We start from the raw sequence: 280,848 nt of genomic DNA, 5'->3' as shown, positions 1-280,848 counted from the left end.
TCTTAATGTCCCTGGCCAGATTTAGCTCTATCTGGGCTTTAGCTTGTCTAACCCCATCCCTGGTTGCTCAAACGATTCCTCTGTATTCCTCCCAGGCTACCCGCCCCTGTTTCCACTCCCTATAGGCCTCCTTTTTCCTTTTGGTCATGTCCAGGAGCTCCTTGTTCAGCCATGCAGTCCTCCTGGCTTTTCTGCCTGCCTTCCTCTTCGTAGAGATGCATTGTTCCTGAGCTTGGAGGAGGTGGTCCTTGAATATTAACCAATTTTCTTGAACCCCTCTTCCCTCCAGTGCTTCATCCCATGGCACCACAACAAGCAGGTTCTTCAAGAGGCTAAAGTCAGCACTCCCAAAGTCAAGGGTGGTCAGCCTGCCACGCACCTTCCTCACTGCCTTGAGGATCTCAAGCTCAACCATTTCATGGTCACTACAGCCCAGGCTACCCTTGAGTTGGACACTGTCTACAAGCCCCTCCTTGTTGGTAAGAACAAGATCGAGCATAGCTCCTCTCCTCGTTGGCTCCTCAACCACTTGGAGAAGGAATTTGTCCCCAATGCAATCCAAGAACCTCCTGGATTGCCTATGCCTGGCTGTGTTACCCTTCCAACAGATGTCGGGGTGGTTGAAGTCCCCCATGAGAACCAGGGTCTGTGAACGTGATGCTGCCCCTATCTGTCTACAGAGGGCTTCATCCACTCGGTCTTCTTGGTCAGGTGGCCTGTAGCAGGCTCCCACTGTAATGTCCCCTGCTCCCGATTTCCCTTTAATCCTGACCCATAGGCTCTCAGTTGGCTCTTTATCCATCCCTAGGCTAAACTCCATGCATTCCAGCTGCTAATTAACACATAAGACAACACCACCTCCTTGTTTCCCCTGCCTGTCTCTCCTGAAGAGCCTGTAGCCTTCCATGCCAACACTCCAGGCGTAGGAGTCATCCCACCAAGTTTCTACAATGCCAGTGAGATCATAGCCTTGGAGGCGTGCACACGTGTCTGGCTCCTCCTGTTTGTTCCCCATGCTACATGCATGTTAGATATTAGAAAAATCTTTTTGCACTATAATGGTGGTCAAACATTGGAATAGACTTGCAGACAGTCAAAATTCAAGCAACAAGGTCATAAGCAACCTGATCTAAGTTGGCCCTACTTTGGGGTTGGGGTGGGATGAGTGGGCTGTGTTGGATCAGATCACCCCCAGACCTCCAGCCTACATAATTCTGTGATCCAGTGATTGAATCAATTATTGCAAAATGCCTGCAGATGAGTAAATAAGCCAGAGAAATGCCCTGGCCATTCAGCTGCTCTGACCAGGCATGGAATTAGGCCTGTACAAAATATGGATACCCTAATACAGTTTGCTCTCTGCTATGATTAAGTTATGGCTTTCTCTGTCTTACTGGCTTCCAAGCATGTCCTTCACAATCAAAATACGCTTCCTCATATGGATTTTTTTGTAATGGCTTGTTATCTGCCACCTACATTTTTCACTTCTGTGATCTCTCTCACTTTTTGTGGCCTTTATACTGTCAACAAGAGTAACTCATTCTTCACTCCACATCACTATTTAATATTTTAAATGAAACATAGACAGTTGCATATCTATTTATATTAGATTTGACATCTTTACTCAGTCCTACTCCATCATTACAGTCCTCAGACCAGTTTGCTGACTGCTTGGACCATGTTTATCATCTCCAAGTTGAGTATATCCCGGGGCTGGTGGGTACAAAAAGGTAGCCGGGTAGGGGCTGTTCCTGTAAGCCTTCAATGACAGCTTGAAGGCAGCAACACTACAGATGCGCTGTTTCCAGAGGATATGCCCTGGTGAACAGCAGGAGCAGGAAGTAGACAACCTGAAAGGTTATCAAACAAAAAGGGGAATCATACAGATTATGATTCAATAAGAAATTAAAGGTTAAAAAGCTGGGGTGCTGCACTAACACTTGACATATGGTGTTACTTCTTGCCTTCTTACATTTTGTTTTCCCATGCCACCAATTCTGCATTGCTGAGATCCTCTTCTGCCAATAAAACTCTTTCCTGATATATTCAGACACCGATTCTCTATAAATCTTGGAATTTATTTGATTAAATACTCCAAGAAGAGCTATATGCTTTGCCTCAATACTTCTATAATCTTCTTGACGAACACATCAGTGACTAGGGATCAGCAGAAGTAAACTCTCTGGTCATGCTCCATCAAAGCCCACCAGTGGTCCATCTGGCAGTTCATGCAGGGTGAGAACTGGAGTAGAATTTGCCCCTAGAGGACAAGGGAACAGTGGGCACTGTACTCTCAGCTCTACCAGGAAATGGACGATGACTTTGCAAGAGGTGCCTCTGTACAACAGCGAACACATTCTTCTGTGTTGAAACTGCCATACAAATATTGGTCGAAAAATAAATACCTTGCCTAAACGGCTGGGGTGATGGCAATAAACTGTGTTGATTTGCATTTGTATCATAAGGGTAACAAAGGCCCTCAGAAAACTACAGATCCTTTGACCTGTGCACTACCAAAATGTTAGCTTTAATGACTGACCTTCTTCAAGGCATGTACAGGGTAAAGGAAGAGTAAAAACAGTGGAAGAGATGAACACAGGCTGAAAGCACAGAAGAAGAGAAGAGCCAAGAAAAACAGAAGCTAGGTAATTCTCAGTCAGGAGGATAATTACATATATTGGGAGATTCAAGCATGGACAGGCAAGCCAAATTATTTGTGCCAAGCCTGAACTTGGTTTGGAGCTCTGTTGAAGTTAACGCACACAAGCGACTGATCCTGAGAAACGCCAGCTCTTGCAACAAGCCCATGGCCTGGCTAAGAAGCATTGTCAGTAAACTGGAAAGTCAAGGGGTGGCTCAGCCATAAAAGTGAATCCAGGAGCAGGGTCGGAGGCTGGGCGCAGGTGAGGGAGGCCGGAAACCTCAACCCAGGGCATGGAGTAGCACATATGGGGCTGCCCTGGGAGGAGGCAAGGGATGCTTCAGGACAGTGGTTCCAAAGAAAGAGAAACACACACATATACCTTCACAAAGAGGGCTGAAACTTTCTTGTACTTCATAACTGGGCATATGCAAAAGACAAATTTCCACATAGTAGCAGGCAGGTCCCATGTGACTCAGTAAGCCATTGAACAAACATGTACTGCCCGGAGCTCTGCAGTATTCTGCTAAGTTGTAATGTCTATCCATCACCAGAGGGCTGAATATGAGCTGTTAGTACAGAAAAACAGCAAGACAGTGGAGGATTTACTGTAACATTTTCTTCCCAAGAAATACAACACAACATGAGCTATAGCAGCATCAGAGCGGTTGAAGACTGACCTACTGCAGTATCTTTGAATTTTGGCTTTATTCCATGCACTGGTGTGCCCGTGGCTCATGGAAGGAGCAAACAAAACTCATGCCTGTAGGCATGTTCCCTGTAATGAAGACTTCAGTAGGAGGGACTACACGTACTGAACTGATTTATTTTCTGAAGCCTGATTTAAAAGCTTAAGACCCAAGCCTGTAGCTCTGACAGTTGTAACTGATTTCACTCATGACACCTTACACCTAAAATAATTCTCTGTCCTAACAAAACCTGACTAGACAGACTTTGAAGGTTCATGAAACTGTCACTCATACAAGACTAATGCACACCTAAACACACCTGATGTAATTTTTCACTGGAAATAAAAAAGGCAGCAGATAACACAGGGATGGAGTTACAGCTAATATTTTTATGCAGAATTACTTTACTAATAAGATTTGTCAGAATGTAATTTAAGACCTGTCGAAATAATTAATGTTCATCTTTCTACTGTGATGCCTTTTACAGTTTACTTTCAGCTTAAGACTTAATTAAAAGATTAAAGACTTTAAACAGCCATTCTTTTGCCTGCAAAGAAGCCTGAAGATATGGCTACACAGAAGTGCACTACGTATAGTACAGAAGTCCTACGAAGTCAAGTCATCCAAGAGGGCACAAACATACAGTCATCAACTGCACAGAATGTTCTTGCTGATTGACACCACATTTTTAATTCACTCAGTATAAATTATTATAGAAGAAGACTGGGCTCATAATGAGAAAATACCAGCTATATTACAATATTAAGTTCACCAGTAAAGAATAGTAATATTTTGTTCATCTGCCTATTTTTCTGGGAACTCAGACAACACCAAGTGTTTCCTAAACAAAGAGGAAAAAAAACTTGATTACTGATGTCAGTTAATATTAGCTTAGTTTGTGCATGTGTATTCTTGTTTGAAATGAAAATATTTTCCATAATTTTTCTGTCTATGCCTTTATCAAACTACCTGTCTTGCCTTTGTTCCAGTTTTGTAGCTCTACTTTCTGAAGCACCTCTCGGTTATATTGACAGTCATTTGGCAACAGGGGCATGTGCAGAATTACCAGGAAAACATATGCACGTACAATGACAACCACATTAAAAATAATTAATATCTGTATTTTTAAAGTCCAAAAAGGCCATACACTGATGAGACTACCTAGGTAGCTAAATGTGTATCAGCAAATGTGGAGATAAATATATATATATGTCACCACATACACATGTTTGGAGGTCGACTTCCCTCCTCCAAGCCAGAACACCTTCTCAAACACAAACCATTCATGAAACCAAAGATAAATTACTATACCAAAAGTTAGTGGCAAATCTTGAAAACGTGTCTAGGTGCCTAGCTCCAACAGAAGTTAAACTAGAGCTAGTTATCCAAATGCCTTTGGGCTTAAAACCTATTGATCATCTGGCTGGCACTTGGCAAATAACTGTGGAGACTACTGGCAGTTGGACTTGTTTTCTGCAGAAATGCAAGATTTATATTTTTCTTGATGAAATATGAGAAATGAGTAAGACTTAAAAGATTAGAAGAAGCATGAAACACACTCCCTTGCTGCTTAGCATGCCTAAGGAATTTGTATCTCTGTGTTGGCTTCTGCTTGCAGTTTTAGACTGTTTTTCATTTATTCTGTGAAACACAGCAATTTTATTCAAAATAAAGACAATAGCGTAGAGGGAAGGGCCACTGCATCCAAATGTATGCCAGTGAATTGCAGAGGATAATCTATTCTTCATTTCTTCATTCTTTTACATCTTTGCTCCTAGAAATTAAAACATACTGTGATATTCAGGTACTAGCTAAAGTGTAGTGCTGTGCAATTTATGCTTAAAGTCAAATAGCTCCTCCCTGTGTGTTCCCAAAAAGCAAAAATTGTGTTCTCCTATGAGAAAATAATGTTTCCTTAACAGGCAGCCGTCAAAACTAACAACAGGGAAAATTCTTGTGCTATCATGACAGTGTGTGTCTAATAATCCTACTTCACTTGAGTCCTGCTGTCCAGATTTTCTTTTTGATATAGAAAAAATAAAAAGTAATGTTTCTTTGCAGTGTAAAGCAATTAAATAAAATAGCTGACCACAGGCTAACCTTTAAAGGTTTCAGTTCATCCAGGTAGTTATGCATTTGCCCAAATATAAACCTTTAAATATGCGAGTTGATCCAGCAACATATGTGAGTTGATTGAGCAACATATTTAAGCAGTTATTAAATACCCTGAAAGAATCAGAGCCACACGCAACATAGCCTGATGGAAATAATATAGCGCAACGGTCAGCTAAGCAGGCTTACTGAAGGTGATGCAGCCTTGGTTGTAGCAATTAAAAACCTTACATATTTAAGATTAAATACAGTATTTGTAATCATTTAACACAGACAAGAAAGGACAAAAAAAAAGGATTTGTAGTCCGGTCAGTGAATAAACCAACGTAAACCCCTCTAGAGGAGCTCTCAGAACACTTCAGATATAAAATAATATAAGCAGAAAGAGGCCTTACTTTTACCTTTCTCTCCCCAGCCTCCTTAAATCAAAATTATAACGACAGGAAAATGTCACCATGACACTCTGGCAAGTAGTATTAACTATCCAAAGAACAGAAGCAAAAAAGATACCAGCAGTCATTCGTACGTACAACTAAAGTTTCTGGCACGTCTTCAGCAGACAAAACTTCCCTTTTTAGGGGTTTGAAGCTTATGAATGTTATCAGCCAGGACAAAACCAAAGTCACCTACCAAGCTTTGTAAAGAACTTGATGCAATGACACATTCAGCATCACGGTTGTGCTTGTATCAAACACCAAACTAGAGGGGACGGCTTTATACTCCTTTTCCAATTAAACAGTCTTTCTTTGGGCCCCAAAAATGCACCTGCATCATCTCAGTTTTGTAAACAAGCTGCAGCACAGCTATGAATCCTGGGGTTTGCAGACAGACTTTTTTCCCTTGGTTTTCCTTCATGATCTCTTACTACTGTGTCCTTCTTGCTCCTTTGCTTTTTCCCCTCCCCTGAACCTACATCACAGGCCCTGCCTGGCATTTAACCACTCTCATTTGTTTTTAAGTTGGCCCTCGCAGACTGCCATCTTCCCAAGATGTGCTTCTTTCACATGTACTGTCAGGATCTAAGAGGACATTTCCTACAGACAAGAACTGAAGAATGCCGAGTCAGGCCTTGAATTATGCTATTTGATAAAATAATGAGTGAGAAAAAAAAAAAAAGAATCTTTGATGTAGAGAAAAGGATTTGCACGTGCTTCTCTTTCTCTGGTTACTAACATTAAATGATTCAAATCACAATATTCCATGAGATTTCATCCCCAGTTACCAAAGATGCTACTGATCCACCAGTCCAGATTTTCAATTCTGTTCTCTCAAATCTCCAAAGCATTTTATGTTTCTGACAGAGCTATGAGAAAGTTTCCTAAGACAGGCATTAGACTGTGCTGCTGGACAGGCAATTTGGTGTCTCTTAGTAAAATATGAAAAAAAGGCAACACAATTTTACAATGATTTGCATGACTGCTGTTTTGCTCCTTTTTCACCTGTTGCCAGTGCACAGCAGAGCTCACAGCCAACTAATGCCAAATTGGAACAAACTTACAGCACTGCAAATTTAAACAGGTGTGGTCACTATCAAGGAAGTGATATTTGTGAAGGAAATACTGTCTTATTGATTTAGCAGAAACATATTAAACAGCCTTTTCCACTGCCTGCACACCTTGTCAGGAATCCTAAGGGCCACCCATCCTGCCTAGAAGCAGACACACATAGAATTTCGGACTGTGGAAAAGAAAGACAAGACATTTAAGACTTTAGCAGATCAGAGCAAAGCAAGTCCCTTCTCATTGGTCTTACTTATGCTGGTCTTCAGCTCTTCTCTACACCCATTTCTGTGTTCAGTACGGCGACCGACGACCTGTCTGTTGTGAGCTCAGTGAGGAGGAAAGATGAAGCTGCAGCCAAACAAAAACCTGTGCTGAAGCAAACCAGCGAGCAGCCTGTATGCACCAGGAGGCATGACGCTGTCTCCACTCAGGGAAAATAAGCAGATAGGCAGATGGACACATATAGACGGATGTAACTAAATTTATGTGTGCGTGTATTTGCTTTTCATTTGACAAGTAAATCAATCTTCACCCACTGTAATATCTAAAATTAATCTGGCCACATACACTACATACAGGTTAGCTGGCACTTCACCCCAGCTCTTTTAAAAAAAGCCCTAACAACCATTTAAGAACTTTCTAACACATCAATACACAGCTATTCATAAAATACACACTAATAAAAACACAGCATATGGCATATGTATGACTGAAATTTGTGTGACGTGTGATGCCCATGAGATCCTTGATTGCCTTTATCTTCCCTACCTTTGGGCCAGTGTCACCTGTTTCTAGTGGCCCTTTCAAGCTACCAGCTTTGGCCATGGTTTCTCATCTACAGGCTCGCTGGCAGCATGTGGCAGGAACAACTAGGACCTCATGCTGCGGTTGAGCTGTAACTACATCGGCAAATTTGTTATTTTTAAAATTAAATCCCGATTTTTTCCATTTCCTAGTTTATTAACAGTGGCTCTTAAATGGTGATCATGAATTATTTTTACCTGCAGTAAATACTGTAATTATTCTTAAATCTGTGCTTGTTCTTACTGGCAGTGATGCAGTTTAACAGCAAGATGAACGCACGCTTTGGGCACACCTCCCTCTAGCGGACGCAAAGCCCCGGAAAATCGGCAAGATGCAGCAAGGCAATTTCTCTGGAGAGGCACTAATATTAAGGATAACTAATAAAGAAGGAATGGTGCCCAGCTGTCCTTATAAAACCAGCTCAAGACTACCAGGAAAGGTAATGGATATCTAGTGAAATGCTAAAAATACAAGAAACAGAAGACTGACTTGAGAAAAAAATCTTACTGGATGTATAAACATTTATTTCATTGCTAAGCAGAGACCTCTAACAATATAGTCCTGGAGATTTACTTTGTGAACCTGCAGGGAGTGTTTTGGAGAGACTGAAATGTGTCATAAATCATGTTTCCAAAAGCTATCCTTCTTGAGAATGCCCGCTGCAGATTTTTCAGCTGAAGATTTGAATCAGCTTAACTGATTCTGCATGATGAAGGTAGACACCACTGCGGTGCCCAAGCATTGCTCTCGGTGAAAGATAAACCCCATCTAAACATGACCAACTTTACTGAACAATATGAGCATTTAACCTGGAGTACCTGCACCAGCACGGCTCCCCGTCCCCAATGAGTCTAGCATGAAACCATGGGGTATGCCCGTGTCAAAACTCCATGACTGCGGCTGCATCCAGGGAGGGGTCGGCACAAGCCATGGCCCCCAGACAAGGACTCGGCAAGCAGCCAAGCAGCCCCACCAGTGGCAGTGCCCCAGTCTCGGCAGTGTCGCCTCTCTTGGTGGCTCTGTGGCACTTTGGCAACGTCACCCTGTGCTGCGACTGGGTCACGGCACGGCGCTTCCCTGCACAGCGTGACACATGAATGTGGTGGGCACTAGCTGCGGTGCCCCTTCACCCACTCCACTCCGAGCAGCAGACGGACTGTAGGCAGCAGGGCTGAGCAAGTAGAGAGGTATTTGTGTTACCATAAATCAGCAGAAACAAAACTTTCTAAGCCTTAATTTGAGTTTAGAAAGCAGGCACTTCTTTATTACAGCACTGGACACACAGGGGATCACTCCACCTAGTGTGCGTGTCGAGTTGCTCCGCTACAAAATTATACACATTCAAAACATACATATTCATCATATTTCTGAGAAACAATCAACATATTTATACAATTTCTGAGAACTCATTAATATATGTAAATGTCTGTGACACATGCACTTTCAGGTACACTGGTGGTCGTCCAGGGTCCTCTGGTGGTCATCCATAGTCTTCCTCATTGTGCCTGCTCGTGAACCTGATCTTTGCGCATGCTCAGCTTGATTGCAAAATTCCATTCCCCCTTTAATCTTGGAACCTCCAGAAGATTTTCTCGGTTTACTAACCAGGCCTACAACTTATCACTTTCTTGACAGGTATATCACAGCTACATTGTTCAATGGTTAGTTTAGATCATACCTAGTTACCATTACACAAATTATTTATCACAAAATCCATATCATGGTTTTAATTTTCATTGATTGGTCTCTTGATTACTCATTACTATCAATATCCATATACAAATAATCAATGGTTATTTCTATTAATATCTATTAATTGGTTCTTGATATTTAAATTGAGATGGGAAGGGTAAGGGGGTTTCCAAGCAACATCTTTGGTGCATAACAAGTTTCTATAGTTACAGGACTCAAACAAAACTTCTCTATTCAATTTTTCATTGTTTTGTCCCAATCCAGTTAGTTTCTTAATACACAACAGTAACTACCCGGCAAAGGTCCTATGGTTACAAGTTCCAAAACACTCAACATTTTAACATTCTATTTCTACTATAATCAAATTTGATTTTACAACATTTACACACAGTTTACACACAGACAGCTGTTCCTGCTACTCCTCATGGTCCTCCCTGCTCCACAGGTGCCTGCAAAGGGCTACATCCCACAATGCTTTTATGCCTGCAATGAAGAAGTTAAACTTCTCTGGAAGGGGGTTAACCTTTTCAAGTGCCTTCACAAACCGTAGATGCCTGCTCACTCTCAGGGCACATCAACGAGACCATACAGAAAACAATCGTACACACAGTACTCTGCTAACTAGCAGGTGAGAGCACCAGGGAAACACCGCATTTCCCTGATATCAATACAGCCTGGGAGATGACAGGATGGAGAGCAGCCCTGTGGAGAAGGACTTAGGGGTACCGGTGCATGAAAAACTGGACACAAGCCCACAACATGTGCTCACAGCCCAGAAAGTCAACTGTACTCTGGGCTGCATCACAAGAAGGGTGGCTAGCAGGTCGAGGGAGGTGACTCTGCCACTCTACTCTGCTCTGGTGAGACCCCACCTGGAGTACTGCCTCCAGCTCTGGAGTCCTCAGCACAAGACAGACAGGGACCTGTTGGAGCAGGTCCAGAGGAGGTCCACAAAAATGATCAGAGGGCTGGAGCACCTCTCCTGAGAAAGACATGCTGAGAGACCTGAGGTTGATCAGTCTGGAGAAGGCTCTGGCGAGACCTTACAGCCCCTTCCAGTACTTAAAGGGGGCCTACAGGAAAGATGGGGAGGGACTCTATCAGGGAGTGTACTGATAGGATGAGGGGGTAATGGTTTTAAACTGAAAGTGGGAAGATTTCAATTAGAAGAAATTCTTTACTGTGAGAGTGGTGAGACACTGGAACAGGTTTCCCAGAGAACCTATGGGTGCCCCATCCCTGGAAGTGTCCAAGGCCAGGTAGGATGGGGCTTTCAGTAACCTGATGATACCATAAAACTCCGTCAAAGAAAACCCTCTAAGACTTGTTTGAAAGTTTTAGAATGCAGGCATTCTTTATTGCAGCGCTGGATGACCAGGGGATTGTTCCTCCTACCGTGCATAGCATGTTGCTCCAAACACAGCTTATATCATTCTGTTACATACATATGTATTATGTTTCCCAGAATCATCATACATATTCATTCCGTTTCCTGGAATGAATTATAGTATTTGCATGAATGATAGTGAATAATAGTATAGCGATTGTGCATGCACCGAAAGACCTGAGGGTCTTCTGTGGGGCTCTTTGGTGGTCTTCAGGGGCCTCTAGTGGTCTTCTTTTGGTGTCCTTTAGTTGAACTCTCCTTTTGGGGCATGCATAGTTTTGATTGATCCAGGTGGCTTATGTAATTTGTCAACTACTGTCACACTTGGTACTAAAGCCCCTAGAGTGCATGCTCCTTTCCATCCTGCCTGTAATACTTTTCATGTGTGTTTCTCTCCATGCAACCAATACCAGCCTGTCCCTGTTGGAACAGTGAGTCCTGTAAAATCTGAAACCTGGTCAGTTATGGTAATGAAAACCAGAAAGGGTATTGTCACATCCATCGTCCCCAGATCTTGGGCTGGAATTTTTTCTGCCTCCTCCATAGAAACATGTTGTAGAGTTGGGACCCTCACTTATGATAGTAACTTCTAAAGAGTCATTTTCATCCTTCCATCTCCCACTAAGATGGGGAGAATTGCCAGGGTTGATCCAGGAAACGCCTTGGGGAATTGGGACTCCAATAAGAGGATATGCTTGAGAGAAAATGTTTTGGTAACAGAGTAGACCCAACAATAATTTTTATGTAGTAGCTGGGTAGTATTTTGTGTTAGCACTAGATGCAAATTTTGATCCCACTGTACAGCCTGCCAAACTTTACTCATGGCTACCATTGTTAGCATAAACAAACCACAGAAGCTAATCATAATTATTTTTTATCTCGAATTTAAAGGGTGATTGCTGCTCTATTGTCCGTAGGGCTGAAACCTTCTTGATTCTGGAATAATGGATCCACAGTCCTTTGCCCCAAACCTTAATAGCTATATAGGTGGTTAAGAGAACCTGAAATGGTCGTTTCCATTTTTCAGTCAGAGGTTCTGAATCCCAGGACTCAATGTAGACCCAGTCTCCAGGCTGGAACAGGTGTGCAGGGGTATTGAGCTCCAAGGGTCTGTCTACTGCCATGTATTTTTGAAGTTCCTGTAAAGTCTTTCCTAAAGACATCAGATAGTTATTTACATCTATTCTTCCCCTGATATGAGTGGTGCCTGGTATATGCAGGGCCTGGTAAGGCCTCCATACATTAACTCATAAGGACTCATATTGTTCTTCCTTCGAGGTTGTTTCTGATTCTTAGTAATGCTAAGGGCACAGCCTGTACCCAAGTCATCGAGGTTTCCTGATGTATTTTCTCAAGTTGTAGTTCAAGTGTGTAATTCATTCGTTCTCTTTTCCTGCTTGATAGGGGTTTTAAGGGGTATGGAGGTCCCACGTCAGAGCTAGGACTTTGCTCGCTTGTTTTACAATATCCGCAATAAAACGGTACCCCCTATCTGATGACATTCCTAAGGAACACCAAATCTTGGAATAATTTCTTTTAGCAATACTTTAACTACTTTCCTCGCTATATCAGTGCGACAGGGAAATGCTTCAGGCCATCCAGTAAAATTATCAACTAAAACCAGAATACGCTTGTACCCTTCTTTTCTGGGTAATTCAGTAAAGTCTATTTGCCAATAGTATCCTGGGGAATTTCCCCCTTCAGTTGCTCCAAAAATCAGTTTATTGTTAGTATTCGGGTTAGTTTTGTGACAAGTTTCACATTTCTCAGTAATAGATCAAATTATTTCTGGCATTGCCCTACTTTTAACTATTTTCTTAAGATGTTTTAACAGGTTCTCTGTTCCCCAATGTACTTTGTCATGTTCTTTTCTATTTCCCTCATCAGTGTGGGTGAAATGACTACCGGTCCCATAGATGTAACAGCCCACCCACTCACTTGTTCTTTGGCTTGTAGGGCCTCTATTAATTTAACATCTTTGCTATCCCATTTTGGTGGTATATCTGGCAGGGTTACCTCTTTTTCAGGTACCAACACCAGGACACCTGTTTCTGCAGCCTCTTTTGCAGCTTTGTCTGCCAATTGGTTACCTATCTCTGAAGCAGTTCTTCCAACCTGATGCGCTTTATGGCGACTGCTGCTTGTTTCTGAACGCTTTCTAACAATTCTTGGATTTTAGTGGCATGCTTGATTTCAGTCCCTTGAGCCAATAACAAACCTCTTTCTTTCCAAATAGCTCCACGTGCATGTATGACTCCGAAGGCATACTTAGAATCTGTCCATATATTGACCCTTTTGCCCTTGCTCAAGTCCAGTGCTCTTGTAAGGGCTATCAATTCAGCTTTTTGGGGCTGAATCCTTCAAAGAGACTGCTCATGATTCCACCACTTCATCGACAGTAGTTACAGCATACCCAGACATCCTCTTTCTGTCTCGGACAAAACTGCTGCTGTCCGTATATAACTCCAAATCTGGGTCCTCTAAGAAATCCGTCCTTGAGATCTGGACAGCTAGAGTAGATTTCTTCAACCATCTGTAGACAATCATGCTCAGGGGTGCTCTCCACATTGTCAGTCAACAGGAAAACAGCAGGGTTAATGACCTGTCGTGGTTTAGGCCAAATTGGTTACTGGGGACCTGGGGGACCCCAGATGGGACCGACAGATGCTCCCCTCTACCCCTCTTCAAAGAGAGAGGCAGAGGAGGAAAAAGAGACTTATGAGTTTAGAAGGAACTAAACTACTTTAATGAAATATTAATAATAAAATAATAAAAATAAATAATGAAATATATACAAAACCGTATCAAGCTCCCAAGATGACAGTCACAACACCAGCTGGCACTGGGGCAGTCCGCAGGCTGGACTCAGTGACGGATGGGAACTGGATTCCGGATCTGGATTCAGGATTGGGATCACAGGCAGTTGAACAGAGTCCTCCTCAGATGTCAGCCATTGAAGGAAGAGAGAGCACTGACCCTTTGATCCCTCAGCTTTTCTACTGAGCATGAGGCAGATGGGATGGAATACCCTTTTGGTCAGGTTTGGGTCACCTGTCCTGTCCGCTCCTCCCTGCAGGTGGGACCCCACTATGCTTTTCAGCTTCCGACCCTCCAACGGGGCAAATAACAAAGTTGGTTGGCCCTGGGGGTTATAGCAATGAGTATAAGCAGAGCCTCTCTGCATCCCATGCCTGGGCATCAGCTATAAACATTGGTCTTATCACTCTGAGAGAGTGAACACTGTCTGCACAATATGCAGTTAGTAGTTAGAAGAGGCCCAGCTAAGAAGCGAAGTTACTGAACAAAATTGGTTCTGTTTTACCTCAAACCAGGACACAACCAAAGTCGTTTTCAGGCAAATGCCGTCCTGTTCTAGCAGCACCACCTGATATTTTAACATACGACTAGGGGACAGCTAATGCCCCCACTTCTGTTCTAATACTGTTACCACCATGTGAGGCACATATACAGTGAGTTTCTGTCCTAGGGTGAGTTTTTGGTTTTCCTGAAATCAGGAACACTGTTACCGCCACGGCTTTAAGACAACTGGGCCACCCTTGGGTCACATTGTCCCATTGTTTAGAAAAACACGCAACCGCTCGTCATCACTGTCCAAGAAACTGTGCCAACACACCTAATGCCACACCTTTCCTTTCATAAGTGAAAAGTTCAAATGGCTTTGTGAGATCTGGTAATCTGAGGGCTAGTGCCTTCATCAAGGCTTGCTTTAATTTTTTGAAAGCAGCTCTACTCTCATTAGTCCGATCAAGATGTCCTTTCTGAGAGGCTTTCAATAATTCATGTAAAGTCTTTACCAATAATCCATAATTAGCAATCCACAAACGGTACCACCTTACCATGCCCAGGAATGCCCTCAGCTCCCTCGCTGATTGTGGCTCAAGAAGACAACAGTTTCTTTCCGCTCAGTCCCTAATTGCCTCTGCCCTTTTAGGATCTCAAACCCCAAGTATGTAACTGCTTCTTGGGCGATTTGCGCTTTTGCTTTTGATACTCGATATCCACTGATTCCCCAAAAGTTCAAGAGGCTTATAGTCACAGAGAGACATTGTTTATTAGTCTCAGCTGCGATTAGGATGTTATCGACATACTGTAGCATGACTCTTTGCCCGTTGCCTTTTCTCCAAATCTCTAGCTCCCTCGCTAGCTGATTCCCAAAAATCGTTGGACTGTTCTTGAAGCCTTGTGGTAGGACTGTCGAAGTGTTTTCCTTCCTGTTTCTGGATTTTCCCATTCAAAAGTAAAAAGCTCTTGGCTCCTAGCATCAAGAGGAATGCAGAAAGAGGCATCTTTTAAATCTAAGACTGCAAACCAGCCTTGCTCCTCAGTGATGGCTGTCAACAATGTGTGTGGATTCGCTACTACAGGGTGAACATCCTGTACTATGTGATATATTGCTCTAAGGTCCTGAACTAAACAATCATCTTTAGCATTAGCCTTTTAACTGGTGAAATAGGTGTACTGTATTTTCATTCACATTCTATCAATAGTTTATACTTTAGAAATTTTTGAATTATTGGCAACAATCCAACCCTTGCTTCTAACTTTAAAGGATATTGTTCAACTCTTACAGGTAATGATCCTGGTTTAAGATCAACTCTTACTGATTCTGCCCTTTTGGACCTTCCTGGCACTTCTTCAGCCCACAAAACAGGAATTACTGCCTCCTCCACTCCTTGGGGTATTGTTCTTCCCTTGGGATCTGTATCCTGTAACACCGAAGCTGCTGCTTCAACATATTTAGATCCTGGAATTAACATTTCATATCTCCTTCTCTGAATTTAATTCCTGCCTCTAGCTTCTTGAGCAAGTCCCTTCCCAAAAGAAGCTTTGGAGAATTTGGCAAATATAAAAACTGAATCTCATCAGTTAGGAAAACCCATTGTTTTCATAACCTCAATTTCAGAGGTTTGAAAAACGGCCAAGTCTCATGAGTCCCTGTAGCACCAAAGACACATTCTTATTGCTCAATTCCCCCTCTAAAGCACTCAAAACAGAGTAAGTAGCTCCCATATAAACCAAAAATTCAACTTCCTTGCCTCCCAGCTTTGCTTTAACCAGAGGTTCCACTGGGAGAGACTCCTCCAGTCCCCTTCAGTCCTCTGCAATTGAGAACAACAGATTCAGAGGGGTGCCTCACTTCTGGAGGGGGCAATCATGTTTCCAATGCCCCTCCTTCTTACAGTAAGCACATTCATTTTGCTGATTGACGAGAAGCTCAACATGAACTGGCAATGCGGGATCACAGCCCAGGCAGCCAACTGTATCCTGGGCTGCATAAGAAGGAGCGTGGCCAGCAGGTCAAGGGAGGTGATTCTGCCTCTCTACTCTGTGAGACCCCACCTGGAGTACTGTGTCCAGCTCTGGAACCCACAACATAGGAACGACATGGACCTGTGGTAGTGGGTCCAGAGGAGGGCCATGAAGATGATCCAAGGGCTGGACCACCTCTCCTATGAGGACAGGCTGAGAGTTGAGGTTGTTCAGCCTGGAGAAGAGGAGGCTCCGGGGGGACCTTACAGCTCCTTCTACTACCTAAAGGGGCCTACAGGAGAGCTGGGGAAGGACTTTTTACAAGGGCATGTAGTGATAGGATGAGGAGGAATGGCTTTAAACTGGAAGAGGGCAGGTTTAGATTAGATATTAGGAAATTTTTCACTTTGAGGGCAGTAAGGCACTGGAACAGGTTGCCCAGAGAAGTTGTGGAAGCTCCATCCCTGGAAGTGTTCAAGGCCGGGCTGGATGGGGCTTTGAGCAACCTGGTCTAGTGGGAGGTGTCTCTGCCCGTGACAGGGGGATTGGAACTTGATGATCTTTAAGGTCCCTTCCAACCTAAACCATTCTATGATTCTATGATCTTCCTCCAAGCAAGGTCTGGGATTCCACAATGGGGGAAAGTCTCCTCTTCCCTGACCTCTTCCTGGGTATAATCCCCTTCTTTGACCATCCTTAACCTGAGTACTTTAACACCACTATCAACCTCCTGCTTGCGGTTTCTTTTTGCTTTTCTCTGTTTCTGTAGGTGGCCCAGGCCACATCCAGCAATTTACCCAGATCCTGAGTGTTGTTTCCCTGCACCTTCTGTAACTTTCTTCTTATCATCTGAGGATTGCCCTATAAACAAGGTGGCCAACTGATTCCTACCTTCTTCCGAATCAGGATCGATAGTCATATATTTATGAGCAGCCTCTTTCAATTTATTCATAAACTTGGTAGGGGACTCTTTTTGATCCTATTTGATCTCATACTGTTGTCCCAAATTTGTGTTCTTTACCTGGTGTGCAAGCCAGTAACACACAGAGCAGAGGTATTTCCAAGTTTACTCCGTTCCATTAATGTGCAGAAATGGGGTGCTCGTCCCAAAACAGGAGCACACCTTAGTTCCAAAAATATCCACTTTTATACATTGTTTATCACATATTCAAACAATTAATACATATTCACTGTTATTCTCTTTAATGATTGGTCATGATTTCTTTCCTTCCCATGTAAATTAGCACACAGACTCTGTCTTCTTCCATTGTTCTCTTTTGAGTAGGTGGTCTCATTTGGGTAGGTGGTCAATGAGTCAGTGGTCATGATGTTCCCCTCCCGGAATTACCTTTTACCTGCTTCTCTTCTGATCTTGGCAGCTCCAAGTGGTTTTCTCAGTTTGCTGACCAGGTCTACAGTTCATCACTCTCTTGACAGGAATACCCTGCTTATCAACAATGGTACATTGTCTGGTGGTTAGTTCCTTAATTGAATCGTAGGTAAATCATGTCTGGTTACTATTTCTCTATTCTAATATTAGATAAATCATTAAATAGGGTTGGGGCTGTACAGAGGACTTGAGCAGCAGGAGGTTTCCTTGATTGCTTCAATTACATTTTACATTTCATTTTCCTAGTTTATGTCAATTTTACTACAACAATACAATTTAGACCAATTGATTGCTTTAGGTATTGCATTTCAAATTCCAAATAAAATCCATTTTTGATACTGGGTCAGAAGTTGTATTGCTCTATTCATATTTGGATCCCAGTTTGTGTCCACAGAAGGAAGGTGAGGTTCCACTGTTCCTGACAGAGCCCCCAAAGCAATTTGTGCTTCCACCCGTGTCCCAGCTGCCTTGCGCATAATTTCTTTTTCAGTACTATCAAATACTACTTGCATGATTACTGCAATATCTTTCCAATTGGGATCTTGAGCTCTAATCATCATTTCAAAAGTGCTGGCCACCTTATCTGGGTAATTTCTATAATTCCCAGCTGCCAATTTCCAATTGTTAAGACCCCTAATTGAGAACTGGACTTTTATAGTCACCGGTCCCCCGTTTCCCACTGCCTGTCATATGGGAGCCTGTAAAATGTCTCCTTGCTTGCCTCTCGTTCGTCCTGCTAGCCGCCTAAAACCTTCTGCTCCTAATACTGATTCTAATACCGACCCATTTCCGTGCTGACTATGCCCTCTACTGCCTGTTCCTAGTATGTCATATTAATTGCTTCGGGGTCCCAAGTGCTGTTCAGGGCTACCAGTAATTCAATGTCATCCTCTCCTTACTCACAAACCTTTAGACACCTTTCTCCTATACTGCAAGCGGAACAGCATCTTTTCAAAGTCTTACCTTCCTCTTTTTCCAAAGTCAAAATAAAAGGGTCACTAGGTGCCAAGTTTATACCACATTTTCTCTGCCATTCTGGGTGATTCCTTAACGTAAAGAACATATCTGCATATAACACTTTATCCCACTTCTCCTCCCTTCTCAGAAATAAGAACAATTGTAACATAATATTGTAATTTAAAGTGCCATTCACAGGCCATTCTTCCCCTTCCTCCAATTTATACAACGGCCACCACTGACTGCAATATTTAATCAGATTTTCTCTTGTTGCACCCCATCCGGGTGGGGTGCTTCCAATGCCTCAAGATACACCCCAAAGGTGATTTCCTTAGAATACCACCCTTAGATGGTCCTGCACCCATCTTAATTCCAATAGACAGACCAAAACACAGACAAGATAAAAATAATACAAACTCAAATTTTCAACTAAATCGGGGACCCAAACCCCTTACCAAAACCCAGGCGTTCCTCAAGACTTTTGTCCTGTGGAACTTAACAAGCGGGGACTCAAAACCCTTATGTACCTTATAGCCTAACCCTGTGAGGCTTTTGCTGCATCTTATGGGCAGGCGACCAAATTCCAAAAAAAAAAAAAAGAATGCCTTTAACTTAGCTTTCCCAGGAGCCTTTCTTTGAGCTCTCCGGTACGGGGATCAGAGGTTCTCCCCGAGAATCCCTCGGTACCAGCTAGAGGTCCTGCGATCCCACAGATCCGTCGAGATTCAGAAGCAATGTCCTATCTGGATCGCCAAACTGACACCAAGTTTTATGGTACCACTGGCCTAGTGGGAGCTGTCTTTGCTCAAGGCAGAGGCTGGGAACTAGAGGATCCTTAAGGCGCCCTCCAACCCAAACCATTCTATGATTCTACAACATGTTTTGCTCTGTTCTCATCACGAATCCATTCTATGATTCTGTGACTTCGGCGGCGCAGTTAAGGAGGGGAGCACCGGGACCCCACAGCCAGAGCTGCAAGGAGGAAGTGACGTCACGCAGCTCCTCGGCGTCTCGGCTCTACTTCCGGTTTCCCGGCGCGGTAGGCCGTTCTGTGACACAGCCTCCGCTGACGCCGCGGGCTCGGGTGAGCGGCGTCTCCGCGGCCGCTCCAGAGCGGGCCCCTCCGCCGCTAGTCGCTGGGGGTCCCTCTCGGGATACGCCGCGGGGTCCCGGCGATCCGCCTCGGCGGCACTGCCGCCCTGCGAGGCGGGCGAGAGGCCGGGCGGGGGTGAGGGAGCACGAGCTGCCGGGGAGAGGGAGAGGGAGAGAAAGGGGAAGGGGAAGGGGAAGGGGAAGGGGAAGGGAAAGGGGGTGGTGTTGTGGTTGCGCCTCATGAGTGGAAAAGGTGTCAGGGTCGGTCGTGCCCGGTGGAAAGTCGCCTCGCTGAGGGGACGGGGGCTGTGGGGTGCTCCCCGGGGGGTGGCGGGGTGTGCGGGCCCCCGCCTTCACTGCCGTGCCTCTGTGCAGGAACTGCCCGGGCCGCCGCCGGCCCCGCCATGACCCGGTGGGCTCGGCGGAACGGCCCTCCCGGCGAGAAGGCGCTGGAGGCTACCCCCTGGGAGGAGATGGCGAACGGCCCCGAGGGGCGGGAAGGTCGGGCGGGCCCGCTCTCCCTGAAAAAGGAGCAAGAGAAGAGGAAGAAGAAGAACAAGAAGAAGAAGGACTACCTGAATGAAGACGTTAACGGGTTTGCGGCGTACCTGAAGCAGAGTTCGCAGGACGGAGAGGTGGCTGAAGCAGAGAGTGCTGGGTTGGAGAAGGAGGTGGCGATGGCCTTGAAGAGGGACAAGCGGCGGGAGGATAGGAGGCTGAAGAGGCAAGAAAAGAAGAAAAATGCTATGGTGAGTTTTGCCTTGAGTCGTGGGTGTTTGCCTGTCCGTGGCAGCTTGTTAAAAACTTAGGAAAGGTTCTGTGTGGAAAACGCAGATGCCTTATTCTCTGCTGAACCTGCCGGGAGGCAGAGAGCCTTGCCTGCTGGGCGCATAGCATGTGCTAAGTGACATTTCAAGTTAATAAAGTGAAATTAAGTATTTCAATTTTAGAACAAACCGTGAGTTTCAGCTTAAGTTTTAGCCTTTAGTGCAGCTTTTCTGAACACTGTTCTTGCTACCCTTTGATGAACTCCCTGCCCTTCTTGTCTCCTGGGTGAAAATAATTCAGTGCATCTCTTTATGTAATTCATCAGTACAATATTCCTACTGTTTTGGAGCCTCTTTCTGCAGTATTTTCTGCTTGACAATTGGAGTGAGATCTCCAGCAGACTGTAATGAGACTGTCCAAAAGCAGTTATCTCAGCACAAATTTATGCATTCAGTATGAATTTATGCTGAATGTAATCTAGGACTACAGTAAGTAGAGTCTATATCTAATTTGAGATATCCGAGTTCTTCATGAGTAAATTGTTGGACCGGTGCAATGTTGCTTATATTTGCTTCAGCACTTACTGCAATAGTACTTAAAGAGCTTGGGGAACTGTGCTGTAGTCAAAATCGCATACCGTCATTCATCCAGGGCACTCAGTTGCCAATGAGTGAATACCCTGTACAGCGTGCTGTTGGTGAAAGGAGAAAAATACCCGTAATAATACAGTTTAATGGCATAGACCACTGACAATTATTTTGTGACAGGGTGCAATGTCTCTTCTGTCTAGCTGTTTTTCCCTGAGGAGAAAATCACTGGATATGTTTGCCTTCTGAAAACCCAGAAGGCCTTATTAGGCTGGGATTTTCATGTCTGTTGAGTGCCATTCACCGAATCTTGTCTTTTTATGTTAGACTAACCTCAAATCTCAACACTAGAGATAGCACCCTCAAGGTTTCAGCCAAGAGAAGTAGTGGTCTAGTAAAAGTCCACTGGCTGTAGGGGATAATCAGATAATAGGAGTAAGTGAATTCTTCAGTAATGCCACCTGTAAGTGCTGTTTTTTGCTATGTGAACTGTCTATGAAAGTGCATACAATTTAATTTTCATTTTCAAAGGTATGTTTCCACTGTAGAGAGCCTGGCCATGGTGTTGCTGATTGTCCTGCAGTACTTGAAAGTCAAGATATGGGTACAGGAATCTGTTACCGGTGCGGATCCACAGAACATGATATCAGCAAATGCAGAGCAAAAGTAGATCCAGCTGTTGGTATGTCTCAGAAATTTGTATTTTTTTGGAGTGCTTTGGTCTGAGTTTTCTGACTGTTGAAATACAAGCTTTGTGTTTTAGTAATTTTAATGTTTTGAGGAGATAGGTTAATATATTTAAAGGAATACAATGTTGTAACAATGAACCTAATAGTGTAAGAAACAGTATAGTGCTTATAGTAAAATAGTATAGTATAATATTGTAACGATAGTGTATTCACAGTTGTCTGTGACTTTGTAAAAGTTTTTTAGTGTGGATGATAACCTGTATGGGATTTTGCAGGGGCATTTCCATATGCAAAATGTTTCATCTGTGGTGAGATGGGGCATCTGTCAAGGTCATGTCCAGATAATCCTAAAGGATTGTATGCCGAAGGTGAGTGTGCTAATTTACTAAAACCGAAACACATTTTTTATATTTGCCTGTTGCAGAACAAAGTAATATTGTAAGTGAATGAAGATCCAACTAAAAAAAATTTCTCGGTATCTTTTACTCTTGGTAAAAGCAGATAAATTCTGGGAATTCAGTGTTAATATTGATTACCTAGGGATTTCTGTTTTAATTGTAATCTTGGTGATAAATAATGAGATGAGATGCAACATGAGAACTTGCTTGTGCTTGCAATTTCAAGAGGCACACAAAGAAACAATCATAAAAGGCTGTATGTATGCAGGCAGTGTGTATTTCAGCATCTGTATACCAAAGTAGGTGGTAAAAACATACTCTCATACTATAGCTTAAGACTTTGGGAGGTGTTCACGCAAAACAAGGACTGTCACTAGAAAGGGGACATCTTCAGTTTAAGTGACTTTAATGAGAAACGTGATCTAAAGTTTGAAGATTTCACTCAGATTCTTTTCTGCCTGTTTTGGCGCTTGCAAATAACGGTCTGTCTCCCAATAGAAACTTGAGGTCTGGCAAAGTCAAAAGGGGGATCTTAACAGCACAGTTAAATCAGAAGAAAAATAACTTCTACTTTCAATGTTTGGATTATGAGTAGAATTTATATTTTGTATCTCGGTACCTTCAGTTAGATTACCTGTCTCAGGAGTTCCTATTAATTTCAAAAGTTCCTTTGAATATGAATTTCAGCAGAATTCAGCTTGTTTCTCAAAAAGGGAGCTCCCAACAAATCAGAAATATTCAGTGTGTGGTGACTGGAATTTGTAGTAGGTGATGATTTCAGAGCAATGTGATTACAAACAGCTCTGTTTGTCTGTTGGAGACAGAGAGACAGAGGACACTGTGTTTGCAGGCTTCCAAAGCTGGCTGCGTATCTGCTCCATGATGTTATCTTATTGTGCCTAGGAGTGCAGACTTCTCCCCAGGGACATTTCTTTATCTTTTTTACAGATTACCACTACAGAAAAGTAGAACAAGATTTGCCAATATAGATAAAGAGCAAAACAGCTTTAGGGGGGTTGTTTTGTGCTTGGGCTTTTGGTTTATTTTTTCCCAGATGAGTGACAACTTTCTCTCTTAACAGGTGGCTGCTGCAAACTTTGTGGTTCTGTGGAGCACTTCAGAAAAGACTGTCCAGAAAAACAGAATGCAGGTGAGATGCAGGGGAGCATACGCTGTTACCATACTTTGTTTGGGAATGAGTGTTTTTATGTGGAGGGAGCATTAAGGAGCAAAGCAAAACTTGAATTTTCAGTTAAAAAAAAATAATTAGCTTGTGGGTTTCTGAAGATGATATGAGCTAATGTGTATTTGCTAGCCAGTATTCTTGCTGCTGTTCACAACTTTAGCAGCTGTATAACAGGACTGGTTTCTTCTGATGATGATTTCTGTGTGAAGTGGTGGAACTGAATATAATGTCAGTTGCAGGGTGGTAGTACTGGCAGCTTGTAAAACCTGCGTGTGCAGGCAAGTGTTTGGGTCATTCAAGACAGGAGAGAAAGAGGAGGGAGATCTGTCCAGCTAGATTTACCAGCTAATAGGCTGCTTGCTTATATGTTCTTCAGTTATCTGCGTGGGTGGAAAAATTACATTTTGTACAAAAAAAACTGTTCTAAGGAAAGCAAAAGCGCCGAACAAGAGTATGAAGAATGATTCTGTTACTGAAGTTATGACACACTTGAGCATTTTTTTACTTCATTTGTATGGCTTGTAGAAAATTTTTGGTTTAATGATGTGCCATAAACTTTTGTGGAATTTATGTAAGAAATATTTATGGAGGCAATAGAGGCCTATGTTTAGCGGTTTTCTGTATCTGATCCTATATATATGATATAAGATGATTTTGGAAAAGGTGATTTAGGACAAGAGGAAGCGCCCTCAAGTTACACCAGGGGAGGTTTAGATTGGATATTAGGAAAAAGTTCTTCACAGAAGGGGTTGTTAAGCATTGGAACGGGCTGCCCAGGGACGTGGTGGAGTCACCATCCCTGGAGGTACTTAACAGATGGGCAGACGTGGTGCTGAGGGACATGGTTTAGTGGTGGTTTTGGCAGTGTTAGGTTTACAGTTGTACTCAATGATCTTAAAGGTCCCTTCCAACCTAGGCAGTTCTATGATTCTATGAAAAGACTTCTTAAAATTTCCCCAGACTTGTCAGCCATAGCAGATTGTTGGGCAGTGCCCACCACTCAGATGGCTGCTGAGTTGAAAGCCCATAACATAGCTCTTGTTGGATTTCTGCACGCCACATTTATGGCATTTACCACAAATGGCCTTTGTGTAGTTAGCAGTTTCTGTAAGTCAAAAACCTGTGCAGATGCAGTAGGAGAAAAGAAACGTTTGTGGGGAACAGCACTGCTCCAAGCTGGGCCAGCTGTTAGCAGGCAATGGCAGTCTTCAGTTAATGCTGTCCAGTGCAAGCCTTTCTGCTCTCTGGCAGTAGGGCTCTAAATTACATGTGAAGAGGAACTGGTGTTTTTTCCTCCCTTTTTTTGAGAAGTTTTGTGTCCATAATGAAGACTGACAGCGTTGTTTAATTTCCCAAGGGACGTCTTAGTCTGTACGCTGATGTTTCAAAACTAGTATTGCTGGTTAAAAATAGTTGAATGAATTGGAACGGTGAAAGCATTCGTAAGAATTTTTATGTTCTTTGAAATCAGTTTGCATCATGCAAAGTCCATGTAGATTGACTACAGGAAGATAGCTGGTAGCTGGCAAGGAAATTTAGGCACTACAGCTTATCGTTTCTTCAGGTTGAGTCATTTGGCCTGCTTTACGGAAGGTAATCCAAGTAAACATTGATTTATCCATGGAATATTCTTGGTATAATTTGATTTGCTCTCAAAATTAGGTTGTATTTTGGAAAAGAAATAGAGGTTGGCTAGCAGTGTTTTCTATAGCAAAGGGTCGTTAATTGGTCTAAATAGCATTTAAACATCAAAAAGATGGCATTGACTATATGCAGGGATGCAAACTGAGAAATGTAAGTTTTGCTGTATTCTGCGTCCTCAAGTTTAGTTTTTGCTTGATGTACTCAAAAAGCTTCATCCTAAGAGTTACTAGAACTTATGAGACAATTGTTAATGTATGATTTGCATACTCTGAGTGTTTCTTTGGTCAGTCAAACAGGAAAAAACAGTAATGATTTCTGAACCTTATCAATCTGTGTACGCGAAGAAAGAGAGTTTACAAACCACAAAAAAACCACCCAAACAACATTGTGTAAAGAGAGTTGGCTTCAGAGCTAGAGCTAAATTCATAGATCTTTGGTGAACCAACAGCAGGCCCTTGTGGCCCAAATCTTCCTCAAATGTGGATGTTTGGTATGAAGGTAATGCTTAGCCTTTCCGTGATCTCTTGTTTCTTACTCTACAGATCAGGTTACAGTTGGGCGATGGGCCATTGGAATGAGCGCAGATTATGAAGAAATTACAGAAGCACCAAAGCTGCAGAAACCAAAAGTAAAAGTACCCAAAGTTGTTACTTTTTGAAGGCCTCTTGGCTCTAAATCACAGTTATCCTGCACTGCTTCACTCCAGAGTGGTGACTGCACAGCATGGATTGCTGGTTCCAGAAAATCAAGCAGACTGCTGCAGCTAAATTATTTTTTTTTGTCCCCCCCCATTTTTCCAGTTTGCCTCCCAGGCTAACCTAGCTTACTGAAAAGCTATGAACAACGGAAATGCAGCAAGTGGGTATTTTATTTTTATATATCTTTGCTGTAATACTGCCTTCCCTCTGAGTCACATTCCCTCTCACTGCCAGTTCTCTGAAGAGGGAAATTGGCTTCTTCTCCTAACAGGGACCTGGTTGCAGTAACCAAACAGGGTATGTGCATTTTATCACGGGCACCTGTGACTGCTGGGTTTTGGTGGTCAGTACTGTTACCTGAGTGCTGCTGCTTTTACCTATTGGAGATGAACACAATCATGCTGGTCTTATTAAGAGTATTTCTCTGAAAGACATTGTGGGTATTTTCTAAAGACTCTTGTGGGGTTCTGCTTTGGTTTTGCCTTCTCCTTTTAGAATGAATGATTTCTTGTTCTGTGTGTACCAGCTTGAGCTGTCTTGTAGTGAAATTATCGGGTAAACCCTACAGCAACCCCAGGGTTGCAATTACCACTACTTAGCTAAATATACCCGTGCATTGTTGATGCATGTTGGATTGTTTGAGTATTTGTTCACTAATAGAAACAGAATTGTGCCCTTCCTCTGATATCTGTGGTGAAAAACACCTGAAAAGAGTTGGAGAGCAAGTGAGCAGCTTGCTTAGTTTCCTTAATTTTTCAAGGAATGTGCTCAAAAATCTTCAGTGTTTCTGTCACTTGGTGGATTTGGGAGTAAACTTTGCTTTGTATTACACGTGCCTGCTTAATGGCAGATTTATTTATTTTTAAATGGAAGCTGCAGCCTGAAAAACTTCAGCCTTAGAAAAACCGGCACATATTAAAAATAAGTTATGAAGCCAACTCAAAACAGAGTTTCTGCAGTATCTCTCCTGGTACTGTAGTAATTCAGCCTACGCTGGCAGTGGTGGTAGGCTTTCACTTGTGTCTGATCATCTGACCCAAGATGCATGAGGAAGCACCATGTTTCTGGAGATGTGCACCTCGAGCTCATTTCACATGGGGCGCTTCACTCTGAACTGGCGTCCTGGCGCAGTTGTGGGCAGCACAGGCAGGTGCTGTGCGGGATCTCTGCACCACTCTCCACTGTGCGGGGTAGGCAGGCACCCATGACATCAGGCTTCTTGGTCTCTATGGCAGCTCTGGTGGCCATTGGACAAATGTGGTACTTCCCTGTCCCTAAAATCTTAAATGTGCCTTCTAAAAGCTTCAGCTGGCATTATACAGTAATAAGAAACAGTCCTTGGGGAAAGCTACACAGCGGTAAAGCTATTGCTTCTGAAGAATTAATTTACCCTTTCAGTTGGTGCCCTAATGGTGCATACACCACCTTGGTGAGAATGCAGAAGGAACACCAGAGAGCAAACTTGGGCTCAGGGCTGGGTTCTGAGGTTCTCAGGACCAGCCACTGAAACCACGGGTTTGGAACATACTTTTCTTACAGCAAAAAACAAATACAGGGATTTAATGGTGTGCATATATTTTATATTTGTACCTGTCAATTATTTTTAATAAAACACTGCTAAAGAATACAGTAGTTAGAGCTCTTATTTTAGGTTTCCTGGTTCTGCTCTGGATAGAAAGACAGATTGGGTTGACAAAGGGTATGTATGTTGAGTTTATAATAATCAGAGCACACATTTAAATGGAGGATTGAATGTGGATGAAATCAAGGGTTAATTACAGAGTTTTCATTAACTCTTGGGTTAAAGCGCAAAGCATCATCACTTTAAGGTGGACGTTTTGCAAAGGCGAGGACTGGGAAAAGGAAGAACCGCCCACTGTAGGTGAAGATCAAGTTCGAGAATACCTCGGCTGGGATGCATGGAGCTTAGCCTAGGGATGGATAAAGAGCCAGCTGAGAGCCTATGGGTCAGGATTAAAGGGAAATCGGGAGCAGGGGACATTACAGTGGGAGCCTGCTACAGGCCACCTGACCAAGAAGACCGAGTGGATGAAGCCCTCTATAGACAGATAGGGGCGGCATCGCGTTCACAGACCCTGGTTCTCATGGGGGACTTCAACCACCCTGACAACAGTTGGAAGGGTAACACAGCCAGGCATAGGCAATCCAGGAGGTTCTTGGATTGCATTGAGGACAACTTCCTTCTCCAAGTGGTTGAGGAGCCAACGAGGAGAGGAGCTATGCTGGATCTTGTTCTTACCAACAAGGAGGGGCTGGTAGTGTCCAACTCAAGGGTAGCCTGGGCTGTAGTGACCGTGAAATGGTCGAGTTTGAGATCCTCGAGGCAGTGAGGAAGGTGCGTGGCAGGCTTACCACCCTTGACTTTGGGAGTGCTGACAAGAACCTGCTTGTTGTGGTGCCATGGGATGAAGCACTGGAGGGAAGAGGGGTTCAAGAAAGTTGGTTAATATTCAAGGACCACCTCCTCCAAGCTCAGGAACAATGCATCTCTATGAAGAGGAAGGCAGGCAGAAAAGCCAGGAGGACTGCATGGCTGAACAAGGAGCTCCTGGACATGACCAAAAGGAAAAAGGAGGCCTATAGGGAGTGGAAACAGGGGCGGGTAGCCTGGGAGGAATACAGAGGAATCGTTTGAGCAACCAGGGATGGGGTTAGACAAGCTAAAGCCCAGATAGAGCTAAATCTGGCCAGGGACATCAAGACAAACAAAAAATCCTTCTTTAAGTATGTCAGCGAGAAAAGAAAGACTAGAGAAAATGTGGGCACTCTCCGGAAGGAAACACAAGAACTGGTTACCCGGGACAGAGACAGAGCTGAGGTACTCAATGACTTCTTTGCCTCAGTCTTCACTGGCAAGGACTGCAGCTGCACTGCCCATGACGCAGAATGCAAAGGCGAGGATTGGGAAAATGGAGAACTGCCCACTGTAGGTGAAGATCAAGTATGAGAATACCTGAGCAACCTGAAGGTGCACAAGTCCATGGGACCTGATGAGATACATCTGCAGGTCCTGAGGGAAGTGGCAGATCAAGTCGCTAAGCCACTAGCCATCATATTTGAGAAGTAGTGGCAGTCTGGCGAGGTTCCTGCCGACTGGAAAAGGGGAAACATAACCCCTATTTTCAAAAAGGGAAACAAGGAAGACCCAGGGAACTACAGGCCAGTCAGTCTCACCTCTGTGCCTGGCAAGATCATGGAGCAGATCCTCCTGGAAACTCTGCTGAGGCACATAGAAAACAAGGTGGTGATTGGTGACAGCGACCATGGCTTCACCAAGGGCAAGTCATGCTGGACAAATTTGGTGGCCTTCTACAAAGGGGTTACAGTGGCAGTGGATAAGGGAAGATCAACTGATGTCATCTACATGGACTTGTGGAAAGCGTTTGACACCGTCCCACATGATATCCTAGTGTCTAAATTGAAGAGACGTGGATTCGACAAATGGACCAGTCGGAGGACGCAGAACTGGCTGGACGGTCACACTCAAAGAGTCGAGGTCAACAGCTCAATGTTCAAGTGGAGAGAGCAGTGACGAGTGGCGTTCCTCAGGGGTCGGTACTGGGACCTGCACTGTTCAACATCTTTGTCGGCGACATGGACAGTGGGGTCGAGTGCACCCTCAGCAGGTTTGCCGATGACACCAAGCTGTTTGGCGAGGTAGACATGCTGGAGGGGAGGGATGCCATCCAGAGGGACCTGGACAGGCTGGAGAGGTGGGCCCAAGCCAACCTCATGCAGTTCAACAAGGCCAAGTGCAAGGTCCTGCATCTGGGTCGGGGCAATCTCAAGCACAAATACAGGTTCGGCAGGGAATGGCTGGAGAGCAGCCCTGAGGAGAAGGACCTGGGGGTGCTGATTGACGAGAAGCTCAACATGAGCCAGCAGTGTGCAACTGCAGCCCAGAAGGCCAACTGTATCCTGGGCTGCATCAAAAGAAGTGTGGCCAGCAGGTCAAAGGAGGTGATTCTGCCCCTCTACTCCACTCTCGTGAGACCCCACCTGGAGTACTGCATCCAGCTCTGGAGTCCCCAACATAAGAAGGACATGGACCTGCTGGAGCGTGTCCAGAGGAGAGCCATGAGGATGATCCGAGGGCTGGAGCACCTCTCCTATGAGGAGAGGCTGAAAGAGTTGGGGCTTTTCAGCCTGGAGCAGAGAAGGCTCCAGGGAGATCTTATCGCTGCCTTCCAGTCCCTAAAGGGGACCTACAGGAGAGCTGGGGATGGACTAGGGCGTGTAGCGATAGGACGAGGGGGAATGGCTTTAAACTGGAAGAGGGCAGGTTCAGATTAAACATTAGGAAGAAGTTTTTCGCTTTGAGGGTGGTAAGGCACTGGCACAGGTTGCCCAGAGAGGCTGTTGAGGCCCCATCCCTGGAGGTGTTCAAGGCCAGGCTGGATGTGGCCTTGGGCAACCTGGTCTAGTGGGAGGTGTCCCTGCCCATGGCAGGGGGTTGGAACTCGATGATCTTCAAGGTCCTTTCCAACCTAGACCATTCTTTGATTCTGCAGCAGACATTTATCCCAGCTCAAAAAGCGTTTGCCTTTCTATGAGTAAGTATATAGTTTAAAAAGCATCTTTTTAGATAATTTCCTGTCTTTAAAAACTTCATGATATTGTAACGTGATTTTTTACCCATAGGAACTCGAAGCTGTGCCCCTTGACTTTCTTAGTGGTGCCAATACTTGCCAGATAAGGGGTTGGTGTGTGGGTTGTGGTTTCAACCCGCAGCCTCTCTTCCCGAAGAGATGGCTGCCGCAGCTTGCAGTAAGACGTGGACGCCCAGCTGCGCTACTGCAAGGTGAGGCAGAAGCATCCCTTTAGCAGACTGCTAAGTTACATGGGGTATGACATATATCTTGGAGGAAAAGAAAATTCTCTGTTCCCTTCTCACAGCTGACACTGACACTTCTGCTTGGCAAAAGCGACTGCTAAAAACAGGATGACTGAGAGGGCAGTTGTGGCAAAAGAAATCCTGCAAGAAGTGGTGGATTAACCTTTCTTCTGGAAATAGTGGAGCACAAGCACGGCATGCTGGTATCCAGCTTGCCCACCTTCTGAGCTCAGCCTTCTCTTTAGCGCAGTTGATGCAGTCAGCCCTCCTTGTAGTGCTTCTCTGGAGGTCAGTGAGCCTAACAACCATCACTGGGTAAGACAACCTTGAGTTTCGTATCTGTTGCTTTGATCCATCTTGTACTATAAAACCGCTTGTCTACACCTGCCTAGTGGTCTGTTGTTGTCCCCCGAGAAGAAATAATGGACTTGTTCAGACTTAGAAAATCACAGGGTACTGTCTCTGAGAGAGTTTCAGTATAAAGGCAGCAGCTGTTCCCAGGTAATGACACACGCGCCTGCTTGCCTGGGGCTGGGAGCGTGTACTCTTGTCCCCAGCCTCAGTGCCTGCTGAGGAAGATGAGATACTGCACTCTAAAACAGCTGCACACGTTAGCGATCATCAGGAACTGCTGGACAAAACTACTTGTTAAATGCACCTTCTGATCTCTTTAGGTGATTTCACAAAGGCATGTGTAGTTAAAGAAAGCTGTTTGAAAAGCAACCGTTAAGTGCTACATGTAAAGATGCATCATACCTACAAATTTAAAAGTTAGGCAAATAATTAAGAATTTAAGCCAAGTTTGTGCTGCCTGAAACCTGAATCTCTTTGTCTTGGCAGCTGCACAGAAGTTGATAAAATACAATCCATGGTCTATGTCAAAATGACACTTCCCCCCCTTACGCCTCCAGAGATGTGTGGCTGCATCTGGAATGTGTGGCACTACAGTGGGCAAGGTCTCGGTGTTGTGTTGGGGGCAGAGGCCAGAGCCTCTCGTGTAGGCCTGAGCTCAGCACAACGCTAACATTTCAAAACCACCAGTGTTCTCCAGCTAGCCCCTTGTGGTAGCCCCACAGATGAGTTCAGTGTCTCTAAAGGCAAGTTATAAACTGAGCTGCATAAGAAGCTACTCGAGCAGCTGATAAATGCTTGGTGCAGGCCCAGTTAGATGGGTCCTGCGTGCATTCAGAGCTGAACATTAGGTGTCTCTGTTCACTAAAAATTGGGACCGTGGAGACTTAATGCCCACTCAAGAGCTTGTCTGCCATCATCTGCGTACACAGCAAGTGTGGGCAGGAAGCTGAGAGCTGAGCTCCTGGTCCACCGTGGGGGCCTGGACGCTTTCAGGACCAGCCAGACCAGGAGGAGGCAAGCGAGCCCACCATGGAGGGGGCTGCCCTGAGGCTGCCGTCCTCACTCCCTAGACTGAGGTATTGCTTCTTAACCACGTGATAAAAACGATCATCTGAAAATCAGGACCTGAATTTACAGTCTCCTCTGGAGCCAAAGACCAGGACCTGCTTTACTTTTTGTATTACTAGTGCAAAGGTGTCGGCCAGCCCTCGCTGGGCACAGAAGGCAGCGGCTGACTTCACTAACGCTTTGGTTCGCTGCACGGCTGTACCCAAGCTAAACCAGTCTTGCTGAGTGGCCAGGTGACTCACCACGCCAGTGTGCCCAGAGGGCTTCCAGGACTGCATTTGGTGTCTCTCCTGCTGCACTTGGTAGACACGCCATACGCAAAATGTGCAGACATGCTGTAACCTATAAATCACTGATCAAAGCTTTATTTTTTTTTTTAATTGAAGAGGTATTTACTTAAGTGTGAACTGGACCAGACCCTTAGAGCTGTTGCTCTACCAATTATGAGACTACAGTAAGATAAAAGGGCACTGCTACAGTTCACATGCTTTGACTCTCTTAACACTCCTGCATTCACATTACGATCTAACTGATGATCATACCCGTTTTTTTGAATAAGGCTTTTTTTGAGCAAAACTAAGGGCAGAAAACAAAGTAGATAGATACACCACAATAAAACCCCTGAAAGAAACCATTCTCCCTTTTCATCGGTGAGGGAATGTGTCCAAGAGTTTTGCTGTTCTGCATTTATTCAACTCTAGCAGAACAGTCTTGAATAGAACTTGCCAGCTGGAGGTCACGGCACTTCTGTAAGAGGCCGACAGCCCCCATCGTCACTACAAAGCAGTCTTTCTGGAACAATGTCCGAAGCCATTTGTAACCTTAGAAACAATAATTTATTGGAAGTCACAGATAAACTACAAGTATTAACAGATAAAGTACAAATATTAGCAAATGCTAAATTACGTAGGGTGTAATCTATATATAACAGGTGTGCAAGAACCTGGACAACCAGGTCGGAGCATTGGACGAGCTATTTAGTAGCACCACGTCTCTGCAAATTAGACAGGTTGGTATTTACTGATTTAAAACTGGCTGGATGCCATCATGTTCAATGTAACATTAAAATAATGAAATACTCTCATGAGCTACAGTTCTACTGGGCCAAGTTCTGCCTCCACTTATATAAAATTTATTATTGCAATCAAGAGTGGAATCTGTCCCTTAATCTTTTTAAAATTACAAATTCAATTTAGAGCCTCAGGCCTAATCTTAATTTGATAGAAGATGCTTGTAGCAGATGTTCTCAGGCTCAAACCCAATATTTGCTACATGATCCCAAGTATCTAACCTGTAGAAAAATGATCAACACACATGCAGGAATTTAAACCAGTACTGCTCTCTTCAGAAATCCATTTTTAAATCCAGTTCTTCCTGCCTTTCATCTCCAAGAACTTTATACATTCCAAAGCAGTGTATTCAATGGATTTTGATGAGCCAGTAAGATTTGCAGCTAAGTAAGGCATAACACCTGATGTCACTTGATTGAAGTAACACACCTGTTTAAACACAAATAAATTAAACAGAAAAAGCCTATGGATTGCAACAGTTAGCCATTTTTTGCAGAGCCTAAATGAGTATCAAAGTTTTTATAGATGCGAATAGAAACACATAGTGCTTGTGAAACTGAAGGCAGTAATTGCAAAAAGGGCACGCATTTACAGTACTTTAATAATGATCTCTGTGTCCTCTCCACTGCCAGGTCCTCAAGCATCTGTAAATGTACACAGCAGTGCAGCAAGAAACATTATGTGTAACCCGTTAAACATATGTGCTGTATGAACGTATGAAAAAAGAATCCCAGCTACTGAGAGCTGCTGCGTGTTTTCAGAAATGTCTGTTCTTAAATGAAAAAGTTATAGCCTTCCTGTGGAAAAGAACAAAAGAGGAACATTGTCATTGGTCCAGAGATGGGATTCAGATTGCATAATTTCTGACGTACGAAAGTTAAAGTTAGGTGTTAATCTGATGTCATTCCTTGGACTTTCTCTGTATTCAGTGAAGAGATAAGCACACCTTCAATCCTAAAATGCACTTCTAGAATGAATGACTCTCTTGAGGTGCCTGGCCATCTCTGGTGCTTAGTTCAGATTTCATTCCTAACATTCAGATTGGCCAAAATTGGGCAAAACAGATTCAACTTTGTGGAATAAAGAATGCCTTAATAACCACATTGAACTCTGGGGAAACTGACTCATTGTTTTGTTGTATTGCTGTTACTGTTACAGGCTGTCAGCTCAAATAAGATTATGGAGCTGTGTCTCCAGGAAAGGAGACACAGCTGAGGTCTGCAAAGCTACTGACCTTACAGAAGCTGTTGTCATTGTAGATCTGGAATCCAGCACAAAGGACTTCACTTCTGCAGTATTCTGGAGAAGGTGGCATAGACGTGAGGGTAACTGACTTTACAGCTACTATGTAGGGTTCACTGCATGGCAAGGGAAAGAATCAAACACTTCTTCAACAAGATGTTAAAAAAGATACACATAAATGACTACAGCTATACCAAGGATGTCATTTTCATATGAAGGCAAACAAGCTCCTGTATGTTTAAAGATATATGTTAAAGGATTCAGCTCTCTTGAGTCTCATTAAGTCTTTGCCACAGACTCCAATCAAGACAATTTTTGTGGAAAGCCACAGAACAATCACCCACATACAACACCCCCTTTATTTATCCTGCTCTCCAGGTCCCATATTTACAGAATCAGGGCCTAGGAGCAACCCTTACTGAGGAGACTTATATTCGAGTGTGGCCTCAGCAAATATACACATGCTTCAGTTCCGAGACGGAGGCGGGAAAAAGCAAGCCCAGGACAGAATACTGCCTTTTAGAAGTAATGTTCTGTTAACGTGAAGAATTACTGAATATAAGAAAATAAATCGAGACTAAAGAATAAGATACACCAAATAGTCCCATTCATCCATGTTTCATTATGCAAGAACAAAAGGAAAGCTAATGAAAAAAAAAACAAATGTATGTTAAACTGATGAAGGGACTTTTAAAACCAAATTCAACAACAAAATTTACAGATACAATAAATGTGTTACACAGGTTTCAAGAAAGGTGAACCACTTCCTTGAATAAGAAAATCTCCAGATTTACATTAAATGGGATTACAAAGTCACTTCAAACAAACAAACAAACAGACAGACAAACAAACAAAAAACCCTCCTAGTTATGTGCTTCATCACATTGACAAGCCCTCTGGGACATGCTTTTTCCAAACTGCCTGTTTGGAATTCTGGCCTATTTTCCCTCACCATGGACCACTCCTGAAGAGTCACTATCAAAGAAGCAATACTGGACTACATCACAAATCTGCTATGCTCTGAATTTACTTCATTGCACCTTCATGTTGCAAAACAAATCAGGTTGTGCAAACTAAGGCATCAGCACACTGTATTTTAAATAAGGTACTAATCTAATTTCTTTAAAAATAAAACATCATCTTTGTCACCCAACGACAGGTCCAGATAAAGGTCAGCAGTAATCAAAACTGTGCCTCCAAAGTGCTCACAGTTAAACTTGAAATTGCATGCTCACCTTGGCTTACAGGGTTGCCTTTGGGACACAAGAATCACAAAGTCTCTGGGTTTATGGCCAGTCATGGGTGGAGACGTAACATAATATATTTTCTCATCTTCATTCACAGCCTGGAGGACCTTACAAGTTCTGCAAATACATTTAATACACACATGCAGACCCTGATGTATGCAATAGCATCTCTTACGAAAAACACAGTACAAACATATATTCCATCCTAACATTAAGTCTATGGTTTTCATGTTCAGGCAGCAAGGAATCCAGAGGAACACAGAGGGAAAATTGAGGTTTTCTGCAACACCTCATCTGACACCACCTCTCTGTTCCACAAAATTGTTAAAAAGTGCTGCAAGGTGCTGGAGTAATGTCTTAAAAGCATATCTTCTGTATACTGTTGATTCCTGTTTGGAATGACATTAGCTTGCATGCCGTATTACTTGCTGAATGACCAGTGTCCATCTGACACACCATAAGAAAGACAGTCAGGAAACATCTGTAAAATTTTATTCAAAGTTGTGTACTACTCTGCTCAGACAGGGCCACCTGGGTAGGACACACTCATTCACTGTCTTGGAAATACTGATCCACTGTCTCTGACTACAAAAAAAAAAAATCAGCGTTTTCCTTTACACTGGCAGGAATTAATTGATGTAATTTCAGCTTCTACTGCCTCAGCAATAAGCACTGCTAAGCTGGTATTCCATTTTGACCAGTCAATCAGGCTTCATGGTAGTCATAATAAACCTGAGATTTTCGCTGTAGATATGGAAAATCAACATAATACTTCTTCAGATTTCATTTGTTACAAGCCATAAATTCAGCAGAGATTGTAAATTTTCAACTATCCCTAAGCTTCCACTTTCACCCTCTGATAAAAATCTTTTAGGATAAAATGCTACCTGAAAAAGCTTCTCCTTTAAGAGAATATTCACCAAATCAAATTAGTATCATATCAACTAAATTGTCTCTAGCCACTATTCTACACCATATAAGGCAAATTAAAAAAAAACAACTTTTTACCGCAATTCTGAAACCAACTCCAATCAGATACCCTTTATGTTATTTTTCTTAAAATGTGCATTTTGAAGATCCCCATTTCTCGATTTCTCACTTTGCATGATGAAGCTGAGCATCAGTGTCCCAAACAACACAAACATGGAGTCCACATCTTTGCATCACTTCTTACAGAGAGCATGCACAATATATCGACCTCAAGTTATATGCAACCTACTCAAACTAACCCTTTCAGCCTACATTTGTCTAGGCATGAAATTTTGTTCATTTTAGAAACGGGTAACCTCTGTCCCAGCTCTCTCTTTTGACAGTTTGGGGCAACCGTATTTATAAATCAGATTTAGGAGAAATTACATTTTATTTTTAAGATAAAAAACCCCAATCCATACTTTGACTAATGAATCTTTAAAGTCAACTTTTTAATCACAATTTCTTCTTAATTAGGTAGAAAAGTGTCAACATCTCAAAAAATATTTGTATCATAAAAGGTTAGTTGTCAGCAGATTCAACAGTCTTAAAGAAAATGTAAGTTCTTACAAGAAATGTTTGTCCCATTGCTGGCGGAATGTGAAGTCAGACAAAAGGGAGAAAGCTAGGTGTGATTGTATCTTCACTTGCATTTCTACTTTGAATGACAACACATCACCCTCCTCATGAGTCCATATTTTTACCTGAAAAAATTGAGTAACATATTAAACCAAAAAATGACTACTATAAATATTTTAAGACTTATAAATGTGTAACATTTAGGTCTTAGGCACATTTTCTCAGGAGTACATATGAAACTATATCTGACAGATGAAAGGCAGGTGAGTATTCAAGATTAGTTTTACATTAAAATACAGCACAATGTAAAATCAAATACATTGATACCATAGTGGCATTACACAGTTTTAATTACATCTGGTTAGGGATAGCTTTATTAGCTTGCAAGTGGAGATGAATGAGCCGAAGGCCAGTATGACCTCTTTCTCACACTATATATGTATTGTGTCTAAATACCTTTCACACTGCACATGCCTTGGAAAAATCTGAGTATTTTTCTTCTGTCAGGACCAGGTAGATGTCATCACATCATAAACAAGAGCAGATAAACTTAGGAATGAAGGTAAACGCGTCTTCTCAACCTTGCTACAGAAAGTCTCCTCATAGAGACCTCACTTCACTGACTCCAAAAGCTAACAGGGCAACCTGAGGACCTCATGCAATTATTTTGTGAATTTGGCATCAATCATCAGTTACAGGAGACTGGACTTTTTAAACCTGGACAGGTTAGTACCAGTCCAGAATTCTACCACTTTTTTAACCTGGGCCTTGAGCCAGGTCAAGTTACAGAAGTATGGCATAAATATGGAAGAGCAAGAACAGGTAACATACAATTTATTAGGAAGGAATGGCAGAAACTTTATTAAGGTAGAATTATATAAAGTGTCTAAAGGTGATGGTTACTTACAGCTTTCCAGAAATTTGAAACTACAGAGCAGAATCCATTGGATGTGGCACTGGTGAGCAGGAGCAAGCTGGAGTGAGGCCACACTAGATGGTATGAGCACCCCCACAGTAAATCTGAGACTTTATCAAAATAAGACAAACCAAGCTACTGCCCTCTCTGCCACTAGGATTTTGGAACATATCAAGCAATCCTGCACATTGCAGCTTTGGGGAGCTTATCTAGAGACAGCCACAGGGGACCATATTTTTGAAAAAGCACTTTCCAAGCTTTAAGAGGGATGACTTTGGATGATACATAGATTACCTGCTTGATCCAGTTCTCCAACCTATGCAGTCCAGTGGCTTCTCTTTAAGTAGTAGTGGTCAACCACTTCAGGTCCCTTTGTCCATGCAAATCAATCACACACTGGCCTATGCTCCCTTCCACTAAAATGACTCAATATTTCTCATTCTAAAGTATCTTTTATTTTCCTCCCCTATTCTTCACTGTGAAGCAGGACACCTGGAGTTAACAACATACTGAAAAATTACTTCAAAACATAGTTTTTGCCACTCTTGTCCCACACTTGCAGTACCTTGTCTTGATTATTTTGGGTCTTTATCTAGTTGTAGGCCCAAGCCCTAACACAGAGAATTCAAAAGGAATAACCTGCACGTAACAATGTAACACAATCCTTGCAAAAGAAGGAGTATCTTCCATAAACCCTGTATAACGGAAGAAGATGAGTAGAAGAGACTGCTTAGAATTAGTGGACTTTATTGCCAAATTTTAATATGACAATGCTAATTTGCTTCTCAAATCCTAGAAAGTTTTAACAGATTTTCATTTCCAAGTGATAAAAAATTCATGAGCTTCATGATCTCTGTTGCTCTTTTTTGCTGTATCAAAAATTAACAATTTTTGGCTACAGAGCATTTGTGCAACAACACAGATTTTGTATGTTTTCATATTTTCATGTTTTGGAATAGGAAAAAATAACCAAACACATAAACCAGCAAGCATCTTGCTGAAGTAAAGTTTGGGGTAAAAAAAAAAGGCCTAAGAGCATCAGAAACCAGCTACAGGATGCATGGATTCCTCTAAGGCATGGAACAGAAATCACGTTGTCTTAGGAGTCTTCTAGACTTGAAAATGACAAAGTCAAGTAGAAGGTGTAGCTGTTAAAAGACCTCTCTGCAAAGTGAACACTGGCAAGGCTAGATTATTACGATAGGTCTACAAGTTTCATGGCTCTACATCAAAGAGCTCACGGTGCCACTTTTCTACCTGCCAAAACCATCAATCAACTTGGGGTCATTCTAATTCCAGGCAAAAGGGAACAAATCCTCTGCATGCAGAAAAGCACATGCTGCTTTGCAACACCTACCTACTAGAATATTTCAAGCCAAAATACAGTTCAGTCTAATGTCTTTGACAGTTTCCTTTCCCAGAGTATGACTGCCTTTAGGCAGAGCACTGCTCCTACTACCTGATTCCTACTATTTGTTTGTCTAGCTTCTCCCTAAGAAACCATTTCATGGACACTGAATAGATCTGTTTGAGTGAAGATGCTGCTATGTGTTTCCATCAGAGAAGGCTAAATAGTTGTTCTGTGCCTACACTGCTGTATGCCCTAAATACAGGGATCAAGACCTCTGGTACATGCAGAGAACAGAAGACTGGTATGATGTGTATTTGGTGGCCTGCAGTGCGTAAGGAAAGATGATGTAATGATCTGAGCTAGATACAGTTTCCTAAGGGATACCCCCTTGTGCTCATGTTTGCAAAAGTGACAAAAGTAAGCACGAAGCAGTGACAAATGAACCAAACTAACATTTGCCAAGATGTTAAGTTTCATTAACTGGAGCTGGCACAAAGCCCTCCTTGGAGCTCTGTCTATACCAGCATTTAGGGACTTGAGCACACATCTGAATTTGACTGGAGGAGTGGTATAGGTAAAGTCCAAGATAGGTTTCACTCTCATTTCCTTTGCCAAAGAGCAAATCTAATCCACCTAGTGGGTTAATTTAGAGGTAAGCATACAGCCACATATGGGAACAAGTGCACTCTCTGCCTACTGCTGACATCCACACTTTGTCAGCAGTCTGTCTTGTGCCTGCAAGTAGATGCTAAATAAGAAAGAAGACTTACTTATGGAATAAATGGTATACAACAATCAAAGCAGCCTACAATCGTAAGTATGATTTGCTATCACTGTTCATTGCATATATCCTTCCAGAAAAAAAAAGGTAGTGTGCTACCCTGGACCCCTGCCATGTCTTTAAGGAATATCTAATGATTGACAATGGCAGATTATGCAGAAATGTCAAGAACAATGGGAATGGATGGCTACTCTTTATCCATTCACTGCATCAGTGCGATCTGCATCCTACATCCTGCCTGAGATTTTGCTGGATTTAAGATAGCTGCTTCAATTGGATGAAAGAGCAGCTAGAAAAAACTACTCGAGATTTTCCACCAGATAAGGCAGATCTTACTATCAACACTATTTTCTGATATCCAAACATGGGAGAAAGTTCCAGACTCCAGTAATGCTGGAAGGTACCTGGTGGCTTGTTGAGACCCAAAAGTAACATCACGCTGTTTAAAATGTCATCCAGAATGTGCATGGGTTTGGGGTTTTTGTATGAAGTAATTTCTTCACAAGATTTGTTGCTGGTTCTATTACAGGTTACAAGCATTCAGGGTTAAGAAAGAAACTGAGATTGTGGCAGTCTCAGTGGATGCAGAATGGAAGTTTCACATGGATAATAATACAGTCTTAGCAGAGGCTTGAAAACAATGCCTAATGTTTCAGTCTGATTGTTCAAGCTTGCTTTTTCCAGCATGAGTGCTGTCATTTAATTAGCACAACAGTGTTTACTGAAAGTTATTAACCGCTGGAACAACATACACACAGAACCGGCAGATTTGCTGTCACTGGAATTCCTTATGATTTATATATGCTCTTACTCAAGTAGCTTATTGACTAGATGCAAGAATCAGTAAGCGAAGGTTCACAGCCTGTGACACGCAGGAGGTCAGACTAAAAGATTCTATCAGCCTTTTCTTGTTCCAAAACACCTCTGAATCAACATGATCTTAAAATAATCACTAACCGTATTTCAGAAACCAAACCTTAACAAACATCTCTCGATAGTCTGGAAGACATGCACTGACTAGATTAAAACTGAATTTTCCCAGCTAAATTATCTTGCTACTGGTTTTCTTAGCAGCATCTTCCCATCTTTAAACTGGCTTCCAGGAGATTCCTTACTGATTTTGAGCTTATAACACCGATCGATGAACAGAGAGGTGCTTTGCTTTCAAGTTTTTGTAATTTTTTAATAGAAAAAGGACAGAAAGATATCCAAAAGGAAAAACGTGCATAGAAAAAGAGTCAAGTGGTCTTATGAGAAGACAAGATACTGAAAAATATGGTATATAAATTGCTGCCACCTGCCGACTAGCAGTGTTCACTTGGAACTATCACAAGATAATGCCTGCTACTTAGAAACATCTCCCATGCTGCAAAGCTAGTAAAGCCAGTACATTACAGACTGCTGCGCACATTTTGCTTATCACAGTGACATGAGAAGCCCTACAGATCACCAACAGCACTGCCTAAACAAAGACGTACAAGTTTGGTGTTTTGCTGGAATCAAGTGATTTGGCAAAACCACAGAAGCACATCAGCTGTGGCAAAGAAAACATCTCACAGAAATGAAATATGGATTTATTTATGTTTTTACACTCTCCCATGTATTGCTCAAGAAGCTCAGTTGCTGGCAAGCCTGCCCTTCTGGGATCCCAAGTGCTATGTGCACTAGTCATGCAGAACATCCTAGAACTCCTCCATGGCACTTCCACAGCACTCTGGACAATCAGAGGTTGCTTTCCAACATTTCAGGGAAACTCTGGGAGTTTTGGTTTTCAGTCCCAGCCACAGTAAAAACAAACACTGCCAAGCCAGTGTATTTATTTACAAATGTAAAATATTGCTTTTCTCCACCCACCTGTTAAGGTGAAACATAGCTAAAGTGGCTATGTAGCTATTCCACAATTACGCACTTACATCATCCAGCGTACTGGTTATTTCCCATCCTGGTTTTGCTGCTAGGTGTGTCAGTGCAGCTATATTGCTGTAACTCACATATGCCTGAAAACGTAAGATACATTTCTGAAAATGAAGGGGTAAAGGTACATTGCACTAAACATTGCAGAAATGAGATGCTCTTTTTCTATCATTACCCCTCAATCGTAAACAAACGTGTATTTTCCCATAAGTGTTTTCCTTCCAGAAAACACAGCCCAGCAATTTCTGAATTAAATACTTCCAATAGCTAGATTATGTGCTCACATGGCTGTTGGCAAAACAACCCTAATTAAACAACAACAAAATACTACTTTGGGCTTCTCCAATTATAAAGCAGTGCAGAAAAACTGTGACCACCAGAGAGGTAATACAGGTAACCTCCCAGATCACTAAATTAATTATTTTGTCCATCTTCCTCCTAAGTATCTAAAATCTACTAGAAAATTAACCTCTTCATTACTATCAAGCTGTGGTCTATCTTGGCAATTGCTTTAAACAGCAGGCTCAGAGCAGAGAAAATGTAAATACATCCATTATTTATGCTTGACTACAGTGGATGGAATTCTCATTTAACCACTGTATAAAGAGAATACAGCCTTAGAGTCTTTAATGATAGGTTTTAATTTAATATTAAATAAATCTTAAGTAAGCCATTTTTATCATTGTGTGCATATTTATATTTATTGTTCTAAAGAAAAGAAGTGCTGCTTCAAATAGTGGAGATGCCACTGTTAACAGCAAATCACTTCCTGCATTACAATTCTCAATTATTACTTTTTCATGTAATGGAAAAAGACGCGGTAAAATTTCTGGGAGCCACTGAGATCTTAAATGCAATGAAAATTTAACCACAAAATTTTGACACCAAAACAACATTTAGGGTGTTTATAAATCCAGCTAAATGCAGGTTCATCACTATTCATTTCATGACAACGGCACATTCTACGGCCTAGCAAGTTCAAGCCAGAAACATATACCACTTGTTGCAGAGTATCTACAAATGAACATAAGTTTTCACATCTCTTTCCCACAGAAACAAAGTTTATGGTATTTCACTGTTCATCTGTCTGTTGGTATTGCCATGTCTCTCCCCCGCTTTTAGCATTTACTAAATGGTCTCCTCACAGCAATTTTTGAGACAGTGAGTGGCTGGATAAAGGAAAAAATACCCAAACTAATTCCCCTGCAGGAGATTTCAGCTCTTTAAAAGCTGGGGACGCTGGGATGTAAATCTACAGGAGACCCTACAGCTTGGCTGCTTAAGGGGCCACTTGTTAAAACTATCTTAAAGACATTTTTTATGTTTTGTATGAAACTTATGCTTAAGTCAATCATCTACTCTCTTTTTTCAGAAGAAAAAAAAGTTCATCTTATTACACATTTATCCATTCTTCCATGACTATCATAATGCTTAAGTACAGAAGGTCCCCTTTGGAAACTGATACGACCTGTACAACTGTTTTACACACTCAAAAAGCATACAAATACACCATTTTATCCAAGTAGACAACAGGACACAATCTATAGATTACCTGGTTGCTTGTCTCCCAGGAATCAGAAGGTTTGTCTTCCTTAGCAGACAGCATGCATTTTCTGAAACAAAGTTCAAAAGAAAAATGGCATTAATTGCTTCTTTACACTTTCTTCTATATATGCTGAAACAATCAATTCTGTAGGCTTAAGTGTCTTCTAAATACTTTACAGGTATTTTATAAATTTTGGGTTGTAAGACAAGTTTGCAATAACTCCTTTCTCTTCCCAAGAAACACAGGGAAACAAAATAACCTATAGAGCAAAGAATTTTTGAGACAAGTAGCCTCTAATAATTTCAATGCAACTCAGGCAAAATTATTTAGAAAGTTAAGTAACATAACAGTTATGTCTGAGGAGATTTCAACCACTTAACAAATGATCACTTTTTAAGAGGATACATTAAAAAATTAAGTTTTCAAAGTTAAGTTCTCATTGTAACCTAACTATACCTGGCCAGTCGAATTCTCCTTCGGGCAACAGCTCCATGGTATCGCCTCATACCATCCTTTATAAAAAGTAAACCAGACAGTAACACATCTGATTATTTTAAGACATCCTCTAAAAAAAGACAACTAAAACCTACTTCTTACAGATGGGCAAACACCAGGGATGTATTACAAATAAAGAACTGCAGTCTGTACATTGGATTTTCCCCAGATTAACCTGAGTCAGTAATTCACTTTTCATTTAACAATATTCCCTTAACTTTGCAAAAATAATCCAATAAAACATCCCTGGCCTGTTTTGTGGAGTACTGCCATACCAGCTGTCACTTTCAGTCAAATGACCACTGAAAGTTTAAACTACCTTGAGCGCATACTCATTTTCCCAGATTTGATCGCTTGTCCTGAAGGAATGGGTGTACACGTTCCTATCTTGATGCTTAGCTTGTGCATGCCCCTCTAGGCAGGTTTTTAAGGAAAGCACTGTTTTTCTGACAGAAGGTAAGCTGCTATGGTTTTTTTGCTTGTTTGTTTGTTTTTAAGAGGAAGGGTTGGTTTTTCCTCTTGGAACAGTCTGTAATGGGCAGTAGGGAACCTTACTGCCTCACCTAGTACATAGGACACCTTGATTTATTCTTCCAGTTGCCATCCTATAAAATTTAAGTTCATTGATGTTAAATGATTATTTAATGTCTATCTGTGCTGGCTCTGTAAAAATCTCTAATTGGAGCAGTAAAGTTAATGACAGGTGATATCATAGTAAATAATTCAACAATAGTATTCAAACTGCTCTGAATGCTTCATGCACCACTTTCAGCAAAACATATGCCGAGATCTCCATGTCAAAGGAACCAGAAAGCCCATCCATGTCATGGGATTTGATTCCTACACACCTTATTAACTCCATTTCTCATCTTCATTAAGGGTTTAGAAAAAATAACTTTATTCACTAAACAATTAAGAGTTTTAGTTAGGTTTTTGCTGTCTGGGCAGCTTCTACAGTCAGTGGAGATTGCACAAGACAGATACAGACAGGCGCCAAAAATGTGCATAAAGCACATTCTTCTTCCCCGTCCATCAACTAACTACATAATTTGTAATGATGACTACCCCCCACTACACCTCTCAGTTTTGGATGACTGAAGTTAACAACGACAAATGTCTTACTCAAAAGCAAACATTTCATGTAGAGGTTTTCTCTTCTGCACAGCCCTGTTTAGTCCTTGCTTTCCCAGCAAGGTTATAGGGCTGTGTGACATGCATTGTGCCGGGCTGGACCACATAATCTCATGTATGCATTCATCCTACTCCTGAGGATGAGAGCTGACCTTTGTAGTAGGTTTGATTCTGGGGAAGGTGAGCAGCTCTCCTTTGTCATTTACAGTGTTAAAAATGAGAAACGCGCTGTTAATATGCCGTGCTTGGTTCTTGATCCATTCTTCACAGTTATAAGCCTCAACACGAACACCAACCTCCACACTGAAATAAAAGTTAAAATTAATTACTGAACTACCACAAGTGATGCAGGGGCAGCCCTGAGACATACTAAAAAGGGCTGCTGTACACTCTTCTGTGTGCAGGAAGCCTGATCCAAATACTTTCTGTAGCACACAAAATAAATTACTCAGCCTGGACAGACATGTTTCAGAAATAAAATAAAAGGTGGCACTAGATAAATAGCATTAATAAGAGGAGCAAAAATTGAGCTAAGCAGCAATACATGAACTCCAGTAAGCATACTATGAGAAAAGACAGCAAAAGTGAACAGGATGATATCGATTTGACATTCAGCAGAAGCATAGCATGAAGGTAATTCATGCCCTGCTAGCATTCTGCAGGGACTGAATACACAAACAAAGAAAACAGCCACAGAACAGCACTGCCAGGATAACATTTGTCTTGTGTACAGAATTTGGAGGAGGAATTAGTTTAGCTTCTGCCTTCTTGTGGCTTGTCTTGCTACACCTCTTGCAACTTCTGAACACATCCTCTTGCTCTAGGTAGGGGCCACACTGATGTAATGGGGCTCCACATAAGTTGTGTCACACCCCTGGCATAGCCAGAGCATCTGTTGGCCCAAAGCGCCATTCCTGTAGATAGAGAAACAGCCTAGCAGAGAGGTGCTATCCCTTTGCAAAAGGTCAGGAGAGTCAATTCTCTGGAGGCAGACACAACAGTAGCACTAAAAATGTAGAGGAAATAGTGCACGCATAGGAAAGAGAAAGAGAGTAACCATTAGCAGGCAGGATCTGTGCAAGATTGGTCAACAGCCACACTGCTGAGTTCCAGGACCAGGTGTTCAGTGTGCCAAAATCTGTGTTTCATGCATACAGTGACTATATACTCAACTAAAGAGAAAATTTCAGCATGGGCTGTAGCCATTTACTCCAAACTGCAACTAGCAAAGCCTCACCCCTGTGTACACCCAAACGAACACTGGGAAGAAATAAACAAAACAAAGCATCAATTTTTCCAGTAACCAGCAATAAACAGAACCCAGATCTGTCAAGAGATGCCAAGACAGGAAGAATACAGCAGCAAGCTGAAACCTTCTGGAGAATCAAAGCTGTGGGACCAAACCATCCTTGAAAATCCCTGAATTTCAGAGGGATATTTATGTTCTGAGTTTGCAGGATTGGGATTTGGTTGGGATTTGGTTACAAATGATCTTTAAACTGAGAGTGAAAGTCAGAGAATAAGTTTAAAACTTTCACTGAGAAAAGTTAAAAGCAGCACATATAGACAGATAGATATATCCCTCAAAGCTCCAGCTGAAAAATAATTCATTCGATAACACAAATCCTACTGATAGCTGAAACCTGAAACACTCAGACTGGTGTTGGAGAAGTCAAGGAAGACAAGCAGATAAGGAGCTTTACCTGTTCTGAAATGTATTGTTCACGATTGCATTGAAGACAAGGCGGTCACCCACCACAGATGGTCCCCAGAATTGAAACATATTAACGGATTTCAAGATGGGATATGAATGACAAAGGCGACTGAAAAAGAAAGCAAGAGCGATAGAGAGCAAACCATACAGTCATGTTAAAGAACCTCCTTTGTTAGGTTTGAAGTGAGTAGTAATTAGAGCAACAAGGTTTGCACAACCTAGAAGATCACTATATTACACTAATTTATTCCATAACTCACTGAAATACAGTTAACATGTTCAGCTCCAAGAGCATGTAATTCAAGCTTCAAACCTAATACCACTTACGTCATGCTGTTTCGTTTTTAGCACACTTTACAAACACCAACTAATTAATTCTCACGGCTTGATATTACTTCTTTTGGAGCCAGACCATGAATCCCTTACCTACAGAGTAACCACTTACTTCACAGAATAATTTCTATATGACTGCATAAGGAGTAGGATAGTGTTCAGTATGTAAAAATGGCAGATCATAAAGCCTTTAAACAAAAGAAACCTGAGCAGAAAGACTGAGCACCAGAAACAGCGTTCAAACAAAGCAATGTCAATCTATCTGTTCTTTTTAATATTGATACTTTTTTGCTTGTTTGTCAGATGTTTTATGCTAGTGTTATATGAAATAAGAACCAAAACCTACTCATATAACTGACAAATGTATAGCTGTTGGGGTTTTTTTGGGGGTGTGTGTTTTTTTAATTTGGTCTGGTTTACTAAATTATGTGTAGTTTGCTACTGGTGCTGAGCTGGGAAACTCATCTTTGCACACACAAAGGGATAGAAAGATGTTGAACTGATCAATTACCAATTCAGAAACACAGAACGTTTGGCTAAATTTCAAAAGCTGAGGGCACAGTAGTGTATTACAAACACATAAGTCTTAGTAATTCAGTTCCTTTTGCCCTTCCAATTGCATAGTGCATCCACTCACTTGTCTTTTCTTATTTCAGACCTGATCCTGTACTGTGTTCAATTGCATGTAGTCAGGTTCAGCTGGATTGTCCTACTGGATCTCTTTGAACTGCTTGAGCAATAGGCTGTAGCCACTCTAGTAAAACTTAGCTGGTCTAGTACAAAAGATTGTCTTTGCCAGGTGAGTACCCTTTCCGTGAGTGTACTAGCAAAGGTGCTCTTTGGACAAGTACAGTGGACAAACAGATACACACTTGATCAAACCCAGCTACACTGCTACAGGAAAAGTTTTGCAATACTGTGTCATCTACAATAGGGAATTCCAACAACCCACCACTTTTCTGACCTTCACAGACATTCCAGAAAAAAATGTGCAGTACAGATACAGCTTAAGGTTTTGTGGTGTTGAGGTCTAGTTTGCAAGCTCTCTGGAGTGAGCAAAAATTAGGTTTCTTCAGCAGTTCTAAATGTAGTCAAAGCCTCACTCTTGTCTGGGACTTCTGTGCATCACATGAATACGGAACAATACACAATAATGACATTTATTTTTAGATTTTGAAAAAACATGCTCTATCCTCATGCATGTGTGCAAAACTCAATAAGAATCCCATATGCACATCTGAGAATAGATGTTTTATTGTGCAGTTTTTAAATTTGAAAATACAACTTTGTAGTGTTCCTAGCTTTAACCCAACTGCGCTCTGCAAACTAATGTACCAGTATTGTTAAATGCACACAATTATCTGTAGCTAATTAATTGACTGGTACATCTTTTTAATAGACTAATACAGTCAAACAACCTTGTAATTTCATTAAGAATAATTTGCTCTTCTAATTTAAAATGCTAAAAGGTGATCTTGTTTCCAATATTTACTGTAAAGATGCAAACATAGTGTTACTGAAAGTAAGAGAGGGACGAACCAGAAATTTGGCCTAAATATTCCATATTACCTGGAAAACTATACCCTGAATGCTTTTCCTGCAAGTGTAAGAAATAAGAAAGTACTGATCTGGTTCAAACTAATGTTACTAATATACAAATGGCTTTATTGCTATTTGCAATATTTCCATTTACTGTCCAGCCAAAAATGTGGAGGGGGAAGGGGAGAAGGAGGTTGAGTAACCTTTAGAATGCCCTTAGAAATTTATTTTTGTCATGGTTTAGGCCAAATCCACTACTGGGGACCTGAGGGACCCTAGATGGGACCAACAGATGCTCCCTTCTACCCCTCTTCAAAGAGAGAGGCAGAGGAGGAAAAAGAGACATATGAGTTTAGAAGGAACTAAACTACTTTAATGAAATATTAATAATAAAATAAAAAGAAATAATGAAATATATACAAAACCGTATCAAGCTCCCGAGATGACAATCATGTCACCGGCTGGCACTGGGGCAGTCCCAGGCTGGACTCAGTGACGGACGGGAACTGGATTCCGGATCTGGATCACAGGCAGACGAAGAGTCCTCCTCAGACATCAGCCATTAAAGGAAGAGCCCGTGACCCTTTGATCCCGTGACCCTTTGATCCCTCAGCTTTTCTACTGAGCATGAGGCAGATGGGATGGAATACCCTGTTGGTCAGGTTTGGGTCACCTGTCCTGTCCGCTCCTCCCTGCAGGTGGGACTCCACTATGCTTTTCCTCTTCCGACCCTCCAACGGGGCAAATAACAAAGTTGGTTGGCCCTGGGGGTTATAGCAATGAGTATAAGCAGAGCCTCTCTGCATACCGTGCCTGGGCATCAGCTATAGACAATTGGTCTTACCACTCTGAGAGAGTGAACACTGTCTGCACAATATGCAGTTAATTTCAGTAGTTAGAAGAGGCCCAGCTAAGAAGCGAAGTTACTGAACAAAATTGGTTCTGTTTTACCTCAAACCAGGACAATTTTTCATGGGTTAGCCCTCCTCTTCCATTCCTCCATCAGAGTTTGTGGGCATAGCAACTCTTAGCTGGCACCTTCAAAGGCCAGGCCTAATTGTGAGTGGCCTTACAAAAGGTCTGTAGTGATACTAGATATTTCTCAAGCATAAACTACAAAATCTCTGTCTTCAACAAGCCTCTGTCACCAGCTATTATTCCTGAAATTTTCAACATGACAAATCATGTCTGACATTCATTATTTCAAAGAAAATCTTTTCACCATTTGGTTTCTTGATTTTTTGCTTCTCTTCTTAAACCTAAATGTGACACTCACTAGGTAAAATTTATCAAATGAAAACAGGTAAATATTTTGCATCATATTATGGCAAAAAATCTGAAACAGTTCCTTTGAAGCCAATGAAATTACACACTGGGGTAAGGTCAGTGCATTCTAAGTTACTAAAGCAAGTTGTTTACCCAACCACTACAGAAAATCTGTTGTTATCAGTCCAACTACTGGCTACAAATCAAAACTATATGAATAATAAATGGGGAAGTCATTTAATTATTAAAGTTAAAAAGCAAAAACATATCTAACATCCCTGCAGTGAATTAGGTCACTTGGTATGCAAGGAGAATTCAAACTGAAACTCAAGTGTTGCTTACAAAAGAAGCTTTGTATAGAGTCCAAGAACAAGGAGGGAGAAAAACAATGGTTTGATTTCAGGGGAAGAGAAATTAAATTATTTTATGTCTAGGCCATACTGACAAGCAACACTAGGCAGTGACACAAAAATACCTCACGTGTTACCTGAAGATGTCAGAGCCCTTTAAACTGCTAAAAATATTATAACCCATAGGATATGGGACTCAGAGAGACTGAAAGGTTAAGTGACTTTCTGAAGGTTATGCATCCATTCTGTGCGTGCACCAGCAAAACAGAACCTGTTTCTTTTGATTCTTCCTCTCTGACTTATTCTTTCTTCTGGCATAACAATCTGCAGACTAACATTTAGAAGGCTGTTCATTTTTGGGTATCATTTGACACAGGGTCAGTATCAGTTTTATCCTGACTTAACAACTAACTCTGCTTTTAAAACACTGTACCAACCACATGGAGGCCAAGCTTCTATTCCTATTTCCAATGCTGACTTTCTGCAGAGATTCTCAGGAGGATAACATAGCCTCTTTTGCCTTAGGGTCTCTATGCGTAACAAAAGAAGAATAATATTTGACTCCCACAGTGGTGTGGCATGCTGTGGGAACTATACCACATAAATAGTTCAAAGGCCTCCTGCAATCTGAGGAGGAAGAAAAGTCACTAAGATTTGGGTCTGTATTTTTCATAAAAATAAATCCCTGTGAAACCTTAACACTAAAATCACATCCATTTAGAACCATATGCTAAGACCATATGTAGAAGAGTACCTTGCTGAAATACTTGCCACTGTCTCCATCCAAGCCATGATCTGGCCACCAAAAGTGTTTCCATGATGGTTTGCATGAGGAGGCTGGACAAGCTCAATACTCTGTACATGTGTAAGGTCAGTTGAAACTGCATCTTCCTCTTCTAATGAGTCTGAAATACAGCAGCAATGTATTGATTAAGTATTTCAGCTAGTAACTCTGATAGCCAAGAAGAAAATACCACCAGTTACTGAAATGTGCAACTTCCTTCAGACACAATGGAAAGAAGAAAAAAAGCAAGACACAGAAGACCTCTGTTCTTTGCAAAGGAAGGAAGAAGCTGAATACTTGCTCTGTTCTTCCAAGAGATGTAAGAGGTGAGGGATGGGGCACCCTGCAGTCTATCAGAGCACAGTGATCTTTCCCAGCCCTCACTATATCCTTCAAAGAAGCTGTGTCAGAAGCAGTTACTGTGAAAGCTGCCTAGCTGTGAATGCAGGCAGCCAACTGCCTCAGCATGTGCTTGTTATTATTCATGGTTGCTATGCATCATCTCTAACAGATGTTGTCAGAGCAGTTTATCACTTACTCCAATGCTGTTCATAGACTTTGACCATGTATGATGACACGTGTGCAAGTGTGTCTAATTAAGGTAACAATACAACATGACTATTTCATAACCTGTTACAAATCTTGGGATTACCAGAGACAATATACAACACACGAAAGAGAGAAATATGGATTTGAAGCAGTAACTACCTTCCATCATCTGAGCATTTCCAATTCCACTCCCAAATCTTTAGCCATTCACCCTCACTCTAAGCTTTGTTTTTTCACTGGTATTTTGCAAGAACAGATTTAGGCATGAGATGATATAAGTAATTTTAAAAGTGCATATCTGTGCTAGATGCTACTTAACCCAAATTGTACTTTTGACTATTGCCATAATTAAGTAGCTTTATGATTATATAAATGTCCGGACACATTTGACTAACTTGCACTTTGGACCTACTTAAGCTGTTGCATAAGACACAGTCAGAAAACAAACTTCACTTTCTGAATATGATTTATACCTATTTTGCTACCTGGCAGCCTTTACACACAATACTTTCTTCTCCCTTTCCCCTACTTTGCTTGTTCTGCCTCCTTAAGGAGGTGAATTAGCGCTAACAATGATAAGATCCTTCAAGGAAGTTATCAGGTAAGGCAGTGAAAACCGAAATAATCAACCTCTGATTTGTCTTTCATGGTATTAAGCTGTCTCCTATGAGACAGTTACCATGAAGACAAATAACTTGTTTGCTTGTAGCAAACAAGTCTCTTCAGTTCTACACAGTCCTATTAAATTGTTAAGACCAGAATTTATTTTTACAACAGGTTTAATCTTTCCTCAGTAAAACCACATCATGTCTGTTGTTTATAGACAGAATTATCACTCCAATTTTCCAAGTAACAGCTTATTTCTTAACTGTTGTGAATAATTTCTTTTGCAGGGGAACACAGCAAATTTTGAGCACAATTGTCTTTAAGAATAGAGGTTACTATGAGAAATAAAGACAAAGCTGTTTCTTGGCTCAATTTTTCTAATTTGGTCATGAGGAGTTAAAAGTTTTGGTTTTTTTTAACTTGTTTTGACCTCCACGTAATGAATTTTCTCCTGCTTTTTGGGGATGATCTCACAGCATAAACATAGTTCTTAGTGCTTTCTTGCAAAGACACGGACATAAGCCTGAGTGAATGTTATCCTTCTGTCTACATTACAACTAGTGTCATAGGATTTTATTATCATATTGCAAAGTTCTTTGTGAACTGTTAAACCTTACACATATAACCTACATGAAGATCTGCATGTCACATCTATTTAATGCATACTTGGCCTTCAATCCTGCATTTTTAAATCTGGAATTTCTGACAAAGAAATGACCAAAAAAATTGACCCTGCTCTGGCAGGGGGTTTGAACTAGATGATCTTCAGAGATCCCTTCCAACCCTGACCATTCTGTGATTCTGTGAAATACCACTCTATTAGAATAACTGTCTTACAAACCCTCACCCTGGCACACGCTTTTCTACGTGATACCACAACCTCGAGGAGCTCTACTCAGATATTCTGTCTGCTTTTTTCCGCCCTTCCAGCTGCCCGTAAGTCATTTTTTCCATCTTTTATGCTGACGACAGTATTCACCTTCCTTATTACTCTCCTGCATTAGGTTCTGAAAGACCTGTTCATAGCCCAGTCGGATCCTTCTTCTCTCAATAGCCAGGGTGTGCTCCAGGTGGTCTTCTGAAGACAGAAGTTTTACAGGTTCCAATTCAATCTATGCAAATGAAAAAAAAAATCATAACAAAGTGCACTTTCAACTTGAAATGGCATCAGCATTTTCTACAACCTTTTGCTATCAACTGCCCAAGATGGGACAAGGAGGGGGAGGAAGCAAGGGGCAGGAAGCAAGGAAAAAAAGATCTTAATATGAAGGTTTGAGTATTGAATTTTTTTTATCGGAAGAATAATCCAGTCACACTGATCAGTGGTGCAGTCTATGGGAAAGTGTACCCCAGCGCCCACTTCCACTCACTACATAAATAGACTGCTCCCTCTTTCACAATTCACTCCATACTCACGTAGTCTGTTCCACCTATCTGAGGACCTATTTTCAAAGAAGCACTGGTTTTCTGAGGTGGAGGAGAAACAGATGAACATGCAGCACTTGGTGTAGCTTCAGACTCTACACATTCATGCCCAAAATGCTACCTGCGTCCAGACACACACCCTTCTCTTACCAAGATCAGACTGTCTTCTCCCTTAAGTGCAAATTCCCATGTATGTCAGTTCAAAGACAAACTGAATCCAATCCTCTACTGGCTTAAGAAAATTATTACATTTAGATGAATACTCCAGACGTGCCACTGAACAGTCATTTGTGTGATTTGTCTACAAGGTCTAGACTCAGAAACATTAAAATAATGCACAAGCACTGCAACACAGACAAATTCAACATTTTGTGCCCTGTGGTGGTGCTGCTAATGTTTCTCAGTATTTGAGTCTTCACTCAAACCCTCTTGCAGTTTCCTTGCCTCCTTTCTGGCCCCTCTCAAGAGCTTCTTGGCTTTTTCCAGATGCCCAGTTAAAAGATTAACATGATGAGTGCATACTGTTGCTCTCTGCACAACTTTAGCAACAGTTGTTCGGAAAAGTGGATTTGAAAAAAATGTTCTTTAATTTCTCCAAGACTTTAATTTGTAATGGAATTTGAACTGCAGTCTCAAACTCCCTCTGGGTCATTCCTGTCTTAAGACTCATCTTAGTTAATCATCACCCAATTTAATCCTGAATTAACCTCCCTGGAAATTTGGGCAAAAGGTAAATGGGTTGATGCCAACCCAAAAAGTCTGTATAAATGTATCACCAATAATAAACAATCCTTACTTTAAACTATTTTAGTGCTTTCAGGTTAACCGATTCAGTCATTAACCTTTCAGACACAAACTGGGTTTTAGCTTTGGTAAAACTGTTCCAATCTGTTTCTTCTGCTAATTGTAATATATGATTGCAGAAGAGAAAGTATAAATGATTGGATATATTAACTGCTCATGGGATCATTGCTCTCTGTCAATCTACAGTGTATGTTAAAAAGGCAGATGCACTGTCATAACATATTCAACGAGACAGTAAAGTCAGATACATGACTCTAGGCACTCACGTTCAAGAAAGTAGAATAGTACGTACAAAGGGAGTTTATTAAGAGGATCTGAGGAATATTTGGGCTTTCTCACATGAAAACTTTAAAAGCACTGTGCCTGTTTGGCACAGCAATGTGAAGACCAAATAGTACCGTGGGTGATTTCTAAATACTTCCAGGGAGCCAAACACTGGGGAGAAGAAACAACATTGGCATGAAAACTAATTAACATAAATGGCAAAGAATGAATTCAGATTGGAAGCTAGCTTAGATATAATGTCTTCTATCTGAATAGAGATGTCTGAACAACCGCCTCAAAAGACGGAGTGAAGGATAAAGAAACCCTGCCCCCAACAGCCTTGCAGGTTGCAAGATGCATGTAGATCAGTTTCTGAAAAGGAGAAAAACTGCAGAGTCACAGGGATCTGTCTTCCAGTGCTTGCCTCTGTCAATATTGCAGCCCTTACAAAGACACCAGTTCTATTACGAGCAAATGCGCAAGAGAAAGTGGAAACAATAAAAAAAGCCTAACAGCTTCAGAGCAGAGATGTGGAAAAATCTCCATATAGTCTGGACTTCATGATGTTTTTCTATTACTGATTAGAATAAACAAGTACGAACATTTTCATGTGTTCACAACCACAAAAGTTGGGTTATTTCACAGAAGCTCAGTCCCAGTAACTTCAAACACAGAAGAAAACAGAAATACTACCTTTCCAGCACCAACTGGTTTGGCTACATATGTCGCATATGCCACACTCACAATTTTTTCAACATTAGTCAAAACATCCTGTACTGTAACCTTAATGCCAACCTACAAGGAAGGAGATAAAAAAGGTTTTTACATCATCATCAGTTGAGTTGACACAAAATTAATCACGTTCAGTCTCTTAAACCTAGGAGAAAAAAGTTAAAAAATCTGCTCTGCTATCACTGATCATCTCTGAACACGTAAGAACATCATAATATTCTCTGAGCTCTGAAAAGCTCTTAAGTACAACTGTGTATGTATGTTTAGCATTACTTGTAGGGTAAAATAAAAAATAGTAAAGACACTTAGATTTAGTTTTATGGATATCTCTTTCCATTTACTTGTGTGCTATTTGGAGTTCCCATCTGAATCTTTCTAAGATCTGTATGAGCGAAAAAGTCTGTATAAATGTATAAAACACAATGAAACACTTGAAGGTGAAACACTTTATTTGATCCTGTGAGACAGGCCTGACATGTATCAAAGCTTCTAATTTTTTCCTAATTTTTAGAACCTTTTGGAATACATTCGCTGCGAGATACATCCCTCCCATTAAGATTAACGAAAACTGGACTTGGGCACAATGCAGAGAAAAGTACCCTTAAGGTTCAATTCTGATTTCAAGCAAGTGATTGGGCAACGCACTGCATACTTGTTATACCACGAAGAGTAAGAATGCCTGAGATAAATATTTTTGTATCAGAAGCTTCAAAAATATTTAGAACTCCACCTATTCAGTTGATCTTAGCTCTGATCCAAAGACTCCTCAGAGGTCAAATAGCTTTGGACTGGACCAGCACCCCCATCCCATTCTGTCCATTACACCTGCCAAAGACTTTAAGTCCATTTTTACAGGAAACATGCAATTGCAAAAGTCATTATGAAACCACAGTTTCATTAGGCGGTGTTATGGTTTACGTATCTGCACAGAGTTCCTTCTGAAACAAACAGACCCATGATGCATTCCTCTACTCCTCCCACCTCTCTTCTCTGTTCTTCAAACATCTCTAGAAATACGAGTGATGACGTCTTACCTCCATGCTGGTTTTGAATGCTCTGTTCACCTTTGCTTTGATGGTAATAATTTGTCCAACCCTGTTAGGAAGAATAAGACCTTACAGTATATAGTCATGCAGCTTAATAAGGGTGTGAACCTGCCTCTCTAGGTATTGCTAATAGTAGTGAAGAAAATCTCATTAATCAGTCTGTGTCTTCCATATGTACTGAAAATGCACTGAAACAGGTTTAGCACCGTTACTCATCAGACAAACTTCATTCATGCTCAATAATGATTTTAGTTGCTCAGAAAACTGCATAAGCTTAGTACTAGCATTCCTTCTCATTGCTAATGTCTGTATAACATCAGGTGTGCTCCAGGCCCCAGGTCCCTCAAGAAATTTTGGCCCATATTCTGCTTTTGTTCAAGGCACATCTTGCTGTGAGTTACACTAAATCACTGGGTATATCTAGCTGCAAAACCACACAAGATATACTCCATGTGCACTCTCTAGCATGCGCATGAGGAAATAATCCCAGGACAAAACGTGCTCTTTGACATCTTTGAAGGATGAGGAAAGAGTTCGCTTTCTAAGTTTTGGGAAGAACACAGCTACAGTACGTCCCTTCTGTTCTAGCAGCATACCTCTGACCAACTACTCTTTCCCATTTACCTACACAGAATACCTAAACAGAATTATATCTTCATAGAATCAAATTTAAATGAGAAAGTAATTTCTTTCCTTCTGGAATTTCTAAAGTACCTATTACATGTCGATAACAAGAGTAACCCTTGTTTTCAAACCCCTAATATCCTAACTCAAGACAATGCTGAAAGGGTGGACAGAAGGGAGCTTCCCCTAAAGTTCTCTTATTGAGCAGAGCAGTAAGAGGACATGATGTGCATGGTAAGCCAGAGTCACAGCCAAAATAACGGCATCAGGCCACTGCCTTCAGGGAATTTAGACTGACTTAAAACTGCTAAAGATCAGTCCCAGAGTAAGCAAAGTGTTGCTAGCTACATTCAGGACTGCAAAATGTAACTCAGACCACTTCAGTATCTATGAAACAGGCATTTACAGCTAAGGAGCTATGACCTCAGTTTATGAAAAAAAAAATCTTTATAATTTCTTCCTAATTTAATTAATAGGGTTTTGACATTTAAAGGTAAGGCTCTTCTTAATTTGCTTTTCTCAATGCCAGAACTTCAAAAGAATTGTTACTAAACACTACAATGGGGAGCAGGAAACCTTCGCCTTTACAGCACCAGACAGGAACAACTAACTGCACAGAAAGTTTCTCTTCCTTTCTCACATTCAAGAACACAAGTGGTAGCCTTTGCATAGGCAAGGAGGAGAAAGGAAAAATGGCTAAAGGAAAGAATTAAGACCATCTGCAGTTATGCAGCCCTCATTACCTTTCGAAGAACACATTCAGGAAGAGTTTTTCCCACCATTCATTGCAAAGAAAAAGCACGATCACTAACATAATAGTTCTAAACTGCACAGCTCATTTACAAAAAGGAGAGTGCATTCAGAACAACATCATTTATGTTCAAGCTTGAAAAAGAAGTTAACGTTACAGTCTTGTAAAAAGGCTTTAGAAAGCTCATAGACAGAACTCATTCAAGTACCCTGAAACACCTCTGAAGACTCTGTATCTGTCACAAAACTCCCAAGATTATTACAGTAACACAACAGTGAAGGTAGTGACAAGGTGAAAAAAGACAGGATATATTCATTAGGTATGTTCAATCAGAGTTTGACACATACTGAGAGTGAGTATGAGGCTTTCTTTAAAAGATGCAGAGTTCCGAGTCTCTGCACATGCTTGCAGAGGGTGTCCTGGTCCCTGTTGAGAACATCATGATGCCAGATTGTCCATGAGGTCCCAGCGGGGACTGCAGAGGTCTTTACCTCAGGCTTACTGGCAGGGCACTGTTCCTCTGTACAAAGATTGTTTATTTCACCTTTGTCAGTGACACCTCCCTGGTGACCTCTCTTACTCTGTGCAAGAACATTGCGTAAGAGAGGCTGAGAAGTAAGTCTGAGTCTGTCCGCCTTTGAGGAAACTGCAGGATGGGAACAACAGAACAAAGCTGGACATGATCTCACTCAGCCTGAGGCAGCAGTCCCGCAATAAGGCGGGTTTGGACTTCACAGACATTAGATTGCCTGTCTGACTGACATCTCCCCTGGTGCTCCAAGCAGTCCATGCAGCTGGACTCACATTTCATTGCAGAAAAGCGTAGTCCTCTAGGGTCCACGATCATACCAGAAAACAAAGATGTCAGAACTGAGATGGCCAGACAGTGTGATACAGAAATGCCTTTTCATATACTTTCAGGAGCTATTTCAAAATGAAATGTTTTCCACTGTATCATGTAATCTGGCTTTGGACAAACTGATTTATTTAAGCCAAAAGAGCTGATCAGCTTGAGCATTTAAATAGATACGTAAGGGCAGAAGTCACAGAACACCACACTTTCACTTGTAGCTGGTAGAAAGCTTTTGAAATACATCAGAATGAACTGAGTATGATTCACATATGGAACCCTAACAAAATTTAAATAAATGTAATTTAAAACCAGATGTTCTTACTACCACTGAACTGCTGTATATTAAAAGACAAGGAAGAGGGATTTATGTGGTATCACGGCACAAAACTGAGTTTTGCAATATACAGATTTCTAGAAATCTCTGTTTCAGTATCAGCTGAAAAGAAATATGTACAGAAGATTTAATCCTTACAGAACATTTAGCAACCTGAGTTAGGCTAATGAAACCTTACAGCAGGTAAATTACAAAACATTTTTTTAATTTACTAGAGTGAGATATAAGAGCACTTTTATTTATGCAAGATGTTTGTATAATCAACCAGATCTGGCAAAATTTAGGAAATTACACGGTAAGATACAAACAGGATGTTAGGGATGACCTGAGGCTGAAAAATAATTACTGAAACCACTTCACAGTTGCTATGCTTGTATGCTAAATTCCTGTTAAAAATGAAATATTGGCATCACAAGTGGAAGGACAACTAGAGACACAAACAAATTTGGAAGGAAAAGTATTTTCAGTATATTTTAGAAGCTCTGTTCTGCTCTCAGAAACAAGAGAGAAAATTCCTCTGAATCTACTGAAGTCTGAAATATTATGCCTGAAAGAAAAACGTTACCCTGACTTTACTTGTAGGACTCTGATTAGTTTTCACAGACAGGACTTTTTCCTAAGGACAAAATTAAAAACACAGAACAATTACAGGAAGGACAAACACTTTAGAACTAATTTTGTAAAACAGATCAAGAAATTCTCTTGAGTTCTAGATCCGGTATGACCATGTTCACTTTTTTGTTACTGGTTCTAGTTCTCATCCTCATGGCTGCTACTCTAAAAATCTGCTGTTCAGAAGTGTGAGTAGATGCCTATTTTACACTTGTGTAATGCAAACAATTTTAAATTGACATCAGCTTTACATCTGACAGACAATGTTGCTTGGTTCACAGTCAGGACAAATGCATGTGCATTGGTCTATGTAACCAGGTCCATCTCATCGAAGCACTCATTAATTTCCAGACTGCAAGGTGTAAAAACACACAAAAACAAAGTAATGGCTTTAAGTTTCTGTGAAGATACGGTTTAGTAATAAATGTGCCATTTTCTCTTACAGTCTGTTTTATCCCTTGGAAAATTATGAAAAACAATTAAAACAAAAATTAAGTCCTGTATTATCTTGTAGACTCACTCAATAGTCTGTGATCTCAAATGCAAGACATCTCTGTTTTGTTAGACTAACGCATTTTTTTAAAAAGAGCTGAAAGAAATAGATGGTAAGAAATAAACCAAAAGAGCACTTGCAACAACAAAAAAAAATCATACAGTAAGTGTTATAGGTATGTATTCCTTATTTAACAGAGATAAGTAATGGCCTGCAGCATTCACTTAAACTAGAGCCAAAGATCACTGGGCCATCAGTTTCTCACCTGGCATCTAGGTTGCCAAGCCAGAGTAACTAAGGTTTATTTTTGACCTGTGATATTGATCTGTTTTCTAGGTGGGTCAGGCTATTCCAGATAGAAAAGAGCAATTTTGAGACTTAACCCTCTGACTCTGGGGAGTTCATTGGCCTGCTATCTCAGATTTTATAATGCCACAGTTTATCTCTGCCAAATAAGAATCTCTAGAGTGAAAACATTTGACTGTTGGTTTTGTACCTGGCAGCCTCTTCAAACTGTATGTCATCCATAGACGCTGTCACACAAGACACACCAGCATGTTTCTCAGCTTCAGAAGAGACACATGGACACACAGTTACCTTATTGCATTTGCAGCAAGCTATTCACCTACATACTTGTGCATGAGAGACAGAGATGAAACACAGCAGATCCCAGTTCCTTTGATGACCCTAACGCAAGTCTGCAGTGGATCCCTTAGAAAAAAAGAAGCCCAATAAGATTAAAGTTAATATGTACCATGAATGATGATGACAATTATCCTACTTAGTTTGAAAAGCTCTTTTTAAGGTCTTTCTTTAAAAATGAGCATTCTGGTAAAAGAGCGCTAATAAGCATGTTGCAGGACAAAAAAAAAGTCACAAAGCATTAACACTCCTACAGAAATCTCAGCAATCTCCTTCAAAACAGGATGTTGTGAATATCAGTGTGGAAGTTTTATGTCAGTTGAGGATTCTCAGACATGGGAGAAAGACCTACTGGCTTATTAGTGTGGTCACAGCAGTTGAAAGCAGGTAAGTACATGTCCTCAGTGCTGTATTAAAACTGCAGGATTTAAATGAAAGCAAATGCAAACAAGATTTAAAAAAAATCAAACCCAAGTATTTACTTATTGTAAAATATTTTTACCAAAATTTGAACTGCATTCTTCATCTCTCTAGGAAGCATTTGGTTATGAAAAATAATGCATCCTATTTGTATTAATTATGAAAGTTAATCTGGAAAAGGTAAACATCTTCTTTACTGTTAATATTTAATAGCTCAATAGTTATCTTTTTACAGCATGTTATTGTGATTTATTACTTATTTGACCATAGCACCTAGAGTTTTAAGTCAGAAGCTACATCTCCAGCACAGTAGGAGTTGTATAAACACAGGAAACCCCTGCTCCAAAAAGCTTCCCGAGAGAGACAGAGGCAAAAAGAGAGGATGAGCAGGAAACCCAGAAAACAGGTTTGCCCAACAGGCAAGAGTTCTCACTTCCAAGTAACCCAATATTTTTAGTGAGCAGCGCAAGAAAAAGCTTGAAGGAATTAGAGGGAGGATGGTGCACAAGTTGTACCAGTGAGGAGTTCCCTTTTTGAAAATATGAGGGTAAAACTCATGAAGGCATTCACCAGAAAGACAGCAAATTGTGATGAAAGACGTCACTAATGATTAAGAGGCTGGAGTTGCCACTGTGACAGGTAATACAGGATGGTGATAGTCATAAATAGCCTCAAAAGTGAGGAAGCAGCCAGCCAGGTGGACCACACTGAAAGCAGCAGGATACGAAATGAGGAAGGTGTAAAGCCCAGCACTTGCAACTGCACCAGCTGACACTAATGCAGGTGAAAGACAGTAAAGCCAGTCAAACCCCTGACTGGCATCTTGAGTTTGCTGTGAGAAAAAAAACGCAAAGCAAGGAAAAGGTGTTAAAAACCCTTTGTGTGCAACTGGATTAGCCCTGTGGGGTGAATGACTGCTGCTGCCCTAAAGCTAACCAAGTAAAAGCAATTATGAAAGCGAGCTGTGGCGGCAGATTTGCAGCTGATGAAGATCATCACAGCTTAACCCAAGTCCAGGGGAGCAAGGACCAACCATTGTAGCAGCAGGGGCTCTGCCACTGAGATCAGTTCAGAGTCCCTCCACAAAGAGCACTGTTAAGGAGTAAATCACCGAAGGGCTGAAATCAAATTACTTCTTCGGGCTAGAATAAATCTCAAAAAAAACCCCCCGTGTGACTGTATTGGGAAGTTGCTACATTCTAGGTAGTTTCTGGGTTACTGTGTGGGACAAGTTCTCCAGGATCCCAACTCGACATAGGAAGAGTGGCTTACGTAAAGCTGCACACACCTACGCAGCGAGTGCACCACGGTCACCACGTTGCGCGGAGACGCCATCCAGACATGAGTTCCCCAAATATACCCGCTATTCTCCGCAAGGCTCATTATGGACTGCTAATGTATGCAGCCGTACTTGGAAACGGAGTTCACTGACAGCAGAGGTGGCAGAGCCTTGGGTTTTCTTACTGCTTTAGAGGCGGCTTGCGCTTCCAGAAGTTAGCTGAGGAGATTTTAAAAGTTTTCGAAGCTGAGTTACACCACAGACAGAGTGCTCTGCACTCTGGTTGGATTTGTGGTTGGTTTTTTTTTTTTCCAACCATGTGCCAATATTCTTAAATTAGTACTTTTCTTTCTGCAAGTATTTATTTTTTTCCCATCCCTTCTTTCCCCCCCTCTGCTGCTCTCTTTTTTAATTCTCCTCATGCCAACCGCCCCCGTCACCCCTTTCCTCCCTGTCCCCTGAGACGTGACACTCCTCTCCAGCCCTGCAAGCTTTCTCGCTCCCTTGACGCCTGTTCCTAATACGAACCCCCAAATCTCACACACTCCCCCCCGGCTGAAACCTTCCCTCAAGCCCCCCTCCACCTCCACAGGGGCGAAATTTCCCCTTCTCTTCGCCTGCCACAGGCAAACACCGGGACGGGGCCACCGGTTTTCAGCAAAGGAGAGGCTGTCCCCGCACAGCCGACGAATTTAAGGTGCATTTCTGAGGGGAAAGACGGCGGGGGCGCCTCTCCCCGCCGCCCTGAGGCGACGCTCCCCTGCCCGCCGTCACCCCCCGACCCCAGGGCCGCTGCCGCCCCTCTACCTGCGAGGCAGGCGGTGGCGTCCATCCACTTGAGGAGCTGCCCGGCGCTCAGCTCCCCGCGGTGGTTGGCGTGGGCCGGGAAGACGGTCTGGCACATGCAGACATCGCCGCCCGCCGCCGCCCCGCGCCGCTCCATGGCGCCGGGAGTGAGAGGAGCGGCGGCGGCCGAGGCTCCCCCGGGCACGGAGAGGCAGCGCTGGCCTGGCCCGACCTCTCCGCTGCCTACCGGGCTGGGGCGGGCCGGTCCCGCCCCAACGCCCGGGGCTGAGGTGGAATCGCCTCCACGGGCGGGGGCCGCGCCGGGCCGTGCCGCACGGTGGCGGGGAGGCGGGAAGGAGCCGCCGGGCTGAGGGGAAGGGGGTGCCGAGGCGCGTACAGGGGCACCGGAGAGCCAGCGCGGTCCCCACAGGGGAGAGAGGGGAGGGCAGCTGTGGAGCCGTGGCTCGTTTCCATCCCCCGCGGGTCCCGTCCTGCTCCGCCACCCCTGAGGCCGCCTCATGGGCAGGCATCAGCCGCCGTCGTGGCGTGGCCACTGAGAGCCTCTGCTGGTGCCTCTGGCAGGTCTTGGCGTGCCTATGGCCACTGAAATATTTATAATCCGGCTCATTTTTTTTTTTCCTTTTTTTTTAAATATTTTTTGAAGTCTTACTCACGGGTGTTGTCCCCACCTTGACAGCCAGGCAGATGGGCTGCCATCTCCAGACGCTGGTAAGCCCCGTAGAAAGGTGCCAGGGCCTGGTGAACTGCTGCCGGCACAGACATTTTGATACCTACCTTGGTGGCCGCGGCCCCGTCACGTATTCACACAGGAATGGAGACCTCATGGAGGGCTTCTCCTCTTACCTCCTCCTCCTGCCATAGCTGGTACAGTACGGGGGGATATTGCTGCTCTTGCAAACCATGAAAACATAAGCACTGCTGAGGAAGAGTACAGCAACCACTTTCGAATCGGTCAGGAAGGTCAAGGTTTTGACTATTGCCATGGAAGTGGCGTTATTACTATGGAAGGCCCATCCAGGTGGAGAGAGCCATCAGGAAATGCTGACTTGGGCTTGCCAGCTGGCGAGGCAGGGCTGGTCGTGGAGCAGGCGTGGGGCTTCAGGTAGCAGGGTGTGTAACCTGCAAATGCTCTTAAAGGAAAGGCTACAAAGCTTGTATTTGTGCTGTTTTCCACCCCCCTGGGTATTGTAAATAGCATGGTTTTCAATAGAGCAGCATGGCTGTTTGTTTTCTGTAGCCTTTCCTTACAGCCTTTCCTCTTTATCATCTGGCTACAACTTGTTGCCCGCTACTCCAACGACAGCCTTCCCATCTTTATTAAAAACATACAGAAGTGAATTTATACCAGGAATGCTTGTTCATTTAAACACTGTTAAAGATCCAGCTTTAACCTGTAACAGCAGGGGAAATTTGCATTTTAACCAACCTGCCTCACCAAAAAAATAGAGTTGCTCAGCGCAATGGGGATTTTCTTCCCACATCGTCTGTTACTATCATTGCACTATAGCAAGATCTCTATTTCTTTGTCACATACTCTTTTAGCAAGCAACAGGATGGCTGTGCCATCGCACTAGTTACATTCCAGAGGATACTGGCTCTGAAAATCAGCATGCTGTGCTATTCCCTATATTTATTTCTATTCGGTTGTTTCAGAAAAAAAATTTGTACTGATTTCTCTCTCCTTATTTGATTGGCTTCTGGGAAGGAAAGAAACAGACTGTCTTGGAAGTGGCAGTGACGTAGCTCACTCTTGCCACCTGAACAGGGTTTGTAAGTAGTATGCAGCTGGTATTTTCTCCTTCCTCGTCTGCTCAATCCAGATGACAAAAACTCAAATATCAACTTGTCACACCATGGATCCTGGATCTCAGAAGGAAGAGTTTTTAAACAGAACAAAACATTTTCCTGATTTCTAAGGGAAGGATGTAATTCAAAATATGCCCGTTGGAAGTAGGAGCTGCCCTTCCAGAACAGGAATGGCCTGTGCCCGTGGCTTCCATGGCTGTGAAGACTTGGCAGACACACCTGGACAGTGAGGTGAGGGAACTCACACTCTAAAATGCCCTTTTCCCAAAATAGCCTCTGCTTTCATAAGCTGCATTTCTCCTGCCCTCCAGCTCCTTTTCTTGGACCCTGCCTGCTGAGGTAACAGGCTCTAATGCCTGTCTTCTAGCTGGCTTCAGCGACTCCCTTCTCTGCAGTCCCTTATACTCCTTTAGCTTCTTACACAGTCTCTATTGGAGTAACTGAACGTGTAACAGCCTTCATTGTATTTTTTCCTCAGAAAATACCTACCTACAGTATTACTCTCCTTTCACAGCTGAAAAATTATAGAAATTAAGTTACTGGCACAAGTTCACAGATGAGATTTATGCTTTTCAATGGCTTCCTAGTTGAAAAGTACTTTTCGTGGCACAGTAGCCTATACCAGCACCTCTGGCATCACCACCAGATGAAGGTAGCTGGACCAACACTGGGTGGCTACGGCAGTGTCTGGGAAACATCTCTGTGTACCATCCAATTTCTCTGCATTGATGCCCACCGTCGCAAGAGGAACAAATGGTCAAAGGCAGATGGAGGATGCCTTACATGCAAACACATACATCGCTCAGTCACCATCTTTGGTGAAATTGTTCTTTTGAAATGAGAACTGGTTGTGAATTACAGTGAGCTCAACTTTAAAAGCTTGGTTAACTGACTCAGAAATTTATTTCCCTTCAGAATTGTTGCTTGCTAATGCAGTTTTAAAAATTCTTGTTAATAAATGATTCGCACTTAATGGCGTGAGGCTTCTCCTGTTGAACTGAAATAGTAAAAACAATAAAAAACAACAACAGGTGCAGTATGGTTTTAAATAAGTTTAAAAAGAAGAAACAGAATGGATGTTAGGTTATCATCTCCTAATAACATGCACTTATAATTGAAGCAACGTAACTTAAAAAGCTTTATGCAGCACAATACCGTACCTCATGAGTGCTGTGCCGTGCCTGTAGAGGAATTGTGCCAGAAGAGGTAAGGCATTTTATTAATAAAAGATGAGCTCAGTATTAGATGTGAATAAATCTTCTGTAAAGTAAAGCTATTAGAGCGAGCAAGAAGTACTATTCAATCATTCAGCACATAGACAGCTAGCTGCCCGCTCAACTAATGTAGCTGCTCCAGACCTGCATTTCATCCAAGTTAGAATTAACTATGAGAAACGGTATAGAACAAGGGGGGTAGCAAGAGAAGTCTCATTAAGAACCAAAATTCCACAGAAGCCTGTAATTGGTTCTTGGGTTCCTACCAAAATTCCTTCTATATTTAAACAGATGTATGCACGACTGGAGAGCTTTAGGGTTCCTTGGAAAATAAAAGACAACGTGATAATCGTGACATTGTTAACACCATCACAAATCTTTTCTTACCAAGAGTCAGCAGCTGTAGGACACACCTCCAAAATGGATCTTTTTGGTAATGTTTTAAATACAGATGCCAGTTACTGCAATAAATTAACTACAATATATAGCTGTGCATTGTTGTAGACTGTATACTTCTGTATTCTTGAAACAAATGTGTTACTGCCTGAAGTTATAAATGCTTTAGAGATTTGTGTTTCTTTCATAACCCTAGCTATTAATGGAAAAAAGGTGGGTTTTTTGACACAGCTTTTGAAAATACAATTACTTCTTGTAAAATGAAACTTTATTCTAAAATGTATCCAAAATTGCAAGACACAAGCACCATTAAACAGATAAATAGACATATATTTATGTACAGAGAGCATCAAAACACAAAACAGTTGTTAATATAATTCTTATACCATTTTAATGAGTATCCATCAATAAAACTTTACAATTTAAAGAAGACTTTTCAGTTGCAAAACAGTTGTAAAATCATATGTATAAATTATGTTTACTACAATTCCAATAACAGAGGCAAAGTAAAATACAAAAATAATAATCAATACTGCAAATTCAAATACAAAACCCAAAGTAATGCTGCACAGGTACATATGTACACTGGATGAATTCATGCAGCTAGGCAGTGCAACAAATTAACTGCTGAGTTTAACTTATCACAAAATGGAGCAACCACGTCAGCAAACAGAAGAAAATATATTTTTGTAATAAATCATAGTGCATTTTGAAGTTAGACTTTATAAAATGATTGTTAAGTGATATACTTCTAAAATTCCCCATGTGATCTGAGATCCCCCAACTCCTTTGCTGCAAAATAAAACACAAATGACAAAAGCTAAAAAAACCCACTGTAGTACAGAGTCTGATGTACTGGTACCATCTTGATTTTTTTTATTCTTGGTATCAGACTTGTTTGCAAGTGCCCACATCCACAGGGACATGCATTTCTCCATGCTACCAAAAGTAAATCTTTCACGCTCCAATGCTATCTCCATAAACTGAATCTCACGTGATGCTTAGACTGCACTGGTTTAAGGAGACACAGCTGAGCCTTGAAAAAAGAACTCTTAAATCCCTATGAAGTACAGACAGTAAAACAGAGGATAGAGAGACCTCGTTATTCCTGAAGCTCCTATCCCTAATTGCTTTAATTACATAAACACAGAATAACATAAGAGGCTTTTATGGCTTGGATGAAATTTCTGCTAATTTGCTGGGCAAGCACAAAGCCCGTGTTTCTCCACAGGGCTTGCCTTTCACAGTGCAGAAGGCTACAGACTGTTTTAGTTGGTGAAAAGAAGCCTCAGTTACTATATAGAAAAATATTTCAGCGGTGAAAATGTATTAGAGATAAAGAAAATCAAAACTCTTGAAAACTGTGATTTCTTGTGTAGCTGCGATACTAAAACATGGCTGTTCACCTTTCAGTTCTGCGTTGGTTGGTGTATCATGAACATGTAGATAAAACTGAGGTTCATACCTCACTGAATATTACTGGTTAAGTGTCAAAATTAGATGAGATACAATTACACGGTCTGACACTTTTTCTCTTAAAATCTTAAGTGATAAGCACGCTCAGTGTTTTCACTAGGAAGTTACTGCTAAAATGCTACATTTCTTTGCTGAGAAGACATTATTTCGCAGCAGCCTGTAAGCTACTGAAGAGTTGCTGCCTGCATCCTTTGTGCTTCCAAAACCCCCTTTCAAGCCATCACTAACTTTCAAGTTAATGGAAGTTTGAAGCAAAAAAGGGATGCAGAAAAACACCTGTATTGGGTAAACAATGTAGCAATTTATACAGCAGCATTTCTAAATTTCCAACATGCAAGCACGTGTAGAGAGAAGCTAAGAGACAGCATGCACTGCAGTGATATGTCATTGTGCTTACGTCTGATGAGAATACTATGGCATTTTCACCCGGGAAAACATAAACGTTAGCCCCAGAAGATTCAGATCGCCAGTACTAATGAAGCTATCAGCTACTATGCAGTAAAGAACACCTCAAAAGAGGGAAGAAGTTTGCTCGTAGCTTATAGATACTGAAGCTGAAGAGAGTTACAAAGGCACGATACAAGCCTATATGTCTTGTAAATTATATCTATTCATATATTTTTGCTCAAACCACCTCAAGATACTGAATGGTAAAATAATAACTGAAGATACAAATGCTAATTGAAAGTTAAGCACTAACAATAAATGATTGCTGGAGAAGATAGCTCATTACTTGCTACATTTCTACCCTTCCTGGGTGGTGAGATTGTCCACCTTTCCTCCATTGGCTTACAATACCCATCAAGATAGTCAACAACATAGTGATCCACCAAGAACATCAGACAACAGACAGAATGGCTTTATGCATCTGAAAAGTTGTCAGTAAGTGGCCGCCACAGCAATCTTTCCCACTGCAACTGTTTTCCCTTTGGCCCAGAATTCACTGAGAACCCAGAAACAGTAACTGGAAATTCACACCCATTTTCATGCAGACATGAGGCTAAGATAATTCATGAAGATAACATTTTGGTTAAGTTTAGCACTCAAAATATTGAACAGCAGAGCAGGGATTGTACTAGCGTATCATAAAAAACAATTCAAAATTCTTCTATTCATAGCTACACAAGATGCATATCATTTCCAACACTGAATGACTCACAACTCGAAAAAGAAAGCAAATGTATCAATACTGCTCCTGTTGAACTCACAAAAAAATTACACCCACTTTTGTGTGATGAAGTTATATGGCAAGTTTGGAGGCAGCTGCGGTCTCAGTCCCAGCTGCGAGAATGTGGACACTTCATGAAGGTGACAAGGTGCGAGTTACGACATTCGCATTTTTGAACTTCAGCTGTTCCTCAGCTCACAACAAGAATTGGTACAACTGGTGTTATGATTTCGTACCGGCCATTAATGAAGCAAGATACCAAGTTGAACTAGAGTAAGGTAGCTGTATGGTGCAAGCCTGAGGTGGAACCTGCTATAAATGGGCTTTGCTAAGCCACTGTAACGCTGTCTGCAAAGATCTGGTCCATCTGAAACTGGACACTTTCCTCATCTCTGAACTAGCATGTGAAAACATAGACATTTACCAAAAGTTTACAAAAAAAACCTATCCCATTACTACCTATATTCTCACAATCCTAAATTAGGAGCTCCTAGATTTATTCTTTAAAGCTCTCAGGAAAGGAATCTTTATATATCCCCAGAAAGTATGAACATTAATATCTTATTTACAACCTCACAGCTGATATTAAAAGCAGCATATGCTATTGCTGGTGTCGATTCATCTACGCAATGGTTTCTTCATGTGTTGCTTTCAATGAATGAACCAGTGCAGGCAAAGAGTGAGAGAGCCCACTTAACAAATAAAGGTGAGGATTTCTAGGCAGGTCTAAACCTTCCAAAATTGTTCAAACAAGTTAATTCAAGTTAGACCTGCTTATGAAAGAGGAATTAAAGATGTAGAAAATAGCAAACTGGAGCAGAAATCTCATCTTTGAGATTGAAGGATTCAGAAACTCATGTGGAAGCAACACAGATGCAGCTTCTTAGGAACTGCATTATTCTTGCCCATACCAGGCTCAAATAAATACACCTTTGTGTACAGGGATGTGAAACTAAATATGAACCTAATTGTAGACCCTTAAAGGCATGCAGGATTTGTCAGTAGAGAGGGAAATGGATGCCACAATACAATCTTCCAGAGGCACCTCCTCTTCTGTCCCTCCTCTGACTTACAGAAGAGACCTAGGCTGGTATTTTTAGGCAGCTAAAATTAGAGTAGGATGAATCAGGCCACAGTGTGGAGCAGAAACAAGTCTGATGTGGTGATACAGTATTACCATGACAAAAAGAAGTCTGTAATAGCCTTGTCTGAGGCTCCAACCCAGATCCGCTTTGTGGTTCATGAGCCACACAATCCATGTCTTTGCAGCTCCCCAGTCTTGCAAGGAACTTTTTAAAGATAAAACAGTGAAATTTGCTTTTATAACCTTGTTTCCCTTGTTTGGTCCTTAGACAATGTGGCTTCTCCGAACACCAGATTCCCGGAGCTGTGCTACGCTGGCTGTCAGAGGCACTCTCCGAGGGGAGGCACTCTCAATGTACAAATGCACACAGGATTGTATTTTGGTACAACAGAGCTAGTACCACCGAACCTCTCAGTGCTTCGACAGCTGTGGAAAACAGCTGTGTATTTCAAAAAGGATTTTGAAAGAAGGGAAGCCTTCAGGGACAGGTCTGTTTTCTGACACAGTCGAAGGGCTTCAAAAAAAGATGTATCTGTGGTACAGCTCCTCCCACGGGATGCAGCTGGGATAGTTACGATCCCCCAAAGCAAGACCCTAAACCATTTGGAAAGGGCTCGCTGTCAGGCAGCGTGTTGGACCTCTCATCCACACAGACAACTGCCCTTCTGAAACCATCCCAGAGGCTGCTTTTGAAAGTTACACGTAAGGTCTGGGGAAGTTTGCAGTGGGGTGATTACTCATCCTAACACAACACGCACATAATTCCATGTATTTATGATGCTGTGGGAAATTTTTATCGCCATACTTTCAAACTCTGTCAGTATGGTGTGGATTGGCTCTTTGCGGTAGCTGTTGATAATGAAGATGAAGCACATGCTGAGGAGAAATACAGCTGTTCTGAAATATGTGAAATTTGTAAGACCCCCCCCGAATATTATCAATATTAATGCTTAAGGTCAGAAACAATATCAAGTTTTGCATGTATTTTCTAAATTAATATTTATATCAACAAATTTTATTTCTTGCTGGTTTGGAGAATTACTGAGGTTTTATTTACTTTCAGAGACTGGAGTTTGAATATTAGGTTCATTTATGATGTTGAAAGTAATTATTTGTCTAAATACAGCTGCCTAATTGTGGCCTACTTGGGGTTATGGGATTGGGATTGCTCTGTTTTCCTCTGTGAAGGGCTATAGAAATATTTTTTGACCTTAGGAATGAATATAGTGAATTTATCTACAGATTGGCTTGGAAGTGTGAGGAACATTTATTGCAAGTACTCAAAGTCTTACATGAAAGGGTGAAGGTGCAAAGTCATTAAGAAAGACTGCCTTTATTCAAAAGGTTAACCTAGTCATTTGAACTAGCAATAAAAACAAACAAAACACAGAACTTCAAATAATCCAAGTAATAATCCCCTTCAACTTTAGCAGCTTTTTCACTTTTCCCATCATTGTCTTTCAGTCTAGACAGGATTTGAATTTCTGATGTCAGAAACCAGCAAAGAATACATATACATTTTCAGGTCTTTGTTTTGTATCATAAAATAATAATAAAGAAGAATCCAGAGTTCAAGAATTCAGATTATTTTTCTATCTTGGTAACAGACAAATCATTAAATTCTCCTCAAGAGCACTGCCCGACATAAAGCCTGTGGTAGCTGGGGATGAGGACACAATATGGAGGCAGTGCTTCCTTATCCCCTGTGTACCCTTAGAGATGGGTTTCTGTCCTGGCACCAATGCAGAAGTTTTTGGGAAAAAAAAAAAAAAAAAAAAAGAGACACCAGAGCAGAAGCTAGTATGTCTTTGCTCACTTAGAGCAAGGAAGCCTGTAGGCTGGCAGGTCTCGATGCAACAGTCTGCTGAGGTCCCTTAGGTGCCTTGGCTGGAGGACACGGGAAGAGAGACCTTCCCTCCTGTTCCCTGCACAGGGTCTGATTTCTCAGGCTTGCAGGTGCCTGCGGTCAGACAGCATACACTGCATAACCGGGCACCGAGGCACAAAATGTGCTAACCTGCAGCTGCCTGTTGTCTGCTAAAATCCAACCCCAAGCTCTCAAAAACAGTACAAACTAGGTTGAATTATCTTACGTTACATTTGATTTAATATTCCTGTAAATGGCTTATATATCTGCTGTTTGAAATAAATTCTGAAACCACTAAGCGTGCTTAACAAAGCTTTAACTATATGTGAACAGCAAGTTTTGATGACAGAACAAGTACTGTTGTAGTATATAATACAAATGGCTGTACAATCAAAAGCCACCTCTTGCTTCAAAACAAGAATTTACAGTAGTAAGCAATGGTGACAAGGTTTCTTGTCACAAAACCTACAGGAATTTACAGAATATGCATGGATCACTGAGGTTATAATGCCAGCAGTAGACTACACAGAGTAACTTGTGCAATGTGAACAAAGTTGACAACAGTTTACCAATGCTTTAAGTAATTCACATAAATATACTAACCCACCAGCTATCAAATCTTCCTCCTCTCCCCACCAGAAACAAGTGTTTGCCAAATGCATGTACAGCAATCCATAAAACAATTGATTTGTTTTTGTAGTTTTAGGCAAACATGCACAAAATAGATGCACCGCAACATTTTTGCAAGGGGATACTTGCCACAAAAAAAAGCCCTCAAAAATGGTCTCCGAGCATTTTGATTCACACTTCTCAAATAGCCACTACAAGGCTAAAAAAGTTTATCATATGGATGTTTTTGTTCTGAAAAACTAAAAAATTAAAAAAAATATATATATACTTGATTTTCATCTAACAGAACGCTCCAGCTTCCACTTTACTCATGCCACTCTTCCATGTCTGTATGTCAGCCCTAGTTTAGGAACTTGTACTCTCTTCCTTAACCATTAATGTAAACGTAAAGCAAATCAAAACTAGGAGTTAATCATAAAAATGAAAATAGACTGGGGGACAGCTTATACCTGCTTTTGAACGTCACGTTTATAGGCGACAATTTAGCAAACACTGCTTTTCTTTTCCGCTAACCTGCTAGACCTGCTCTGTGCTCCCACTGGAGATGGACTTTGACATCTGCTGGAAGGGCACCTGCACTTTGCTCACCGGTAACAAAAGGTGTGGCCCGTGGATATCCCAGCCCCTGGTCCACGACCTGCCGAGATCAAGAAACCCAACCTCTCTGCTGGGGATTCAACTCTGCAGGATGCACATCTGCATTAAAAAGGAGAGCAGCTACTGGATCCTAGCTACCAGTTTTGCTGGTAAGAAGCTTGTTATCGGTAACACACTTTTCAAACTCTCCTAGTAAATTATAGCTTTCATAAATTTCTACTTCAATTAAATATGCTCCATTTGGATTTTATTTTCCTCCAATCTGCATGGCAAGTATCAGCTTTTGTTTCAAGCCGTTTCATGTCATTGTTAGAAATAATTTTGTCTAATGTGTGAGCCTGTGAGATGCTAACTTTCCTCATCTTGAACACTAAGAGCTCTCAGGATATTGCACTGCCACTCCTTATTTGTTGTTACAATCAATGTCTCTGATGAAATAAACTCTCTATAGTAGGGCTGTAGTTACAGATGTGAACAACTTTCTGTATGTTTATTGGGCAAATTGTTCTTATTTTTGTGCAAAGATCTGGCATGGTACATTTAATTGGAAAAGCCAAATGAGAGAGAAGAAAACATGAAGATTAAACCACAGAAATAAAGACTACAAATATCCAGTTCATCCAGTTGATAATTTGGCTCCGCAAGGATCGGAGCAGTTGTTCCATGGCAATAAATCTTCATATCAAAAGCAATTACTGATGATATCACTCTATAGGAACAAACATAGGTTTGGTCATGGTTATTGTTATAATTCCCTCCTAATCTGAGGAACTGTATATATCTCTGTAACAGACCAAACTTCTAAATTGTATGGTCTATTTCCTAGTACACCCAGGGTATAGAGAAAATGCATCACCTTTCAAAATCCCCATGTTTTGTGCTGATTCCCTATGAAAACTGGTGCTAGACTGCCAGAATTTTCTCTTAGTAAAATTAAGCTTCTTGTCTCGGCATGGTAAAATCTTAAGGGAGCCCGAGACCTAACTGCATGAAGAATAGTACAAGTTTTCAAGAGAACAGCGAGGTAGCGTACGAATACCTTGTTTCTGAGTGCACAGCTGCGCACACCTGGTGGATAATTATCCAGTCCTTAATTACCAGACACTATGAACAAGCCTGCTTGACCACTTGGTTACTCTTCTGAGAGCTACAACCACAGAACCCTACACAGCTAAGGGGCACCCTGAATCACCCATGAGATACAGTGAAAACATGGAATAGACAAATGAAATTACTATTTGTGAATTAGGGTCTTACAAAGTCATACATATCAGATGTTAGGCAATACACTTTTGGGGATGTGGAAGGAGCTTTAAACATAAAGTCCAGCTGTATTATTCAGAGTAAATCTCATTTTTTGATGTGATTTCCCCAAAACCATGTCTTTCAGCAAATATTTATAATGCTGAATTCAAATAAATTTTAAAAAAATGTATTGTTTTCTCAATTTCTTTTGCACATTGAGATTAAATAGTGGCTAGAAAGTGACCATTTCAAATTATAATTGAAAACTGCATTTTTATTAAATATGAAAACAGGTACCCAAAAAAATCCTTATACATTTTTATGGCAAGTTTTCCCATTACATGAGAGGCTTTCTTACACATTTTAAGTTTAAATGAAGAATAGTGACCAAACAGAAGTTTGGACTAAAATTGCAAAGCTGACAGTTAGCTATGTTGAGGAAAACTACGGCTGCGCAAATGAAAACAAGATGGAAGGACAAGTTCACAAAAAGAGCTCAGGTAGTACTGAACAATCCTCTAATAAGGTAAGAAACAGAAGAAAGCCAAATCTGTTAATCATATCAGTATTATCGATACATAAATATGCTCCTGCATCGGTAAAATCTTTAAAATAATGTCTGCTTTGGGAAGACTAAATTTGAGCTTCTAGACTGTCCACGCTCAAGCACAGCTTTAGCATATTAGCAGTCCCACTTTCCTAGAAGGATACTACTTCTAGTCTTAAATATGTTAAAAATTAACTATGTGCAGGCTTTATTTCAAACAAATCTGAATGTGTTTGCAGGATGAGTTTTAATGTGCTGAGTAGATGATCCATTTATTTTTTCTCTAAATTTGTTCCCGTAATTTGATTCCAACATAACGGCACTGGTAGCCAATTTGCATGCATGCACTTAAAGCAGTACTTTATGGAAGGACTTTTTTCTTGTTTTTCAGGTTGAATCATCATTTTGGTAATTTCAAGAGAGCCTCTGTATTTTGCTGTATTTACTCAGTTTATACAACTGCCAAATAATGTCACATCTCAAACAGATTATATATTTCACCCAGATCAGGGTGAAATCCTACCAAAAAAAATGACCTTATATGAGTGGTTTCATCAGAGTTTAAGCTGGACAACTGGCATGAGCAGTGGCTTACAGGACCGAGCCAATAACATGTGGAAAGAGAAGGAAGCTGCACACACTAAAATTTAAATCTAACAACTCATTTATCCTGAATTTTTATAGTTGTTTTGTATCATTAAATTTTGAATTAGATCCTTAGTGTGATCGGTTTGAAGAGAAATGAGCTGTCACTGTTGAAAGAGTTTTTTTGGTTTTATTTGAAAGATGAGCTTTGTCAGGATTCCCACCCTTAGGCCCCAACCAAACCCATGTGTGTTTGGGGCAGGAGCCATGGTTATATCATCACTTACAGTGAATTAAAAAAAAAAAAAAATTTACCTGTACTAATCTTTTTTTGACATCATTAAGCTATATTTTACATTCTCCAAATGCAAAGGTGTAGGGCCAAATCTTGAAGAATCCAGTCCATATTTAGCAACCACAACAACAAAGATTTAGAGCTGACTAGGAACTGGAGATAACACCTAAAAATAATTAAATTATCTGAGAAATAGAAATTGGTGCAACATGTATTAGCTGAAAATCCATTTGAACTGGTAAAGGGAAAAAAAAACGAGTAAAATATTTAACACTGAATATTGTAACAGCTGGTCCCTCATTAAATTACTCATCTAATTCCAAATCATCTTTACATGCAGTATTTCATTTGCTAGCCACAGAACAAGGGAAAATTCAAACGAATTTTAGCCAGTTCAAGAAGCTGTCCTTCTGATGCATGAATTGCTATCCATAAAGAAGCAAAATTCTATTCACTTCTTCCTAATTTGAATTATTTAAAATAAATAATTAGCTTACATATTTCTCGCTGTGTCTTCCCAGCAAGGGAAAGCAACAGCTGGATGTCTTGGGACATAGGGACTTTTAATATTATATTTTGTGAATTCAAAAGGGGAGCAGGCTGGTAAGTCTGAAAGTTGTTACCATCTCTGAGTGCATGACCCGTTGGTGGTCTGGTCTTTCCAACGAGAAAGCTTCCAAATAAAAAATGGCAAATGTGGCCCCAGCCACAGGATGATGGATGACTCTCTGATCTGGGGACTGTCACTCTGAGATGCCTCTGAGTCGACTTGAGGCACGTTTATTCCACCGAGCAGTGTACAGTGTGTCAGAGACTTGACTCAAGGCTATTGCCATATTTTTTATATACACCAAACTCACTCAACAGTGGAGGTGGGGAACATGGAGTGCAACTGCAGTTCTTCCTCATGCTCAGGCAATTAATAAACTAATGCAACCCATACATGCAAATATCCAGGTATTTTTTTTTTAATGCACACGTCAGGCCACATGCTTTACTTGTGATTCATACAGCTTATTCCTTGCCCTAAACTCTGTTCTTGCCTATACAAGACTTAGACATGGAGAAAAAAAATCTGGGTGACATGAAGATAAAATCTGGATATGAATACTCCTCTTCATGGGTTTATGCAGCGGTTAAAATACTGGTTTCACTGTGAAATTCACAAGTGAATCCCAATTTCAGCTGATTTCTACAAGGTCAGAATATTTGCCAGAGTTCTCACATTATGGGAGATCCATTACTCCCATATCCATTACTACTCTTAAGATTTCATCACTTCTGTTTTTAAAAAGCCTTACTTTAACCTTGCCTGAAAGACCTTTCTACAGAATCATGACCTATTAATTTTTATATTAAAGAGAGAAATCTATCTAAAAACCCAGTGTGGAAAAACGATCCTGCACCACTTAAAATAAAATTCCTCCCAGAGCCGGACAGGTTCTGACATTATCAATAATGCTGTTACATAAGGACAGTTATATCCAGCAGTTACATTACACATTGACACTAGTGTGTTAGAAACACAAGCGGGAGTAAAAAGTCAGTGCTTGGAAATAGTCCTTCTTTCCACATTAATACTTAAGATATGATGTAAATCCTACAGAAAGCAATGATTAGGCTTCTTTGTATCTGATTAAAATTCTACCCATAAGATATGCACTAACTATTCGTGTAGATCTTCCAAATCTAAAATTTTGCAAGCTTGCACGTCTTTTACCCCACCAGCCTGTGGGGCTACGTGGGTATGGGAAGTGCTGGACATACACAGTAGCTTGCAATGTCAGGGCACAGAATGGCAGGCTACGAGAAACAGGCCCTGATCCTGTTCCCTTTCAAGCCAGGAATGTGTTTACTGAGATTAATGCTGTAGGATCAATGCAAGCATGTTTAATTTGATATAAACGTTTGGGAAAAGAAATGGGAAGGGGAAACAAAGGTATGCTGGCAGTAAGAAAAACTGTGTAGAAGGGAGTTTGAAAGAACTACAGAAGAAAAATTATGTGCCTGAAAGGATGTTATGCTCTTGTATATAAGTTCAGATAACCTATTTTGACAATGATATTCAATATGTGTTGGCAGTTCTATTTAAGGGGTTTCTATGTACAGTTTTAATTTAATGGTCAAGACTTTCATCCTTAACAGGTGCCTATAAGCTAAAATATTGCAGATAATGCCAAATTCAGCAAGGAAAAAACCAAAATCAAGTCTCTGATTAATACTAAGCTCTGATTCCGCTTAATTTTGCCACAGTATGAAGCTCCAGTGGTGGCACGTACTCTGTCTGTAAGAGAGCCCTCAGTGATGCCACCATGGCAAGCTGTTGCGTGCTCAGTGGACACACCGCTTGCCTGCAGGAGCCCCGGCATGGCATAGGGACAGTATGGGGGTTCCCCTGGAGCCACACAACAGACCCCCAGATGCGCTCAGTCATCGAAGAGCTCACTGGAGGGCACAGGTACCTGGTGCGTGAATGGTCTGAGGCACTTGAAGCATAGTCCAGACATATCCATCTACCTCAGTCATGTGACATACCTGACTGAAACTGGGCAGAAAGAGAGTCCTAAAGTCCTTAGAAGGGTACCAAGGACAATACAGATGTCAAATGCAGCTGCAAGGACGCCTGGACTCTGCAGTGCTTACGGCAGAAGCTGGGATGCACTGGGGACGTAGCCACTACAAACAGTGGCATTAGTGACAACAGTGAAGGGTCTTAAGAAATTAGATCTGATGTTGTGTTTTCATAACTCAAATCAGTAGTAGGGGCTTCTATCGTCTTTTGAGATTGCAACAAAGTGTTTTCTAAAGATGAGCAAATGAATTTAACTTTCATCGTCACTGGGAATAAAAGACTATCTGGTTTATGTTTATAACTAATCAAAGTAGTTATTACTACTAAAAAGTGATGCTACCAAAATCTTTGATATTTTAACATAATTTTAAGCCTCCATGAGTTTTATCTTTGAATAGCCCTAACAAAAGAGCAAAAACTTAGATGTTTTTATTTTCATATATTATATATATGCTATATATATAATATATGCAAATAACAATGAGTTAAGAGATTGTAGTATTCCTTACACACCCCGTTATGTGCAGCTACCATCACAAAGAGCCCATTACATACACTTCTTTAGCACAAGTTCGTGAAAAAAATCTCCTTGCAAGACTTCATGGACATACCCCATCTCAGAACTGCTGCTCCAATGTAAGTGGCTCTTCCATATGCAAAGTCCAAGGAGTGGACTTTTGTCTGTGGCATGAATTTTTGTTTGATGATGAGCCCTCATTGCTGATCGCCAACCTTTTGATCACTACACAACTGAAATCTTTTGTTTTCTTGGGGGAGCTGGAAGTCATTAGGAACTAAATGTACAATAATCTTGGTTTTAGAGCTTTGCCTGAAGCGACATGGGACTGCTTCCAGAAGCATTTCTTTTAAGACCTTATGCCTTTTCTCCATTCTGTCCCCAGCTTTCATGTCTAATAGGCTGACCTCCTTATAAAATGGCCCAGACTTCTGTTCCTCTTCTGTTCATGGCAAAAGGTAAGCACCCTCACAAGGCTAGTAGTCATAAAAAGTTTACTCCATCATTTTGGCTCCGAAAAAGAGAGACTGTTTACTGGAAAGTTTTGGGGAAATTCATTCTCGTAGAGGTGGTGAAAAATACGCACCCAAGTAGCAGGGTGACCTGATTTTCTGAATGGGTTTGAGAAATACTGTTTATAATTAGGATCATGGATTGTTACAATTTGGCTGAGAATCACGGAAAATGGGAAATATAATAGTAAATTGTTAGAAAAGGTTTTGGTGATAAGGACTCTACTGTATTTCCACTAACTACCTCCCCTACAGAAGATCGTGCTAAATAGAAAACTCATTTCCAAGGGCAGAAGAAGCCTGACACTTTATTGCTAGATTCTATAGCAACTGGAGCTCACTTACAGTAACCTTATAGTACTCTATATGAACTGAGAAGCTTGTATCAAATTCAGGCTTCCGTTTAAAATACATATTGCAGATATTAGGCTTCAATTAAAGAAGAAAAATAACCTTCAGTGCTTCTTTTTTTAAAGGCAAAGTATAAAAAAAAATCACCAAACTAGGTGAAAATTATTAAATTTCTCAAAAAAATTAAGATGAGCTTTCTTCTATTTCTTGAGACAGTACAGTTTGTGATTCACAGGGTAACTGGTATCAAACACAAATTTATGAAAGCTCTTATAAGCAATTTTATTCCTAACCATAATGGCAGACATTTACAAAATCAGAAGAATTTATCATTTGAGTTCACCTTAAAAAATAACTTATAAAGCAGTGATATATGCAACATAAAACAGTTCAGGAGGGGAGAGGGAAAGTAAATTTTAATAATTAAAATGTAAACGTGGAAAAAAAAAGATGGAATAAAAGTCCCTACTTCTCATTTCTACTTAAGATGTCATGTGATAATATTTTACAACGTCCTGTGGGTCTATATATGTATGTGTGTATTTCTATATCACACACACATATATATACGTTAACCCACACATGTACATACACAGATAATTGTTTGCAGTTCCATCTTGGGCAGTTCTGTTACGCCACTCTTTATAGTTGCCTCAATCATGTTTGGGACCCACTGTCTTGACAAAACGGGGGAGATGGCAGAAAATAAAAAGGTGGGTCTGATTGTGTCTGAGATCCTTTAGTTAGACTGTACACTGGGATGAATAATTTTCTTCTGCAGTAGCTCTCTGAAGAGGGCCAACTCACTGTGGTCTTCATGGCGAGACTTGTTAACGGATCACACACTCATTGTCATGCTAGGGGAGTACTGAAAAAAGAGGAATCCACATTTTAACAACCATATTCCCCCCCCCAGGTAATCCAGGTAAAACCACTTCTGGACCACAACAATGAATTCAAATGTCAAAACACTCTCCTCCTAAATTTGTACTGTAGCCTGTGCTAAGGCTGTAGTTCAATTTGTAGTATCATAACTTCTGTTATGCTTCTCTCATTATCTGAAAATACAGCTAGTGCTGATAAAGCCAACTCCCTTGAAGATTGTTTTGGTGTGACCTGGGTGGTGTGATGAACCGATACTTCACTGATGCTTTCCACACTACTTCCTGGTCAATGTTGGCTGTTGGGGGTATTTAGCTAGGCAGATGGTGAGTCTCAAGTGGACCACCTGCATTCATGGTTAGCTGAACCACATAAATGGTTTTGAGATCCTTTTATTACTTTATGGGAAGAAACGAGTAAAGATACATCTGACTGGAATTCAACTAGGCTTTTGGTGTCAATTATTCTGTATTATTGATTTTAGGAGGCAAGCTGAATCAAGGATCAGTGGTCATTCTCCTTTATGTGAACCAAAAATTCAACCACCACATTACATTATTATTGTAACACAAATTGAACTGCATCCGTTATACAAGCTACAGTTGCCCTCAAGTTGGCAGTTCTTCATCATGATAATCAATGGGACACCACAATGCCCAAAAGAAGTGCACAACTATATGCCTAATTTGTTTTCAAATTGAAAATTGTGGACTGCAGAAACACTTACTTTGGCCTAAAATCTTCTAAGTAGAGGAAGATGTTCAAATGCTAGAAATAATAGCATTATGAAAACCGATACAAGAAACAGAAAGATAAATTTGCCTCTGCAAAAACAGATATGCAATAAAAATCCTGCCAAAGCTAGAGTTTCAAGCTGTCCATTTCCAACTGTCCAAACATATGAGAAAAGGTATTTTGGATGGGTCTTCTCTGTCATGTAAACTGCACAGAATGGACTACTTGGATAAAGTCTGTTTTGTCCCAGGTCTCTGGTGGTTTGCCTGTCCCATCACACGCTAAGTGCTCCCACGGCGGGCCAGCAGAGCTAGTAAGAACACACTTATCTTTAGCCAATGTCAGAGACCAGCTCAAATGCTTAAAGCAAAGCATCTGTTCAAGCGATCTCCTGCATCTGGGCCAAAGTACCTGGCTAATCACTTTGGACAAGGAATCTAAAGGTGACCTAAAGGTGTTTGTGATTTTTAACTTATTATTAGCCAAGCAACGTTCCCTATGCCCAACCGAAACTCCTGGTGAATGGAACAGAAAATCTGCCTGAGAAAGGGCTTCTTAGTAAGGCCTACCCTAGCCAAATAACGAAATATTAATCAGAAAGCAAGACAGTTCCCAAAGACTACAATATGACTTGTGGCAGGTATCACGCATGCCTTGTAGGCATACATCTCCTGTAAAACCTTGAGGAAACTGGGTCCCAGGTTCTGCAAGGTAGGAAAACATCATCTAGGAGCACCTAGAATCTAGTAAATGTCAGAGAAAACTGATTTTCTTTTGAGTACAGCTGATGTCCTTCGTTTCATTACTTTAGTTTGGTGAACTGGCCCACCTACTGATCCGACCCCCTGCCCTCAGCACAAACAACAGGTACCAAATGGAGAGTCGGGGATTACTGTGACCAAAGATCACATCTCATGCAGGTTCTGTGATTATTGTTTTTTTGGCAGATATTGAAACATCAGCCTTTTTGGGTTGTACAAACCAATTTTCTCCAATAGTCCACACAATCTGAACGTGTGCCCTCTTTATGAATAGACACCAACAGCTAACGTGCAGAAACTCTTCCGTCTCACTAGTTAAAGAAGCAAACTCCAAAACCCCCAAAATCTGTCTCCCATGAAATTTGCCACGCAATTCGACTGTTTTGTGATCTAACAGAAACTGTTTACTCATCATAATTTCTGAGCTGAAATTCACCACTGGCATAGTTAATGAAGTTGCACTCACTTCTGGCAGCAGTGATTTCCAATAAGAACAGAAGTGTTGAAGTCACTCAGCACTTCTGAAAAATCAGGCCACTCCTATTTAGGAACCTAAACGTGGATTTAGAAACCCAGCTTCAGGCACATGAGTATGAAAATACTGTAGTCTTGCTTTGTAATGTGTTTTACACCATGTTTTGCTGCCTCAAGCATTCTCCATTTTTAAAAAGCATCATTTGTCCCAGAACGAACACTAGAGGGAACCTTTGCTTTTTCTGGCTCTAAGAGCACACTGCATCTTTCCAATGCGAGATCTACTGGTTCTCTAATTACACACTCCAGTGTGAATCTGCTTCTAAAAGACATTCCCTGCAAGACACATTGTTTAGGAGTCAAAGGTTGGGCAACCACACATTGAAAACACTCAAATGGAAGGATCTGTCAACTATGCGTATTTCGGCTGCTGGGATACTGCCTGACAAATGCCTGTTGTGCATTACTGAATACGTGCGGCATAATTATTACTGCATGACAGATCTAACTTTCATTGACAACTGACCTCTTAATCAAGAAAAAGTTTCTGCAGTAAATCTACACCTCCCACATCTTCCAGTTTCAACTCAACTTCTAGCCATATTTTGCACAATTTTTTGTCAAATCAATACTATCATTTTAGAAGCTAGTAAAAAACATGCAAGGCACAGTACTGCATTACAAGTACACTGCAAAACTGTTTGTTCTTGCTGTTATTTTTTTTTCAAGAAAATGCCAGAGATGAAGGTTCATGAAGTAAAAAAAGAAAACCAAACAACCAGGTAAAAAAATACTTACGCTCTCACTCTGAAAAGGGTTTAGGAAGTTTCCACCCATCTCACCGTCATCCCTGGGAGTGCCAGGCTGATTACTCATGCTCATATTACTGGGAGAGTTCTGTTAAATAAGATTTTAAAATACAGATTAAGCGTGGAAGATTTCAGTCCATTTCCCAGCTTCACCGAGTGTGCTAACAGCACGCTTGACACTACACTGTAGTACACAAAGATGCACCGTGCGACGCACTGGGATTTTCAAAGACAGAAAACAAGCCTCTGCAGGGTTCTGCATGATTCAGTCACTAATTTTAGCTTGTAAAGTAATGTTTTCTTCCCCGAAGCAAGAATTATTTATCTGTAAAGTCCTTGTTTTCAGGTTATAGCCAGCATCTTCTGCTGAAGTCAGGAAAAGCTATAAATGGCTGCGGCAGGTATGAGAGGAAGTTCTGTCACCACGTTAAATCGTGTGGTCAAATTCAGTGAAGTCTATGAGTGTGTGCCTTGACGTATGTGGCTTATGAATATGTACTTGAAGGTAGACATATGGATGGATATGGTCTACACAGACCTTCACAAAGGCCTGTGCCTGGGGTCTTTGTTCATGGTGTTCACGGTTTACTGAAATACAGTTTCACACGTAGTTCACAAGTGTGGTTCAAGTGCTAAACCACTTTCACTGAGCACAGCCAATACACAGTGTTTACAGGTAAAACAGTTAATGAGTTTTGGATGAAAGACTCCCGAGTAACAGCTGGCCACTGGACGGGGCTCGCGAACACTTTCAGGAGCTATGCTTTTGCTATTTGCTTGCCCAAAGCACAAAGCAACAGCGTTTTAATCTACCTTTTCAGTGTCATGGTGTAACTGAAATGCTAATAAACAGTAACAGTACAAAGGCTTCTGAAGATAAATTCCTTTTTTTTACAGAAGTGCACAACCACCTCTGCAATATTCAGAAAATGCTTTCAACATTCAGTTACCTAAAGAAACGGTGAAACAAGGAATAGTCACAGAAATTATTCTAAGTCAATAGCTAATATGTGATTATTGTAGACACTGCAATTAGCTGGGTGTTTTTACAAAGTTGATTTCTGGTACCCCACCACGCCTGGAGCATGGGCAACTCTCTTTCTGTCACTGTTAAGTTTCCTGCCTACAGAGGATTTCTTATGGAAAAGGAGCAATCAGGGAAAGGAGGAAGTGAAGTCATTAACTTTTTTATGACATTTTTACATCTATCACAGTTCTTTCTTTGATTTTTTTTTTAATCCAGAAAAATTGAATGCAGTATTGCTGTTGAGATTTTACTTACACAAATGCAAATCTGGTGTCACAATAAATTTAACACAAACCTAGTGCAGCCAATGGGCAAGCCAACTCCAAGAAGTGGCTCTTGATCAAAGTAACCAAATCGTACCAGCTATAAGTGAATTTGTTCTGTTTTTCTTATGTTATTCTCAGTTGCAATCCTGACACTGCAATTGCTACAGTATGTCTGTCAGCATAGATATTTTTTTCTTAAAAAACCCAAGGTATTTAGCACTTTGATAATACCTGCATGCAGTCTTCATTCACTGTAACTAAATCTGCAGGAAGTCAAACTTTGAATGAAAAATAGTAAACAGTAAAAAAAGAAAAAGCCCCCTTAATTTCTTGGCACTTTCCTCACAACTACAAAGGGTGTCTATCCTACCCTGGCGCTTTATCGATGTGTAGCGGAGTAGTCACTGAACAGAAAATGAGACAGGAAAGCTATGAATTCTACTTCCCCTTCACGCCATATTTCCACATGCTCCCCTTCGTAATCATGAAGTCCCATGTTGACCACTGTCCCTAATTTAAATATTCCAACATATTCCACTGTTCCACACAATTTATTTCACCTCCAAAGAGAAGAAAAAGTGTTGTTCCCCGCTTCATCAAATACCAAAATGCAAAACAGTTACTTTTTGCTACTACATTAGCAGAATGGTACACCTGATGGCTGTGTATCCCGTCCGCTTTGCAATGTATTTTGTTTGGTTAATGAAAGGCTGCTGTGACGTTTTCACCATATTCCCATGAGGGGAGATCTGAATGGCCAGGTATGGTTATGGGTTCAGCTCAGTGTATTTATTTTCAGTTATAGATTAAATATAAAATCATGTAAGTGAAGTGCAGGCATACCTGTTTTTTATTAGCACCTGGAACGCAACTTACAGAGTTGGGTCAAGACCCCTGCCTTTGCCCTTCAGCGTTCTTCAGCCTAGTTCGCTGCTTCTGAAACTGTGATCCCCAGATCTCCAGGAATCACTGGACAACCTGTCCATCAGCTAACTAGTTAATTAACACCTGACAGTTAAGTTTGCTATTCAGTGAAGTTAGTATAGCAAACATTTAGGGATCCACAGCTTGAAAAAAGGTTGAAAACTATTGCTTCAGTTCAACAGCAGCTGTTGTACCTTAAGCAGGAATTAATTCAGGGAACTCCTGTTGCCTGTGTTATGCAGGAGGTCACACTAGACAATCCTATCAGTCCCTTCTGGCCTTAAAATCTATGAATATAAAGTTTAAAATCCACTAAGGCCTTGTCACATTTATTTTATACGATGCTCTCGCACTTGTGGTCTTTCCTGGGGGATTTAACCCTATTTTATCTTGCCCTGTTAGTGCAAAGCTTTGAAATTCTGCAATTGCTACAGTATGTCAGCCCCAAGGGTTCAAATTCCTGACATAAATGCTTTTATAGCAACTCCCCTGGGCTGCTCTTATGGCCAGTATGGGGTCTGGCATCGTAGCACTAGCTGAGGTTTTCCAAACCAAGTACGTCTTTGATGACTGCACAAATTCCACGGGCACTGCAAGAAACACTGGGTATTAATGTTTATTTAATATGCGTAATTTCAGTTCATTTACTTCCCTCCTCTCAATCTACTTCATAAAAACTTCACGTTTTGCCATTCAGCCAAACATATTAAAATCTTCTCTAGAAAAATGCAGCTCTGAATTCTGTGAGCTGTACTGATTCTACCAAGACCGGGTTAGTTTTCTACTTCTCCCGGGAACTAATAATCAGCTTGAAGTCCCATGCCAGGACTCGAGCACCACACCCCCCACACTGTGTTAACTTCAGTGAGCAATTTCTGCCCGGTGATGTACACAGGGAGACCGTCGCCTCAGCAAGAACAATCCTGGTTAACTGTGTACAAAATTGGAAGGCAGCCATGTAATAATTTTGCATGCATCAACCCCAGAAATCTACTAGTCCTTGCAAGCAGATGTACTACTACCTACCCAAAATTACCAATGCTACCCACACATTTTTACTACTGTCAACGAAGGCTGCGCATTGGGCAGTGCTGCTCAGAAAAACATTACAATGCTGTAACAGGACTACTCTGTTACTTCCCAAGTGAGTAGCATTTTTCTTATAGTTATTTGAAAGAGACATACATCAAGTGTGATTTCCATGAGTTACTTATTAAAGTTAACAAGACTTCCAGGTAAATTTTTTGATCCAAGTTTTCAGAGCTCCTGATACTTGCATTAGCACATATACTGATACTTAATACCAGTGAGCTGAATACAGGCTTTTAAAAATAATCCTATGGCAAGCTAATGGAAACATTTTGTGTTTTTTGTTTTTCCTTAAAAAATGCTGCAGTTTGCAATAAAAATATTGAATAAAAAATATGGACAGCATTGATTTAAAAGTGCTGTAGTCTTATTATCTCATTGGAGGCTTTTTTTGAATCCACCACTGCACATCTAAGCACAGCACAACTAAGGCAAGGTGGTCATTTCAATCCATCATTTTACTCTTTGCAGAGCCTGAAAATGTTATAGATCTTGAAAATGTACATAAATATAGGATTGCTATAGATGCTGCTCCATCAGAAGAGCAGCAATGGCCTCGGACACATTGCTGAGGTCCTTCTCTCCAGAAAGATATATGCTAAGCACACTTCACAGGGTACCTCTTTCCCATACCACACCAGCAGAAGACCACAAACCGGGGAACCGTACAGGGTCCTCCGCCTCCTCTTTGGATTTACAAATACGTATCACTAACCGATGAACAATTCCCGTCTTTTGAACACCTGGAAGCATATTTTCAACAAACTCGCAACTACAAACTTCTATGCTAACCCACGGGAACTTAGGTGAGCATTTTGCGCCCTGTTGGGCTGTGTGTTGGCATCTCGCCATAGCTCCCGAGCGTGCACCTACAGCAAGGTCCCAGTGTGACCAGAGCACATGCAGACCGGCCTTAGAAGGACCTGAAGTGGCAAAGTCAGCCCTGGGACAGATCTAGTGACAGCACCGCGGTACTCAGTCCTGGGGCAGACAAAGTGCACCGGCAGCTGATACGCTCAAAACAAACTCACGCTCCTCTCTTAAGATTGTGAAGAATTTTGCTACAAACGAATGAGTTATAAAATTTTAACAGAAACAATCTCTTCATCAATTTCGGTATTTATAGATCAAAAGCAAGAAAAGTGCAGGGAGATTGTTATAGTGATATATTTATTAGTTTCAGTCAGTTACATCTGAAGATGCTGAGTACAAAACATAGTGTTTTGCAGGGGAGAGATTCATGCCGCTTTATCAATACTAAATAAGCTCATTAATTCCTAAATTAATGATGATCACATATGTAGTAGCGTTATTTTTATGGAAGAAATGACACATTCAAGCACAATATTATTTTCATAGATGTAAAACCCTGGATTGCAGGTTAAACTCACATTCATTTCCAACTCTTCAATGGTTGTGATATCAAAATAGTGCTTCTTCTAGAACTACTTCTTAATCTAGCTCTTAGGAACTTATACTAATGATCAAGATATTAACATTGCCTTACAGAGGTGACAAAAGCAATCGTGCAGTGCATAAAAGTAGCATCCTAATGAGACTTCCCCAAATTTACATTTAACTAGAATCGATTATTAGAACTATATTCATTTGTCTTAACAGTATGGAAGATTATAACATCATCAATCAGATTATGAGCTGGATATAATTCATCACAGTCATTAATATACATTATTATGCAGTAGGGAATAGGTCTACTTATACTCCCTATTGATTATATTGTTTAAAATTTTCAATTAATACCAATTCTGTCTGCATAGCCTCCAAAGAGTTGGCAAGCAGAAAATGTAGATGCATAATAAAAAGCTTCATAACAGAGACAAAGAAAGTACGTTTAGAGTGAAACATTCTATAAATTCCAAATATTTGATTAGATACTCACTTTGGAAATACTGTCCATGTCTCCTGAGCCTTAAATTAAAATAGAAAATCATTCAGTTAGTTTTCAGCTGAAGTTAATCTATGAATTTTTTTCATAGTAAATATATACTGTAACAGCAATATTTTAAAACATAACCAACCATGCTTCATGTCACTTCCTTCCCAATGTCTCTCTCAGTAAAAGTTTACAGTCAGTATTGAGTAATGTTAGTCCTTTGACTGTGTACACACCCGGTGCAGAAACTGAGAAAAGAAGGAAGGACACACTTCCCATCTGTATCAGTTATTTGGATGGCATCCTTTCAGGATGAGACAGCCCAGCACAACTCAAGAAACCATATGTCCGACCTCCCTGTCCCATTGACAACGGCAGGGTACAGGGAAGGCAATTGATTTGGGGTATATCCACCTGTGGGAAATGTTGCTTCAGCTTGAGAAATGAAAAAGCAATATCATGGCTAACTAGTAAAAGCTGATATTCCTGGGGGGGGGGGCGGGGGTGAGGGTGGGTGAAGGATCAGTGTTATCACTCAGGTCAGCTGGGAGGGTTTCACCAATATCCTTGCTCCCAGAAACAGAAGCCTACTACCGAAATAGGCTGAATTGACATCAACATTGATGCACTACAAACACTGATGATGACAGTATCTTTCAGAAGAAAGCAGATGATCCTGAGGACCAGAGTAACAGAAAGCAAATAAAATTAAACATAATGAATGCAAGACTATTGAAAATAATTTTCTCGCATGCTGTAGCTCTCACTCAGGTAAAGCCAAGAATAAAGAAATTCAACTTTAGGATAGATTTATCAAGAAAAGCATTTTTAGCAGCAACAGACAGTAAACAATTCTGGTGACCTATTTTCAGGAAAGACAAATTCTAGAAGAGTACTGAACACAAAACTGGAAGAGTATCAGAGAAAAACAATCAAGAAAATGGAGTTGTGGGAGGACAGTGAAATAGCTTACTATACTTAGCCAGGCAAATTAAGGCTGAAATTTCTCTCTCTAAATACATCAGATATACATAAATATTATGAAGAGTCATTCTGTCATGGCCCATAGGATAAATTCTGGTGGAAATCAGGAAAATATTTATTTCTAACCATCAGAGTTATGAACAGATATCCAATAGAAGGGTTGTGGTCAAAGACGTTGGAGAAGTTCAAGATGGCCTTTGACCAATTTATCCACCTGACTATGAGACACAGCTGCCTACTGCAGCATGGAAATGAACGCAGCAGATCTCTCCCAGCCCTCCTTTCCTAAAAGAACTCGGGTTCCAGTTTAGATACAAAGTCACCCTTAGAAGGCAGTCATCATTAATTTGACTAAACACGTCACCATTTTCACTAGAGAAAATAACTAACCAAATGCTAGGTACATGTAAAATGCTTCCATACCTGTTTCAATTGATTTTTTCTTTTAGCTAATTCTCAGGTTATAGAAAGTGACAGAAAAAGATGTGATTACCTTTTACACAGTTTTTCATTTATTTGAATGCTATCTGTATCATTATTATTAAAGCAACAATCCATTTTAGGACTGTAAATATGTAAAGAAAGGCTGTAAAATCACAAGGTGTCCTTATGCAAAGTAATCTAGGAATCAGGAATGCTTTCCTAGAAAAAGAGATAATTCTATTAGGAGATAGATAGCTGCCTACTGCTGAATTATAATCATTCAGAACATATCTGCTAAATGAGGTTTGATGGCTTATTTTTCTTCCTCTTCTTGTCATAGCCTCTTCGAATTTCTCCCTTCTTCTTTATACTTCCTGCCTCACAACCTCCAACTCTTTGGGCTACAAGTGGCAGAGCTCCACCCACCAGGGCAGTATGGACTTAAACAGTATGGAGTTGAGGCTGGTCCATGCCTGTGCTGGGACGGCGATAGAGCTTTTCCTTGGGGACAGCAGCAAGGGGAACGCTGCCAGCTTGGCTTCTGCCTGCCCGACCTCTATCCAGCTCGCTTGGGTTCCTCCGGGTACAGGAAAACGGCTGCTCAGCAGGGTGCTGCTGGTGCCCCTTGTGGGCGCCCGGCCAGCTCCCAGAGGTAAAAGAGAACCTTGCTGGTGGACAGGGGCGATAGAGGAAGAAAGAGATCTGAAGTCTTCGCTGCCCCAGGTTCCCCCCTGCTGTTGCCCGCATGACCCACACCCCTCGGTGCAGGCAGAAGTGAAGAGTACAACACAAGACCCGTATTCGGAGCTACTGGCCTGGTGTTAGGGTATGAGCAGAAATAAAACCAAGGTACTTGTGGGTATGGAAAAGGAAGGCATAAATGCAATGTATTTAGCTGTGGCAATGTTTCTTAAACTCCTTCCAAGTGTCAATCCCGCTTCCAGCAAAGACTAAGAGCAGAGTTTGCTAGGACAGTCAGGAGATAACACGGAGTTGTGCAAGGCTTCTCCCCTAGATACAAGTCCTTCAAAAACCATAGTGTCAAAAGTCAGTCAGCACACTGTTCCTCCTGCCTCTGCGTGCCCTGACAAGAATTTATGTTCTTTTGGGTGCATTAAAATTGGCACTTGTCTGAAGCTGTTAATGGGGATGGGGTAATAAACTTACACTTTACAGACATATGGCTCAGTATAGAACAAATGAGGATATAAAAATGTTGGGATAAAACCAGCTTAACACATACATCAATATATGTAATAACTTACTTCCAGGTAATTGATAAGAACGTGCACCAGCATGTCACAATGACACCTTCCCAAGATTTTCAAAGAGGAATAGAAGTAAATAAAAATCATTCTTAAGCCTTCACCTCTACATTGCTGTAGACTGGCTTTCATCAACTCGATTAAAACTACACTCACTTACATCAATAAAGTAACAGTAATTTTCTTTCAGAAGTGCATGATGTATGCCAACTCATGCTTAAAAAGTATCTTAATACTTCTTATTGATGTATATATAGCTTTTTCAGTTTTTAAAAGATTTTTATATACAGCCTTCTGCATAACTCAGAGACTCGGAGAACTAGTCATAGCAAATGGCATTAGTCATTGAAAATTGACAATGTTCATTATATTTACTATCATTACCTAATGATCCATTCATATGATGTGAATCCATTCCACCCAGTCCACTCATAGGTCCATCTGACCCTGGCCCCATTGGAAACTACAAAAGGATCAGACATTAAAAACTGGTATTACTGTACAGTTTTTTGTAGATAATTAATAAAAATAAATATTCCTCAGGAAAAAAAAAAAAAAAAAGGAAAAATGCACAGTCCCAGCTATGAATGCACAAGTCAAGTGAAAGTCTTTCATGTGAAGACTGCAAAAACATCATTGCTTTTGTTCACTTTTTCCAATGCTACCTTTATGATTTTGGAAACTCTCACTTCTGTAGGCTGGAATATAGCTCAGGAATAATTTATGTATTTCAACACTTTGTGTATGACTTTCAAACCTGCTAGTGCTGACTTAGCTCAACTCCCATTGAAGTTACAGGGAACTTTAGAATTCTCTTCAATAAGTGATTAGTTAACAGCTTTCAAACCCAACCCCATCCATACTGACATGTGGACTACTCCACGTTACCTTTGCAGCATGAGCAGTTTCTGTCCAATTTCAGATATTAACCTTAAGTTCTTAAAAAGCTTAAAGACATTAACACTGTAGAAAAATTTCTAAAATTCACTGCACAATGATTTAGAAATATCTAAATATCTATATTTTTAAGTTCTACTGGCCTTTTTTTTTTTTTCCAAAAGGCCCATGATTAAATGAAATATGGTTGTAATCAGAGGAATAAAATAAAACTGAAGGCATACAGAAGGATGAGGGAAGAAACAAGTTCTACCAGAGAAGAAACAAGTTCTACCGAAGAATCCAGATTCCTGTCAGCTCTAAAACTGCTGAAATTTTGGCTAAAATAGTCACAAGTTAACTACTTCATCAGGCAAATACTTAAATACTATCAATAAGTTTCATTCTTAACATCCCATTCAGATAAACAGGGAAGTTTGTTTCTTCTCAGAGGCATTAATGTTATTCTTTTTTACAGAATGGCAGGGCAACATAATATTGGGTCAGTTTAAACAATTTTCTCCTCCCTTTTCCAAGGTAGATACTTTTTTATAACAGAAGTTTGAATCCTGCAGAACCTCATGCTTAGTGGCAGCTCCTAGGATGGCGTCCTATCACACAGAAGTCTATTGCACTGCAGTGTGACAACCTAAGTCATCCCCAAGATCCACATGCAGACACTTCTAAGGTCTTTTCCATGTAGAAGAATATGCCCCACTCATAATTTTGCATATATTGGTATGATTGATTTGGGAAACATTAAAAAACGTACATGGCGGGGGAGAACCAGCTGAAGCTTCTCCAGTAAGAATGGAAAAGTTAGCATTAATGATATGTGATGGAAGTGTAGTGCTTGGACAGGAAAACGCTGTATAATTCAAAGAAGTATATAACTAGATTCATATTTACATTAGGTCTGTTGGGTCCAGGTGGTACTGCATTCATTAAAGTGTACATGTTGTCTCCAGAGTTGGTTGAATCTGTAATAAGAGATTATTTTAAGTGCTAATATATAACTTTCAATAAAGCTACTCACCTAATATATTTCCTGTCATTTTGTTCATATTATTTCTGTGCCTGAATCACTGATACACAGTGGCAATATAATGGAAGATTTCATTCCCTTTCTATCTATTGCTACCACACAACAGAGCTACGAAAAGAAATAATTGCAATGGTCCCTAAGTGACTACTTCTAGATTCTAGTTTTATGCATGACTGTTAAAAGGTTTATAAATCACCAACTATCTGTAACTATTTAATTCCATAAACCTTTTTCCTGGAGTTCCAAATTACTTCACTCATCTTCAATATTCTCTATAAAACAGGAGTTTCTTTCTTATCAATACTTCCTGTAATTTGTTTTCCATCTGTAACAAATGATAAATAGCTTCTCATTATAGACACTGCAAGTTAGTATAGTGAATGAAAATTTTTTATTCCCATGCATGCCAGTCTGATTTTGGATATATCTAACTATTCAGCAGAACATTGTGCAAAGATCCTTGCTCTAAGGACAGCTTTAACTGATGTATCTTCATGGAACAGTGTGGTTCAATGCTTCAAAAAAGCCCTGTGTCCAAAACCTACAAAGCCATCCAGGCACAGCGTGGTGCTTAAGCTAATAAGTTCCGCCAAGAGTTTCACTCGGCCCTGCCAGACGTTGACACAGCTGTGTCGCGTCTCAGTCCTTTTCCTCCAATCATTGCGCATGAACTTTCAGAGGGAGCAGCTCCAGAGTTGAAATGTAAGCTTTAATTAACAAGACACACAGAAGACAACCCGCATAACTCTTCTGGTTGAACTTAAGAAACCAACGCCCAAGAACCATTAGTAGATACAAATTATTCATTCTGATCTCAAATTTATCCCCATTGCTAACACAAGCAAAGTCTTAAGACCCTTCATCAATATTTGTAAGAAAGAGAAGGCAAAAAATGCGGCAGATCGTAGACAAATTAGATGAAAACCTTTCCCAAGGGAACTGTACAAGACATAGGCCATGTAATGAAAACATTTACTGAGAGGAGAATGACCTAAGGAAAGTCTAAATACATCCCTAAGGGGACAGCACGGTTTAAAAAAACATTGTAAACTCTGGAAAATCAGTACCTCTGTAGTACCTACAAAAAGAACAAAGAATAGCTTAGTACTCTGTACCTAGCTCCTCCAAAAGACCATTCCACCTCTTTGAATAAGAGTTTTGAGATTAACAACAGACCCAAAAACCATTGCTGAGCTCTAATTGCTTTTCCAAGACAAGGTGATGGGGGACTTTTGAGCCAGAAGTAGTGAAAGTGAGAAAGCTGAGATTAGACTGATGTGTTGGAACTAGGAATGTGGCCTGAGCTTCCGCAAGAATGTATTTGTACATACTCTGGGCAGTTAAAAGCAAAGTTTTGTCTATTCCTTAGTCTTTCTGAGACAATTTTCTAAGTATTAATTAACCTTTGTGAGTAAATAACTCCATTATATGCAGAGCACTAAGTACCATTACAACATTCAAATATACTGTTTGAAGAGGAGGGGGAACAAAAAGCTTTTAGCCTAAAGTTATCCAAGTAGAATTAGCACGTAAGTTATTTTTAACATTCAATGAGGTAGGCAACAAGTTCTTCAACCACTAGATCCTGCTGCAACACATTTTCTCTGGTTCTCCGCACGTTCTGCTGCCTCGTGTAAAAATACCTATGGACTAGTTGGGCCATGGGAACCCTCTGAGCTGGTTTGTCTCAGAGGCAAGTAAATACCTTTGCAAAACGCTCAGGTGGTGAATTTCTAAGTGTTTTCATGCTTTGGAAAATGGAGTCTCAAAACATCTTTGAGTCTCTAACTGAAAACAGGAACAACTGTCAGCAGAAGCTTTATTTAAGCTGCACACAGACAGCCTAACGTGTACTGTAACTGCAGTGCTGACTATTATTAAAAGTGCAGGCTGTCCATAAGTTTGTTTTATGTTAAGAGACTCTTAACTTCTAAACACCAGCTTGCACTAATTATCTTTTCCATTAATGATATGAACAAGGAAGCCTTACTCTTTATCTCAGATTGCATTTTTTAAAGCCCTGGAATTGTATTCAATGAAGATACTATATTGGTGCAAGAAGTTCTCAGCTGAAAGTGAGTTAAAAAGACCGATGTTGGACAAAAGGACTCGCCATTGAATACTGGGTTATAATACTGGCTTAGTTTCATTTTAGCAGATTTCTCATGAGGTCCATTGGAGAGGACAGCCTCCTCCACATCTTGCAGTTCCACCTTCATATCAGAATCTTTGCAGAACATCGATGGAGGAAAATGCTTCCATCTAGTTGACTGTCTTTAAGCCTTGAGAAGCTAGCTAGCCATCCTGAATCCTCTCATCCTCCTCCTGGGTTCCTCAAACCTCAATAAGAATGTGGCCGGTCTTCTGTATGGCCAAACTCTCCATGTGGTCAGAGTTGCAAGACAGGACCATGTTACTTGGGGAAACAACGGGGCAGCTGAAGTTCTGGGAACAGATCAGTGGTAGGACACAACCATGGCTCCTCTGGGGCCTTACTCCTCTACTGCAAGACAGAGGAGAGCAAGCTGTCCAGCATAACCCTGCTGTCGGTCAGATGACATAGGTGTGGGAAGCAGCACCATCACTCAAGAGCCACATGTTGGTCAGGTCTATCCCATAGGATACTAGAGGAAAAGTTTCACCAGATTCAGAAATCTCCCGATTTCCACACTGGTGGAATTGTCCCAAAGAAAATTAGCAAAAGCAAATAGAGACTGTGACTTATTTAATTTTTAACTTGCTATTGCTGAAATTGTGCAAGAAAAAATGGGCTCAAAAGCCAGATAAATTAATTGCTCTGAACCGCAGAGATACCAAACTTTGTATGTCTGCAACGTAGCAGGGAGAGAAAGAGAGTGAAAGTGCAGGAAAGAACCTGATACAGAAAGTACAAATATAATAATTTCTCATTAGCAGATTCTTCATGAAAATCTAAGTCTGAAAAATAATTTTTTTACTTCCTAAAATCCCTTATAATTATCTTTTGTTATTTCCAAGTATATTTCAATACCTGCAGGACTAGGCATGATAGGTGTTCCTGGTGGCCCTCCACCTCCCGGAGGACCCTAGAGAGGGCAGAAAATGTTGGTTAGCATGAAAGGAAAAAAATACCACAGTAAAAAATGAACACAGTACAAGCAAAAAAAAAAAAAAAAAGTATTGTGAATGTCATGAGTTACTCTGGTGAAAACATGCACATTTTCTGATAAGATGGCAAAACAGCTCATCACAGATTAAGACAAGGAAATTGGTCAGCAAGCTCTGGCACAGGTTTCCGATGTACGTAGGTATACAGACCCAAGAATATCCATTAGTCAATAACTCTGTGTCATGCTGTGAGTCAGACAAGAGAAATACTTGGAACAGGGCCTAAGACAATTATATTTAATTCCCTCAACCTACTTTTATTACCACTGGTTTTCCAGCTGGCACTTCTGTTTTGTTGTACTCCGTACACAGTCAATGGTGGAGTAACCGATGTTTGCTAAGCACAAAACAAGGGGTGTCCTATGGGGACACAAGAGCCTCATCACCTTAAGAAAGCTTTCTTCTTTAGGCAGACTTGGTTATCTCGATGCCATAGGTTTCTTAATTCTGATTGTATAATATCCTACAGTTTTTTAAAGTAACATCTGTATATAATTTATTCTCAAATTAATGACAAATGGATTTAAAATGTCAGGATAATTCTGGGTACAGTCATATCACTTGCCTAGACTGCTAATACAAAGATTGAAAAATCCAAAACCCCCCCCACCAAGGAGCATCTATTTACTTCGCGTTTTACTTCTGTGTTACAAATGTGTTTATGACTAAGAACTGTACACAAGCTGCTCTAGTTGCTAAACTAGCTTTTTAAGGTTCTTTAAGAATTTCACCAAGAATTTTATTCTAAACATCCTAATTGTTTAGTAAGAATAGATCTGTAACTTCTTGCTCCCTGTGTGCGGAGATCCACTAGTGTTTTTAAGTAACACGAAAAATGACCAACTTCCAGTTTGATAAAAATGTCCATGTCAATAAAAGTCAATAAATATTGACTCTCCGTAATAAAAAATACAGATTGCTAGCAACAAATGATTATTTTCATTGCCATATGACTTCTTATATTTTTAGCTCTTTTGTATATTTTGAAATAGCAGATACATTGTTCCAGACAAGAACATTGTTTCAATAGCACTGAATATAGAGGTTTGGTTGTTTCTGTCTGCTTACAAGGACATTGCTGAGATTTTCTCTAATTCACTAAGATATTTTGGAAGGAGGCAGAGAAGTCTTGGATTTAAAATAAGAGACACTGTTCCTTAATGGCCTATTTAAAGTAACATTTCTTACAAAACATTTAGCAATAATAGTAAAACTAGTAAACACTACTTTCAGACAATCAAACTCAGTAAGGTGTGAGCTTTCTGGTCGATACTGCTCCTTCCCAGGTTTGTAAAAGTAAAATACTTGCAGGGGAAGCATCTCTGTCTGCCAGCCAGTGATCAACTCACTGTAGCTGAAACAGAAGTATTTTACCCCAAAGCAGCAGCACACTGCTGCAGCCAACCAACATATACATACCTCTATACTCTTTTATTGTGACCCCACCTAACAGTTCTTTATCTTGTGCTTCCCCTTCCTCGTGAAGTAATCAAGGTCACCCACTATCTTTTATAAAGTGCAACAGAACAAAGGCTTGCTCCACCACGAAACCCACAGATCAGCTTATAAAAATCAAGGCATAATCACAACTTCATTTCTACTTGCTGACTACTCTCAGCACCAGACAAGACATGCACTGCACAAGCATTTATGCTGGCAGAAGATTTCAACCCTTGGCCACCTCAGCTGCTCCACCACTGTCCTCTGCTAGCTCCAAGCTCTGCTTGGAGCTCCCTTTGGGAGTGTCCCTCCACCTATTTTGGGTGAAGTACTTCAGCAAGGACCTGGTTCTTTAAATGCTTCAATCAGCTTCAGTTGTTGTGGACAAAGAGGGTCACTGATCCACCAAACTCCAGTGACAGACCTGAAGGAGTTGGTAACCTTCAGCAGAAGAGTGGGGACAAGCAATCCAAGCAGCAACCTCTCCCACTGGCACAGCTGGAGTTCACGGAGCACATCTGACCAGAGGCTCAGGCATTTTCTCCAGTACTTAAATTTTTTGTGTGTCTCATTCTTGTATCTTTGCCTATCTTTTGATTTCCCTCCAATGTTGCCAATTAGATGCAACATTCCAGCATCAGTCTCATCACTGTCAATGAAACTCTTACTCCTCTATCTATGCACTGGAATACGGTGATGCCCTCTTTTGTCCATGTCATTTACCCCGGCTGACCTTCAGCTTGATGCAAATACATCAACAGAGTCCTCTACTACAACTTCCATTTTAATTAGGTTTGCTTCTTTAAAATCATTTTCTATGGTATCTTCTTCTCTAGTTTCTCAGGACTTCATACTTTTAAAAAACAAGAATATGAAGCCAAATACTAAAAAAAAAAAAATCTTCAAAATCCACGACAATAACTCATCACTAATGTCCAGGGCAAACCCAACAAAACCTCTTCCCAATAGAAGTTTTTTGAAGTTCTTCATAAAAAAAATGGCTCGGAGATAAGCAGATTTAGAAGATTTCCACTTAACATATGGCAAAATGAGTACTACAGTTATGGACACTTATAAGAATCATAACCTTTTTCACAGCTAATTGTCTAAATAAAGGACAAAATAAATTGTTTTTATCTAAACAAAACACACTCATCCTGGAATTCATCCTTTAACTTTAGCTCTGCAGGACCATCTCTCTTACGAAGACTGAAAGTAAGAGAAACCTATAAGCAGCACAAACAGATGAAAAAAAAATGGTATATAGTCCTAATGGTGAAGGATCTTCTATTTCCACATTCTGAAAGTTTCAGATTTTATGTTGGTTTAAGCCAATGCCCTGCAGTTATCCCATACTCGGCTGACAAAACATGACAGATTAAAAGAGAAGTTTACTGAAACCTGACCAACCAACAGAAATTTGGGATCCAATATACATATATATGTAAAATTCTCCCTCGTTACCCTGTGACACCAGTAGCAAGCTTGTGATAAAAACAGATGAAACGATATGCCTTAGAAGAGTACATCAGAAGTACAAATAATCCAAGTACAACAATAACAACAACAATAAAGAGCCTAAAAGGATAAACAAAGTTAATCTCTCGGGGTAGAGACAAAAACCCAGCAGTGTATTCTCCAAGAAAAAACATTTTGTTGATAGGTAAAGTGTATTTGTTAAATTCCAGAGAGAGGGTTAGCATTTCCTGTTCTTCTGAATGACAGCTCAGTGCTGGGCCTATTAGAAAGTTTTAACTATTTCATTCTAAAGTAGACTAACAAAAAACACTGATACCAACTAATCCATAATAAATTAAGACAATGTCTGTGAAATTAAGACACAACAAACCAAGTCTCCAGAAGGTAATTATAAGAATAAATTTTTCCCTTAAAGTGTTAGCTATAAGGACCCATTTATATATGTTTGGGGAGATAAAAGCTTGTTCTAATTCTTCAAATATTTCTTTTTTTATGAAGAAGTTCAGAAATTCACACACAAAATTGAGTTACCAAGATGTGGGGTTTTGCCCTTTATTGCTGAAGACAATATATTGTTTGGGTTATATAAACGTTTGCTGAAATAAAACAGCACTCGGGGCAATTTTCACCAGACTGATAGTGATTCTAGTAATGAACATCAACATATGCACCATAAATGGCAGAAAACCCCCTAAGTGCAGATCAGATGTTCTGTTCTCAACCAATACACACGGGTTCTTCTTAACATCTGGACAGCTATTCCTTTGCCTACGTAAAACGTAACATCCACTCTAATAAGGAAACACACACAAGTGTACTTACTACGTAGTTCCCAGGAGATGCTGAAGAATAAGGTATCTGTAATATCAACAAAAAAAAACACAGTAATTTCTTCTGCAGTGAAACGGAGTCTATATCTACATTTATGCACGCTTACAGATTAACTCATGTTTGTTTTATTTATTTCAAAGACACAGTTAAGGATTATGGAAAAATCCTTGTTCCTTGTCAAAAACAAACAGCGCTTCTTTTCAACAACTTGTCGTTGTAAGTATGTTCAAGTCCAAAACTAGCAATATAGGCACAACCCAAATTTAATACCCAATATTTCAAATAAGAGTATTTCCATTTAAGATTACTGCGCCCTGGTAGCCGCTCTAAATGAAATCAACACAAATAACATAATTCACACAATTAAATGTCTGTAGGCTGAGGTCTAATATCTGCACTCTTTTGTCAAAAGCGAGGCATGCATTTTTAACCGCCACTTTTTTAAGATACCGAATTCAAGCACTAGTACCAATCCAGTTCTTGCATCTACTGCTGTAGTCTTATTATTCTTATTGCAGGAGACACAATAAGCTCTGTAAAGATCTGCAGTCTATAGTAAAAGGTTAAGCTGTAAGATTATTAAGGTAATATACTTTATTAGACTTATAAACTTACACAGCACATATTTGCATTTAAGTCAACAGGACTTCAGAGTTGTCCCAAGCATGGACTGAATACTTATGTTCTTATATATACTTAATCTTGATTAAAATCTTGACCATAAAAGGAAAAACAACTCTCATATGTTTCACCCTAGAAGATACTAATTTTATTTCTTTGCATTATACTTTTTTTTTAAAAGCACAGTGTTCTATTTTCATTTCAAATTCAATTGTGGTATTTGTTACAGAGGGTATCTGGGGAAAGCCTGTGAATAATCTGGTTTTCTTCTTTATGATAGTCTTTGCAATTATTCTCTTTAAAGGAGCATGGACCGGTGCTATTATAGGAGGACGGGGTAAGAAGTAAGCAACTGTATGGACAAAATTCAAAACTGTTTTGGAGCATAAACATCTTACATGACTGTAGACAACTTGTAAGCCAACTCATTTTTACAAATACATCTATTACTGCGCTCTCAATTAATTTCATAGAATGAAAACATTTCAACTTTCAGTTGAAAAATATCCTAACACCCGCTTTAGTTGAGTACACGCATAAGAAAACCGAGGAAGAGTTTCAGCTCTTTTTTTCTCCAGTTGTCATTAGTAGAATTAAAAAATCAGAACTGGGAACAACAGAAAGAACCAGGCTAGTTTGTTAAGCCAGATTGATTTTACCCAACGGCAAGTGCTAAAAAGGGACAGATTTTTATACTAATGATGTATGACCACTGAATGAAAATGAAAACTTATACCTTTGTGTTTTCTGAAGAAATACCAGACATGTTGTTCATGTGGGATGCCTCACTGACCTCCTCTTCCTTCAAGCTGCTATTAGACTACCTCATTTTGTAGTTGTTGCAACGAAATTCAATAGAGTGCGCTGCTTTTTACAAAACAGATAGGAAATCGTGGATGTCTTGCAAGCAATTGCTCTATGATTCCATATTCCCTAGTTAAGAGCAGCAAATGTGCTTTTCTTACGTATGTATCTTAACAAGCTGTGATTTCTGTACAGCTTGCTGGCCAGATAGTGTTGACCTAACTCATCGTACTTGCACGAAAGGAAGCTAAAATGTATTTTAAATATACCCCAGGATAACTTTTCTGTTAAGGAAGTGCTGTAACTGATGTAAGGATGCAGAGCTGAGTGATTATGAAGAGAGCTGGATATTTGCAGGACAACGAGCTCTCTGTTCAGATGTGCTCCTCATTGTACCCGCTCTGCATTAGGCTTATGGAGAAAAATATAAAGCATGCGGTATTCTATTTCTTGAACAAAGTGCAATTTTTTTCCTGCTGTATTGATGAGAAATACTTTCCTAAATGTAAGATAATGTCTAATGTATTTTAAATATTTACTCACAGAATTGGCATTGGTTGGGTTTGGCCAAGGTCTACCACCCCCAGGACCCCTGCAACAGAAGATGAAAGATGAGACACAGAACAATCCTCATCTTCCGAGCAGCTCTGAGGAAGCAAATCAAAACAATCTGGTTCCAGAGTAAGGAAGAAGACAGCCTTTTTCAAATTAAAGTGCGATTATAAACCACAACTACACCAAGTTATAAAGCTATAGCAAAATTCTCATCATTGCTCTACCATCATTATTTAATCAGTTTATGCGTTGATTGCAGTTAATTTATGTATCATTACAACCCAGCCACTCACAGTTAAGACACTTCAGTTCCTGACTCACTCTGGTAGTTCTGCGCTCTTCAGGGCAGGACCTGCCAGAATGGCACCACAAGCAGTCCTCCCCCAGCAGCCACACTGACAGAGGCGACAGTGGAGACGTCGCAGTTTGGCATCGGTCCTCACCACTTGCAAGTTTCGGAAGTGCCACACATTCCCCTTTCGTATTCCAAATGGAACAATTTGAAAGTTTGGAGTCTCCTTCCCTGGAGATGTTCAAGCCCCGCCTGGATGCAGTCCTGAGTGATGTGCTCTGGGCACTCCTGCTTTGGCAGGGGAGTTGGACTAGATGATCTCTAGAGGTCCCTTCCAACTCTGAAAATTCTGTGATTCTGTGAAAGACGTCGCAAATTTGCGTCCCTTGGAGTGCCTTCCTCCCGTTCAGGAAGGCTTTAACTCTATGCTACAGAGATGCAACATTTTAATATGGCATGGAAGTTTTGCAAAAAGTAAAAAACAAGTTCCCAAGTTCTTTTAAGTTCTCACGAGGACTGTTTTTCCTTGTACTCTGTTAACCATTTTTAAAACATTTGGAGAAAGTATCACACATTCCACGGAAGTCTACTTACAGTACAGAGAAAGGTACAAAGGTACTAAAATGTAAGTGTAATTTCAGCCACAGAAACAGTACTCTCGCTTACATAATAAAGTCCCTTCCTGAGGAATGGAGGACGCATGCATTTATTGAGCATGGATCGCAAATACTGCACGTTTAGTAAGGTTTCATTAGTGAAAGTGACGCTAGTACCTTATAAATGTTTTGGGAAAACCTATTTTTTAGAAGAACAAGCCATAGAAAATAGGTCACTACAACCTGCATCTGATAGTAACAATAACAAATCTCATGCATTAAAAGTTGAAAACATGCCATTTTCTGCATAAACTTTAAATGTATGTTTAGGTATGTATCTAAAGCCAGTTTGCTATTTGACTAGGGCTACATTATCTCCACAGAAGTCACAGAAACATGAGATTTATCATACAGCAGGCAAAAATGGAAACCTCAAACTTTTCAGACATCCTGGTTACACTTGGCCCAAATGGTGTACGCATGATTAAGTGGCAGCGCCCCGGCAGGGGGGACAGGACTGTTTCACAGCCAGAAAACCTGTTTGATAAAGCCAACTCGAGCAGACATCAGAGGGCTGCTAAAGCCAGGGAAAGGAAAAAAGATCCAGATAGAGCACGTTTTTCTCACAACTCTTGCTGTTATTTTAAGTTTCTCACTCCTAGCTGAGCTCGGAAAAATAGTTTGGTGGTTAGGCTTCAGCTTTTAACAGTCCTGAGGGAACTAAGCCATATGGGAGGTAAAAATCTCCATGTTTGCAGTCATAACATCTCAATAACCATAATTATTCCTGGGAGCATTAAGAACTCCTAGTTATTTATAAATAAGACAAAATCACTTTTTGAAGGCCCTGACAACTGAGAGGCAGAGCAGATGACAAAATTTTCACATTTAAAATGGCATTTTGGCCTCATTAGCTTTAGAAAAGCAACATTAGCCACCACAGCTTACCAGACATGGGAGAGTGATTTAAATATAGGGAAGAAAGCGGGCTTTATTAATGAGTTCAGGAAGTTTTCTATCTATTTTTAAGTCCTGCAAAACTAAAAACTATTAAGTAGACACGTTGCCCGAGGGATTTAATATTGAATCTTATTTTTTTTACTACGTTGTTGATGAAACTGTAAAGAAATTAGCTCAATCAATCAACTGAAATAAATCAAGGGAAAATTGATTTATTTCCACTGACATTATTTCTGGAAGGCTGGAAATCAGGAATGTATGTGAGAGTCTTTTCTGCCTTATTCACTACGAATAAGCAAGGAAAGGGACTGACAGTATTCATGCTCCTCAGGTCAAATATTCAGCAATTTCTCCTCTGCTAATGATTACAAAGTGAAATATTAGGTGTTCTTTTTTCTATGTAACATATTCGGTTTACTGGATCCTCTTTTCCAGAGAAATCAGGAACATTTGTAACAACACTGGAAGTCAGTTTTCACGTCCCTGCACTTGTTCGTGTGACATTAAGTAACACAAACATACCTAATGAAAGGCAGTAAATGGAAAATAGCTGTGACGACACTGCAGATTACTCTGAGCTACGGAGATATTAAAAAGCCGACTCAGATGCGCGATTGGGTTAAGCCACAGCAACATGGAAATTCAGACAGGCCTTCCGAGGAGACTGGGAAACTCACCTTTCATCTAAAAAGCTGTCGGAATTTGCAAGTTTACTGGAAGCCATGGACAGCTCTAAGTATAGACTTAGAAAACACTGTAGCAGATTCTGCTGGAAACCCATATGGTTTTTGTGGAGCCAAATGTTGTTAAGCTTATAAAACACATATTAACAAACAGCTACCTGCAATTTTTTTCAATGCAACGCAAGTAGGTTTTGGGCCCCTTATTAAATGTTTATTTTGGAAGCATCAACAGAGTCATAAAACATTATTATGAATGTACCAATTCCAAAATAAAGTTATGAAGTATCTATCGCTATGACTAATTACAGCTGCATTTTGTCCTTAAAGTTAGTCCTGTAGCATTGATCCTAGTACTTGGAAAAATAAAGTCTAAAATTTCAGTTTCCCAAGGGGCAAATATCTTCAATGAGGAAATTAAACATCTAGACACAAGTTTGTGAATTGAGGTTAAAAACCAAAATCACTTTGTTTTTTTTTTCTTTTCAGGCATGACTGAGGTATTCTTGGAACTTGAGACAGCACTTCAGGTCACATGGGCCATTAAAAAGTGCCAGGGAAATATAACACTGCTCCCTGAAATATACCATTTTGCTACAAAAAGGGCATCTTTCCACAAAGAAATAAAATCTTGCTAAAAATGGCTACACCAAGTTTCAACTTAAAACCTTATAGCTAAAATAAAGTTATTTTGTAGAAAAACACAGGATATGTATCAGCTGTTTCAAACAGTAATCTGATGGGCAGTAGAAATGGAGATGGAGAAAGCAATAGCAGGAGATGGAAAAAGCAATTATTTAGCAGTACTACATATGTGGAGTATATGCTCCCGGACAGGAATACTGTCTATGAGATCTCAAACTGGTTGCTGCCATTTTTGACAATAAAGAACACTTTTTTTATCCAAAAAAAATGTAAAATTACATTTGGCTGATATTCTGCTCTTAACCAAAACAGCTTCCTTTCACGCTTTCTGAGGAGAAAATGCTGGATTTAAAATGACAACCGTTTTTGAAGAGTATACATTTTAGTATTTTAACATTGCCAAAAGTCCAAAAACATTGAATAGAACACTGAAAAATATTCATGTAAGAAAAAGATATGGCTATGTAAAGACAAACGTACATTACTATAAGGCAATAGCCTTATGTGTAGTTATCCTGTTTCCTAGAAATATAAGTACACTAAATGATTTACACTGCGCATTAGATATATTGCAAGGGATAATACAAAGAACGCATTTAACACAGTTGGGTCTGTCTATTGCCATTGCCCGCGGGTTATCCTTGGACGCACTCTGACTGATCCTGAATGCTGGAACTGACCATACAACGAGTCTTCACTTTCACTAAGGTTTCAGTGTGAGGACAACTTTGACAGCAGTAACTTTGCAGGAAGAAAAAACCCTGATGTCCTGGAAGTACAATTAAAAGAAACTCAAGACCATAGTAACTCCTTTGTTTTCCTTTTTACCAGTATATGTCACCCCATTTGAGAGAGGAAAAAATATTCACTTTGACGGTAAAAAAATTAATTCATGTTGTAAGGCGTGCAATAATGGAGCTCCTTACCACGGTCTGTGATTCAGCATGTAACACAGGTCAGGATATGCTACGGCATAATATTCCAGTACCAGCACTTTGGACTCTCTTATGCCTTTAAAGTGAATTATAATAAGCAAAGGGACAGCATGAAGTCTTGTCCAAAACCAATAGAGTATTCTGTTCCCACTTTCAGCTGAGCTGGAGTAAAGATGAGTTTGTAAGAAACGTAAAGGAGTGCCATATATGCGTGGTAAGGCACGGAGACAGAGGCGGCTACCTACTTCATAATTATTGCTTTACATCTTGTTCTTCTCAGCAGATCATATACTGTATCAAAGTTCATGAATATCCCAAGTAAAGGACTCCAATTCACGGTGTTCCCTTCAAGAGGACATGCAAGTCCAAAGGAAAATGTACTTCCCACATCACTGAATTAAAAGAACATCATCTATGTACGTCTATTGGCCCAACTTAAGACAAAATATTCTTATTAAATGCTGCAATATGGAAATGATAGCCATAACCATCTTCTCTCTTTCTGGCAGACCAGGAATTCTTTTTGTCATCCAGGAATGTGTTTTCTTATTTTCCCTGCGCAAACTCTCATTTATGTGGACAACTAGCCTCAAAATATCTTACCTATCCTGAATTTTAGTTCTAGAACATTTTATTTTAGAAACTTAATTTTCTTTTCTTATAATTAAATCTCCTCCTGAGGACAACTTATGTGGTGCTTATATTATACTCACACTGAATTTTCAATATCTAAATATTTTTTCCACATCAATTCTATTTGAAAGAAATGCCTACCCCTGGGAAGGTTCCTAGAATTGTCGAGTCCAATATATGACGCCTATGATAGAGTAACACCCAACATTAGATTTTATTTTATTTGCTTCAAGTATTCAAAGTATGTCTGGAAATTAGAAGAAATTAAGGATATGGTGGATTAGACATTTTTAAACGGTATTATCTATCTCAATACCTCTTTTAATTTTTCAGGTTGGTAACTCTTTACTTGAAATTAAAATTATCATCTCTAGCTTATGTTTCCTATAAAAATAAGAGTAAAAATGGATATCTACGATGTAATGATAACAAGTGTATAATCTTGACTGTTTTGTGCCTGTATCTGCTGAAAACCCATTCTTGAAAGGCAAGGGTGTAAAAGGAGTAAGAAAAGAAGACGTTCTCTGCTTTCAGTTGTAAAATCATTCTAGTGTCTTGATAGCTGGACCACTGCATTGCCTTCTCTGAACACTCAGGGACTGAAAAACGCTGGTTATGAAAAAATGTACTAACTTCAGCACAGGTAGTGCCAAGATACAAGCGTAACTTGATGACCTCTGGTCTGTTGTTACACTATCGGTAACTACAGCAGCCCCCTTAAAATTTGTGAATCTCTTAAAAGAGAAATCTAAATAATACAAGGAGCACCTCACTTTCTTCCAGGCTTGCTAATCATATAAAGAACTCCAAGCAAGCAAAAGATTTATCTAAAGTGCAGAAGATTCCTCATGTTGGGCCACTTGCTATGCTAAAATCCTAAACTTAAACCTAGTCTACTCTAGATACAGTAATTTTACCTCTGAAATTTATCTACACAGGTATAAAAGGCAGAATACAATTCCATGACTAAATCCATGACTGAAATAAATTGACATAGCTTCACTGAACTCAGTCAGTATCAACTTTTACTGAATGAAGATCCAGCCCCAGAAAACCTTACACTCATATCTGTAATACTTTTCTATCTGTTTAGAGTGGAATTAAATGTAGTTATGGAAATAAAAACAGCAACAGAGAGAATCATCCACACTTCTTCTTTCAAATATGTCTTTTTTTTATAAATAGTTCTAGACAATGGTTTAATTTTGCTAAAATCAAGTACTTTTTTATTCTGCAGAATAGAACCATACCTGTACCATTCTTAACAACATATTTAATCAGTAGTGTAAAAACATAAATGTGAATAATGTAATTTAAAAAAAAAAAATGCATACAAGGATATATCAGTGACTCTACTGACAAATTACTCCCAATATCTGAACTTTGACCTGTGAAAGAAACTGAGTATTTTTACAGACTTGTAAGGACAGCAAAGGCGCCTATAAGAGATGCATGCAGAAGGAGGAAACTGCCGTGGGTTCACTTCTTAAAATTGCAGTTATTAGTCATCAAAGCATGTTACTTATCAAAGCATGTTCTCCCTTGTCTTATGTATCCCAAATGTTACTTCTACAATGAAATAATGATTTTTCTAAATATTATAAGATTTTATTGTTATGCTTACATGTTCATTCCAGGCATCCCCGGGCCACCTAAAGCATTCAGTGGGGGTCTCATTGCACCTCCATAGTTCTGCAATGATAACCAAGGGTCAGACTACCACAAAACAAAAAAACAAAACCAAAGAGGAGGGGGAAAGAAAGGACAGCAGGTTAATGATATCCCTACATAACTGCTGACTGGATAGGCCAATGCAATTAATTCTTTCAGGAGTTTCCATTGTTGACTTAAAAAAATAATATTGTTAACCCCAAGGAGAAAGAATTACAAACAATAGAAATAGATTAAGAATACTTAAAATGTCATTTTTTTTCAGGAGGAATCATTTACACACACAGAGGTCACATCAACGGCCAGCAAGGGGCAGGTTTTATCATGTATTCAACTTACGTATCAAGGGAGCTCATTCAAAATCAGAAACCTGGACTTAGATTCTAAGATTTCTACATCATGGAATTTAAATAGAATTATTTTTAAGTAGATTTTGTTAGGATATTAATAAATACTTGTATAAAACTACACCATATTATATCACTTTTAAAACACACAACATAACCATTACATTTCTAATCAGTCAATTGTAGTAAGTCTATGGTAACTAGTATGAAAATTATTTAATAAGACAAAGCATGTCATAGTGACGCCAACAAATGAATTGCTCAATGCCTATAAAATCTGAGTTTCAGCTGTGATATTACAACAGAAGTTTAACTCTACTATTTGCATGAAAAACTAAATTATACCTATTTTTATTCAGAGGAATACAAGTAGAACAGTCTGTCTCAACTTTCAGTCATAATGCACTCCCTGATCTGTGTTAATCCTGCTACTTTTTTCTGATATTTCAAAAGAATGGATAATAGTAAATTCTCTAAAATGAACAGCTGTACATTTTGGAAGGAGGGAGGGACAAAGAACCAATTTACTTAAAAAAAAGTTTAGGTCACTGTTACCGTCTGTTTTCCAATAATAAAACTAATGAACTCAATTTTATGGATAGTATACTACAAATTACATAAACTGTATGACTCAGGCTTATGGGTGTTCTCTACATTGGTCTGATTCACAAAACCATGTAAACATGAGGTCATGAACTCATGGGAGAAATCCAACAGTGACACTCAAAGGGTGGGTCCGGTGCCGTTTATACCTTGAGTGGTATGACGTATCAGCTACCTAGAACTGATCCGTAACTCAGAGAGGAGGTTCTGTTGCTGCTGGCAAATACCCCAAACCTAAAACTTTTGTCATTGTTAACACTCCTGGAAGTGTCCCGTAGATAGCGGGTTTGCAAGAATATATCCAGAGGCTGCAAACAGATGTCCCCTTCCAGACCCAACAGTGCCATCTGAAGACAGTATTAGCCCCAGCTGCTGGTCATTCATCAGTATTCATTCCTGCCTTCTTGTGTGCAGCCAGCAGACTGACTGGTGTGCGTGCTCAGGCAAAAGTCAGCCAGATTAACTCAAACCCCCTGTTTGATCGAAGTTATTCCCGATGATTTTGCGTGAGGAACTCCTCTGTCAGAACTGCTGGGCACTAAGTGGTGGGCAGTCACAGCAGTGGGCACAGTAACATCTCCCGCTGGCACTACTGGATCTGGCAGAGAGCACAGTCTGACTGGAAAAAAACGGCAGTTCTGTACCTGTTCTATTTCACTTTTCCATCTTGATGTGGAGGGCTGAGCCATTCTCCCTATTTGGTCTGTGTGGTAATCCCCCTCTTTATTTTAATTCAGGAATCATTTGTGCGGACAGGGGTTAAAGATCTCTGTGGAATCCTGCAGGACTGGAATCTTCCTAATCAAATGTACTTCTAACTCTAATTACTGCTAATTCTAATCAAATGTACTCCTTTGTCCTAAAATAAGAGCGCTATCATTAAGGCTGCCAACATACACGTTCCTTCAGCTGCAGCTACGCTGTCTGCAGAAGTTAACGCCCCAGTTCGTTGCTTACAGCTGTCTACTCAAAGCCACCACCACCACCACCGTTTATCGGGTGGTTGAGCTGTTCGTAGAAGCACTCCCTAACGTCAGGTAGCCAAAATGACCCAGGTTAACCAAGACTTATTTCTTAAATATTTAAGAGGACCCAATTCCTTTTGACTAGAGAGCACCAGGGAGCACGCTGGAGGCCGTGATGGACTGGGAGAAGTAGCCACTCACAGACTGGAGGCAGTACCCTGTTCAGCTGGCACAACTGGCTTGAAAAAGCCCAAACCTCATTCTTTGGAGCTTTTCACAGATTCAAGCATTTACAACTACACTTTTTGCTTCACGTCACTTAGTCAGAAACAGTCTAGAATCACAAAATACAAAACTGAGGTAAATTTTCTGCAAGTTTTCAAGCATATGCATGCTGTACTTGCTATACGGGACATAAGCATTTCTATACCGGCACATGAGGTGTTTTGCAAGTTGACTGCCTGTGCAGCAGGATCGCGGGCCCCCTGCTACAGGCACAGCGCTGCGGCAAGAGGACCTTAAAAGTAGGTGTGAAAGATTCATCAAATTTGGCTTTAGAACTGCATTCTGAAAAGATCCTAAATGCCAGATACGGAGACAGATGATGATCCACTTATAGAAAAGATCTATTTGTGAAATTAAATTTTGTGTAGATTAGCTACATTGCTCCCCATTTTAAGAGGATGTTCAGTACAAGAACAACCTTACAAAAACACTGGATTTTAAGAGACAGCAGAAATGGGAAAATTATCCTTGTAAAAACTGGCATGAGATTTGCCTGCTGTGTGACTAATGGTGCTGCATAAAGCGTCAGCTCAATCTCACATGGCAGCATTGCAAAGCTTCTCTTTCTACCTCCAAAAGGCAAGTGGTAAATATACTTCAACGCTACAAAAAAATAACAAATTAATTTTAATAATGGTTTGTTGGTCACACAGCAGATGTAGTGTAGAACCGCACAACTGGTTTCTACCAAGAAGATCCAAAATTTTAAAGACAGCTATGAACAGATTTGAAAGGCAGAGATATTTAATCATTTCGAATTCAGTTGCTATTCCAAGGAACAAAGAAGTCACCAGAGATTATCTAAAATGGGGAAGTAAAAATGCAAAGTGTGGGCACAACAAGCACACTGTAAAACAAAATACTGGCATCACTGGTATGAAACGCCACCACCTAAATTTTCTCTCACTGAGAGCGCTGACAAAATACAGAATCATCTTTTGGATTCCTATTTCAGGTATACATCAGAATTAATTTCTTTTCTACCTTAGTTTACTGTTGAAATGTAACACTGACAAATATCCACTCGTATTTTCACACTTTTGAAGGAAGAGCCTATGAACAATTGTGACCAGGTCAGCACCATGCAGAAGGCTCATTCTTGCAATCCAAGGTTGCTCCGTGCCTTGGAGAAAGCTACAGGTGTTTATGATTGACAAGGGGGAGAAACGGCAGCATCAGCTTCTCATTTTACATTACAATCTCTCTACCACTCACTAAAAATCTAGATCAATAGTGGATGAAAGAAAAACTTTAAAGAATATGGGGGGTGGAGTGGGGTGTGTATTTTTCATACGAGTTTGCCTAAGTTACAAGTATTCCTTTCCTCCTAAACAGCATAATCAATTAGGTTGGGAGGATGAGGAAACACCTACTTGATCCTTGGTTTCCTAAAGGATCTCCTGGGATCTTTAGGAGATCCTTGGTTTTCCTAAAGGGTCCCAAACGTTAGCCTCTGACTGCAACATACACTGGCTGGTTGGACTAGATGATCTCCACAGGCCCCTTCCAACCCTGACCATTCTGTGATTCTGTGATTCTGTGAAGGACTAATAACTCTTCTGAAATAAGCAAGTTAAGGGACTCCTCTTTTGATTTCAACTCTTAATGAAAATGACTGACATTTTAATTCTAGACTTTGTACAGCTGCAACTCAGAATTAATTTTTGTAAAATATAAAGTTTATTTTAAAATGGGATTAGAAGAACAAGTCCTGGCCATCTTCAAGCTATAGAAAGCCAGAGTAATATAGTGTACATATAGGCCTATCAATAAAAATGGGTGTCTATCTGTGGAAGGTACCTGTGGTCCTAACGGAACCATTCCTCTTGGAGGAGTCATTCTCTGCATTGGCCCACCCATGTTTGGATGCCCTGCAAATAAAATTATGTAACTTAAAAAAAATATGCAACACACAAGCACCTTCTAAAACAACTTTAACACATCATCACTTCTTAATTAACAAAAATCTTAAAAAGCTGCAGTAAGCTTTGAAACACAGAACAAAAGACACAAGTCTGAGAAGACAGTACTTTTGAATGATCCAAATAATGATTTCATTCACCTTGCTGCCGTGTTGGGTCCATCCCGCTAGGCAATAATGGCTGACTTCCTGGGACACCTCCGAGTGCCTGCAGGCATAAAAACCGTATGTTAAAAGCATATAACACTTCAAAATTTATGTTCATAATGGAGATATTTTGCTTTTAAGTCCTGGATGTTTCTTCTGAGTCAAGAGTAATGTGAAAGAGTTAACTTTCCTAAATGCCCTAACTAAATGTCCTAAGTGCCGAAGTAAACCAAAAGTCCCAGATGTCCTATGACTTTGACTATGGATTTGCATGGAGAAACTCTTGGACTTCTGTGGAGTTATGTGTAAATAATCTCCAAAATATAATTGCCTACTTTGCTTTTTCCTCCCCAATACCTGCTTCATTTAACTTACCTTCTATTATACCTCCAGTTGTTGCCTTTTTCTTGGGTACGTGGCAATCTATCCAAAGTTTATATTGCTAAAGTTTTCTCCTTTAACCATTATTTTAACATTTCCTTTCAGAAGTCAGGATGCTGACACTGGTATTCTCTGAGAGTGAGCCGTAACTGAGCCAACCACACAGCATTCACAGGGTACGGTTAATTAGGGCTGTGATGTGGGGGACATTTTATCTTCCACTCTTCCTTACCCTTGAAGGGCATCAATGTCAAGATAAGCTTATTATTCATCTGTGGGAGATAACAACAGCCACAGAACTTGCTCCTAAATCAGGGAGGTACATTGTGTTGTTACTTCACCTTTGGTTCAAATCAAACTCATTGCTTTTATCTTCCCACATTTTAATCTGTCCTGTAACTGAATTAAGTTTAAGGCTAATTTCTACAGTCTCTTTACCTGTAGTTTAGCCAACTATAAAAAAGTTTTTATGAATGGATCTTTGTAGCTGATCCACCAGGTGCATTTCAAAACACCACCACATTTTCAGTAAAAACGTATCCAGAATGAGTAAATCTGTTATGAAAGTAATCTTCTCAGGCAATAGAGGTATTGCTTACTGAGGGAATGGATAAGTTACTCTTGACCTGGAAATACTGTAGTAGTCTTGGATCCATACAGAGTGGCACCTATATGCAAATACTACGCAGTTTGTTTCCACATGTGGTAGGAAATTCAAAATTAAGATGCACATTATTACCTCAAAGGTAATACAGTCAAAAGGATGCAAGATTAATGGAACAAACAAATAATCTGAGAAGACACCATTTAAATCAGAGTTTTACAGGTACTTCAGTGGCTTGAAGCCTGGACAATACATAAGAACAATACATGAAGTGCACAGAGAAGTGTCACAGACTGGCAAAGCGGGAACTGGTCACTTCTGCCAGAGATGGCAGGTGACACGCAAGGACATAGAGACATTTGCTGCTGTGAGCAAACGTGACCGAAGACTCGACTCAGGGAGTCATTCCACTGCGGATCATTACGTGAGGGACTGCGGTTCCTTTCCAACATGTCACCCCACTCTTCGCGAAAAATGAGTGTACCCGCACAGCATAACGCATTGCCAACAGCAAATACCCTTGTAGGGCTTGATCTCATAGGACGTGATCGAGGACTGGAGGCAACCTAGGGGCACTCCTGTGGCATGTGGTCGATACTAACTTTCCTTGCCACAAAGCCCAGATCTAGCTCAGATATCCCCTACACAGCAACGAACCGCGCTGATAGAGTTATAGTTATGGTGGGCATTTTAACTCTGGTTTTTACTGACTTCCATCTTACCAAATTTTCAGCCTTAGAGCTGAGCCACAATAGTTTATTACTTTCACACACTGCCCATCTGTACTTTAACTAACATAATGGCAGCATTGTTAAAAGCAGTAATTCATAAATGCAGCATAAAGTAAATGAATTGCAAAAGCTGTAATTCACTAAGATTATGTGATTATGCTACAGTTTGGAAGTGAAAATATCTCAATATGCAGACAAAAAAGCTTCCGAAACTAAAACTGCAGGTTGGCAGCACTTTCACAGCATTCGCCACATCCAGTTTCTACCTGCCAGTATTTACAGTGTTCAGAAATATAGAAAAAAAAACAAAGAAATATGTGAAATCCAAACACTGGTGTATCTTTGGCTAAGATGGAACTGAAAGGTGCAATATCAGGAAGATATTTTCTACTGAGTTACAGTATGTCTGTAGCAAATACTCAACCAAAGTGCTAATGACATTGCACTCTTATGCTGTCCCTTGATGATGACTTCAACAAGGTTCATTACTCTTCCCTTGCAAGAAAGCGGCTATGGCACAGGTAACTTAACCTGCTCCTAAACACCACCATGTTTGATTTGGAGGAACATTTGAATAAATCTTGTGACCTCATATAACCGGCTCACTAAATTTTGAACTTCAACTTTCTGGAAATATTGTGCCAGCGCTGAAGACAAGTTTGTTGAGACTGTGTTATAGAGATATAAAAAATAGCCAGAACTGAGGTTGGAGCAGAAAAGTCTCCTCATCAAGCTGTGACAAAAAGAAAGGCAGTCCTGAAAGTCTAAGCTGCACTAAAAAAACCATTCCATCTGTCCTATCAACCTTTCCCAATATTGTAAATGACCCAGTTTTTCTTCCAGAGCTCCACTGATATTTTTCTGTCCGCTTATCTCTAACTTTTCATCTGTTGACGACCGCTTTCTCCTCCTCTATCTGCACTACAGAGAGCTTAAAAATACAAATGCTATCTGCTTCCAGAACCATCTTTTCACATATGGGCCAATAAAGGTCTCCGTTGACGAACAGCAGCTCATTACTCATTCTTGTTACACTGCATGCATATCCTTTGATGGAGCTGAGAGAAAATCAGGCATCTGATGCTTTTATAAAGTCCTCAGTGTGTCTAGAAGAGTCCCAGAGCACTTTATGATATCTATTTCTCACCAATAATCTCCACTTTTACTGTGGAAAAAATATACTTCATATATCCAACAAAGAACAGGAGGGAGTGAGGCATTTTATGTAGAATTAAGTAAAAAAGATCTCAGAGCTAACTGCTTGATGTGGTTAGGAAAGTTTAGAGAGTCTACCAGCTATGGGGACATTCTGCCTTCATCTGCCCTCACCTTATCAAAATAACTATTTAATGGCCAGGCAAAATGGGGTGGAGAGGGACTGAGTGATTTTTGTAGCCAACGAGCCATTGGTAGCCAATGAGACAATGTTCCCTGTTCCCAGCACTGCACCATCACCCTGGACCACAACACTGCATCAGCGACAAATTCTTACCTGATTGGGTATTCTTAAAGGTGGCCTTGGACCTCCAGGGTACCGAGGGGACATGAAAGGCTATGGAAAAAAAAAAGTAATACTGCTAAATATTCAACTCAGCTTGTAAATACTGCATTGAGTCATTGGGCATGTGGCTTGTGCCATGCTCACACCTCAGGCATTCAGTTTAAATACTTCCACAGAGCGTTCAGGATATTATTCCACAATGTTTAGCAGAACTGAATAAATTTAGAGACTCTTAGTGTGTGCATCTACCAAAATACAATAGTTAAAACTTTGTGACAGATATTGTGAATGCAGGACACAAATGACTTAACGCATTAACTGTGAGTAATAATAATAAACCATTTAGATCATATAATCACACATCTGTGCTTTCCACTGGAGAAAGAAAAGAAAGAAACCTTGGAATATAAAAGAAAAATGTTCTGGGGAGAGTCAAGAGGCAAGTAACAGCAAAGCAATTTGCAAATACTTTCCATTCACTTTTTCATAATAAGGCAGTAAAATGCAATACAAGATGTTACCTGCGAGGGCACAGATTTGAAGTTTATGTCATAAATATTTAGAACTTCCATGGTTTAAATGAACTATATTAATTCAATGTTACTCCTCCTATCGCTGCATACGTATCTCCATGCCCACTCAGTACATCTCCTCTCTCAAACCCAAATATACACCCAAATCTGTCGTACCCTCCTGCACCCTGTGAAGTTCTAGTGGCTCTTGGCTACTACTGTACTACTTTGTAGCCCACAAGCAAGGTCAGTTCTTACAACAAATAAATGGTAGTAACAGCAAATAAATACATTTATCATCTCTTCTTATTCCATCCCAAAGCGTGACAGTAATCTAGAAATCTAAAGATCCAGGAGATCAGTGGCAAGTGTGAGATCTACGGGGAAAAGGCACAAACATTTCACTAAACAGATGATGAAGAGGATCATTTTGGCAAGTGAATGTACCTGTAACTCTGAAAGCAAATGACAAGCTGAAAGTATGCTTTGACTGTGAATACAAGGACAAAAAAGACCGATTCTTTGTATCATGAAAGAGGAGCTCACTTCTGCTCATGACACTGTCACTGGAGACACGGGAGAGATAAAGGAAAGGAGTCTGCTGGGACTTCCTGGGGCAATCTCTAATGACAAACGAGCTGCCACTCAATTAAACCCACTCCTTGGGGTCTCTTCGAAGAGACAATTCCTACACAGGAATTGTCTAGTCAGCTGAGGACCACCAGCGGGTCACTAAAAGTCTATGATCAACATCACTGTTTTACAAATGAATGGCGCAATTCAGCTCCACCAGCAGCACTGCGTTACAAACCAAAGTGCCAGTGATCACCAGTGTTAGTAACGCATGTTTTAACAGCAGCAATAGCTAGCTAAAGAATTATAATTATGTTACCAACAATTAATAACGGTTTTTTTCCTTCGTTCCCTTGTACTCGGCACTGGTGAGACCCCACCTCGAGTACTGTGTTCAGTTCTGGACCCCTCACTACAAGAAGGACATTGAGGTGTTGGAGTGTGTCCAGAGAAGGACTACAAAGCTGGTGAGGGGTCTGGAGCACAAGTCTTATGAGGAGCGGCTGAGGGAACTGGGGGTGTTCAGCCTGGAGAAGAGGAGACTGAGGGGAGACCTTATCATTCTCTACAACTACCAGAAAAAAGTTTGTAGAGAGGTGGGGGTCAATCTCTCCTCACTAGTAACAAGCGATAGGAGAAGAGGAAATGAGTTCAAGTTATGTCAGATGAGATTTAGATTGGATATTAGGAAAAAGTTCTTCACAGAAAGGGTTGTTAAGCATTGGAATGGCTGCCCAGGGACGTGGTGGAGTCGCAACCCCTGGAGGTACTTAACAGATGGGCAGACGTGGTGCTGAGGGACATGGTTTAGTGGTGGTTTTGGCAGTGCTAGGTTGATGGTTGGACTTGATGATCTTAAAGGTCCCTTCCAACCTAGAAAATTCTATGATTCTATCTTGCATAAAGAAAAATTAATGGAACCTTTCACACCTTAGAATCAGGTGAAAGCTGAAATAAAGTAACCTACGTAAACACATGTTCAAAATAAGTACTAGAAAGCAATTTAAAATACAGAGGGTTTACAATCTGGGGAAGAAAGTTCAATGACAATTGTGAAAAGATTAACAAAAAAGCCATTTGAAATTATGTGCTTTAGAAGATAGAGGCCTGAGGTTGGTAGCTGCTTCAAGTTTTTGAGAAGGTCTGGATCTAGGTAGGTCTCAGGTCTACTTAATAAAAGCCTTACAGAGTAAGTCTAGGACTCTTCTCTGAAATTATAAGTCATGAATTACATTCTTTTGAGGCATTATTTCCTAGGCAGGCATCAAAGCAGACTTTAATGTGAGAGCCATGCATCTATTCTTAACTGACTTGTTAGTTCATTGCATGGAATAACTACAGGAGCCTCTTTGATACAACTCTTACAAAGAGGTTTATGTACTGTGCATATTTATATATCTATGTATTCCCCTTAAACATGTTTGTGGAAATGTTTAAAACTTCTCCCATTCTTTAAGCAACCGAGCCCAAGTGGAACTCCAATGAATTACTTCATCTAGTAAATTTCAAATAGTTCTTATGGTTCTTGATGATTCATGAATACAAACACTGCGCAGTTCTATAGGCCTGACAATATATGAACAACTGGGAAGCACAACCATATGTTTTGATGAATACAAGTATCAATAATATGTCCATATAGCATTGCAGAAAATGGTGAGGTAGTGATTTTCCAGGACAATTCTAAAAGATTTACACAGCATTTAGTACTTAAGTTTACCACAAAAATTCTATGACCAAAAGAAAAACTTAAATATTTTAATTTTTGTCAGTTACTAAACTTCTCCAATGTCATGTCTGTCCACAGAAAGTTCTACTGAGACATATCAAGACACCAAGAAAATTCTGCCAAATGTTTTAATGAACATAAATGAAATACGAACAGCTTCTCACTACATCAGGAGCAACTCTGTTCTGGTCTGACACGTACACGCAACACTATTAAGCACTAGGCATTCTGAAAGACAAGAACGCAACAGTAGGCACTTTTTGTCACGTGTGTTTTTTTGCTACATCCTTTGTAATTAAGAAAAACAAGCTGACATGTAGTCTGTGATCTAGTTTTACTTTATTATTAAGAGTTGCTGAAATGACCATGGCTTAGGGAGGAACCACCGTGGACTTACATGTCTTACCACTAGTAGCTCGCTCTTTCCTCGACTGCTTGAAAACTTCTTCTTCCCCTTTTCTTAATGATATTGCAGCACATACATCCCAAAAAGTAATGGCTTCAGAATACGGGCACTAAATTAAAACCAGCAGTCACAGATTTTGAATTGGCCAGTGTAGCACCCGTCTTCTGAAGACGAAAATAAATTCTTTGCACGTTGAAGACTGGGATGTTTCTGCCTGCTACCCTCAGCCTTGTGTCAATTCAAAGTTTAGCATCTTGAAAGTCAAGCCCCTTTAATGGATCCCACACTAAACTCTCAGCAAGGCAGACTCCTTATTGTCTCAGAGTTCAGCGGAGGGGACCGGATAGGTGCCATGCCAATGAGTCCCACGCTTCCTTGCTTACCCCCAGCTAGCAGGGGGGCAGAGGGCTGTCAGCGATGCACAGAGCACAAGAGCACTTCTTCCACCTAAGGATTATAGACATACAACTCTTCAAAAAATAGTCAGGGTAAAAATAGAAAGAAATAATTGAGCTGGAAAAACACGCCGAAAGATAGGTAACGTGACCGAGTAATGCAGCAATAACTTTAGCTATCGGGTGGGAATAAGGCAGAGGGGCAAAACATACTATCTCCTTGAGCCCTGTCTGTGCAAAAAGATGTACGATACTCTTCAAATAATACATCTGGCACTGCGGGGCCAGATCTTGCTTAAGATGTTGCAAAGCTTGTCTAAGGGAAACCAATCTCTCGAAGCTGATCTGACCGAGGAAGAAGGGTGTTACCAGAGTGGCTCTGTCCCACAGTAACTTCCAGGTGCTGAAACGGCTCTCGGGGGTTTCCAGTCACTACTGCAGCCTTCAAGTCCCTCTAACCTGCAACAGGGACATTTTACCAAGCGCGAGGAGGTGTAAACAATGCTGTTGTGCACTACCCTAAGCTACTATTAACTTCTCAAATAGAGTTTGGGAACTGGTGCATACACTAATGTATTAAGAAAAGAAAAAAAAGCACCAAGAAAACCCCCACAAACATCTAAACCAAAAATAAATAAAAAAAGAAAAAAGAAAAGAACACGAAGAAAACAAAATAACAGGCAAGATTGTCATATCTAAGCCACAAACGAGATAGTGATGCCACCAGTGTTTGAAAATGCGTCAAAAAAAAAAGTTGCAGCAATAGCAGAAGACTCTGGTAAGAGTTTCTGGAAAACAGCCAACTAAACACATCTGCGAACACCAGTATTACTGCCTCCAGGTATAAAATTCAGTAATTTGGTATCACAAATAGCATCTTGAAAGCTGCTGTCATGCAGCTGAGACCAAAGGAATGTAAGGAGAAATTTCTACTAAACTGGGTGATAAAGAAGCCAGTTAGGAAAAACCTTCTGCGGTCACTGCAGAATACATGTATTCATCAACTTAAAGTTTAAAAAAAAAAAAAAAAAAGTACTAAAAAACAAAGCGAATACTAAAAAAATACTAAAATAAGAGAGACTACACAAAATTAAATCAAGATGTGAAATGTTAAGTTTAGAAGGCTCCCTGCTCTTACTTATAGCATCCTATCATGTCAAATTGTTAAAAATGCTTTAAAAGAAGTAAAGTTCAAGAACTTGAATAATGGTGACACACGTTCTAGTGCTTTATATTATCTTCCTGCTAAAGAGAAAATCCAGTTGTGTACAGGAAGAGTGTATTTAACACAATTTTGTGAGTTGTGTGTGCATGTATGCATGTGCAATGTAAAAATCTTGTAAAATACTGTTTTTCTTAATCCCTGGGAACACAAGGGGACAAGCAGATAATAGGTTTCTAGTAGGGAAGTCTTTGAAGACGCACAGTAGCCTCATTACTCACATTTTGGTTCCAGTATTCAGGAAGAATGATTTCACAAAAATATCCCCCAGGAAGCTGATGACATAAAGGCATAGAAGCTGGCACACTTCTCTGCCAGTTGTGTAATTCCTACTTTGTCTTCTTTTAGTTGGGCGACTCTAGAATATGGTGTGGTTTAGTTTTAGTTTTCTTGTACCCAATACCGGTTGAGCAAGACAAATATTCAAGAAAACTGTTTTTCTTTAAATTTACTTCCCTTCCAAAAGCTGGGAATATAATTTAACTGCTTCCAAATATGCATGGGGTTTCTTTTTGCATTGACATTTTTACCCTTTTTTTTACTCATATCGTTAAATTTATTGACCACGTTTTGTCCCACATAAATTGCAAAATTTACTATAATCCACAATCATATAACTAATCGTGAATATTGCTTACATTTCAATTCCTGTTGAGACTGAATTCCTAATGAGATTAAATTTACTGTAAATACCCATGTCTGTTCCAATACATACATATTACGTAATACCCTATGACTTGTTATACTGGATAGCATAACCTCATGTAACAAACACACGCACACCAGGAAAACAAATAAATGTAGTTCAAAAAGAATTACCGCAGTTATTGGGCATGAGTAATGGAGAGGCTGCAAACATCTGCTAACCATAAAAATACCAAGAGCCAAAACACCAGTGGACAAACCTTGGGCTGGGAATAAAATGGAATGAATATTGCTTGAACAGGAGAACCCTGTCTACAAGGCATGAAGAAACCCTCCTTTCTCAGCCAGGGTAGCTTAAAAGAACAACGCTCATCCAGATTTACATTAACGACTTCCCAGCCAGGTGTACTACAAGGTTTTTTCAGCTCGGGAAAATACACGTTTGTCTGTCAAAGCAGGCCAGAAGGTACGTTTTTAAAGCACACCACGGATCCGGTTTAGATGACTACATTTAAGGCCGCCGCAGAATGCAGGGCAATAGCTCAACGAGTCTCATCCAGCCAAAATACACCCTCCCACACTGATCTGCTTGCAGCGGGGTGTCTTGCTAACCAGCACGCAAGGCAGCCCCAGGAGGGATGTGCTCCATGCACTGAGTGCTCAAGCCATTGAAAATGTCCCCTGCCCAGCTGGGCCCTCCTGTTGTGCCCAAGACGAGCGTTCCTACAGGACATCTCACGAAAGAGAAAGGGAAGCTGTTTTACGTATCTTGGGTACTTCACCACAGTGTCAGCCCAAGGCTGAGCAGCCACCAGCAGGTGGGATCACCTGGACACCTCTGCCCACCAGGGACCTCTGTCCCAGCCTGGGGCAGCACCACCCCACTGGGGGGGCAGTGATGGACAGCGGGGAGAGATGATCTGCCTCTATCAACAGCTCCATCCAGACCTGGGAAAGGATGCTTGCACCAGACGCTGCTCTGCAGGGCCTCCCAAAACCTCCTCAAAATTCACGGTTTTAGAAGCAAACAAAACCAAGTGATAACTGTTTCTTCAGCATCCTTTTCTTTTCTTTTCTTTTTTTTATCTGCATTAACAAATTTAGAACAATCTCCTTAGATTGGGCTTCTCAACACCCTGAGAGGTAGATGATGCTCCTAACTGGAGAACATCTCTTAGGGGAGTAACAAGAGCACACCACAAATTAAAAGATACAAGGTGAAACACAGTTTTAGCACTCAATATAGAAAAGGACTGAAATGGTATTAATTGGCTTGTATAATTCAGTCACCATAACGAGCACAAATTCTAAACACTACTTATCACTAGAAGCTACAAATGGAACCACAGACTTAATTTGTACACACTATGACAAATTATTTTAAATGAATTGTCCTACTACTTGAAAAGCAGGTACTGTAAGAGGGTCCAAGCTGCCAGCATCAAGATCATAAGCTAAATGGGAATTCTCACAATGACCAAATCTCTTAATTTATTCATTTAAAGTTCTAAATGATAAAAACTCTTCATTCTTCTCCCCTCCATTAAAAAATGAATTCAATTGCCAAGTTACATATTCTGTCTCTGAAAATACAATTCTTATTCATCTTTTTGGGGGCTTCAAATTCTATTCCTGGTTAAAAGGATTTACATCATTTAACTATTTATAGTCCAAATGGTAAGAAATAAGACTGCTCGATACTTTTATTTAATTTTCTTATTATGGTAGCAGTACAGAAAAATGACTAGGATGTAACATTTCAATATATCTCCTTAAGACTCCTATATTTTATAAAATGGTTTAGAGGTGCTTTACAACTTCCACTGGTATGCCTGCTTCCATTCTCAATGAAATGGGTTTTGGTACTCTTGAAGAGTACCAGTGGTGAACCATAAAATATGTGTGAATTGAATTTATCCAAGTTAGTTTACAATTCATATGCTTTCTTTCATTTAGTTTCCTCTACATTTTTTTGTGGACAATTCCATCAGCAGCAACAGTCACCGCAGTGTATGAGACACTCTTCATTAACACATTTTAATTCTAACCAGGACTAAAATAAATTAGCTCTCTAAATTACACTCTTGTGCTGGCACAGCCTGCTGATAAGCACAAACATGTAACTTATCCTCGGCAAAGCTCGGACAGGCTATCATCAATTCTTCACAAAAAATTATTTTCCTATTCAGCTGCATCTTATTGTCAATTGTACAACCCTCCTTCGCCTCCCAAATGGCTACCACAGTGTTAAAGGTCTTTGGTTTATATTTTGTGAAATTATTTCAGAGACAAAATTTGGGTTACACAATACACATCTTGTAATCTACTGGTATTAATCAAGCTAGCTGTTTTCATCTACCCTATTTCACAGGAAATCCCTGTGAAAGACAGGATTTCTCTCAGCACCAAGACAGGATTTCTCTCTTCACTGGCCATTCCTGATGACCAAACCTATTTCCATCAGCAAGCTCCTCTCTGTGCTTCAGATGATCCCTGAAAAAATAATTTCCGTATTTATGGTTTTCTAAGAGCAGCCTGACACAGTCCGGCAACCTATTAATAGCAACTGTAAGAGGTTTGATTTAATTTAGAGTATAGAGCAAAATTAAAAATAAAAGAAAAAATAATCAAAAAGCCTTCCACAGACCTTTGTGGAATCTAAAATTCTGAAAGTTACAATACTAGCATTTCAAACAAAGTTAATGCTTTATCCCTGGTCAAGAAATAGAGGATTTATTCCACCATGTGAAAGAATACTGCAATACATACCTTGCACACTCTGCACAGAAAAATGAAGAAACAAAACCTCTTTAAAAAAAGAATAGAATCTTTTGTCCCTAGCTAAACATTTCTCCAAGATCTAATCTTCGAGAAAATCAGGATCTGCCCACTCGCCTGGCTACTTCTCCAGAAATTTGAGAATGTAAAGAGCACTCATTTTGATGACAGATGATCTTTAGGAATCCTACAGTTATTACGTCTGTCTCACTTCATGGGAAATACCATTATCTCATGCTCATGAAGATTTGGCAAGTGGGAGAGAAAGGGGCTAAGTTCTGCACATGATATTCGATGGACATTTTGAAAGAAAAGCAATTTTAGAAGGGCTATTACTACATGCACTTTAAACCAGGTTAACAGTTTTTACTTTCATTTTTATTAAATTCAAATAATACAGAAAGTAGGGTATTTAAAGCCTGACAAGCTAAAAGCAAAATACGAAGAATTACCATATTTTAAAACAACAACAAAAAAACCTACCAAAAAACAAACTGGCTTTTAGAATTCAGACCTCATACACACAGGTCACGTATCTTGAGAAAGCACTTCCTTAAATTTATTAAACCTTCTAGTCACCCCTGATTATCATATACAATTGATTTTTTGGAACAACTTTGACAACAACAAGCTGGAGTTTGCTATTCCTGCTATTATTTTTAACAAATATGTTATTTCAAAGCTACACGCATTGTTATCATCCAAGGATTTTGGCTTCAAACCCAAGCACTTGTGGCTCTTGTAAAAAGCAAAAGTCAGGCTGTGACAGGAACTGAATTAACCTCAGCGGAAGGAAGCATCATATATAAATGACAACCCTTCCCCTACTCTTTAGTGCACATCACCTGCAACCGTAATGCCAATTTTGTCATCTGGTCAGTAACCTTCAATTTCTGAGGTTCAACGCACAAACAGGGGACTTGAATTTTCAGGATAAGATGGTAAAAGTCCAGAAGAGATCTCCCAGGGACGTGGCTGGTGCCCAATTCCACCCCTTCCCCTCGCACCACCCCACAGACCACAGTTGGTCTGTGGCTGCTCGAGATGTACACGTGGAAGGGGAGGAGGGGTGCGCGGGGGCTCAGAGCTACTCCAGCTGAGCAGTTTTAATTTCTTCTAACAGTTACGAGCGGTAAAGCCATTACCACAACTGCAGGATAGAATTATCAAAGCCAGCAGACCTCGGACACCTTTATCTTTTTAAAGTTGACTTTATTCCTGGTATTTAGAGAAAATGAACACAAAAGAGAGGAACAAACTACCTGGAGATCTTTCTAGATGCTAATTCCCTCTCACATAGTATAGAAGTGAAAAATATTTTTAAAAATGAAAATATTCTAAAATACAGCGTGATACTGGCAAGGACAAAAATGCGCAGATCCCAATTCTGCCAAAGAATTAAACATACGCATAATTTTATGCACTTGAGTATTCCCAGTGGGCATCAGTCTGCTACACTGGGGGGGACATGTTTACAAGCAATGGAGATTTCAAAAATACAGTAAAATTCTTCGTACTAACATTCATTCTACAAACCCAGGGGTAAAAAATCCCCTTTAAAATCTATTTTCAAAGCTTTTCAAGGCCCACCAAAGCTACTAACTTTATTCACAAGCTCCACTTGTAGTTTTATTCGCTCACAGTAATGTTTTAACAAACCTTAACGCTCTTCAGGCTTCTGGGACCTCACTGGATCTGCCCTGTTCAGGGCCCAATTCTTTAATTTTTCACTACTTCACCTGCAATTATGCCATTTGCTCCACTGGAATTTAGGATGGGTGTGAACCTGTAGCAAATCCAGGTAATTATGCAGACATACTCCTGTTCATTTTTAATCATCTGTACATTTTAGTTTTAAAAAACGAAAGCACAGGTAATGCTGCCAAAGTGGGGACAACGTGAGGATCAGCAGCGAAAGGTAAGTGATGAAACGGGATGCTGCCATTGTTAATGAAGTATGGCTGTTTGATGATGGGGAATAAAAAAGGTTAATGCCCTGGAAAACCGGGAAACTACGAGTGCTAAGAGAAGACAATAGTTGAAACATTTCAAAGGGGTTTAAAAAGAAACAAAAGGTTTCAAATTGATATAGACACAAGTTATGGTCCTGCAAAGACCAGTCTGAGAGACGCCTGCTTCTTCTAGCTTTAGTCATGTAATTTAGCAGCTGGAATTAGGAAAACTCATTCCTTGTGCAAACAATGACCCCTCAGTGGACAATTCACAGAAGCAACACAGACACTCCAGAACGACCTTAAAGGGACGCTGGAGAATTTCTCCTTCCTCATCTTCCCTACTGCTGGACGCTTGTTCAAATGAGCAATGTGGGGGGATGTTCTGCGAGCGTGAAGGGGCTGAGGCAGAGGATCACGTACCCAGCAGATCCCTGGCCAATGCAATAGCTTCCGGGAGATTAATACACTAATTAAAGTGAGCGCAAGGACTCAGTGGAAACACAAATGGGCTGCTTTGACCCCAGCTGTCACGGAATCAGAGGAGATTCCATGTAAAGGTGCCATCTGTATTTGTTTGGGAGACTTTGACCAATGACTTTTAAAAAGGAGCAGATATTCTATACTTCCCCTTGGAAAACAGCTCAATTATCATTTTGTTCGCTAGTTTTCTTGGGGGTACATAGCAAAGATTTCACTGTTTTAATCAAATGCTGCATTTATCAAATCCATAATACAAGCTCTCTTTTTTAAAAAATGTACCATACTATGACTTTACTGTAAATATTGTAAATATAAATTTTAAAAGTACATTCTAAAGGTATTTTACAGCCTTATACAGAAGCTTAAAAATCCATTTTCTTTTTATATAGAAATAGTTCGCTATTTCTGTTTCAAAATGCAAGTGTGTTATTGATTTTTAATTCACCTACTTACTTTGCTTATTTTCACTATCTAAATGCTATTTAAACTAATTTTTAATAGCAAATAATAACGCTAGGCAGGAAGAGAAATGGAAAAGTTCTTTCTGCTCATGTGTCTTACTGTAATGATGCTCTCCCAAAGCATTAAGTCAGCCCTAGTAAGGCACAAGAAGGCTAAAAATAATACTTCAGAATTATATGGATTGAGCTAAATAGGAATGAACGACTGCCACTAGATGGCATGACAGCCTTACATTACTTTGGTGGGTTGGGTTTGGTTTGTTATTTTTTTCCCCCCCTTTATATAAGAGGCATATGTAACATTTGTATTTCAAACATGGTGTCGACACATTTTTCCCATGCCATTCCAAGTATATCTGATAATCACAAATTGGTGAATGAAGCAAACCACCACTTGACAATTCTTTTAGAACATACATGCACTATGGAAATAATGTTTAGTGGTAAGCTCAACTAGAACAAACTATAACAAATTTGCTGAAAAAAAGTAATGCATCTAAAAGAGAAAGCACTTTACTTTCATGTGAAAAGGTACAGCCAGCAGTAGAATTTAACTTCTAAAAAAATGACCAAGTTAAAGAAGTGACCTGTCAGTTATCAAACAACCTGCTTCCTCTAAATCTCAATCAGCACTTGATGAGTTAACCATTCCGCAGTGTCTCTCAGGTGAGTTAAGTATAAACCTAAGGTTGTTACCTGCCTTTAAAAAAACAGACAAGTTCCTTATACAGACACAGACACGGCAAACTTCTTCTCAACCATGTAATAAAAGAGGTGAAGATAACAGGGGTTCAATTAAATATGCATCTAAATGTTTCTTGTAATTGCAGTGCAAAAGTAAGCTACCAGGGTCAGATATGCAGCAGTGCTAGTTGTCACTAACTTGGAGAAACATGACGAATTCCATTGGATTAGAACCCAGAACTTCTGAGCAACCCTGATGTAGTTGAAGATGTCCCTGACCATTGCAAGGGGTTCGACTATATGACCTTTAAAGGTCCCTTCCAACCCAAACTATTCTATGATTCTATGATTCTCACTCTGCATTTAGGTGTCTTAAAACCAGAAAAGTAACTAAAGATCAAAACAATCCTTTGAAATAAATACTTTTCATTCTGTTTAAAAATTCAAAACACTTCAATGAACACAAGCTCCAAAACTTCCCTCTGGTCTCTGTTCATTTGCTTACTAAAGCTGGTACTGTCCACAACGACCAAATAAATAGCCTGCAAAAATACAAATGTAACATAATCTCAACTTTTTTAGCTGATTTAATGATCAGTGAAGTGATGGATGGAAATGGGCCAGAACTTCACTGCCTGAAGAGCAGCAGTTTGCACCTGAACACAACCCTCACGCTTCATATGGGCACACTGGAGTGTGCCGTGGGACAGAAGTGTTTCCGGGCTTCAAAACCTCCATGATGAAATTTCCAAATGTTCATGTTGTTATTTCCTAAATGCATACTGTACCACCATGTGCAAGTATAAAACATGATTCTTTTCCGATCGCATTGTCCTCAAGAAGAAGGGAGTGAGGCTAGTACTGGACACTGAAGACCTTGCTCTGCCGGTATCTAAGTGGCACTAAGTAACCAAGTAACTAAGTCTGTACTGCACAGAACCAACCCTGGTGAAAATCACTGTCTGTCCTCAGGACTTAAAGTGAAGCAACATGGGATGTAAAAATCTCAGCATCTTTGAACTCTATGACCCAATCGTCTTTGATCAGAAGCGGATGAATTTAACTCACCCTAAATGAGTTTATTAGCATCTTGCATAAAGCTTTGGCTGTTGACATTACGTGCATTCTCCAATGTCTAGACTTGAAGGTAAATACATAATATATATAAAATTATTCATTCCTCCAGTTGCCCTACAATTTCAGTATCAGACAGCACTCCAAAAAGAGGGACAAACAGTAGGTCACATTGATCTCTGTGAATGGCCATACCATGAAACTAACAACAGAGTAACTCTGATGCTAAAAAGGGCAAAGATAATGTGCTAAATTACTTTATTTTATTAACATAGTAGCTAAGCGCCTTCCTCAGACCTTAGCCCCATGTTCAGGATGTGGTCTACAGAGGAAAACTGGCAAATTGATGATGAATGTTGAGACTCAGATGAGCATTTCAGAAACGTATACAGTCACCTAACCCTTATGCAATCTAAGATTGTTTTATCATGTCTATTGCCCAAGAGATTAATAATCTTTTAAAAGGATCCTCCATTATGACATTGTTTTATAGGTGGAGAAACATGAAAAGAGAGAACTGAAATGACCTATCTTGTGTAACCCAGAAAAAAAGTAGAAAACAGAACTGCACACAGTTTTTTGCATCCAGGCTCGCCGTCTGATTCTCAACCACCATTCTTCTCTGAGGCTCTGTTTTTATTAAAGCAACTTACCAGAAGCACTGACCCACCGCACATCACCCTCATTGAACTACACTTGACCTGTTATTTCAGCCTGAGACAAAATCAACTCTAAAACTTTTTTGAGTTCTCCAATTTGGAGTTTAAGAGTCTTGTATGACAGAACTATTGTTTTCGCTCCTCCTCCAGTCCCACACATTCAGTTTCGCTGCTAATGAACCAAGAGCAGATTCGGTTACTGTATAACCCCAATTTATTTCCAGAGTATCACCTATTCTACGTACTGAAAGAAGATGAGGACAAAAAAATATGTAGCTACGAAATTTCAAGTTACATTAAAATGCATATACACCAGTAGATTAAATTGAGGCACATCCTAACTCCACATAAACCTGTTTTCTTGACTTTCCAAATTTCATTTTTGACACTGTAAACTATTTTTTTTTTTTTAAAGTAATTTAGTTGATAATAATGGTTGTGCACAACTCTTATCACCTTCCTTTCACTGTATCATCGTAAGACATTGCATTTTGGACCATCAGCACTGCAGTGATCACCATCCAACACCTGAACTGAAGTATAAAAATACAAGTACAGAGAGATGCAAGATAAATTCAACCGCTGGCTTCAGAACTCCACTTCTGTGGACAAGGCATATAATGCCAGAGGCTGCTAATCAGCACCAGTGATGATGGCCTACATATATGTGAAAAACTCATTTTACGAAGAGCAGAGTTTTACCAGATTCTGTCTGAGAAACCAAACTTCTCCCACATTTATCTACCTCCATGTGCTATACTAGTGCACTGCATTACTTTCTTTTATTAAAAATAAACAAAATTTATTTTCTCTTACAAAAAAAATAAAAGAAACTTATTTTCTTTTATGAAAAATAAAGGTCACAGAAATAATGCTAGTGGTCAGCAGTGCCAATAAAACCAGAACCCAGGTAATATTTCTTGCTTCCCAGCACGGTCCCCACCTTCCCCTGACCTGCCTGATAAGAAGCAATCACAGCAGCAAGAGCATCCATTTCGCTTACATCCCAGTTAGTGGTGAGTGCTGCACACTGAAATAGAGTTGCAGTGCAAAACCAAGAGCCAGTCCTGATGAGAAATGAAATGACTTTAAATTGTCTAGCAATTCTGAGTTAGCCAAGCAGAGCTGGAAGGTAGTGATTGTCAACAGCTTTAGCTTAGGCCAATCCAAACATTTCATGAAGCAACAAAAGGCATCCTTATCATTCCAGGATGACTTTCTAGATAAATTTTAGGTTGCAAAAAGTTGAAATGTTACGACGTTTTTGTAGCGTAAATTCTTAGTGGGCTAAATATTGATATGAGCACCATCCTCCCACTGTTTCTATAATCTTCTGACTCTTAAAAAACAAAATTGTTCATTTTCATAATCTATGAATGAGTTGCATTCCAACTTACGAATTCCAACCTCTCAGTGAAAGAAGACCACCAGTTCATAGAAATGTGTCAGTATTCTGACTAAGACAGAAGTCTTCTGCGGTGGTTTTGGTTTACTCTTCTGATCAGTCGGGATTAAAGGAATTGTGGAAAAGCATACGGGGACTGATTGCCTAGTTAAAGGTGAACCAGGAGAAAGCACCTATGAAAGAAGTAGGAAGTTTTGACCATGACTTTCTCTTTCTTGCTTGTCTTTTCACCTGCTTTTTACAGCAGCAGTTGATGCTCTTCAGCTTTCAAGGTTCAACATACACAGCTATGTCTGCCAATATATTTTCTTGTCCTCAGATAAATTGACATTGGTAAGATGCAGCTCCATCTGAAAGTATTACAACCAGATATTAACTGCTTCTTGACAACTCTCACTCCAACACCACAACACATTGTCACCGACTGCCGGTACATATTGGCTTTATAGACACCTCACAGCTTCAGCACACTGCTATGTAACTGACTGGATTTTGGCTTAGCTCCTCTTCCTGGGATTGCTCCCAACCATATCAACGTATCTGCTATCAAACTTGCTGTTGGATTTGCTAACCAGCATGTTATATATTTCTCTGCATATATTCTTACGCAGATGACTACAGCAAAAACTAATAATCTCTCGAAAAATGTTTGTTCTGTTGACAAGGCCATTCAACTGAGGAAAGTAGATCTCTGTCAACTAAAACTGCAAGGGACTAATCTTAAATATTGCACGTTACAGAGAGACACGATGGCACAGGCCCAGAGGTTTCAAGGAGAGGTGAAGGGTGGTGTCTGGAGGAGCCCAGACCAGACTGTGCAAGGCCGGCTCTTGGAACCTGCCCTGCAGAAGACTCATTGGCCATGCTGTTGAGTTGATGATAGCTCTGATTAATGTCACAAACCATGTTACACTAAAAATGGATTTTCCTCTGTTTATTTTCAATCCCAGGCCTTGCAAAAAGAGCAGGCTGTTGGTGGGGCTTCAAGTAAGACTGAAGTCAGATACTGGCAGACAAGGAAAATTTACCCATACTTAACTTTCTATCATCTTGTCTTTCTTACACCTTTAAAGATCTAGAGTGGCTAGAAGTCTTTTCACACTTCTGAAAACAAAACTCCCACACCCTCCTCCTGCAAAACCTTTAAAATAGTTACTCTCTCCTCTGTACTTCGCATACTTGTCCTATCTGTGCCCCTTCCCCCTCTTAATTGTCCTCAAAGACAGTAAAAGAAAAAAAAAAAAAAACTTTAATTCCTTTGACATTTCAACTGGAGTGGGTGGCTAAAATAAGAAAAAGTGAAATATTTATACAATATAAAAACTAAGATTAAATTGTGTTTAAAAAAAAATCTACCTAACCAGCTGTTCAAAACAGTAAAAGCAGAAATAAAATAATTAATCAGCTCTGCCAACTCCTGAGGATTTTGTGACTGGCAACAGTAAGATATTTTCTACTTCACTTGCAAATATTTTTTCATTCATGTATTAAAAATCATGCCTCAGTTTTTGAGTTGATGAAGGAAACAACATGCTCATGCCAGGTTTAGGGTTTCTTTACGTAGACAACAGTACTGCAGATAGCAGTTTTTCCCTCTGTGGCTGTGGGAGAATGAAGACCATACAAATAACATCACTTACATACAGCATAAATAAAGACTCCTGATATCCTGCCATTTTTGTACAATCGCCATTTGGATTAAATAAATAAAATTTAAAAAAGGAACAAAAAGCATTTCTTCTTTTTTTCCAGATAAAACATGTTTCTTTTGTCTATGTATCTCAGGGAAGAAAGAAAAAGACGCTGGTCTCTACTTGGATTTCAGCACTTGGATTTTACGGAACATCCTACCATGATGTTCTCCCCACATCACAATCCCGGAAATCTGGGCTGTTTCTTTCACATCGTGAGATCAAGCATGGGAAGTGGAAATCTCTCTTCTTCCTGAAGAGCTGTTCCAACGCTGGGGCTGCTGCTGCTTTTTGCTCCTGATGCACAACCACAGTTTGCCAGTGTGGAGGAAAACAACTGAGGCTTTGGTGAAGAGGAGACGCAAGCTCGCTCACAGGAGCGGTCCAGTCTTGGATTACAACTCTTAGGTTGGCCTTGCACTACAAGCTGCCATTTTTTTCCATTATAGTATTCTGTACTGTTAATGTCCAAACTGCTAACTGGGTATTTAATTTCACATAGGACAAAACTTAATAGAAGCAACATACAGCCTAAATCCTTGGCTTGTTTTTTTTTTTTTTAGGCATTAGGGTTGAGATCTTCAATGTGCAAGGAGATGCTCAGTGGGATATTCTTAATTGCCTAGGCCTAATTCCCACCAAAACTTCAACATCTTAAAAATCTGGCCTGTGGCTTTACCACAGAGCTAAACACGACCAACGACATTCTTACTTTAAAGTTTCAATGCAATATATGTATATTATCATAAGAAATAATTTTAAAATTCTATTCAAACACCATCAGTCTCCACTCATAAACTGGCACCATTTCTTATCCTTGAAGTTTTGAAGTGAGTTGTGCTGTGCTATTTCACAACAGAAATTACTTGTCAGTCAGAGAGATCCCTTCCTTTCCACCCATTCACTTTTGTTGAGAAATAAACTCTCAAGTATTGCACCATATAGTGAGACATAGTTTAGAACAAGACCTTTTCTACAGACTTGTAAACAGTATAACGGAGGATTTTCTATCCTAAAATTCCTGTAATCACAATTTTTCTGAATACCTGAAAAAACCCCGGTGGTACAGGACCTACTGGCATGCCATCTCCTGGGGGTATGTTTCCTAGCACTGGACTGGGAGCTGCTGCAGCACTCTGAAAAGAACAAAGGGAGAATAAACCTTTGTCATTGCATGGTAGGCATTAAACCCCCAAAAAAACCCAAACCAAAAAAAAAACCCCCAAACCTGAGCAAAATGCAGAAAGCAATTTATGTATGTCATAATGTCATTGTTCCATCTGAAGGTAAATTAAAATTGTACAGTGTTTAGTCTTCATTTATACAGGTATAATGCTTTGTTAAAATAACAAACGTACGTTGAGGGGAAGGATGCTAGAGATTGCATGGGTACACAAATATGTGTGAATTAGATAAATCTTGACTATATTTTAAAATATATTGCATCTGAGTGTGTCGTTATATATATACAAATGTGAATGCAACTTGCACACTTTTTTCTTGTATTATGTGTATAAATACCCTCACACATGCACAAGGATATACATACGGCATAAAAAAGTAACTTATGCATTTTATCAGCAATTTCCAAGCACTTTAAAGATAATTTCAGCAGACTGTAATATTCGTTCAGAACTATATCAAGCTTCAGAACAGGATTCTGTTACAAACAGTACAAGAAGGAATGCTCACGATTCTGCTGGTAATGCTTATGATTTTACCAACCCCAAAAATAACCACCATGACAAATTAGAAGAATTCAGGTTATGTTTTTGGAAGGGAAAAGAAAAAAGGGATTTCTAAGAAGTGAATCAGAGGATGAAATTAGTTACCTTTGCAAATCCTTCAGCTGGAATAAGCAAGTAAAGAATATTGCTTCTGGCAATTTACAAGCAGGAGATCGTCACAAAAAGGGAAGCCAAACTGTTATTGTTGTCATGTATTGGAACCTCAATTACTTTTAATTTCTAGCAGTCTTCCTTCCTGCAATATGTTTCTGTAGGGCATAAGGCTGAATCACCTATAAAGGCTTACAATGTTCTGTGAAAGTACTCATGCACACACAATGCATTGAGAGCCACTTGCAGCTTACTAATGACCTGCCAGTATCTGCCCTACAGAATATGAATGGCTTATGTTTATTAACTTATCACTCTATTGTATGCTCACACTTGATATCCAAAAGATGCAGATCTGGAAATTGTATTTCCAGGTGTTTGGCACACTATCTAGGAAATTAAAGAATAATGCTGGAAAGATTTGAAAACTGGCACAAAGAAGGGCTGACCTTTTTAAACCAAGCAGAAAGGAAATATTCAGTTAATTACCACAAATTTTTCAATGGCTTAAGCTGTGCTTTAGAATCAAATTTCTGAACAACTAACAGCAGCACATTTAGCATCTAAGCTCTATGTTCTTTCCAAACAAAAGTATAGAATGTATCATTAAAATACAAAGCCTGCAGAAAGTGCTGGCTTCAGAGCCGAGTGCAAGACTTTGATTCACAAGAAAACCCTGTAATAAAGGGCCTTATTTATGCAAGGATCTGTGGTCTGCGGGATTAGTGTTAAAATTCCGATTGACAGAAAAATCCGATCAGGTGAGTTGGACCTAGCAAATGCTTTTGAACCGTAACACCTTCTTGTGAGAGGCCACCACAAACCAACCAAACCAGCCTATGAAGCTGTAGCAAGTAAAGACGGTTCCCCACTAGCCGCTGCCATTCCTTGAGCACTGCTTAAAGTTCATGACACTGGAGTACGATGCTGCTTAGTCACATGCAAAAACCATGCGACTCCCTGGAAGGTCTCAGGTACTTCTCTCAGGTCTGTCGCAGTCTCGGGGCCTCCCAGACAGAGGGGCAAAAAGCAAGTGGTGTGAACGCACAGAAATAACTCCTGAAGAACGAAATAATTTTGTTACCATTCCTTTCTTTTGTATGGTTTCCGTGAATGACCACTAATTACTTTCAGACTAAGTTTCCAAAGAAAAATCGATGACCAAGTTTTCAGCTTTTTTTTTTTTTTAAGCAAAAAAATAACCTGTTTTAACTGAGCATCAGGTAACAATGTCAAGTAAAATCACAAATAGGCGCAGGCACAGTCTGAGTGCAGTGTGTTGATCTTACTTCGACAGGTACAGGTTTTCTAAATGAAGAATGACAACAGTAGCATCACTGAAAAAAATCAATGATGTTAAAAGCCCGAGCATCTTAAAATGTCCAAAATAGCCTGCACTGCAGTCCCTGACTAAGAAGGAGTAGGCCATTAAAGGGGCACTAATAATGATGAATCTTATTACAATATCGTCCCCCCTTGCATACTAATTCCTGGTTGCCCCTACACTATCTCAGCTGTGCCCAGCTTTACCGGCCATGTGATACGCACTGTAGTATGTCCAATGGAGCCGACGCTACAGAATAAAGTGTTTGAACAGACTATGATAAATCACTGGGCAAACACACCTCAACAGCACGAAGCCAGACAGGCAAAGTCATGTTAAGTTGCGAGATCCCAGAAAAAAAGCTGTGCAGCACCTCCTCCGATACACGAACAGTTTTTAGAAGCCTCCCATCCCAGGCTCCCTTGCGCCTACTCACATTATTTAAGCTAAATTATACCAGGCATTAATGCATGTCAGAGCGCCTGAATGCACTCAATGGGTCCTAGATGTCCTCCTCAACTGTGGCCTCTGAGCCCCAGTTTACGAAAGGATGCTTGTAAGAGAAGGAGGGAATGACTTCGCAGGATGCGGTGCTCCTATAGGGATATATGGATCTGCCCCTGCCGAGTTCATGATGTTTCCCACACTTTGAAAATCACTTTAAAAAAGAGAAATTGCAAAATAGACTCAACAATTTTAAAAAAGGAGAGAGAAAGAAATAATGATTATTCCAAAACAGGGGGAGAAAAGGATTAAAATTACATCTGTTAAGATGTATCTATATGTATATAAACGTTTAAGAACTTATGCCAGGTAGATCAATACACAAACCTGCAACTGCTGCATTGAAATATTCTTATTTATTCTATCCTGATGAATTATTCAGTTCTTTTTTCACAGTCCCACAGCAAACCATGGCTTCTTTTTGCATGCATTACAAGTTGTTCATCATTTATACTTCAATTAGTTTGACATTTTAAATATTTGCAATTTCCTTCCCCTGCCTTTCATAAAAAGATGAAATAGGAAAATTTAAATGGTCTAATCTTTTTGTACAGTATCTTACCTCCTTAAAAATGGAAAACTGTATTTGCTTTTGCAGCTAAAATACTGAATTTATGGTATCTCTTTACAATTATTAATCAAAATGGTGTACTTGAATGAAACTTACTGTGGTCATTCTTCGTTCTACCTAAGCTAATCTCGACAATGTAAAAATAGATGACTACATTAAAAAAAATAAAAATAGTCTCCATTTAGGCTGGTTTTTACAATAAAGAAATCACAAAGTAAATAAAAATAAAATAGGTTATTTATTCCATTAGTACAGTATTTGAAATATAAAAATCCAGAGAGAAGTATGCAACACATAGGTAATCTTTTGATGCTTTCACAATTAGTGGTTTATGACAGAACCTCACAGAAGAATTCCATTTGCAATCAAAGAATTTTACAAAGAAAAGACTTGACTTTATGTATCAAAATCCTCATCTGGCTCAGTAACTAATCTGGGCATTTAATTTCAGGTGTTTTGCTTAGAGTTAGACATCCTCATTTTTATCCAAAGTAAGAAGTTTACCATGTTACTAAATCTTTCCATGAAAAGGAGATTCCTAATCTTTTAGAAGTCTACTTGATGATGAATGATGAAATCTACTTTACGATGGATGAGAAAAGTTGGACCTCGCATGTAAAACACAGATCTACAGCCACTCTTGGCTGCTCAATTCCCTCATCATCTAAGTCTCCTCCATAAGCCTCCTCTACATCAGCCCTGAATCTGCTGAGTCAGCTGGACAGTCCTAGTTCCTGCTGAATTACTCGAGGTGGTGGGTACCCACTTCCTCAGCTGCATCAAGCATCAGGCCAATTCCTCTTGCTACTGGCTTATTTGGAGGCAGTGTCCTTCTGTCTTCGGTGGCACAGCATGAGCACATTAATGGGGCACTGTGCTGTGAAGACCATGAAAGGAAAAGTCCCTGATGAACTCCAGGCAGAGACAAGGAAGTGCCTCAGATGACACTGAAACTACTGGCACCGCGATACAGGCAAATTTAAATCCCTATCTTAGGATTTAACGATGCTAGAACAGGCATCAAAGAGGAAGAGGAAGCAACAGTTTGTTGAGAGCACAGCAACAGTGTCAGGATGAAGAAGGAGCCACATCAACAACTCTGGCTTGGAAGAAGGTGTGGAGCTAGACATGGTAAGGCACAGATGCTTGCCAGTCCTGCCAGGTGTGCTGGCTTGAGTCTCTCTCTCGAAAACAAATTATTTCTATAGGGACAGTCTGAAGCACTTGAAAAGTCAATTTTCCCTTTTAAAGATGTCTCCTCTCGCTATATGCAGAGTAGATGCAACTGTGCTTTCCCACCCTCCACACCACCTCCCGTCAGAGAGCACACACGGGAGAGGTGTACCTGGGAACGCTTGACCGTCACCCCGAGTTGTCACTCCTCCATGGAAGCAACTGCCTGTTGATGCTTCCATGGGTGATCTCCAGGCTGACAGAGCCTCTGAAAGACGGACCTTATCCCCTAATATCAGGGTAAGACGGGGCGCTCTCTGGAGGGCACTGCAATGCCTGCCTAGAAGGTTCACACATTTTTTGCTGCATGGCTTGATGCGCGGTGAGTGTGATGCACTGTGCATGGGGCAGTAAAGGCAGCCCAGGGTGAACACATGAAAGTGAATTAGCAGCAGCAATATGATTATTTAAAAATTTTCATACCAGTATAATTTTGTAGCACAAATGTGTCTGAGAGCATTCGGGAAGAACAAACTCTCCAAGCTTGCTTTCATGAGTCTTAAAAGATGAACAGTCTGAGGAGGAACGTCCTCTTGCAGAACTGGCTGCCAATTATTGCAACTGCATGTTGTACGCACTGTTTTCTGGGGTTAAGGTCAAGAAACAACAAACCAAGCAAAAATACCCAAGAAACTTTGTGTTTACACCAGATCTTAGAAATACAAAGTGCTGAAAAGCACTCTATGTTGTAGGAACTCACTGAAAGCTTTGCTTTCGAACGTTCCAAAATTTCATATTTGATTTTGAGTGATAATCAGAAAAAAATGCTAACGTACTCCATAAACTATTGTCAGACATGCCAGACATACTTTAGCTTTCTTTCCTCTTTCTGAATCCTGCTTCAGGGAGAAGTTAGGTCACGAGAATTTTGGCAAGATCTTCAGAAATAATAATGCTTAAATCAGTTTCTCAGAAATACAAGTTTTTCATCAGGAGTGATATTTGCATAAGAAATCTACTACAGAGCAATTCCGAGAACTAGCTGTATTATATATGCAGTATTGTTTCTCATTTCATCCAAACCTTAACGTGACTCAGATGTAGTCACTCCTCAGGTAGTGAAATATAGATACAACCGGCACTTAACATGGTGTCAGGGATCTTTTTGATCCTGTAATAAGTAAACCAATTAATATTTTATTTTAAAATCACTGAGCTCTCTAACCTAAATGAATTTAAATGTACTTGGAAAATTATGGTACAAGTATTAATATAAAGTTTTCATATATTCATATATGCAACCAAAATACACAGTAACAGAGAGGAAAATATTCTGACATGGAGGATACTAATACAATCAGTGGAATCAAAACAAGAGCAGAAACGTTCAGCATCTCAGGTGAGCTTTGTCTATGTTCATATGACATTAATGCACAGGTATTTTACACAAACAACACAGCCCATGTGTAAGGATGGATGTGAAGGACAACACAGGGAAACTACAACCGCCGTTGGTACCAAGTTTGAAACACTGATGACAGCAGCATACTGTTGGCAGGAAAAGCAGAAAATGTTTAAATTTTGGTAGATATCTCCTTGAAACCCATGCTGATAACTCACACTGATGCTAAGCATAAATAAGACTCTGCTAGTCAGTTGATAGCTCTGAGATGAATGTACAAGTAAGTTCATATGAAAGTCAAACGTCTTTCCAAATTAGTATTGCTTAATTCATCACATCCAGCGATGCCAATTAAGACAACTGTAAATAAACACAGGAACAGACGACATTGGGGCCATCGTGTTTAGCTGTGACCAGTCCCTGATGCACCAAAAGCGCAATGCTAAGAGAAAAACAACCCAAAAGCCAACTGTCTATTTTTGACACTTTCTCATACCCTCCTTTTTCCAGCATTTTTGTTAAGCACAGCGTTCTGGTTGCTTTCCCATAAAGGCATAGATATGTATAACGCACCAAAATGTAACTACTCATTACCAACTTCCTAGTTATTATCTTAAAGAATACCTTCTAATTCACAGTATTTCATGCCTTCTCCAGCTTACTGCAAACAAACGACACACTAACTGAACAGACACTGACACGTAAAATTGTGTATTATCACATTTTACTGAGGATTTTTGATACAACTGTGTTGTCTTCTTTAGGAGAACACTTAAAAAATTGTTGTTTCCCTTTTTTTCCTGAGGATGAAGGATAAATAATTGGTCAAGTTCATGAATTTAGGAAATTATGGGAGTTATGAAATTTAAATTTAATTGGGGATTTTTTTTCTGGAAAGACAAATGATGGATGATTACTATTTCCAATCACATTTACCACGTGCTTAATTTCTGGCCATTGATAGCTTCAACGTGCCAGACATACTGTAGCCAACATTGTAACAAGATCAGCAAACTTACATTTGTAAACACTTCAAATTGAAACTTATCAAGTATTTCTAAGCCATTAGCTAGTGACTATAATAGCGCTTAATTATTTTTTATCTACCGCAAGTCACAGAAAGAAATATTAAGAGGAACTACTACACTGATGAACCGGTAGAAACCACCTCATTTTCTCCAAGACAGAACATAAAACTACTCACCACTCTGAACAAAAAAAAATAAAGTAAAAAAAATTAAATAAGCTGTTATTCCTTTTACAGACCCTTTGCATGCTCAGCTGCACACAAAAGAACCATAACGCTGAGACTGAGCAGCCATGATTTACTTAAAATGAATTTAATATCTTGCCCCAAAAGGTAGATCCATCACATTGATAGAAGCAAGCCATTTGAAAGATCTGGATCACAAGACCTAATTAATTCTTGGTGTAGTTCCAGTGATATGTATTTGGCTAAAATGTTTAATTTCTGTTCTGTAACAGGAAGGCATTCATATGACAGCAGCAGTCCAAGAACTGTAATTGTAGAAGGTCATAATGTTATTGCTCGTAACTTCACAGTTTTCCTCAAATTGCAGCTCTTTACAGTTTGAGCTGCGCTCTGGCATTGTATTTCCATTCACTCCATCTTATACGTTATTAAGAGTGATAAAGAATATATAATGTCATATAATATTAATTCTATTACTAGCCCAGTTGTGTGTCTGTTATCAGAAGAAAAAACCCCACATTTTATCTTTTTTTTGGGGAAAAAAATGGTTTCCTCAGTTTACATCAGCAGACTCGTTCACTTCACGAAGACCTGTTGATGAGGACGGCACGCTCCGGGACTCCATCCATTCTGCTCCCTCCGTGAAATAATCCTACCCCCAAAACAACCCCACTGTAAGCAAAGCTTCCCCATATCTGGAGCAGGATTACAGTTTGTTTTACTGTATCCCAGTGCCCAATCTGGGGCTTTCATTCCACTTAGCTGAGATAGTGAGATTCTGTTACAGAATTGAAAAACAGGTATTAAGTCGGAAGTATACGGTTAAGGGTAACAGAAATCATTTTTAAGGAAAGCTTTGCTATCAGTGAATAAAAGGATTTCAAACTCTCGTCAAAATACAGCACTTCAGCCCTGTCTCTCAGCTGCTTCTTCTCGGATTATTTAGAATACAACCTCCAGACAAAGATTTCTCTAAAGTGTGATTATAAAGAAAAGTTATTTTAAAATGAACTTTTATTATTTACTGGAAGTTACTCAAATCACTATTACGCACAGTTATCAACAGAATGTTCACTTTAAAAAGAAAAAAAGTGCAAAAATAATTTCTGTTTTAAATATGGAAATAAAGTATCATATTCCTGTCCATTCTTCTTCAAAATTGAACAGAACTATACTTAAAAACTGAATACTTGGCTTTTCCTATTTTCTTATGAAGACACAAAAAATAAGAGTAACATTTCAAATAATGTTTTTGAACAGTTTTCTAGGAAAGCAAGGGCGTTCTTTTCAGCTTAATTCCAAGCCCCGTGTTATTTAGGAATGTATACCTATGTACAAAATCCGAATGCCAAAGGCTATAGCCAACTGAGTTATGTTACACATTTGATAAAACGCAACAGTATTATCAGATTCATCAGTAATAACCACGCTGCTGACAAGTTAAAGGCACTCGAGGACAGACAACACTGTTGTTGCAGCTTGGAGCCGAGTTGCAGTGATATTTCAATGAAATAACTTCTTTCCTGAAGTGACACTTACACCCCTCCTCCAGATTCCCTGGAGACCACGGCTGCTTCGGTCTGCTGCCTTAACAAACGCAAAATACCCAATGCATTATTTTTTTCCCAAGCTGCACCTCCAGATCACATCTTTGCTGAATAACTGACATCGCAGACCACAGGTTTAACCCACTGCCTTCCTCATCACGAGGACTTTGAATGAAGATGCGCGAAGAAGCTTCTCCTAAAAAGGAGTTAGCAGGAAACCGATCAGAGGACATTGTGTAACTTACATGACTCTGACACATTAGGTGTATCCGACTGAGTTTTTAAATATGTCTTATCGGACTGAAGCATTGCTTTTACAGTGAAAATCGCTGAAATACAAAACTGCATCTATTGTCTGTTCTCAGTATCAGGACTGGAAAAAAAAAAAAAGAGAAATTTTGCTGCAGATTTTTAATATACACAGCCAAATATAGCTAGCTCCCGAAATCATCATTCCAAATAATTTTAAATGGTGAGCGATCATGCGGCATCCTCACCGAACAGGTCAAAGAGAGGTACCTAAAGCTAATTTTTAGAAATACAGTTTCAGTAATGCTCAGATTGTCACTGTGCTTAATTAAGCCATGACATACTGCACAAAGTGGGCTGACCACTGCCAGTCTTTTCTTCGTGCTCCAAACGCCCTCTGCTTTGTTCTCTTGATGGACTACATAAAACTCACAGTTGGTACAGTTGTGCTAGTCAGGCTAGTATGACAGGACTATCTCATACCCTAGCTTTCTCCAGTAAGCTAGCTGGTCGGCAGAGCGTCTTTTAATAATTTAACTACTCTAATTTTTAAACTCATTTTGTTTTCCAAAGATTTTAAGATTGGCATAGTGTTGTATTCCAGTTCTCACGCCACTGCACTCCACACAACAGTCGAAGTGCTCTACCACGTTAAGAATATCGTGATTAGCAACAATAAGATTAAAGTTTCTCTGCGTCTCTCTGTCTTTTCCAAGTTATGAAACACAAATGAACAAATATGCTGTGCGCTGAAAGACCACATTTTGGTTAAGAAATGCAAAGTGAACCAGTCTGGGGTCATCCTTAGGTTATCTGGGAGTTACTCGGCCATCTGGGCAGTGCGTGCACACTTTCAGAAAAAGACAAAAGAAAACTCAGTAATTCCTTCTCTATCCAAAATGTTTTTTGTCTCCACGTGTAACTGGCTGGAAAAGAAAGCATAGACACAAAAACCTAAGTTTTATTTCAGAAGGAGTTAAACTGCAGTTTACCTCATGATGAAACTGCTCCTCTGCTCAAGAAATAGTATATTTGGGTGTCTTCATCTGGATCTTCCCGCTATGAAATTTCTCTTTAGTAACCATTACTAAAATACTAACTACAGACATCTATCTCTGTCTTTTTCAAGGCTGTGCTGAAAATGTTATTACTCTGTCCTAAAACATGAAAATATGTGACTTCACAATATTATAATATTGACAGCACATTTCCATGGTCAAAAGATACCGAAGCAGCCATTTGGATCTTCTGAACATTAGCTCCACTGTTGATCGAGTTAGTGCTATGTAACACAATACATACTTTTCTTTGGAGTCTCTAGCCTGAATTTCATGAATTTAAAATCAGTGGTATTTCTTGTGCATACGGCTGCTGGAAAATAAATGCTTAATTCCATAACAAGCACGTGTTCATTTTAAGACACTGAGGGACTGCAATTAGAAAAACACCACACAGTATTATTATTCTTTTGAAAAGATTTCGCTGTTGCTCTTAAGAGCGAAGCTGTTCCCTGAACATCCTGAAGTTGATTCCATAAGCAGAAATGTCATCACAAGGCCAACATTTTCAGGAAAATAACAAGCATCTAAAAATTAAAGATATATGCTGGAACACCTTAATTTCCATATAACCCTGAATAAAGCCTTTATGAATACTTCCCTACCATGCAAGACTAACTAGCCCAGTGAGGCCCATCTCCTCAGGCTCCCTCTACAGCCACCACAAAGAGAGCCGCTCGCAGACATCCTCCGGAGGAGCACATCTGTCCCCATCATCTACAGAGGGCGTGCAGGGAGATCGGCCCTTCCAAGGCTGAGGTTCACCTTTGTGAAAACACGCTACGAATTCAAGCCTTTTTAGTTTAACTGAAGTGTTGCACACAATGTACGGTGCAGAGCATTTATAACAAAATACGGTCCTCTAGATAGGACTTTTCAAACATGCCCGGAACTTGGGTTTTCACAAATACCTAGAACGTTGAATTTTTAATATTCAAGTCTGAGAAAAACATTGCCAATTTGAAGAAAAATACAATAAGTTAAAGCCCAGGGAAAGCTAGCCTGTAAAGTATCTCATTTTTCTCACGTTGTCTGAATTATCTATCTTTGGATAAATGTAACTTGTTGAGCACAGAGTTAACACCTCTAAGTGCTAAAACAGAATTAAGTACTGTGCTTGTGAAGACCTAGTGTTTTCATGTTAGTGACTATTTGCTATAAAGTACTTATCTTGGGCAGTCTACCAGCAACAGGAGCCCAACCTGCTACCCCATGGGGTACCAGAACTCAAAACAGAGGCATCTGTCCATACTCAAGGGACAGCAGAGGCACGGGGCTCAGTCCTCTGAGGACCTGCCCGTGTAAGGCTTTTTAGATGTTATTCTAAACACTTCAGTATCTGAAACACTCTGCCTGTATCTCGACCACTTGCTATCTGGAATGGCGATCTGATGCACGTGTCTGAGACTTTTATTTAAATTTAGGATATGGGTAAAAAACCCAACCCAACCCAACCCAACCCAACCCAACCCCCCCCCCCAACAACAACAACACCAGCAACATCAAAACACACACACAAAAAACCAAAATAAAACAAACAAACAAAAAAAGAAAAAAACAAAACCAGACAAACAAAAAAAAAAACCCACCAAACAAAAAAAAACAACTCATAAATGGCATTTGGAACCCAGAGGTTCTTCTGCCGATCCACCAAAAAAGCCAGACAGAACAGCAGTGTCCCTAAAGTTAAACACAAATGGGTCACTGCACATACAAAAACCTAAAGCCTCCCCTTTTTTTGTGAATTGCTTACATTGCCTCACGCGAGAAAACAACGCCTGTGAGCGCCCGGCATGCACCCCACGGCTGGCTGAGGACTTGAGCCGGGAATGGACAGCCTTGCCGGGAAAAGCCCCGGCTCCAGCCCCGAGTACCCTCGCTGTGTCCCCGAGTCACACTGCAACACCGGTAACACCCAAGTGGTCGTCTCTGGTTGCTTCTCTTCAGGGAACCAATTATTTTACACCCCGTGGTGTGAAAATCCATAGCGGTGATAATGAGAACTTGAGTCTTTTAGGGATAACTAGCTCCTACAGCTCTGAAACATGCTTTTAAAACCTTAATCTCTTGCTTATTTTGTTATCATTAATGTTTTTAAGTAGTGCCCGCACAGACACTGGCGCAGCCCGTCCTGCAGGCTGCCAGCGAGCCCTGGACGTGGGGAGCGGGGTCAAGGCACCTCCTTTCCTGGAGGGATGCTGATTCACCCACACCCTCCAATTCTGCAGCCAGCCGTCCCACCGGGCCGGTCCCGTCCTTCCAGGGGCCACCGTATCACCCACACAGAGAACGCCAATATTGATAACTTTTTTTAAATACATAGGTTATACAGGAAAAAAAAAAAAAAGACAAAGTCTAGCTGATTTAAGACTGATTGCCAAAAAGCTTCTTCTTCACCATGTAATTCTTCATTGCAGCCCACGAAAAATAATAGCAGTTAAAACCAGGAATATGGTACGAAAAACTCCCTGTACAAAGTGGCAGAATTATAAGCAGCTGGAAACAGTTAGGCACCTGTCATAAAAAAATGTTCCTATCCATCCTTGCCTGTAATAAACATTTACACATGCATAGATTGCATATAGATACAGATTGCCTTAAATGTGAATTACGGGTATACGTATCTTTGCTGAAGATGCACATACCACCAGGAAGGAGCCTTTACAAAGTAAAGCAAGTATAAAAAACATTATTTATATAAATAAGTCAGGTCACACAACACTGATCCAAAACGAAAGCAAGCACGTTCTCCCAAGCTCCCCAAGAAAGTGCGTGAGTGCGAACTGAACTGTCACAGTCGCCTTCGCTTCAGCACAGTGTCCAAGCTGACCTAAAAGTCTGGAGATGAGTGTTGGTACTTACTGGTTGCAACAATCCATATTTCACCATACTTAAAAACTGGCTTCCTCCTCTCAGCCAACACAGAGAGGCTTGCAGGAAGGAGAGTACAGACAGATCGGGTTTAGCTCTGTTCATTGAAGAAAATTATCAAAAGTGGAGGAGAGCAGCTAGACACCCACGTGCCACCTTAACACCTCCCAGACCATAATGCTGTTACAAGTTAATTTAAGCTCAGGTTAAACCACAGCCGTCTAAGAAATATGTGATGTACAGGCTGGTAACAAGAGAAAATACAAATTAAAAAAAAAAAAAAAAATCAAAGCCTACTCCCCATCCTAAACTAATAGAAAGAAAAAGTAAAAATTGAAGCCTTCACCCCTAAACTACGACAGTCAGAGGCATTTTCCCTCTCCACTCTGACTCCAGCACATCCTTCTATGACAATATTTGTCTCCGATAGCAAAAACCCAACAATTTCTCAGCCAGGCTGGTTAATTACAGAGAGCTGGCGGGTCCCAAGTGCTGTGCTACCGGAGGATAATATAAGCTACAAATTGCTGAAGAAAACCAGCACTCGAGCGGTGCCCCCTACTATCAGGTAAATAGCCTGTATTATGCTGGGGAAGCTGGCAGTGGCGATACAGACTTTTGATGGGAAATTATACAGCTCTCGCTATCTGCTGATAAGATTCACATCAGTAAGTGGTGGAGAGCTGACATTCTTCTTCCTTCAGTCTGAAATGGGGGAAGTTTTGACAAAGTAAGACCCACTTGTAAAAGACAGCGGCTGAGCTGCCAGATATGGGGTTTACATCCACACAGTGTTTTGTTAACAGAACGAGGGAAATACAGCATTTATTGGGATTTCCTCTGAGCGACAGCCAAGGCACAGAACTTTAAAGCTCATCTATCCCATCGTTTCTACTTCTTCGCTTCCACTTCTAAGTCTTTAAACCCCGAGAAACAACTCTAAGCGTTTTGCTCTCTGGGGACTTCAGCCCATCTCACAAAAATAACCAGGTTTCTGCTGGCAGAGGGTCCCATGGAAGGGATACCCATGTTTAGTAAAAACGCTGACAAAACCGAGTTAGTGCAAGGTAACAGTGGATAATTAAGTAGTACTTCATTTATCTGCTTAATCTACCTTAGTCGCCTCAACGTAGCAGGAGCCGACAAAAGGAAAAGGATGCAGATTTCTGGGATGCGTATGCTGGTTCTTTTGCAAATTGCTTCAGCACAGCTTAAACCTGCTAACCTGCGTGCTCGATGTCCTTCGTGCCCCCAAGTTCAGGTGAACTGAACGGCTACCGCGTTTAATTTTCCTTGCGAGTATCAGTCCCCAGTGATGCAGTGCCCCACTGTGCCGTCGCTTCACGGAAGCGCTTTGGGAACTCAGACCGTGAAAACTTGCGCTCACAGTGACATCCCAGGGTCTATTTTCTGGAAAACAGTCCACTTTCTCATACCTTGGGATTACTATTCTCATCAACATTTTGATAACCAAAATTACATAGAGTAACGGCTGCTCTCCTTACTTTCTAACCACTCAATTTGCTGTCTCTTAAAATGGATAACAAGACCAACACCTTCATTCTCAAAACTGCCTATATTGTATAGAAAATGCTTCATACAGTTTGCAAGCAACAAATACTATTGTGTTATGAGTTTTTTTTCTTATTCCTGCCATCCTATTAGTCCCTTCATACCATCACTGAGGCATGAATACGGACAACATCACAAATATTAATGGACACCAAAAACTGTCAGAACATAAGAGCCGCAAAAAGAAAAAATATGGGATTTTTTTGATAACCTGGTAACAAGCAGGTTCAAGAGATACTAGATAATAATGTTTTGAGTGCCAGGAATATACAATTCCTACTCAGGTGTATTTCATACGCTGCCTAATTAAAATGAAAAGTGCTGAGTTGGCATGGCAGAAGGATAACTAAAAGTTTATTTTTCCTCTTAACAGCTACAGCCTGGTGTTATTCCTGTACAGACTTGTGTTTGTGGCATATTGTATACTGGTTTTGCTACGTATACTATACATGGCAAGATTCCGATTTAGTACAACTACGTCAGGTCACTGAACGTCTACCTACAGCTAGACCGAATGAAACAACTTGTAATTTCCAGAGTGAAAAGCAATCCAAAAGACAATAGAAATTGTGTAAAAAGGTGAAAAATATCTGGGCTTAAATATACACACTATGAAGCCTGTACAAAACGTTCAACTTCTCAGGCTGAGAAGTTGTCACAATTTTTATCAGCCACAGCGATGAACTTACACAGCCTTCCAATTATTTTTTAAAATCCTCCTTGATGCACAGAACAGCGTGCAATTTCAGCACAACAATGATATATGCACACTTGATAAGGCACTGTCAAAAACTAGCTGGCATTTTATTACCTGACTTGGTGTAACCACTGTTAAATCCTCCTCATCCTCAGCAACCCTCAACTCTACCAGTGCCTATTACTGTGATATTTGTCAAGCGCTCCAGTTCTGAGCGTATGGGTTATTTTGGGGAAAAGCAAGGTTTTAAAATAAATAAATAATTTAAAAAACCCCAACAGAACAGTGGTTTTGCCACAATATAGCGCCAAGACAAAATTACAAGAGGCAAGGGTAGGCTGTTGCCGATTTTCAAATTTAAGTTGTGCCATAGCTGGCACATGAGGAGAAAGAGGTTGTGTGCCTGTAGGAAGACTCGAGTCTTATTCAAACCCCCAGATTTAGGGCACTTTTCTTCAGCTGCTGCGGCGCTCCCCTCTGGCTGCGACGGACGCGGCTGGCAGCCGACAGCGATGCTCCCCGCACCCGCCGGCGGCTGGAGCCCGGGAGGAGGTTTGCTTTGGGTGGCCTTCGGAGGTTCATGGAGGAGAGTGGAAGATGTCAAGGCAGCCTGGGACGGGCGGTGGGGAAGGCGAAGGCGAAGGCAAACAGTGTGTTTAGTGCAGTTCTGACTCACCTCCATCCTCATAATTAAAGAAGAGGAAAGCTGCAACGCAGGGCAGAAAGTTCAAAATACTCCTGCAAAAACTGCTTGTTTGTCTCAAAATCGTCTTGTAACCAACATTTCGCTTCAGGGACGAAAATGTTTTGCACAGGCAACCCTCCCCTCCACCCCCGCACTTTTTAGGCTGTTGCTTTTGGCTGAGGCCGCTGTTACAACGGGAAATAAAAATTATATTACTCAGGAAGGAAGCTAATGAGTTTCCCCTCCCCCAAACACCATTAGACACTTCCTGAATAAAGGAGAAGCACATTAATATAAAGAACAGTGGTACGTAAGTAACCAGAAGCTGAGCCCGCTGCACGATTAAAGCTGCACACAGTTTCTGGATGGAGGAGGAGCACCAGGTCAGCTCACCACCACCACTACACCGCTTTGTCATGTTTGTGCCAGAGTGCTTTGCCCATTCTGCTTTTAAATGACTCAAAAGCAGTGATGCTTTCATCACTTCCTCTGGGAGAATATGCCAGGCGACAGAACAACTCCTTGTAAGGAGTGTTTTCCATGCACTTACTTACAAGTTACCCTATTCGTGTGTTTTATTGTTTTGAATTTAGGGCTGCTTACTAAAACCCCCAATCTGGGCTTTTTATTGTTTGGTTTGTTTTGTAGATTTTGGATGTTCTTTAGACTGAGGGATTTCCCGATCTGGGAAATATCCAGAGCCTGAAAAATAAACAAAATACCAAACGACAAATTTATGGAGGCTCAGTGACTAACCCTGCTGTGTTATTAACATTCAGCATTATTCAGCTTTAAAAAACGCAGTAACTTTTTCAGTGAACAGAATGTAAGTATGCTATCTATGTTAGAATGTAAGAATGTAATCTATGTTAAAGAAATTATATTAAGACTTAAGTCAAAATCATCGGGTTTTCCATGCAGTTTATCTGTATAATGTATTTCGGACTGTAGTTGCTTTACTTCATTCTTGGCGTGTTCTGGCTTTGGTTTTTTTAATCAAGTTACTGTTAGTAATTTAAGAGGTGATTCTGCAAAAATGTAAGTACGCACCATCTGAAGTGAATTAAATACAAAAGAGTGAAGTTTTGCACTTGTTTAAAGTCTTCCCAGGATCAAACCTTCCCTGTAGAAGAGTACTCTTCCCTTAATGGTTTGATCACAAACACATTAAGTATGTGAATTTATAGCTATTTCAGCACGAGTTAGGCTTTTTTGACTACCTCAGTAGGACCACCAGTGAAAGCTACGGGTGTGTTTCCGGGATAAATGACCATGAGCCGTATGGCCATGACCTCTTGGGTAGGGCCAATGTACAACAGCACCTTGTCTTTTCTCCTCCTCTTTTCCCCCCAGTATTTTAAAGACAGCACCTGCAAAATTAATTTATTCTCTTCTCACTTCTTTTTCTTTTCTCTTCAATAAATTGCTTGTTTTCTTACCTTCTTCACATTCCTCGATCCACTACTCCTTTTACCTCTTCAGAGGTAGTTTAGTTGCTGCGGTTTAATGTGATGCTAAAACTGTTAACCAAATTTTTGAGTTTAACTTTACTGGCCAAAACGAATGGGGAATAAAAGTGCCCCTACTGGTACACTGTCTGGGCCACAGGCACCGCAGCACACAGTCCTCATCAGAAAAAAAAGTTTATTAGGAGAGGGCATAGCTTCCATAGCTTCTCCCAGTGTTTGTATTCTGTAACTTCTTCTGCATCTAAACACTGGCTCAGAATTATTTTACATGCCATTTAGTTAGTTTTAATTTCAAACAACACCTAAAATGTAGAAAACAAAATAATTAAGAGCTTAACTTACATAATTTTAATTTTACACATCCTTTTCCTAGTGTTACAATACATGCATTATTTTATTGTACTTTGATTATAAAATAGGGCCATTTCATTAATCACACTAAGACATTTCAGAGTGTGCCTCACGCTGGGATCTTAACATTTCTCCAGTAGTTGAGACACTTGGGTTTACGTCTTCCGAAGAGATTAAGACACGGCAAGATGCCAACATGACGCAGTGCCTATTGAGTCTCAAGATTTAAATACAGGATCTTATTTTTTAAAGAGAAATCACACAAGTCTCTACACCATCTTTAAAACAACAAAAATGTGTCATTTAATCTATATTGATTAAATTCCTTTGCTACTCATTGCAGATAAACACTGTATTAGTGATGCTAATATACAATATTTAAAACGCAAAAAAAAAAGGAAAACCTTCCTTTCCAATTTGTTCACCCGTTCAAGAAGTACAGCTATTATTCCCAGCCAAAACTAACTGCCTTTGGCTACAACAATTCTGAGCATACCTCAACAGTGTTTTGAACAACAAAACAACTTTAAATTATTGGAGAGAATTCCTCCATGAAGTAGAAGGACAAGCTGGACTGAGGCCAACACTACTAGTCAGTTTTACCCAGGTATTGTTCACAGTGACCCTACCTAAGCCGGAGCCCTGCAGACCGGAATGCCTTCAGACACTGCGGAGCGGACAGAAATAATCAATAAATCACTCCCAGCAAAACAAGAAGTACATACATGCATAAAACCTTACCCATCTCTTACTCCCCAGACATTAAATGTTAGTGAACGGTTAAATTTCAGCACTTGTTAATTCCACAAAAAAGCAGAATAACTCTGCAAGGAATTAATGCTAAATTAACCAAAAATTCTACATTTTTTTTTTCCCGAAAACTGATTGCTTTTTTTTATGCTTGCAACACTGAAAACGCTATATACTCTAACTCTGTGCATGAATATATCTGGTTGATCAATATTTCTTCCCACTCCTCACAAAGCTTGTCATTAATCACCCGTCAAACATCCAACAGTTTGCAGCTTCTTCCATAACAGAACTTCTACATCTGTGGTTTCTGATACCAGCATATTGTCCTAATATCAGCAAAACCAGTAAATACACAGAACGTTTCCCCACAATTTTTCTTATCAGTTGTAGCTAAGCAAAATAAAATCTAAACCTCACACGAACTCCCAAATAGTTACCCCATGACCCAACCACCATTTTTTCTTCATTTAAAAGCCAATAAACATTACATTGAAACATGGACATCCTAAACCATTCAATTTTTCTGGTTTTGTTTTGTTTTGGTTTGGTTTTTTTTTTTTGCTAAAAAAATATGGCAAGGCCAGCAAAAGGGACTAAAGATCATCGTACGACTGGAAAGGTATTTAAGTAGCACAGGCATTTTAAAACTACTGTATTCTCCACCTCCCCTGCAAGGGATGCTCCGAGCCTGCCAGCCCCGGTCCAAAACACTGCGCACTTAGTTCTCTGCTACAGGGAGCAAACATAAACTCTGGGACTCAAACATAAACTCTAGGTCTCTCGATACAGATAAATTGTAAGTATTTAAAAGATGAGGACCAAAGATGGTAAAAAACCTTTATTCTGATTTTTTTTTCCTCTGTGGAAAGAAAGGACTTCCTAATAATGCAGTAAGGAAGCAGTAATTACTCTCACACCCTTATATTATTTCATTTCATGTGCCCTGTCATGCTTTTTGTTGAGAAAATTGCTCCAGTATGCTAAAAAAAAATCAGAACTGCTTCAAAATCCGTTTGAATTCAGTAAGACTTTTTCATTTTTGGCCTATTACACTGACGCTATCACTTAATATCCATATGAAGAGCAAGTTTCTTTTCACCTGGAGATCTCCACAGTGTTGGGCACAGAAATCTGTTTAGCTTTAAGGTATTCAACATCTTTGAAATTAAGATGCGAATATTCAAAGAATGCCTCCCACACCAAGCCTAAAGATAGTAATGTTTCATTCCCATTGTATATTTTGAACTCCAGAGCTGGCAGTTTTGGATTTCTGAATTTCTGAGTGCACTGTTTTTACTTCAGAAGATAGAAAAGACTGCACAATGATTTCATCAAAGCTCAGAAATATTTTTAACCCTTACTTTAATCATGTTAATTTTGCCCTTGTACTTCTTTCTCCATCTCGGGGGGGAGACCCACCTCTTCTATAGCACTTTAACTGCCTTCCAAAGCATAAACAGAGCTTTTATGTAGCACTACATCACTGTTTTGGGTTCATGTGATATAGCAAACCCCTTCTGAACTGGATTTCTAGGACTAAGAGGTTTAACAGTCCTGAAAAATTGAGTCAAATTGAGCTTAACTACTGCAGTCAAGACTTTAAATAATGTAACTGAAACAGAAAATCTTAACATTTTAAACTAATGTAGTCTGCTTTTACAGGGTTGTTTCGAAGCTAAATCTATCACGACGCTATGAGGCAGTGGCACATAATAGCAATGGCTATTGCAGCTTTATAGCAATGGCTGCTACAACAATGGCTATCCAAGATTTAAAAACAAACAAACAAACAAACAAAACAACCCACCAAAAAAGCTATCATCAAAGTGAAACTAAAGACTTTGTCGACATGTGTTTTAAAAATCAGTACACCGAGCTTCCCTGAGAAGTCGCCTTTTAATTATATGGTTTCTAACAGCTACAACCTCACGCATCCATCATGTATTTAAGCGAGCAACGGTTTCTTTGGTGTAGTAGTAACAATGAGGCGTATCTTAATATAAATCAGCAGTCTGTACTTGCAAAAAAAATCCAGACCAAGCAGGATATAACTTCTCTGGGGACCGAGGAGGCCTTGTGTGTAAACTGTCAACTCCTTCCTCTTCCCTCAGCAGCAGGAAAGGAAGCGTTAAGGGTGGGACATCGCTTACACGTCTTACAAAAAAATGCTTAGGGATCACAGATACGACAGAAAAAACAGCTATACCACAGAAAGAAATAAATGTATTTTATTCAGCAAGGAGAAAAATAAAAGCCCGTATGGCTAGCTGACACAGGAGGAGAGAGGTGGAGTAAGTGCACACGACATTGTAAATATAAATGTGTAAATATAAAAGCTGGACTTTTTGTACTCCCTGGTAACAAAGGGGGGGAAAAAAACATTAAAATAAGGCTCTTCCCAAGAAACCGAGCAACTTGTAAAGTCAAAACCTTCCCAGCATTTGAGGGAAGAGACTGCACTTACGGCCATCCACAGTGCTTATGTCTGTGCCAGCTAAATCTCCCTTAATGGGATTTAAGTCAATTTCATTCAAAATTAAGTTATATTGGAAAAGGAACTTCTTACTCCAAAATTATTCAATTTATGACTTACAAGTCACTTAGTTACTGAGGTCGCAGGTCCTATGCAGACAAAACTGATGACAGAGAAGAAATGATCCTCCAACTGATTTATTTTCACTGAAGTCCGTCAACAAAAGTCAAGTTTAAGAGGTAATTTTAGAAGGGTCCAAGGAGCAACTCTACATTGTTTTAGAGAAACATTTTCAGTTCAGCAGCTTCATATCTTGGTGTAACTTTTCATCTAGTTTTAACAAATGTTAATCTGCCTGCAACAGACCTCCACAGGCCCCTAAGCTGTAGTTCTTGCCTGTGGTGGTTTCGTAGCAAGTTCAGAGAGATTTCCTTTCACAACAGGCTCCTGGGTTTCAAGAGAGCTTTAAAGATCATATTTGTTTCAAAGACATTTGCTTGAAGTCTTTGTTCGTGGAAAGAATAAAATCACTGTACCATGTATCTTTATACCATAAAAGGTACCTTCAGTTGGAAAGGTTGACACCCGTGGCCATTCCTAGCTTTGAGCACCGTCAACCCTTAAGGGTTCTCCCTGCAGAATCAATGAGGACATGAAGGTCTTCGTGAGCGTTAAAAGACACCACATATCCCACAGAGGGTTCTCCAGATTTTTGTTCAAGAAACTTGGAAGTAGCCTCATTTGAGAGCATTAAGGGATAAAACTTGAAGAGTTATGATGAAAAGATAGAAAAATGAAGCAGGATTTTACCAAAACCTGGCTCTGGTTGATCACCACCACAGATACCCTTTCTCCTCTTCTGGGAGAAGCAGTCAGCTAATGTGCAACTCAACAGAGACCCACGGGAAAATAAACGAACACATTGCTATTCACCTTGCTGTAGTGGTGGCAGCCAGTGCTTAAGTCATGCTTAATTTTTACTGAATTCCATAAAGGCAAATTAGGGTGGAAGATGCACACAGGTGGATTATTCACAGGGCAAAGCTTCTCAAGGCAACCGTCATTACCTCAAAAAGAGGGCAGAATGAACTAGCAAAAAGAAGAGAATATGACCAGTGCACAACGACCACTGTAATCCCGTGACCCTCTACAATAATCTTGAGAAGTTGGGTTTTTACTAAGTCTACTCCACCCCCTTTGCTCACGGAAGAACCGACTACAGCAGGACTGGGTCCTGCCAAACTTTTAGTAGCTCCACATTCTCTGTGGGGAACCTGCTCCAGTGTCTGTCTACTGCCACAGTAAAACAGTTTTTTGTGATGTCTAAATGGAATTTCCTGTATTTCAATTTGTGCCCATGTATTTTAACTAATCTCAATTGTAAGAACTTGTACTAATTTGTGCTCAATATTCAAGCTACAATAGACCTGTATTAAAATGAATTAAGCACTGTACAATGACTCCTGATAGTTTCAAAAGGTATCTCCAATTCACCATGTGGCATCACTTAAAGAAAATTAAGTCAAGATACTATATTCTACATGAATGGCTGTCATGCAGAAGAGCAAAAACGTGGTCAATGCTAGTAAAAGAAACACTACTTAAAGAGTTTCCTTGGGTATATGGTACAATTCAAGCAGAGTTTTGAAAAGAGATGATTTTTCACCAAACTTTGAATAGAAATATATCAAACAGGACCATGAGTAGAAAGTATGCTTGTTGGCCTCACAAAGACATTCCAGGGCTGGTTGTTCACCTCAGAAGTCTGAATCCAAGCTCAAAAACACCATATCTGTATTATTACACGGCAGAAGGGAAAAGGATTGAGTAAATCTCTAGAAAATACTACACAAGCTCACAGTCTAAATTTTTCAATGTTTGCAGATATTCTGCATTGACTTACCCCAATGACACCAATTCTAATCAGACTGATATAATCATGAAGTGACCAGGGCTAATTAGATAAAACTATCTTGGTTTAAGTTAACCTGTTTGACACCTTCTTAGTTGGATGAGTAATGAATGTACCCCAGAAATACCTTACTGCTAAGGTGTGCCTATTGCTATGGATGCAAGTTATTAGCCAATGCTCATTGTGATATTATTTAAAGAAAAAATTAAAAGTTCGGGAGAAGGAAGGACAATAGCTCGAGTTGAAAAAAAAAAAAATGAAAACATCCATTTTTAAGAAGACTCCTACCAAACAAAGTTCCAATTCAACAATGTTATGAAGATCTAAATAGAGAAGAAAGAAACCAACTGGTGAATAAAAACATTTTCCAGAAAAGTGTTGTGGAGGTATGAAGTTTACATGAGCTTGAAAGTAAGTTGAAATAGAAAAGTTTTTAACCAATGCCAAAGAGATGAAGGTAGGAAGAACTCCCTGGAGGTATAAAATACAAAGGACAAAGAAAAGTATAAGTATGCCCAAGATTATTGCATCATCAACAGTGTCTTTTCTTCATAATTAAGCTTAATTTAGTAGTTTAATTTAACGACATGTTTAAGTCCTTAACTGAACAGGTATGAATATGAAGTTATGCAAAGCAAGTCCTAAAAACAGAATTAGAAAACATTATATTATTTTTAGATTATTTTAAAAATGAGCTTTCAGTTATCACCTACTACCTTTATTCCTCAAAGCTTGCAGAAGTCTGAAAACACACAACTTCTAGATAAATAACTAACATGAGGTCCTCATTGGACACTGAAACATTAGCTATAACAAACATCTCACAGCTTAGGTGCTCTGCTAATGGGAACAAGTACAAAAATCAATGACAGAATCTATTAAATCTAAAACCTACTTTTCTCACTTGAAGAAGCATTATTAAAAGCATGTCTGCAATCCACATGTTCCATGATCAAATAGAAAAAAGAAAGAAACTGAAATCATACAACCCTTGACGACATCTGAAGAGCCTTTATAATGCTAAGGAATACCCAAGAAAAAATTGGTTTTTACACAAAGGTATCTTGTACAATGACACTCTGCAGAGTCATTCTTGTATATGTGGTGTACACTTTCTGCAGCTGTAGAAATTGTGGATCTGTAACAAAACTAAACTAGATGGAATTCTTCTGAAATATGCCAAAGCGGTTCTCCACCTCTAAACCGATACATAAAATTACTGTCCTACTCCCATCAAATGAGGTCACTTGCACCATTATATTTAATCTATTTTACAGCTATATAAGAAAATATTTAATTTCATCATCTCTCTATCTGTGTATGGAAATCTCATTAACAACAATGGGAATTTCACATCCACAGGGAGAAATACATCAATTGAGTCACAAGGATTTGGGAGAATTTCTCATGTTACCTATTTTTTTTGCAATATCTGTGTATGCTCCATTTGAAAGGCTACGGAAACAATTCACAGGTTTCAGCAGATGAGCAAAGATTAAAACCAAATATGGGTCATCGGGACTTTTGAAATTAAAAATGCAGGCTCACACTGTGCTTTAAGGCAATTGCAGCACCCAAAGCTGCTTGATCTTCACTGTTGTGTCAGAAAGATTGATTACAGGACCACAGAACTGGAAAAAGAAAGATTATCAATTTGTTTCCAAGCTAAACGATAATCAATGCAAAAGAAGTGCCAATACTCAATTAATTCCTCTTAAGATTGAGCCCTTCCAATCTACTTGTCTACTGCAGCCAGGTTAAATGGGGGCTGTAAGGCAAACAGTTTTAGGCTTTCTGGGATTTAACTTTCTGATGCAATATAACCATTTCCCTTGTATTGGCTGTACTAATGGATGAAAGCAAAGACTATTATGGTGATGATTCTGATCAACAGAGTTTCTGATAGAGACACTACATTTCTCATCAAGCAATATCCTCCAGGATAACTTACACCACCAACAAACTGTGGTTCTCCGGCACAGGTAGGATTCTTAGAAGAGTTTGAAAGAAAAACACCACTTCACACACACAAAACAAGTCTTTGGGCATTTGATGAATTCAACATTTTTCATAGTATGGTTATTTTGTGAAATTGTAATACAATTTTAAAACAGATTTTGGGCACTCTAATAAGGCATAATATTTTGTTCAGGCATAGTTTTTATGAAATTCAAATAATGTTGCTTTTTCAATTGCTCTTAAAACAAATTTCTAAGAAACAAAAACATTTCTGCTTCTAATTATTTGCAATAACGATGTACACCTGTAAAGCTACCAACTGAGCGTTGCTAGAAAGGGTTAACATTTATTTTGGAATTCACACGTGGTTGCATTCTCTTATTAACCAAAACTAAAGACTGACCCAATCACTGCTGAATTAAACAGCTTCTGCCCATCATTTCTGGCCTCAAAAATACAAAAGAAAATGTTGTCATGGAAACCAGTCTATCCCAAAGGTATAGTGCATTTTGCTAGATCCAAATTATACTACTATCCATATTCCCTTTAATAGCAGAGACAACTTAAATCTTTGCCACATCACACATCTGCATGGCTGAGCATGGCTGCCATTCAACACAAATAAAAACAGTCTAATTTTTTTAAACAAATTACTAAGTAATGTTAAGAAATATATTTATACGTTTTGCTGATATGTGAAGTTATAAAATCTTCAAGCGAATATAAAGGTGAATGGCAAATCACAGACGAAGACAGAGAACACCGAGTAACTGAAAATCACACAATGTTTCTTGAGAAGAATCTGAGTGTTCATGCTAGCCTTTGGACAATTTTCCAGCGCTTTCAAATGGATACATTATTCTGATTCATTTCTGGACCTAAATGCTATACTTATACACACACTCATGTATAGAAACACTCTAACTTAGAATAAAATCACATTTGCTTTCATAAGGATGTCACGAATACTGAGGTGTTTTAAACCTAAATGTTTCTCGTATCTAAATACTGGATTTGTTTTGATTGTACATGTGGAATTAGTTGCCTTGCCCAGTATTACAAAATGAGTCAGTAAGCACATCTATGAATCTAGCTCAGAAACATACGGTTTGCTTATCTGATCATGAGATAAAGGTCCTTCTGGATACTGCAATCACAAAAATAATTTGGCCTTCTAATACTATTTCTCTAAAGCCTGACTTGAACCACCTTTGCATCCACCACAAGATCTACTTGGCAAAGAACTCAGTACTCTTGCTAAGTCCTTAGGGTCTTTCAAACATTACTGAAGATTAATGAATTCAAAACAGCAAAAGCTTGCTCAAATCCTGCAATTCCGAGTAAAAAAGAAAGTTGTTCTTCGCAGTTTAGGAAGCACTGTGCAAAAATCTGATACTTAAGGTAAGGGTGGTGATCACATCCACCCATAACAATATAATCAACTATCTGCAAGCGCAGTCTCAGTGGGAGGGTGTCAACTGAAATGAAACAGCTACACCCCAATTCTCATTCTTAATATTCTTCTGCTTTAAATGAAAGAGTACCCTTTGGACAGCACACGACATCCTATTTCGGGTTTTTTTATTCTTGCTCAGATATCTGACACTAAATGCACCACTGTAGCACAGAAAGAAAAAAGTCAGAAAGCGTTCTGGGTCCAGGTGAATCACGGCTAAGCAGAAAAACAGGCTAATGAAAAGCAATTCCAATCTGACTACTGAATAGATAAAAAGAAGCTTCTCAAAGATTTTAATTACAGACTGTCTCAAGAATATTCATGCACCAATGCATTATATTAAGAACTTGGTGAAAATGAAAAATATATGCTTATTTGACTTCCAGCTGAAAGAGACACAATCTCAAAAAATATTCCTCCAAAGGACCAGTATTTTCCACTCACATAAAGGAGGACAAGAGCTATAAAAACATGCTGCAGAACAACCAAGAAGACAAAATAAGAAGTGAGGCATAAGAAGACTCCAAGGTATCAGACTCAATTCTTTCTGACTTGCTGACGATCATGTTAGCTAATGACAACAAGAGGCTCAAAAAGTACCTCTGGATTCTGTGAAATGCTGCATGGCATGACCCAATGCTAAAACCTCACACAAAAGCAGCCAAATTCCAAGGGGAAGTTCACAACAGAATTTTTTGCTGGTAGAGCAGCACTGGTGGTGATGGGACTGGGGAGCCTCGCAGGTCTCTGAAGTGCTGGGTGGTAAGTAGAGCAGAAGACTTCACAGAGCACTATACACATTTGCCTCCATCTCCTGCTGCGTTACTCTTCTTGCCCAACTTCCCCTCTATTACGCTCTCCCTACACTCCCCTCTCCCTCTCTTCCCCATGTTCTTGCTCTGCCTTTCTTGGTTCCTTTGCTGCTTCTCTGCTGGCTGGCCATGAGGCTACCATGTGCACGGCTTCAACCCGTCTGTAGCCAGCAGGCCTCCTCCGTTGCCCTCCCAGGGCTGGCTGGCAAGAACTTCTCTCTCATTTCCCATGTGCTTATCATTTTTCCTCAGGCGTGCTCCTCACAGGACTCACTATGAAGCTTCCCAGAGGTCATCCTGCTGATGAAGAATCGCTGATTTATCTTGAATTTGGATAAATTATACTGGCAGAAGCATTTTTTTCCCCCAAGTTAAGCTTCAAGCTTAGAAGAGTTTACTGGAGATAGACTAGTAAAGCCTTTTGATCACACAAAATGCAGTTAAATGTAGGAGGAGTTAAATCTGAGGAACCACAACCTGATGCATTGGAAATGTGTTTGCTGAAGGTCTTCCTCCTGGAGCTTCTGGCAGGTGAATCCATTAATCATGACAACACGTGCCTGTGTTCACAAATTTATGAAAAAGACAGCAGTTTATGTTTCTGAAATACCTATTAATCATTGTGAAATATATGGACAGCCAACCCTGGAAATTGGTTTTTTATTATTCAACAGATATATTACTAAATTTGAATGTAATTTATTTTGATGATCTGTGCTGCATCTGTAGCTTTTCACAATGGTTTGAACATCTTGGCCAAAAATGATGTAAAGGGGGAAATCAAACCGATGTTCACAGTAGTTCGGTTTCCATGGTCACACAGAATTTTACCTATTTTACTAAAGTAAAGTTACTAGGTGGCACAACTGTGAAGAAAATCCAAGCTCCTTCCTAGGACATGAATATTTCACTCTGCTTCTCCATGACAATTTAGGCAATTGGTGCCAAAAGTGATACAGTGGTTTTGTTACATTACTACCTATTTACCCAGAAACAAATAACCAAAATATGGCAATGAAGCTGCTGCTAATCTGGGGATTAATTTGAGCCCCATTCTCAAAGTCTAAAATACCACATCTAGTTAGTAATTCAAGCCTGTGATTTTTTCTAAGTGTATCCCTTTCAAAATCATCTTGAAGTGGCCTAACAGCATCATGCTGTCTATGACTTTGACACCTCTTCTGAACTTCAGTTTCTGGTAACTCAATCTCAAAGTCAACAGGCTGGGAATGAGGTGAAGGTGGTGGCTTCCACCACAGGCGACGCAGTCCAACAAGCTGAACTATGCTGAGGAGGGAGAAGAGCACATCATCCTACACACTGGGGATTTGGACACTCGAAACCCCCCACTAACTTAGGTGTCAAGAGCTTAAAACTTGTGTCAGATTATAAGAACTACTCTAAGGTAAGAAAAAATAACAATTTATGGAAGGTGTTCACTAGACACAGATACTCTGTACAGAATTTTTCTGGAATAACTGTAATTATCTAAATTAATAACCATAATGGTGGTTTTCTGTTACATAATTTCCTCCCTTTCTACAGACTTTTAAGAAACCCCAAATGATGCTGTAAATGTAATGGCATACTTTGTGGGCATGGTTTAACTTTAAATAACATTTTAGACGCTCTGTGAGAACATGGACAGAAATATAATTTTAAATACATTTAAAGATGAAAACCTGACACGGTCCACTGTCAATAGCGAACTTTTGTGAGATTAATAAAAATTTTAAACTGTAGGATATATCATACCGAAGTAACCTACACATCCTATTTAACAGTCTTGTTTACAATGCTTCAAAGGTAACAAAATGAAAATCTGACTTTTCATACATTCTGCAGTTTCACAAGCCTGTCTTGGAACAACCTGGAACTGGAGAAAATTTTACTTGATATTTCTACTGAGTTTTCTAACGTCTGTAAAGTGCACTCCTGGGAATTTCCGTCCTACGACTTGAGATACACTCACTGATACTACAACCATCGAAACATGAGGTATCTGTTGTTGCTAATCATCCAAACTGGATGTTCTTTGAGTTATATTTAAACAAACTACATCTTTTGTCTTTTCTTCACGCCCCAATCTTTTATCTGTTTCTATGTAACAGCTTTGAAAATAACTTAGATAATCCACTCTTTGAAGTTCTTAGTATTAGGGAAAACACTGTTCCAACTCAGGACTTCGTAGTAGTTGTAAATTACTACAACTTTTTGTAAAAGGAAGAGATAGATAACCTCATTTATTTTTTCCTGAATTTAGGCAGCCACAACCTGAGGCATGCAAAATCATCAATCACGTATGGAAAATCTATTCCTTTATTAATAACAAGACCTGAACACAATCAGCATGCAGAACTCATTACATGGATTAGAGTATACAACTTGCTGATATTTAAGCTTCTACATGCACGTTACAGGCCTAGCCATAATATATTCTTGGGGAATACAATAATCTATCAATTTTGTATTACTGCCAAAACAAAACCTATGTCATTGCTTGCTCAACAATATTCAATATTTTTCTTTGACAACTCTATACAAAGCACTGCAAAGTTAACGCCCGTACACAGTTAACACTAACAGTGACTGAAAGGTTATGCCATTTCTCACTGAAAGCAGTGAATAAAAGAGAATTAGAGTAAAAAAAGAAGCAAATTATCTGGACCAAAGGGAGTACTGATGGCAATTAAATACATGAAGATTCCTCTGATGCTACCCTTAGTTTTATTTAAATGGCTGAAAATTCTTGTCTCGTATTTATTCTTCTGTCTTCTGCATTTGCCTCCACCTATATTTTCAGCTTTCTTCCTACCTTGTCTGTGTTGCACTGTTTTGTCCCAGGCTAACTGTATTTCCATAGCACACCATCCCTAGCAAACTGGAAGAGTACAGAAAGTCCTTTCACCACTTTGCAGAAGTGGAACAGGAAATTTTCAAGTGTCACTGCTAAATACTACCTGCCAGTTCAGAAATTCACAGAATTGAGGTTGGAAGGGACATCTGGAGATTATCCAGTCCAATGCTGGGGCTCACAGCAGGGTCACCTAGAGTAGGCTGCTCAGGTCAACGTTCAGGTGGGTTTTGAGTATCTCCATGGATGGACTCTACAACCCCTCTGGGCAACCTTTTTAACCTTATCAATCACCCTTACAGTGAGGTCTTTTTATGTTTACAAGGGATCTCCTGTATTTCATCTTGTGCTCTTTGTCTCTTGTCTCTTCGCTGGGCACCAAGATGAGTCTGGATCCATCTTATTTCCTCCCATCAGATATTCATACACATGGACAAGATCCCCTTGAGCCTTCTCTTCTCCAAGCTGAACAATCCCAGCACTCTTGGCCACTCCTTTTACAACAGATGCTACAAGCCCTTAACCATCTTTGTAGCTCTTTGCTGGACTTGTTCCAGTAATGGCTTTTCTTGTACTGGGAAATCCAGAACTGGGCACAGATGTGTCTCACCAGGGCTGAGTAGAGAAGAAGGATAACCTTCCCCAACCTGCTGGCTACGCATCCTTGGCTGCTATTGGCTGCCTCTTCTGCAAGGCACACTGATGGCTCATGGTCAGTTTGGTGTTCACCGTGATCCTCAGGTCCTTTCTGCAAAGCTGCCTACCGGCTGGTTGGTCCCCAGCCTGTACTGGTGCCTGGGGTTATTCCTCTTCAGCCATCAGGACTTTGCATTTCCCTTGGTTGATCTTCACAAGGTTCCTGTTAGCCCATTTCTCCAACCTGTCAAAGTTCCTCTGAATGGCAACAGAACCTTTTGGTGTATCAACCATTCTTACTGCTTTTGTATAATCTACATACTTGCTGAGGGTTCACTCTGTCCCATCATCCCCTGATCATTAATGAAGATGCATACATAACTTCATCAGCTTCCCAGAAATGGAGGTGAGGCTGACTGGCCAGTAGTTTCCTGGATCCTCCTTACTGTTCCCCTCAAAAATATGAGAGGCATTTTCTTTCTTCTAGTCCTCAACAACCTATCCTGATCAGCATGGCCTTTCAAAAATAAAAGAGTGGCTTGCAGTGACATCGGCTAGCTCGCTCTGTGTTTGCGGGAGCATCCCACTAGGTCACGCAGACTTCTGCATGTTTAGTTTATCTGACATTCCCTAACCTGATCCTCCTTCACCAAGGATAAGGCTTTGCTGCCCCAGACCTTTGCACGTGTGTCAGGGGCTTGAGGCTCCTGAAGTCAGGTTGTACTAATGAAGTCCAAGGTGAAGAATGTACCTTGGCCATTTCTATGTCCTGTGTCATCAGAGCCCCTGCCCGATTTCCTGCCTTTTCCCTGTCTTCCTTTTGCTGCTACTACACCTGCAGAAGCCTTTGCTGTTGCCCTTCATTCCCTCACTTTCATTTCAGCATTCTAAATGAAGTATTTAATTTGAAAACAGCCACATCACATTTGCTGCTCCACAGTTTGGAAGCAACTAAGTTTAACTCCTACTTCCCTCTGCACACAGTAGGCATTCATGGTGCATTAATTACCACACTAATTGGTACCTTCCTTAGAACAAGATGAGGGAGGGGAATTACTGCAAATGCTCCATGCTCTTACACTACCTCAGAAGCTCTAGACTGCCTGAAGAGGACAGAGAAAGCAATTGGAAAACTAATCGTACATACTAGAAGACAAAGGCAGTGGAGATCAGGACTCTCCCCGGGCTCTTAGTCTGCCAGAAGAAGAGGTAGAAGATTTATTTAGACTTCTTTTTTCACATCTGTTCTTACGTAGGCACTTTGAGACTCTTCTAATTCAAAAAACATTAATTATTCTTGTCAATATTCCAAACTATTTTAAGCATTCCTGGTCTTGAGGTGATCTCCCCAGAAGTCCTGTGAGACTAGGTCATAACTTGTGCTGATTCTGGGCCTCATCACAAGATACTCCGGGTCACTTAGAGGGGCCTCAGGTATTTTTGCACAGAGATGTGATGCTCCCTACAACCTGGATGTCCCAATGCCTAAGTATGTTAGTAATATGTTGTTTCCCACGTGTGAGAAAACAGGGGGTGGAAGAGCGAGAAAGTGCAAGCGACTCATGAAGGTAATATAAAGTATGGCAGTCCATTTTCTGTTTCACAGCAAAGAGTTTCTCCTCCCTTCCGGCATGCTAATTTATGACCGGCAGGCCATTTTTGATAATTTTTTAAAACTTAAGGTGCAATTATTTAGACTGCAACCTCTGCGTCCTTTTTGGGGGTCTCCTCTACTTTAATACAACTAAAATATACCAGCAGTATTTTAACAATGTCTGATTATCTGTGGTTCCCAGTGATCAGGCAGATGTGTTCCGTACTGCCCTCGTAAAACTCTTTTGCATGCTAAAGCCTCTATCCATGAGCAATGTCGCATCTTTAGAATTTTTACATCTTCACACTCCACGGGGAAGAATTTTTATCAGTGCTGCACAATCTTACATATTTATTGGCTTTACCTATTTGAATCACAATTCAAACTGTCCAAATGTTCAAAGTGGCTTACTTTCAAACTGTGTGACAGCCAAGCGAACTGAACGGGAGACTGAAATATGGGGTGGGAGATCTACACTAACAGTAATTGCCAGGTGTAAATAATTCTCAGACCGTTAATCACCTTCACAGCACATTGCTATTGCCTGCATCCAGAAAAGGTTCAGTTTGAAGACCGAAACAGTGTAAAACGTTTGTATTACAGAGTTGTACTCTAAGCTATTTAGGTTTCTAATAAACCCAAAGATTTCTGGAGGGACACGCAGAGCATTGGACTGCACAGAACAGCATCGCAAGAGTACAAGTTAAAAAAGGATGGATTGGGAAGCATGGGTAAGAAATAAACTTATGACAAAATGGAAAAGGGCAACCAGTCGAGAGACCAAAAAGAGGGACAAAAAGACACATTTCTTAAATTCAAGGTGCAAAGCGTTTTCTTTTCGATCCATCTCATGGAGGAAGGCGCTTATGAGCTAGCCCAGCAGAGCTAGTAGGCACAAACAGCAAAATCCAGGGAAAGACATTATGTTAAATTAATTCACACTACTCCTAGACAGCTTTTCTTTGATAGCGGATAAAAATATTTGAAAGGACTTTATACCATTAAGTTAAAATTTCGTTACTTTACACGCATACTGAAATTAAACCTTCTTTTGAGTTCATCTGACAAATAAAACAAATTTAAAAAGAAAATCCAGAATCTAAACCTTTTCTTGCCAGGCGCTTTGTGGGTTTTTTCCACACTGGGAGAGCAACAGCTGTTACTGAATATTTTTAAACACAGATGATTTCTTTTAGTACTGCTGGACAACATGGCCAAAATTTAAAGTGACAATAAACTAAAAGCTCATTATTGTAATAATAATGGCAGTGTAATGTGTTCCCATGGTACGTAAAGCCTGTGTCTCCTGGGTCAAAATTAATTACACCTGTGCTGTTTATGACCGATTGATTCCAGAGTTACAACCTCTGATGTGGTTAAAAAAAATCCCAAATCCCATCTCATCTGTTAACTCCCCATTTTTAAATTGAAGAACAAATCTAGAGACAAAATATGACGACAATAACTTAAGAATCACCCAAAATAACAGAACACGCAACAGCAAGTGACATTCTTTCCCGCATACAGTGTTATAGCAATTCTCTTTACAACTGCTGTTTTCAAAGGATTAGGTTTGCTTCTGTAATAAATGATTACTTGGAAGATTTATAATTCTGTTTCAAGATAAATACGGTAGGAATAGTTTCCGTTGAGAATGACTACAAGATTGCATCAGCAAGCAGGTCCCTGCTGATATTTTTAACCACTTAGGGCTTGATGTTCTGATATCCACAATGATTTCATATCGAACTCATCAGCTCAGCTCAGGGCAATGGCGTAGTGTAGCTGCTCCTCTTTTCATACTGCTTCAAAACCTCATTAGCCAGGATTATAGTAAACTGGTAACTCACAGGAAAATAGCCTTTTTCTGACGTGACCTCAGAGTGAACCTACTCAGCCCGATTTCACCAGCTAGACGGCAGCACAGGGGAATCAAGCAGTTTCTAATACATTTAGCATAGAAGCAGAAAATACCTGACTGCTGCTCATATAAAGAGCACTCAGATGCTGCTGTTTCTGCTCCTTCTAAATTTCCATGGATTTAAAATAGAGGGAAAATTCTCCAGCTTTGCTTTTAGATAAATGTAAGATCTTGGCGGATACATATACTTCCAAGGACTCTAAAAAATCCTACTACTGCAAACTCAAGAAAATAGCTGTACTTTTACAGGATTACAAGAGAAGGTTTCATGGTTACAATCCTACAGATTCACAACATGCTGATACCTTTGCTAAAATGTGCCACCTAAGCAGATGGAACATCGCTGGCTTTTTTAAACGATGAATCTTTAATGAAACCAAGGTATCCCAGTACTTTCAGCGCCCTTTGCCAAAGTTCAGATTTCTACAAATAGCAATCCCGAGTCGCTGAAATGGTTCTGAAGTTTTTTACAATAACATTCTTCTGCATTTTTCACATCAAAAAACATTGAATCTAAAGAATCGTAACTGTGTAGAACACAGGTAAGGAGCATCGTGACAAAAATGGATTAATTTAGGAGAGCTGGAGATTATAAGGAGATGACGGCAGGAAGTACCAATGCAAATATTTGTGGCAATCTTGATTAGGATTTGTCATTCTGACATAAAACATGACCTTATGAATTGTGTGTATGTATTTTCATTTAATCCAATTGTGATTTATGATGCATACCTCTACACTTACATAGCCAAACAAATTTATTTTAAAATTTACACATAAGATTAAATACATCTATATAAAACACACGCTCATATGTGCAGTTCAATATGACATTACAATTTACTTCTAGTAATACACACCACATTGAAAACTGGTAATAACTGGCTGTGGAGTATTCAGAAGTAGAATTTTACTATCCCAACTGTTTTTAATGCATAAGGTGATAAAACTGTTAAAAAGATGAAGGAGTGGTTCAAAGTTAACAAACAAAAGGACAGGAGAGAGCTGTCTGAGACACTGATTCCCCAAACTTCTTCTTTAGAAGCTCCTCTAAAGTAAAAAAAAATAAAAATTTGTGTGGAAACAAAGATCAATGCCAATCAGAAACACCATTTATTCTGCTGCCGAGTGGCTCTCCTGAGCAGACAATCCCAAAGCTGTGGACATATGTCCACTTCAGGATCTACTGCTCCAAACTCTTGTGACTGCCCAGTGAAGAGTTCTTCTGACAAGCACATCTTGCAAAATCCCTCAAATCCAGCAGATTAGCTCATAATCAGTAGTTTCGTAAGCGTGAAGCAGCCTGAGAGGGCAGGACAACAGGCAGTACTAAATGTAATTCTTTCAAGGTGTTACACAGATGGAAATCATCTAAATAAAATTAATTACGGCCCGGGACGTGGAAAGAATATGCCCTTTCCTTCTCTATATGTCTGCAGTACAGAGTGGAAGTACAATTTAGTCACCTGCATTCAGGAGACAGATTTATGTGAGAGAAGTCTGAGCTTTCTCTAAGGACCCGGAGTCATGGATCCTCATGTATTACACTGAAATAATGATTAATGAGAACAGATACACTGGTTCTTTCCTCAGGACTGCTTTTCTTTATGCTACACAAAGCAACAAAGATAACATTTAATTTGACCTAAGCATTATCAAAATTATAGATTCTCTTATCCTGTAGCCATGCTGTATCTATCCAGCAATACACCGACACTGATTCATACGTGCCTTATAAGCAGGCCATCGTAGCCTGCCTGTAAACAAAACACAGTAAAATAAAGAAATGCAATATCGAGTTGTATCTTCTCCTAGGCTCAAATGTCACTGAGTTCAGCCTATATTACATGGCTTTCACACCTTCATTTTTTTTAAGAAAAATTCATAACTACTTTCCTTTGCTTCCACAAATCCTGTATGGCTTGAAACCAAGTCCTCAGTTTCTTTCAGTTAATTTTCTTCTTATCCTTAAAATCTGTGCAATTTTGATTCCAGCAATGCTTGCAGTGCTAGTAGCATTACTGGCCGTGAGAAGAAATACCCCTTTTTTAAGATTATCATAGTATCACAAAGTAATCTAGTTTGGAAGAGACCTCTGGAGGTCAGGTACTCTAACCTTCTGCTCAAAGGCAGTTCAATTAGACCGGGGACTTGTCCAGACAAGCTCTGAATATCTCAAAAAATGACACCACAACTTCTCTGGGCAACCCATGCCAGCGTTTTATCACAGTCATCATAAAAAAGGTTTTCCTTATATTTATCTGTAATTTCCTGTGTTTCAGTCAGACCTTATTCGAGCCAATACACATGGTAGATTTGTCCAATAATTTGCCCGTTTATTTTTCACTATTTATACTACCTGAAAGTATGTGAAACATATTCTCTGTGCATTTAATTTATGTTGTTTGGTTTTTTTAAGTTAGAGGAGGAAATTAGTTGTAAGACTATAATTTTCAATTCATTGAACTCACTGTAGGTGTAACCTGGCAGGTGAAAGTGTGAGCAAAGAGCACAGAGCCATCTGTGTACCATCAAGAATTTGGGAAACTTTATATAAACTCTTATGGCAAAAATGATGGAAATGCAGAAAACCGAATACCCCTGTTTATTTAACATCACCCAGTATTTGAAGAAAAGCAGATACTTTTCACCATTAGACTGAAGACTACAAAAAGATCAGTGCATTTTTTTCTGTGCTACCTATTATTTGCCCTGTCCTTTCAAAACAGTCCTATCAGATTTCCAAAATACTGTAGCTAAAAACTTTACAGCCTTGCACGAAAACAAAACAAGGAAAAAGCAATTCCTGCTACACCTCACATTAAAATTGAAGCGTCTGAAAACAGCACGGGACCCAACTCAGTGGTTTCAGCAAAAAGCCTAGGTACCACCCAGGCACAACAGCCCGTGCTCCTTGGGGCAGGATGCCATTTCTGAAAATACAGTATATACCATAATCCGTGAAGCTGACTCCAAAATTCAGCCACAGACAAAGAAGCAGAAATATGTTTAAGGTCACTGGGTTTTTTTTGTTTGTTTGTTTGTTTTTTTGATTCCCCAACTGTCATTTGAATAAAATACCAAACTTACTGACTAGCAATGGTAGGGGAGGGACAGTTTCAGACTGCAAACTATAATGAACCCATTCACATTTTTCAAGTTTTTCATGAAACTAACAGAAGACTTCAACTGCACTAATTCCATCTGAGGTACAGTAAACTGGATTTAAAATCCCATTTCACTGGAAAGAAAGAAGCCAGGTAAAAACATCTGTTAAGATTTACAGCTCCAAATTAAACAATTAACAAATGTGGCTTCTTAAGGAAACTTACTGTTGAACCAAGGTATCTTATTTTCTTTTACAAAACCTAAAGAAATAAAATTACTGATTATTGCATGCAGAGGAAAAACAGATTTGAACTACAGAAGTTGTGCAAGTTAAAAACAAAGGCTATCCAGAAAAAACAAGTGCACACAAAAATCTCCAATGGTTATGCTCCCAAGAAGCTTTAATAGTCTGTAATGATTCCTCTTGTCGTACCATATGTCAATTTTGGCAGCCGTTCCCCGACAGCTATTGTCAGTGCAGCTGATCTGACACTGGGATCTCACTAGCCATTACACCTCCCACAATCTGCAAGCATTAAGTGGAACTTTCTTTTTATCATCTTCAAAGGCACGTTTGTGCTTTTTTAGTTTTTACATCATTAAATAAAAGGAACTGATTAAACAGCTCCAACATGAAAATTTATTGTAAAGGAAGAGCTTCAAAACCCTATCCCATTAGATTTTTTAAGGACTTATTACATAAAAACAGGGATGTAAGAATTCAGTAGAAAATCATTGCAAATTCTGGCCTCACAGAAGTAAACAGAAGTTTTGATGTCAGCCTGCCAAAGATTTCACCTCTTGATTTTGCAGTAAAATCTACCTTGAGTGAAAATTTATAGGTGGACAAAGGCAGGTAAGTAAGGCAGAGTAGGTTAAATATGGGCAGAGTTCAACGTAGGTAGAATGAAGGTCAATATAAACATGCAGACAGATGGACGATGTCAGAAACTGCAAATGTTACAATTTTAGTAAGACTAAGAAATAAATTAATTACATACGGCACCTTTATTTTGTTCATATATGTAAATATTAGGTAATACGGAATTAAAAATAACATCCACAATAATAAAAAACTTTTTTCCTGGCAACAGATCTAAATACATATATTATTAATGCCATACTGTTCAGATTCCCCTAGTACATAAAATGAATTATTTTCTGAATAAAATAAACTACACGTGCTTTGAAGTATAGTATTTACCGAGATACTAAGGAGCCAGTCTGTATTATGGCTAAGAATTTTAAAGGAGGACGATGTGAGCAATTTTAGAGAAAGAAAAATTTACATTCTAACAGGAATTTCACTGCAATCAGCCATCAAACACTTTTAATTGTATTTTTGTCTCTGTCACACCGGGGAGTGATGCCCCCCTCCCCAAAGCAGAAGAGGAGCAGTAAGTCACCATGAGGAATCCGTGACCCTGTAGAGACAAAGCCCTAAGTATTGCCTCCGTCAGAATTATATTCTCCCCTTCTATTCATGATACCTTTCTTTCAGCTTGGGAAATTACTAAATATTTTATCTACTCACAAAATGTGAATTTATAACTCAAAAATTAGTTTTCCAAGGAACAAAACAAAACAAAAAGTTTAAATAATTGTAGCACCTCTCCCTACCCAAGCTTACCCGTGAAACTAAGGAGGTTGAGCCCATGTTAGCTCAATCAGAGATGACCCGTACAAACCCTTTATCGAACACGTGAAAACACAGGGAAATTGAAAGTCAGGAGAGGCAGCACAAAAGTGGGAAGTGACATTATTATTTCCCACTATGAAAAGCACTGCTGGTGTATGAAGAAATATAAACAGGAAAATCAGCAGAATGTCTGCATCGTGGTTTACAGTACACATGTGCACAAGCACAGGCGAAAGCTCGTCTCCGCGAACACACAGCCTCATACGGCATTTATGGACATCAGTTCGTAGTAGCAGAGGACCAATGAAATTTGGCAGTTTCATGAAGGTGAAAGGTCTCAGCAGTGAAGAGAAGGATCAGTGTCACTGGTGAAGGAAAAGGTAGATGAGACAACCCTCAAAGGGATTAAATTTAAGAAGTGTAAACTAGATGAATAGCACACCTACAAATTAATAGAATGTAATTTAAAAAAAAAATCAAAGTTTTCCATCTGTAGCAAAGTAAATATGCAATAATAAAGAATGACTAAGAGATCATGAAAGCAAACATAAATCTAAAATTTTAAGCAATTTTGGTAAGCTTAGGAAAACACCGGTGTCAATCCAGAAAGGATTGGTGACATCCCACCTGGGACACTGTGAAAACGCAGAAAGGGAATCCCAGAAATCCCAGCTCCACATCCAACCCTTTCTACCACAGTACCTCTTTCTGAAACCATACGTTGAGTGGACAATGCAAGTATTTTTGGATTAGGAACTGTAAGATGCCAATCCCCTGGCTTTATTGTTTAAGCAAGTGTTGTTCCAGCTTTGTATTTACATAATGCGTATAAATCTTCTCCTACTTAATTTTGAACACTCATGATCTGATAAATATGTACAGTCACGTACATATTTTTCAAATCTACAGCTGCGTATGTTCAGCTGATAAAGCCACACAACATGTTAATTGCATTAAGGCGCTGCAGAGAGGCGTGGGTCACGCGATCCGTCTACTGCCTTGGCCAGCAGCCCACTACCGACAAACCTGCCAAAGCTGGCTGATGCCTCCTGAAGTAGTGTGCAATGAAATACAAACTGCACAGAGTGACCAAAAGCGCCTGAAACTTAACTACACTGAACCTACTTGCTTATTGTCATGACCCCACGTAAGTGCAGCAGACCTGTGCGTAGGAGAGCTTATTATTTTTGGTCCATGAAAACCTCTGCTTGGTCACAAGGACCCATGAGAACAAACTGTACTTGAACAAAACTAAAAAAAAAAAAAAAAAAAAAAAAAAAAAAGGAAAAGGCAATCATGTTCAACAATAGACAAGCATTTATCTTGACGTCACATTTCATCCAAGATGCTGAGATGGCATCTGGTCATTTTAGGGTGATCACTTGTGGTGCAGGTCAGTGGAAGGTATTTTACAACAAAAGGTTTTCTAGGCATGTAATAGAGAAGCAGAAAATTCGATTTCAGAGAAAGGGGGTCACTTAAGAACAGTGAGGTTCCAAGATACAGACAATGTACTTGAATTTCAGTACAAATCTATGGTATTATTGTCTAAAAAAAAAAAAAAAAAAAAAAAAGATTATGTCTAATGCTGGAAATCTCAGTAACAAATCGATTCTCCATTAAATATGAGTATTTTACATAATAACAGAAAATAAACTCCATTAAATAAAGTACTCCTTCTTTCTCAAAGTTAAGACACAAATCATAAAATGATGCCTACTTTTCTTCTTCTGAAAAAAAGAAAAATTCTAAAATTACTGGACAATGTGTAAATGATTAGCAACAGCAAAAATCCCTGACGTAAAATCCCGGTGAACTAACGTACTTGAGCTTCCACTAAAGTAAAATTTCCCATAAATGATCGCAAGAACCAAATCAAGCATTTTTTCTTTCTCTCCTGCACTGCCTGCAGTTACCTTAGTATTGTATTGTAATTATGCAAAGGGTCTGTGCATGAAGACCGCCTTAAAGAAAAACAAAACAACTTCTTTCCCTGACTAGGAATCTAACTATTTCTTTTCCATTCAAAGCAAGCTGCAAGTATTAAAAGAATATTTTAAAATGCAAAACCATCTTGAAATACAAACGTTTTCATAAAAAACAAAATGATCAGACACTTCTTTGGACAGTGGAGAAAAATCTGGTGCACTGCTGTATATGAATAAGCATGTCAAGGAATGACTTTGATACAACAATATTATCGTATTTTATCTTTATACAAGATAAGTTTTAAGAGATATCAACTGTTGGCACAAGCAACTCAGCAATGAAAGGTTTAAAAGCAAAGTTGTATCACAGTAAAATTGGAAAGCGTACTTTTCTACAGTGGGCGCTAAAAACGAATCTTGTGCTAAAATTAGATGCCTGTACTCTGGTATCGGAACCTTTCCACACCTTCTCTTAGTTTAGGCTCCCCACAGAAGAGCATCCCGTTGTGCGTACACGGGCAGACTGGAACGCCAAGCGTACTCAAGCCCTCTGACCATTAATAATTTACTCGGCTAAGCCACCACCACCATCAAGCACTGCATGTACAGTTTCTGGAAAATTAACCTCCACCTTCACCATTCAAAATCAAATCAGTTACTCCCCTAGCTGTTTATAACAGCAAAATTACTCTCATTTTTTAAAAAAAGATCTGTAACATCTACTAGTCAAAATCTAACTCACTGTATATTTATTTCCCATATCAAATGTACTATTTGGAAAAACTGTTTAGCATCCTGTCTGGAAAACACAAACCCAAGACAAAGTTGGTTCTGTGTTAAACGCAAATGCTCCAAAAAGCACTTGGTATTATCAATAAGAGTACGTGCAAGAAAGTTGGAAGGAAGAAAATTTGTAACAGCCGTGTCAGAAATCTTAGTTTTGAAAGAAGGGAAATGTGCTTCCCATATGTGTGTTAGACATCAATCTAACATTTGCATTCATACTTAGCTTGTTAAAACGCAACAGACTGATGTCACTTGTGTGTGTTATAGAATCATTATAGCATAGGTAGGTCAGATACTATTTATTAGAAAAGGTAAAACCTAAATTTTTAGGATTTTGAATTGTAACAGGATTTGATATGGCATGACCATGAAATATTTTAATGAAATAAAATCTAACAGCTCAGGGAAAAAAATCAAAATAAATTACAATGTAGCTTGAAATTAAAAAGGTACATTCTTTCATAACCATGTTTTTTCCAGAATGAAATATTTTTCCACTTTTAAAAACTACTTCCATAGTAAAAGTAAACTAAATTGACAGCAATGGTGGTGAACGCTAGCATGTAATTAAACAATATTTTCCTTTAAAGTTTGCTTCAATAAAACTGCACTATCATAAACAGAAAATGTATTATACTATCAAATAAGCCCTCACGTTTATGAATTAAGATGCCAAAACCAGAAATATTCTCAACTGAAATATATTGAGTCTGACCTTGAAATTTATATTTATTATTTGATACAATGATATGTACATATTTAGAATTATTAAATTATTTCTTACCACTTTTTAAAAAGAAATAGAAGATTGTTTTTATAAGTGAGAGCTCACTGCACTATAAAATATCTCTGGTAATTTAAACCTCCAATAGCGAGAGTTTGAACACTCTACTTTTCCACACAAATAAATTGTAATGATCCTAATCCAACAAACTGAACTGATAAAAAACAAGCGGAGTCATACCACATCTTAAACTAAGTCCCTTATGCTCCCACAATACACAAAGCTAATGTACAACCACTTTTAGATAATATTAACAGAATGCCTGTTCAGTAGATTCAGATTTTTTTTAAATTTTAAGTTTAATAATGGAGTACAAAGCATACATGCCCTCCACTGCATCTGTTAAAAGTGCCATATTCCAAGTCCTTTTAAAAAAAACCCTCCCTAGTTCTGAAAAATTAATAAAGCAGCAAAGTACTTACGACATTGTCTTAGACGTGGTTGAAAGGCATTAACCAAAAGAAGATTTTGTGGCGTATCAGATGCCTGATATGCATCTGAGGAGTAAGATGACGGTAAGCTACAGGACTACGAGCAAGGAGAGATGCAGCTGACTGGAGATAAAGAAATGACAGAAAGTGTGGCCATGACAGAGAGTCGAGCCACAAGAAGGGAGAATAAGGAAAAGGAGAAATAAGTCTTTGTAAAATGAGAGAAAACAGGAGAGGAGAGAGGAGACCCACCTGGTTAAGATAACATTTTCATCACTTATAACTGAGCAGTGCCATTTCAAGAGCTGGACCAAGACACAGCGAGTAGTTCAACACACAGACTACAGGACAAAAAGCTTTCATCACTGCGATTGTAAAAAAAACAGTATTTAGCCAGATGTTGGCCTTTTGCTGCCTCCTGGTACTGCTGGGGAAAGAAAACGGACACGAGACCCTTCTAGAGCCCTATCCTCCCTCTAAAGGGGACAGAAAACTTGAAAGCAAGCTGAAAGCAGAGGTGAGGTACGTTGATCATGGCACTGTACGTCTTTCTGGTTTCTAATGTTAGATGTTTGCCTCACCTCTGCAATACCAAATTCAAACATAACTTTCTAGTATTTTTATAACAATAATTGCGGATGTTGTTATTATCCTCGAAAATGTCAACCCCCTTCTGGCATCCTGCACTCTAACTTTCACTCTTTAAATTTCAGAGCATCCCACAGACTAAACATACAAGGTGAGAAATTTTTCCCTTTTGTCAGTTCTGCCTTCACAACTTTTTAAGTACCTTTTTTGCTGTGACCAGCCTTGAAAATCATCAGTTTTAATCGATAAACATTGATTCTTGCATTGCTCCACTCCTACAAAGCCACAGTCTCTCTCATCCAGATCTGCTGATTATAATTTATGACCAACTTCATGTTTGTCCCACTTCTACGCCCATAAATTTATACCCTTTGAACCCAAAGGACTGGTTCTCTTTCTTCATTAACTACCGAGTAGGTGAAAACACTCTGGTAACCGTGAATAAATCTTCATTTTAACCACTTAATTTACCAGTATTCCTGGAGCATAACAAGATCCAGTAGCTGGAGATTAGAGTCACGTTGTCAAAATTGAGAAGTATTCAACACTAAATGCTATTTTCTAGAAGTCAGGGTTATTAATTCACTCACCAAGAGAGGTGATGAGCTTACTACTGGCTGGCAGTCGCTAAGGTGAGACCATGACCTTTTTTTTAAAGTTATGCTCTTATCCACTTTGAGAAAAAAAAAAAAAAAAGCTTGCGTGCACTGGAGCCCTATTTCCTCTGCTTCTTTCCTTCTTTCACCCTCGGGAGAACGGGGTTGCTTGCACTGCCCTCAACGTGCCTGCAACGCTTGTAACCCTGCACGGTGGCACCAGTAATAATAAAATACCATCCTTAACAGCTTCTGTTGGTTGCCGTTCAGAGCCCAGGAGCAATCCAGAACAGAAGTCTGGCTAATGCTTTTTGTTCTTCCCTTTTCACCGAAGAGGCAGAGGCTGGGGTGTGAGGAGGTACTGATGACCACTGCTCCAAAGTAACACAGGGTCCCTTTTTTGGAAGCCAGCCTTTGACTTGACGGAGAGATCTCGGGTGACACTTCACGGTCTGAGAAAGCCACGAAGTCAGACTGACCTATTTAATCTTCCCTTCTGCTTTTAACTTTCATCAGCTTTCTGGATCACAATTGCATATCAACACATTGCATGGAGGTGCCCACCGAAGTACCTGCAATGGCCCAGACCCTCTTCTCTATTGTTAGAGTTTGTTACGACAGTTTAGTCTTTCATGTGTTAATCCTAATTTTTAAACAATGGAATACTTCTCAGTTTAGCTTTCCTAACCCTCCCAATTCTTTTGTAGGCTGTTTTTAATCAACTTAAAGAATTGGTTTAATTTTCTACTTTTGCCCACATAATCTTGAAAATCCATTCTCACCCTTCTAATATTCCCTTGAACACTGCTTGCTGAAATTTACATTCCTTACTATTTACCTCATGAAAAATTTTCAAATTTCCATGTGTTTTTGTTTGAAAAGCATTTTACACTTCAATGGTTAAGCATCCCATCTTACCTATCCTTCCTGTTCAATGGCACACTGACTTCTAAGAACCGGCTGGTGTTTTCTTAAGTAACATCCAGACCATGTGTCTACGTTTTTTTTTTCTTTTTAATTTCTAACCTCAGGGTCTCTCTGACTAACTATCTCATTTTATCGAAATCGCTTCCTCTAAAGTTTAGTCTCCTTCTGTGTTGCCTTTTGGTTCTATATCTCCCCCTAGGATGTTGAATTTAATTATACTGCAACTATTATTAAATTGGTGGCTCATCCTTTCCATCTCAAATTAACTTCAGTTCGCTATTTAATATTAAATTGAGAATAATGCTGGCAACTAACTGTTCTGAAGAAGTTCTTTAATGTGCTAAATAGCATACCTAAAGTTTTGTGCTAGTCAACCACTTTAATTCTGACTAACAGAAGTCCTGCATTATTATAATTTAAACAAGACTGCACAGACTTTTCAGCCCTCTCTGTTGTTAAATCAGTATCCTTTTTTTGATCTATGTCAGATTATGCGGTACATTTAGTTCCTTTCAGTTGAGGATGAAAATCTGAAAACTCGTAGCCTTAAATCCACCAGCTAACAACACCCATGTAAAGGAATAAGTAACATTTGAATAAAATAAGCATTGCTTGAGCTATACAACTGACTGCCACACCTCACTTTTCACTTCTACATGCAAATGCACACCAGATCTGAAATTATGGCCAAAAACCTGTATACTCTGGCAATCTTTGCCTCCAGGGCCTAATAAAGTTCAGCCTGCCTTAGGGCTTTTTTAATTTGCAATGAGATCCCATGCCTATTATTACTTACTGTTTGCACTTTAATAAAAAAGCCTCAGACAAGTCAGAATTTGATTATGGGAGACACTGTATAAACAAAAATCTTACCAAAAATAACTTGCAGTTTAAATAGAGGCAGGAGATCTGAGAAAAGGACAATTATACCCAGTTTACAGATGAGGAACTGAAACAGATAAATTTAATGATCTTCATACAGGAATTCTGCCTTAAAGTTGAGCGTTTTCCTTAGTTCTCCCCGCTTTAAATATCTATGCGGATACATGTATTTTTTAGCCAAAAGGTAATCCTTTCTTTCTGGATTGGAAGGGAAGGAATAAAAGGAAATAACTGAAAGTCCTCCCTCTACCTCTGTCTTTTGTAGACTGAGTGGTTTAATGCTCCATGATAGCCTGTCAAAAAAGGAGTCAAACTGGATTGGCTGTATGTACAAAGGCAAGTTTACCTCCTCTGCTAAACAAGCCACAGTTGTTTGTGGTATTTCTACTACATTTAGCTAATGTGCTGGGGATATTAAACAGAAAAAATTAAACCCCATTAAAAAATATATACCTAATCATCACACAGAATACAGGTATGCACAATATCGATGCAAGTGACTGATGTGCCTCTCACCAGCAGTTTACTGGTGGAAAAGGAGTTCATTAACATACACAACTGAAAACAACACATAGCAACAGTTGAGCACTCTCCATTGTGACTTACCACCCTTTACGGCTTTTAGTGTTTTGCCATATGAAGAACATAACGAAACTCTTATACCCAGCCTACTTGGAAAGACCAGTCACAACTTTGCCTTTTTTTACTGTCTGGATTTATTTCTGCATTCTTTGATTAAACAAATCTTAGAAATGCAATTATACTTCGTGCTCTTTATTATGTATGCTGACAAATATATGCTCTGTAACATACGAAATACAGTGATGTTGATACTTAAAAGTCTGATCATGCATTACAATGGAAATCACACACCCCGAAGACACCAATTTTGAAACTGGAAACCATTGTGTCACTGGGAACGCCAGTAAATACCTTCACAGAGGACTTTATAAATTTTTCTATAATCCAGGTATCCCAAAAGGGATATGAATCAACAGTTATTCAACACAGATGTACCTCCCCATGAACTTAGTAAAAGAAACAACAGTATGACTTTTCCAAAGTAGAAGAGTTCTACTTCACTCCTGTAAAACTGGTACTGTTAAACTACACACTGCTTTTAATTCGTATTTGCATATTTATATAAGCTCATCTATTTGATATCCCCACCTCTTTGCTCTAAAAAAACATTCATAAGTACCAGCTTTTACACATAAATCTACACTAGTGTGGAGAGATTTTAATCTGTGCCCTATAGTCAGGGTAACTGCTGCCTCATTTAATGACTGAGACTTCAGTCCTACCAACGTAACTGAAATGTTGCTTTACTACTGTTTTTTTCTGCTGTAGAACAATAATTTGAGGAATAACTAGAAGTTTATTTCCCTCTCCAGTGTAACAAGAGAAAACTTCAAGCGTTTTGTTACTACTCATGTAGGTCTTGCCTTTGCAGAGGAGACATCTAGAAATGGCCGCAGAAGTAGGAAAAGCTGAGAATGTCTCATCTGAAATACACTGATAATATGATATTACTACCTTAGGTCTATCATTTAGTTTATTCAATGAACTACACATTTATATCAGACTGCTGATACTGTCTTGCACTTGACTACTTCGTTCTTAGACATGGCAAGCCTTAAGCTGTGCATGTTGCTGGAAGTTCATAAGGGACCAGAGAAGCATCCTACTTGTTTATCTCCTCTTACTGATGTACCCATCTCTAAAGTTTAATAGAAAGCACAAAATCTATTGATTTTTGCTTTGTTCATTAGAAAAGTTATTCATCCACTCCTTCACAGCTTAGAAAAAAAGGAAATAAAAAGCTCAATTTGCATCTACTGTTTATTTCATAGCTCTCCAACTGAGTATTTAGAAACTGCACACAACAGTTCCGCTTTGGATTCTCTTGCTGGCCTCAACACGTCAGGCTTGGCACTACTTAGAACAGGATGGTTTTCTAAATACCGAAGTCCCTTTGACCTCCAGGACACTGAACGGACTGCAACAGACTGACTAGCGCAACTGTGCACAGGGAGTCATGGGAAAACATAAAATAAAATAAAAATACACGTTCAAGTCTCTCTTCCTGAAGAAGGGAAATTGCTTTGCTCGAGATCTTCTGTTCAGTGTGAAATTAGGATCAAAGAGGATATGGAAATTGTCACTTAGATATAGTAATATTTTTGCAAGCACAACTATCTGCTAGTTGAATCTCTGGGAAAGAATTTACTTTCAGGCTGTACCATGGTTAACTGAAGAGGTTAAAGCTAAATTCAAACAATCCTTTTTTTTTTTTTTTCCATATAAGAGTTTGGATTTTTCTATTTTTACTGTGTTCTTATTCTATTGAGACAAGGTCTTCCAAATCTGCATAGAGAGGAATAAAAGATTTTTTTTTTTAATGCTGCTGAGTGGAAAATATTTCCTCGTTTGTTTATTCTTTTTTTCCTGTGCTGTACATGAGGATGAACATCCAGGGTATTAAAATAACTCAATCATTGTTTTAAAAAACAAACATGTACCCCCTAGGGGAATAATCCTTCCTGAATTTCTTCCTTAGATCTATCCAGATCCAATTCTGAGAATTCTTCTTCTCCTACAGATGAGAAAGGAAGAGAAGCACACGCTCTTGCTTCTTCATGTTTAGGGTTTTCTTTTGTATTTTTCTCTGATCTTTGGACTTACTGGAGGAGGAGTTTCAACTATAAATTTAAAAATACTCTTTTCCAATATCTCCCTTCTAAGTTAAGAGGGATTAGTCTTCCTATCAGTAGCCTTGCTGGAAATTAAGGGCAAATCAAACTACTGTTAAGGTTTTGTGGCACCTCTTCTTACTATGACACGGTGAAGTTCTGGACACACTGAAGTTCTATTTGAAGAGAGATGATAGCGGTTGACTGAGGGTTTGTTTGCATTCTTGGGACATAAGGGATCACCTTGCTTTCGCTACGTGGAATTGGTATAAAAGAGGCAGGGAAAGGCTCAGAGGAGAATGATGGTTCATTCCTCTAGAGTTGGAACAATTGAACTGATTTATAATCAGGGCACTTGAAGCTGCAAGGAATGAACTGAGAGACAACATTCAAATGTAAGAAATTTCAGGAAAAAAAACCCTAACACATATAAGTAATCTTTGTATTCTACAGTAGCATTGTTAATGATGCTAATGACATTCTCTTGAGAAGCCTGAAAATACTTAACATTATTGAGAATGGAAAAGTAAAGTGGTAAATAACAAACAGAAATTAATCTAAAGTTTTATACCAGTTTTGCTACCATATTCGAACCACATAACATAACAATCCATAGCAGTGAATTGGTAAGTAAGTTCACAACACACACAGCATATTGAGTAATAGCTAAAATTGCTCAAACTCAAATTTTGTTATGTATGACAATACTCAAAATCTTCTCCACTTGGATTTGTATCGTTCCCTCAGATCTCCCTCCATAGCTGTCTAATTCTGTTCCTATAATTTTTTTTTGTTTGATTTGTACCTCGTTTTTAAAACTGCACGATCAATGACACTACAGATCACACCTCTACTTCTGAAGACTTGGGTTTTGGGAAAAGAAGGCCAACCATATCCTGGACCACATCAGAAGAGGCATGGCCAGCAGGTTGAGGGAGGTGATTCTGCCCTGTACTCCGCTCTCCATCTGGAGTCCAGCTTTGGAGTCCTTAGCACAAGAAGGACATGGACCTGTTGGAGTGGGTCCAGAGGAGGGCCACAAAGATGATCAGAGAGTTGAAGCACCTCTGCTGTGAGGAGGGGCTGAGAGAGTTGGGGTTGTTCAGCCTGGAGAAGAGAAGGCTCCGGGGAGACCTTATAGCCCCTTCCAGTATCTGAAGGGGGCCTATTAGAAAACTGGAGTGTGACTTTTTACAAGGGCATGTAGTGATAGAACAAGGAGGAATGGCTTCAAACTGGAAGAGGGGAGATTTAGATTAGATATTAGGAAGAAATCTTTACTGCTGGTTGGTGAGACACTGGCCCAGGCTGCCCAGAGAAGCTGTGGCTGCCCCATCCCTGGAGGTATCCAAGGCCAGGCTGGACGGGACTCCGAGCAACTGGGTCTGGTGGGAGGTGTCCCTGCCCATGGCAGGGGGGGTGGAACTAGATGATCTTTAAGGTCCTTTCCAACCTAAACCATTCTATGATTCCATTTTCAAGGCCTGAATAATTTCAAGTAACAGAGCTATGTATATCTGGAAAATACGTATTTTTCTGCAGAAATGGAGAATGGTATGTACTCTTCTGGTTTAAATATAAAGAGTAATTTTGTTATCCATAATTATGTCAAAAAGTTTTGGTCTTGCTATTACCACCTGACCCCAAACAATGATCATTCTTTACTTAATCAGTTTTTCCTCAGTTGTTTATACGTCTCTCTAACCTACGTCTGCCATATTTTAATAGTTAGCAAAAGACTTTGGGGGCAGACAACAGCTCAGATGTGAAAAAAAAATTACTAAAATAGACTGCTGCCTACATATAGCTACAGAATACCCTTGAGGTCGCTGTAACATTTCTGGCAACTAAATCTGACCTTGCTAGCCCTGTAATAAGTAGATACCAAGATATCATACATATATGCACAAGTCATTGTGCACCTCGTAACAAATGCTGGAATTGATGCTGGTATCAAATTTCTCAAATGTAATTTCATCTTTCTTCAGCTTGAGTAGAGAGAGAGTAAAATTACATTTACTAAATTAAACCAGATATGCTTGTTTTAAAAAAAAAAAAAAAAATCTTTGCCAATTTGTATGTATGAATAAAAGAGAACAAAAGCAACTTTTTTTTTAGACTTTTCCATTGTGTCTGATTGCTCAGTCACTGTGGACAGTGAAATGAGGAACACTTCGCCATTTACTCTGCTTTTTGGGACACCATGTATCCTAAGTCTCTTTGTCTTTCAAGTCCTGTCCCTCTCTACAGCACCTTAAAAGACTGTCTCTGACACTAGGGAAGGTTGAGGTGTCTGTGTAAGGTTTGTCCCCGGGGGACCGAGTGGCAGCAGCTCAGATGCTGATGCAGAAGAGAGTCTACTTAGACTGGGAGTTCTGGGAAAAGAGTTTGTTCAAGCACGGCATGTCAAGTCATCCTCTGCAATATCACGTTAAGGCCAGAATTTTTGTCTCGCTATGACAAATATAGAGAGGACTACATTGCCTCAAACAGAACATAATCTTCCTACTGAACTCTAAGCAAGACTGTTTCTGAGTAAGTCCAAAATTGGTCTTTGTGAGATACAGCAAAAATAATTACAAGAACAGATAAATACAATTAATATTAGTTCCTCAGCTACCATAACAGCTAGGACTATAAACAGATGAACAGAGAACCAGCAGAATTCAAGGAAAAAAAGAGACAATATTAGCCATCACCTAGGCAGGAGACAAACCAAATTAACAAAACAAAAACAGGTCTCTCACTAAAGCAAAGTTTTAGGGGTTAATCTGAAGAATGCTAACAAGGTAAGCCTGAGGATATTCAGAGAGCTTCTCTGCAACACAAAGGGAAAGCACTGGAGTGCTTGTTTGAAAATCTATGCAGGAAGGGCAAAACCAGTATTATGGCAGGTGATGAACTTCTGATTAGTAAGTGGTAACAGAAGAGTGTGACCTCTGAAAGGAATGGGAAAAACACACAGAACTGGCAACCAGCAGTGTGTAACAAAGAAAGTGAGCAGCAAGTTGCAAAAAGGATCTTTAGAGAATTATTCTGGATGAATACTGGTATAGCGAGCTCAAATGTTTCAAGGCGAAAGAAAGGCACAATTCCATAATCAAGATACTGGTTAACCACAGGGACAAGAGATTTAGCTTTATGGAAAGACAAGAACGAGCATATATATAAAACACTTGCAGATCTCAAAGCATATCTGGTAATGGTGAGAAGAACAAGGCAAAGAGGATACCAAGTTTACAAGCCTGAGGGCCAAGCAGAAAGTCTACTGCTCCATGCAGTTGAAGAAGAAGATGGCAGAGAGAAACAAAGGATATGCTTAAGTCCCCATTTCAGTCAAAATGAGCTTATAAAGGTGCAAGAGAGAAGATGCGATGCTGATTTGGGGGAATTTTTTTTAAAGAAATAAATATGTAGCATTATAAAGACAGTAGCTGAGTTTGTGTTTGGAAATGAAGTAAGAGTGAATATACCAAGAGGAAAAAGGACAGAAAGCTGGTGAAAAGGAGAAAGAGGTGGCAAAAAGATGAGGAAAAACCACTGTAGGAAACACTGAGAGAGTATCTGGCAAGACAGGAGATGAATGAGGTGAGTACATAGCCAAGTAACTAATGGCACTGAAGCTGGGGCAGGTTGAATTGAATCAAGAGCGCGTCAAGACTTCCACTTCACTTCAACATAACAAGCGAAATCTGGACTGTAGAAGGTCTCTCAGGCCTTTGAAGGAGGGGTACCCTACACATGCACTGAGAGGTGAAAAGATGGTGGCAGGCAGCAATATGGAAAGGCTGGCTCAAGGAAAAGGGAATCAAAGACTTTTTTGTGTTTCCTGAGATGACCGAGGAACTGAAAAGCTTCAGTTAAAAATCAGGTGGGAATGGAGATTAATAAGAGAAAGGTAAAGAATTATGCAAAGGATACAAGAGAAGAGCACCGAAAGACTGGAACAAGAGAAGAACAGGAGAGCTACAGCCCCTTCCTGAACCAGAGACAGGATAAAACTGAATAAGGAAAGGGGAGAAGGAAAGGTAAACCAAAGAAGGGGAAAGGTCACACTGTATGTTATTGTGCTATTATTTTATTATTTTTAAGAAGTCAGTGAAATCATAGAGAAGGACGGGAGGGAGAAGCCAAAGACTTCAGCATGGATCCAAAAGCAGAGAAGAGCCAAATGAGACAGCACGTATGGGATATGATTACGTCCGAGGGTAAAGCTGTTCAGTGACAAAGATGGCAGAGCTGGGAAAAAAAAAAAAAAAAGGAAAAAAAAAAAGAAGATAAATCTGTAGCAAAAGGAAGTCGGGCTGGTCACAGGATTTCCGCTAGAGATACTGTGCTACATGAGAGCAGGAGTGGAGGAAATGGATGTTGGGAGACTGCCAGGGCCAGCAGTTGGTAGGGGGGAAAAAAAAAGAGGACGGCACAGTTTACCTAAGAGCTCTGTTCAAACATATGGTTCGAGGAGGACAAACCCAGGAGTCAGAACAAACAGAGGTCAGGACCTCCAGTGTTTGCTCCCGCAGAGCAGAATTTGCAGGGGATTTGACAGGCTTAGTCTTGCTCTCAGATGAAAAGGAAAAAAAGGAAATGATGGGTGAGCATGCAGAAAACTGAAATGTTAATTACCTTAAAATATTAATTATCTCCAGGAAATCTCCCCTTTGATTCGGGGAATCCCAGCTTCCCAATGGCTTAGAGCGTCTATGTGCAGAACCGGAGGCTTAAGAGGTATTTCTGTGTGCCTAAGCTACTGGTCCCTTGATCTAGAAATGGTTTTGATCCAGTAATCATTACAACAAGTTCTCAACAAGACTAGTGATTTTTCAGTCTTCAGTTTTACATACCAGCATGTCAACATTCAAGCAGTTCCTGCTCACATCAACCGCAGTTGCAGGCTTAAATACACGCCTCCTCCTTCAGCGATCATTAGGAACAGTAATATAATACAAATTCTGCAACATGTAATTGTTTTCAGTACTGCTGAAAGACATAAGCTTGACATTATTTCACCAATTAAATATTGAAATTAGACAGCTCCATTTTGAGACATACAGATTGTAACGCCTGCATTCATCAGATATATTTACGTACATCTGTTTATACATCTTGCAAATCTAATTCGAATTTCACTGTAGTGCAATGCAGCAGTCAATGCTATCTTTACTGGGAGAAAAAAAAAAGAAAAACAAAACAAAAGGTTCTCTAGAGCAGTCTCCAAAAATTACTTTTTCAATAATCACCTTGAAAATTCAAGTTTGGGTGCAGCAATTCTGATTTTTTTTTTGGAGAAGACTACACAATACAGTAACTCATGATGTGGAAAAGATTATCTTAGATCTTCATCAATTGTTCTGGGAGGCTAAACTGCAGTCTTTTCTGAAGCCTCCCAATCCTCAAACAATCTTGCAGCAGATTCTCCAAATCCCCACTATAGTGGTATTAATTTAGTAGACACGCAAATTAAACAAATCCTGACAACTTAGGTCATTATTTATTCCCTAATCCTCCTGAAATTCCCAAGAATTTTGGCATACTACAGGAAATCAGATTTTGCTGGAAAGTAATTGATTTAAATTTTTTTACATATTAGATTTCATGTTAGGAGCACTGTTTCAAGACTATGTACATATACAGTACAATTTAATAAGCAAAAGGGGGGTTTATAATAAACAGTAGACAAAAGCTTTCTTCCAGAACTCAGTACAAAAGTAACGCAGCATCTAACTACTCGACACAATTATTTTACTTTGCATCTAAAAAAAAAAAAATACTGTAAAGACACAGCAGGTGCTAATTGCATATCTTCAGAAATAAAAGGGGGGGGGAAACACTGGAAGAACTCAAATACAGAAAAAAAAGTCAACTACTTTAAGCAGCAGATACAACTCTGTGCATATAATGGTGAATTGATTAATTTTAGGGTTGCCGTTTAATTAAAAAGCTACCAAGGAGTGCACAGAAGAAAACAAGCTATGAGAATATGGTTGTACTAAATCTATACTTAACACAGGAACGAGAAGAAACACATTTTCCACAGTTTAATGCTGGATATGGGGCCCATTTCTAAATTTCTTCTATTCCATAACAAAGGTTTAACTTTGGTATCTGCTGCCATACAAACACCCCTCAACAATACTAAGCTGCAAACTGCTGAGCAACCAGAACAAGGAATATTGACTGTTTAGCTCCCAAAAGAGTACATTTAGAAACCAAGTAACTGGAAACGAGACTTGGGCCAATTCTACGGTTCATCAAACATATGCAACAATATGTTGATTCTAGTGCAGTTACAGGCAATGAATCTGAATGCCTGTCAGGTCAGGATTAAAAATTAAAGTAGAGGTCTCGGTGTGTCAGGAATCGACAGTGTTTTCTGAAAGTCAGTAATGCTAGCAGGAGTTTGGAGGGAAGGCATGACGCACCATGAGGCTTCTTGTGAAGCAATATGCAGGGCTGCATCTTTGCCTATAGCATTTGTGAACCAAAAGGGAATGTTCCAATTAAAAAAAAAGAATTTAAAAAGCAAAATCACTTGGGGGATTGGGGGGGGGGGGGGATTACCAGAACAATGGTGACAGTGGGTTGAGAAAAGGAGGAGGAGAAGAGACTAGTAAGAAAAATTTGCATATTTTGTCAAGGCTGATAGCCAGTTTTGAAACAGACATTTGAGTATGCTTGATAGAGCAATAATTCAGTCTTTTTTTTTTTACCAGAGTGTGGTGGGTTGACCCTGGCTGAACGCCAGGTGCCCACCAAAGCTGCTCTATCCCCCTCCTCAGCTGGCTGGGGAGAGAAAATATAATAAAAGGCTCGTGGGTCAAGATAAGGACAGGGAGATCACTCGCCCACTACTGTCATGGTCAAAACAGCCTCAACTTGGGGAAATTAATTTAATTTATAACCAATCAAATCAGAGTGGGATAACAACAAATAAAACCAAATCTTACAACACCTTCCCTCCACTCCTCCCTTCTTCCCGGGCTCAACTTCACTCCCCATCTCTCTCCCCTCTCCCCCTGAAGTGGGGTTGTGGTCAGTTCATCACATCTCATCTCTGCCGCTCCTTCCTCCTCACACTTGTCCCCTGCTTCCACAGGAGACAGTCCTTTATGAACTTCTCCAGTATGGGTCCTTCCCACGGGCTGCAGTTCTCCAGGAACTGCTCCAGCGTGGGTCCCCCACAGGGTCACAAGTCCTGACAGCAAACCTGCTCCAGTGTGGGCTCCGCTCTCTACAGGGCCACAGGTCCTGCCAGGAACCTGCTCCAGCATGGGCTCTCCATGGGGTCACAGCCTCCTTTGGGCATTCCCCTGCTCCAGCATGAGGTCCTCCACAGGCTCAGGTGGACACCTGCTCCACTATGGATGTCCACGGGCTGCAGGGGGACAGCCTGTCTCACCATGGTCTTCACCAGGGGCTGCAGGGGAATCTCTGCTCTGATGCCTGGAGCACCTCCTCCCCTCCTTCTTCACTGACCTTGGTGGCTGCAGAGCAGCTCCTCTCACATATTCTCACTCTTCTCTACCAGCTGCTGTTCCCAGCAGGTTTCTTCCCCCTTCTTAATCGTGTTATCCCAGAAGTGCTACCACCATCGCTGATGGGCTCAGCCTTGGCCAGTGGTGGGTCCATCTTGGAGCCAGCTGCTATCAGCTCCATCGGACACGGGAGAAGCCACCCCTGTAGCCACCCACTAATGAAACCTTGCCACACAAACCCAAAACACATTTTATTCAATATACTAAATATTTGTACAGAAAGTGAAAATATAACTTTAAAAACAGAATCAGCAAGCTCCAGGGGCTTATTCTGTTGTGCACAGACCCGAGCATGGGTTCAATTTGAGTGATGTCAGTTGTGCCGGCAAGCTGGTATCATCTGGCTGATACTAGACAGATTATGAAAAAAATGGTTACGTCACTCAACAGTATGATGAGACATCTGTCTGCACACAGCAAAGCTGACATAAAAGTATTATCCCGCTTATCTTAAGATAGTTTCAGAGAACTCAAGACTAAGATCTCAAACAAAGGCAAATAAAAGCAGAGAGGTAACACTCCTAAATATGCAAGAAAAACACAGGCAAAAGAAGAATCTGTGCCTCAGCTTATTTATTACGTACACACACAAAGAAGAGTGCTCAGAGTTATCACCTTGTCTGTGTATTACAAAGCATTACTTAAAATGTCTTTTTCACGGACCTGTAGAGGAAATCATTATGTTTCAGTACTTCACTAGAATCGGCGAGTGGGGCCAGGGGGGAACCAAAAGCAACTCATATAAGGTGTGCGAGTTAGTTAAATCAGAACCACCAGCTTAATTCTTGAGCTTTACCAAACATTCTTCTTGCATAAACACTAACATTAGTGGTTTTCACAGTAACATTAATACTAAGCAAAGTGTAATTTTGTTTTAGTCATCACTTTCTACTTATTTTTAAAACATCTAACATATGAAAGGAAAAATGTTGGGGGTTTTGTGATTATGGAGCCTTCTTTTGTGTTCCTCCACTATACATCTGAAAGAACATTTCAGTGAAAATGAATCTTTTAAAGTAAAACAGACCTGAAGCAGGGCTGCTAAAGTCTGGAACTACTTGTGTACCAACACACATGAAAATTTTTGCTCAGTGCATTGCTCTTCCCAACGCTTTCTAATATGCAAATGTGTTTGCATGCTTACATTTATGTAATTTATCATATAATTATTTTTTTCCCTAAGTGATACAATGAAAAGCTAAACCAAGCTAAGGTTAGTAGTTAGTGGAAAACTGTGCCAATGGACTGACATTTCCAAATGATAGATGCTCTTTCTCCACAAATACAGAGATCCGAAGTTGACAGATCTGAGGTTACTGGAAATGGTGTATTTTATAAGCCTAAAGGTGAGAGTTAATTTCTACCACCTCTTGCTGCTTGATCCATGAACGAACACAAAAAATGATAGCTCTAAAGGCAGGTATTTGATTTCCCAAAAATCAGCAAGATGTCAACGTGACAGCAGTTGTCACGGGCAAACTAGGAACTACATGGGGCTGCAGCACACAGGTCCAGCAGCTGAAGAATATGCCCATCTGGGAGGAGTTCAGGGGTTAAATAACTGGACCATGCGCTCAGTAATTCATAGAAAGAAAGTAAAGGTTAGATAATGAAACACCTTCAGGTCTACACTAATAGGTAACAATCGAAGAAGTAATTTTGTTTAAGAAATGTCTAAATGGTAAATTGCAGGAGTTTTCTGCTTGAGCTTTTTTATCTGAGTGATCTCAGCAGCATTTTAAAAAGTAGAAAGAGATAAAGAGAAAGGGATAGAAATGCAGAAAGAGATAATGAGAGAAAACTGATCCATGATAAATAATGACAATTTCCCCTCCACCCGCCCCCCCCACCCCAGCTCCTCCTCGTGTTCTGCGTCTGCTCCCCCTCATGTCAAATTGGTGAACTCCCTCACTAGCGATGCTCCAGAGGGCTCCACGCTGGCTCCTCATGAGATCCTCAGGTCCTTTGGAGCACGGAGCTGGTCTACGTGAGCCAACCCTGCACGCACGCTTGGAGTAAAGTCAGTGAGATTCTGGCAAAGTTGCTCTAAAATAGTGTAAACACACTGAAGACTTAAAAATCAGAACATCAAGTTTAGACACTCAACAATTATGTTACTGCATTTTATTCTGGCAATTTGTGCAATACCAATTAACTAGCATGGAAATGCCTTTTTACAGGGCAGCCAAATGTTTTCTAGAGTTTGTGAGCCACGGGGCTCTCAGAAGCATTATATTCAAACCTTCCTTTTCTTTCATATTAAGGAGCACTTTCAAAAGCAAGAAGCATGAAAATATCAGATAAACTTATGGGGAAAATTTGAGGAGGCTTTAGGATACACCTGCTGTGACAATAAAACATCTTTTAAGAAACTCTGGTATTTTTTCTTCTCTAGAAATAAATACATTTGGCAGATCTTCAAGTCAATCACCTTCATTTACTACCAGTTGGTGACTTGAATACAAGACGAACCACAAATGGCACTTTTAAAACAGTGCCCTGTGAATATTTTTTCTTTGTACCTCTTCACCCCACTTTAATGACCAGTTCTATTAATTTTACAAAGATACCAAGTATTGCAGTACAACTTCAAACCATATGTAAAGTGTCTTTTGAACAGCACCAGTACAGGTTTGCTAAGCCTTTCTATCTTCCATGGAAGCCACATTTTAGGAAACAACTCCCAACAGTATTTTGTCTCGAGGCACCTGAATTTCTGCTGAAGACAAGCAGAGGAATCACGTCACCATCAGGTCCTCAAAAAACTAAGCAGACAATAAAATCAGGATTAGAAATCTGAGAATGAAATAAAGAGAAACTCAAAGATGCAAGAAATGTGGCACAGGAGAACCAGAGATATGCTCTCATAGCAGACCTATGCGGTGTGAGCATGGGAACACTTGAAGAAGAAAACTAGCTCTACCTTAGGAAGAGAGCATATCTTCTGGATGGGTGGAGAAATCCCACGGAAGGCAAAGCATCCTCCACACCTCGAAAGCTCCAGTAGGGAAGATACTGAGCCAGGAACGTGCAAGCTGATTATTTTTATTAGATTTTCCTGGGCAAGCCAAACGAGTTTGTGTTCCAGAACCTACACAGAGCCCAAACAGCAAGCACCCACCTCTGAAGAGACAAACCATAAACCAGAAAAAAGCTGTGCTTCCAACAGTGAAAATACAGATTTTTAGCATAAGAGCAAAAGGCACCCTGACTATAAGACCTGACATCTGTGAAAGCATTGACAGCCACAGGTAACAATCTTTCGGCCAAGGGAAGAGTTTGAGCTCATCCAAAATGAAAGTTTAAGGAGGGACAGATTCAGTTGTAGGAAATAAAATGAGCACCCAGACTGGAGAACTGTACCACGGCTGTGCAACTGCATGTGTTTTAAAATGTTCAACTAAGATGTGTTATCCACAACACAAAAACGGATGCATTTTAGCTTTGCAGCTTCAATAGCTCCATGGTTTGCTTAGTCAGCAAAAACATAAGACAGAAATTACTATTAAAAAAGCAATTTTCACTGACAGAATTCTTCTTCCAGGAGAAGATGTAATATACACGTTTAGCTGATGGTAGTGTGCAATTGCTTACAACGCACGCAGAAAAAAATAATTCAGTTTCTGCTATTATCAAGGCAGTATCTCAACAACTGCAACATTTGCCAGGCCTCATTTAATAAAGTTGGAACTCATTTTCTGACACGGTTCCTAGTCACTAATAAATAGGAAATCCAGTATGCAAATGTTTTACGATCTGTTTCTTGAAATGTTTTCCTTGATCTCAACCTGAAATTCTGAAAGCTGTGAATAATCTAAAAAGAGAAGAGCACATGTATTTGAAGTACTATGTTTTACTATAACTTTTTTAAAACAGGAAGTTCCTGACAGAACCAGGGTATACCACATCTTTTAAACGACATGTTTATGGTGTCCTCTTGGTTAATCCAGTATTACCCCTGTATCAAAAAAATGCCTATTTGTTAAGAACAAAGATATTGCTAAAGATGCACGTATCAACTGAGCTATAGCCTGAAACAATAAACCTCAAGATTTACAAGGATAAGTATCCTAATGCCTATACATGCGCTCAGCCTCTTAAATAGGCAGCCTGATTTATGACAGCCAGAGCATCTCTGGAGTTCACCTCACTTCAATACAAGCTGCTGCAATATTCTGGAGATTTTGAAGGAAAAAAAGAAAAAAAAATGAAAAAAATCCACACACCCCCCAAAAAAACCAACCCACCGAACAAAACCCAGACTACGTTCAAGAGCAAGAACTTGTAGCCAATCTTTAGGCACACGTAACTGAGACTTAATTCATAGTGTCAAAATGATCAGAGCCCAAATTATTAGCTCTTTCAGCTCCTGCTCTCTTTACACTTATTTTTAAGGCACATAAAAACAGAGGTTTTTCAAACCTAGGCTCAATGGTAATAATGTTAATAATGTTAACTGGGCCATTTCCAGTTAATGCTATTAACAAATCTTCTTCTGCTCTTTCTGCCAGCGCTGTTTTTGAACCAGCGGGGGCTTGAGTTACACAACACCTCACTCCTCAACAGGAGACGGGAGCCTCGTTAACATCAATCCCCTGCAGCTCACAAGAACGGAATAGCTGGGGTAGCTGAAGTGCATTGCAATGCACATACTGTCATTCAACTACCTGTTTATTTTTTAAGTTAGATTTATTTTGAATTTTGGGCAGCTGACAAGAAGACAGTGCAAAATAAACATATCAAGGTGATAATCTTTTCTCTTTCGTTTATTTTGAAGTTTCTAAGTCACAGGCTGCTCAACAGTAAACGCACTGTTTGTTAGGGCTGTCTAATCCAAAGAAATGTGAACTAACCCAAATTGTCATTGACAAACACTCTAAAGACTGCGGTAGAGTCAAAGAGCATCTTCTTGAAGGACATGAAGGTTCCAGCCAAAACAATTTGTGTGCCTACTGTGGTATTCAAATACAACATAGCTAAACATAGCTATATATTAAAAAAAAAAAATTAAAAAAATCTCTGCTCTGCTACCATGTAGCTTTAGAGATGTCTAACTTATCACTGCATCTTTTCTTAAAAGCAAGCTTGTAGTTGTCTAACTTTCCTTTTTCTTCCCAAATGTGCCAGTTTTTCATGGCTCTGCAGTTCAGTGCTCGGGCTGCAGTTTCTCTCGGTGAAGCTCCAGAAACCAGACATTCCTAGAAGAACTCCACTAGACAACACTTGTACTCAGGATTGAGCTTTCTGGGAAGGGTAGCGGTGACCACCATTTTCCTCAAACAACTGCTGGGGACATCAAATCCCCACTCTTCCCTTTAAAAATTGCCTGTACACATGGTGAATGACCAGGTAAATACATGATCAAGCACAGGGTTTTCTTCTGTGAGACTCTTGCTCCACAGACGGACTGGGCTGCACAACCCTCCAAATTTATATTGTAGCACAAGAGGGTGGTAAGGGAGAAGCATACTTCAAGCAAGGACGACGTTTACACATACAGTATTTAGGTCATTTACAAAACAGTGACGCCAGCCTCTAAGAACACTTCCAGTATACCGAAGCATCATATCATCAAAAATTACTTTGGCCATGGTGAGTGAGCTACCTCATTCCTTCCTTTTTCCCCCCAACAAAATCCAATGGTTCCACCAAAAGGAACAGTGGTGTTGAACCATTTGTTCTTTTGTTCCATCCCTCCATCCTTCAGAGAGCCGTTTCTGCTGAGAAGTACTGGGAAAAAAGAATTCAGCCTATAGCAGACACCTTGGACAAGCAATTCAGCTGGAACTCCTGACCAGCTGAAGTTTAAGAAAATTTTAAGTAACTAAAAATACACTTTTAAAAATAATCTTAAACTACAGATTCCACTTTGTAAAATTATTACACGTATCGTAAGAAAACTCAAAGTTACATTTCTTTGTGTGTTTTAGCAGTAAAAAAAAATGTACATTTATTAATTATAAAGGTTCTAGAATTACCACTATTAAAGCCCTCTTTTGAAATCATCCTCTTGGATACTGCTTCAATACCATTTTCTTCGGCTAATTTGTATTTCAGGAAACTGAATATAAGCTATGTCAACTTTACCGGGGAAATTTCTTTTTTTGGTACTTAATCGTTTTCCATCATTCATTCAGGTCATGTTTTCTAAGCAATCAAGCAGGCTAAGAAAGATATTTTTAAAAAATAATGAAAGCTTAGTTCCTCGTACAATTTAAGAAACATGATTTAAGGAACAGAAGCTTCAACAAAACCCTCCACATACCGTAGTGTTGCAAAAAGAATTAACAAAACCAATTTTCTTCCAGGAAGATCCTGCAAATTATCAGGAAAGACAGCAGGGATGTAAATGAGCTCTCATTTTTTCCTATTAAGAGGAAAAGGAAATAGCAATTTTCCCTATGTTTCTCACTGTTGAAAAGGCATAGGATCAAGCCTCAAACTTGAGAGAGCAGGGAGCAGCTTTGTATGAAAGCCCGGGCTGAAAATTCATAGGAATACAGAGAATGCACCATATTAACTATACAAGACGTAACAGTATTCAGCTAGCTACTGGAAGTAGCCAAGCTCCAAAAGACCACCACAGCCAAGCATCAAGAAGGGCCACCAACAAAGTGAATACAGAAACCCAGGATGCTGACAGATCCATAACTTCCTTCTTAATGTTAGAGGAAAAGGTTTCTCTGAAGACCGTGAGAGCAAGCCTTCTTTCTCTCCAGCATCAAGGAGGACAGAAGATCCCACCAACACTCAAGGGGTGGCCATCACACAGTGTGAGAAAGAACAGCTGACAGGAGGCTGCTTATTTTTAATTTTGTTTATCTTTCAAGGGAGGAGGGCAGTTACTGGAAATGTTAAATTAAGCTACCCAACTAGCAGAAAGTAAACTATTCTAAATGAGTGAAAGCCAAGACAGCAGGTGGATCTGACAGTTCTGTCCTTATAAACAGAAATCCAGAGCTTTTCTTCACAACAGAGGGCATCAGAAGAGGGTGTCTGTGCATGACTATTCGGGGGGGGGGGGGGGATGAACCGAGAAAGAGCCACCGTCTTCTATGATCCTGATACTGCAAACACATATGTGAGTTTAATGAGAGTATTCACACATACAATGCTACTCGACCATGAAATTGTTTGCCAGATTAGGGCCAAAGTCCATGATCCTGCCATCAGATCTGTACAGGCAGATCACAACATCTGTGTAGATCTAAGATAAAGTCAATGAGGTCATGCTCCACAGGGATTCAAGTGTCTGCCTTTACAAATCTCATGGCAAATCTTACTCATGTAAAATTGATTTATGAAGTGCAACATCATACTCCACTATACGCACATATGCTATCTGTATTTTATTATCTGTACTTTTCTCCCTCTCTCTCAAAACTCTAAAGATATTAAAACTTAACTGATGGATTATATTCCCTTAACTATTTTACAGTTAAGAACTTTGTACATTTCACAGGCTAAAATTCCAGTTTTGCAATAAATTTATGAAAACTGGACCTGAAAGCAGAACTGGAAAATGTCTTCCAGATTCTCTATGGCTCAGAACATAATATTTATCATATACTTTATAATAAGCTTTGTCTTCCTCTCCCTATGCCAGAGTAAACTAGACAGGTTGTGCACCTCTTCTGGTGTGAATTATGCAGAATACTACTTTCTTGGCAGGGCAAATAAGCCTCTGATGGGTTACAGACTGCTGCATTTGAGTTTTGTTACAGAAATTCTCCCTAACTGGCATAAATCTAGTTTGTGGATGTTACTGTGACAGGACTATGGAGATGTCCGCTTAAGTTAAGGAGACGTCACAATGAACAGCCTACAATGACAAAGCGCAAAGCAGATTTTCACATTAAGACAAGCTTAATTTTGATTCTCCTTGATTATGCCACAACCTCCATTTTTCTCTAGGTACGCATGTATGGGGTTTTTTTCTGCACTACTATACACGGGAATGAAATGCTTTATTTGTATACATTCAAGGTTTACATATTTTTCAGTGGCTAAGTTAATATGTTTAGAATGCAAAGATTTCACACCAAGAATCAAGATTTCAAAACCTCATTTTCAAAACAGATATTCTGTAATACGGAGATCTGCGCAAGATTTCTGCTCAAGTGAAACACTCTGTGCAAGCTCAAGAATCCACGTTAGCAAAATTGCTTGTCATATTAATGTATTAATTCTGTAGAAAATTCAAAAAAGACTATTATCTGTTCCCTGTGATTCGTGTTATATAATGTGCATTTCATATTTAGTGTAATGTTTGGATGTGACAGTTCTAGTCAGCCATGGATATCCATGTTCCCTCAAGAGGCTTGCCTGCCTTTCCTCCTCATTACTTCATTTTTCACCACCTCTCATAAGGCATTTGTTGCTCAGCTGTTCTTATTAAGAGCTGCATGTCTGCCGCAATTTGTGATCTCCAGGATTCATCTTTCATCATATTAGAGAGCAGATGGAAGTTATAAGTCTTTGGTTTTTCCAGGCATGTGTTAAGCAAGTCTGAAATGAGTCACTTAGACATATTAACAGAGCAGTCGAGCTTATTACAAAATCAGTGTTTGGCATATTGCGCAGAAATAAGACTCTCACTTTCACTTTTACTTTTTATGAGGCTAAAGAAGAATACATTCAGGCAAAGTGCCTCAAATCTAGCCAAATACCAGAATCACGAAAAGAAAAGTGATTACATCAATGCTGTACTGGCTTGCATTGTATGCATCTGGCGGAGACAACCGTGTCGCTACACACAGATGCACACATGGAGCCACACACCTTTGCAGAGTTCTCAAAATACCCTCCTGTAATTAGCTCAGAGGGAAACCTCACTAGCTAAACTGGAACTGCGAAATGCAAAATAGAAGGCTACCTAAATCACTTAGCATTATGAAAACACTGGATGAAATCCTGGCATGGAAAATAACGCATCAGAAGAAAGAATACCGAGGGGGAGGAAGAGTGTGCAGAGGAAGTGGGTTGTTGCAAGGCTTTAATCCAACATTTGCTCTCTATTGATGAAATGTTTGGTCAACACTTTATTGATGTAAAGCATTATGCGCGATCAGTGTTAAATATTAATGTCAGAAGATCTTTAACTATAAATTCAAAGCATCTGTTAGTCAATGTAATATTCCTGATGTTACTAAGCTACAACTTAACCTCCCTTAATAACTTTCTGGAGCACTGTAAAAACACACTGTGTACACTATGCAACGAACAAGAATGGGCAACTAAGATGATTAAGGGCTTGGAGCATCTGCCTTATGAGGAAAGGCTGAGAGAGCTGGGACTCTTTAGCCTGGAGAAGAGAAGGCTGAGGGGAGACCTTATTAATGCTTACAAGTATCTAAAGGGTGGGTTGAAGGAGGATGGAGCCAGGCTCTTTTCAATGGTTCCAAGTAACAGGACGAGGGGTAATGGGCACAAGTTAGAACACAGGAAGTTCCGTTCAAATACACGGAAACACTTCTTTACAGTTCAGGTGACAGAGCACTGGCACAGGCTGCCCAGGGAGGTTGTGGAGTCCCCTTCCCTGGAGATTTTCAAGACCCGCCTGGATGCAGTCCTGAGTGATGTGCTCTGGGCAATCCTGCTTTGGCAGGGGAGTTGGACTAGATGATGTCTAGAGGTCCCTTCCAACTCTGAAAATTCCGTGATTCTGTGACATGTCAACAGTGGTAAATATAATGTTTTTAAATACAACTATTACAACAGAAGTTTAGAAACAGGACACTTCTCAATGCGTGCTCCTTAAACTCACGGTAGGACGTATCTTCTCATTCTTAAAAGCAAATTAAATCAAAAGAAGCAAAGTTTCTACAAGTTTTGAGGGAATATCTAACAACCACAAGGTTTACACTTTTATGTATTAAATTACTGAAACGCACTTCATGAAATGTGTACATGCATAAGAAGAGCTTCCATTTGTAAAATAAAAAATATCCTCTCCCCATTGAAACCTTGATTTTGAGTTCATTCCAAATTATAAAGTTTGAAACTTAAACTGTAATACAGCTTTTGTTGTGGTAGTCCAAATAATTCATTAAAACAAACAAACAAACAAACAATTTAAATTTAAATCAGCAGAGTTCTATTCCAAATACATCAGGAGTATTGTATGAAATTTTACACTAAGATACATTTAACAACATCACTCTGAGAAATAGCTGAAGTTAACAATTGTTCATCAGGAAAACCAAGCAGGAAAAAAACCTGCAATATCCTGGGATTTCCATTGAACTGGTCAAAAATTTTCAATGGAGCCTTCTTCCAGGCAATAATATATGTCAAAACTTTAGAGCAGAAGTGCCTTGGTTTTATTTTAAAGAAAGCCCTAGACTTCAGAACCCAGAGAAGTGAACCCATGCAGACACCTATTAGGGATTAAAGCATCTAGTAATTTAACAATGCATCAACCAACATTAAAAAAAAATAATCTTGCAACCAGATTTTATCTGTATATTGTAAAAACTAAACTACTCTGGAAGGCTGCAAAGCAACCTAAACATTCCAGCCACTTCCCTTTGTCTTTTGACCTCTGCCTCATCCTATGCCCTCCACATTATCTCTTAAACCGCTGACTTTGCTCTGAACTTGTTGAATCTTCACATACTCCCCCTTTCCTCCAAGCAAAGAAAACAAAGTTTTGTCCTATTTCATAAATTTGGCATGGTTTTACATATAGTGTATATAAATCTTTTTGGTGCTCTTAACTGAATAAATACTACTTTTTGCTTTTCCCCGGAAAGCCTCCCCTCATTAGAAAGGCTGTTATCTCCTATTGTTTTCAATGAAAATGAAGCATAAAATGGTTCTTAGGAAAGAGGCACTCTTTCAACATGTCCACTGCCTCCCTCTGGGAACCATGAAAGAGGAGCTAAACTGCCTTCAGGGGAGATGGTGGTTCCTTACACTGTCAGAGGCTTACGCTTAACTCAAACTAATTAACCATTTTACTTCTAAATTCTCAGAAAATTAAATCTCCACTCGAAGGAAAAGTGTTGAAATTCTGGGGAGGAAACATTGCTTTTTCTCGCTGAAACAAATGGCTTAGTTCCCATTTTAAAAGCGAAGTACAGCACAAATTTACCTGTGAAATTACCTCTACAAAGAGAAAAAATTATGTGGACTGTAAGAAATAACACATTTCTGTATCAGAGCTTACAATTAACATTTGTGACACAGAGTAGTTAAAATCTGATTGTTTTATTATCCAACAATTTATGGTAAGGAATGATGAAGGAGGATGGCAGGTGAAGAATGAGCACATCTTCCTTTCCTTCTTCACTGAAATGTGAGAATGAGAATTCTATTGGGGGTGTTATTAATAGGAAACAAAAAGAAAATAAATCCTTATTTTCCTGCAAAAGGGGACTCCTCAATCCAAGCAAAGTACCAATTTCTAAACTTTGACAATTTCTGAAGAGCAAACAGAAACACTTTCATAGTCTTGGAGATAACAGTGCAACATTTTGAGATACACCTATAAATATGTGGACCAAATCCTGACACAAGTCACTGCTGTTTTGCAGAAAGTAATGCCTAGTTTGACTGGGGGCTGGAGCTTTCTTTTAATTAAACCTTTCCACACAATTGCATTAAAGAACATTTACTAATCAATAAAATTAAGGAGCTGAAGAGACTGGAAAAGTTAAGCTTGCCCAATTCTACCAGTACCACCATACAAGTCTCTTGTCTTTGTGAGCCACACTGTCCTCTCCAAACCTTTCAGGAAGTACTGTCCTCCCATGAAGACATTCACCTCATTTGATACTAGTGTTCCTATGCAACTGACAACTGAAGGAGATAAGAATTTTAAACATTTATCACATTTCTCAGTTTACAGCTTTTTGGTTGCAAATATGAGAAAGCCAAGGACTTATCACCTTGGGAGACACATTAACAGAGTATTCTGTACAAAATAAGATTTACTAAGTGTTCATTTTATTTTTCTAATAGACCAGTGCAATCTTTAACCATATGGATTTGTTTAATGTGTTCAGATACGGAATTTGAAAGCAAATGCCAGACTTCCTTAGCCTCCTTCTAGCTTTCACATTTAAGAATACATTTTCCTATACATGTACCTGAACACTGGGAAGCGATACGTGATCTCTGCAGATTGAAAAGAGCAGTAAAGAAAGGCGTATCAGGCATACTTAAAAAGAAAAGCTATTTGCACAAAAAGCAAAAGATGTTGTTTTAACAATGACTGTATGGAAGGACAAGCTTTTCATTTCCATATTACTTATGAAAAGAATGCTATGGCCACTTAAAATAAGTTTTTTCTAGTTTTAGGAAATAACCTGTTCTTCAGGTGGACAGAGGTAATATCTACATAGTAGGATATGAAGAACATATTCTGAAGGTGAAATTACATACAGTGATGACCAGATACAGATACATGTAAATGACCTTCCACAAGTTTGCAGAACTCATGTAACGAATTAATAGGTAACTCAGCCCAGAAGCATTGCTTTTGGTACAACAGTCCATCATTACTGAGCAAAGCATGCCAAGCACTAACTATGCAGGGTACTGCACACACTCCTCAGCCAAAGGCAATCACACCTACCCACAGAACTGTGCCTGGGAACCTCTGCTTTTAACAACAGCCCATGTGACCATGGACAACCTCAAACAGAGAGAAGCAAGCAATGGAGAGTGGTTCTCCTGAGTTTGCAGGAAGGCTACCAGTTGCTCAGAGATCTGAAATTTGTTGATCTCATTCACAAACCCATACATTTCGTGATTCCACGGCAATAAAATTTGGCATTCATCCCATGAGTGACACTGAATTCAGCATTTTCTAGATTATCTCTGATTCCTGCCTCCCCACCCCCATCCAGTACTTATCTCTTGCTCTTCCACATTTGGGGATGATAGGGAAGCTCTTGTTTTGATTTTTGTTTTAAGCAGAAGGAGTTAACATGCATTCCCCATGGAAACAGGCAGCTGGAAAACAGATCTAAAATACGAGAAACCTGAGAGGACCTAGAAGCACAAGCTGCCCTAGCTAGGCTGCCTGCAGAAGAAGACAGTACCAAGAGCTAGGGAAGGCAAGAAAATCAAGAGCTAAAACAAGTTCTTCCATCCCTGATACACAAAAGGCAGAAGGAGGTCCCGTGATAGACTGCCTGGAAAAGATTGTGACTGCCGTTAAACACAAACTCAGACCACCTGGGGGATACAACAAGAAAATACATTTTCAAAAACTATCCTGAAACAGAATAAACTTCCATGTGTTTAGATTGACAAAAACTTGCACCTAAAAGACAGTTCTCTGTGGGTTTTAGAAGTAAAAAAAAGCTAGTTTGATGAAACTAGAGTAAAGCAGTCCTTGTTGTAGAATAGTTTCCCTGTGCTATGGGAACATAAGATTTGAGATTTATGGTCACTTCCAACAAACATTTAATGATGCCTTCAGAGAACATCTTCTCACAGGCCTTTCATGGTGATCTTCAGTCCAAAAAAGACTTTAAAATGTTCTTAACTCCTCAAATTCTGAGTACTGCTAATGATAAATTAGGGGGGTTGGGGCATTTAGGGCAGGCAAGTGCCTTAGTTTTGCTGAAAGAAGATGGCTCCAGAGAAAAGAGTCATATTTTCTTTTCCCCATAAAATACAGCAATAAATGCAGGGACCCAACTTGTTCTTATGAAAGACTCACAAAGAGATTGATCAGCCATCTCAAGTGTCCAAACACTATGTCCAATAACTTCTAGAAAAAATTGATTTATATCACTATGACGTTTAAAAGGAATAATCTGGACAGACCTGATTATAGCCTAGTCTTTAATATACCCTACAACCTTAATGTAAAGCTAAGCTCCCTGTCATGCAGCTCACTATTAAAAGGTGCTAACAAGTCAGGTGTAAATGTGATACCAGTTTATGAGACTACAATCTCTGGGGCAATGAATGTGTCTTTTTTCTTATCCTGTAAATTACCTGGCATTCTTTTGGGAGCCATAAAAACAAACAAGAGACTCTTACTCATACCAAAAGTGATCTTCTGAAGAGCTGTGGAGAAGACATTAATAAAACCTTACCTGGAAAAAATAATCAAGATTTTACTATAGCTGCTTGTGAGATTTAATAGATCACTCCTTGCACCAACACCACATGGAAGAACTTCCATTGTAAGGAGGGTAAGAGAGGCACAGGAGCTTCTGGACTGTAAAAAGATCTTAACTGTTATGTGCAGAAATTATCGTGTAAGAAAGAACTTTCCAGGTACCACCCCTCCAAACCCAGGGTCCAGAGATGTCAATGAATGGCCAGGCCTGAGGAAGAGGGGAATGGTCACTTGTGGCAGTCTGAAGTTCATTTGTAGGGGTGCTGCTAAAAATCCATTCTTCTCCAAGGAAATACAAGGTTTATGTTTTATTTCCGCCTTTGACCCAGTACATTTCAGCTTGCAAAGAAAGTGGAAAAAAGGCAGGAACAAGATACACGTTGGAACCTGCTTCTCTCAACAGAAGATCTCGGTTCAAACCCAGAGAAGTGAGATCTTAACTGGAGAGATTAAAAGATCTCCTTAGGACACTGTGAAGAAAGAAGAACCCATTCTACAGTGATGACTAAATTTTGTCTCAGAGCAGAAAAGTAACAGATACCTGCAAAAGAAACATGGGGGCTTTTCTGCTTCAGATAAGCTGCTTCCACCAAAATGCCTGCAATATTAACAGGCTAGGTGAGCAAGCACCAGTTTTCTTTCCTGAGTTACCTGAAACATAAACAATTTCTAATTTTAAATTATTTACATTAAAACTTCAAGGCCAGAACCTATCTCCCTGATCCAGCACACATACCTTCGTGACATGCATCTGTCTTTTGTCTAAAATACATTATATAAATGCACCTAATGAGTTCAGAACCTTGCTCACTCCGAAGAAAACATTTCCAATTGCAAATCTCAATAGAAAATAAAAATAGAATCCCTTTTAGATAATATAGAGGAGCTGCAAATACTTAACCTCAGGATGAGCATTGAAAATCTTCTTTTTAAAGCCAGAATAAGCCTTTGCTTTTCTATTTATTGGATTTTTAGTAATATGACCATTGTTAATACTGCAAGCTGTTACAGCCTCCACCTTGAGGGTCACTTCATGTTCCTGCTGTCAGACATGAAAGATCCTTCTCCTTTCACTAGCTCGATAAAAATCAGAAGCTGTATTAGTACAATCCAAACACAATGAAATAGTACTTCCAAACACTTTCTCTGCAGAATGGGGATGATACTATATAAAGAAACCCGTACACACATATATATCAGAAAATTTAACTAACAGTTACCTAAAAGAATTTGGGTTTGCTATTGTTTTACATGAATAGTCAAGAACAGGTTCAGTGGCACAGGCTGATAGGCACACACAGGTTAAGACTCAGTTTGCTTGATTAGTCAATTGGTATTAGAGGAAACTCCATGTGCCATCTTTTTCAGGACAGCACTATAGACAGAGCTGAAGAAGGATCTTGCTAGTCTTCTCATCCAAGTATATTGCAGATGTACAAAGTCCAGCTGCAGTTATTTAATTCTATTCAACAGCAAGCAAAGCACATGCTGAAATCTTATGGCCAAGTAAATAATGAAAGAAACCTCATCTCTCAAAAAAGCATTGTCTGAGAAGGGGTGGAGGAAGGGAAGGGGGAAGTCAAATGCCACCATTTTTACAACTGCAGTTAAGGTACTGTAGAACTTGAATTAAGCTTCAAATACCCAAATCTTTCTCCATCTATTCATTTTATGAGTCAACCTGTGTGTGTTCCAGACTGACTTGTAACTATGTTGACTGAGGCAGCAATATTTCACAAATCATTAAATCATCTGCAAGTGCTTTCTTCCTCCAAACATTCTTAAACCTTTCCCTCTTCACAAAAGCGAAGACAGACAAGATAGTTGTTCAGCTAATTCAGCCTACTTGGTGTTAAACGTGACTGTATGGTGTAACCAGATCACTGACAGCTTCAGCAAGAATGATTTTTCTTAGGTCAAGTAGAACACATACCTAATAAAAAATTCTGAATTAATAAACAAACCTTTGTGCTTTTTGTACTTGACAATTACAGTTTCCAGATATAACAGTACAGCTACAAATGCTCTATTACTTGACCTGCAATTTAACAGCAGAGTTTTGATTTACCAGACCCCTCAGCCTGATGGAGAAGCCAGAATCCAGCAACCAGCTCTCTGATGGTCTTCACTGACAAGGGAATTTTGACCCCTCTAGAGTCAATGGCAAAACACGACATGGGTCAGGATTTCACTTAATAAATGTTCATCTTCCTCTGCCCTGAAATATGCTTCACTGTATTTTATAACGATTTGTCATGTTCTTTAATAGAAGCATACAATACACTCATGAAATATTAAATACATGTAAGATTTAAAAAGTATGCACTTATGATACAGACTACCTTACTAAGCAAAAAGCACACAATGCTAAGGAACACCGTGAGTCTTGCTAGATGAGTTTATCTCAACTGTGACAAAAATAATGCGAAACCTAGATTTTCCTGTCACCTTAAAAGATTAACAGAGAATGGGTTTTAGAGATACCCAATGAATTAACTTCTAAAATAAATCAATTTATTTATAAAATAAACATGCATCCTGTCTTTACACAGATTGATGTGCATACCATGATTTTATTTCTCCACTGTGAAACACAACTTTACACAGTAATTTAAACACTCATACACAAAAATCGTATCACACACAGAACTCATTTTTCTACTTCACTCTTGTGCGACCCCACCTGCAGTACTGTGTCCAGCTCTGGGGGCCCCAAACATAAGAAGGACATGGACCCGCTGGAGGGAGTTCAGAGAAGGGCCACGAAGGTGATCCGAGGGCTGGAGCACCTCTCCTACAGAGACAGGCTGAGAGAGTTGGGGTGGTTCAGCCTGGAGAAGAGAAGGCTCCGGGGAGACTTTATTGCGGCCTTCCAGAACTCAAAGAGTATAGTGATAGGATAAGGGGTAGCAGTTTAAAACTGAAGAAGATAGATTTAGATCAGGTATTTGGAAGAAATTCTTTACTCTGAGGGTGGTGAGGCACTGGCCCAGGTTGCCCAGAGAAGTTGTGGGTGCCCCATCCCTGGAGGTGTTCAAGGCCAGGCTGGACGGGGCTTTAAGCAACCGGGTCTGATGGGAGGTGTCCCTGCCCAGGGCAGGGGAGTTGGAACAAGGTGATCTTTAAAGTTCCTTTCAGCCCAAACCTTTCTGTGATTCTATTTTCTCAGTTTTTTTGAATGATGACAATACCCATCATAATGCAACAGACCTGAGCAATAAGGCCATGTAATATTCCAAGAGCTGTAGAAGCTCAAAATGCCAGAAGGGTGATGCTAAGACAGTATTTTTTAACTTGACGTTATTTTGATTCACCTACTGAAATTCTTAGTACACATCAAAATTTAGATTCAATAGTGAAAGAACTGACCAGTTAAATACTCATCATGGGTTTGACGAATGACTCCTCTCCTTTTTACATTTCCAATTATTTTTTCATTGAAGCTTTCCTCTCAATGATAATTTTATTTCAAAATTATTTCACAACAACATTTACAGGTTTCAGGTTTTTTGGCTTTTGTTATACAAATTATATTTTAGGAGCACAATGTCCCCCCACTGAAGTCAACTGTCGCACTGTGGATGCTGATCTCCACAAATTTAATTCAGTAATGTCATTCCCTGCAGTCACGAACTATTCCTGTAAAATTATTTATCCTTCCATGGGGAATTAAACCCTGCTCTAGTAACAATGATTCAGAAATACATCGAAATATCGTATTTTTCCAACAATTGTATATTTAAAACAGAACAGGTAAAAAAGATTGCAGCAACTGTACCTGCAAGAGTTACTTCATTTTTAATTTGAGGAATATGCTTTACCAAGTTGGTTGACCTTAACATCTCTGTGGGTGGAAAACTTCCTTCTAACTTTGTTCTTCTCTCTGACACTTTTTTTTCATTAATTATGACTAGTGATCAATGTAGCCTGGACATGACTGTGCAAAATTGTCCAAGCTCTGTTACCAGTTAGCCTCATAATATAACCACCAAGAACAGGCTATTAAAGTGGCACTGGTCTGTAATTAAAATATGCTGAACAGTTCTAACTGTGTTGATGGCACATTTACAACCTAACTACAAGTTAACTACAAATAATGCAAGATCACCGTTAGCTCACATACTGTAGGACACCAAGCCATTATCAGATTATGACAACAGAAAATGGAAAATGGTCACTTAGCTGATAATTTCCATTTTCCAAATTTGTGTTTGTAAAACATTGGGCTATGGCAGTCTGTCCTAGTTTGAGGTAAAACAGAACCAATTTTGTTCAGTAACTTCGCTTCTTAGCTGGGCCTCTTTAACAACTGAAATTAACTGCATATTGTGCAGACAGTGTTCACTCTCTCAGAGTGATAAGACCAATTGTCTATAGCTGATGCCCAGGCATGGGATGCAGAGAGGCTCTGCTTATACTCATTGCTATAACCCCCAGGGCCAACCAACTTTGTTATTTGCCCCGTTGGAGGGTCGGAAGAGGAAAAGCATAGTGGGGTCCCACCTGCAGGGAGGAGCGGACAGGACAGGTGACCCAAACCTGACCAAAAGGGTATTCCATCCCATCTGCCTCATGCTCAGTAGAAAAGCTGAGGGATCAAAGGGTCAGCGCTTTCTCTTCCTTCAGTGGCCGATGTCTGAGGAGGACTCTGTTCGTCTACCTCTGATCCCGATTCTGAATCCAGATCCGGAATCCAGTTCCCATCCGTCACTGAGTCCAGCCTGGGACTGCCCCAGTGCCGGCTGGTGACATGATTGTCATCTCGGGAGCTTGATATGGTTTTGTATATATTTCATTATTTCTTTTTATTTTATTATTAATATTTCATTAAAGTAGTTTAGTTCCTTCTAAACTCATAAGTCTCTTTTTCCCTCCTCTGCCTCTGTCTTTGAAGAGGGGTAGAGGGGAGCATCTGTCGGTCCCATCTGGGGCCCCTCAGGTCCCCAGTAGTGGATTTGGCCTAAGCCACGACAGAGTCCAATTTTAATTTTATCTGTAGAAATATTTCTCTGCAGTAACTAGACAGTATTTCTAAGACAGACCTGGAAAACACTCAAGGAAAGGGCTTTCAGAGTTGTACCATAAGAGAGTTATACCCTCTCTTTAGACTACACCAATGGCCCAAAGGAACGATAAACTCAAAGTGGCCATCCTCCTAAGGATTTTGTCAGTAAAAATGAAATCACCAGATGGAGAGAAGCTCATATAGTAGAAGGAGCTCAAATTCCATCCTAAGTCTGGAATACAGTTCCACATTTCTGGAGAGTTCCATTTACATTATGAGAATGGAGAAAATGGAATTAAACTGTTGCAATGGTTTGGACCCTAATTTCTAGAGTTTAGTAGTAGTACTAGTAGAAGCAGTCCTTGCAGACAAAACACCGTCAGACTCCCTGCTGCGTTTTGCATTGTCTCAAAGGCATCAAAATAGGCATAATATTTTTGCCCTTTATTCTTCCCATTCTCTTCGACCAGATGATTGTGCATTTTACTTGTTCTATGATGCTGAAGTGTTTATTACACTAAAGCTGATGAAAACTACCTACTTCGGGATACAAAAATACCTGAAGAATTAACAATCACACTTTAAGTCAGTATGGTCCTAACAGACGGCAGGTGATCAATTCTATCTACTGAACAGCCTTTTCTTTAGCACCGACGGTGTATCTGTGCTCCCATTCGCCCTGCGCCTTTGTGACCAGCCTGATGTGTCCATAGCGGGGCGGACAGAAGGACATTCTTCATTCTGCATTAACACATGGGACAGCACTTTGAGATTTTCCATACAGTGCCAGGTAATCACAGAATTAGGAAGTCCTAATTCTAAGGCATCCCCAGAAAACTGGGGATTGTGATGGACATCTGCATTTCTGAGCCACTGCAACGTAGAAATACTTCTCTATCACTTTTACACATACAATTAATGAAATAACGGTAAAGACACACAAAACTTACATAGTCATGAAAGGCTTTTGCTTCACTTGAATGTTCACATGTTTCTCGTCTCTCTGGAGCTGCACAGTAGAGATCCCAAAATACGCTGCAAGTTAAGAAGTTACAGAGATAGTACGAAAATCATTGTAATACTTGTGTAGATTTTATAGTACACACACACCACAGATGCATGTTCATATACAGAAACAGACTTAACACTTCCTTGCCAAGGGATGAAAGCGCTTACCTCTATGAAAGAATTTAGCTTTGTAAAACATTTATGAAGAATCAAGTTATGCTATCCGATTCTCCAAGGCAAGCAGTGCTGTATTCCTTTAATACCACTATAGTACAGACCAAGTAGCTAGTCCAATATACAAGGTTTAAGGGTATAAAGCACATTACAGAAGCTCTGCATTTAACTTCATCCCTCTGGCAACTGCTGCAATTAACTTCCACAAAGCATGGGAAGGGACAGATTTGTAATAACATAAAAAGGAAAGAAACTGGAAAGAAAACTGGGAGTTCTTCCAATGTCCAATACTGTGTTTTAAACAAAAGTTGCCAGAGAAACAGGTGTGTGGACAAGAGTAGGAAATAGATGGGTATGTTCTTGCGTTATAAAGAGTAAGAGGAAATTATGGTACTCCCATCGGTCTTCCTCCCCAACCAACTTTAAAGAGAGTTACGCACAAATCAGTTTTGGCACAAAGTTTCTGGAATGAAATTATGTGTATGCTAGAACAATTAAAAGAATAAAATTTGTTAAAAATTTCATAGCATTTCTTTATTGTTTTAGACTTAATCCTCTGTAACTTAGTCCAGCACCATAATAACGAATTGTGGAAAATTTGAGCACTCTGCTACAGACAATCAAAATTAAGGATAATGCAGACATCAGACTCATAAGGAACACATTATCCTTGCCAGGCGTCCATCACATAGCTAAAAGCTAAGAAAGAAAGGTAAATGAAGAGCATGCCACCTTCCATCCAGCTGTACAAATCAGTCAGGTTTGAACGGGACCACTTTGAAACTTGTAAATTCTTGTACTCCTGACAGTTGGATGTATTCTCTGTATTTTGTATTCTTTTGAACTCAGGCACGTTGGATATATTCATACCATGTGACAACTAATAAATAGCATGGCTGAATAGCAGTGACTATGAGCACTCTTTTCTCTTTGGGAATTCCACACACACACGTGTGTCTGCACACCAGTATGCATCAACAAATGGTATCACGCATAAAAAATTCCAAGTCAACACCATGTCTACCCATCTAATGAGCTGAGAGAATCTGTACAAATGCAGACAGACACTGCAGCAACAAGCCCATGCTAATGCAGGCTGCTTCTCAAGAGGGCTGGTAGCTTGGGTTCAGCTAATTACTTTCATATGCTGCTCCCCTGACTAGAAAGCGGACTGCAGACTGACGAAGCTCACATCTATATGCAGTCTCTGTATATACTGTTTTTTTCAAATGTGATTATTTAGGATATGTAGAATGTTCTGTTAAATGCACAATTTACTGGAAAGTGGTGAAGAAAGAAACACAGGCCGTCTTCTTTCAAAGATGCTCTCTTATCAAAGCACTATGCATTATTTCTTTTCCTGTATCTAATATCTGTTATCTTTTTCTATGTCTAATTTTCTGTTCTTTCATTTCTTAACAAGAAAATGGTTCTTGAACCTCACTTTCCATTCCTTTTACAATGTTCACCTGAATTTTTGCCTCCAGCTGCTGGAACTAGTAATCGACATATTCTAAAAATCAGAGGAAAAGAAAATTGGTACTTACCACCACCAGGAATGCAAGAATCCTGGGGGCTCCCCCAGTGTGATGTTTTTTTCCCATCTTATCTGAAACAAAACAATAAAGACTGAGGTGTACATTTTTGTGATCATTGTGACTAAAAGGCATTACATAATTCATGCAGATAGCAAACAGAAAGAAGAAAAGATTTCATAGTTATGAAAAGCTTTATCATCATAAATCTGGATGGCCATATTACTTACTTATTACACTTATTAATATAACTGATACTTAAGTTTTGCTTATTCTAGAAAGCAAATTTTAGAATATTATTTTTAGATTCTGAATAGAATTTCAATAATGATGTATTTTGTATCACTCCACCACTGAGACGTGCATTCTTTTAAGGTGCATGACCCAAAAATAAAAATATGTTAAAAAGTAGCCTTAAGATGATCTAAAAGATTTTCCAGTTTGCACTAAGGAAAACATAGAAGACACAGAACTGATGTTACTGATTCAGCAGGTGGCAGTCTTCCCTCCGCATCCAAAGCGGGACAGTGTTTTATAATCCTCAAAGAGTGCTTTACTGTTAGAGGTAGTGTGGCAAATATGAGCAGCATTAGTTTCCCACCACTCGTTGAAAATGGAAAGCTGGTTTGGCTTCTTTTGTGTGCGCTGGCAACCTCTCCTGAATGGAGCTGTACTAGCTAGGACTCTTCTCCCACTTAGGAAGCATTGCTTGTTTAACACTGTTTTCAAAGGAAATGCAGTTTAAGAACTCTTACCCTTGCCTTCACATTTTTGTTGTTGATCAGCAAACCCATTAGACAACACAACGCACAGTGACAGCGTTCTGTGTCTCTGCAATACTTCTCAAATGTTGCATCTTAACTATGATCACACATCCATTTTATTAATGCCACAGCCATTAGTTTGTCCCTAACTACAAAATTAAACAGTTTGGACTACAATAAAGCCCATGTAACTGAAGGAGCTCTGTTGTAAATAACCGGAGGTCCTGCAGAAATCCACACAACATTGTACAGAAGAATGTCTCATGTTAAAACTGGGTGAAACTAGGACAGTGTATGCACTCCAAATTCCTCCAGTTACAACTACACATAGCATTATTTCCTGTCCAATTTTGTTAAAAAAAATTGTTCAAACACAAACCATATTCTGCTCTAGAGACAGAAGTAACACCAGACAAAAAGAGGATTGCTTTAATGAAATGCTTAAACATCCTTAATATGAAAGGTATTTAAATATATATACATAAAAATACCCAAAAGCTCACTAAAAAGGTAGGTACAGTGTTCATAATGCAAGAGGAAGTGGTAAAGTTGGCACTTTCCAGAAGAGACTAAAACTTTGATTCTCAACTCTGACATCCAATTCTTAAGAAATTAAACACATACAAGTTCTGTCAATAGCTTGCAGGAGAAGAATATGTAGTTCGTACACCTAAAAATGTTCTTTGCACTCACATGAAGTAACCTAGCATAATTTTGACTTTTTTTTTTAATACAACTATTCAAAAATAATTTTGCTGTTTAAAAATTATTTTTAGAAGGTAGCCTTGAGACACTACCACCTCTGTTTGTAAAGCTGGCAGAATGAACCAACTGCATGGCGTTTAACCCCATCACCACCATGTAACAGTAGTTAATATCTAAAAAGCATCTTTTAAAAAGCTCTTGCTTAAGTGCTGGCAGATAAAAATATTAATTAAAGTGAAAAATGTAAATAAAACTCAAAGCTGCTACAAAAGCATTACACGCTCTTCAAATACACTCCTCTCAGGCACGACTGCTCCTCATATGCACTGGGATTGGCTTGGAAGGACTTGTGTTAATCGCCAGGAAGACACAGTAGTTCTGAGAAGTTTCAAAAGCAACATAATGAAGAGGTGCAATGTACAAGCAAAACAAAAATTGTTCCTGACGTTGAAAAAACATTCAGTTAAGAGTAAAAATTGTCTGTGTGGAAAGCCTCACTATGTCTAAGCAGTATCCAGTCAAAGCAGGTCTTGAAGAGGAAATTACCTAATACACAGGTCTTACACGCTAGTCCTTTTTAACAGGAGATATCATCTTTGAGAGATCTATTCAGAGAAGGAGCCTGAAGGGAATATAGAAGTTCTAGGTTTGTTTGAAGGGGGTTTGTTTTCTTTTTCAAAAAATACATACTTCTGTCTCACGTGGCAGATGTCAGTCTGTCTGATCACAGAGTCTTAAAAAGATTTATAGAGTCATTAATTTTAGAAAAATACCTGAATTGTCAACTGTATCGATTAAGTTCATAACCAGTGACTGATGAACTGGAAAATGCCCACCTTCCTGGTCCAGCCAAGCTAATGGGAATTATTCCTCCAAGGCTATAACCTAACTTCAAGGATAGAAAATACATGGGATAAGGATCAGCTCTTCAAGGAAAATGTGGTAGCTGGGACACCAAAGGAAAGATTCTGGAGCGGAAGAGCTTCTTTTGTTTCAAAAATGTGTGTACCCCATCTGAATAGCTCTATGCAACCTTCATAAGCAATGACATGCTTTAGATGAGAGATAGTTGTGCTAGCCCCTTGCCATTTTGCCAATTGTACGATGAATTGGCATGAAACGGCTGTTGAGTTACTTCAACCCAGTATTTCATGCCACGTCTCCTGAAAGCAAGTAAATTTGCACATCAAGATACAAGACATAGCCAACAAACTGAAGAGGTCTCTACTATCAGGAGATCCAGGACAATGCCAGACGAGCTTGAGGTCCTGTGTTTTAGAGATGAAGGCAACAAATCTTTGAAGGCGGTACTCGACAAGGACTACAGTTCACCTTCTAACTGAAAGATCAGCAGAGGACTTCTAGACCTTACTGACTCATAGCATCACAGGATTACCAAACAGCTCAGGTTGGAAGGGACCATGAAAACCCATCTGCTACAGCCCTCTGTGAGAAAGGAAGCATAGATGAGATTACCTAGCACCCTGTCAGTTGTGTCCTCAAAACCTCCATTGATGGGGACTCTACCACATCCCTGAGGAGGTTGTTCCAGTGAATGGTTGCTCTCACCGTAAAAAAAAAAAAAAAAATTCTTTCTCATATCAAGATGAAATTCCTCCCTGTGCAACTTGTACCCGTTGCCCCTTGTCTTGTCCATGTGGTTCCTTATGAAGGGATAGCCTCTGTCCTCTTTGCAGCCACCCTTTAAGTACTAGAACACTGTGATGAGGTCGCCCCTGAGCCTTCTCTTCCCCAAGGAGAAAAGACCTAACTCCTTCAGTCTTCATAGGGCAGGTTCTCCAGCCCTTGGACTTGTGGATCAGTTCTGTGAAATTTAAGCTACACACAAAGCATTACAAAAATACAGGAATGCTTAGGACAACTATCTCTAAGTTACCTAGTAGCAGAGTGGACCCCATGACAGTCAACCTAAATTTTCCTTTCTTAATTTTGTTCTATTACTCTTTGACACATTCCCTGGTAGATCTTTAAGGAAGAGCTCCTAACCTTTGTCATTTATACATGTATAGATACCACTGACTGCTGTATAGCTCAGACAGTCTCTGTATGCTTACTTCTTTTATGCCCCAATGCTCAGTTTTAGAGCTACTCTGAACTACTACAACTTTAATCAAATCCACCCAAACTATTCTGGAAGGTGCAGACTGCCAGAGCAGAGACAGCATTGATCCCAAACAGCCATGCTTTTTAAAGAGGGACCAAACCAATACAAATTTCCTCCTGTGCCACCCGGGTGTCTCCTACACCTGAAATATTCTCACAACAAGCTCACCGCAACAGGGCAGCTGCTTCTCAACAGTCGTGAGCCAGAAGGATGAAAACACATGGAAAATAGTAACTTTCATTACAGCATAAATTCACTAGAAGATATTTTTTTTTGCACTTCTCTCAGCTGATATTCTCTTGTTTTGATCCCATATGCCGATACTCAGTCTGTAACAAAAACAGCTGACTCACATGAGGTACAGAGTCGGGGTAGAGCTATTTGTGGTTTACAGCCCAGGACTGAATGGGCATTACAATGTTAAGACCTGCCTATGACACATTTTAGTTAATTTTCTCCAAGGCTTATTAGTGTACAGCTTTCTCAGTCTGAAGCCATCGCCCAAACATAATTTCTTCCAGGTTGCACAGTTTACCCTTCTGCACTATAATGAATGAGGTAAATAAACTCACAGATTTCTATGAAATCTTACAGACATTTCCTACCATCTCTATACATTGTTTATACCTGCCCCATCTTTTGGCTAGTATCATTCTTAATTTGAAAAATTTGATACAAATTCTCATATTACAGTTGTTCAGACCTGACAGCTTCTCTATGACCAGACTGAATTAGTTTTAGAAGTTTCAAGATACTGTATTGAATGTTTTCTAGAAATCCAAATGTCATACCAGTTACACTTCTGCCAACTGCTCGTTTTGCAAATATATCATAAAACCAAAACGAGCAAAATTAATCTTGCATAGTGTATTATTTACAAATGACAGCTGTTTTGGGAAAGCCAAGATGACAGTCTCCATTATTTTCTTGCTTATCTTTCCATTGGTTTACCAAAGAGAAAAAACAATTGTCAAAAACATATTTTACTATAAACTGATGCTACCACAATCCTACCCCTTTTCCTTATCTCTGCTATGTGAATTTTCTATAAACACCGAAAAAAAACCTGCTCCGAGTTCTCACTCTCCCCTCTCCCACTTCCAAAATGTCATCACCAGTATAGTAATTTTATTAGCTTTTGGAGGAGTATCTGTTTAAAGCAGCAGATTTTCCTAGTACAACTTCTTGCCTATTTTTTTCCTCACTCCTGCTCACTATTCAACTATTATCTTATGTGTTGTCATCAAAGAAAAATTAAAAACAATAATAAATCCAAAAGACCTCATTATGTTTGGTATGCAGGTATTTTTGTATCCCAGTGTAAATGTAAATGCTAAGGAGACATAATTTACTTCAATCTTCAAAAGATGTATACAAAGTCTTTGAAAGTCTATGAAAAACAATAACTACTGTTTGAAAGGATAAATTCCATTAGCAGTTGAAACTTTTTAAGAAACAGGACCTATGTGGTTGTAGTCATAATTGATTTGCCATATGAAAAGCAGTGAAGCGGTTAGAAGCACAGTAAGAATACAAAGAGAGATCAGCAATCCTTAAGAGAAGGAGAACTCCAACTGCATGACAGTAGGATGCGAAATACATGGCTGCGTACTTTGGAGGAGCACATCATTCACAATTGGAGATGTCAACAAGAAGTTGAAAGGTCATCAAAAAGAGTACCATTGATGCATTGTCTAACATGCACATTTATTACAGAAAACAGATGAATCCTTCCCCAATGTAGTGGCAAATCACAGAATGGGGATAACAAATCACAGCAAAAAATCATCATGCAGAGGCATGTTAAATGACATGGCAAACTGCCTTGTGCAGAATCAGAAATCTATGCTGGTCAATGTAAACAGAAATTCAAGGTTGTCACTGCTGTTTATTCTAGACCAACACATATTTATTTCACTTGCACACACTGGAAAATTGTGTAAGGAGAAAAAGCATGGGGAAACATACCTCTGATAAAAACGTCTGGGCCGATTTCTGTGCTCCTACATGGAGCAGATATTCATATACGTACAGCGCTAATCTGAAAAACAAACAGAAAGGACAATATTCAGTATTCTGCATTTGTTTGTTCCTCTTCTTTAGAAACAAAGGATTACCAGAAGTTTGAGGTGCCCTCTATCGCCTTTCACAAACCGCTACATACTGAACGTGTCAAATCTATTACCTATACTAGAACTTTTAAACTAGACATGTAGGTCAATCTGAGCAGAGGTGTTTAAATAGTAGTTAATTAAATATTATTAAACCCTCAAATTACTTAATGTCAACATTTTTAATGATATTTGGACAAGTGCCCAGTGAGCTAACAACTGACCTACCGCTGCTCTTTGTTTGCCCACTCCATACCATGCTTATTGTAAATATGATATATACATACAGCAATACCCATTATTTTTCCAGATTAATTTTTTTTTTTTTTTTTTTTTTTTTTTTTTTACAAGGGGAATTTGCCAAGCTGTTAGCACACTTGGACAATACCCTTTGTTTGTTCAAAGAATGTGCAAACTTTGGACTGCATCAGGAAAAGTAATCCCAGCATCCATCAACGGGCACGCAGGCAACCATATCTCTCAAGCAGAGTGCAAACAGAGTTTTAGATTCATTCAGACTTGTGCATGTAGGAGCTCTAACGACAACAGAGCTACAAACGACTCCCACAGCTCCCGAAGGAGCTTCCCAAAAAGTGATCTTCAGCACCCAGGCACATCTCCAACTAAGTCCAAAAAGCTGGAATAAGGATCTCACTGCAGAAAGAGGACTCGTTCCCCAAAGGACTACACACTGCAGCTCGGGCTGGGAAGCGCCATTCAGCAACCAGAACAGGGGAGCTGTAACGACAACCAATTGATATAAGCTATGTAGGCTAGATTTGAATTAGAAAACGAAAGAAGTAACACTTCCTGTTCCTCGGCTGACTCTCCAGAGATGCTCCCATCTGTCTGCATGTTTCAAGCCTTTCAAAATGAAATCTCGTTTTAAAAGAACGATTTGATAATAATGCTTGGAAATTTTCTATAAAACATTTCAGTCCAAGAAAAGAAAAGAAAGTCAGGCTGCGTGCCTTTTAAATTTGCTAGCTGAACTGTTTTTAAGAAGTAAAACGTATTTGAATGCACTTCGTGATACACCACTATTCTTACTTGAAATATTTTACTGTTCCTATTCAAAAATATGTAGTTTAACTAAACAAAATAGAGAGGCAGAGAATACCTACTTTCCTGTTACTGTTCAAAATGTTAGGCAGTATTAGATGAGATAACAGTCATCATGGCACTGACAGAGTAGTAATTACTGCAGTAACCTATTAAGTGTGAAATTTTAAAATATAGGAGAGGCATTCCATAAAAATCGTTTTCATTAGTTGTTTATATTTTGTACATGCAACACACATGCTACTTTACTCTCTCCAACTTCAAAAGCAAAAATTTGCTTTTTTTCCTCAAATTAAAAAAAAAAAACAACATTAAATTGTTATTCAAACATGTGACCGATTTTAGCTTGAACCTTGAGAAGGGTCGTATCTACTTTTTAATTCCAGTATTTTACAAAACAGTATTGTGCCATATCAACAAATGCAGAGCTCAGCGTGCTAGGCAGAAAGCACCTGGTTCTTCTAATGGAGCACAGTACCATCCAGTGCTTAATTGCAAAGCAGCTCAGAGAGGACACAGTGATATGCCTCTTAAGTACTCTGGAGAGACACAGGACCACGTATTCTCTAGCCTCTCATCCTAAAAGCACAACTGCACCTGTCAAGGGAAAAAAAAAAAAAAAAAAAAAAAAAGAGTCTTACTGAAACACGAAGCCTGCAGTCCAGATAAAAGGATTTGCATGATCATATCCTTTCTGCCCCGCGAAGGGAAGCAAGACAGCACAAACCTGGGAGTTTACTGCAGGCACACCACCTTCATAAGTCTGCCATCTGTTGAAAATTTTAGCAAGTACTGCACCCCGATATCCAAATTGACAGCGCAATACTTTAATGTCGAGAAAGATTTGTGAGCTTCATCCCAGGACTCCTGGAGTCTACCTGCAGAGCACTGCACATGCAGCCGTGCTCCAGCGCAAGACAACATCGCGACCCCCTGCCCATCTTCACCCATCCAAAAAATCCAAGATACTTCAACACTTCAAAAAAACCCCAAACCCCAAAACTTTGACTTAAGCACACAGAATGTGCTACTTAAGCATAACTAAACCTGTAACATCTCCGGCTCTTTAACATGCATTATTACATCTTGGTCCAAACATACTAGCAGTGAAATGAAGTGGTGAAACGACTGTGTTTATTAAGCATGGGGGGTAAACATGACAGATTTCAGGAAAAGAATAAATATTGCATGTTTTAGGCTTCCAAGTTGATCCACCTGTGGTAAATTAAGAGCAGGACGATGCTGGCGAGGGGACTGCTTGGCTCCTGTGACAGGAAAGCCAGGACCACCTTCCATGAACAGATGTGAGACAGAAGGCACAACACAAAATAACCTGATTGGGTCTTATTAGATCTAAATTGCCGGTCCATCCCTAGTTATTATGCTGTCAGGAAGTCTTTACAGAAGTTAATGATGTTACAGCTTCATTGAGAAATAAATGCATTTACCACAGAGATCAAAAGAAAGATACTAATGTTTTACTGCCTTAGCTGCAGCAAAAAGATCAATGGAAACTGATGCTCTGAGGTAAGACACCAAAGAAACACAAAAAGGATGCAACAAGCAGGATTATCAGATATACAAACTGTAACTACAGCATAAAACCAGAATAAGATAAAAATGGCTACAATCCAAGTGTGTAAAATTAACAGATTAATAAACTACTTAACACCTGAGCAGAAGACTAAGAAAATAACAGTGAGATGGTCTTCTACACCAAAGGACTTGGGCTTGAAGTGGCATTTTAAAAGACAGTTTTTACTCATTAAACTGGTGTGAGAAACCATGTAAAAGCAGCAAGGAAACATATGTTAAATTTTCACATTTGCATACTTGTTGACATCCCATGAGTAATGTGAAGAAAAAATATTTCCAATCAACTTGTGACAACACCGAAGTAATTTTTGTTATAGACATGCCATAGGCCAGAGTCCCCCTTCCCTGCCAAGACAGATTACGCATTAATTCATGGCTTGATAACACATTCACTCTGTTAACAAAAAAAGAATTTAAAAAAAAAAAGTTAGTCTAGCTCTTACTGCTATGGTGCTCATTTTGCTAAGCTGGTGTGTTTTGCCTGAAGTTTCTGCTCTAATTGAACAAGGCATTCATACATCCTACAAGTACCTACTGAACTCCAAGGACAAGAATTATTATCAGTTCTAGCCAACCAGTTATCAGAATATTACGAGGAAATAAACAGTAATCACACTAACTGTGCTGTGGAAAAGACCTTCTTACATGTTGAATTGGGAAGATGCAATTAGCTTAACAAGAACTCACACCCAAAGCTTTGCAGCAGTATGTCCATTTATGAAAACTAGGTGGTAAACTCCCACAGTTCCAAGTCAAAAGATTAAGACACCACCTAACTTTCCATAAAAGCCAGTAAAAACCTGAAAGCACCAGCACCTTATCTGGTTTTGGTATCTAACTCAGGTGTTCACACTCCCTGCACCGCCTGGGCAAGCTTCATTGACTACATGTAGGGTACTCAACCAGCTGTTCAGATGAACATATGCCTACAGAAGAAGGGCTCAAGTTATTACCACAAAGCTCTTTGGGAAATAATTTGTCCATAAAAGGTAAAACAGTAGTACCTTTGTTTTGCTCCATAAGAAGACGTGTACCGAGAAAGTTTCTGTCTCTCAATCTAAGACTGACCTCCAAGCACTGACTTTGGTTTATTGTTAATTCAAAGGAAATAACAAAGAACAAAAGGAGAACAGCCACATTTTTCTATGAAGTTCAGAAGCTGAGCTTAGTAGAGTAAGGAATTGCAATAAATTAGCTTCTGCTTTCTCTTGAAAGCTGCCCAGTAAACCTGTCAGAAGCAGGCAACTAATACAGCTCCATGCAGTTGAGAAGAGCAGTTGCTTTCATTGTTTTATTAGCCACATGTCATAACTAAAAATATATGTAACTTAACTGAGGGTACAGTGGTGTATAACCATTATCCAGAAACTTATAAAATCAATGTGACGGAGCAAGAGCCTGCAGCTCCCCAGCTTTGGCAGTGTGTCAAAGCACAGTTCGGGTACTGTACCTGCCTTCTGCAGCACCAACACTCAGCTTAATCACGCTGATCAGCAATACAAAACCTATGCCACAAATTCTACAACAGTGAATGACTGCACATCACAGAAATGTCCCTAGATGCTACCATCTCCTCCACCAGCAATAGGCACTATGCTGTTAACATCTGATGCTGGATTAAAAAAGAAAAAAAAGAGGAAAAAAAAAATCTATAATGGGAATGTTCTAGCAGATCTGAGTGTCACCAAGATGGATCTAACATTTTTGGATTGTTAAAACTGGATTTTTTAAAACTATTCATGTATGGATAAAGTTCTGCATATGACACATGATGCATTTAACTTTTTGTTTTTCTAAACAGTAATTAAAAAACACAATGAAAACTAGTAAATCAATATCCGTACATAATTTTTAGTTTGTGTGAAAAAGAGTGAGCCAGCTGAGCAACATTTAAAAGCAGCTCCACAGAAAAGATCTTGAATGTTCCTCTCTATGTTTCAGGAGACTTGCAGTATTCCAAAGTTACTAATCCGACCTATACAGAGAAGCAACTTTTTTTGTTTCCAAAAAGGTATACAGACTTCATTTCAAATCCAGAGAATCTGAGGAATCTCACTCATTTAATATCCAAAATATAAAACTCATTCTCTGAAATAAGAGAAAGTAGCACTAAATCCGTATTTTAAATAAAGTACAACAGCTAAAAACATCTCAAATTTCGGGTTTCTTGAAAAAATTTTCTCAAATCCATCAATCCAGTACTTTAAAAATGGTTCTGAAGCTCTTGATGGTGAGATGATTTTGGTAAGTTTCAACTAAAAATAGCAAATAATTATTATTTTTTTTTTTAGAAAGTTTGGTATTTTTGACAGACATGTACGCCAAACCACTCTTTCTTCCCTATTTGATCATACTGACATTTTCCTCTCTCTCTTCCCCTCCCCGTACATTTATATACAAATAGAATTTTCCCCTATTTTTTTTTCATATATATGTATGTACATACATATAATCTTTTCCAGTGTAAGTCATCCGAAATTTAGGTGGTCCAGCCTGCTGTGGATTAACCCCGATAAGAGAGGACCAGGACAAGAGACCACAGGGCTGAGCTGGGTGCAGAAGTGCTTTGCTGCAGAAAGCCGAACCCCGCAGAGTCACCGGTGCATGCCTCTAACTCAGCTTCCCTGAACGGGGGGAAGATCAATTTGGATGCTGCATCAAACTGGAGATATACCAAGAATTTAGTTAGGCTTTTCCATTCGCCTAGGCAGGTACATTAGCAGGAACCGCGATGCTGCAGTGATTTATTTGCACACACAGCCCGAGCACATCAGCTCTCCCAGGCACGCCGTTTCACCCACACATAATTTACATTTCGGTTTGTTTAGCTTGAGGCCAGCACACTGCTCTTTTCAAGAGCCTCTAATCACGCCAGTCTGCTGCCTTTTTCTCCAGCTGAAAACTCAATCTATGTTAATGTTAGTGCTCTGTATCCTATCAACAATGCGATCAGTTTTCTTAGAAATACCTGAGTATTAAACAAAACTCAAACACTGGTCTGAGGAAACAGTATGTCCCACAGGAGACACTTGATGTTTGTTTGGCTACATGCACCGCCTTCTCTGAGCTCCCACCCCAGCCCTGCAAACACACGCAGCACAAAGCCTATGTATTTGACATTATCCATATACACTCACTTTTTCCTCTGTAGACAGCAGAAAACGTTCTCCTTGCATGCATCTAAGTATCTGGGGCTTATACACAGTGCTACAACGTGCATTGTTTTAGGCTGATGTTACTTTCTGAATAAGCTGTTATTTTTCGTCATTTATTCCAGTTTTACAGATAGGGAAAGCCTACTCCTACCATGATTCTGGGAAAGTACTCTCATCACCTCTGGCTCTCTTCCACTCAATTGCTTGCAAGATGTCCTGAAAATATGCCTTGTTAATTCTGGTCACCCTCCCCTTGATTATATATACTGCTTCAAGTGTTAAAAAACAGTTGTAACCTAGTACATGCCCTTTTACTCTAACACTACTAGAAATAACAGCAGGGTTTTTTCAGTTTACCCATACAGTTGCAACTCACAAATTCTTTTTGTGTCTTAATTTCTCATGCTTCTACTACTTAATCTCCTGTAGACTTCAAGCACTAGCATAACTATTTCCAGCAACACATTAGCCTGTGCACCAGTATATAACTAAACATTGAATAGGTATCTGGTATCCATTGATCTTTTGAAAAAGATCGGAGACACATGCTGCGGTGGTATCTGCAGTCTCTCCCACAAGCATTTAATTGCACGGTTTTACATATTCTCATCTGCTAAGGCTGTCTTGTCTTGTGCTAAGATGTCACACAGTGTTCCCCACATTACTTTCAGCTGACTCCGGCTGAGTTTCCTATTAATTTTTGTCTCAGGTCTCAGCTTGCAGAAATTACTACAGTTCCCAAGTATTGCAAAATTAAACCACTCTTCTGTAGACTCCATCCTGAACAGGATAATTTCCATTGATATCCAAATTCCAATATATCATCAAAAAGTATATTTTCTTGATGACCTCTAAGGATTCAAATCAAAATCTTTATTCTTTTTGCACCAATGTTTTGCACCTACACACTTCAAAAAGTTTTCCAGTAGAATTTCACAGACTGCCTAGTCCATGGTTAAGAAAGAAGTAAGGCTTATGGACCTGAAAGTTTGTCTGGTTCTTTCCAGCTACATTTGCTGGCATAGCAAAATAACATACCTTCCTGCAAACCTAGTTCTCTAGGTTCTCTAGCCACCAGAGCTACAGCATTACTCCCCCAATATTCCTACGTGAAAACTGTTGAACATCTCAAATGCATCAGCAGCAGCAATCCTCAGAAATAATACTTACTTTTTTCATTTGCAAAACGACAGATGCAAAGGAAGACTGAAATGTGCTGAAATTAATGACTTTGTATTTTCAGTGTTTACTTAGCTTCCCATTGCTCTGTGCCTCCGAGTTGCTCAGGTGCCACTTACCTCTGCTTAGCAGATTGTTTCCGTAGCCTCCTCTCCCACCTTCTTGCCTCCCCCAACCTAATGCCACCACTCTAGAAAGCCAAACCGTTTAGATGTATCATTCCCCAAGCCACATTACAGACAGTTCTTTGCTCTCTATGTTGGTTGAAAGACGGTGTCCCCTTCCTTCTCCCCTGTGCCCGGGGCCACAAAGTGGAGACTTACTCCAAGACAAGCCAACTGATGCTGATGGAAATCTTATGTCATTATGGATGAGTTTGCTGTAGCAGAGGAAGCAAGACAAACTCTTTGGGTGTTCTGCCGACTTGCAGAGACCATAGGCAGCAAAACTCCTTTATCATGTATTTCTCAGGGCTGTCCAAAGCAAAGCTGTCCAAAGCAAAGCCAGTCTGCTGCTCACATAGCCTGTGCCCTTTTTCGTCCTCCTCACCGAGGGCAAGCTATGTACACTGAAACAGCCCAATTCCTTCCCATGCGAACAGAAAAGAAGGCTGAGTTCACCCAACCACCCACTGACACCCAGGACCAAAACCATCCTCTTCTCACTACTCTCTCATTTCTTACTGCTTTCCCAGTAAAGTAACCCAACAAAAAAAACTAGTGAACAGTTTTCTGCTGATGACTGAGCTGAATCAGCCTGCCAAGGGCACGAGCAGCCACACAGGAGCACCAAGAAGCAGGAGCGCTCATTTTGGCAGTCCTGGACTGCCAACACAGCTCTGCACACACCTTCATGGAATCACGGAGTTTCAGGGTTGGAAGGGACCTCTAGAGATCATCTAGTCCAACTCTCCTGCTAAAGCAGGATTGCCCAGAGCACATTACTCAGGACTGCATCCAGGCGGGTCTTGAAAATCTCCAGAGAAGGGGACTCCACCACCTCCCTGGGCAGCCTGTGCCAGTGCTGCAGTGTTCATTTCCTTCTCCTGGCTAGAATCTCAAACTTGGCATTTTATGAAAACATACGTATTTTTAAGGTACGCTCTAAGTAGTTTCTTGGGCTTAAACCACATAAACCATTCAACTTACCATAACTATAAAATATGCTGAACAGCAGCTAAAAAAATAGTTACATGACAAAACACATTTTAAAGTGTAAGCTGAGATTTTTATAAAAATACATGAGGTTCCATCTCTTCCTGATATTAAAGGTGCTAACCTTGGCCTTTCCTGTGGCTTTCAATGGGATAGTTATGGGTTTTTACATGCTATTTTTTCCCCGGTATATAATTTGCTATAGTTAATGAGTTTAATGCAATGCATCCTGCCCTGGCAGTAAGCAGAGCCAGCAGCATGGAGCTCTTGTAAGGAGAGTCCCTGGCAGAGAGCAAAGCACAGACACAGTCCTCAGCAAAATGCAAACTTTAAAGCTGTACACATGGCATAGGGATTACCAGTAGGTGGTACCTAGCTGAGCACCTAGTATATCACACCTCTTTGTAGACTTAAAACACTGGTTACATATGACAGACGGTTGCTTTAAAGTCCCGTATCAGCAGAAACCAAGGCTGACACTGACCCATGACACCGCAAACACAGGGTTTCACTGCTCACCACTTGCCACTTGTCACCCACTGTACTCAAAGGAAAAAGTTAATTTGCAAAATCTGCCAGTGACTGAGATGTTTTAAAATCATGTATGAAGAAAAAATACATTTGTATTTATACACCAACAGAAAAACAGTGACTGGCTTCTAACCAACGCGTTGGTAGCACACACAGGCTGTTGAGAACATTGCTGCCGCACAACCGGTGTTTGAGCACTGCTTGCCTACGACACTGGCAGATGACACCTTCTCAAGCTACAATGGCCTGAGAGGCTACGACCTTCAACGCTTCACGGTGGTCTTTTCAATGGGAGAGTCCCTCCACCTCACAGTGAGATGCACTACCGAGTACTGGAGGTGCTGCCAGCCCGCTGCAGTGCAGAGCCAGACAGGTCACCTTTGATCAGCTTCAGCAGCAACTGGAGCCACAACGGCTTACGTTGCACAGATGCCAGAGAGGGGTTACCATGGCTCTGTTGTAGAAATAGCTCCAAGCAGTGGAGTAATATTATGTTAAAATATTACAGCTGTTCCTAAAGCAACTGCCTACCCTGGAGCAGAAAGCACTCCTCCCCGTCTACAGCACCACCAGCAGAAGGCTGAGAAGAAGGAGGCAGCATGAATATAGCCAGCTCCCCAGGGAGGAGTTAGACTCATCTCAGACAGCACCACCTGGGTATGCAATGCCCATCAGCCCCACAAAGCAAGCATCATGTAACTTGATTTTCATTCCTATGAGGAAAACAGTATTTCTGAGTATCGGGCTCCTAGAAGGACCCACGTCTTTGCCAGTAGCTTTGCCAGCTCTGCTCAGGAAGTATAGGTTTAATATCTTATTACATATAGTGGGGGTGTCCACAACATTGAAGATTACCAAGAATCACTGCTACTGAAACCTAAAATCCTCTCTTCAAAGCTGTAGGGTGAGACAGCAGATTAGTATCTCACTTGTCACAACGTGGAAGAAAAAGAGGAACAGGAGAACCCTGGCCAGTAGCACAGACAGGCTGGAGGATCACACTGCTGATGTCCTTTGTAAGAGTCACAGTTAATGTTGGACAAATAATTATCTTTTTTCTTCTTCCACAGTATATCATGGTTAAACTGAGTTGCAGATAATTAGTCGAAGATTGTATCACTCATTCCCACTCATTGCCTGCTCCAGTTATGTTTTTAAACTCTGTTAAGAACAAACTCCATACTCAGAGTTTGGTAGGACACTCTGAAGAGCTCCTTTCCAGGCTTCACAAACTGGCACATTACCATAGCAGTATTTCAGCATACGTGTTGGTGCACCTACAGGCTGATAGGGAGCCAACTGGTAACAGACGCAAATCCAGTCATCTACTTGGAAAGCCACTGTAGCTGATCCTGCCCAGCCTTTTGGCACACCTCTACAGCAACCCATAAATAAGGAAGAGAAGGAGGATTTTGGTTCACAGAGCAGCACACACATGGTGGTTTCTCATGCACAGATTCTCCTCCTGTAAAAGGCTCAAGGTTTTGGAGAGAAGACTTGCAAGTTTAGTGGCCAGTTTACATGAAATGCGTCTCAGACTTACGAGCAAAATGTTTTCTGAATTTCATTGCAAGTCTCCTGTGGGAACCAAATAGACTGACCATCACTAATGCTCCTGGGCTGGCAGATTATCTCAATGGCAAGCTGAAATAATGAACATTATCACAAAAGAATAAAACAGTAGACTTCCAGCAGCCACAATCAACCATGAAATGGAGAATTAGTCTCAAGAAGGAACGGGAGAAAACAAGGATGAATATACAAGCAACAACAAGTCACCTCATGAATCTTACAGGAATCATATGGGATGAAAAAATTGAGGATGAATTTCCCTGAGTATCTGTCTAAAAAGTGATGGTGGAAATAATTTGTGTGACTGATTACGAAATTATAGCATTTTCTACTGGAAAGAGAAGTTCTGAAAGCAAAGTCAAGCTAACAGTCCTCAGAAGTCAAACAAATTCAGGGAATCTGTGGAAAAAGTTTCTAAACAAATTCAGGGAACCAGCAGAGTTTCTTCAAAAAAACAGATAACCTGAAGAAAAAAAAATGCAAGACAAACAATAGGTGATTCAGGCTGTATTAAAAAAAATCAATGGCAAATATCAATGGAAGACAGACAGGAGATAATAAGAGGCTACTCTGGCTGTGTCAAAAATTCCTCGCTGGTCCAAGAAAAAGGTGCAACAACAAAAAAAAGAAAGTAAAGGCACATTAAGGAACAAGACAACCACGCAGATGACAAATGCAGAAGGGCTGAAATGCGAAATGAGTTTCAATGAGCAAGGACATTAATAAGGCAGCAAGAATGAAGCCTGTACCACCAAAGAACTGCAGTTCCACTATTCAATGCAAGAACTGTGCAAAGCAAAGAGAAGGTAAGGAAGTCTGAAGTCTTGGTGCATGCTTTGTTTCTACCCCACAAAACAGCAGAAGCAAGCATTACTACTTAAATGTAACAGGAACACACACCGGAGGAGGAAACAACAGGTTTAAGAACAGCTTAGTAAGACAGCTGTACTACAGGGGAGATGGCTGGAGCACGTTGCCTAAGAAATGAGCCAAAACATGTTCTGAACTTGGGAAAACTTAAGGAAGTCTAGAACATGTCTTCCGAAAAGAAAAAAAAAAAACAAAGGGCCCAGGGATATACACGCCACTCAGAAACAATCCTTACCATCACCAAGTTTCACTTTTTTGGACCAGACGAGCCATGAATGTGACATTGGCTCCATTTCTTAAGAATTCTACTTCAGTAAAATCCAAATCCCTTCCCTGGGAGAAGAACCAGTGCTGCTAGAAATGGGGAAAGACCTTGTGCTCAGCATAAATCATCCTGGCCTCCATCAAACAAGGCACCCAGAGGCAGCCATGGCTGCATGTTATGGTGCCCCACACCTGGCAGCTCTTGGTGCAGCATCAGCAGAGACTGTGACCAACCTGCTGGTACCAGGAGGTGTCCATTGGGGTCTCAGCACGGAGTCAGTGGTACATTCATTACTTCTCCAGTGACACTGCTCTGCAAAAGCTGGAGGCTGTACTCCTGAATGCCATGACAATGGAGCTATGAGGGGAAAAAAATAAGCTTTTTCTAACACGTATACACCTCCTCCCCCAGTTCAGAATGTCTGTTCTGCATTATTTTTTTTTTTTTTGGGGGGGGGTGCCATTGCTTTTGAAAGCTTTGTGATTCCAGAGCTGCAGATGGCAAAATGTCAACTCTGACATGAACTTTTATGCAGTTCCTTCATTCCTTCTGAGACAGTTTCTCTGCAGAGGTCATGAATGCTGCTTGCATGCTTAACAGGGCACTGAATGGTGCAGGCTCAAGCAACATCAGACAGCTGAGGCCACCAGGAAAAGCAATTTTCAAGGGTGTGCTATAAGTTTCATGTTCCTAAGCTTTGGGGTCCAGTAGATGATAATTAAGCACCTCTCTCAACCATAAAGTCCCCCTTCCAAAAAGGGCAGCTACCACGTTGGCCCCTGGGAATAATCACCCACTGGCTTTGAGATTGCTACTCATGTTGGGTGAGAAGTTCTGCACAGGGGACTGAGGTGGAAGAATTCAAGGCATTTCTCTAAAAAAGACAAACAGAACATCAGCAACTACCCCAACCAAAAAGACAGTCTTTATCTGTACAGGTATAAGTGTAAGTATATGTACAGAAATTCCCAGCACACATAAATTGATCCTGCAAAACTTCATGCACAGTACTCCTCCTCAAATCACTGCAATTTTCACCCACAGGTCAACTGCACGCAATTTGCTATTATCAGACCTACCAACTGCCATATGGCTGCCAGCCCCATCACACCTGTCTGCAGAATTCTCACGCATCTGGCTAACCTGCTAGAAGGCTTCAAGCACTTGCCTGCTATTTCTCCCCTTGGCTGATAGAGAGATGTGCTGAGTAGACAGCTGGAGGTATTCTCTTGCTTCTCCCCAGACTGGATCACAGCCAAGAAGGATTAGCCAAGACCCCCAGCTTACTCAACATTTCCACTCAGCTACAACTCCAGATAAAACTCAAGCACCCAGCCGCAAGCTACAATTCATGCATGGCAAGTTTGCTGAGCTTCGAGTCCTCTCTCAAACTGCCCAGGGGACAGTCTACTACCCAAATATATGTATTTTACAACTTTAAAGATAATTTGCTTAGGTTCCAAACTGGAAGTTAATCGGAAATATTTTCTTTTGAAATTCACATCATAAAAAAATAATACTGGTTTCAATACCCTCCCACCATTTTTTATAGTGAGAATACTTTCCAAACAGAAAGTTTCATCAACAGAAGGAAGATATTTGAAAAACTGGCTAACAAAGAGTTGTTCCACAAAAAAAAAAAAAAAAAAAAAACAAACAAAAAAAAAACCAGAACCAACAAACAACCAAAAAAGCACCACCAACAAAAAACACCCAGCAGCAATAAAATCTTGCAGTTCTGAAGCTACACTACCAAACATTTGACTAGCAATCTAGAAAATTTTAATGCTAACTCTCCAAATTGCTTTTACTTGCTTTGAAAGGAAGAAAGCTGATACTGGACAAAAGAGATGAAAAGAATTTAATTCCATACTGACAGCTGATGTTTGGTGGAAAAATTGATACAGTATTGTATTTCCTTATAATTAAAACAGGGAAAATAAACAAACCACTTCTACAATCTCTGGCTGAACATTTCTTATTTCTAAATCAAAATTTATAGGACATAAGCATCAAAAAGACTGCAATTCTACCATGTGCACAATTCACAATTCATACTGGCTGTTTTGCTCTTACCAACTACAAATGCGTTTCTGTACAGTGCATATTCAATTTAGAAAATGTTACCTTACATTTGGCTTACACTGGAAAACAGAAAATTCCATTTCTCAGTTTTGCAAGTAGGCATTACTGAAATACTATAATCCATACTGGATTCAGTTTTTAAGTTAGCTTAATAGGCAGGCAAGTCAGGAAATACAGAATGTTAAGTCAATGCTGTATTGCCAAGATGCAACTGCTGCAGTAGAACAGTAAATAGTCAAATGGGAGACTTCAACAGGCCACGGACAGGTTTTAAGATGCCAGGAGTTGGCATTGGAAGAGAAAGAAAATAAGAAGGGAAACAAGAAAAAAAGAAAAGAAGGGAAACAAGAAAAAAAGAAAAGAAGGGAAACAAGAAAAAAAGAAGGGAAACAGTGAAATCCAGATGGGTTCTTGGCAGCCAAACAATTTAAGCTTCCAGAACTTACCATCAAGGCTTATACGTTAATAAGCTAATGCGCCCCAACACTGCACACCTATTAATATAGCTGAATGAGTCCGCACCTGACCCTGGCTATGGGAGCACAATTCAAATCACTGATACCCTTGGTGGTTACCATCAGAGACATACCGGGCATAGCAAAGAAATACTTAGAACTGTCAGCTTGTGACCAAAAGGAAAAAGATAGTGAAGATGTCTCAATGGACTCAAAGGTTTACAATTAAAAAATACTGGTGAGCTCTATGCAAGAACTTCAGGCTTAGAGGTAGTTTTGCTAAGGAGAGTTTCAGAAAACATTTTCCAAAATATGACCAGTGATAAGGCATTTTACCTAAAAATCCTCTGTAATAATACAGGGAGGAGTGGGGAGGAGGTGGGAGACTTAACCTACAAAAATGTACTCAAAAATGTTTTACTAAATATAAACACTACTTCACCTATTGCTCAGGTTCAAACTACTGCCTGAGCAACATTTTTAATTTCTTTTCGGTGACTTTTTAAAGCTTTCTGATCAAACTGCTTGAGAACACAGAAAAGTTGATTAAAAAGACTTACACAACTTTCACGTGTTTTTCATTTCTCAGTTAAATATATTAATATTCAGCAAATATTTTTATTTAAGAGGCTATTTGAAATTGACTTGAGCTATTTATATAGTATTAAATAGATCTGATCTCAAGTCACAAAGCTACACACACTGCAACAGTTATGCTGCTATTCCATGCTTCATTTATTACTTTCATCATCCGTTCTTAATTTTCTCTGTTTGTCACCAGGAAAAAAGAAATTAATCTTGAATTACTGTGAAAACTCCTAAGAGCAGATTCCAATCTAAGAAGCAGTAGTCTGCTCAGCACATCAGAGTTACAAACAGCAGACAGCAAGAGATCCGCCGTGCTGAACCTTATCCTAAGCACAAATCCTACCTGCAGAAGCATGGGGAAGAGAGACTTACTTTTTTATGACTGTGTCTTCTTCAGTCTACCAGCATTATCTCTACGAAGTTGTGATGAAATTTTAGTAATACCAGGGGTGAGAAAGCTGGGGAGGGGCAGGGAAGCTTTAAGACTCTTCCAAAGATATTCTACAAGTTGCTTCAAGTACCCACTGATGAAAAAAGTGAGATTCTTTTACTCGTTCTACCAAACTACATATTCCTTTTTACCAGCTTACACAAACAAATCAATTTATGCTTCCCTGTTTCATGTTTTATACACAGAAAAGAAAGTCTGAACACATCAGAATTTTTCAGATACAACCACTTCAGTTTAACAATGCATAATGATCAAACTATTATGAAACTATAATTTTGTTACACAACGCTTTTAACTGATAAATTAAAATTCTGCACCAAACTATAGTCTCTTTCAGCATGTACATGATTTTTCTGAATAACCGCAAATACTATGAACGAAGAAAACTGTATTAAACTTGCAATGAATAGCATTAAAGAGAAAAGAAAGACAACACGTGTGATTCATTACTGAACTCTGCTGTTTCTGTATTAACAGTTCGCTCGAAATTAAAAAAAAAAATACTCAGTTCACACTAAAAATTGTTTAAATCGGTGGGCTTACAACAAATCACTGTATTTTCATGGTAGAATGATAGTCGAATCATGGTTGCAAGACAGACTGTTTGTAAAAATCTTTATTGTTTGCGTGAAAAGTTACCACAGGTCACACAAGAGTATGGCTAACAACAAAACTGCCTCTCTTTGACCCTTGAATTTCAGTAAGATTCAGCAACACATGGAAGAAACCAACTCCTGCACAAAGTGATCTCCCACCTGACACATAAAAATAGTCCACATTATTTTCAGTTTGTTATCCTGGGTCCTTTATAAACCACAAATACTTGAGATGGAACATAGATGACTGACACAAAAGACATCCACTCTGAAAATCTCTGCCCAGTTTATCTCTGGAGTTAGCTGTATGCCACCTCGCTTTTCTTCCAGTGGTATAACATACACCTAGGCAAAACAGAGAGCACTGGAAAAGGTTTATCTGTAGAGACTGGGAAACGTCCATCGTTGGAGGTTTTCAAGGCCAGCTACATAAAGCCATGGCTGACCTGACCTACTATTCACAATGGATGCACTTCAAGGAAAACTTCTGGACTACATGACCTGGGGGACCCCCTCTAACCAACAATGCTATCATTTTATAACCCACTGACAAAGCATGTATTTGCACCACCTTTTCTCTTCATCACACGCAGCTTGTTCAGTATCCTGTTCCTCCACGCCACAGACAATCATTCAGAGTTGAGTCCTACCTTCATACATCCCTTCCATTGTATATGAAGTTTCTCTACAGAGTTGTTCCAACAACAACAAAAGCCATCTTAAGAAGAGAGGAGACAACACTGGGACTACACCAAAGAGGCTCAAATATCCTCTTCCACCAAACAGCTGCTGAAAACCTTTTCCCAAAAACACATTGGAAAAGGGTTTCCCAAAAACACATTGGAAAAGGGTTTCCCAAAAGGCTAAGTGCTGAGTATCCTTCAGACCTGTCTCACACTTAGCACAGACAGACCAAAACAGAGAAAAGGTCAGACTATACCTGAAATGAACAAAAACAATCAGTTACCATTAAGGAAAAAAGGACTGGGAGGGGGCACACCACAAAGAGCATTCTCCCTCCCATGACCATAAGAAAAAGCTTCATGATATCTCTGCCATATTAATTTAGTGTGATATGAAATGTATCTGCGAAAGTTTCCCTCCTTGAAAGAAAACAAAGAATTAGAGACAGATCTTACAACAAAGGGCACACATATACACAAAACTGCATTAAAAGCAAGATCTGCATTTGCAGCAGCGGCTGACTGCATTAAAAACAAACAAAACAAACAAACAAACAAAAACAGAACAAAACATCACTGCTTGTTTAAATAAATTAATTTTCAATAGGAATACCATTTTTTACCCTCAACCTGACTTAAAATGAGATTTGACTCTAAATCTTGTATGCAAGTTATAATACCCTACTTTATCTTCCAAATTACTGATGCTCAACTTGGCCCTACGCCTGTTTAGAAAGTATATTAATTAGTTTTTAAAATTTCCTTTTATTAGTACGTTACAAGAAGACAGTGTGTCAGCACACCACCAGGCATTCACGGCGCTGGATTTCTCTGTCACCTCGAAAAGGAAACCCTGCTGCATTCCCTCCTTGGCAGGGTTTTACTAGAGGGCTGGAGTCAGGTCCTGGGATTATATTTAGTATTAAATATAAAGTATTTATAAATCTGTTTTAAGTAAATTAAATGTTTAATGTGCATTTTAACAAAGGGTCATTTGTTATGGATTTTAGTGCAGCAGTTAGACAAAACACTGTCTTTAACACCTTCCACCGGTGTGCTTACTGACATATATAACAGTCACGCCTGTAACCTATTTAATAACAGACATTAATTATTTATTAGCCCTCTATAAACAATTTATAAATGTACCCTTACTATAAAGCATGACTGGACTGGCCTTTACTTCCACAACAAAAGACTCTGCAGTACTTTAACTGTTGCATTAAGAAGCAAAACCCTACTTATGAAAGATCCTAACAGTGATACGCATTTGTCATAAAAATGCAACCAAATAGCACAGCCTACCATCTATCTCAGAATTCAGTAATATGCAGTGGATTTCCCAAAAATTTATGTGAATGGGTTACAATGCCACTGTACGCAAAACTAGAATCGTGTTTAGGTACAACAAAAGAAGGATTTTATCCCTTTGTCATACAACTATCACATAAATTTAGTTTTTCACCTTGGGCGCCTAACTACCCGGTTTTGTGAGCACGGGAAGTGCTAGCCAGGGGGGCTGCCTTGGTACCCTATCGCCAACAAACCGAAGGCAAATTTTAATACCAGATTCCTGGCAGCAGCTTGTCCATGCGACAAATTCTTCTGAAAATCCCACTCCCCTGCCCTGTGATCTGCACGTGCTATTTCAGGTAGGCAGCTAAGACACCAGGTTGGCACCCATATGTTATTTATGAAACTCACACACACCTTCATTGCCCCAACACTGGACTATGACCACCTTGTGTTTTCCTCCATGCTGTTCGAGAAGTCTTTCCTACTCCCCTGGGTAACCTGCCGTTGACACAAATAATCTCCAGAGCCAGCAGCTGGGCGGCAGGGTGCTCCCAGGCAGATAACACTGGATGCCGAAAAGCCTGCACAACAACTCTGCTACTACTCCCGCCACAGACAGGTCGGAGAGTCTCAGAAGTACTCTTTTTAACAAGATCCCCTCAGCCAAGGCTGCCTAGGATCTTTTGCCTGCTCAACAGGCAACGAAAATTTTAGGAAAACTGTGCATTTTGCCACTCTAGGTTTCAAACACAGACTTTGGAAATAGTACTGTATATTAACTGAGCGTCAATCTTCATTTTCAGAGTAGCTGACATTCTATATATTTTTAGCATTAAAATCAGTTATTAGTTTCAGTGTGTATAAGGCATTCTGTGACTCCTCCTGGCTCTGCACTGGCATGCTTTTACTATAAATGTTATTCTTCTCACATGAGAACTATATTAAATTTAAAGCAAGTACAGTATAGCAAAATGGAGGAAAAGTTCCTTAATGGCAAGACACAAGGAACAACTTTTCTAAGTTTTCAAGTCCACTGTTGGCACCTCCCTTCCCTCGCATTTCCCTCCAACTCAGTAAGCGAGTAATCAACCACAGCTTTGTAACGGTGCTTAAACTTGTAGCATTTTTTTTGATTAAACTCAGAATTTTCCTTACAGAAGGCATCCTTTCTGGACAATGCCAGGAGATCTCACGTGACTGAAGCGAATTGGTGGAACATCAAACTGAAGTATCAGTGGTGCTACCCGTACCACTTGTGTTGCCCGTCTTTGAAAGCATGTTCTGTCAAAGAACAAAAACCAACTGCGAGTAAGACCACATGCAAAAAAAGCCCAACCCAGATATCAGGAAGAATGCAGCATCGCCTCTTAACTCCTTGTTCCCGGCATACTGGATTCATTCAGGAAAGAGACATTGCACTAGGGGAAAAAAAAAATACAAAAACAAAGGCTCACAGTGTAAAATTAATTCATGCAGCCCAAAATTACTCATCTATTTTAAGTCAATTAGAAAATATAAAACACAGTCAGGACCGCTCTTTCTCCACGTGAAAAATGCCTGTCTTAAATAATAAAACGTTCTTTTCAGACCTAAATTATGCTTTCTTTGTGCCACCTCACTTAGCACAAAAGCACAAACAGAAAAAAAATGAGTTCTTGCCCACGTGAAGTTCACAGAAGAGTTGACAAAGGAACAACTATATAATTTGAATAAAAGAGAAAAGAAGTCTGAAGTTCATTTATGAAGGCAGACTGATCATTGCTTTCCAAGATATGTAAGGAAAAAGGAAAACAGAGCAAACACAGGAGACAACACCCACATACATTCAGGCAAAAGAAAGCATGAGGGAAGTACAGACACTGGGAAATAACCACAGGATGACACACAACTTTATACAGCATTTAAGAACCTTAGGCCAAGACAGCATGAGCTGAACACGGACGGAGGAACCAGGTGGGAGTCTGAAGAGCAGATATGGTGGTTGCTGTTGAGAGGTACTAGTTGTTTAGCTTAAATAAGCAAGTTTTAATTAGAATAAATTACTTAGGGTTATAATATGGTGTGATTTATGCCGTTTGCTCAGCTTTACTTAGCACGAGTAGCTAGATTTGCTGAAGCCTTTAGGCCACAATAGAGTTAATTTTCTTAGTAATCTTCCTAGCAGCTGGTACAGTGCTGTGTTTAGTCTTTTAGTATGAGGAAAATGTTGGTAACACACTGATGTTTTGGTAGTGTTTTCCTCAAGTCTGGGACTTTTCAGTTCCCCATGTTCTGCCAGTGAGTGCAGGTGCACAAGAAGTGTACACCAGAAGATAGGGAGAAGGTGACAACCCTCAGCAGAGATGGCAAAACAACAAGATACGAGCAGCCAACGGCCGGCCTGGACACAGAGACAGAATCCAAGGTGTCAGAAGACCCCAGATCAAAAATCGCCATGGGACTAAAGGACGTGTAAGACGTGTGAAGAGCACATGAGGGGCAGGTGTAGAGATCACAAGAATCTAATTGCCCAGGGATTTTTTTGTTCAAGGTCCCTCTCTTTTCGGAGGCACCCAGCCTAGGCTGACCTTGCTGATGTACCTTTCAATTAGATTACTTATTTTTATATAAAATCTGGTGCCTGAGACTCTGCTGTGGGAAGCCCAGGGTTGAGCCTGCAGAAGGAGGGAGCATGCCCAAGAGTAAGTGTGTGTGTGAGGAGTGGGAAGGGGCACTCTTGTGCTCATGGGGGTTACCCGCTGCGATGGGACCCTGGTCCTAGCAGTGACAAGACTCCGGTGGTGTGTGTGTGACTCCTCGAGTGGGGTGTGAATGCTCCTTTAACAGTTACAGCAGCAGGGAAGAACATGGCACTAACGTTGTGACAATGCCGCGGCGCGAGGAACTTCCAATATCCACTAATGACATCTTCTGATCTCCTTCTACTAAGGCATATTAAGTGCTAATACAACAGACGTAGGTATGCAGAGCACACAGGCATATTCATAAATCATAGTCATAGAACGGTTTTGGTTGGAAGGGACCTTAAAGATCATCTAGTCCAACCTGCCTGCTATGAGCACGGACACCTCTCACTAGACCAGGTTGCTCAAAGACAACCTTGAACACCTCCAGGGATGGGGCATCCACAACTTCTCTGGGAAACCTGTTTCAGCATCTCACCACCCTCATTGTAAATAATTTCTTCCTTATAAGTCGAAATCTACCCTTTCAATTTAGTTTAGAACTGCTATCAAGCACCCCAGTCCTTTACAGATTCATCCAGAAATACTGACAACTGCATAGTTCTAGCCAAGATCCTTGCACTAAAACAGGGACTATGCATCTGCAATCACCACTCTGTCAGTCAGGAACACCAAAAAACAAGGGGACACACAACCCTGTTCTGAGGAAAGAGGTCCATAGCTAAAAAGTCCATCTATCCCAGTCTACCTTAGTTCACAACAGGAGCTGGACACGAACATCCCAACGCTGCTATAAACCTAGACGTGGAAAAAGACCTAAAGCAAATCTTTAAAAGTATCATCAGAGGTTCACTCTCCCAAAACAAACAGGTGATAAAACCAAAATTTGGACAGACCATGTTTCTGTATAACCCACCACAGCAACAGCCTTTCTATGCACATGGCCTGAGTAACTTCAGTCATCATACCTGCACCGGTGATGTAATCTTGCTATGGCTTGGTCAACAAGCCAATTCCACATGGAATTTGGAGTCACTAAAAAGGCCTTTAGCACCCTTCAGGGTGATGAACGCAACTTTTCAGCACTTGTTTATGCAGCTACCCCATCCTTTGAAGATTGGTCCCTGGAGGGGACTAGCACTGACTAGCTTTGAAGATGTCCTTAAACTATAAAACAACTATCATATGTGGAGGAAAAGATGCATGTGTGGGAAAAATAGCTGAACAACCAAACCTGAGATAAAGGTCTGTCAAGTCCAACGTGAAACCCAAGACAACCCCAGCAAAATCAGCATAGTGAAAAGCTGCTCATTATTTCGTAAAGTGTTCCCTTTGCGGTGCTTCTGACCTAAATTATGTCCTTGCTTTTTAGGCTACTCAGTGGTTCCTCATTGCTCGCTCTCTCTCCAAGAACGCTCACCCCTTGCTATGATAATCACAGTAAAAGGTAAAGGGAGTGCAATCTAAAGCCCACGGACGTAGCTGTCTTTCGCCCCAAAGAAAATGACAGAGGCCCAACACCTAAAACGATATGCCCTTGAAAACAGTGTGAGGGACAACAAGAGGTAGGTAAGCCTGTAATTGCATCAATCAAGAAAGTGCAACAGATGGAGGGATGCACTTGGAAACAGGTTAATCTCTACAGTGTTTTCTGTCAGACTATGCTGTCTCTTTTCATCCCTAGAAATGTGGAAACGGGGGAAAAAAAAGCATTCATCGGAGAAATTTAAGTCTTGCTAGGATGAAAGTAAAAGAAGTCTGTGGCCCCATGCAGCCCACCTTTATAAAATATTCCTAATGGGAATCCTGCAATTTCCCTATGTCTCCCTGAAAATGCAATAGTCGCAGCACAGAAAGATAATTCTTAATAAAATATTTTTTTCCAAAGTAGCTTGTTACTGGCATCAGCCATTAGACTGGATTTAAGCCCCATGGGAGCGCTGGGATTTGATGGTGAGCAAAGTCTGACTGGGCCTTTCACCTTCAACTTCCAAGCATTTACCTTCTAATCAGCCTTTTGCAATCTTGCAATCACAAAAACTGTTTTTACCAAGCAGATCCGTTATGGCCACAGGAAGAAAAAGGATCCTCTCACAAAGCCTGTACCACACAACTCCCATCTCCGTATGCAGATGGTAAATATGCTACTGGTGTACAAAGATAATCCTGGCCGTTATCACCAGCATCACACATTTCTTCTACTGCAGTTTTGAAAGAGGGGTACAATTTGTCCCATGGTAACTAACCAGTGCACGGTACAGCCCAGCTGCTCACCCAGAGGTATGAGGGAACACTTTAGCTCCATGGAAAGCAAACCCTGAAGATAAGCAATTCCCATCCTTATTCCTAAAGATCAATCCCAGGACAGCACTCTCTCTGTGGCTTGGGTGGGGGTTGCTCACAGTGAAACACATCGGATACAGCCAGCTCACGTCCAGACTGCATCCCCCAAATCCAAGCGGTCGCGCTCCACTTATCCTTACGTCCTGCCCAAGTTCAAAGTATTGAGGCCACATTCACCCAAAACAGAAGAAGGGGAACTCACAGGCCTGTCCCCGCTTCATCTCCCTTCCAGATCTGCAGTGGACATCAGACACAAGCTGCTTCGCAAGCGCTGAATCCAGGGCCCCTTTTTGTCCAGAAAGGGGATTTCCTTGTTTTGCATTCACACGGAACACACTAAAGACTTCAGGTATTTTTGCTGGATTCTGCTCTCCTTCTTATCATCGATGCACTCCTGTGACGGGTGCTACAACAGCCAAAGGACCTGTTCCTCATGCCGTGTCCATAAACCTTTCTCCTCCACTGCTGCAGGTGGCTTGGTGTTTGTCCTCTGGCAGCCCTGGGGCTCACCCCCGGTCCCGTGTTTGCTTATGCCGCGTTACAGCTTTTAGGCGAACTGGACCTTCTCTTATGACTACTTGAGAAAGCTGTTTTGGTCGGCACAACGGCTGCAAGTATTCCTCAGGAAACCAAACTCCATACTTTGTTTGTTTAACTTTCGACACAGCACTTAAAAATCTAAGTATGCAAAAAAATCCTTGTCATTTCATCATTTAATTGGGAGGACCACTTACTAAAACAGAGAAAGCTGTTTTCTCAGTACCCCTCTCTGTTTTAGTAATCTTGCCTATTGACTTAAAGAAAAATAAGCCATTGCTTGTTTGTGAAAATCTCATGACAAATTAAAGAGCCAGACAACATTTGCTACTCTTTTACAAGTTTGATCATACCTCTACAGTAACAATTTCGCTAAACCATTGAAGTAATATTTTCATTTTTTCTGGAAGCAAAATACAAGAGGTGACAATGATTTCTTTTTGTATTCATTCTTAGACAACATTACTGAAATACTTATAAAGGCATGCAAGAGTAAAGGTTATCTAGAAGCTGAAATTTGTCACCATTCACCTTAGACCAGAATGATATTTCCAGTTGTCTGCAAACTTTTAAGGGTTTTTTTTTGACTCAAAAGTCTGTAAAAGAATTTTCTTTAAAACAGTAGAAAAAATAAGAGAGTATGTTACCACTTCTCATTTCAAGATGCACCAAGTCTTCCCCCCAAAAATGTTTGTCGTGGTTTGTCCTCAAACCAGGACAATTTTGAGAAACTATTTATGTGATTTTTGTTTCAGAAAGTTATTAATCTCTGTTAGAGACTTGATATATCTGCATTGTTCAAGTCTGCTGTGTTTAATATACAATGCATCAAAAGCCTAGATGACCTATAAAACTTACATGGACTTGAACATAACATAGATGATAACATGCTGAAGTGGTATCACCATCCTCAAATCAAGCTAACACCAAAAAAAAACCCAACCCAACCCCAAACCAAACAAAAAAAAAAACCTATAACTCAACTTTCAAATCAGTGTTTGTGATTTCAATCTGAAACTTCAGCATTCAGTACACTATCCTAAGCAGAGAAGAGGTTCCCCTAACACTTCTATTCCAAGTATTTTTGTGTTAATTCTAAAAACAACTTTTCAGAGCCTACTGTCAGATCTTTAGGCTGTTGCTTCTCTCTTTCACATGCATTCTCTCACATTTGCAGATAAGAAGGAAAGATTAGCCCCCTAAGGTGCTTTTTACACTTCGGTCAAGGTGAACAATGCACAGAAACCTTTCTATGGGTAGATACAAACTTTGCGACATCAGGATGAAGTTTCAAGCCCAATAAACTGGAACTGAAGATTAACAGGAGACACTCGGTAACAACTGGTTTTACAAAGCACTCCAGTTCCCCCAACTTCAGTTCAGCTTGACCTGCCCAGTACCAGGATGGGTGATTGTCCCCCATTTATACTACGTGGGCTAATGGGTTAGGCTGCCGCTTGCATGTGACTGTGCATTTTACATAAATACAAACACACAGATACAAAACTTAATCTATTAATCTATTTTAAGTCTCTGCTGTTTTTCCTAGTGGCCAAGTTGCTATAGAGCTCTGTTGTGTTATGCAGGAAAGCACAGCTTCATTCCTGCTCTAGTTATTTCACTCCCCAGGGCTGCCATGAATACAACAAACGAAAACACATGGACAGTGATCTTGTCAGACCTCATAAGCAAAGCAAGAGTTGGCCTGGTCATTATTAGATTTCAAATATAAGCTTGAAACAAGACCATGAAACTTTTTTGTACACTGCACTCAGTGCAGCTTCTCTGTAACATCTTCCTTTCCTCCAAGTATTTTACTGTATTGCTTTCATGTTCAAGAAGGACCGTTGGAAAAAAGAGTTATACAAATGGTAAAAATAATGACTCAGCTGGTCAGTTTATTTAGGGTCCCAGCAACTCACACAGCAGTTTAAAAGAAGTTGCACAGGAAATTCAGTCAGCAAAATAAAAAAATAACCAAAAACCTTATTAGGACTGGATTTGCAAAGAAAAAAAGTAAAGAAATTCCCAACCAAGATGCTAACAGTGTAATTATATTAGCCTGCTACAAAACAATTAAAAGTAATGAAATTTTGACTGTTCTCACTAAGTGTTAAGAAGCTTAAGATTAGCGTTTAGTTAATCTGGCACTCCCACTGAGAAGCCTCAACACAGACCAGACAACACACTTGAGGTGGTAGTGTTGCTCCACAGCTTCTCAGCAGCATCAGTCATCTTGGAGCACAGAGACTGACAGTGCAAAACAGCAGCATCTTACCTAAAATTACATTTTGAAAGGCGCATAGAGACTCTCTGTGCAAAAAGGCACAAAAAGCAGTTGATATCTAGGGGTATAACGTGGAACCTCTGTCTTCAAAAGGCACACAATTTACAGCTTGAGAATGGCAAGTTTCCAAAAAGTTTGCACTCATCAAGAAAAAAATCTCTACAGTGCTTAATAAGTATAGACACATTTTTCTAAGTGCTTTGAGGAAAAAAAAAAAAAAACAACACACAAAAAAAAAAAACATGGTGCACTTGTATTAAATTGGATCCTCAGAGATTTATGTCTAAGTAGGGAGTGGTGACTGCCCAATCTCAGGGAGGAACAGGGGAGTTAGGATTTAACAAATATATTAAAAAAAAAAAAAAATATCAAACCACCACCACACTCCTGCTTTAGGTGTCAGATTTAAGGCTGGAGCTTTGCAAATGACTACTGGAAGGTTCAAGGTCCCTGAAGGAATAGTTGGGTGGTGAAGAGCTGCTGTAATGGGTTGCGTAGAACTGCTGTAGGCTTGCCAATACATACTTGTATCCAGCTGGTCCCAATTAATAGGATATATCCTGGTGGTTGTTGGCAGCCTTCAAGGAGCTCTAACTTACGCCACAAACCAGACTGGCAACCAGAGGACTCAAGACAAAGACTCAGCATAAATGGCACAAAGTCATCTCCCCACTCTGCAGAACTGCATCAGATAACTAAGTGGACAGGAGTAGAGCAATGTAATATATCGCCATATATAAATAAGCATCTTGGAAGGGATAGTGAGAAGAAGGTGGTATGGACAATTCATACCCAGCAACAAATGCCATTTAATTCTCATTTTAAACTGAGCATGATTTCCACCACCTGCCCCTCTCACCCCCACCTCCATAGTCCTACAGAGACACCTCTGGAGTATTTGCTGGAATCACTGCATTTCACTGAGGCAAATCTACATATAACCTTTAAGTTTAACATAACAATAATATTCTGAAATAAATTTGGAGGAATCATTTGGCTCAAGAACATATTAGTCCAATGACCAAAACAGAATTACTATTCAGCCAGATTACTGTTTTCAATACACAGAAACAGCCCTGCCAAACTAACAAAATAGCTTTTCATCTGTAGTCCAAAATTTTGTTAGGAAAAGGGAAAAGAACTTACAATAGATCATAGGACCTGTGAAATTATGGTTAAAGGGGTTCTTAAAGGCAAAAGGTCAATATGAAGTATTTTTAATATTTTCTTTCAAAGTAACATTCATGTAAATTTCATGGAAGGGTAAGGTTATTCAGAAACTAGAAAATGCTATGTATACAAGATGTGCCAGCAAGTTCAGTATTTGCAACATTAAAGAACTTCATCAGACCATATGCCAGGCAATCAATAACACAGTAACATTAGCAGTAAGACAGGATTCTGCTGCTGAAAAGTTACTTGGAAAAAAGAGGAACAAAGAGAATTTGAGAGAATTTATACTTCATAGCACAAGTTCCCATTTTACGATTCTCTGCTCTTTTTAGTCTATTTATTTCTGAGTGTTTTTAGGCAGAGTATCAATTACATACATTTTTTAATACTAAACACCACCTTTTAAAATAAAAAGGAAGATTCAGTGGGAACATAGCTACAGTAGCATTAGTCAGAGAATGGAGTAATGAGGCTGATTCAAATTCTTCAGACCAGGACTCAAACTTCCCCCCAATTCTGAAGTGTTCAGATTCCTGGGAATAAGTGCAGGCAATTTGGCAAGCATGCTCATGAATATATTAACTGACAAGAACCATTTCCCCCACTACGCCCCCCCCCCCCCCCCCAGTTAATATATATCGGGGGAAAACATGTAAAGAGGCTCAAACAGCTAAATATCTCAGGCTAAAAATATCAAGAACTCCCTCAGCTGGAAGTTGTTAGCAGAGCTCTGATAAAAATAAGGAACCAGGACAGCATAAATTCTTTCCCTTCCCTGCAGAAAATAAACTACATTTGGGAGGAAAGTATTCAAAACATAATAAAAGAGGTGACTCACCCCTATCAACATACAGTACACACTGGAAAGAGGGGTGGAGCAGGGGAACAGGGATGCAAACCCAAGGGTGAAGTCCTGGCGGGAGGTGAAGAGCCATTCCCTGTTCCCTGCACCACCAAAAAACACACAGTTTCTGCCCCCAGCATCAATCTGAAATGGTTTCCACAATGGTTCTGTAACACACACAGCACTCCTGCCCTGAAGGGTTACCTGTGGCACTTGAAGGTCTTCAGAGAAAGGTAAATGACCAAACCGAGTATATGATTACTCCTGGAGCCTTCTGCAGAGGTTACCTTCAGCAAGATGCTCCTCTAGAATGCTTATGCTAACACCTACAGCACAAACCAAAAGGCTATAGATATTCTAGACTAACCTCTTAGCCAACAAGATTTCCAGACGCGGACAGTATTCTTTATTTCTTCTTTATTTTTCAACCTTAAGGTGATGTAGTCAAACAACCCAGAACTAGGTGAGGCAGCTTTGTTTTGGTTTGCAGGTAGACACACGCACATCATTCAGCTGTTCCATTTTTGTGAGCAGGCGGAATCCACCTGCATTTAACAGGCTTCCTCACTCAGAAGAGTAAAGGCGGCCAGCAGAAGAGGGTGATGTCAACTATAGAACAAACACAGCAATCATGCTGTTTCAGGACAACTAAACCAGCAAATAATCTACAACGGTACCACACTGCTTCATTTTGGATGGAGAATTCTTAAAATGCTGGAGGAACTGCAAAAAGAGAAAAGATCTTGCTAAAGCGTATCACACAGCCTTAGCATTTCGTAATCTCATAACTGAAACTTGTATATCGCATTCGGTCATACTACACTAGAGACACTCAAAACGGCTTGGATTTTTTAGAACCATCGAGTACCTCCTTCCACACAGCATCCAACAGAAGGGTAGGATGCTTCTGCACACTAATGTCTCCACTTGCTTAGAGAAACAGAAATTCAGAAAAGAAGGAGAATACTGGAACAAAGCAAACACTGTAGTTAAACATCACTTAGATGAATGCCCAACAGATAGCTGAAATTTAATTTTACAAACTATGTGACATAAAAAAAAAAAAAAAGATAATTCTGCCACCAGGAAATACTCATATCACAGCCACTCCAGGCAGTGACATTCTTGGATTTTAAGTAACAAATACAGAATATTAAGAGGCAGAGCATCTGTGGGCTAGAGAATGACAATTTACTGAAATTGAAACTTTGAATGTAAAGACAAAAAAACCTTGGCTACTATGTAAAGGCAACCTCAATATCTTCACTGAAGGAATGTCACAGCCTAACTCATGGGTTAAATCACATAATCGAATATTATGATCTTTCTTACCCATTTATAGAACTAATTTCTCGCTTTTACATGTTGGATGAAAAAACACGCAGAGAGATGCTGGGAAGCTTCCCATGCTAAACAGTGGGTTGAAGGATGAGGAGATGGGAAGCCTGGTCCAAGGGGCATCTCTGAGTAGCCAGGTATATCGTGTATTAGTGTGTGACACACAGCGGTTTTATCTTACGGTCCTTACAGCCACAAGGTTGTGGAGCAAACAGGATTCAAACACAACCTCGATACTTAAGGTGGTTTATATATTATTTCAAAAAGTAGAACATCTAGCCCATCCTCTTTGTGTGTTTATGCTTAGCTAAAATATCTGCTGCTAGCTTAAGAGCACAGGTCCCACTCCATTCACATCACCCAGTCCCATGCATCCAGTACACTAACCTCGTCTTTCCCAAAGCACGAGTCCTTTACCCATTTGACATAATTCTACCACGCTCAGTACATTATGTCATATAACACACCTTTCACAAAAAAACATAGCAAAGTTAATTGTCAACACACAAACGCATTGTTTTCACAATGCACATGCTAAAGAATGAGCTAGGAGAGGACCATCAGGTGAGAACAGACCAGCACCACGTACTTCATCCTGGTTTTCATGTTGCTTTCAGAATGTCCCCAAACCAAGGAATTGGACAGCGAAGTTCTCTCACCAACAGAAAGTTCTGCTCTGGACTCCAGCCACCGTACTGTTTAAGGTACGATGATCTACAGACACTGTAAGGCCAAATCTGTAAGTACTACCATTCACTAGACCAAATCAATAGAGATGGGGGGAGGGACAGGATCACAACACAAAAAAAGGAAACTTTAAAAAAGATAAACCTTTGGCACATGAAAGCTTCTTCAGGTCACTTGGGCTGCCAAAAGGGAAGAAAAAAACTCTTATCTTTTTTGGATAAGTTTGTGTCAATTGCTATGGGAGACACACGACAAAAGCTTTTTGGAGGAATGGGAAGCTTGTTCTACCAGATAAGCATTAAGGTAGTAGCACATTCATAGATAGAAAAAAAAAAAATTACACATAGAGTCAGCTTTTGTTGTTTTCAGATGCTTTCCTTCACATTGCTCTAAACAAATACATTGCTTTAAAAAGTCTGGCTGTTGGGTACTCCTGTCATTGCTCTCAAAGAGAAGCAAATCACAGGTGTTGAATATAAAGTCAACCATGGTGAGGTAATTGCAGTTATTACACAACAGACCATATGCAGACCATGGGTAGGACACAGTAAATTTTATGGTTCCATACCAAGAGATGTGACAGGAGTACAAGGGTGATGCTGAATAAGCTCGGAAGAGGATCAAGAGTGCAGTTAGTCCACTAACTCTGAAAATGCCTCTTCTAATTTTATTCCATATTTGAATCAAAATGTTTTGTTGCTTGTTTTTTTTGGTTTTGGTTTTGTTGTTTGTTTGTTGTTTTTTTTTTTAAATCAAAAATTTCTACGATTCAATACATGCAGGTGATGTCCAGGTGCCTGTCCTAGGGACAAAGATATTTACCCTGCTTTCCAAGTTTAAATATATACACAGACCTACGTGTATTTACACACACAAACACACAGAATATATTATAGAAAATTAGTACATTCATTTTCAGACTGGGAGAACACAATCTTTCTTCAGTTATGTTAATTCTTTAAATATGCTACTGGACTGGAAAACCAGAAATTCCAAGAAAGTCACAGGCATGCTAAAAACTGTCACAGAACTGGCTTTAAGTTTAGCTGAAATCCATAACTGAATCACAAAGGCAAAATGGATATGAAAAAAATAATCCATTCTGATGCCACAGAATACACAGGAACTACAATGACAAATTACATCTTTGGTGTCTTTAATCTAGTTTCTCATTTCCCTTTACAGCCCTGTTGGAATGCGTCAAAATGTGGTGTTAGAGAGCCTGAAGCGCATATGGCACTGTCATAGGTTAGGTTTCCCTTCATTTTCCTCCATTACTTTTCCACTTGTATCCTGAATTAGTGAGAATTTCCAATGTTTGTGCTGCACACAAGAGCGTGCTTACTTACGTACACAACCCTTTGTAGAAGAAAAGCTCTCCTCTGTAGCAATGCACTGTACCAGAGAGCCCCTCTAATTATGTTCTATTGAATGTATACACTGTGCAAAAATAAATTTAACAGAAACCAATACCGAAACACTTCCATAAGCTTTACATCCCTACTCTTGCATTAGCAAAAAGTCCCTTTTGCACTACCTTCTCTTTTGTTTTGCCCACATTCTTTTAACAAGCACTCCCACAACTTGTTTCAAAGCCTGTGACCATGCCAGAGGACATCCAGCTACCAGGACTTGAGCCTTTCAAGAACTTCAGCCATGAAAATGAAGATTGCTACACGTGTACTTCTGTGACTATTAGGTAACTGTGAACTGACCCTATGTGTGCAAAGCTGGTTGCTCCAACAAAGTAGGAAAACAAAGACGTTTGGCTTTGGGTGACATTTTGAGTGTTTTACCAGTTCAGGCTATTAAGGATCAAGATGGTATTAAAGAGGGAGAAACAAGAATCAACTGTTGTATCACTGTGAATCTTCCTACAGCCTGCACTTTTCAGCCAACGCTCCTTGTTGCAAGAGGCTTTTGCAACCATCACCTTGAATACAGAACCAGGACAACCACAACCTGTTGTAGGCATGGCTGTACGTTTACAAATGCATTCGTTTGGCTTGCAGGCTAACTATTAAAACCAGAGTCCTTTCTCAACTTCCTAAAGTACTTCATAAGTGCTTTACTATATAGTAATATGAGTGAAATACCACTCAATTCAGCCGTATCATTTTACAGGGGAAAAATAGTTATGGTTTTATGACAAGAAAGCCTTCTCCTGTCTATTATGTTGTGGTTTTTTTTCAAATCAGTAATCCCACACAGAATTGGAGACTGACACCAGGCAACTCCAAACTTCCCCACCGCCCCCCTCTAATTTTGAATAACTGCAGACTTACAGGGCTGTTTGGGGAATACTGCGAAAGATTTATGAGTAACTCTCATTTACTAGAATTAATATGAATATATCCACATCCAGGACTACAGTCGGATTTTATTTTTAATCATCCATTTAAGATGTTCTGCAAAATCATTCAAAATAATTTTTTTCATTCGTTCTTTACAGGTTCCTTAACTACAGCTGGTCAAGTTATTTATGTCCTGCCTCTTCAAAGCCTAAGATACAGCTTTCTTTGTGTTTTGCTGTATTATAGTCTCTCATTTTATTTCTAAAAAGATTTTAAAACATTTATTTCTAGGCTTGCAGTTACACGAGTCTACAGATGCTGGTCTCGTAAACATCTTTATTTTATGAAGAATTAGATGTACGGATAGTAAAATTAAGTGTGACACTAAATTTGAGGAGCTGCAGCAGAAGTCAGAAACACCAATGTGTTGTACCTTTCAGATCTGCTTGTCAAGCATATTACCATTACCAGAGGCATATTTTCATATTTCTCACACTGCTCTTCATCTTCTGATCAGAAGCTCTCCTTCATCTTTTCTAGCTTTGTATTTTTCTGTATGCAAGCTCTAGGTGTTTATTTGTTGATCATGTACTTTTCCTATTCTAATCCAGAAAATCAACTTTCATTTATATTACTTTACAACATGCATATAAACACTCACAGGAAAAACAAACTTAATCCTTCAGGCCAGGATATAGGTCTTTAAGTTTTTAAAACATCCTTTCCACGTATAATACTCTATAAATATTTTATTAACACTGGCATCATCACAGAGGTCTTTCCGACTTGCAGGAGGAAGCATGTCCCCTACCTGCATTGAGGCAGGAGGCACCAGTAGTTCTGCTGGCCATCACCAGAGATGACTGACTGCTGGAACAAGCTACCGAGCAGCAGTTTACCAAAGTTTAGGAAGCACTTACAGAAGACGCAAAAAATTCAGACAACTTTTCACTATATTACTCAAAGGCCTTTGACTTGCAATTCACATTTCAAGGCAGATTAAACAACATGCACCGATTTAGGAGGGTTTTGATAATAAACAATTAAAGGAGCTCAACAGTTCAAGAGACTATCAATGGGAGTCCTAACCTTCACTTCTAGGGCAGTTTCAGATTCAGCAGGGGAGCCTCATTATTCCCAATACACCTGATGAAATTTCATTAATTCATCCACACTCCCAACCATATAAACAGTGTCTATCGACTCACCACCACCACCTTAATTCAAAGGCTGACCTCAACAGGAGTAATCAAAGCCATCCAAGACTGTCCCCCATTCTTTAAAGGTTAGTTGGGAGAGAAGAACTGTAAATAAAACACTTAGTGTGGAGAAAGCAAAGGGGTTTTGTTTTATCAAATCTTGCTGTTGCAGTTAGAAGGATCTGACAGAGCACCACAACTTCTGCAGCAGGAGCATCGGGTGGCATCCTTACTTCCAGCCTCATAAATCACGGAATATTTACAACACAATCATACAGCCTGTCAGCCACATGATCCATTTTGTCCCGAGACTGTCAAGAAAAACATATTTATTAAGGAATTATAGTTCCATTTCTGCACTCAAGTATTTCCTTCAGAAAGCACAGCCCTTTCCAGAGAAAGGCCAACATGACAACACAGGCTACCTCCAGTTGCCACTGATTTTGCCATAATGTTTTTTTAACCTATTAAAACAGTTTCCAAGACTAACGCTGCCATTTTTTTATAAGCATTAAGTTGATTACCACAGAAAACATAGATAGTATTTTACCTTCTTCTAACTCAGGTCACAGAGAATGGAGGTGCAAAGAGAAGAGGAAGGGCTTTGGGGCACAAGGAGGCACTTAAGGGAGTATGGCTGGGAGATGCTTGTCCAGTTGGTATACAACAGCCTAGTTGTTAGGCTGCTTTCTGAGAAAAACAAAACCCCAAAAAAGAGGATCTGAACTTACATAGCTCTTCATGTTAAACTCAAACTCACACCACAGTATAATGTGAAGCTCTGCCACTGCACAGAAAAGCAAGCAAGACACAGACGAGCAGAAATAAGAAGTGTGAGTCCAAGCACTCACATGATGAGCAGGAGTCAACATTTTGGCCTGTTTGTACATACTACATTAGTCTGGTATTGGACAAAACAAAACAAAAAAAAAAAAAAAGAAAAGGAAAAATCTTAGCATGCCATAGCATATATAAAATATTTTAATTAAAAAAAAAAAAAAGGAAATTTCATGCAGACATCAGCTTAACTATCAAAAAATATACAGAAAACAATTCCAGAATCAAATTAAACACCTTCAGAATACAAAGATAAAAAAGAATCTATATTATCTGTCAAGAAAAAAAACTTGTCAGCTCAGTTTGGTTTACTTGGGAGACTGTGTAGCGGGTAACAAGGAACTTGTGGATAGCTTATGAAAAGTTAAGATACAAGAGTTTTGATTCTTGGCCTATCATATGACATCTATGTAAGCAAACTGCCTTCATGAAATGAAAAAATAGTGTACAGTCACATGAAAAAAATAATGGAAGAGTCATTATTGGTATGTTTCTACAAATGAGAAAATGTTTCAAGAAAGCTCTTGCTGTCCTAAGCCAATTCCATTAAAAGACTTTCATTAATGAGTTGTATGCAGAAATACAAAAGTGTACATGGTAAACAGGGAAAGATTATAAGCCCTTTTGGGGACATGAACAGAAAATAAGGAAAGTTAATAAGAGAAAATTCAATACAGACAAATGTAGACTACTATGCTCAGGAATAAGGAATCAAATACACAAATATGAAACAGGGAATAATTGCCTAGGCAGCAGTACTGTAAAAAGAACCTGGAGGGCATGTGGACTGCAAAATGGATTATTTAAAAAAAAAACCAAACAAACAACAAAACACAACAACAACAAAAAACAGGGAAGCATTCTAGGGAGTATTAGCGGCAATGTTTTATAAATAAAGCCCAAGTAATATATACTATCTCAAAAGAGAGGTAAGAGAGAGGTTTCATTCTGCTCACTTCTATGCTCTGATCTAGACACACTACTAATATTGAGAAAAAACAAAAAAGTCCAGAGGTAAGAATGACAGAAGGTTTGATGGTGAAAAAATGACCCACCACAAAAATTTTCAGGTTTGTTTTTTTTTTTATATTTAATGAAGCAGGAAAGAAAAAAGCTAGGACGCTATGGTCGACTACTGCCACCTTTCCATTTCTCAGAAGAAAACACTTTATGTTCTCACTTGTTACCTTACTGGGACTGGAAGAGAGAAATACCCTAAAGCCTAGAAAAACACACACGGAGGTCATCAAGATTTCTGAATTAACACCTTTGTTGCTACCAGAGAAGATCATCTGTTAATAGTTGGAACAACAGCTATATATATATTACCCAACCACTACCTAAATAATCTGGACTTAGGGGTCTGTGGGTCAACTGAGCAGACACCAGAAAAAGAAACTTTAACTTTGACTCAACCTGGACTCCTTTCTGGCCCATTTGTACACCAACAAAGCAGGAACCAAGTGGCCCTAATCCCAAGCAACACAGCTGGGAAGCCTTGACGTTGTAGCTACTGAATATTCATTGAAAAAAAACCAATCATCTAGCTGATTCTTTATGGTGTCCAAAGAAGCTTTTGCAGAAACTCTTCAAAAGTAACCGTTTTGAGCAGTTGCTAATTACCTGCACTCGCAGAGTATCACACGAGGCTATGCGGGATCATGCCCTTATCTACACCCTGAAGCTTCATGGAGCAGTCTCTCCAAAGTGAGAGCAGTCTCTCTCAAGTGGCTCTACCCAATTACAATGCCACCCCGAATCATATGATCATGTATTTGTCATCTCCCTCCCTAAGGAAAGCAGGCTTGTGAGGTCATGCTGTGTGTAAGCACACAACTGTCTACCCCCCAGATAACTTTTGAGTTCATTTTCCAATTTCAAGAATATCCAAAAAAGCAACAGCAGTCTCAAAAAAATACCACATTTCTACAAGTTGCTTCAGCTGTTTGCTTTCACGGAAACACTGCAGCATGACCTCAAGATGACAGATGACCAGGAAATGGGGCTTCACCCATTCTGTAGCTCACAGGACTGCTTGTTTCCATCCTGCCCTGGACGGAATCACAACCCGTCCGAGGCATAAGCGGCATGCTGTACCAGGAGAGATGGCAGACTCTAGGGCAGAGGTGACTGTGCCACAAACAGGTCCTTCTGAGACCACCCAAAATGGTACTCCATCTCTGGGCATGCCACAGGATGGCTCTGTGTCGTAAGCCACTCAGCTGAAACAAACTGTGCAAGGGATGAATCGTTTTCTTTTCCTCATCTTCTGGATGCCCGACGTGATAAAATGGCATCTCATTCTTAGAATCAGTGGCAAAAGAGATGGTGGAAGTTGTACATATGCCCCAGTGGTTTATATAATGCTCCAAAAACAATTTCAGAGCTACACAGCTCAAACTGGGCACCCAATAATCAGCAAGTATTTTTGTCTTTTACCTTTCTGCACCTTGCTGTCATTTCTAAAACTGAATGGCAAGCAGGAGTGGCTCAATGTGTATTTGTAAAGGTTTGTTAAGCTCAAGACACCATGGTGCTGGGCACCAAAGAAACAACATATTCTTCCTCTAGAAACAACTGTATTACGAAACAGCAAGTCAGCCATAAGGCACATACCACATGACAGCAAAATAGCAAATTATCAAATAGCTACTCATTATGAAAACAATGCTCTATTCTGCACAATAAAAAAAAAAAAAGAGTTTTTCCAGAAGGAAAAAAAAAAAAAAAAAATCAATCAGTGAACACACAAATGAGGACAAAGTAAGAACAACAATGAGTATACATCTGTATTTCCCCAAGTTAAGAGAACGTTATTCAGAATGCAAGTACGACACCCAGACATTGCACTCAGACACATACAGACATGCTATTCCAGCTGCTTTGGAATGGCAAATCCTACCCTTCCCTCCCAAAGCTCTGACATCTCATCCGAGCTACAGGTTTCAGGACTACCACACACCTCTCTGCCATTTCAATCAAGTAAGTATTTCAAAGGTGCTGGTAGGTTTTATCTTGGAGATAAGCCATTTTACGCCTCAGTCTCACAACGAGTTGCCGGCAGCAAAGGAACGGTCATTTTCTAGTACCTGGAGGGACAGCAAGTTCCTCCTAACGTAACAAAAACCTTCCACTCCCTGACCTGCCTCCTCAAAGCCGTCGCCACCCTGGCTCTGCTCCCTGCTTTGCACCAGGTCTGTTTTCCTTGTCTGGATGCACCAGCTCCCACCCAGATCTCTGATCTCAGTGCCGGTCCCCTTAGGGAGTAATTCTTTGTCTTGTCTCTCCAGACCAGCCATTTCCACCCCGCTTCTTCCATCGTCCTTCAAGAGCCAACCCCCGTTATCTCTACGTCCTGGCATCTCACGGCTGCAGGCTTCAACTGTTCTCCTTCCCGTCAGTGCCCAGTACCAATTTTTCTCCCCAAGCCGCTCCTCTGATCCCAGTATCTGCTACGCTCCCAGCAAAGATGAAATATTCAGCGATTACAGTTAGCAGGCTCTAAGCATATGCAAATTGATCTTTTTGAAAAGGCTTGTATCCTGGCTAAATTCAGATGCTTTGTCATGCAAATGGAAAAGACACATCCCTGGAATAAAATCCCTCATCCTTTTTCAACCATATTTAAAGTGTTTCAAAGGAGAGGGTTACTATTGGTCTTCCACAGTAAAAGTTGCGAGAACTTTTAAAACATTGGAAAACGCATTTTTTCTTTGTCAAATTTTCAAAATCAGCCAAAACATTTCAACTGAAATTTTACACACACAGAAACTAAATAAATCAGCACAAGGCATACATAAGCCATTATAAATTTTTCACCCAAACAGATCAAGTTTGGCAAAGTTACGAAAATCTTGTTTGGCTACATTAAGACTTGTGATGTTATCATATGCCTATAATTTAAGCAAAAGGAATTATTAATATGTATCTGCTTCTGTTAATTACCGTCTTCTCCAGCAAGATTTAATCACCTCTTAGCCAAACCCAAATCACGCTCACTGTAGTCAAGAGCACATCTGCTGTACCCAGTGGGTCTGAGTGGGCTCCATTCGTCCTTGCTCTCCAGTAGCAAAACTTTGCTCAGCGCTACAGAGCCTACAAAAGCTGGAATCAGACACCTCGTAACGTTCATCATTAAGAAAAAGCATAGGAAAAAAAACCCAACCTTTTGTGAGCAGACCAGTCGTGTTGAGGATGCAATGCAGAAAATGCTTGGTTCTTGCCAGTCCAAAACATTACTTGTACGTGTTTAAATGCATGGAAACAAATATCCCTGCCATAGGCAATACACTTACAAGTTGGGTATGTATTTCAGAACGCTCCTATACTGACATACACTTCTATGGTCCACGCTCTAGTTAAATCTACACCACAAAAGCAATTATTCTTACTGGTTTGAATTGCAGCACATACATTATATAAAATACCTTCATATGCTGTCCAACACACCCGTGCAGTGTAAAAGAGTACCTGAAGCACTGCAATTAACAATAAATACTGAGAAACAGTTACTATTTCCAGAACTTTCCCTTCTGTACTCTTCCTTATTAAAAAGTATATTCATCTAGAATTGCGAAGAGTGTTATGTCCATAGACTCCCAGAGCAGTATACCTACAACTTGTAAAAGTTAGACCTGATGGATGAAATCAGTGTACAGACACCAAATCTAAATTTTGTAAAAGAAGATGGATTAAACTACCAGTTTTGCTTTCAAAAGGGAAAGGAAAATAAAAAAAAAAAAAAAGAGAGAGATATCAATATATCTCTCACCACCTGAAACTTGAAAAACTAGCTCACCATTTCCTGGGGATGAGCAGCAAATTTATCATTGAAGCCAATTAATTTTAATCTGTATCTTATTCTTACATAGCTTAAAAACATTATGGTGGAAAAAGGTAACCTAACTATTCTAAATTCATGCAATGCTGTCTTTCCAAATTTGACAAAAAGAAAAGAAAAAAAAACAAAAACAAACAACTATCTCCAGAAATCCACAAATCCTCAAAAGCACTCAGAAATCTCAGTTTTCCTAAACAGCAGCAGAATCAAATGAGGAAAGCAGTGGTGAGTTCTCCTGTATTTACAAAGAACACTACTGGCACCCACAAGAAAATGAGAGTTGTGTAAATTTCACTCTGCCTTCCCGCTTTGGAAGAGAGATCTATCAAGGCAAGCACCCACACCACTCACAGAAAGGAGCTGTACATCCGAACAGCCACCACCCAAAACAGACTTGAGGAGAAACAACAAAGGAGACATCTTCTTTCTTCTTCAAAGCAGCAGCATAGTGGAAAAGAAAAACACCCTATTTTCCTCCACGTGACCAACAGGCCAAGGTCAGACTTAAGAGGCATTTACAACTAGGGTCAAGCAAAAAAAATGGAGCAAGAATGCCATGACAGCAGCAACCAAGTATTCTCACTTTCTCCACGTACTCTCCCACACCAAGCTGAAAATCAATGAATAACCAACTCTAATGCTTGCCTCTATGTTGTTATTTTGGTCATGCATCCTTCTATATCAAAGTAAATCACAGTCTGTAGCCACACAGTTAGTTTTTAAACAAAATCTGCATGTCTGCTGAGCCCCAACAAGATAAGGGCATCTCGGGAAAAAGACTACTTTAGAAGACCACTGGAAGATCAAGACAACAGAATGCAAAACACGTAATACCTTCAGAATTTAGTTTTCTTTATATGTTATTTTTTACTATTTTTCTACATATATTTTTCTAACTTAAAATGTTATTTATATGTAGACAGGGAGTTCCATTTGCAAATGCCTACAGAACTCCTGTTTGAAAAGCTACACAGAATTTGTATAGTCTGGTCCTACTTTCTCCAAGATTAAAAGTTTATAGAATTTCACCATTGAATGAGATGTCAGCAGGTCCAAGCTCCTAATCTGAATTAATCAAATTTTAAGGAACAAGGAAAAAAAAATTTAAAAAATTTGCTGCAAAGAGGTTGTTTAGAAAAATTTTAGTCTCCTTCCTTTTACAATGTAGGTGAGGGTTATTTGCCCCTGACACAGCACAAGTGGTGGAAAAGCTACTGTTTAATACAACTTTCCCATCCTTTATGCAATAGGGATGGCCCGAACCCAAAATTAAGTCACAGCTGTTCCAGAAAGGGAGGAAGGGGCACAACACCGCTTGTGATTTTTCTCTCTTCATCTTCTTCACACCTCACAGGTATCATGTGCCTTCATTTTTAGTGTTTTACCTAGCTGTGCTGTACCGTACCTCTCTGGCATAAAGTTCAGTGTTGTTTTTCCCGAATTCATCTATCCACACTTTACATGTGTTGAATGAATGAATGTGTTGAATTCCAAAGAATGCCATCTTTGGAACTGAAAATTTGCCAAGGGCTACTATAAATGACTTGCAAAACTTGTTCATTTTAACAGAAATTACATAACCTCAAAGGACATAAATAGTAAAGGCAGCATATAGTGAGAGACCATGCTACAAACACATTTGGCATGGGATGGGTCTGTAAAATATATCACATCCTTGATTACAAACAACATCTGAACAACACACATCTTTTCCACACTTGATAAATACTCTTTTCACACCCTAGTCCTGTCACTGGCACACATCCTCCTGGGGAAAAAAAACATTCCACATAATTAGGCTGTCCAAACCCGAGGTAGTTGTTTTATTTTATTTTATTTTCTTAATTATTACAAGTGTATTTCAGAGATTGGTTACTAGCTACAAATTTTAGATACCTAAAACCTTGAGGAGACACGACAGAGTTAAGTTACATGTTCTGTTCTAAAAACTTACAAATTAAACATAATTGTAATTCCACTCTTCTTGATTAAGTAAGTACTTAATGTATCAGCCAAACGTATGCATTTTCTCTGTGGTTTTCAAATTAACACAAGCTCACGCAGAAGTCGGTGCTGTATTTTTGTAGAGATATTTAATTCAATGGCAACTTTTTTGAGTGGAACAAGAACTCATGCATCACCTTCGGAGAAGTATTGCATGGCTGCAAAACAATGTCATAAGAAAGAGGAAAAAAAAACGTAATCACAGCTTTTTGGATGTCAGAAAGAAAGCATATGAAAATGCCAATGATGTGACCTGATCTACTAAGAAGAAACTTGAAAAGATGTAACACAAAAAAATCTGGAATGTAGACTATATAATGGCATTTCACAGCCATAAACCAAGTCTTTAGGGTTTTTCTTTTTCTCTATTTTTTTCTCTCATTAAAGGAAAGGACAGACATGGGGGAGGAAGATGAGAGAGGAAGAGGGTGTTTCTAAATTCCCAGTTGTGTTTATCCGTAAGTATATGCTACTAAGAAGTTACCAATCTGTCAAGTCCATGATTTAAGAACAGTCCATTCCAGTGTTTTGCATAAAATAATCTATACATGAGGAATTCACATTTCCAGCTGTTTGTTATAATGAGTAGTCGACAAAGTGTATTTAAATCAAACAGCACCATCTAGCAGGCCCCCCATAACTTCACTTAGGAGGGCAGTTGCTACTTGGCAAGAGGTCAGTTTGGCAGGCTTGCCCTGAAAATTATTAAGCATTTTCATACCGCATGAAATATTATGTGCTATATGGAAGCAAGAATCCAGAAGAAAAATCAGCTACAATGAAACAAAAGGACTGAAAACAGTTCAAAGTTTCAGCCTAGGAGAACAGTTGTGTGTGTGGCTTGTACTTGGTAGTTTTTGCAAAGCAGGATTAAAACAACACCATCTTCATCCGATCCAACAAACAGCAGCCCTATAGATTTGTCTTATCTAGTCCCACAGTGCAATCCTATTGTGCCCTACAGGAACTTATCAAGCGTACTGACAAACAGCACCCACTACGTAGGAGAAGAAAACGGTTTAATTGTGTATTTTTGCTATACCAAATAAACAACGCTTCCACTAGCCACTCCAGCAATTATTTTTAAAATTAGTACTACACTGGGAGTAAGAAATGCCACTAGTTGATTAGATTTCAGTGCCCAAGTTGTGTCTCCCACTCCACCTCAGCAATTAACGTATCATGTCAGTGCTGCCTCTGTCTTCCTCCACCTTCCCACTGAAAAGTTACACGTGAAATTCCCAAACATGACACTCTAGATTTCCCCTAGCATCTCCCTCTCCTGTAGCAAAAGAGATGCCTGGGCTGCTGCTGTTCCAGGAAGCATGCGTGCCAGCCTCTGGAATTAGGAAGTCCCTAAAATACCGTAGCAAAAAAAAAAAAAAAGAGAGAAAAAAAAAAAAAAAAAAACAAACAACCAAAAAAACTTTTAGGTGAAGGTTCAGGACAAACTGCCCGAAGGGAAACTCATCAGCCGTGCCCGGAGTACCCGGCCCGGCGTTAAGTGCAATTCTGAAGCGATAACGCGATTTTCGCGGCGGAGAGGCGCAGACCTGGCTTCTGCCCGGAGGTCTCCACCGCCGGACCCCCTCGGCAGTCTCACCCCGACCCTCCCCGGGCTGAAGCCACCTCCTCCCCCTCGACACGGGCTTCTCCCCCCCTCCCCCCCCCCCCCAACATTGCCTCCTCCCCGGCCTCACCTCAGTCACGCCAAGAAGCTGCCACTACAGACAACTTAAAGAGACGCCGGCCATTCCCCCCCCCCCCCAAAAAAAAAAAAACAAAAACAAAACAAACAACCCCAAATCCCCTCGTTTTCCTGCCCATTTCTTTCCCGCCTGCCCTGACCGCCCCTGGGAAGGGGGCACCCCCAGCCCTGCCGGCACCGGCCGGGGGGGGAGGGAGAGTGTCCCGGTCGGTTTCTCCCCGAGAGCTGTGGATTTTACACATGGAGAAGAGGGGGAAAAAAAAAAAAAAAAAAAAAAAAGAAAACTAAAGGAGCCCTCGCGCAGTTCAGCTGAGATTTTATTCGGGGAGGGAGGGGGAGTGTGGGGGGAAAGTAGTTTTTCGCAGGGTGTTTCGGCAGCAGCCGGATTCAGGCCAAGAGGGTGGGAAAGAGCCCCGCCGCGCACCGGCACCCCCCCACCCAAAAAATAAAAAAAAAAATAATAAAAAAAACCAACCAAGAAAAGGTTGGTATGGGGGGTGGGGGTACCCATCCCGGCACCACCTTTGTTTGGCGGGGCGGGAGCCGGATCGCGGCGCCCCCCCTCCGCCTTCCCCCCCCCTTCCCCCCGCCGTGCGCCCCGGAGAACAATGCGCGGCGGGGCCGGGGCCGCCGGGCTGCGCCGTCCCGGAGAAAAGTTGCCAGGCGGCGAGTTGGGAAGCGGCGGCGGCGGCCACCGTGTGTTGTCCCCGTCGTGTCCGTGTCGTCCCCGTCCGCCCTCCCCCCCCCCCCCCCCCCCCCCGGGAATATTCCCGTGTCCGTGGCTCTTTGTTACCCAAGTTGTGCCGGCACCTTGCGCCGCTGAGCCCCGCGGAGGGCCCCGGCGACGGGGCGGGTAAGGCGGGGGGGGGAACGAGGCGGGGAGCCCGGCGCCGCTCGGCCGCCCGCCCCGCGGAGCAGCGGCCGCAGAAGGGAGGGGGCCGCCCGCCGCGGTGCCCCTCGCCCGCCCGCCGCTGTCCCGCCGCTGGGACCCTCTCCTCACAGACACACACACCACGCACACCCCCGCTTCGGCGGCTCCTCCCGCCTGAGCGGCGCGGCCGCCTTGCCCCCCTCACGCCGGCCCGGGCGGCGCCGGGCCCCCTCGGTCGGTCGGTGCGTCCTCCCGCCGGCAGGAAAGTTACTTTGGGCGGTGGGTCGGTGCCGGCGGAAGGCGCGGTGCGGAGGGGCGGCGCGGCGCGGCCCGGCGGGGCTGTACTCACTTCTCCCTGGCCTGGCTGTCGGACGGGACGCTGCTGTTGCTCTTGCCTTTGCCGTACATGCCTGCGGAGAGCTCCGACTGTCACGCACCTGTCAACCCATCACAGCCTCCCCAGGAACAGCCCCGTCACCATGGAGACGCCGCCACACACACACCCCATTGGACGGACGGACGGAGGGCCACGCCCCCCGGGCGGTGATCGACAGGCGGAGACCCTGACGGGCTGCTCCCTCCTCCTTCCTCCCCCCCCCTCCGGCTCCGGCTCCTCCTCCCCCCCCCCCCGCCCCCCCCGCCCGCTCGCGCTCTCCCTTCCCCGGCGCAAGGGGGAATTAGAAACGGTTCTAGAAGGATTTTAAACAACCGGCTGTTCCCAGCGCCCGACACCCTCCCGCCGCCGCTGCCGGCGAGGGAGAGCGCGGCGGCGAGCGGCAAACTGCGGACCGGATTCACTCCGGCAGCCGGCGCCGCCAGCCAGCCCGCCGCCTCCCCTCTCTCTCCTTCCCTCCCTCACCGGCCCCTTCGCTCCCCTCAGCCGGTCGTCTCACGGCCCCCTCGGCGGGCGCAGCCGGCTCTCGGTCGCCCCCCGCCCCCCACCCCCCCAAATCTCCCCGCCGTGGGCCCCGCTCCTACAACCTCAACTGTCCTCAGGAGCCCGCGCCCTGCCTTCTCCTCAGGGCTCGCCCCCACCCCCCCCCCCGGCCCTTCAGGGCCACCCCTCCAGCCCGCCCGGTGCCCCCAGTTCCTCAGCGCCCCGGGGGCCGAACCCGTCCCTGCCGGCAGGGTTCGAAGGGAAGGGACGGGGCGGGGGTGGCAGGGCCGGCCCCGCGCGGAGGGGGCTCCTCGGCGGGCGCGCGGGCACCCTGTGGTAGCCGAAGGGCAACTTGGGCCTGGTGGGCTTCGGGGCGAGAGCGGCCTGGAGCGGCGGGAGGGGAGAGCTTTCCTGAGGCAGAGCGGCCTGTCTTGGAAAAGCCTGAAAATAAAAATAAAATAAAATAGTAATAATAATAAAAAAAAACCACCAACAGCACCCAAAAAAAAAAAAAATCGTCTAAAGAAAATTCAAGGAAACGCTTTGATTTCTTTGAAGGTACATTGCAAATCATTCCGTGCTCTAGAGAGACGATGGGAGGAGAGCAGCTCCCGGGACCGCCTGTTACTTGGCATTTTTCGAAGTGCTGCGGGGTCTCTGGGTCGTCTTTGCCTGTCCTGCTAAGGTGTCATCCCAAATCCTGCAGATGTTGATACCTGCTTATCTTGACGCACGTGTGGCTAATCTGGTAAACCTGCTCACGTGTGTAACTGGAGGGGGCTTTTCGTGTTTAATGTCAGGCCCTCGGAGGGTTTTATTTTTTGGTCAGGATGGGTTGTGAATACACCCGTCTCCCCGTTGTGTCGGCAGGCAAAGGTCACGGGCAATACGGGCCAGGCAAAACTGGAGGAGGCGAGTTGTAGGAGGCATAGACCACCGGCATCTGTTTATCATTGTTGGAGCTGCAGGGGGAAGGAAAAAAAAAAAAAATCCCCTGGATTTTGAGCTGCCAGAGTGAAGGAAATGGTTGGTGAGGTGGAATTGTTGGGGAGGGGGGATTAAGGGAGTCTTGATGAGCGACTGGAACAAATTAGCGATGGAGTCACAGAGACAAGAGGACGGAGCGAGAGGCTGAAGGGTCCAGGGCGCTCGTAGCTGCCCACAGCGCGGGTTGTGTGGGATGTGCACCTCCGCAATCACTCATGAGGTTAAAGCACAGCACAGCAAAAGCCATTTTGTGCCAAAGTTGGTTGTCTGTCGCGGGCTTTCGCCCCACTGTAAATTTTTTTTTTTTTTTTTGTATTAACAGGTCGGTGGGAGAGAGTGGTTGGAGTGGGTCCAGTGAAAGAAGCGCGTTAGGCTTTCTATGCAGCCTGCTGGCAGCGGTCACCCCGTCCTCCACATCGTGGCAGGACCGAGGCTCCCACTAGCTTCCAAGTTAAGCCAGCAAAACCAGAGGATGAACCATGAGCAAGGTGGCAACAGCTGGTTATGGTGGGAGAAGAAAGTATGCGGGAAATGGCAGGAGAACACAAGCAAGGAAGGAACGAAGGGTAGGGTGGGAGAAGGTAATCGAGGAAATGAAGGAGGTGAAAATGGCCATGGTTGAGGACAAAAAAAGGAAAGAATTACAAGAACAATGCAGAGTGAATTTGGGTGATTAAAGGGGGGGAAAGACTAGGGAGAGAGTCTGAGAAGGGCACGTTAATGCAGCATGAGCCAAAGGGAGGTATTTTGTCCTACGGAAATTATTATTATTCCTACAGAATAATGCTTACATGTCTTATACCATGGAGTTCAGGTGGAGGCTAGCCATGTGACTGATTGCATTCAGTGTGAATACAGGTAGTAGAAAATGGTACAAAGAGAGGCAGAGAAAGAATCAGGACAGAGAACAAAGAAGGACTTGGGTTGTCTGTAAAATATAAAAAAATAAGAGTCGCTGAGGGAAGGAAAAGAGTGAACATGGATATCCTTGGGCAAACACATAAAGGATAGGTGACGCTTAGTTTGGGACAAAATCATTGTAATCCACAGTACAATTTTCATCTCAATATTTGCTTGTCCTTGTGGAAGCGCTGTTATCATCCCAGCAGATACCTTGACGACCTCCCATTCAAGGCTTTATATGGCCACCCATCAGCCATAGTATCAGCACGGCTTTCACATGAAACTGATAACAATGGTGAAATCATTCCTGGGCAAGGCAGTCCTCTTTGCATCTTCTTTGTTTTTTTTTTCTTCCCTCCTTGCGATATCTCTTGTTTGCCTCAATAGTTTTGATTGATTTGTTTGTGTTTTGAAGGGTGGGGGGTTATTTTGAGAAGATGGCTATGTCAGTGCTGTGTCAGCCTTGTATGGGGAAAAGTTTTGTTCTGGAAAAGGACAATGTTGAGGTGTTTCCTAAAAATGCAATGATGAGATTGCCGTAATGTCCTTGGATATGCATGCCATGACAAGATTTCCACAGCTGAAAATCTTTGTTATTGTTCTTCATATACTTTATTTGCTTTCTTGTGATATATTTTGGTCTGAAGGACTGCAAATGCCTGGCATGTTCATAGATCAAATTGTGAATTGGGGCAGAGTGGAAGGCACTTTAGGAGGGCAGGGATGGATGCTCAGATATGAGGAGGATGTGTCTGACCCCAGGTACAATGTTAAAACTCCTCCTCTATACAGGTCTGGTTCCCAGGCTACTGTTAACTCTCAGGTGATGACTTTGTAATTTTGCTTCGAGATCCTTCAGTGGAAAATACAGAAATAGTGTTAGTACTTATTTATTATGCGTATGAAAAATAGAGCACAAAAAGGAAAAAGGTACTCATAGGACTCTGCTGTAGATTTGCCAGGCTAATGTTACCACTGCCTTGCAGGAATGCTGTCATGGTGTATTATCTATCAGCATCATACAAAGAAAATGTTATCACGTGGATACAAAAGTTTGCTTAGTAAGCAGGTAAATCAACATGAAAACATCCAAATAGTCTTATGAAGTTTTATGTGTCATTAATTCTTTCTTAAAGTGTTTATACGCATACAGTATCTGTGTATCTGTACCCTTGCTCCAGTCATTTTGAGCACAAACATTGCTCTTAGCAGCAGCACTTGTATCTCATGAGGCCAATATTGTAATTAATGAGATTTGAGGTGCAAATACTGAAACAAATTTAAGTTTCTAGTATCAGAAATGAAGATCCAGTGTTTATTAAAAAGGGGGATGAAGGGGTGGCAGTACTTTAAAGCTTCTCAGTCCGACACTGGAAAGGAATTCACAATGTATTTTTAGAGTGTTATAAAAATCTCTTACATAATGCTGATTAATTCTTAGGTTTTAGGGAAGAGCACTGGGCTTTGTGTATAAGAGTGTTGACCAGCTAAGCCACTGAAAAGGGCTGGTTTGGGCTGTTGTTTTTTTTTTTAACTTCTTGGATACAGAAAGCTGCAATTACTCAATTATTACAGGATTTTGCTTTTGTTTGGGCGTGTATGAATATTTTTCTGGAAACTGAGTCTTATTCTTGGAAGTCTTTATCATTTTAAAACATATGTTATGTTATATCACCCTGTCTGAGATACAGGATAGCTACAAACTGGGTGTTTTTTTTTCCTTCTCTCTTGCTGCAGCTAGTTACGTTATGGATTAATGTTAAGAATGTCTGCAGTGAAACGTTACTTGTGTGGCTGTGTAAGACTTACTTAAACAATGTAACTTGTATTGCAGAATCATGATTTTCCTCATATACTTACAGTAATATATACAATTACTATACAGTTCTGCCCATTCTGTTGATTTTCAAAATCATCAATTAATCTAACTGGCAGGTTTTACACAGGTTTTAACAAAGGGCAATTCAGGAAATTCAGTCGGTAAATGGTACTTCCTCATTTTAGTTCTAGTTATATACACTTAGTGTTGTGTAGCTGGAAAGATTTTTTGGACAAGACGTCATGGGGGAGGGATGCTTTTGTTTGGTCTTTTTCAACAGATATGTGACGAAGGCAGCTTTGGAGCTTTTCTGAAGAATCTTTCCTCCTTCTGTAGGCTATTTAATCTTTCTGTGGAGTTTCTAACTATGAACCTCATTCTGCAGACTTTCATTCTCGTGCCATACAGATGAGTAAGAATTGCTCAGGTGAGTGAGATGAGCCCTAAATCATTATCGCAGATGAAGACAGGAGGAATGCATGGGTCACGAGTGCAAAACAAAAGCTTTATTTGTCCCTCTTTTCCAGTTGGGAGGAAATAAAAGTAATTATAGCTCAGTGGTAGGGAGGGATGATCCTTATGGGTCCCTTCCGACTTGAGATATTCTATGATTTCTATGATTCTAAGTGTCAAAAAAAGGCTTGCTAATAACCTGTTTGTCACCCAGGTCTCCTGCCAGCAAGGGCTCTCTCTCTTTCCCTCCATGATACCTTTTATAGGTGTTTCTGCAGTTCTCCTGGAAGGAGCCTCCACCACCACAGAGAGCCAAGGCTGCTCTGCCGTGTTTGGTTGCCTGAATTATTCTTTCCTGCTAAAGGACACTTGTCCTGTGAGATGCAGAGCAGCTCACTGAAAGGAGGTGGGGACATCTTCCAGCACAGAGCTACAGGGAAGGGAGAGTCACTGCTGTATGCTGAAATCAGCAATCTGCTACAATTACTTCTTCAACACAGTCTGTCCTTGCTTTCTCACTCTCATTCTCCCATGAAACCTAAGTTGTGGCCCTGCTTCCCCCTGTCACTATCTTTTTCCAGTGAGAACCACAATTTCCCCCTGTCTTTGGAGAGGAGGCAAGGATGCTTTGCAGCCCCCTGTGACACAGCACAGTTCACCCATGAAGGGGGCACAGAGAACCTGAATGTGTTCGGCTTAAAAATAAAACTTGGTAAGAATAAAACTTTCATTAGTTTGTTGCTCTCGCTGATGATGATACGGTTGCTCGCACATGTAAGTACACTCGCTTCCAGTCTGTGTACACGTGCAATTCAGAGTATTGGAAATTATCTGTAAAGGGCACACAGTGAGACACAGTTCTGAATCTTAGTTCATACAATGGAAAAAAAACATGTTTGTGTGTACTGGTTTCTTCCATATTAGCTCTTATGACTTCGTTCTCTGGTGTCTTATGTGGTTTCAGATCTCCCTGATGCTGTTTCCACCGGAGGGGCTTTCAACAACCTCATGCTTGCTCTCACACACACAGATGCTCATGTGTGTGCCTTCTCTGGTACTGGCTGAGGGTTGAACTCATGTGGCCTCTCATGCAGAAAAGCTTAGAAACGGTCTCCCTCTTCTCCCCAGCCATGTATTTTCACTTATAGAACTGGAATTGCTACTCTTTTTGTCAAATTTGGTTGATAATTGGTTAATGGGTTAAAATTCTGACTGAAATATACATAAACACCTGCAGCATGTGGGATTGGCCTCATTTCTTTGGTTAGCAAGGCTAAAACTGTTTGTTTTGAGCTCTCTGACTGAAACTATATGTTACCAGACAACCCAGTCTATGAGAAAAAAATATCTATATAGTACGTAGTCTCGGTTAGTAATCATTTGAGTATGAGAAAAAAATATCTATATAGTAGGTAGCCTCAGTTAGTAATCATTTGAAGGATAGCTGAAAGTCACAATTGCTGGTTCAGTTATGTGTCACATCAGGAATGTGATTCTGTGTGCTGTATGTGCAATAACTAGAAGAAAACCAGATTGGAAAGTGGGGATAGAAGTGGATGAGAGGTTAAATTGGAGCCCAGTCCTACACAAAGCTCCACACGGGCAGATCTATCTTTGCATGATGTGGATGCAGGGATTTGTGGGTAAGGACTTTACTGCCATGGCACCTTAGCTGCCACTTTTAGCATTTAGTGCTATGCTAAAAAAAAACCAACCCAAAAATCACATTAGCAGAATCCAAATTGCTTTTATTTTCAGGGTCACTACACTCAGCAATATGTTACAGAAAAAGGATGAACCCAGTATGGAGTTGCTGATAATTCCTGTGTTGGTTTGACATATGCAGGCTGCTGTCGACTTCAACAGGCTTATTTAACACATTTGTTTCTTTTTGTTTTAGGATTAGTCAAAATGCAGTTTTGTGAAGCTATATCACTGAGGTTGCATTTCATGGGCTGCAGGCCCAGAGTTGCAGGCTTGGGGTTGCACAGGTGTATCAGCGGAAAGACTTTGGCTTTAGCTAGTAATTAACCGTGATTAGGGCAAATAACCTCTTCAGAACTCTCAACATTTTTACATTTATTAAATTCTGTTTGTAAAAAAAAAAAAAAAAAAAAGATCCCCCAGCAAGTAGTAGTACTCAAAGTGAAGATCTAGAAAAATAAGTCGCCAAAACTATCATACTGTGACAGCTTTGGCAAACCTTTACACAGTTTTATAAATCAAACACATGTGATGTTCTCTGGGTAGGTCTTTACATTAGAAGTTCATTCTTAACACAAAAGATGAATAAAATCGTTCACTCTCTCCACATATTTACTGAGCACATATTAGTGAATTAAGTATCATCCCAGTGGTGCACCGTATCAGCCATACTCTATCAACACATTCAAACGTTCAGCAGTTTTCTGAACTTTTCTGCCTTCTTTGATGTATATAACCCAGGGAAGATGGAGATCATTTTGGTCCATGTTGTACGCTTAATATTCAAAGGAGGTAATTTCTCTGGATCTCAAGAGTCATAGAAAATAAAGTAATTGTCTGGAGGCTTGCTCTTCTTTTCAACGGGTACAACACGTGCCAGTGGACTCTGATAGCTGAGTGTTATTTCATTTGCTTTCAACACCAACATTTGAGCTTCTTCTGCTTTTTATGAACTATTTGATGTTTTCATGTTCAATTAAGAATAGATATGTTGAAAACTGCTGAAATTTCACCCTGTTTTGGACCTGGGGCCCAAGGAGAGGGTGGCTGGCGATGGTTAAAAACATCGGCACATACTAAATCAAAGTTATACCAGATCTGATTGTTTAACAGCTGGCCAATGACAGTGTTAAAAGTAAGAAAGAAAACCACAGCATTATTCATTAATTTGTACTTGTATACATTTTGTTTCTCCTAAAATGTCCAAGACATCACACATTCATAAATGAACAAAACCGTTACAGGAATAGAATCCACAGAGCCTTCCCAAATATCCAGCAAAATAACAAGGAAAATTGATTAAAAATGCTTGATAGTGTACGGAACCAAGAAAAAAAAAAAAGAAGTAAGATGATGTTGCTTATTTCTCACACCAGCTTCCACTGGACCAAAAGCAGATGCAGAACTTACTTTGTCAATATCCTTTGGCTTTTCATGGGTAACAGGGAGATACGAGGAACTACGGCAAATTCAGTCCCTGTTACAAGTGTGTGTTACAATTACACCAGAGGGACCAAATGACAACCTTTTCATTCTGGGTTCTCTACAGGTAAAGAAGGGCAAAGCAGGGTTGTAATGGCGTATAGGCAGTGTCACAGCCCCGAAGACGAGCTAGCTTTGACTCTAAATATCTTCTGAGGTAACACTACTGGGGGATTGTGAAGACAATTTGCTACTTAGGTTCCTCTTTGATTCAGTATTTCTTGGTTTCTATTTTGAATACATAAACAGGTAAAATGTAAGCTTAGTCTGTAATGTTAACATGTGAATATTGTTTTAAAGATTTGTTTTGGGTTTGTGCAGCAGATTGTTTTGTGAGACAGAGCCTTTTATAGAAACCAGACTATTACTTGTATTCTTTGGCATTTCCATTTATAAAAGCTACTCATGTTTTTTACACACACACACGCGCGCGCGCACACACACACACGATATTGTTCATATATATTGTTCATCTGGTAAGGAAGAAATAAAAAAAGAAATTGATACCATTCTGCATATGTGTTCAAAAGCTTAGTGAATTCTTCAAGCTCTGCTGTGGATCAGATTTCATGAAGCTGCAATAAAAAAAATCCTTTTTTACCTTGTCTTTGTGTGTTCTGGGGTGGGTTTGTAAGGTTTGAATTACTAGGTAATCACCAAGAAGTCTCCTTTTCATGAGCATGCAGCTGGGAAATGGACAGTTTAATATTAATGGAAAGAACAAACTCTCCTTCTCCTTTCTCTGCCCTTTCTTCTCGGCACTTCTGCTTCATCATTTTCTTCTCTAAGGTCCCTATCCTGAAATTGCCTTTGTGGAAGTCCAGGGTGAACTACAAAGCAAGAGTAGAGACCTGTTTTCAAAACCCCATTTATTGACTTCAGTGAGTGTCACATGACACTAACTTATGAATATTCAAAAAATCTGATTCATTGATGTATCTGCAATTAGTTATTCAACTCAGGAAGTAATATGACATGAATCTGCAGGCTTTCCTTCTGAAATACTTATGAAATACTCTGCCATCACCATACCAGGGGGAGGTATGGAAATAATCACTTCTGGCTTCTAAAAGAAGAAAAATATTAAACCTTTATTGAAAATGAATAGGCACAAACAATTGAACTTTAGTAGGAGTAAACAGTAGCACAGTGTCTGTAATATGATGTATATCCACACCTGTACTGTCTGTACAGCATGAATGTCTTTAAAGATGCTATTAACTTCCATTGTTTAATGATGTATCGAGGAAGGTTTCTGGATAATGCACTTCCCGCTGCTGTTCACTTCCAGATCTGTTCTGGCTTCACTTTTGAACAAGTTGAGCAAGAAATTGAAGTTAATTGCACAAGTTTAGCACATCACAATTTTTTAGATTAAAGGACACTTATTCATATTCTTTCTCATTTAAGCAAACTGCTGGAAATCCAGTGTGATGAATGAGAGAGGACAACCCCAATGCAGGGCCTCCAGGGACCACTAAGTCTAAGGCAAACATAAAATTAACCCTCTTTGGGCTTTCTAGCACAAAGAAACTCTTTGCACGCAAAGGGATGTGAGAACCTGTTGGGAGACTACAGAAGTCACGGGACTGGACTGAACTGAGAGCTCCAAAAGCTTTCCCGCTTCTCGTTTTCTGGATGTAAAACACTGTATTTCAATAAAAACCTTTGCTGATGGCTCCTCTGCTGGTTTCTTGAGTTACACTTCCCATGTCTAAGTTGGGTGGTGTTATTTAGGGAGCTGAACTGAAGGACTTCTTCTGACCTCTTGGTTTGGCCCATGAGAGATTTGTTTACGTGGGCAGAGCAGTTCTCATGGTCGAAACCAGTTGCTTTCCCCCCCAGGTGGTCTTTCTGTCCAACGAAGGTTGGTACTGTGTGTCTGTGAGAGGAATCAAGTCCTGGTCTGAGCAGCTGGAACAGGGAAGGTTACAGATGAATTCCCAAACAAGAGAACAGAGATGCCTTAGGGCTGTATTAGAAACGGTGGCTTCTCCCATCTGTTCTCTCCTGTTGAGTTCTCCACATACTTACTGCTGGTAGGCTGGCTGGCATGGTAGTTTCCTAGGATATCTGACTAAGAAGCATTTAAGGTGAATTGTGTTATTTAAAAGATCTTTCTTGTATTGTTTTTCATACCCAAGGTCAAAATCTATAGCCCAGCTTCATGATGCTTACCTGGCTTGTGGTAGCCTTTTCCCCCCGCTGATTTAAAAGTGGGCTTGAGAAGCAGATATGTTTTAATTTCTCCCATTTAATTTTTCTTTTTTCTTTTTTTTTTCTTCTGCACTTAAAATTCTTTCAGCAGCACAAGATATGTCTGACTAGTGCATCCCAAGGTATAGTTTTTAGTGAGAAAGGAAGAAGTGCATTTTTTACATGACTATTGCTAATATACAAGACTGCAGTGTAGGAAGGCAGCTCTTGAGAAACTCCTCCCTGGCCTGGAAGGGCACCATGTCCGATTATGACAACTTACTTAATTCCAGACATTGGTAAACGAACAGGGATGTGGAAGGGCATGTATATGAAAGAGAAGGACTTTTTAATCTCGCAAGCTGGCCTCGGGGGTTTTGGTTCAGAAACAGACAAGAGTTATATAGAATTCCCAGAATACAGCTGGTGCACCCATAACTGCATTGGCTATAATGGGATTTTTTACTGTGCTAGGAATGAAATATCGGGCTCTCATTGTTATCTTTCCTTGTGCAGCTGTAAAGAATTTATTTGTGAGTTTTACAATATCCAGAGGTGATTCCTGTGTACCCTTTTTCAATAAAGTTGAAATGCCAAAAGTTTTTTAGATTCTTATTACTCTCTTTGCCCAGTACAAAAGCCTTGTAGCAATCCTTAGACTGGCACATCTGTCCTACCATCAGCCTTTTCTGAAAGAGACCATTTTAATTTCCCTGCACAGCCGGTCCTTCTAATGCCATTTTTAGTTAGGCCCAACATCGAGTCTTTACCAGCATGTTGAGTTGAACAAGCTTATGCCAGACTAGAGAGATGTTTGTCAATGGCTCCGAAAAGCTATGTTATTTTATCTGTTCTTGACAAGACTCTGGGTCATACCTCAGATTTTAGGCATTCTCTGTTCACTGTATTGAAATTTCTTGTAAGCCTGAGGTGTCCTACCTTAAAATGGGAAAAAAAGTCATGCATGAATGTGGGGATAAAAATGTTTCACTAGGAAAAGATATCTCAATTGCCCAGAATACTAAGTAATCAGGGAGCCATTTAATTTCCACGTGCTAGCTTTCTCCCTGGTCTTTCTTTTGCAAGACTACCATTCTTTAAAGAGTTTGGCCCTGATTTCTCATTGCCTTAAGTGGAAGCAGGAGTAGGCACTTGATGTGACTTCCCAAATACTCCACTTTCCATCATCAGTTGGTGGCTGCTCATGAGAATTTTCTGGATTTGATGCTGCTGTTTGAGTGTATTCAATCCTGACAAACGTAGTCTTTTTTTTTTTAAAGCTGTCAGTATTAAAGGTTACTTCCACGTTAATGGAAATAATAAATTAATCCAGCAAAGAAATACACAATAATAAAGACAGTCCGTTTTAGATTATATTTCTTTTTCTTGCTACATACTGATTCCTTAAAATCAATTTTAAGAAATACCTTTTTTCCACTGAAAGGTGTTTTTTTTTTCTTTCACTGTCCTTTATGAATCCCCTTTCACCTCCATAGGTCCTTGTCATGTCTAGGAAAACAATACATTTTAAATTCAGATGTAGCAGGTCTGGTTATATCGTCTATTCATTAGCGAGTTTCCCACTGAAACCAGGATGGATCATGGTGTTGGACTAAGCATTACTGCCAAGGAGTAAGGAAATAACAAACTTCAAACTTTTGGAAGGATGTGAGGAAAACTGTGAAGAAAATCTTTCTTTTACCCCTTCCAGTGAATCTATCACATATATATATATGTGATATATATATGTATATATATATATGTGTGTATATATATATATATGTATCTTCAACAGCTATGACCCAACAATCTCCTTCTCATTCAAGAAGTACTTGGACAGATGGAAGTCAAAACAGTAGGGGACTAATAAACTGTTTCAAGGTTCCCAAATTAGGTCTGCTTAAAAATAAAAAATGGATTTATAAATGCTAGCATCCAATCGGAGTGTTGCCACTGATTTCCATGGTTCTGGCAGTATCTGGCTCCTAACACAAATACAAATGTCGTAATTTGTTTTCCATTCCCTCTGATGTCAATGTAAACAATCTTTTGGATGGATTTGGATATTTCTCTGCAGGAGTATGAAGCCTAACTCAACAGTATTGTGTTAGTTTATGAGAAGCAGAAGGGGAATCTGACAAGTTTAGTGACATTGTCCAAGCTATCTGAAACATAGAAAATGTCTTACATAATGAAAAGCATATTAGAGTTTAAAATTGGTTCTATATTTATTGTTTAAGTGTACATTAGAAGCCAACTATGTCAAGGCTTGAGCTAAAAATGACCAAGCCAAAGCAAAAGGCACAGAAGTAGTCAACGTGTTTCATACAATTCACTATGTGAATCTTCTGAAGCTGTTAAAACATTTCTTGATGATACTATCTTTTCTCTCAAGATTCGTGAGAAAAGTCAGTTCATATAGGATCATGTACAATACTCACAATACTCACAACATTCACTCCATGGTTTCCTGTTCTTTTAAGAATAACCTGATGCATCTCTCCCTGAATATACATATATCTTTGCTCTTGTCTTGCAATTTGAATTTTAATTCAGTCAACTGCATTTCCCAAGGACATCTTACATTCAGACCCAAGTTAGCAAAAGCATTTTTTTACTGCTTACAAACTACTAATAACTTTTGACAGAGGTCTTTAAGCCCAGACTGACTGGAAATATTTTAGGAGTTATTTTTTCAGAAACAATTCAGGCAAGCAGATGAACATAAGTGGGTATCGCATATAAAAGTTGCCCTTTTTGCTTTTCCAGGTGCTGCAGTTGGTGTGAGAATTCAGGGGTGAGCGTGCCTCGTAACAAAGGATGCTCCAGTATACCCCGGGCAGTGCAGTATTTCTGTACTTGCCTGTGGGCCTGGCTCTTAATTTTGAAGTCCAGTCACTCCGTGCTCAGCTAACAACATTGTTTACCACAAAAGGTTCAGCAAAAACTACTGCTAAAATTGCTCCGTGGTCAGTTGCGTTTCTTGAAATTAATTTTCAGACTGAGTAGCTGCCTGCTGTGGGGAGGTTTATGGTAGACTGTCTCTCCTGACTGCCGTAAGTTGCCTAGGACCTTTCCATGCACAAGCAACACATTTTAAAATATGCACTTGCTTAGGCACATTATTATTCTAAACGTCTTGAAGTTATGTTCTCACTCTTTGTCACCATAGAAATGATTATACAATTACTTACCAGTTTCTCCAAAGAAGGTCTGCCTGTGTGTCTGGGTATGGATACAATGGCTCTCCAAGGCATTGAAGAATTACTTCACTGCAAATAAGAGACTATCTCTTCGCTGCCCGGGACCCAGCACGGAAGGAGCAGCTGCCAACCAGGCTGACCAAACACATTTTGAAAGGAGCAGGCACAGCAGGCTCTGGGCATGTCCTCTTCCAGCTGCGGCTTTAGCAGCCGGAGGAACCTGCGCCATAGCATGGTGCCCTGTTGCTGTTACCCCTCCGAGGGTTGTGCTCCCAGGTCCACCAGGCAAGCTGCTTCAGCGTCTCCTGCTTAAGCCATTTTAGTCAAAAAGTAAGCTATCCCCCAGTTACAGCACAAGCTGTACAGAGGCGACATAACACGAGCAATGCTATTTCGGCTGCAGCAGAGGACCTGTGGGCAGATGTTCTCCCTGCACTTGCTTGTGCAATGGCATCTCAGGGCACTTACCCAGTACAAAAAGGGTACGTGGGTCCGTCACACTCACGCAAACTTCACCCCTTTTGGCAGCGTGAATGTTAAGCTGAGCACTTGCCCATGGTTTAGCCAACATTCAAAGAACAGATATCTTACACTTTAATCAGCCAGGCTGGTTTTCTGTTTTCCTTATTTTTTTTTCATCACTTGATTGAACTGCACACAACAGCAAACCGGACTCGTCTTTAAGGCAACTCCTATTTCATTCCATAGTATACAACGTATTCCCTCTCTTCAAAACTCTTTCTAGTTCAATTTTTATTTCTGCCCCACTATTATGTTCCTCAGTGTTTTGTCTACAGAAATAATCTTTTATGAATCTTGGGTTCAGTGCCCAAGTTCCCTACAAGTCCTAAGAATTCCCTTCTCTGAGCCGTATGTGCATTAAAGACACTGAAGAGAGCCCTTTCAAATTCAAATACATAAAACCAAACAGGAATATTAAAACAGAAAATGCAAACACAAAAATGCAAACATAAATGGTTTCCACAACACAGTGGAAAGCAAATGAAAGGGTAATGTTTTTGATAGGGGAAAGCAAGTGTCTAAGAAAATAAAAAATTATAAATCTTTAGAAGGGAAGATTTGAGGTGTTTTTTTCTGAAATGGGGAGAACTATATGGAGCAAGATCTCAAAGTTCATCAGATGCTGTGCTAATTTAAGAGTCTTAAATAGCAGACATTGTCTGTGTGTCACGCAATCGTATGTCTGTCAGTTGTCTGTTAGGTTGGGGCTCTAGAGGATCCCAGATGTGCTAGTGGAATCTCAAGAGCCAAAGCCCTACCCAAACTGCCTAGGATTTTTATTTGTCTTGACTTTTATTTTTTTTTATCCTAGCAAGTTCAGCAAGGGTAATGCAAACGACTAGTTAAAAGTAAAGTTGGACCTAAATTGTTTGTTACCTAACAATTTCTTTTTCATCTTCCACAACCCATTTTTACAGTCTTAACCAGTCTGCTTTAAAAGAAACACTCTTTTTTTGTGCCTTTCCCTGTTTCTAAACAGTGGAGAAGTACTGAAATGCAGTGCCAAAGCCTTTTCTTCCAGTATTTCCATCCCATTAGAAACCACAAAGTGAGGCAAATTCTGAGAGCAAGCCTCTTCTTGCAAAACTTCCAGTTCGTTCTATTGAACAGAGAGGTTTGGATGAGTTTGATTAAGCTTGCAAAGGTTGACTCAGTCCTTCATCCTCCACTGGTAGGTAAATTGAATCATGGGATTTATAAAGAATAAACCTCCCCAGACAAACTTGATTGCATTTTTGATGGAATTACAAAATTAGCAGATGATGGGAAAGCAGTAGATGCAATATATTTGGATTTCAGGAAAGCATTTGATACTGCCTCATGAAATTTTACTTGAAAAATTAATTCAGATTGGCTGCAAGTAGAACAGTGCCATGTGGGACGAGGAGCTCAGACCTCATGAAAAAGGACAACGACAAGAGGCAGCAGATACTTGCCTGTGCCCCTGACCTCAGCACTCTGAGGACATCACCTTTGGTCCTCCAGCAGGAGATGCAGCCGCAAGGCTCTCCGTGGGCTCCTGCCGAGTCTGGCTGCGCTGCCACGGTCATTCTTGATTAGGGTGGAGGACTGGAACTTGGCCTGCTGATGTGATCAGGGAATGTGCGACCCATTTGCCACGTGGGACGGGGGCTTGGTGTCACGGCAGGAGTCATGTGCTGCTTTCCTGGAAGCAGATGACGCTGGCATCTGAGGGAGAAGATTGTGGTTCTCCTGTTCCAAGACTGCTGGGGGACAGGGGATAACTAAAGCAAAACCCACCCGCCTTGTTGGGAAACAGGTGAGAGTCCCTAAAAGGATGATTATCTACCAGGTTAAAGTAAAGGAGACAGAGATCTTTAACGAACAGAAACTATCCTAAGATTGTTTTGTTTCTCTGTGTGAAGGAAAAGAGACATCACACCTTTATGTAAAATATTCTGCTGTGATTTCACATTTCGTTCTGAAGGCATCATCCCAAGAAAAATTATTGACAAACGGAGGTAATTTTAGAGAAGGAGCAAAGCAAAATGTCCAGATGCTGATGTGATAGAATTTATGTTTTTATACATATATATATCTATATGTAGTATAAATAGCTTGGCTAAAAGGCAGTCATGGGGGTTTGGCGAGGTACCAGCATTTAGAGGCCATAAGAATACAAGTACAAGTGGCCTTTACCAGTCAATTCAGGGATACTGCAGCAGACTCCAGCAGGAGCTTCCTGAGGGAAAGATGGATCCTTGGGGCTTGTACAGAACAGCTGACTGTGGAGAAAGTGGTATAACTAGGCAAACTGGGTAGAAATCAATGAAAGAAATAAGTAGCTGAAATACGGGGAAAACTCTTAACAGTGAACATCCTATGATGTTATCAAAGGAAACTGTAAATAGCTCATCCATCAGAACATTTACATCTGATTTGGATAAAAACTGGGTTTTTTTGCATGTGGATTCCCCTGGTCCCTGCCAATTCCTTGAAAGCTCACGGGAGTCTCAGTGGGGTTTGGTTACACCTCAGCAGAAGACAAGCCATATCCACCCAGTAGAAAAATATTTCCTCTGGCTGTCTGCCACCTAGAAACCAGATATTAGTGTTCATTTCAGTTCTTTCCTTAAATTTCTTGCATGCCGTCTCTGCTTTCCCACTCATTCTCCATGCCTTTGGCCCCCACCGGTAAGGGCCAGGTCAGCAGTTGCAGAAGAGCTTGGTTTGTGCCATGCCCCACCAAAACTCTTCCCAGCGGCATCCTTCCCCACTAGGTTCACTTTGCAGGAAGCACTCCTGAAAGTGTTTCTGCATTGGAGCATCCTGTGTTTTTTGACTGTGCAAAGGGGGATAACTCTATCACCTAGTCAGGGCAGATTTGGTCATGCAAGCCACCAATTTGTTTATCTCTGTTCAACGGTTAATCTTTTTTTTAAATACTGGAACCTTAAATCTAAAAATCCACTGCTTTCCTAAGACCTTTTAAGTCAAGTTTCAAAGGCAGTCTTTTATTGCTGGGTTATAAACCCCTTTACAGAAGGAAAGCTTTAAGTCTGAATATTAAAGTAAAGTGTTTAAAGTTCCTTTTTGGATTGTGAACCTATTATTAAAGCAGGATGGAAACTAGTTTGCAGTCTGCCTTTTACACAGAGCATCCATACTGCCAGAGTCCAAAATGAAGTCACTTTTTTGGATTAGGTGCAGACCACAGAAGGCTTAGAAATGCCACTTGTAATTAAAAACATTGCGCCTGGATCCCTCTGTCTTTGTCGAGGTTAAATGGCCACTGAAAGCAATACAAGTTGAGACGGAAGAACAACAGCAAGCTTGTGTCCTCTATTTTCTAATATACTTAACTGTTTATGGATGCTAGGAAAGCTTTGTACGTTTTGTACGTTTCAACAGTAAAATGGATGCAATTTCCTCTAACTTTGATAGTGATTGTAATAACAGTTAGTGCTCTGTGAGGCCAAGCAGAGCCACCTCTCCCTGTCCCCTTCTCCCCGCCTTTTGAGATTGACTGTCAGCCCTTCAGCGCGGACAAATGTTGTGGGCTGTTGTTGCAGCAAGCGTTGTTTTTTCAGCTTTATCTGTTGTATTTCTGCTAATGCCTTGTCTACTTTATGGATCAGAGACTTTTATCTAGCCGTCTGGAAGAGCTTAGCACGATGCAGCCCCTGATCCTGCCTGAGCTATCACAATATCAATACTAATTGCACAGCATTTTAATTCTTCAAAACGTTATGTCAGCTAGGTGGGCTCAATTCAGGAAAGGACGTGTGCCGGTACCTGAAAAAGGGCTTGGCTGGAACTGAGGTGCTAAGCAGAATACTGCCATTTAACATATCCCCTTCCAGCTGCCGGCAGGTGTGGGCTCATACTCCTGTTTCTTTTTCGCTCAACATTTTGTCAGCCACCGCACAGCCCAGTTTGACACCTCCTGCCTTAACTTCCACTGCACTGTGGAAACCACGCGTCTTTCCATTCAGGTTCCCTCCTCCACCCCTGGTAAATGTTCTCAGGATAGATTACATAGGGTCGGACCCTTCCAGAAACACAGCTCGAGCCACTTTTTTTCAACGTATCACAGGGACAGAAGAGACTTGGCTATCTGGAAGACAGACCCACCTCCCCCAAAACATATGCCAGATCCCAGCAAGATTATGTAGAAAAGGTGAATATGACCCTGCAGACAAGTGATTAGGGCATATACCTTGGAGGAGAGAACCCGTACTCCCAGGACAGTTTCTGCAGTTTGCTGTCTTGGATCATCGTCAGGCAAGGCAGAAGAACAGTTTGGTGAGCACAGTTCAAAACTCAAAAGAGTTCTCCAGGTTTGCTAATTGCAGCCTCAAGGCATGTCCCCAGTCGTTAGCCTGGCTGCCATCTGGGGCTCCGTGCTTCACCTGACAGCCAGTCCCACATCCCTGGGACAACCCGGCCCAGGGTCCTCTCCTGGGCACGGGGCTTAAAAGCCACGTAGCTTTCTTCTCCCTCGCACAAAGAGCCTCAGTATCAGTGAATTCTCTGCAACCACATCTTTTTAGAGGGATCCCCATTTTGCCATACATCTTCTGTGCCCAAGCTTAGATTCTTCCTGATAAGGACTCCCAAACGTGCTGAATTTGGCATGAAGTTATTTTGTGCACTTAGCAGACCACAAAGCGGGGGAGAAATGCCAAAGGCTCATTAACCCTTGTATCCCCCTCCTTTTAACCATATTCATTATATCATTTACCAGTGCGGGAGAAGCACTGCAGCCGACTGTCAGGAAAGACTTGAGGGTCAAGTACAGCATCCAGGCATCCAGTCCCAGAGCTGCTCATGTGAATAGTAATAGGGAAATCATCCACTGGGATGCCGCTGTTCCTGCACCACACTAACCCATAATGCTTCTCAGTTGAACAGCAACCTCTAATTTTTATATTTTTGTCTTAAATGCATCCATAAATCCGGATGCCCAAACCACGACAACTCCTTACCAAATTACCCAGGTGCCATATTTCTGGGTAGTTTACAAAATCCCAACCTACAAACGGGAGTAAAGCTGTGGTTAAGAAACTACTGGTGATTTCTGATCCAGTGCTGGTCAGAGAATTTCCCAGATGATCTTCAGCTTCTGTCACCAATGGCAAAGAAATACCACAGCCTGCAACAAGGGTGGAAGGGCTATGAATAGTACTAATATCGTACAATTTAATTCCGGTTTTGTCAATGAGTCAGCAGTATTCGGACAGCCGTAAATCCTTGTGATTCTCGCGCTCTGCCTGCTGACGGTGCGGGACGGCGGGCTGAGCGCCTGTGCTGTGCTCTGACGGGGCCATTCCGCGCACGCTGTTGAGCCACTGCTCTGTTGAATACACCTCTGGATTGCTTCTGTCAGGGCCAGGGTCAAGAAAATATTCCTCGGTGAAGTAAAACCTACTGTATTGTTAACGTGGTGCTGTTAAGGAGCGTGCGTACGTGTGTTACACCAGCAAACAGCATAAGGAAACAGCCGCCCCGTTCCCCTGGAGGTGCAGCAAGGAGGCTACTTTTTATTTTTGTCTTGTTTGCATGAAGATAGCAAGTATGTCCTAGAAGTACAAGTTTCTAGCATATTTTAACGGAATGTGAAAGTTTCCCTGTTCCTTTCTGTTTGCCGGAACATGGGGATGGAGGAAGGGAGAGCACTGAAAGCAGGGGGGCAGCTGGGGCCCTGTTACCTGCAGATAGGTAGGGTGAAAAAATCATGAAGGAAATCTGTGTGTTATTAGCTGGCTCAGTTAATACAAACTGAATATATCTGACACGTTTAACGATTTAAATATCTCTTAAAACATTTTACGAGCAAAATGTTAAAGCCACAGCTATTTCTGCACTGAGCCCCGGAACTGTGAAGGAGTTGTCTCATGATGTTTTGTGCGTAGAAAACATCAAGGAAGGCAAAAAGGGCAGCTTTAGGTATGGGAAACAACAGAAAAAACCCTGCATATGCTGATACTTCTTTGTACATGCACTTGCATTTGCAAACACACACATATACTCTTTGTGCAAAGCTGTTTTGTGCTGGAGAAGCAGAATGAGATGAAACTAGGAGCAGAACAGGCTTTGAATGCAGCAGCTGTAAGAGGAAAACACTGGAAGTAAAGGACACCGTCAAGTATGAAGTTCAGATAGGAGCTGCTACAACAAGCGCGCAAAAGTGGAAGGAGGATGATCATATGCTTGGATGGGGGAGGTGGCAAGGCTGCTGAGCT

The 280,848-nt window shown here is 40.2% G+C and overlaps 3 protein-coding genes across 5 annotated transcripts; 1 reads left to right on the top strand and 2 right to left on the bottom strand.

The window, feature by feature from the left end:
* The first annotated feature begins 19,392 nt into the window (after nucleotides 1-19,392).
* Nucleotides 19,393-27,123, top strand: ZCCHC9 (zinc finger CCHC-type containing 9). 2 transcript variants are annotated; one of them, XM_082497868.1, is made up of 6 exons: nucleotides 19,393-19,529; nucleotides 19,913-20,286; nucleotides 21,424-21,574; nucleotides 21,857-21,949; nucleotides 23,061-23,129; nucleotides 25,352-27,123. In XM_082497868.1, exons 2-6 carry the CDS (start codon nucleotides 19,942-19,944, stop codon nucleotides 25,465-25,467), a joined length of 774 nt encoding a protein of 257 aa, XP_082353994.1. In that variant the 5' UTR covers nucleotides 19,393-19,529; nucleotides 19,913-19,941; the 3' UTR covers nucleotides 25,468-27,123. The 2 variants fall into 2 exon arrangements, with proteins under 2 accessions (XP_082353994.1, XP_082353995.1); XM_082497869.1 differs by lacking the exon at nucleotides 19,393-19,529 and adding an exon at nucleotides 19,566-19,673.
* A 6,019-nt stretch (nucleotides 27,124-33,142) lies between these two features.
* On the bottom strand, nucleotides 33,143-63,388 carry ACOT12 (acyl-CoA thioesterase 12; the record flags this gene model as incomplete). Its single annotated transcript, XM_082497335.1, has 15 exons — nucleotides 33,143-33,283; nucleotides 34,089-34,212; nucleotides 35,332-35,460; nucleotides 36,883-37,016; nucleotides 41,853-41,936; nucleotides 43,406-43,466; nucleotides 43,856-43,911; nucleotides 45,178-45,328; nucleotides 46,729-46,848; nucleotides 50,982-51,132; nucleotides 53,146-53,278; nucleotides 55,353-55,454; nucleotides 56,426-56,486; nucleotides 60,601-60,670; nucleotides 63,253-63,388. The coding sequence occupies 15 exons, from the start codon at nucleotides 63,386-63,388 to the stop codon at nucleotides 33,143-33,145; spliced, it is 1,653 nt and encodes a 550-aa protein (XP_082353461.1).
* Nucleotides 63,389-80,472: 17,084 nt separating this feature from the next.
* Nucleotides 80,473-260,904, bottom strand: SSBP2 (single stranded DNA binding protein 2; the record flags this gene model as incomplete). Of its 2 annotated transcripts, XM_082497818.1 has the most annotated exons (17): nucleotides 80,473-80,982; nucleotides 83,765-83,863; nucleotides 88,982-89,010; nucleotides 92,032-92,110; nucleotides 93,433-93,503; nucleotides 96,579-96,633; nucleotides 100,457-100,492; nucleotides 102,434-102,482; nucleotides 108,811-108,878; nucleotides 112,858-112,928; nucleotides 113,120-113,186; nucleotides 116,334-116,393; nucleotides 134,058-134,147; nucleotides 209,841-209,925; nucleotides 211,620-211,681; nucleotides 217,170-217,242; nucleotides 260,846-260,904. In XM_082497818.1, the coding sequence occupies 17 exons, from the start codon at nucleotides 260,902-260,904 to the stop codon at nucleotides 80,953-80,955; spliced, it is 1,083 nt and encodes a 360-aa protein (XP_082353944.1). In that variant the 3' UTR covers nucleotides 80,473-80,952. The 2 variants fall into 2 exon arrangements, with proteins under 2 accessions (XP_082353944.1, XP_082353945.1); XM_082497819.1 differs by lacking the exons at nucleotides 92,032-92,110; nucleotides 93,433-93,503.
* Nucleotides 260,905-280,848: the final 19,944 nt, after the last annotated feature.

The sequence above is a fragment of the Vanellus vanellus genome (genome assembly GCF_965231255.1).
Source record: "Vanellus vanellus genome assembly, chromosome: Z".
Taxonomy (NCBI): domain Eukaryota; kingdom Metazoa; phylum Chordata; class Aves; order Charadriiformes; family Charadriidae; genus Vanellus; species Vanellus vanellus.
This window is presented reverse-complemented; position numbering and strand designations above follow the sequence as displayed.

What these genes read in the sequence shown, in the direction of transcription:
- ZCCHC9 (XM_082497868.1), top strand. Translation starts at nt 19,942, where the DNA reads ATGACCCGGTGGGCTCGGCGGAACGGCCCTCCCGGCGAGAAGGCGCTG. An exon ending in AAAAGAAGAAAAATGCTATG is followed by an intron (nt 20,287 to 21,423) that starts GTGAGTTTTGCC and finishes TCATTTTCAAAG; the next exon opens with GTATGTTTCCACTGTAGAGA. An exon ending in TCCAGAAAAACAGAATGCAG is followed by an intron (nt 23,130 to 25,351) that starts GTGAGATGCAGG and finishes CTTACTCTACAG; the next exon opens with ATCAGGTTACAGTTGGGCGA.